Below are 288,358 nucleotides of genomic sequence, written 5' to 3' on the forward strand. Positions count from 1 at the left end.
AAATCAGTTGTCTAGGAAAATGCTTCTGTTTTTTAGGACCCACATCTTTCCCGAGCCTTCACTGGACTCTCCCAGACTTCATAATCCGCGGTTTTCTCCTTGGAGTGGTCACTTATTGTCCCTGTTAAATGGATGCATGTCCAGATGGCAATGACAACAATTTCATCGATTCCGATCATATTATAATAACCCCTGGTCTTGAGTGGTGTGACTCAGTGGGTTGGGCATCTTCCTGCAAACCAAAATGTCACTAGTTTGATTACCAGTCTGAGCACGTGCCTGGGGGGGTGGGCCTGGTCCCCGGTTGGGGGTGCATGCAAGAGGCAGCCAATCAGTGTTCCTCCCTCACATCTATGTTTCTGTCCCACTCTTCCTCCCTCCCTCCCATATATTTCCTGACCATATGGCCACACAAGTACAGTGTCTTGACATGACACATCCTTGGTTGTCCCTGCTTATCATTAGACTGCCACCCCCCCACACATGTGTGTGCACACACATGCACACACAGTGAATGTGTTCAGAGATAAAGTATGAGTGCACATACATGCTCACACTGTGTGTGCATGTGCTCACGGATGAAATATCACACACACAGGACCCCTGCACCTGCACACCAGTGGTCGCCATGTGTGCACGTGCACACCTGGAGTAAGAAGACAATGCTTTATGTTTTTAAAAAACCCTCTTCTAATGTAATAAAACAGTAAAGAAACAGACTTGCAATATGTTTCTCTCAGGACTTTTAGACCTATTACAACAAAAAACAAACTCCATCCACAGAGAATTCAGAGAAATTCTACAAGTAAGACTATCTCAGTCGCTTGTTTGTCCATTATTGAAATATCAGTGTAAAGCTTCCATGTCATCTGAATCTTTTTGGTAAATGTTGTGAGAACAACTGGGGTTTTCGCTGATAGACCCTCTGCCAGCCAAGGTCACACCAAGGAATAGGGAGGGATGTCAGGATGAGATAAAAGAGATTTCAACCCTATGGATTTTTTTCAGTATAAAGTGGTCATTTAGTTTGAAAATCTCTTTCCACCACTGCTTCAACTGTAGCAATGTAATAAAGTGCTCAGGAAAGGCAGCGTTCTGTTCCTGTCTTCCCCCCAAACTTCCCATATTCAAAATTCAGGACTGGTCTCACCCACGCACCACATGCCCAAAGTATTTCCAGTGTCTATCCCACCATCAGAGCTGAGAAGATTAGGAGCTGCAGAAAGATAAAACTATTTGTGCTTCTCTTTCTCACAGTGGCATAGAATTCACTGTTTCCTCAAGAGACGCTGTGGCCGCCTTTGTAGCTGAGTTCCGTGACCCCTGGTGTGATGTCTGACGTTCTTTCAGGAGCATAGGATAGCCTCCCACAGGGTCTACCGGGTGGCCCCTCAGCACTCGGGCCTCCACCTGGTGCCCATGCAGCAGAGCATGGCCTAGAGGAAGGTTTGGGACATCCAGGTCACCGGCATGGAGGAGTACTCACCCCTGGAACCCTTTACACCTAAACTCAAGCTCTCCTATTGGGCGCATTGTGGGAAGGGAGGGCTCTTTGGGAAAGAGTGTCATGCTGGGAACATAGAGGCAGCAGGACACCAGGAGACCCCATGTGACATGGATTGATCCTGTGAAAGAAGCCACAGGCTAAGTGAGTCTCCAGGGGTGAGCAAAGCTGTGAGCACAGGACCCTGTGGACATCACTCATTCACAGGGTCGCTAGGAGTCAGAGCCCACTCAGCAGCACAGGGCACATGCCTACAGCTTTGCAGTGACAGCTCCCTTAACAGCTACCTAATCACAGCAACATCACCTGTTGATCATGGTGAGGCCTGAGCTTTGGCAAGCAGGGCCACGCACTTTCCCTGCATTTCTCTGCATTTACATCAAGGATATGCAGACCGGAGTCCTGATGGTCCAGTGGAGTCCTGCCTGTAGAAAAAAGAATTCATTTATCACTCTTCCCACTCATTTATTTATTAAATATTCATTGACTGTGTCTTTTGTTCTATACACTAGAGATTCAAAAGAGAACAATGCTTACACTACGTGGAAGCAGCACTTCCTGACCTAATGAGTGAGTAAGGACATTTCCTAGAGGATTAGAAGATAATAGATTTTACTTTACAATGAAAGAATTTGGATTATTTTCCTCAAAGTCAGAGAGTGCCATCAAAGTGCTTTTAATCAAGGGAGTGATGAAGAACATTCAGATGGCATTTGCTGCAGATGAAGCAAGGCTGAGCCAGCGCACAGGTGGGTAGAAGCCTCCAGCCATAGAGAGCCAGGGGAAGCCTGAACTGGGAGGGAAGTTCAGGAACAAATGAAAGTGCTATCAAGTAGTAGCTACACAGGTGTTGGACACAGTCTGGCCATACCGAGGAAGTGAGGAGGGTGTTGCAAAGGTTACTCCTATGTTCTTGGTTTAAGCATGTGAACCAGTGGGAATGGTGTTCAGGGGCAGAGGAAGAACGAGTTACAAGAAAAATTACGGATTTGTTGTGACCTGCTGAATCTGTACTGCTTGGAGGACAGTTAAGCTCTGATATCCAGAAGTGACTGACACATGAGGTGTGGAATCAGGAAGTCAGAAGCGGCCGTGTGTCTCCTGAACCTGAAACCATGGGTTTGAATGAAGTGCACAGACAGACAAAAGAGACAGTTCTCCTTCCAGATCTCTGAGGTGAGGTTGGCATGTGTTTGCTGACTGTCTGTGTGAACTAGGGGACACGCTGCGAATAGTGTTACGTACGTGTACAGGAGGCTTCAGTTGAGCAGGGCAGCGGGAGCCTGGGGAGCCCGAGTTCTCATTCTCATCTGTAACCCTCCCGGGGCTGGAAGTTCACCTCCTTGGTTTCCTTACTTACATAGTGGAAATGGTAGCACTTGCCTCTCGTGGGGTGTTGGAAAATTAATTCTCTACTGTGAGTAAAATGCTTTGCAGATAAAGGGGGCATTATTTAAGTAGCATTATTACTGTTTTTTGTTTCTAAGGGAGAAGATGCACAGATGACCTTGACCTTGGCAAAGGGTTAGCCATGCAGCTACACAGAAGCACACAGTGGTGTGGTTAACAGCTAAACTCCAGGTTGTCAATGGCAGCGGTCCCCAACCTTGGTGGCCCCAGGGACCGGTGTCGTGGAAGACAATTTTTGAAGGTAATGCTCCAATGGAGGGGGAGCATTACTTTCAAGTTCACCTCCTACTGTTGGGCCTGGTTCCCAAGGGACCTCTACTCTATTCCTACAAAGTAAAACTGAAAACAAAACTATTGCAAGAAACTGTTAAGTAGATAGTCGGCATTTAGGCTTTTCTAAATAATCTACAGGAGGAGGTGGGACGCTTCAGAGGCTCAGTGGGGGGCCGTGGTTGCAGGAGGCTCCCTCACTGTGCAACAGAGGCCATGGGCGGGCGGGCAGAGAAGTGCCCTCCGCGCTCTGGGAAGGCGGTGGTAAGGCCTGACCTATCTGGCAGGTGCGGGCCAAGGCTGCGACCCCGGGACAGTGCGGCCACCCAGTGCCTGGTCGCGCCGGGACCAGGGCTTAGGGGTGGACCAGCGGCGGTTTGAGGGTGTCAGGACCAGCGCCGCCACGTGAGTCCTGGACAGGGGGCCAGTGGCGCAGGACTGCCAAGCCGACTCCTATCCGCTGGGCCGAGGGGAGCGATCCAGCTCCCCCTTCCCAGAGCCCAGAGCCCGCGCAACGCCAGCCAGGGGGCCGCCAACCTATGCTCCAGGTGCACGCTTGCCCTGATCAGGGCCAGCTCGAGGAAAGCCCTCCCAAGCCGTCGTGGGCCCCGCTTCTGACCCACAGCCAACATCATCGCAGTCTGCTAACCCGAAAGTCCAGTTTCGATTCCCTGCAGCAGCGAGTGAGCCCGAAAACCCGGGATTACAAGCGGGTGGGGCGCGGGCTGGCGGGTGCCGCCAAAACCAGCGGGCGCTCTGCCAGGCCCTGCGCGCTGCGCAAATGAGCAACAAGCATCCGGTGGTCTTTCTTCTCTGCCCCGTGGAGCTCCGCTGGCTTTTGTTCCACTGAAGGCCCCGGGGGAACCCTCACCTTGGGGAGTGGACTCTGTAGGGTCCCTGTCCCAGGATTCAGCTTCCCCGTGAGGGGGACGCCCTCATCTCTGTCCGCCCGTGGCCCCAGTGCACTGAAGGACATTCGGATCACCCAGCCTGGAGGGCCTCAGCTCCAACCGCAGCGCCGCCCCCAGCACCTCCCGCCCCCCACGACAACACCCGTGCCCTCACCCCCATCTGCATTGATTGCCCTGCTCAGTGGAGCCCAAGAACTCCTTGAGATGGTCCCGCCGGCTGACAGCTAGAGGTCTGCAGGAGATGTGGTTCCGTGTCCACGTCGTGGGACAAAGTTGGATTTGATTCAGTATGCTTTATTAATTGGTGTGTAATCAATTAGAGTAAAAAAAGTCTTTACTCTTAAAAAGTACTTCTATATGACTACAATATTACTGACATTTTAAAGGTAAAAATGATTCCAGCAGTATTGCATTTCTTGCTTCTTTAAGTGAATGTTGATGTGCTTGCATGTTGAATGTAATTGTGTTCTAGGTTAACTTCTCAGCCCGATGCTACATCACCAGACAGACATGGTAGCCTGAGTCTGCATTAAGAACCTGGTTGGTGTTGAAATTCTTACCATGTTAGAGCTCAAAGCATTGGAGTGCGGGAGAATGGAGTGATTCACTAGTGTGATCAGCATACAGTTGGAATTGGCTAGGTTTCCCTCATAATGTGTGTGTGTGTGTAAAATTGTTCAATGTACAGAAATCAGTGAAGGGAAATAATTTCAATGATTATAACAAGCTGTAAACAGTCATACAGATTTTAGGTTATTGGATGTTAAAGCCATTAAGAGGTTACACTAAATGTTTTGTTCTCTTTTCAAAGTAGTTTTTATTTTCCATTCTATACTCTGTACACGATATAGGAAATATCAATATATCTCTTCTGTAGCAAACCTTTGCAAGTCACCCCCTTAGAGGAGAAAAGGAGGGAGAGGGAGACTTTGGGAACATAAAACACATGCAGTGAAACCGGGGGGGAATTAGAGGGTCTCAGTTTCTCTGTGGTCTGAGTGAGCCTTCTCATCATCCTCTGCAAATTCAAAGACCAGAAGGATCTGTCTTCATGGACCTGTGCCCTGAAAGATATTATGGCATGATTGACACTTTGTAAGGTGAATTTGAAAGGTTACAAGATGACATGGAACAGTTGTTGGGTATATGGAAATTCTTTGTGAAGGGGGTGGGGGAGCTCTAGGCATGGCCCCTTGACCTCAGAGAACAGGTGGCTCCCTGTCCAGCAGCCACAAGGAGCAAGGAAACAGCCTGTGCCTGCAGTTCCAGCCTTCCCAAGGCCACCGTGTTTATCACAACCCTGCAGCACTTTCAGGTGCCACCAGGGCTCCCTCCTGGCTGCCACTGCTCCCTCCCTAACTCGACAAGTACACCAGGCTGGAGGGGGTGTGGTCTGTCTCAGGACCCGCCCCCATGGGTGCACTCCCTGCAATGTGAGTAGTGAACAGCATGCCCAGCCCTGCTGGTTCTCTGTGGTGCCCCACCAACGTTATCTCCATGTTGTCGGGTCGCCTGCTGCATGGTGTTTTGGATGGGAATGGAGAAGGAACTCAAGGGCTGTCCCTCTGCCCCTAAACCAGACACCTTCCCAGAGCCCTTGGGGAGGCTAAATCACTCTGCTGCTACAGAGACCAGGGGCTAAAGTATGCACTTCAGAATACTGGTCCTTCCAGGTGCATACCACACACTGGGGCTCCAAGAGGGGACACTGCCGCCAGGGCATCCAACCCAGAGATCCCCTTACCTTCTAGTAAGTCCCATTGGTCCATAAGTACCACGGGCCTTGGGCAGACAGAGCAATCCAAGGGCTCCACACAAGGCCAGGCTGTGGGCTGTGGTGCAGGTGGGGGGGCCCTGTGGCTGGACGCTGTGCTGAAGCCCAAAGAGGTGGTGAAGGAGGGCAGGATGTGCTCCAGGCAGCTGCCCCAGAATCCTAAGGACAGAACACACACTTGTTGCAGACTGGTCCTCTTGCCTAGCAAGATGGGAGCAGTCTTCCCCTGTGTCCATGTGCAAAGGCCAGTGAGAAGGCAAAACAGTGTATTTCCTGAGGCACCTGTCCTGTATTTTTTTTTTTTTTGGAATGGGGGTGGCACTAATTAAAGTATCTAATTAAACCTAAGTACATTTTTAAACTCTGCAACATTCTAGCATGTGCTCAGATAAAGTACACCAGTGTTTACTGATCCAATGAAAGCACAATTAAAGGGAAGAGGCTCCCTTTATGTCTAAGGTAGCAAGGTGAGCAGGCCAGGTCATGGTCAGGCCTGAGCACTGCTTCTGATCTGAGAGACTGGCAGAGCTCCAGGCATGAAGGCCTACAAGGAGTCTCACTGAATTCGGTTCCTGGCCATGTAAGAACCTCTCTGGGTGCCTAAGTGACGGGCAGACAGAGCGAAGGGCAGACCACTGGCAGGGTGGCCCTCCACCGTGTCTCTTGCACCAGTGGATTTCCTCTCCCATCAGGCTCCTCAGTGCAGAAGGTACAAGACCGTCAGGGACGGCACATTAACTAGATGAGGAGAAACAGGACTTCCCTAAGAGCCTCTGTGCTTACATTGGCCTCCCTGGGTGTGATGGAGTGAACTGTGGGACTGGCCATCATTTCAGGGGGCAGGGCTCTGGACTCTCAGCTGATAATTTCCTCCAGGGTGTGGGCTGTGCTTGGAAGCGTGAGCCCGGAGAACGTCCCTGCCTTCTCAGCTGTGGGAGGCAGGGATGTTCTCCTCCTCCTTCCCTTCCTCCATGACACGGGCACCCGTGACCGTGTAGTTCCCTTAGTACTTCGACAGGAAGTCCTCCTGAACATGACAACATTGCTGTGGGAACTGTGTGGAGGGGCCTCAGAGAAAACACTTCATTGGTGGGCTCGGTTACAGTCCCCACCTCCCCTCCAGCCGAGACCCCCAGTGACCAGGGGCCCAGCTCCACACTGACGGGCACATCAACAGACGGGGGCTGGGGCGCCACCGAAGCTCAGATGCCCAAAGTCAGAGTCTGGGGTGTGGTGGGAATGAAGGGGAGCCCTTCACCATCAGGCTTTCCTCCCTGTGTACGAGTGACAAGCTGGTCCAGACCGACTAGTCCTAGTGATGAATCATGCCAAATCCCATCAGTTTCTGGAAAGAAATTCTGGTCCCCATTGTGCCTGTGAATGTTAGACCCAGGGCTCTTCCTTGCTAGGAGGAGAGGTTCTGTCACACAGACACCTCACATGACCTGTTCTGTGAAGACAGGACCAGGCCTCTGGCTTGAGGTGTGGGTGCTTCTGGGGAGGAAATGACCCTCAAAATCACTTCACTCTTCCTTTTGTTTCACTGAATGAAGTTCAACTTGTGGACTTGAGAGAATTAGGTATGGGGTTTCTTTCCCAGTCCCCAGGGGGTAAGGATATGCCACTTCTGGCCACCCCTTGAAGGGAACACATAGCTATATTCTTCCCCAGTAGAAAGTTAATCAAAATCCAGGTAGATGGTAGCTGTGAGCCTGTGGGTAATCATACTAGAGATAAACAGAGGCAAGTTTCCTGCTGGAGGCTAGAAACTTGGTCACCCAAAGGGCTGGAGAACATGGCTTAATACCATAGACCTGGGGCTCTGGCATTTATGGAGCTTTAACTTTTTAGTCCAAGACTGACGGGAAATTCGCACGTGGCCTTGCTAGCTTCATAGGCTCACCTTGCTCCCACCTGTCTCCCTACATTTCCCAAGATTCTGTTAACAGCAGCTCAGTGAGGAAAGCCTGTGGCAACTCTCAGCAGTATAACCCAGGGACGGGTCCCTCCTGCTGGAACTCACTGAGCTGCTCTTGGTGGCAGCTGTGTGTTGAGGACTGGGGGCAGGGCAGTGAAGCACATGGACAACGTGCCAGTCCCCTCCCTCCTGCCCATGCAGGGTGTGCACCCATGGGGGCTGGGGGCCCTCACTATTTCTAGGCACTGGTCCCAGTGGATTGGAGGGAGCAGGCATCCAGCTTGGTGCACTTGGGAGCCTGGGTGAGTGCAGGGGCACCCACGCCGGATGTGACCAAGCGCCTGGTCTCAGGCCGTGTATCCCGCCCTCTGCCTGCACCCTGTGCTGTGGACCCACTGCTGAGGCTGAGTGCGCAGGTGCCAGAACACGATCCCAGGGGAAGATGCCAAGGCATGAGTGTGGGCCCTCAGTTCCCAGACTGCACCCCTGCACACTCAGGATGGTCCTGGTGGTCTGTTCCTTCCTGGTTGTGGCCCAGCTCTAGATAAGCTAACGTGGCATTTTCAAGGCCAAGGTTGCACAGCGTGATCCCACCATGGTCAGTCAACTTTAGGAAAACTCGGTGTCTAGATCTGTATCCCCATAAGACCACCCCTCTTCAGTCTGCACTTGTAGCAGGGAAATTGGCAAGAGTCTGCCATGGGCCACCCTCCTGAGTGCAAAGGCAGCTTCACTGGTGGGCCTTCCAGAGGGCAGCACCCGCCTGCTGGTGCCACCTGGCCTGCATCACCGTGGTCCCCGTGCACAGGAGCCACCTGAGTCCTGTCTAACCTGCCAGGGTTTATCACAGAGGTGAGCGCACTGCAGGTGTTCAGTGCTCTTCACAGGGCCCAGCACGCTTCTGCTAACTTCTTGGAATTGAAAACCCCATCAATAGCACTTCAAAACTTTCCCTGAAGTCTTTTGTAAAGTAAAAAAGTATTTTATGAGATACTCATAAGCACTCTCTAACTTATCTGGTCACAACATAGTTTTTTTTTTAAGTGGCATTAGGAGAAAGAGCTCTATCCTGTGGAAACCACCCACACCACTGCAGTGACAAAGGAAAACGTGTTTGGGACCAGAGGGTAGTATCCGCTTAGGGAAATTACTGCAGCACAAACCACTCTCTTCACTGTTAGGAAGACCCAGGGGAACGTGGTCGATGCTGCACGTGCAACGTTCCTTCAGTGCCTTGCTGTGGCTCCCAGGGACCCTGTGGCTGTCAGGGACCCTGTGGCTGTCAGGGACCCTGTGGCTGTCAGGGACCCTCTGTCTCCTATTGCCCAGGATTCACTTGTGTCCATACAAAGTCCCACATGCATCCAGGAACACACATTTTTCCCGTGGTCCTTTACAGTGTGCTCTCTATTGCTGCCTTCTTTGTTTCTCTCTCCCTCTCCCCCCCCCCCCATTTCCCACTTCACTCCCTCACTCTGCCAAAATCTGGAACGTGGGTTTGAGGTTGGGTCTTAACATAACTTACAGGTTCACAGTTTTCTTGGCTGAGGGAAGCATTGTTCTCTCCTGCTTCGTCGATGTATCTAATCCAATCCAATACGAACCCAAACAGAGTAGAATAGATTAGGTCTTTGGTCATTTTTACATTAATCTACGTTGCTTATATTTTTGACATACTTTGCAGTTCTTTTGATGGCACATAAATTAACTCAGCAATTCAAACATGGGTGGGAATTCAATGTGCAAAACTATGTCAGGAAAATAAGAAATGACCCTGAAACAACAGGTTGCCCTGGTCACGTGGGAGCTGGGCCGCACGTCCAGTCCTGAGAGCCTCCTGTCTACACGGGGAGCCCTGCACTCCAGGGATCACGGGTGGGAGGGCGCAGTTGCTTTGGGAATCCGTTAGTGGTGGAACCTGCCCTGGGGGAAATGAAGTGTGTGTGTTGGCAATGTCTTCGGCTCCCCTGCATAGAGATGACAAAGAAACCAGAACTTCCTCAGGAATAAGGGACCATGCTTGGCAGTCTGAGCACATGTCGTGCAGGAGCAGCCAGAGTCCGTGGAAGTGGACAGTCCTTGGGCACAGAACGATCTATGGGTTTCTCTGGAGAAGAGGGAGGGTGGTCTGGGGGCTCAGCTTGGCAGAGATTTGTGCTCTTTCACTAGGGCTTCAGGATTTAAACTGCATAAACTGGCAAAGAACTTACCTTTCAAGGAAAGAGGCCCATTTCATCTTCAGATCTTCTGATCTACAGATGAAAAAGAGGAGAAAAGGTTAAGTGATGAAAACTACAAAACCTACCATGGCAGCTGTGACTCCAGAGGAAGATGGTGCAGCCAGTGGGTAGCAGTGTGGACGCCTGTGTAATTGTCCCTCCTCCAAAGGACTGTCCATGGACACCGTCCCTCTCGGGCAGTGGCACACTGAGGGGACGTAGATTGTGAAGTGCGAGACAAGTTGCTTCTGGGGAGGGAAACACTTGGAGCACGAGGAGGTGCAGGTGGTGGTGGTCGGCTGGGAGGCCTCTGCACTGCTCTGAGCCTCAGGGCCCGGAGCTGAGAGAGGGCTGGGCACATCTCCCAGTGGTTCCAGACCCTCATCCTCTCCCCCACGTGACTACGTGGCTGGTGGAGCACATGTGAAAACCATTGATCCAAACCAAGGAAATCACCCCAAAGGGGCCACTCTGTTCCCATCAGGCATATTTTTTCAACCAGGAAACTTTCGGGGGAAGCACAAGGTGGACCGATGTCATCAGGGGTGCTCACAAAGTGAGTGAGTCCCTGGCTTCACACACCATCAGATGAAACGGCTTCCCTCTGATGGGCATGTAAGTGCAGGAGCACCTGTGGGTCTTACCGAAAGGTGGCCAGCACGCTCCCCAAGGGCCAGCACAAGAGCAGGGACCTCTTGGCACCTGTGGCCTTTCCTGTAGTGTTGTCAGTGATCCGCATGGTGCTTAGTGGAAGTTTCAGTTTGATTTTAAAAATCTTCCTGTAACTAGAGAGAGAAAGGGACAAGACCTTGGTTAGCTAGTTTCTCAAATATTAGGGGTGCAGCTGGGCTCACAGTAAGGTCCCGGCCCTCACTCTCCAGGGCCGCCTGCCTCCTCCCCCTGCCCACTCCGTGCCCAGCACAGCCGGGAGGACCTGGGGGAGGCCTGGCCAGCGAGGCCTGAGCACACTGCACAGAGGGCGGCAAACACCATCGTGGTGAACATCAGTGTTGGGTTCCACAGTCCTGTACATTTTAGACCTATTTAGGACGATTAATCAATTTCATATCTGTGTATACATTATATTTCTTATATTGTATGTTAGTTTTCTTTTTATTATTTGCTCACATTCCTTATATATCTGAAAGTATTTGAGGGGCTGAACCAAGATACATGATTTCTAAAATATTCGTAGAACCTTTCTTAAGAGAGACTAACAAAAAAAAAGGTTGAATTAGAGAGATTTCAAATCCATTTTCACCCTTAACCTGCAAAAAAGTTTCCTGGTCTTAATTCATAGATTATATTACATTTCTTTCCTGAAGATGTAGCTCATCCCAGTTCCCCTTAGATTCTGGCTGAGCCCAGGCGGTCAGTCTGCCGGTGGACCCCGTGTACAACCCGTCACCGAGTCATCCATCCAAAGCAGACCAGTGGCCAGCAGGGATTCTAGGTGAGTGTGGCCATCCTTCCCAGTTCTCTCTGGGGACTGAGGAAGTGATCCACTTTGTCAGCAGGGAAACTGCTCTCTGGCCATTTCTACCTAATCTGCCCTGACCTCTGACTAGAAGACCAGAGTATCTGTTGGTTAATTCACAACTTGAACATGGCGCTGGACTGTGGCTTCCATAGTCACTGGCCCTGTGTCGGTGCCCAGGCAGCGTGAGCTCCCGCTGTGCAAGAGCCTGCTCCTCAGAACTGTGTGTGCACACGCCAGAGGTACAGCGAGATGGAAGAAGCACAATTCCTGACTCCATGGATTGGGGGACAGGTACCGCAGACACTGCCATGGGGCCAGGAAAGCAGTGCTGTTTTACACTGAGGGTCGCTGAACATGCAGGTCTGTGCTCACCAGGACAGTGGGATGTAGACCTACTTTGCATTGGAGATCAACAGCAAATCTCTGAAGAGGAAGAAGTGGCGCCTCTTCCTCCTCCAGCCCTTCCCGATGACCACAGGGCTGTGGAGCAGCAGGGTGCGAGTGGGTGGTGAGGGGCTCTGGAAGCTGAAGTGCAGGCTGCTGGTGTGGATCTCCGGGAGTGTGGGGCCTTGTTGGCAGCAGTCCAGGCTGCAGCTGGGGACCTCAGTGGCTGGGAGGTCCTGCAGGCTAGAATTGTGGCTGTCACTGGGGACCTCGGGTGGTGGGAGGCCCTGTAGGCTGCAGCTGAGGTTGTAACTTGGGACCTCACATGGTGGGAGGCCCTGTAGGCTGCAGCTGAGGTTGTAACTTGGGACCTCACATGGTGGGAGGCCCTGTAGACTGCAGTCAAGGGTGAAACTGGAGGTCTCAGGTGGTGGGAGGCCCTGTAGGCTACAGTCGAGGCTGCAACTGGGGTCTTCAACTGGTGGTAGGTCATGCGGGCTGCAGTCGGGGCTGCAACTGGGGTCTTCGACTGGTGGAAGGTCATACAGGCTGCAGTCGGGGCTGCAATTTGGGACCTCAGGTGGTGGAACACCCTGCAGGCTGTAGTCCAGGCTGTCACTGGGGACCTCGGGTGGTGGGAGGCCCTGTAGACTACAGTCCTGGCTGCAGCTGGGGTCTTCAACTGGTGGGAGCGCCTGCAGTCTGCAGTCAGGGCTGCAACTTGGGACCTCAGGTGGTGGAAGTCCCTGCAGGCTGCAGTCAAGGCTGCAACTGGGCACCACAGGTGGTGGGAGGCCCTGTAGACTGCAGTCGAGGCTGCAACTGGGGTCTTCGACTAGTGGAAGGTCATGCAGGCTGCAGTCGGGGCTGCCACTGGGGTCTTCGACTGGTGGAAGGCCCTGTAGGCTGCAGTCGGGGCTGCAGCTGCGGTCTTCGAATGGTGGAAGGTCATGCAGGCTGCAGTCGGGGCTGCAGCTGGGGTCTTCGAATGGTGGAAGGTCATGCAGGCTGCAGTCGGGGCTGCAGCTGCGGTCTTCGAATGGTGGAAGGTCATGCAGGCTGCAGTCGGGGCTGCAGCTGGGGTCTTCGAATGGTGGAAGGTCATGCAGGCTGCAGTTGAGGCTGCAGCTGGGGTCTTCGACTGGTGGAAGGTCATGCAGGCTGCAGTTGAGGCGGTAGCTGGGGTCTTCAACTAGTAGGACACCCTGTAGGCTGCAGTCCAGGCTGTCACTGGGGTCTTTGACTGGTGGAAGGCCCTGCAGGCTGCAGTCGAGGCTGCAGCTGGGCACCTCAGGTGGTGGGAGGCACTGCAGGCTGCAGTTGAGGCTGCAGCTGTTGCTCTCTGGTGAGAAAGAGTTATGGAGGCCGGTGTCCAGCTCTGGAGAAGGGCTTCTCCTGCAACACAGCAAATGCCACCCACAGAAGGTGCCGTCACTGATCCGTGGTACTCTAGGCTTTAATACTAAAGATCGAGATTTGCAGAAAACTAAAAATGAGTCTCTGCCCCCTACCCAGAGCTTTGGGGCCCCAATGCTTGAGTCACCGAGTTACAGATAGCTGTTGAGAGACAAGAGGAGGCCACTGTTTCTAGGTCATGCTCTGGGCCCACCCACTACGAGAGGCTGGAAAGGAGAAATCTGCACCACCAGCCTCCTCAGAGCTGCTGGGAAGGGAGGCCCAGGATGCCAAAGTTCAGAGCATTACAGGAAGGCACAACCCAAACAAAACATGGCAGTCTGTTGCCTCACATAGTCAAAATGAAATACAAGGGAGATTTGTGTAGAAGTGATGGCCATTTGGTTTCATGTTAGTGGACAAATCGAGATGCCTGAGGATTCTGGAAAGTTGGCCCGAATCTTAGCTAAATCAACAGTCACATCTGGGCAGAAATATTCAACGATCAGCATGTGCCACTGGGAACATCACCGAGTTCCTCAACCCAGGACAGTGCTTGGTTATCGGTGGAGCTGTGAGGAGGCGCCAGCAGGACCCGCGGGGGTCAGCAGGGGTGAGGCAGCTCTGAACAGAACAGGAAATGTCCGGATGCGGCCGAGGCCCTTCCACAGCGGTATAGAAATTCTAACCACAGAGCAAAGAGCACCCCTCCCTGAGGTCTAAGGCCTGCTGTCTCCTTTTCAGCAGCAGTGGATAAAACAGCTCTTTGCAAACCCAGTGATCAAGTGAAGAGTTAGCCCATGTGGGTCTGAAGAAACCTAAGAGAGCGTCTCCGGGGACTCTGCGTCTGCTTCCATGACCAGGAGTAGCGTCTACCGGCCTGTGAACAAGCAGACAATTTCCCCTGTTGGACAGTGTGGGTGGAGCTGGAGAACATTATAGTAAATGAAATGAGCCAGTCAGAGAAAGACAAATGCCGTATGATTTCACTCCTATGTGGGCTCTAATGAACTGACTGAACTGACCAGGAAAAGGGGGACTGTCTCCTAGGTAGGGAACCGGATGGCAGCTAGTCGGGGGGAGGTTAGGCCGTGAAGAGACTGAGGAAAGAGGAAAAAGGCCTCATGGGCATGGACAACGTTGTGTTGACTGCTGGGGGGAGGGGTATAGGGGACTGAGTGGCATGGCAGAAAATCCGATACAGATGAGAGTTAGGAAGCAGTATATTCAAAGACTACCTATTGCTGGACAGCCTCGAGTAATCACCAAAACGCTTGAATCGCTTTTTGATGAACTTGAACATCCTTTTGTCTTCAGTTCTCAGCCGAGAAGTGAAGTGTGTCTTCAGCCCTTGGCAGAAAACTGTCAAGAACTCAGAGAAGCCCGAGGGTTCCGCAGTTGTCTTGACGGTGGCCATTGTGACACCCAAGGTCAAAGGCTGGTGCCAGACCTGGCCCTCAGAGGGACCGTTTCTCTGATGTTGCCTCCGTCTTTCTCATTTTGAGTTCATCGTTCAATTTTGAGGCTTCTGTAGATGGCTCGCAGTTGTAAAGGAGAGAACCGGACTCCACCCACCCTTTGCCCTTTTTCCCCAGCAGTGCCACCCCTCCCAAACGCAGACCACCCACCGCCAGGGGATCTACTCGGTGGAGTCATTGCCACCCCCACAGGATCCTTGGTTCACTTCCTACCGCCACACACCTGCCTCCCACCCTCGCACCTCTCTCACCTGCGGCCACCCCTCACCTGTCCTCTCTGTCTGTGATTTTGCCCTGTCACGCAGCCCGCAGCAATGGGGTCACACAGGCCGGGGCCTTTTTTGGTCGGCTTTTTCCACTGGGCCCCCTTGAGTTGCGTCCACACTGTTGAGGTGGGAACAGGCCGGGACTCAGCATGGCTGGGCGGTGCTCATGGCCTGCATGTAGCACAGTTGGTGTGAAGGTTCCACTGGAGGGGGGGGGGGGCTCCTGGGCGGGCTCCAGGCTGGGGCTGCGGCAGGTGAGAGCACCACACAGAGTCCTGCACAGGGTTTCGTGTCAGTGACGGTCCTCCTTTCTCTGGGTGAAATGTCCTTGTGTGTGCATGCCAGGGCACGTGCGAACTGTAGGGTTTGTTTTCGAGAAACTGTTCCACCATTTCCCAGGGGGCCGTACCATGTGACAGCCTCTCTTGCAGGGTACCAGCCACTCGGGTTCCCCCAGCTGCGGCGGGCTGAGGTGCTGTCATTCTCACCGCAGCCATCCTTGGGGCTGTGTGGGGAGCACCCTCCGTGGATTTAACTTGCGTCTCCCTGGGCTGCTGGGCCATGTGCCAGGCCGCCTCAGTGCCAGGGCACCTCCAGCAGGCTGCCCAGAGCCCTCGCCCTCAAGGCAAAATTCCTTCCCAGCAGAGAACGAACCAGAACCATCCCAGGGAGGAGGGGCTTTCAGCTGAGCAGCCAGCCCTCCTTCCAGGACACAGGAAGGAGTCAGGTCCAGCTGCCTCGGGAGTTCCCACAGCCTCTTCCCACACGGGCATGGCTCTGTGACAGCCAGGGAGGACTGACACCGGATCCCACTGACACAGTCTGTCATTGCCCTGGTAGGCTTCTGGAAACAGTTCCTTGAACACAGATCTTCTATTTTCCACTAGACTCTAAGCACCTCAAGCAAAAAGTCTGTGTCTGGTGATCCCTTAATTCTCACAGCATTGGCACGTTGAGAAATTTAAAATTTTTCGTTGAATGACGCAGACCCAACTCTCACAAAACAGACATTGGATTGGACCCCGTGTCTCACTTTGAGCTAGAACTGGCAGAGATTCGCCCTTGATTCTGCAGGGACAGGGCCCTGCTGAGAGTCGCCGACACCCGGCCCCCCACTGGGGAGGCAGCTTGAGATTCACCAGGGTTCTGGTGGTTTCAACATGCCAGGGAGGGAAAGAAATTCCTTCTGCCAAACGAAAAATGTCAAAAAAGCAGCAGGGTAACAATGAGTTGGACTTTCCTGCTTCTAAGTAGAGGGAAGAGAACTGAAATAGAAACTAAAAGCATGCCCACTGGCTTTCCTGAGTAAGTCCTTAAGTACGACCACCCTGGATTCCGAGTCGCTGCCCTGGTGAAGTGGCCACATCTTTGACACGAAGCCCCCTCTCCTGAGCCGTGTCCTGTCCCTGTGGCTCTGACCACGGGTGTGGACTCGGAAGCGGAGTCTGTCCTCCCCTGGGGGGCCGTCTCTGATGGCAGGTGTCCTGGTTCTCTTCTGCGCTAACTGTTCTGTCTGTCTGCTCTCTGGCCGCATCCCAAGATGCTGTGGAAAGGAAAATGGAGACAGTGAAATCATTTTTAAAACATGTTTGGGATCCTGCCTCCTTTCCCCCACCGTTTCCCTCCCCCCCTCCTTCTTTCATGTGTCCCTTCTTCATCTATATCCCTCCTCTCCTCGCTGTGGAGACTACCAGGGAATTCTCTACATGTGCCGGACCTGATTTTCTGCAAGGCAATAACACAACTTTCCATAATGTCCTGTGGGTAAGGACAAGGGACAGATGGCTGTGTCACTATGTGAAATGGGAAGCAGTTGATTAATTGGAACCAGGTAGGAAATTTCGTGAGTTGTTACCAGTGAGCTCTCAGACCCCCGTTCTCCTTAGAGCAATATGCAGCATGTTCGGTGAATAACTTTGTTTCAGTCCAGAAGGCATGCTGATCAAATCGGCACATCCCACGAAGCTGTGAGAAAGCACATTTATGTTCGGATTTTCCTTTGAAGAGCTGCAGCAGGGGGACGGGGCCGAGGCTGGTCTGTGGGCCCAGTGTGGCCAGCGACCACAGCAGCTGAGGATGCGGCAGCTGCTCAGGGTGGAGGGGGAGGTTCCCTGAGAATCACCCACCGGGAAGCTATGAGAGGGCACATATGGGGACATGACAGTTACGGTCACGGTCACATGGATGGGGAAAGCCAATCTCAGAAGCCACCTGCACTGAGTGTCTGTGGGGACCTGCTTTAGCTGCAAGAGCAGGTGCAACTGAAGATGCATCATGTCCTTGAAGCAAGGCCTAAGTGCACCTGCCGAGAGTGGCACCTCCGTCTGTTCTAGGAAAATTCAGGGTGTCTAGACCTGTATCCCCAGGGGACCACCCCTCTTCAGTCTGCACTTGTAGCAGGGAAATTGGCAAGAGTCTGCCATGGGCCACCCTCCTGAGTGCAACGGCAGCTTCACTGGTGGGCCTTCCAGAGGGCCCACAAGCAATAATAACCAAAAATACTAATAATAAGCAAAATATAACCAAAGACACTGAAATTGAGAACAGGCTGACAGTGACTGGGGGGAAGGGGGAGGGACTTTCAGAGAAAAAGGGGAAGGGTTTGCAGGAACAAGTATAAAGGACACATGGACAATAAAAAGGTGGGAGGGGTGGAAATGGGAGGGAGTTGGAGAGGACTGGGGGCTGGGCTGGGATGGCGGTAAAAGGCAGAAAACTGTACTTGGACAAAAACTGAAATTAAAAAAAAAACAACTTGTCAGGTCACTCAGTCACTCTGCAAACTATGACAGAGCCCATTGGGACAGGAAGGCTGCAGGGACAGGGGCATGGCCTGACACAGGCAGTTCCAGGGTACTGCGGGTACTTTGGGTTTGAGGAAAGGGCTCCCAGCAGCCTTGTTCCAAAAACAGGCTGAAACCTTTCCTGAGCCCCCTGCTGGGGAAGCCCACACCAAGCAGAGCCCTGGCCATCTTGCCTCAGACCCAGTGAAGAGCTGGTGGGTCTCTGCAACCTGTCTTCTTGCTGCCCCCTGCTGCCAGGAGTGGGTAATGCCCATCCCCTGCCCTGCCCTCCCTTCATTCCCCAGTCACCTTCTGAAGTGCCTTCAGGGCCCTGCATCCCTGAGCTTTGTTCACAGGCCATCCAGCCTGGGCTGTGCAGCAGGTGAGACCTGAGGAAGCAGACGGAGCTGCCCTCTCCTACACCCACCCCCTGAGCTGGCCTGGAAGCCAGTGTGGTCCTTGTCTCCACCCACCAGTACCAGTGCTGCCTGCTCCCCACCTTTGCACAGTTCCATCTGAGCTCTTCCCACACTGGGGTCACCTGACAGGGCACTTTGTCTTAGTGCCTGCTCTGGCCCCACATCTGGAGGAGCCAGGGGCACTCTAGTAGCTTGCTCTGAGCCACGGGCAGATCCTGTCCCGTGGAGGGGTTTGCACTCCCCAGGGGGACATTGCACACCCTTCCCTCCCAGCACTAGCCGGTCACTGTGGCCTTCCTTGACTGTGTAGAGGCCTGGCTGACTGGGAAAGCCAGGAGGCTCTGACCTCAGCCAGCATCCCCAGAATTCCCAGATCCCAGCATAGAGAGGCTTGGTAAGCACATGCACCACCTGCCATTCATTTGCCACCTTAGTCTCATTGCTGAAGACACTCTTGCTTCTCAGACTGTGATACCCACAAGTCACCTGGGCTCCTGTTGAGGTCAGGCTCTGATGCTGTGGGTCTGGGGCGGGGCCTGAGCGTCTGCACTGCCAGCCAGCTCCCCGTGATACGTGATACCCATGCTGCTGGGTCGCACACCAGCTCTGAATAGTGGGGCTCGAGAGCTCATCAGCTTCCAGAGACATGTTGCATAGATGTGTTGCTGTGGCCTCTGCTCTAGGGAAAAACTGGATGATGCAGCTCTGCAACCAGACTGCAGCTGCCCTGAGGGTCGTGAGGGAGGGTCCTGAGCGAGGTCTTCACTGAGGAGATCAGTTCAGGGACTCAGGGACACACACGGCAGGGCTGGGAATGCAGGCTGCAGCACTGTCTCTGGAGCACCCAGCGCTGCGCCTGCCCTCAGGTTCCAGGTTCTGCAACAGCCGCGGCTTGCCCAGTGTCCTCGGGTGACAAGGCACTTTGTCTCTGGGCCTCTGCCCTTATGGGGACTCCCTGCCGTGAGGCAGAGAGATGACAACACTTCAAAAGAAAGGAAAGCTGGCATAAATAGCTCGTGCCTATGCTCAGCGGGCCTTGGCAAGCTGCTGGCCAGTGGAAGCCTCTCTGAGCAAAGGCCGGGCTGCAGGGGCCTGGGCATCTCTGCCTCATCCTCTGCTGCAAAGTCATCACTCCTGCTCCATCACTGTCTGCACGTTGGGTGGTGGTCGGTCCAGAAAACCTCTGCATTTCCCCATCAACGACTGGAAGGGGGTCTGGGCAGCACACGGTGCTGGCCTCACCTGAGTCCTGGCCTGGGTGGTCAGGCGGGGGGATTCACTGTACCCAAGAGTGGAGCTGGATGGCACTTTGCCCTAACCTTTGCAGGTCCTCCTGAAACGTGGCCTTGGTTCCATCCCTGACACCTTAGTCTCTTCTGAGGAGATGAGGAAGAGGGGACTCAGGAGCTGGGGCAGGGAGGGCAGCCAACTTCAGGGCTTTCTCTCATCATGTCCCTGTGGACACCCAGGCTGCAGGGTTGAGAGCTCACCTGGCCCAAGTGCTAGAAGAAAACAAGCAGATCTTGATTTTCTCTAGCATTTCACAAACACTGTCCAGCTTCTCAGTATAGAAGTAACTCTGCTGCCATCACTACTATAAATGTTGTAACCTTAAAGTTGGTGAAATGCTCCAAGAGCTTTAATAAGCTCTTAAGAGAAACATCACCTTATAGTTAATGTAATGTTGCTGCCAATCATTCTTTTATCTGTAAGGATAAAGTGAATCACATTTATAATGTTTATTAGATTTGGCACAAATTTTCATGGACTTTCAATGCTCAGAATCATGCTCGAATACCGCTCAAGCAATTTCCTTGAAAACAGTGGCAGTATGTTCTGGGCTGTGTCTGTACTTACGCAGAATGGAGCTCAGAATGGACGATCCTCCCCCTGCCTCCCCCTGGGTCGTCTTTGTTCTGTGATGACCGGCTGGCCGTGGTGGCTGGCCCATTGTCTACAGTCCAATGTGGACGGAGCCTTAGGCTATTGTCTACCCGAGCAAAAGGAAGCAGAGATCTGAAATGATTTTCTGAGCAATTTAGGGGGACAATCCCGAATAAAGCAAGAGTTTATTTCTGTTTTAATTTCCCAGATTGTTTTTCAAAATGGCCTAGATATCTGAATTCACATTAAATTCTCTTTTCACATTTACCTATTTAAACAACTAAATTTGAATTCCAAATGAGGAATCCTTTGGAAATCATGTTGAATCTATATGTAATAAAAGAAACATGATTAAATTAGCAAAGGCTTTAAGGCAGGATGGAGAGTCTGAAACCGGCCGCCGTGCTGCGTCAGCCCGCTCACAGCCCAGCACCGGTCAGAGCTGGGCCTTCGGCTGCCAGGCTTGAAGATGCCAGACCCATTCCTCCGTGGACAGGAGCGACCGGCGCGTTTTCACGCACAAGCTAGAGTGTGGGGTTGCCAGGCTCTGGTCTCCGTCACTGCAGGGGGAGTGAGGAGCTCACGGTTCCACCCCGCCTTGGACCTCAGGGCGCAGTGCTTCCCGCCGCATTTGGATTCGTCCCGTCGGAGCGGTTGATTAAATGGCCATCTGGTGGTTGAACGTGGGAGGCGTTTTCCACCCTGTAGGAAGAGCTTCAGCAGTTTCTACGTTTTATCTGAATTATACTTTAACCACAGAATTATTTTAAAATAACCTCGTATTCGAAAGGTGGTTTTGCAAAAATAAATAAATAAATAAAAATAAAGAATGATATTTTCTGGAGTGATGTCAGTTTGGTAAATCACTGTTGCCAGTTTTCTTGCATTTCAGGCTGGTTCGGCCATTTTCCCATCAGTGGTGTTGGCAATGCACATCGACGGTCCTCCAAATGTGTTCAGCACTGCCAGACGTATGATACCCAGCTAGCTGTGTTCGTAGTAAACAGAGCCCCCTTCTTTCGGTCGCCCAGCGTTACTGGGAACTGATGGAAGAGCTACAGTGAGAGAAGCTCCCATCTCTTGGCCTTGGAGAAAGGCGTCCCAGTGTTTGTCACCTAGGTGCCCTGCGGCCCAGTATTGAAAACAGTGCTCAGTTGCTCTTCGGAAATGACTCTAAGTGAACCTCCTTTGGTTTCCCCGGGTGCTGCTGCCACGACTGTGCTGTGTGGGCACGAACTTCTCAGTCACCAAGGCACAAGGGTGCTTTGCATTTAAATTGTAGTCCTGTGCGGTGTAAGAACTCAGAGCCCCTAGCTGCCCTGCACCCGCCTGCCAGGCTGCGGAAAGGAGCCACCTAACATCTCCCCAGGTTACCGTTCACTTCACGTAGGTGAAGGCAGATGCTTTTCATCTTTCACACAGGATTCAAACGAGATGTGCTTCTCTTTGACACTTCAACATCTTGAATATTTCTAGGAAAATGACTAGCTATTACAGAAAGGCAAAAGAAGGGAAAAATGCCTCTATAATACTGAGGAAATAATTTGATTTTTAAACACATATAATATTATGTTCAGTGCACGCAGGTTTAAACTTAAAGAGATGAGTAGTCACACAATATACACTTAGTTCTTATGAATGCTTCACACGGTACCACTGAGCTGCCATCATCCCACAGAAACAGAGGCCGTGCAGCTGTTTAACCGTTCTTTAGCTCCGAACAGGATACATACGGAAAACACACGCTGGTCCCTTCTCTGATTGCCACTCAGCATGAGAACACCATCCAAAGCACTTTGCTAATGCACAGGCCCTTCTGAACCTCCCGTTCTCAGAGATATATTGGTTTCTTTCTCGTTCATAGGGCTATTGTATCCTTTTTTCCTATGTTGTTCAGGTGCGTTTATTTGAAGAAGGAGATCTGTGCAAGAAACCACACCTGGTCGTCTCGCCAAGTTACTTGTAAACTGCCTGGGGCATCTGTGCTTTCCCGGCTGCGAGCTCTTGCAGATGCAGCTCTGGCGCCCGTGTGATTAGTTCGTTCCATCCCAGGAGCGTCTCCATCCAAGTGGCTCGTTGGTGGTCTCATAAGAGAAACTGTCCTCAGTCGATCCTGAGTGATCTCACACTAACTTCTGAGTGGTCTCTATTTCCACAATGGTTGCAGGCGTTACTCTGATCACTGCTGTTGTGCAAATGTCCACTGAGAGCTCAATTCCTCCCCCAGAGCCAGAGGGACCCTCGCCGTGGACTCAAGCGATGCTCTGGCAGCACTGTGGCCCGGTCCCTTCCAGCCAGGCATCCCTCTCTTCACCCGGGAGTGGAAAGCAAGCTCCCAACGCTTCCCCGGAGTGCACCAGCTTTCGAACCCCACCCCCGCCGCCAGCAGGGAGGCCGAGGGCTTGCCGCAGCAGGCACTGTGGGCAGAGGAAGGATTTGGGCGAGAGGGAAAGAAGATCCGAGTCAAACTAGTCCCACTCACCTGAAAGCGGTGGCCCCATTATTTTCACGTCCAGGTAACTTACTACAGTGCATCATTACCGTTGTTCTGTTTCATCATCAGTTATTGTCGTTCATCTCTTACACACCCAATTTTTAAAGAAAGGATATGTCAAGCAAGAAGATTTTCAAGAAACCATGTATGAAAATTGATGCCCAGGAGGTGAATGTGGATTTGCACGGACACAAACAGCTCCTACCCCGGCAGGTTAACTTCCTGAGGAAACCTAACAGTCAAGCTCACACAAAAGTCCAAGCTGGGTTTATTAGCCTTGTGGCTTGTTCTCAGCTGCTCTGACTCACTTTGCCCTTTTTTCAAGTTCATAGCAAGTGTTAGAGCTGAGATTCGAGCCTTGTCAGCCTGGTTCTAGAGCCTGGATTCATAGTTTAAAATATTTTCCTGCAGAACCCTGAGGCAGCTGAGGGATACCTGGGCTCTTCTGAACCCAGCTTGGAAGCCACGTTCTCCTGTCATCCCGGTGCTGGCGATGAAGACGCTGAGGGAAGTTGCTTGTCCTGGGAGAGAGCACGAGCAAGACCTGAGCCTGGAGCTTGCTGACTGGTGCATCCCCCACACCACTGTGCTCTTCTGAAATCGGCTCATACCAGGGGCATGTTAATTAGGTTGAGTTCTAGGCAAAAGCCTTAAGAACGAGAGTGTGTACTTTCTGTCCTTTTCCCAGCACATCTGACCTATGTGGTTCAGGGGGGATGCAACGTAGCCCCAGACATTTGAGGTCTGTAGATTAATGGAGGGTCTCTGGGCCACCGTGCCAGGCACTTTGGGTACTTTACATGTGATCCATACCTCCCAGTCACCTTGTGCTGTAATTACTCTCCCCATTTTACAGATGAGAAAACTGATACCAGGTTGTTTGTTCAGGCTACATGGCCACCAGTGACTGGGCCCGGCGACAAGTCCTGGTCTGCCTGTCTCCTCCCCTCAAACCCATCCCGCTAAAGTTTTGTTGCTCCTACGAAGCCTTTTTCTCAATCAAAAACTAATCGCAAAGACTGTTGATCTAGCTCAGAAACCACTGCCACTTCATGTAAGTCCACCACGTGGTGGTGACTGGGGCCGGAAGAATCCCAGCCCTGGGTATGAACTAGCCATTCACAGCATCTGCCGGGAAATGGAGGGGGCGGGGGAAACCCTTATGCCCAGGCCTTGAGAAAGGCCAGGGGTTCTTCACAGAAACCATGGAAAAACAAGAAAGGTTAGGTCTCTCTCGTAATTGCAGCAAAACCCCAGTGGTCCTATGCATGGGGAAATTGCCTAGCTTTTGAGACCCCTGAAACAGCCAGTCTTTCACCTACTTAATAAACACCTCTTTTTTCAGTTTTGTTTCCTCCTGACAATCTCCGCTGACCAAAGTGATGATGGAAATAAAGAGGATGTTTGCTAAGGTCTGAGCTAAGATTAGCTCAGAGTCTAGCAAGGGAGACAGATGTATATTCAGCTAAATATACTGCAAATCAAAATAAAAACTAATATGACACAAAGACCAAAGCTATTATGGGGGGGGAGTCGAGAGCTTCTTTTTTCTGGGAGCCCCGAGCATAGTAACAGCTAACTCATAGAGTATGGACTATGTGCCAGGCACCAAAGTACTTTTAACAGCCTAACTTCTCACCACAACCTGGTAGGTGGTGCTGTCATTGTACCTGTTTCACAGGTGAGGAAACTAAGGCTGTGGTTCCAGAATCCGTGCTCTGAATCACTAGTTACTACTACACTTTGAGAAGTGCCACATTCGATCCGGGCCTTGGAGGGTGAACCGAGTCTCTCCAGAAAGAGAAGGCCATTTCTGGCAGAGGGGACACGTGAATTGTGGCACAGTGTGCCTACACGATGCTGAACCAGAGCAAGAACTTTCTGTGGTCTCCGCTGGGGGGTGGTGACTGGGGAACGGAACAGGGAGCTGGGGGCCAGGGCGCAGATGGCCTTGCGTGACTTGCTCACTCAAGGATTTGGACTATGACATTTAGGCAAAAGAAAACCACTGACAGTTTGGGGTAGAAGAATAATATCAAATTTGAGTTTTAGAAAGAAAAGGGAAAGTACAGAGAAAGTCTAACTGTCTGCAATCAAATAACCCCTGGCAAAAATTTCGTGTGAATCCTTCACAGGTACCGCAGTAAAACTGAATCAATAGATTTGGGATAGATTACACTGTAAATTTGTTTCATGTTCAGAATATTTCATTCTCTGGTCACCTGAGTCCTATATTTATTTATTCTTTTCTCACCTGTTTTTGTACATTTTTTTTTACCGAACACAAATGGAACTAGAGAAGCAACATGACACTTTCGCAGGCCTCTTACCTGGATTGTGTTCAAAACTGATTCGAGTTCCTTTTCCCCACTGGCTTAAAACAAAAAGTCCCATGATGACATTCTAACTTTTTTCTTGTGAAAGTGATTTTTTTACCTCCTCCTAGATTCGAGTTCTATGGGAAGCTGGAGATCTGAAACACCAGCCAATACGTCTGTCCAACACATTGCCCACCCCATGAATCAGCCACACCTGGCAGTACTGGAGGGAACGCCCTCTCCTCCTGTGCTTCCACTGGAAGTGTTAGAAAATCCGAGAAAGAGTAGCGCTCGTCTAGGTGGAAATGTTAACCAGCGATGGTCAAAACACTTCACGTGTAGTGGCCTTGGGCTTTCTTAAGGGGGTAGGTGACAGGGTACAAAAATGAAGCCTCACCCCAAAGCAAGGACACAGCATTAGCAGGAAAATCAAATGCTTAGATACCCATGGAGCCTTAACCATAACAACTGGAGTCCATGGAGGGAATCTTACGAGGAAAAAGTAATAACCAGACCACAGACTCCGAAGTGTTGGTTTCTATTCTCAGTTCTGCCACCGACGCACTGTGCCGCCTCGGGCAAACCCCTTAACTCTTTATTTTAAAAATGGCACAATGCCACACTTACTCCCTGCTTCCATTAGGAAGTCGCTGTACCTCAGGATAGTCAACAAACAGCTGGGAGAACATCCAGGCCCCTAGCCACACGAGCGGACAGCGGGGTCAGCGCTGGCTCCCACCCCTCTCGGTTTCTATTCCAGAACACTCTCACCATCAGCACTGCTCACACTTGCCTTGTGATACCTACAGAGTTCGTTCAACATGTGAGTGGCTCCTCTTCAAGTGAGATTCTGACTTAGTCGATCTGGGCTGGCCCTCGCAATCTGCATTCTTTAGCTGATCTCCCAGCACATTCATATCACCACACAGTTGAAGACAGACTAGACTGTGCTATACTTCTCAAGAAAGCTCCATGTTCCACCTTTTCATTTTCTACCCATTGAAATAGGTGAAATATTTTAAAGACATTTTTGATGGGTAGAATTGTTCCTACTCAAACAACTGACACATTGACAGAATACTAACAATTAGAACCAGTAAATATAACTTCCTTTACGATCTTCCAAATATTACAGACTAGCCCCTATTTTCTAAACATAAGTTTATTAGCATGTTGCTGTGGGTCCCTGGGAAAATGAAATCAAGTCTATCTCAATGTTTCCAGTTATGGAAGATTAAATACCAAAATTGTTCACTTGCTATTGTCACCCCCACTAGACCACATTATCCTAAAAACAAGGATTTGTGTGTCATGTGTGACTACACCTTAAAGCAGAGCGTACTAGATGGCTGAACAGATGAAGGGATGGGTGGATGATGGGTGGGCGTACAGATTTTTTTAAATAGCAAATACATGAATGAATTAATTCTGCTCCTGATAAACATAAATTGTTGCTAGAATTAGAAATATAAAATATTCCTAAGAGCTCAGCAAACCTTGTCTAATTGTAATTGTTTAATAAACTAGAAAAGTAAAATAGGGTGGCACTACTTCACAGGGACATCTGAAGAACTATTCCACACCTCCTCTCCCCCAAAGCCTTGCAACTGGTTGGCTTACCAGCACTGCCCCCATGTGGTAGAACGATTTGTGCCACCAACAGAGCACTCGCACCTCTCCAAGACCCAGATGAGACATGTGGTCCGCTGCATGTGCCACTAGGAGGTGTTTTGGGGGCAGCTAAGTACGAAGGGGGCTTCCAGAGCTGGTGGAGGAGCTGAGACACATGAGTCTAGCGCTACTGCCCCCCCCACACACACACACACGCACGTGTAAAAGAGAGCACTCTGCTCCATTTATTTCAGAGTCTGGAGGAAGCTGACACAGCGTGACAGCGGCTCAGCACAGTACATGGTGGAGGGTCAGCAGCTTGCTGGTCTGGTCCCCTTACAAGGTCAGCACTTAGAGCTAATGTTTTTGATGCTCAGTTGACTTAATGTGTTGTCAAATCTACCAGTCAATCAACGGCATTCTCAGAGGGCCTACTGCAGAAGACAACCCGGTAAATTGCTGATGCATTCATTCCAGGTCACACCAGCACTCCACGTCTGAGGGCTGGTGCCGCCTTTGTTTCACCTCTAGTTCAGCTGACAAGGGCACAGAAAGGAGCACTGCAGTGAATGTCTCTCTTGTGGCAAAGTGCGACAAGTTTCCTGGATTTGTCTTTTAAGAGTATACCAGTTGAAGAGCATCAGTTTTGGGTTTTAAAATTTTCCTTGCTGTGAAAGTCTTGGCTGAATAACATAATTTCTCTGAAACACAGTTCTCTGTATTGAAATAAAGGTGATAAAAATGCTTAATCCCCCACACTCCCTGGACTGTTATCAGTCAAATTGTGAAAGCACTTTGAAAATGACCAAGTGCCAAACAACTCTTAATTAGTTCAGAGCTAATAATGAGCCCAATGAAAGTGTCTGCTTATTTCTTAAGAGTCAGTTATACCTCACATTTTATTATAATTTTCAAATTTTATTTTCATTCTAATGTAGCACTAGGGAAACGACAGAGAGACTCAGTTACCTTCTGAGCGCAGGTAAAGCCATCCCTACCCAAGAGCGGGGACAGGGAGGTAGGTGTCCTTGAACATGAACATCTGACTGCAGCTTGTCTGGGGCCCTGGCAGAGGAGACCGTGCAATGGACTGCTTGCTTGTTGTGAGTGTGTGTTTCCACGAATGGAACTTGAGTTACTTTTCAGGTAATGGGCCTAACCCTCTAAATCTGCATCACCATAGCATTGCATCGTTATGGTGCTATTTAAAAGCTAGATTTCCTGTTTTACATAGTAGTTCAACTTTTTTATTTTATATATTTGAATCTGTGCCTTCTGGTTTGATCCGTGTGCCCTAAGGCACTTAATAAGTACTCAATTTTGGTAATAAATAATATTAGTTTATTCAATAAGCGGCTTAAAAGATAGCTACTAGATTCAGAAAAAAAATAAGTTTTGACAGTTTTAGAATGCTTTCAATTATTCCAAAGCTTAAAGACTTTAACTGACCTTAACTTTTCCAAGATTCAAGTTATTGTCTCGTCAAAATATCTCACAAAATAAGTTTTTTAAATTAATTTTATTTAGTTATTTTTCAGGTACAGTTTTTTGTCTATTTTTCCCATCCCAGCCTCCCCCGCCCCGTGCTCCCCACCTCCCTCCCATTTCCACCCCCCTTAGTTCTCATCCCTGTGTCCTTCCTATTTGTTCCTCCAAATCCCTCCCCCTTTTTCCCCTTAACTTCCCTTCCTTCTCCCCTCTGATCACTAACCCCTTGTTCTCTATTTCAGGGTCTTTTTTTTTTCTGCTTGCTTGTTTGTTTTGTTGTTTAGCTTCCTGTTAAAGGTGAGATCATATGGTATTTGTCTTTCAGCTCCTGGCCTATTTCACTCAGCATAATGCTTTCCAGTTCCATCCATGTTGTTGCAAAAGATAGTAGCTCCTTCTACGTTTTTAAATATAAACAGAGATAACCATGTTTAAGGTAAACCTAAGACAGGTCTTTTAGAAATATAGTCAAATATTAATAATAAAAAAACAGAGAAATATACCATGTTTTCAAACTATAAAATGCAACCCCCCAAAATTTGGGAAATATATAATGATTGTTAATGCTGCTGTTGAGTTCTGTTTACATTTACATTGGTGAAATATTATGTTATTTATGTTAATACATATTTTACCACATTTTTTTTGCTTCAAAAATTTTTTTCTATTTTTCTCCTTTAAAACCTAGGTGCGTCTTATGGTCTGAAAATATGATGTTTATTGTGTAATGCATAGCCCTGGGTACTTATTGTTAACTAAATTTAATTCAAGCAACAACATCAAAGTATTAATGTCTCTAATTTACATATGAGAAAATTTGAGGTTAAAGAAGTTAGATGACCTTCCCATGTTTTCGCAACCAGTAAATGACAATATAACTATCAGCCTACAAAGCACCTAATAAAAGTATTTTCTCATGAATTTGTGTGTGTGTGCTGGGTTGTAACAGAAAAAGTTTGAAATCCACTGATTTATAGGACTTGGGGGATTTAGAATTGAAAACCCAGTGTGAAGATTCATCCGAAGTGCCACCCAGAGAGCACCTGGTCTCACCGACCCCTGAGCACAGACTGCCCACTCTGACCTAATCTTTCCCAGGCCCATCAGGACCCCAAATGAGAAAGGAACTGACCATGTTGCTTTCTTATTGGTGAAAAGGCAGCACACCACCAATTTTGCCACTGTTGTAAATTATCAGCTGCTTTCAGCTAATTGAATGATGGGAAGATCACGCTAACCTTCTTCCACTGTGAAACTTAGTTGATAGGTAGGGGACTTTTTTTGTTTTCTGGTATATGGCTATGTAACACAGGGTTTTTTTCTTGCCTGCACTATTTGCAACTCTGGAATTGCAAAGGAGCACTATCACTGGTTAAGAAAAATGCCTTGTACCCAGTGGGACGGTGGGTGTTACCCCCGTGACCAGCTCACCTCTGTTATGGCATACCACCACTGTGGTGAGGGAACGTGGCAGGTGATGGAGAACTCGTTTTGCAAGCTCCCATCATCACCCCCTTTTTACAAATGGCTGATGGTCCCGCTGCATTTTCAGAAGCATCTCCATTGCCTGTAGCAGGTTCTGCTGGGATGGATGAGGCCAGGGAGGCAACTTCCTGATTTCTCGGTTCACCCCATGCCAGTAGTAGCTGTTGGCACTGTTGCGCTGTTTAAGGCTCCCCAGCCACCTCTACTGGGTCTACTGCAATGGGGTGAGTGGGTGGAGGAGGAGTTTTTTCCAAGAGGAGCACTGATTCTACCCCACTTACACTCCAGCTTGTAGTGTGTGAGGTCTGCAGCCAACTTCTCCACCACTACTGTGCTTGCTGGATCCACAAGGAGCATTGAACTTCCACTGTGGCTCTGTCCCTGTCCTTCCCCTCAATCTTGCCTCCCCCACTCCTTCCAGTGTGACTGCCTTCAAAGGGCCTGATCTGTGGACCTTGCAGGTGCGTTTGCGCACTGAGCAGGGGATCCTTTGTTGAGTTATAGTTGTTCAATTTAAGGGGAGAAGCAAAGGAGTCTTCACATGCCACCATGATGCTGACCTCACTCCTCCTTTTTAAAAAAGAATGTTCATACAAATTTAAAACGAACATGCGCCAAAAAATTTATTTAACTTGTTAACTAATGGGGGAACCAGTCAGATAGAACCAGTTCAAAGAAGAATCCTAAAAGCAGACACATATATGGACAATGAGGAATGCTAAAATGAATTGACTTAACAAATGTAAAACTTCCTTCTATAGCAAGGGAAGGAAATCAGTTGTGCCTTCATTGAAATAAATTTATTTGTGTATTTCTAGAAAAGGGTTATTTGCGTTCCTATCAATTGTCTACAACTTACAGAGTTATAAAACAGCCCAAAGGTAAGGTGCAGATAACCCGAGGAACTTGCTAGACAGGACAACAGTGATACTTTTTGCTCATTTCAAAGGCATTTACTCCTGAAACTAGAAACAGTCTCTGGATTTCTATGCAAGGTTGGACCCTCTGTTTGGGCACTACCTAAGCACAGCTTGTGGCCACCCCTCCTCCTACTCGATCATCAAATTTTTGCCCATTCTCAATATTCCCATCAGCAGACAAAATATTCCCCTCACCAGATACCACCTGCTTTTTCTGGTGCCTTTGCAGAAGAACTAGAAAGATTTATTCTATTCTTCTTAGCTTCAGTTCTGTTCCTCTCATTGCTAACCTGCTCCAGACCCTCTCTAGATCTCACAACTACACAGAAACGATCTTAAAAGGGCCTCCAAGGACCTCGCTGAATCCAGTGGCCACCTGGCAGTACACTCAGACCAACATCACAGCAGCAGCTGGTCACATGACCACAGCACACTGTCTTGAATTGACTCCTACCCACCCACATGCTCTGGGTTTTCCTCCTGCTTCTCTGGATGCTCCTTCCCAGGCTCCAGTACCAATTCCTTCTTTTTTCTGACTCTTGAATGTTGGAATGCGCCAATTCTCAGTTCCTGGTCCTTTTCTGTATCTATAACTGGTGATCTCATTCAGTCTCATGACTTTAAATTCTATTTACACTCTGACACCTCCTAAATTTATATATTCAGCTGGAATATCACCCCTAAACTCTACACTTGAATATCCTGCTTAACATCTCTACTTGATGTATAACAGATATTTCCAGTTTGACATGGTTAATCTTTTATTTTTCTCATCCCACAGACCTAGTCCACAAGCAATCTTCCCAGTTTTTACTTCCTCAAACCAAAAACGATGGTGTTTATCTTTATTCTTCTCTTCCTCTCACATCCACAAAACAATTCATGATTCTACCATCAAAATTCCAGAATCTATCTTTGTTATCATAACTCTACTAACATTTTGATTTAAGCCATCATCATTTCTTGCCTAGTTTATTTAATAGATTCCTAATTGGTCTCCCTGATCCCTCTTATTCCCTACAGCTGATTCTCAACACAAGCCAGAGTCACCTTTGAAAAGAATAAATCGGATCACGTCTTCTCTCTCAAAATCTTGCAACAGCTCCAAATTTCTCTCAGCTCAAGGCCGAAGTTTCTACAATAAGCTACTAGCCACCATTGATCTGGCACCCAGTTATCTCGATTACCTTATCTGCTGCTATTCTTCCCCCATTCACTTTTTTACACACTGGCCTTCTTCTCTCTGCCTGGAATTCTCCTCCCCCAGATAGCCATCCACTTAGCCAACTTCTGCACCTCCTTCAAGTTACTGGATTAGTTAGCTATTGCTGTGTAACAAAGTCACCCAAATCATAGCAGCTGAAACAGTCAACATCTCTTATCTCACAGTTTCTGTGCATTAGGATTTCAGGTGCAACCTAGCTTGGTGCCGCTGCCTCAAAGATGCTCTGCAGTCAAGGTGTCCTCAGAGCTGAGGTCTCATCTGTAAGCTCCACTGAGGGGGACCCACCTCTGAACATCCTCACGTGGTTGTGAGCAGGATTTAATTTTTATGATCCTCATCTGAGGATGTGCTTATTGATTTTAGAGAGAGTGGAAGAGAGGGAGAGAGAAGGAGAAAAACATCAATGTAAGAAACATCATTTGGAAACATCAATTGTTGCTTCTCACATGCGTCCTGACCAGGGGCCTCTCACATTTATCCCAGCTGGGGATGGAACCCACAACCTGGGCATGTGCCCTGACCGGGAATCGAACCCATGACCATTCAGTTCACATGACGATGCTCTAACCAAGTCAGCTACACCAGCCAGGGCAGGATTTAATTTCTTGTGGGTTATTGAACATGGGGCTAGGAGCCTCCCTCGGTTCCCTGACACATAGGTCTCTTGATGGAGCAGCTCATACCATGGTCCTCAGGTTCCATCTGAGCAAGCAAACAATGGTTTGCAAGACACAGGACACAGTCTTTTTGTAACCCAATCTCAGAAGTGGCATCTCATCACTTTGGCGTTATTCTACCTGTTATAAGGGAGTCAGTAGGTTCAGCCCACTGAAGCAAACTTTAGAGTTCCGAATAATCATGCAATTAAGGATTACAATGGTTGGTGTGGGGCAGTGAAATAGGAACAGATTCCCTGTCTTCTCTCCCATACTCCAGAGTCCACAATTCTGAGAGGTTAATTAGGAGATGAGTGCACTCCATGAAATCAAGCTCAAAAACAGAGACGGAAGAGACATCAAAATCCCTGATTTTGTTAACTAATTTATTGATCTATTATAACTTTACTTGAATCCATTTGGAGCCTCCCATTTATAATTGGTTAGTCATTTCTTTGATGGTCTTGTGTCCACTGAGTTCATTACACAACTTTCATAAAACTCCCTATTTCATTGTTCAATAGTTTTTTTCATTCCAGATTCCTAAAATGTGTAGAATAGGTCCTACCCACAGTGGTGACTTTATATGCTTTCATATTTTCCCTTCTTAGAACAACTTTCCAGTTTGTCGATTTGTTAAAATGGTGTTGTTTTTATTGTTTTATGTAAGAACATAGGCTCTTGACCTAGATGAATTTTATTTGCATTTCCTGGATTGCATTCTCTGGAATGTCTTTATTAGGGTGTGGTAATTTAGTTGCAGAAGCGCCTGATACTATGAGGGTGTGTCAGAATGAGTAAGATCTGAGTATGCCATTTTTGGCATCTCTACTAATACATTTTACTTATTTGTAGGGAGATCAAAAGGCATGCTGGGTATGGAGAGACCCAAAACCGGCCAGCAGAGGCTCACGAAGGACAGGCTCCCTACACACTGAGCAGAAGCCGCAACCCGCTCTGCTATATGCAGGCCTGCCTTTCATTTTCATGACTCGACAGGTCTGTGTCCTTTACCATAAAATTCAAACTTTAAGGAAAGTACTTAGTGGTGTCATAGCGGCCTGATTTGCCTGTGAAAGGGGACAGTTGCTAATAAACTGTTATAAAAACATACAGGCGCTGTGATAAAAACCTCGTTCCGTCCCTCACCGTCTCCCGCTTGCACGCTGTGTGTTCTGATTAGATTTCCCTAGTCAGCAGTCTTTCCTCGTTTGATCTAAGACAGAGTTTACAAAATCACCATTGGAAACCCTTGGTGAAGAATAATGCCATCTTAATCTTGGATCTGGGAAAGAATGAAGTCGTCTTAGGAAACAAAGGGGAGGAATGGAAATCAATCATGAGATTCTGTCAGTACAGGCAAAGGCAGAAAGACTCCTGCCAAACTCAGGAAGCTTACAGTTGCAGAACAAGAACAAGAAATGCAATACTTACTAATGATGTTCCTCCTCCAGGATCAGACGATCAGATCGGGTTGTGGGTTGGTTTTTGTTGGTTTTTTTGTACTGACTGAATCAGTTCAGTGCCTTGTAGAAAAAGAGCACCTACCTATTTCTAACTCTTTACATGTTACTCCTCCATACACAGAGTAACAATTTATCTCTTCACCCAAGTTTACTTAACACCTCCCCTATGCAAGCACAGAGGTGGGATCTGTGCTGAATACAAGGTTGTGTAAGATTCTTGCTCTCAAGGAGCACACATTTCAGGAGGAAGATGATTCGGATTTATCAGAAACCTATTGCCTTGATTTAAGGCCATGGAGGGAACATGTTGGTGCCGTTCCTTCCCTACCACTTCATGTTCTCTTCTATGTACTGCTCGAACCTTGATGCTCTGATAGACTCCTGAAGCTGCAGGAGTGCAACCTCTGCCACTGCCCAGGGCCCCACTCTCAGAAAGAAGCGTTCCATGCTTGATTTAATGCTATGCTGTTGCCACCCTGACAAATCTCAGTAACTCTATTTTGACCTTGGGTTTGACAGGTAGAACAATGGAGCGTGCATGTGAGTCACAGAAACACACCGGGAGGTGACGCATGCACGTGTGCAGAGGGCCCAGGCAGTGCAGGTGCCCCAGCGTGCACACACATGCCTCAGAGCAGTTTGGGGGGCTGCTGGGCAGGGGCCTGGACCCACACAGCAGAGGCAGCAGTGGCAGCAGAGGCGACAGCCGTGGGAGCTGCGGCTGCAGGGACGGGTGGGGCTCTGCATCGGGACAGTGCCCAGCCCTGCAGTGGTGGGCGGGTCTGCCAATGCCTGTGTCATCCACCCAAATAACGACTCTCCAACCTAAACTGGGGACAGTAACTGCTGGCTCTCAGGCCACAAACTTTATCAGTAAATTAGTACAAAATAAGAATTGCATATATGAGCATTACAATAAAACATTTCAGGGGCATTGTTAGAATTCTTAAAAGGTTTAGAATCTCTAGTTTTGAAAACTGCTGCAACCTTGAAAAGCAAATAACCACAGGTGTAGACATAGACACTACAGGTAAAGATCCTCCCATTCTGTAGAAAACACTATTTTCATAGGAAAGTTAGAATGAAACAATGTTTTAGTTAATGAGGAAGACAATTAAAATTCTTTCCCCTTGTAATGGAAGTTACGATGACAGAGAGCAGAAACAGGCCTTTCGAATCACACCCAAATCACGGAGACACTTTCAGGTGTTTCCACACCCCCCCCCACTTTTATAAAACATTTCCTCATGTTTTCTAAACACTAAATGCCTTTGTATAAATGCATACTTACAATTAAATTCAGACTTACATAAAACTAATTCATATGAAGAATTGTATCTGTTTAGAAAAGTTGTTTCATATGAGCCAATACTCTAAAGTACTAAAATTTATATTTCAAAATAATTTATTAGAAATTTGGCTTAGCTCTGGCCAGGTAGCTCAGTTGGTCAGAGCACCAGCCTGACAGGCCAGGGTTGCGGGTTCGATCTCCGGTCAGTCAGGACACATACAAGAAGCAACCAATGAACCAAGGATGCAGAAACAAGTGGAACAACAAATCAATGTCTCTCTCAAGTTAATAAATAGAAAAAAGAAAAAAGAAATTTACCTTAGTGTTGTCATAGCCTATAAATATCCTTAACAACTGCATCGGCTGAAAGCTCTTTTTCAAAAGGAAAATAATCAAAATATATTTTGATTGTGCATTTGCCAAGAGGGACTGATGTAGCTTTCAGTCATATCTCCTGAAAAATGAACTGCATGAAATTAATGTATTAAGAATAAAAATAAAAAGACAAATATAAATCTTAATGAACTTTCAGACTGATGAGCCAGAACATTTTCATAATCAAGATATCACATTATTAATAATTACCATTTATCGTGTTATATATAATTGACCCTGAAAATTTTATTTTTGCAATCTTTAAGTTCCCTGAGGTACTCCTATGTCAATTACCCAATTACATCAGTACCTTTAACTGCACTTTTTTCCCCTGTTTTTTGAACAGGGCTCCTGTGTTTTCATTTCGTGCTGGGCCCAGCAAACCATGTAGCCAATCCTGACCACAGGTAATCACAAGAAGTTATGGAAGATAGTTAGTGCATGGTTATGAATACTTAAGAAGTGTAGAAAAGAGAAAGAAATGCAAGAAAATGCATATGCTCATAGAAAATCTATCTGCTAGTAGGCATTTAATCTATTGGGTTGGCCAAAAAGTTTTTTTTTACTGTAAGACAGTTCTAGCAGTGTTTAGTTGTCTTCGTTTGAAACAGTTTTGTTAGATTGTATTGTGACAGCTGTCATATCAGCATGCACTTAAAAAAACTTATCAAAATCAGTGAATTTTTGGTAGCCCTTTTAATATTGATGATGGAAGAAAATACACAACATTTTTGGCATATTATGCTTTATTATTTCAACAAAGGTAAAAATGCAACTGAATCACAAAAGAAAAAAGATTAGCGCCGTGTATGGAGAAGGTGCTATGACTGATCGAACATATCAAAAGTGGTTTGCAAAGTTTTGTGTGGGAGATTTCTCACTGGACGATGCTCCACAGTAGGGTAGACCAGATGAAGTTCATAGTGATCAAATCAAAACATTAATTGAGAACAATCAAATGTTATATACGTGGGACATAGCCAACATACTCAAAATATCCAAATCAGTAAAGTTACTGGTCAAAATGGAAAATGTATCTTTTTTTTTTACAGAAAACCTAAATGGGCTAGAGTGCAGAATCGGGCATAAGAAAAAATCTGTTTGTATTTGATCCAAAATGGATGTTACACACAGAAAAAGCACTTTGGGACAATATTGGCATCCTCATTAAAATTATGGTTTTTCCAATGAATGCGTAAGTGGAAAAACAAGTCAATGTTTCTCTCTTTCTCTCCCATTTCTTCACCCCTCTCTAAAGTCAATAACATTTTTAAAAGTGTGGGTTTGGCCATACTTTTAAGCACGAGTTTAACAGGGATCAACATTAATTCAAATGAGGGTCACCCTCAGGTACATTATAAGCCAGATTGTCCTTCTATCAGCATTCTGTGATTTTTCAAGTGCAAAGAGCTATTTTTCCAAAGAAACAGCACCCCCTTTATTCCTAATTCCTTTAGAAATGACAGCTTCCAGTAAACTTGACAGTAGAGACAAAATCATAGTAGAGATGACTTGCGTCTGAAAGTGAAACATTAAGGGAAAGCATTAAACCAAATTTGCTTCCCAAGAAGATGAAAAAGATGCACTTAATTATCATTGTTTTCATTTTGTATGATAATTACTATATAAAACAATTTTATTGCAGGGATTAAGAAACATAAATAAGATGCATATTTATGCAAAAAAACATTTTAGTTCTATCTTCTTGATTTCTAATGAAATTATAGGTTTCTAAGTGATAAAATTTTGTTTCAGTGCTTTTAATGGACCCATTTAGCCACAATTTCTAGTCCTAATACAGTTAAAATCGACTGAGAAAAGCTACAAGCCTGTACAAAATTACCAAAACACGCCCCGACCAGGGATTGAGCCCACAATATGGGTCATGTGCCCTGACAGAGAATCAAACCTGCAACATTCTGGTATATGGGACGACACTCGAGTCAACTGAGCAACCCAACCGGGGCATAAACAATGTTTCAAAAATTGGGAAAAACAACTGCAATACACATAAGAATAGAATGAGAAAATAAATATTCATGATATACCAAGCCCTCTAACAAATCAGTGACATTTTTTTGCAGCGTGCCTTTTCTAGGCTGATTGTATCTAAGTTAACTTTGAGAAAGAAAAACAAGTGAAAAGGGACTCAATTGAGGAGAGAGCACAAAGGCACTGCTTGTGGGGGTGGGGCTGGCCACACTGGAGGGGATGAATGGGATGGCAGGGGAGTTCCTGCTGAAAGGGCCTCGGGCTTCCTCAGCCCCAGCTCCCTACCTTCCCAGTCCCCCCACCCCTGCGCCTTTCTGTATCACTACCTCGCACCAGAAGTTTGGGTTTTTAAGTGAAAATCATTTAATAAGTTAGAACAGGGTCAAAGAGAAAAGTGTCACAGCACCCCATCAACACAGTGGTTAAATTTAAAAGATGAGTAAAACTAGCTGTTTATCTAGGTAAAGTATCTCAGAAAGCGGGGCTTGGGTGTGTTTGCTGCTGGCCTCTTGTTACCACGCACAGTGATTCCAGTGGTGTGGAGGGTGTGTGGTCAGGATATTTTGTACTGTACGTTTGTAAATAACTATGTATGGATGTGCAAGCTGGACAGTGACGGAGGCTGATGGGAAATGAATCGATTCATTTCAAGCATGGTGTTGGTGGAGAGCTGTGTGGCTACACGGGCCCTCAGAAAGCCGAATTTAAGCCTGAAACATCACCAGAAGCAAAAATGACGAAACTGAAGCTGCCCTACTTTGGACACATGAAGAGAAGGCAGGGTCTTTTGGAAAACACACTAATGCTGGGGACATAGAAGGCAGTGGAACTCGAGGGACACCCACCACCAGACGGATTGACAAATAAAAGAAGCTGTAGGAGCTGGGCAGGGCTGCTGAGGACAGGGCACTGTGGACGTCACGCCTTCAGAGGGTCACCAGGAGTCAGAGCTGACTCAGTGGCATGTAACACACACACACACACACACACAGGCCTGGAAAGGACCAAGCTCCTTGCTGCAGTACATACAGAAAGGATTGCAAAGTGGCAGACTCGGGCCAGACCCAACTCAGGCAGGTGCTGGCTTACCTGTACAATTTTACAAAATTTTGAAAGGGTGACTGTGATGATTAACCTTACATGTCAGCTTGGCTAGGTTATGATGCTTGACAATTTGTTCAGATACTAATCTACATGTTGCTGGGAAAACATTTTAGATGCAATTAACATCAGTTTATTGCATCTAAACTAAACTAAACTGATCTAATGATCAGTTCCCCCTAACTACCGGATACTAATTTTGGTGGCCCTCATTCAGTAAGTGGAAGGCCATGAGAGCAACAGCTGAGGTTTCCTGGAGAAGGCATTCGACCCCAGGGCTGTAATACAAAATATTGCCTTAGCTTCTAGCTTGTCGGCCAGCCCTAACAATGACCTGAGCCAGTTTCTTAATGTAACTCTATATGTGTACACACACGTATACACACAAATAATAATAAGTAGTGGCCATATACACACACATATATACTTGTGTGTGTGTGTGTATCTGTAAGGGAAGTTGGGAAATGTTGAATTTCCCAAGTTTGCCTTCTGTTAGCTGTGGCCAGGCAGCTAGATTCTAGCCAATGGGATATAAATAGATGTGTTTTGTGGCAGCTTCCTTAAAAGACACGTACCCTGTTTCCCTGTCTGCTTGGAACAGGCTATTAGAGCTCCAGCGGCTGTACTGGGTCATGAAGAGAAAGGTCGTACCCTGAGAATGACAGAACAGAAAGCTGGAAGGAACCTAGACTCTCTGTCACTGCAGAGCTCCTAGATTTGTTCTGAAATGCCCTCTTTTGAGGGAAAAACATCTTATCCAATTTATGCTAGATGTTGTTTTTGATTTTCTGTTACATTTAGTGAAATACAGTCCTAATTTTAAAATTAGGAACTTTCACTTAAAATTTTAGATCTCTTGTTTTTTCCTTGACAATTTGGACTATGTGGTGAAACTGGGGTCACGCTCCCCCTTCTGGCCTACGGTAGCCTAGGGTGAGATAATGGATGCTTGCTTGCTGTAAACAGGGCTGGAGACCCCAACCAGGTTCTTTTCCTTTGTTTAAATTCCTAGAGGCATTTGAGCTCCCCTTGTACAAACTTATTTTGTCCTCCTAGGCTGTTTCTCCAGCTAGTTTTTTGGAGAGTGAGTCAGGATGGAAAAATCTCTTTGCATCACTTGCAGCGAGAGCATTCCCAAGTTGGTGTAGTCCGCAGAGAAAGATGTTTCTGAGGCTGGTGGAAGCAGGGCTATTCCTCTACCCCCAAGACACAACATCTGCCGCAGTCCTACAGGCCTGCCTGTGTGTGGGGGCGGGCGGGTGGGGGTCAGGTCTTAGTGTCCGCAGACTTTTCATGGCAGGAAGCTCTAACTGCCAAGGCGTGGGAGGAGGAAAATTCCATGGCTGCAACTTTTCTCCTTTTAAAGACCTTCATCTATTTTAATGGATTTGCATTCTTCTAATCCACATGATTTTGACCCAATTTCTCACTAACACTCAAGCCTTACTTCAGCAAGAGTATCGCCCCCTCCCAATTTCCAACCAGCTCTCTGCCTTGAATCACCTCACCAAACTTCCTGCACCGATTCCTTAATGGAGAGAAAGGCCTGAGAGGATTTCCCTTAATCTGGGCGAGGGGCTTGGAGGACCCGCAGTTGGAGTCTCAGTTGCTATCCAATCTAAATGGACCTGGCAATCATTTAAGGAAGAGAGAGATTCTAAATTGAAGGATTTTGGGTGAGTTAAAGAGCCATTCTTGTCTTTGCCTATGAATGAACTCCAAGCCACTAGGATGTGAGCAGACAGTAGGATGAACTCTGTCTCTCAGAATCAGGCCAACGACAAAGCATAGGAAACCCTTCTAAGCTGCTCAGGCCTTTTGAGAGGAAGGTATGACAAGATCAGAACCCTGTGTTTTTGTGCCAGACTATCTCTGTATCTAGATTTGTCTTGTCTTTTTTTTTTCCTTCTTGAAATTTCATTAAATTGATGATTCATTCATATCTGAGTATTTGCCATGGCTGGGCACTGTTTTAGACTTCGGAAAGACAGTGAGCAAGACAGATAACATTTCTGCCCTGATGGAGCCCACATTTCAGTTGAGGAATGTAGATAATAACTATAACAAGTAAACAATTACGTAATCGAGATAATTTCAGATAGTGATAAGTGCTATGAAAAAAGCTTAAAAAAACTTTACAAAAAAGGTGAGATAGATGGTGATGGGGGGATGGGAAGGGGTCTACTTTAGGTGGATGGGCAGGAAGGTCTTTCTTGAGGGGGTGATATTTACTCTAAATGATCAGAAGAAGACCTGGAAAAGGGGTGATCTAAGAAGAGAAACAGCACGTACAAAGGTCCTGAGGTGAAAACAAGCTTGGCTGGGCATGGGACCTGAGGCAGAGAAAACCAAGAGATGCAGCCACACGTAAGGTGTGGGTTAGATCTCACAGAATTTAAGTCAGACATAAGGACTTTGGACCTTATTCTAAGGGCATTTAGAAGTCATTGGATAATGTTAAACAGGAGGAAAAAAATGGTTTAATTCTGAGAGCTCACCCTGACTGTCGGTTAGATTATGGAAATGACACCGAGGTTGGATAAGGCAGTAGCAGTAGAGATTGAAAGAAGTGAGCAGATTCGGGATCTACTTTAGAGGTTGAGCCAACAGAACTTGCTAGTGGATTGGATGTGGGGTAAGAGGAAATAAAAGTCATCCAACAGGGGGATGTTGGTTCCATTTACTGAGAAAGGAAGGCTGAGGAAGGAACAGATTTTTTGAGAGGGAAATCGGAGATTTGTCTTGCCCAGGCTTTGTGTGAAATGCCTGTGATACGTTCAGATGGAGATGGCAAGCAAGCAGTTGGATGAATGAGAATTCTTGGAGCGCACATTTGAATTGTCTGCCCATTGTATTGCAGAAACCTTGAACAGTCAAAGAATGAACCTGAAAAGGTGGGTCCCGTTTTCTGCTGGACCAGTCGAGGTCCACTAGGAGTGGCCAGGTCCCCATCATCTAAGGGTTTTAGTGTGTCTGTGGGTAGTGGTATGCTTCATTGCACATAGCAGAAATGCTTTAGAATTGAGAAGGTCAAGCAAGTTGTAAATTGCTATTTGTCATTAACTTACATTTCAATTTGCAAAGAGCCTTCTCTTGAATTATGAATGATCTTCAGTTGACTCTCAGCATGAAATTTCTGGTTTCTGCTTCCCACTCTCCTTTCTCATCACTCTCTGTCCTGGCTTCTCCAACCAGCCTTTACTGTGTGGACTGCATAAGTAAAGGCTTTAACTCACCTTTTGATGATTGGGGGGATGTGGGGAGAGGTCCCTTAGAAAGCTCAGGGGACACCTTGCCTCTTCTCTCCTTCCGAGAAGTTGGGCAAGGAAACAGTGAGATAGGCAGCCAGGTTGGAAGGAGTGACTTCAGGTCTGGTAGCCAAGGGTACTGGACTAATATTGAATTCCAGAATCAAGAACTGACCCCACCCAGTTGCAAGCAGCGCAGGGCTGGGAGCTGGCAGCCCCAGAGAGGACAGCTGTGGGCTGCACCTCCTAAGAGGAAAAGTGGCAGAGCCAAGCCCAGTGTGCTCAGTTACTTCACCTGCTTCACTCTACACCATCACAAGTGAAATGGTTAAGGCTCTGAGAGAGGCCAGAACACAGTCCCCTTCATGGAACCATGCAATGGACAGGAGAGGGCCTTCTCCTCTACTAGATAATGGAAACGTTCCCCATTAATTGGTTGGTTTTAAATGGTTGGATTTTCAGGAAGTAAGGAACAGTTAGGTAAGTTCCACACATAGGTATCAAGCACAGGTCTGCCACTTAGTAGCTCTGTAATTCTGGGAAACTTACATGACGGAAGTCTCACATTTCTCATTTTTTAAAATGAAGATAATAGTACCTACCTGGTGAGGTCACTCAGGGCACTGCCCGGATCAGGGCTGCACTCAGTAAAAAATTATTGCTACTACTGCTGCTGCACTGATGGTTAGACTGTTACCACACTAGGAAAGCTGATAGGTGTGGGGGAATAAAAAGATAAAAGATGTAATCTTACAATCTAGAATGATTCGTGTACCTGCTTGCAGTGCCCACGGCATCATGGATGAGATATGAGACAAATTCACAGGGACTACTGAGTCCTGTGGAAGAAAAGGGACTGCACGGCCACTCCCTCAAGGGGGGAGCACCTCAGAGAAGCTTGGCCACCCATTCAAGGGGAGACCGCTTCCTTGAATGAGCTGTTCCTTGTCTAGACAGGCTTTATTGGGTTTAATTTGCACAGAAATACAGGTACAGCTCATTAATCATTGTCAGACAGTAAGGATCAAACAGTAGATAGCATACAAAGAACTATTAGGGCTTCCTCTGAGTCTGGGTCTATCAGCTAAAAGGCTATAAAACTTTGGGAAACAAACTCATTTCCTGCTTGGACCCTTACCATTTAACTAAGAGCATTCTCAGAAAAGCAGGCTTCACAGGGTTTTACATATCCTTTCTCAGGCCTGCTCACCCGGGGAGCCCACCCCTTTCAGCACAAGGCTGCATCACCCTGTGTCACTGTTTCAGGCTTAAGTCAGGCAGAGGAGGCAAGATAGCCAAGGGATTAGGAGAAATGAGGACTCAGGCTTCATCAAAGCCAAGGGGCGAGGGTCCATCACCCCCTTCCTCCATAGCCCCCCAAGTCCTTCCCTGGGGCCTCCACGCGATCATGCCTGTCTTAGGTCACTTCCTTCTTGGGGAATCTTACCCGTCATTGGTTAACTGATCAAGCATTGGGGGCCAGTTATGAAAAAAGGAGCAGAAGCAGCGCTTCTGCCAGGGAGATAAGCTTTGTCTCCTTAGTGGCTTGTGGTCCAAAGGTCACTCACTCAACCTTAACCATGGGGGGTTTACAGTTTCTGAAACCAGGCAGGGCAGTTCCCAACACCAGAAGCTTATGGCTCAGTCAGGAGGTAGGAATAAAACGCATTAAAATACAATGTAATGCATGTATAGTAAGGTTTCTTACCAGCAGGGTGCCTGCAAGTGATCACATTTTAGTGAGACTAAATTTTTTTCCCTCCTGTGTAGGCCAGGAGGGAAAAAAAGAAATCATCCTGGAATTGTAGACCCTCCCACATCCTGGGTGGGAAGTAAGTAGTTCCAATTGTTCCCCAAGAGAAATATCAGGACATGTCTGTGGTTTTTGTTTGTTTGTTTTTGGTGGGCCTTGTCATTGTTGTTGTTTTTTTCAAAGGAGTTAGTCACCAGGGAGAAACAGAATAATGATGGATTTAAATTCTCAAGATAGTGAAAGCTAGAACCAGCCCTGGTTTAGCACTTCTGAGCGCAGTAAGAGCTGACCACTTTGGAATCTGACACCTGGAGTCTAGCCTGGCAGAACCAGAGGGCCCTTGCATCAGGGTGATGTGGTGGCAGGCTGGAAAGGCCCCACTCTCGCCCAGACTATTGACATCCCACTGTGTGGGTCCCCCCACTGTGTACATCTGCCCCTGAGCTACTTCACACAGCTGGCCAGTCCACGCGAAGGCTATTACTGTGGAAGTAACCAGGATGCTTTTTACTGAGCCTGGGATACAAGTGTTGTACCTCCTAGTTCATCTCTAGAGTGCATATATTTGTGCCTTTGCACACCAATAATAGAAAACCCTAAAGTCCAGACTGTCCTCCCTCCCTAAGTCCTTGCTGCCTCATCTGCTGAGGTGGCTGGGAATTTTGCCAGGAGCACTTCCTGTTAGAGAGCTCTGGGGTTTGGGCAGCCCACCCCCAGAAAATATGCCAAGCACCTTCCAGGAATCAGGGACACATGACCAACTGCCTGTGTCCCCACATTTACCCTACTGCCTCAGCCATGAGACTAATCTACTAGACTTTTTCAGGTACTACTTAAGCATGGCAAATCCTGTATGTATAAAGGAAAAGGACTTAGAGGGAGGACAGTCTGGACTTCTGGGATTTCTATTACTGGTGTGTGAGGGCTCAAACATTTGCACTCTAGAGATGAACTGGGAGGCACAACAGTTGCAATCTTAATTGTGTAAGAGGCATCCTGGTTACTTCTTCAATAGTAGAAGCTTGTGTAAGCCACAGTAGCAGGAAGCAAGGAGTGATGAATTCTGTAGGAAGAGGTATTGGAGGAAGACTTCTGAGAGGTCAGACCTGAACAGGTTTTGGAAGTGTGAATAGTTTACAGTGACAGAGTGGAGAAAGTCAGTGACAGACAGGAAGGATGGTATAGACAAAAACTTTACTAACTCATGACATAACATGGTTCTTCAGTGACCTCAAAGTACCTTTGTTCACTTTGCCAGTTCTGGTGGATCTATTTCTTGTTCCAATTTTTAGTGATAACTCTTCTCAGCTCTTTACAAAGTACAGTATTATCTAAGGTATGTAGAAGAGTACCTGGCACATGGTTAGCACCATCTTAGAATGAAACTTTTGATAACTACCTAGCTCAACTTTTTAAAATACAAAATGTGAAAATATTCTCAAGCCTAACCAACCAATCTTTCCTGTTTTCTGCTCTTGCCCACCTTAATCTCCATCCTTCGAAAATCCTAAACACTCAGTTTCAAAAGCCAAATTTTAAGAGGCCATTCTAAAATAGGTGCACCGCAAAACATTCAAAATGGAGAGCCGTGGCAAGACAAGGGCAATGTTCGATTTTTTTTTTTTTTTTGGTCTTAGGGGTGACTATTGGCAAACAAATATTATCTATTGTAAAACGAGGCTTGAAAAATGCCTGCTACTTCCCAAGTCCTGTTTCAGAGGTTTTAAATAATTGCATCTTGGCCCTCTAAGAACCTTCTCCTCAGCAGATCTCCGCGTCAGAGGCCACACGGAGAATCCGTGAGGGAGTGCGGAACCGTGCAAGATGTGATGGTGCTCGCAGTGAGTGCCACGTAACTGGGGCGCTGGAACTAATTTGACACCTAGGAAACGTTAAGGGAAAGGAAACGCCGGTCTAGACTTAGGGGGTAAGACTCAGAAGGGAGAAGTAACGAGCCGTGCAGTTTTGGGAAGGTGGGCAGATACAGAAGATGAGAGTCCAGGTGGGGCGTGAGAAAGATGGAAGAAGAAAAAGGTAATGTAGCCACGGTACCTGCCTGGAAGTGCCCCGTCCAATGAGAAGAGGGCGCGAGTCGCACATCAGCATGCTGTAAAACGTCAAGACGCCCAGGCGGACGCTGGGCCAATGGGAGGCCAGCAGGGGCAGGGGCGGGGCCTGGGGGAATCGGGGCTGGGGCGCACCGAGACTGTTGGCGGAGTCCTGTGGCCATCACGGGAGAGGGAGAGCCGAGCAGGCGGCTTCTGACGCTGCCCTGCCCAGAGCTCAAGTCGGCCACTGCCCCGTCCCGCATGGTTCTGACTCCTTACTAGGCGGCGGCGGCGAGGCCTTGAGGGGCTGCTCAGGGTTGAGGCTGCCCGTCTCCTACACTTCCTCTCGCGGCGGCCGTCTTGGTGGGCGGGATGGCGGCGGCCCGGGGGAGCGGCCGCGCATCTGCGCCCCGGGTGCTTCTGGTCCTACTGCTTCTACTAGTGTGGGCCACGGCTGGGGTCCTGCCTGTCCCCGATGAAGACCTTAGCCACCGGAACAAGGAACCGCCTGCGCCTGCTCAGCAGTTGCAAGCGCAGCCCGTAGCCGGGCAGGGCCCCGAGCCGGCTCGGGCCGAGGTGAGCCGGAAGGGCCGGAGCTGGCGGGGCTGCTCCTGTACCGGGCGTGCGGCCGCTCAGAGCGCCGCCCTCGGCTGCGGGCTGCCGGCGTGGGGGAGGGGAGCCGGGCCTGGCATCGGGGGTGGAAGACGGCGGAGGGTGCTTTTTCCGGGGTCAGGCCTGGTTTGGCCCAGCTCCTTTTGGGGAGGGGACGGGCAGCCCAAGCAGGTGTAAGCCCACTGTGATCCTTTAGTTCGGGAGGACGAAGATGCTGCTGAGGAATGGGAGTCTTGTTATTCAGATACTGTATATAGAGCTGGAAATACTCATCCCAAGTAGGAAGTTTAACAGGGCAGCTGGGAGGCTTTTTGTATTCTTTTCGTTGTTGAAACAGCTTATCCTGAGCTGTTTACTCAAATTCAGCTTTGCATGACTTATGGGTTGTGGTCTCCACGCCCCCAAATATACATGGATTTTGAAGCTCGACTCTCACTTTTTAAAAACGAGTTCTTGCTTGTCAAGAAGTAGCTCTTAGGAACGCCGAGAAATAATCTGCCTCTGGAAGTGGTACACAGTGCCGCAGCGGAGTGGGATGCCAAAACTAACTTTATCGGTGTACAGAATTGTCTTTTGCCTTCCCTAAGTAGATATGAATTACTGTCTTAATTTATGTTACTAGAACCACTTAGTCACTTGCATTAAAATTTCGGCAACGTTTTTAAATTTCTTCCGTCTACCTGTCCTGGCCTTTCTCATTTCGTATTTTGACTCCTGAATTCAGGCCCTGGGTCCCAGTAGGGATCGGCTTGGCGCTCCAGGCTGTATTTAGCCTGTCTTCACCCAACGAATCTTTCTGTACTTTGAATTCTGTTTAACTTCTTAGAAATCTTACTGAGTTGTCCCTGCCTATTGATTTCAGTCCAGCCTCTTGGGCAGATGTTCAGTTTATTTCCTGATCGGGCTCCAGTCAATCTCCAGGCTTTTTAGTCACCCTCCCTTGCTCGTATGCTGTACTCCAACAGAAGGCCTTGCCATGTGCTCCGTGGCTAGTCTCTCCAACAAAAGGTCTTCCTCGAGGCTTCAGAGAGCCGGAAGCCCCACTGGTCAGAATGTTTCCACCTTCCAAGAACCAGCAGATATCTCCTCTTTGTGAAGACTTCCCTACCTGGTTAAAAGGGATTTCTCTCTTGCTTGGCACTCCTGGGCCTTAGCTGACCCTGCTTGCCATTTCCAGTTCTGAAATTGAACTGAAATGCTGATTCATGACACTTATTCTCAGAATTTATCATTTAGCTTTCTGTCTTTAAACTCATTGGAAGTCCCCCTGCCCCCGCCCCACAGTAACTATTTTGGGTTTAAGTAACTTTATGAGAGAGATATTTTGAATGTGACTTTCCAGACCTTTCATTAACATTTTAGTCATAATGATTTTTGAGACATGAATAGTGGTAGGTTTGGAATACACTTTCCACAACTGCAAAATGAAGCTAGTCGTGTAAAATGAAGTCAGCCATACCTAATGACCATATTTAAGTGGTCTTAAGGATTCTTACAATTGGGTAGGGCAGGTACAATATAATGATTTTTGCCTTTAATATCCTTAATGGTTGTTTTTTAATAGGAATTTGTTCTAATTTCTATATTGTAATAGAATCCAGTTGTTTTAATTATATTTTAATGTACTTTTTTTTAATATGGCTCAACTTTTTTTCTCTCTACTTAACAGTACTACAGTATGTGGGAAGACCCTTTTTTTTAAAAGGGTATGATATTTAAACTTACCCTTTTCATGACACTGTCAGAGTAGATTTCTGAAAATGGAGAAGGAAAAGTTTCTCTTTCATTGGTAGACATTCAAGTATAAGATGCATTATTAAAATGTAGTTATATCTTACAGGATGCTTTGAGGCAGATAACTGAATTTCTAACAGCTTTCTACAATGGGTAATTTTTTTCTCTATCAGATTAAAAAAGGGGTTGGGGGAATTCATTCTGAACTTACAATTACAATGAAACCCCAATTTACAAACTCATGGAAAAAAAGTACTGTTGGTCATTTGGACTCTTTCATTTACTTATGCAGTTTATGCTTCTAACAATGTACTCAATTTTTTCTTATTCCTTCCCTTGGCTGAATATGTAATATAAGAAGATAAGTCCTTTTAGTTGAGGGAGATCAGGTAGCTTAATAAAGGTAATTTATAATTTGCTGCGTATTCTTGGAAGTCCAAAGAACTGCTCTTGTCAAGCAACACTGTTGCTAAACCAGAAAGCCTATTACTCCACCCAGTACAGATTTTCGGGGTTTTGTGTTCCTTGGCATTTCTCTCATTTGTTACCTTTGAACTGTGAGAAGGCCGTCCACAGGACAGGTTGGACTGTTTTTCATTCTAATTTAGTTGCAGTCCTGCCCCATCAGTGCAGTCTCCCCGCTCTAGCCTCTTTACAGTGAAGACTGAGGCCAGCAGGCGTGAGGACACTTGTCCTGCTGAGGATTGCTGTGTCAGAATGAAGTGAGCCTATGGTACCAGATTCAGTTTTTGGTACTGTCACCAAAGCAATGGACTAAACAGAATCAGTGAAATATTGTGTGCCTTTCAAATGTCAACATTTCTAAATCCATTAAAAACATTAAGTTGTTAAACATTCATTAAAATCAAAATGTATTTGTGAAATACATATTCTAATGTCAATTAACAAGTAACATTAATAAAGAATAAAATACTTTAAAAAACAGACTAAACCATCCATAAAAAGAAAATGATAGTGGAAAATTTCAGGTAAAATATTTTTTTATTGTAATGCAATATTTAAAACCAGGTTTGTCTGTGGTGTCATCGTTTAAGTTGAGTGTATATTTTTGCGCACATTTTCCAACTTCTGAAAAAGGTTTTTCTGACTTTATATGATAAAGTAATGGCAAGGGGACAGTTCTAAGTCGATTCTAAGCATTTTCTCTGGCTTTTCAAGTAATATTACCTCTTGCGTGATGACTTTTGTTTAGCGACTTTTAACTTTTTTGCAGGCACATCAGTCTTTTCTTGGTAGTGGCTGCAGGCTTTTTTAAAGGAAGCATCTTCATCTTCCATAGCTCCATCACGTGTAGGTGGAGGTTCTGAGGCAGGTGTCTGTCCATTTCAGTAGTCAGGCGTGTGCATTTGAAACTGCAGAACTGTAACAGTGATTATTTTTTCATTGTTGACTGTCATTTTTCTTTCTTGAAGATCATGAAAGTATATAAGAATACTTTCTAAATAAAAAGCATTTTTTTATTTTTATAGTTTTTCAATTTGGAACTAAATTTAACTTTGAGTAGAGTTATTCAGCAATTTTTTAAAATTATAAGTTGTTGACTGTTTTCTAGATGTAAATAATTTGGGTTTCAGACCCAGATTAAAACAATGAGATAGTGTTTGTACCAAAGGAAACACTGTGTCTCATTACTTACTATTTCATTACACTGTAATTGAATAGTGGAATACCAAAGTTGGAATTACAGTCACCACATTTGACCCTCTTGTACACATAAGAATATTTGCTTCTGTGCCCATACCTTCTGCCTTTTTTCAGGCAGTGGTCAAAACTGTCACCCTTTTCACCACACTTCTCTGTGTCTGTCTGCCTGTTCTCTGACCTCCAGTATTTTCCTTCCTCAATATCTTCATTCTTTCCTTTTCATTGGTTCCTTTATATTTGCTTACACATGCCCCCAGGTTCTTCCCTGTTTTGGGAATGAAAAAATTTGAAGGCCATTAATTTAACTCCTCTTGACTGCATTATAAGCATACCTCAGTCATTGCTCTTCACTGGTGTTGTATTCTTTACAAATTCAAGATGCTCTACCAGCAGAAAGATTTCGAGGCTCACTTGACTGGGGTAGTTTGAATCTGAACCTGCAATACCTCTCCTGTATGCTTGTATCTATTCTTCAGTTTTACAAACCAAACTTATGTCTAGGAAACTAGGTGCTTTTTCACTTTCCTTTTAGTTTCTCATTATCTGGTGTGAAAGAGTCCCCTTTCTTTTTATTGAAATTTCATTTCTGACAGATACCTGTAACTTCCTAGTTGCTAAATCCAGGACTCTTTTTTGAGTTCTCATTTGACACTGCTACCTCTCCAGTTTTTGAAGGTTGGACCCCATTTTTGCCGTATTAACTTGGGGACATTTTTTAGCACTACTGGTCCTCAGTTTCTCCTCTTGTGTTAGCAGCTCTTAAAAGTTTGAGTACAAACAAATCAACGTATATGAAAGTACCTGGCGTCTAATTAGTAGCTCAGTGAAATGGTGTTTGCCCATCTTGACCATCTGTGGTATTCTGTTGCCTGACTTTAAATATCTCTAAGACAGTTTTTGTTTTCTCTCCTTACCCCCTCCACCCTTCTCCCTAAATATAGACATCCCCTAAGGCTCATCATGTTTTTCAACTTAATCTCGCCCTTTTCCCTGGGAAATTTCATCTACTTGCAAAGTTCTAGCCAATAAACTCCGGCTGCCAGCAACCAGACACATACCTTGAGGCTGTGCTGGGGTCTCATCTGTATGACCTCTTGGAAACTTTCATTTGAAATGTTTTTTATCACCTCAAATTGAACAGGTCTGAAATCAAATCCCTTATTTTTTTTTCCTCTTTCCCATATACCTCGTAGAAATACTAGTATTCCTCTTAGTCAACCAGATAGAAAACCTTAACCATCATCTTTGATTCCCCCATTTCTGAAGTTCTGTTGATATTTCTTTCCATTGTGAAAAGATTTTTTCCTTACGTATTAACAAAATTACTCTTATGCAGCTGACCTCCTAATTTGGTCTGGTGGCTGGTGTTCCGTACTTTTAGCCCTGATGTATTAGTCACAATGCCTTAATCATGTTTTTCCCTTCTACTCAAAAACTTCTAAGGGCTGCTCACTTGCCTCTAAGCTGGGCCATATACCGTACAGGATTTTCAGTCTGGGCCCTATTTATTCTTTGTTACCCCAGCCATTCATCTGATGGTTTACTCCCTGTTCTCAGACATGTCAAATTCTTTCATTTGTCAGTCTAGGGGAGGAGGTAAATGGATATATCCCAAAGCATTTTCAAGTTAGCCACTGCATGAGTGACTAGTACTGAATTCTGCTGAGACTTTGAAGGAGCCTTGCAAAATGAACCTCAGAACTGAGTTCCCTCATTGGTCAGAGATTGCCCAACTCCTGTGCACTTCTGGGTAACGAATGAGTAAGTGCAGAGCAGTTATTTTCTGGTTGGATCTACCCACAGACATGTACAACCTACCAGGAATTGGCTCTTTCTCAACCTTTCTCTCTCTCCCTCCTATTCCCCCCTCCCTTTGGCAACCATAAGCTTGATGTCAGTCTGGGGTCTGTGTCCTGTTTTCATTCATTCATATTTTTTTAAGATTACACAAACAAGTGAAATCCTACAGTATTTGGTTTTTTACTTACTTAGCATAGTACCCTCAAGGTTCATCCATGTTATCACAAATGACGAGATTTCCTTCCTTTGTGCTGTTGAGTACTATTCCTGTGTCTGTGTGCGTGGGCGCACATAAAGCACTCCCCCTTTCCCACTCATCTGTTGAGAAGATAACCAGGTTGCTTTCCGATCTTGGCTGTTACTGGTTGTGCTACAGTGAACTTAGGGATGCACATATCTTTTCAAAGTGCTCTTTTTGTCTTCTTTGGATAAATACCCAGAAGAGGAATTGCTGGATTATATGGCAGTTCTGTTTTTAATTTTTTGAGAAGTCTCCATACTCTTTCCATAGTCACGGTACTGTCTGTTGGCCGTTTGTCCTCTTTGGAGGAATGTCTAGTCAAGTCCTCTGCTTTTTGTTTGCTTTTTTTAAAGCCTCACCTGAGGACATTTTCATTTGCTTTTTTAGAGAGAGGAAGGGAGAGAGAGAAACACCGATGTGGAGGAAACATCTGTTGGTTGCCTTCGTACACACCCAGACCAGAAATCATAGGTATCTGGGCCTGGGGGCGCCTGCGCCTGCGCCCGGACTGGGGATGAACCCACAACCTAGGCAGGTGCCCCAACCAGGAAGCGAACCTGCAACCCTTCTGTTAGAGGAGGGTGCTCCAACCACTGAGCTGTACCCGCCAGGGCTGCCCATTTTTAAATGTTTGTTTTTTCAGTGTTAAGTTGTATGAGTTTCTTATATATTTTAGATATTAAGTCCTTATCAGATGTATCATTTGCGAATATTTTTCACATTCAGTAGGTTGTCTTTTTGTTTTGTTGATGGTTTCTTTTGCTGTGAAAAACTTCTTAGTTTGATGTAGTCCCATGTGTTTATTTATTTCTTTTGTTTGCCCAAGGACATACATCCAAAAGAGATACTGCCAGGACAGATGTTACAGTTTACTGCCTGTTTTCTTCTAGTAGTTTTATGGTTTCAGGTCTTACCTTTAGGTCTTTAATCCATGTTGAGTTTATTTTTGTATAAGATATAAAAAAACGGTCTGATTTAATGTCTTTGCCTGTATCTGTCCAGTTTTCCCAGCACCACTAAACAGACTGTCTTTACCTCCATTGTGTAGCATTGCCTCCTTTGTTCTAGGTTAATTGCCTGTAAGACTAAGGATTTATTTTTGGGCTCTCCAGGGGATGCCACTGGGTGTGTGTGTGTGATGCCAGTTCCATATATAGTATTGATTATTACAGCGTTATAGCAGAGTGTGACATCAGAGAACATGAGCCCCGCTTTGTTCTTAAGATGTCTTTGGCTACTTGGGGTCTTTTGTGGTTCCATATGAATTTTAGGATTAGTTGTTGTGATTCTGAGAAGAATGCCATTGGTATTTGTAAATATCTGTACAGAACCAGTACAGAACTTTGGGTGAAGAATGAGCAGCACAGACTGATGGATGTGCCACCGGTTCTTTACGGTGCTTGCTGCCCCTTCAGAGCTTGGTCACATTTTCAGCTCAAAATGGCCTCAACACCAACCAAAAACTCTGGTTTGTCTTTTATTTTTTAATCAGGCCATGTTATCTTAGGCTATTTTTAGACTTCAGTGTAGGACCATTCATATATCCAGCTATGTTAGACCTTGTCTTAGCTAGAGCCACCTCTTGGCTCCAGCCCGCTGAGGTTTCTGAATCTTACTTTGTCCTCTAAAGTGTTAATGAAATTTATCTCAGCTTCCTGTTATTTGAATATTTGGTAAACATACACAAGTTACAAATAAAAAACAAAGAACTTGATTTCAACTCACAATTTTTTGTAAAGTAAGGTATTTTAATGTATAGATACAGTTGGTATACACGTTTAAAAAAATTGTTTTGTAGAATTGCACTTGCCATCTGCATTGTAGCAGCCATCTATCAGAGGTTCCTGTCGTTAGTAATACGTTCAGAGTGATGTAAGTAAGTCTAATGACCGTGGCAGAAAAATAATCTTAATTCACATACAAAATAAAAGATTTTTAAATGACTTTCAAAAAGTAGGTGACGAATGTATATTTTTTTATTTCAGAAAGGACTCACACCAGCTGTCCCGGTTCATGCCAGTAAAGAAGACCCAGCTACCCAGACTAATCTGGGATTTATCCATGCATTTGTCGCTGCCATATCAGTTATCATTGTGTCTGAACTGGGTGACAAGACATTTTTTATAGCCGCCATTATGGCGATGCGCTACAACCGTTTGACAGTGCTGGCTGGTGCTATGCTTGCCTTGGGCTTAATGACATGCTTGTCAGGTAAGTGTGCTTTTCCAATCTTCGTACGATTATTGGATTTAGGCAAAAGCATGGTGTTTGGCATTAAGTCACTGAATCATTCAACTAATTGTTAGAAATTGGTTTATGTTCTATAGCTTTATAAACAGAAAATGGTTTCAGTACATAAATTCCTAAAAACTATATTGCATTTTTTAAAATAAAATGTTTAACTATTTAAAGTTAACACAATCCTCAGTTTATTCACTGCTTTGAAATCCTTGCTTTTGCTGTGTACTTTTGCTTTTTTCCCTCCGGTCCAGATAAGTTTGTTTATGTCTGATATCTTAAAAGCAGGATTCAAGCACTACAGAGAATTGCATATTCTCCCACTGAAGGAAATTTGATAATCAGTAACTGAGGAGTCACTTTCGGTTTACTGTGTTCTATTAAGCTGTTCTTTCCCATTATATTGGGTTGGCCAAAAAATTGTGGGGTGTTTTTTCCCCATAATATGGCTGTAGTAGCACTTAGTTGTCTTTAACTTCATTTGGAACAATTTTGTTAGATGGCATTGTGACAGCTGTCATATCAGCGTGCATTTTAAAAAATCTTATCAGAATTGGTGAATTTTTTGTGTAGCCATTTTAATATTGAAGGTAGAAGAAAATATGCAACATTTTCACCATACAACACTTTTATATCAAGAAAGGTGAAAACACAACTGAAACGCAGAAAAACATTTGTTCAGTGTGCAGAGAAGGTGCTGTGTGTGGCGTGTGCAGAGTGGTCACCCGCGTCTTGTGAGAGAGGCAGGTTGCCGGGGTGGTTGTATCCAGGCTCGGCCCTTCACTCACCCAGCCTCTCTGTGCCGCCCGACGACGGCAGTGCTGGCAGTCTGACCGAGTCAGAGTTTTACTGTTACTGCTCTCCCCCTGCTCAAGGCCTTCCTCCCGTTTCACTCTGTCCACAAGGAGTCTGATTTCTGCTTCTAACGCTGTTGGAAAGCCTTCAGTAATCAGCTTTCCTCGTTACACAACCCAGTTTCCACGTTAATGAGCTCCTCGAACCATGTTCATGGGCATTCCCAACTTTTTATTCTCTTGATGTCTATGACATTGTGTATGTTTAGTTGTATTTCTTTATCTCTGAAAAATTGTTCTGTACCATCCATACTGATATTCTCTACAGTTTTATTCTCTGCCCATTTTTTCCCTCGCACACTAATATTCTCAGTGTAATTAATTACCTGTAAGTTAGTGATTCCCAAATCTGTCTTCACTTCAGATACTTTTCTTGAGACTTCCACATGCCAAGAGAGAATGAGCATTTGTAGCTCTGTTTTGACTTGATGGGAAGCACTTGCTAAAAGGGAAATGACCTCTCATTGTTCCCAGAGAAAAAGTACTTGAGTGTCAAAGGGAAGATTGCCAAAGAAAGAGGAAATAGAGGGACAGGAACTAGGGGAAGAATAACAAGGTTAGAATCCCAAGTAGTTTTTTTCAGCTTTAAATGGCGATGTCAAGGCAGAAAAGATGGGATTATAAGGGTAACTACCAAACCAAGTTTGTTTGTTTTAAAAGATTATCTGAAGGTAAAAGGAAATCTAAGTTTAGTAGATTTAAAAAGGTTTGCTACATTTCACTAAAAACTTTTTAAACCTCTATGTAAAATATTTAATTTTATAAAGTTGCAAAAACAAAATAGTACAAAGAACAATGATATACCTTTTACCCAGATTTGTGTTAAGATTTTACCCCATTTGCTTTAGCATTTGTGACCTGCCTATGCATTATCTGTATCTAAGTAGTTACGCGCATGTGTGCACTTCATTTACATGTAGACATGTGCACACACAATAATTTATGTATCTTATGGTTGTATAGTGCACATTTACACAACTTATTTAAAATTTTTATTTACTGATTTTTAGAGGGAGGGAGGGAAAGAGAGACATCAGTTTGTCATTCCACTTACTTATGCATTGACTGGTTGATTCCTGTATGCCTACCGACTGGGGACTGAATCCTTCACCTCTGTGTGTCAGAGCTACTTGCCCAGGGCTGTCTCTGCATAATTTAATATGTATCTTTATACACAAATTGATATATTAATCTATTACCCACATTTTAATTTTTTCAGTTGATTTACTATTCTCTATAGCAGAATCTTGTCTAGGTCAAGTATTAATTACATTTAGTTCTTTTTAGTATTTTAATCTGTAGTGTTTACACACCTTTTCTTAGGTGCTTTAGGATATTCACACTTAAAAAAACCCCACAAAAAACAGTCCTGCTCTGGCAGGTGTGGCTGAGTGGACTGAGCACAGGTGAACCCAAAGGTCGCCAGTTTGGTTCCCAAGGCACGTACCTGGGTTGCTGACCCAGTTGGGGGAGTGCAAGAGGCAACCAATCCATGTATCTCTCCCCCTTTCTCCCTCCCTTTCCCTCTCTCTATAAACAAATAAATAAAATCTAAGAAAAAAAATTTGAAAAGAATACAGCCCCGACTGCTATACTGGACTGTTCCAGTTTGATGTTTCCTGGTGATGAGACTGAGATCACGTGTTCTCCACGAGCGCTCTGCACAGCTGGTTTTCCCTGTCAGAGCATCATTGCTGGCCCTCATTAGGATTTAGTTTTATTCACCCAGTTAAGATTTCTTTTTTCTCCCTTTGCAACTAATATGCGATCTTTAGGGAAACACTTAAAGACAATGCAAATACCCTGTTCCCTATTGTCTAACATCAATTGATGACTCCTTACATGATTTAAATTTTCTTTGATGCTTGCAAAATGTTTTTCTACCTCCAGTACCCATCCACATTTACCAGGGAGCCTGGCATACTACTCTAAGAAAGAGCTCTTCTTCATCTCCCTTTAAATTGTCTGTTTTCAGTATAAAGTCATGAGTTTGTGTTTTCAGTGGTTTATAGTTAATTACTTAACTATGTTGTTGCTTAAATAGTCCTTTGTTTGGTGGTGAGGGCCCCTGCAAACTGGCTCCTGTGTCCTTGTGACATGCTCCCATTGTTTTTGTTCTCCTTACTTTCTGGTACAGTAAGATATAGTGCAGACTCACCTTGTGCCTTCTCTGCTCAGTCCTGGAATTAGCCGTTTCTCTGGGGAGACTTAATGGGAATGGTGTTAGGAACCAAGACCTGGGATAGCAGGGCTGGGCCCACCCCAGAAGGGAGGAGTGTTTTTGTCACTGACATTGTTTAAAATACCAGTGTGGGAGACAGTACAAAGCAAATTGGCTTTATTTGGTTTTTATCATTGGTTTTGAGTTCTTAAAAGGTAGTGCACCTCCCTGGTCTGGAGGGAGCAGAGCACACCTACTGCCCACTGGCCTCCAACCTGACAGTGAAGCCACAGAACCACAGCCAAGCACATGTCCTCTGGCAGCGCCCCAGGGGCTGGCTGCTACAGGGGTCCTGTTGAATCGGTGGGCCTGACTCACTCTATTCCCTTTCTCTGTCCACTTGAAGTGTCCATGTCTTCAGTAACTTGCCTCAAAGTCACCATCTGTGGGATGGAAACAGGGCACAGCTGCACAGAATGCACACCTAGGGATGAGATGCCACATGAGGGGAGAGGTAAAAAAAATTCTAGGTACGAGATTGGCTCACTGTTACTGAGATGTCTTGCTTCTTGGCCTTTCAGGGGAGAGAGCTAGAAAATATATGTGTGTATTTGTGTGTGTGTGTGTGTGTGTGTGTACACATACATATAATTCAAATACAGATGTGCACATATGCGTGCATGGCTTTCATACATTGCTAAGCATGACTTATTTTTTCTCATTTTCTAGTATAAGGAAATAGGGAGTAGCTCCCCTCTGCGGTTGTGTACTTGGATGTCCAGGCAGAGTTGTAAGTGTTGCACCTACTTTATACACGAGCTGGTGACGTAAAGCATACATTTGTTATATATATGGGAGTATCCTCTGGCCCTTCCAGAGTTTTTAATTTTAATTACTGAACTGATATTACTAATATAAAGGTATATTAGTTAGGATTTGGGTTCTTGATGTAGTTCCAAGGGTAGTTTTTGTATAACTTTCATAACTGTCCTTTTATCAATGGAATAGAATGCTCCTGAGTACGTTTGAGTTTGTTGTAAATGTTATTTTTAATGTATGTATAAAGATTCATTTTCTTTCATAAAATGTTTATTTTAAGTAGTTATGAAAGAGCAGAGTTTAAGTCATGCTGTATGAGAATCTTATTGCGGATCTTCACTGCAGAAGTTTGTAATTTAGAGGTTGGTGATGAAGAAATACTGACGTGGGAAGGTGCTATAGCTCCCAGGCTGTAAGATTTCGGGGTCTTCAGAGGGCGTCAGAGTTAACCCTTTCTGTAAAGCACTAAACTCCTCTTGTCTGAGGAGGCGGTCCTTATCCCCTCCTCAGAGGGGAAGGGAACACAGTCTATCTTCACCTGGACTGGCGGTGTTTTTGACAAGGTCTTAGGGCACTGGCTAGAGCTAAGGGTTCAATACTAGTGAAGGGAGAGAAGTGTAATTATTTAAGGTTATTATATATTGGATTAGTTTCTAATGTGAACCATTATCCTTTTAAAACAGTAGTACATTAGGATTTCTGAAGGTTAACTGTTCTTTGGTTGTGATACTTGCTAACCAGATATATTGTTGCATTTTCTTCCAGTTCTGTTTGGCTATGCCACCACAGTCATTCCCAGGGTGTACACCTACTATGTTTCAACTGCATTATTTGCCATTTTTGGCATTCGAATGCTTCGGGAAGGTTTAAAGATGAGTCCAGATGAAGGTCAAGAGGAACTGGAAGAAGTTCAAGCAGAATTAAAGAAAAAAGATGAAGAAGTAAGTCTTGCACTCTTAAATATCTAAGCCAGAAAGGCATTCAGCTAAGAATAAGCCCTATCTAGAGGTTTTCCACGGTCATCCATAGCTGTGTGACATGTGAGATACAGAACAATTGCTTACTTTGCATAGTTTCATTCTTGCCCCCGGCTGTGTGATAGGGCCCTGTCCAGGTCAGTGAGTGCGGTAGAGGTTGTGGGGATGGACGCCAAACGTGTGATCAGGTTCCTTAATAGACTGATGATCAACTGTCGGAAAGCAGGAACTGCAGTTTATAATTGTACATTTTCCCCCACAGCATCTAGGCTAGCAAATGATTAGTAAATACTGTTTGATTTGCTTTGTTGGGGGGAGTGGAAGAATTGAGAATATAGCATTTGTTGCTATGTGAGATGGTGGCGTTCCAAAGGTAAGTTCAGGGTCACATAACTTTAGATTGTTGGAGCATGTTCCATAGAATTTAAACTTTTAAAAGAAATACGAAGTCATTTTGTGCAATTTGGTTTGCTTCCTGATATTGATGTCATTTCTTTTTTAAACTTAGTTTCAACGAACGAAACTCTTAAATGGACCAGGAGATGTTGAAACGGGTACAAGCACAATACCTCAGAAAAAGTGGCTGCATTTTATTTCACCTATCTTTGTTCAAGCTCTTACACTAACATTCTTAGCGGAGTGGGGTGATCGCTCTCAACTGACTACGATTGTTTTGGCAGCTAGAGAGGTGAGTGTTAGTTGAGACATGACTACTTCCATGTGAAAACCAAGTATAACCAATGTTACTTTGCTCTACAGGGCACTGGACAAAGTCAGAGTGGGCCAAGGGATTATTTCATGCTAGACTACTTTGCTTTACTACTAATCCTGCTCCTTTTTAAAACTGACTTTCTTGGACCCGTTTGGGTAGCTCAGGTGATCAGACTGTCATCCTGATAACACCAAGGTTGTAGGTTCTATCCCTGGTCAGGACACATGCAAGAATTAACTAATGAATTCGTAAATAAGGGGAACAAGTAATTGATGTTTCTCTTTTTCTCCTTCTCTAAAATCAATTAAAAAATACTAAAATCAAGCAACTCCCACTTTGTACAGTCAGTTGAATGGTATTCTTGTGTGCAGACTTAATTGCTCTCTTTTGATTCATCTTGCTGAATCTTCAGTTTTGCCAGAATGATGCTGTGGCAGTTGCTTTGCTTGGCTTTATTTCTTTTCTCAGAATTTTGTTGTGTATACTTGTTGAGAATATGCATAGAAATTGATGTAAATAATTGAAGGCCAATTTGGCATTAAATATCTCAAACCAAAGTGGATATCTTTGGGTTCTTACATTCTTTGTTAAAAAAATTAGTGTTGCAAAGATGACTTGGAGAATTTAAGTCTTAGCCCCAAAATAATAAGCCCTAGGATGGTAAGCCAGAAGAGACCTCAGGTCATCCTGTTCTCGCCTTTGCTTTACTGATAAGAAATCTGAGGCCAGAGAAATGGGGTGACTTGTTTGGGGACATATGCTAGTGGGTAGCAGGGACAGGGACTAGAGCCACCGCTGTCCGCCTTCTAGCCTTTCCTACTACATCTCGTTCATAGTTTTGAAATGCTGTTTACTTAAATGATACCCATTTCAAAGTTTCTAAATCTTTATTTCTTTCGAGGGTAATAGTCAAGTTTTATGTGAGGGTTCGATTCATGTTCATAGAGACTTAAGATTAGCCAGGGACATGCTTGTGGAATTTTCAGAATGTTGCCGCTGCTGCTATTTTTCAGGTTTTTCTTGATCTTAACCAATGTTCTAAATGTTTTTATTTATTTATTTATTTATTTATTTATCTTTAGAGGGGAGGGGAAGGAGAGAGGGAGAGAAGCATCAATGTATGGTTGCCTTTCGTGCGTCCCCTGCTGGGAACTGGCCTGCAGGGAACTGGTCTGCAACCCAGGCATGTGCCCTGACTGGGAATTGAACCGCGATTGTCTGGTTCGCAGGCCTGTGCTCAATCCGCTGAGCTATACCAGCCAGGGCCCTAAATGTTTTTATATCTGCTAAAATTACATTGTTTTTATCTGATGATAGGATTTGGATAACAAGCTTGATTTGAATTTGTTTTTAACTCCTAGGAAATATGAAAGAACAGATTCCTTAACAAAGACTGCAGTTTAATATTTGGATGGGCTGTTTTATTAGAGAAACTTTGAAAACGCTGTATTTTGGAGAAAAAATGGAATCTGGTTTTTCATTTTATTCCCACATTTTAAAACAAACTTTAAAATGTCACTTTAGTGGCTTTGCCCTATAATTGTCTTGACTTGTAGGATTTTTTAATTGCCTTTCGGATTCCCAGCACTGGGACCTGAACGTAAGAGGCCGTGATGTGGCGGTGGCTGTGACAGTCCCGCTGAGGTGATGACAGTTACCACACTTTCCTTAGTACTGTCATCTGAAGGGCACCTGCGAAAGGCCCAGGATGGTCTCGTAGCGTGGCACTTGCTGACTGGGTTTGTGTTGCTGGCCGTGTGACCACACTAGGGCAGCACCTCCCTGCGGCCTGTCGTGTCGGTGGTTCTGTGAATCAGGGCAGTGCGTACAGGGTGCCCAGCACAGCGAGCACTCGGCGCTCATTGCCTTCCACGCTGCTGGCGCCATGGGCATGTGACCCTGTGGGTAGAAGTGTGGGTATCTTCTTAATCCCTTAGTGTTTCCTTTTCGTGAAAAATCACGCAGTCTGGTTCAGTACATTGTAGTCTGAACTTCACTTCTCCTTCCAGTATAACTTAGTGTTCCCACATTGAATTTCACAGAATCCTAGGGTCCTTTGCCATGTTAGAAGTTGAGGAGAAGGTCCCAGAGTCAGCTAAATTTGTCAGGTAATATATACTGGTGGGCTTTTTTGTTTTGTTTTGAGTACTGAGTATAGAAAATAGCAAAGACTGACAAATCCTGTGATAAATGAACTATTTAATTTCATCTAATCCAGTAATTTTTCAGATACTACTTTCAGATAGAATGAAAGCATCTTCTGCCTTACCAGTTCTAGAAGTTAAGAGTTTGGCAAATGTAGTCTCCCTTCGGTTCCTCCCGGCACACGTTTTAAACCATCTCCATTCCCCCAGTTTCTGCACACCCGCTGCCTGCTCCTCAGCAAACAGCCTCCCTGTACTTCCCGGCAGGAGTCGGTCTGCCTCGTTCCCACCCACCTGTGGCAGTCCTTGCCGTCCTGCATTCTGCACCCCAGCTCCTTTCTGCCCACTTACAGCTGAAATCTTTGCCTCCTCCCAACCTGATTTTATGAACTCTTTAACATGCAGAAGTTTTTCTCATCTAAAAAAGTTTTACCCTTTCCTCAGTTCTACTTCTCTTCTAAATACCACCCTCTTCCTCCTTTCCTCTGTCTCAGAGGGCTTGGCTCTTCTTCCTTGCTCACTAGACCCCGGAGAACCAGTTTCTGGGCTCACCAGTAAAGGTGATCCAGAGCTTCCAGTTCGCTGCAGCCGCGGCAGGTCCCGCGGAGGTTCTCTTGGGAGGAGGCTCTTTGCCTGGCCGCCTGGCCAGTCTCCTTTGGGCACCTCTTCCTCTGTCATCCCTGAGTCTTGCTTTCCTCACCATGGTGTTCTCAGCGTCCTTCTCTGAATTCTCTCACAGGGCTGCTCTATTCGGGCCTGTCACTCACTCACCGCTGAACTCAGCTGGACCTTGACCTTCTCCCCTTTAACTTCTCTGTCGTTTCCCCTACCTTTTTAACCACGCTGGTGTTAACCGTAATTCATCCAGAGAATTGTAACCGAGAAACTTGGCTGTCATGCCTGAGGACACAGTGCAGAAGGAGGGATGCCAGGTCCCTCTTCTTGGGAAGTGCAGTCAGACTGGACTGTAAACTAGGATTACTTAGTTTTCTGTGTCAAATATTGTCTAAGGGGAGAGTTGCCTAGGTTAGGACTATGTGGGTTTTTTCTTTTATCTCTAGTGCTACACATAATGGAAACATTCCTTCAAGCAGCTATTACAAGTTTCTAAGTATACATCTGAATTTTTAGAACTGTTTTATGTCGTTGATCTACATTTCCAGTACTTTACGGTCATCTTTGTTTCCAGGACCCCTGTGGTGTGGCCGTGGGAGGAACAGTGGGGCACTGTTTATGCACTGGGTTGGCTGTGATTGGAGGAAGAATGATAGCACAAAAAATCTCTGTCCGAACTGGTAAGTATTTTTTCCCTTTTTTTAAAAAAAGGTATTTATTTATTTTTAGGGAGGGGAAGGGAGAGAGAGAAACATCAGTATATGGTTGTCTCTCGTGTGCACCCCTCCACCAGGGACCTGGCCCACAACCCAGGCATGTGCCCTGACTGGGAATCGAACCAGTTAACCTTTGGTTCATAGGCTGGCACTCAGTCCACTGAGCCACACCAGCCAGGACTGTTTCCTTTTTAATTACAAAAATATACCATATGTTTCACTCTTGGAGTGAAGCTTAGAAAGCTTAGAAAGGGCAGTTTCAATTATTTAAATTCTTACATCTGAAGTAGATGTAATGCCTTTGTAATGGGGTCTGTTGTGTTGCCTCTGCTGGTGCAAACAGGCTGTTTTTCCCTTGTGTGGATGGTGTAGAAAGCACATTCACCTGTAAGCATTACTGGATTCAGGGCAGATTCAAGTCAGTAAAACAGTCGTCATGTGGAAATATGAGAACTTTTTGGCCTCAAAATCTGTCTTACAAGATTGGGAATCACAGGTAGCGACTGTATTTACTGATTCTGCTGAAAATTTCATGTGTACTGGGTAGGCCCTAAAGATGTCTCTTTGCTAGCCAGAATTTGTTTGACACACTCTTTTATTACTGGGTTGTAAGGTGAGTTCTGGTTCTACTGTTGTTTCCCAGCACTGTCTTAATTTAATGTAATTCAGTCATTTCTCAAAACAGTGCTGGAGAAGGTACTGATCTACACTATTCAGAGTCAGCCATGCTAAGTGTTCTTTGCATTTTTAATTTGCTTTTAAGGTTAAATTACTAGATTGGAAGAATAATAGCTTCCTCATGCCTTAATGTAACTTTTTTTTCTCTTTTCTTACAGTGACGATCATAGGAGGCATCGTATTTTTGGCGTTTGCATTTTCTGCACTATTTATAAGTCCTGATTCTGGTTTTTAACAAGCTCTTTATTCATTTGTATTTAGTTTAAGAGAGGTAGCTCGTGTTTATGTACATAGTATACACTGAAACTAAAAGTGATGGAAAGTAACTGTATTTTGTAGCAATGAGTTATTATGTCCAAAAAAATAATCACTGATTCTATTTGCAACATGGATTTTTAAAAGAAACCTGCGGTCTAAGTGTGGATCTTTCTTTTTTCCAGCACAATTATGTTAATATGGTTTGTTTTGAGGACTCTTTCCGGTCTACCATTTGATTTCCTTTTAGCACTGACTCCTTTAGAAGGAATATACATGTTTTTCCTGGATCACTGGGGTGCTTTAATATGCTTATCTTAGAACTTTTCCTGGGGAATAATGAATTAATTTCCATCTTTTAAAGTATTATCTCTGAATAAGGACTAGTTTAATCCTAAGTCTTTTCAAAATTAGGTTGTTTAAAAGAAAGAAAAAAAGCAAGAGAAATGTATTAGTTCTTCTACAGGTTCCACATCCACAGATACAGCCAACCATAGACTGAAAATAATTGAAAAAAAATGTTACATTGTTGCTGACGGATGTGTAGTTAGGGCTACAATGGATGGTTGTGTCTGTACTGAACATGCAGAGACTTCTCCTATCATTCCTTAAACACAGTATATAACTATAACATAGCATCTATATTGAATGAGGTATTATAATCTAGAAATGATCTAAAGTAGACGTGAGTCGGCGGTATGAAAATACTCCACCGTTTTATGGAAGAGACTTGCACATCCTCGGGTTGGGAGAAAGCCCTGGAGCCGGTCCCCTCAGGCGCCAAGGGACAACTGTACTGTTATGTCAGTAATATGACACTTGTTTGCCAGGCCATTATTATTTCTAAATTGGGTAGGAAGCCCAATATAAAATAGTCAATATTTGACAATGTGGAATTACCAAATTAAAGAATACAGTGAGTGTATTCATATTTTTTCTATATTGAATAAACAATGTAACAGATACAATGCAAATAAAAGTGGTATGACCAGTGCTTGTTTTCCCTTTTGTTATGCAAGTTCATAACTTCCTATTTTATCAGAGTAGCATTAATGTTTATATAGTTTCTAAAGTTGATGTAAAAAACAGGCCAAACATTGTTCTAAAGCTCTCACTTAACCCTCCCTTGGTTCTATGAGGTAGCAGTTGTGCATATTGACAAAAAGTCATGTTTCAAAACTTTATGGCAGGTAGAGAACTCTTGAAAAGTGTGTGTGAGAGGAAAAACAATGTCCATGGATTAATATAAAGCACTTCAAAGATATTTCAGGTTAAGTCCCCAGACTTGCACCACCATTCTCTACACTTAAGATACTCCTTATACTGCCTTACATATTATAACCAAAAACGAGCAAGGGATTACGTTCTTTTCCAAGAAGAGAAAGGACACATCTTGTTCAAAAGAAGCTTGTGCCGTCATAGCCCAGACCTGGCGGTGCTGGTGGCCTGGTCCTAGGACCAGCTTAATGTGTGAATAACTGAACAGCTTTCTGAGGCACCACAAGCTTGTTAACAGGACATAACTGCTGAATTTGGTAGCTCCGACCTAAGCTACAAGGTGAAAATCACTAATGTTAGGTAGAATCCACTGCTGAATAAAAAAAGAAAATTTCATTGGTGGTGATTTTTAAAAATATTTAATACTCTTTAAAACCCAAAATAATGTAATTCCTATAAGTGCCACATAAAAGCAGGTGTTATTGTTTGGTTTTTTGAGGTTTTTTTTTGAGAAATGCAAGTGATATTGAAAACAGCACTGAGGTATTTTTTATTTTTAAGATTGAATAAGGAAACAAAGTTTGGACCTAATTTTTTTACACTTACAAAAAAAATGCTAGTGCTTGGCTCTTCTGTAACTTTAGGTTCTGAATACAAGAGTATGGGCAAGAGCATTATAATAGTACATGTAGTTTTAAAAAAACTATGCATATCATAACTTGGAAAACTGATCATATAGCAAGAGGCCTGAGTGAAGGTAAATAACAGTTGTACCTCTTAAAGGGTAGCTTTGATAAGCAAGTGGAACCAATTTTAAAACTGAATTAAAATGGCAATATTAAATTGGTAACAAAATGATCCATATTTTATACAGCATTGTATTTCCACACGTAGCTCATGAAAATCAGCAGAGAACCTAAGATAGCACCATGGAAACCATTCATGATCCCTTCGTGCTTCTGTGTAGTTCAGAATTTGGGCTAAAGACTACCTGGAAAATGGTCAGGCTTGTTTCTTGTATAACTACTTGGATTTCAGTTCGGTGTTTGCTTTAGCGAAAAAGAGGTACTCCATGAGAAGATCAGTTAGCCATTTGCAGCTCCACCCTTTCAAAAGTAAGATTGTTAGGCTACATCTAAATTTTATTTAAAACCAAGAACCAAGCAGTAAGGACAGCAGTGTAGCACACAGAACATTAGAAAGAATTCGGTGTCTGTTTTTACAGCTACCAACTCATGTTAACAATGAAAAATTTACAAAGATAAAACTTTTTTTGGTTTTTTGCACTAACTGGTTTCAATACAGCACGAATTAAACTCATCTTTGGGCTTCAATCTTTACACAGAGTGAATGGGCAAGTGCCATACAGAGGTCCTTCCCCAGCTTATGCAATAAAATAGCTTCCAACTTGATTCTAGACTCGTCTAAAGTTACAGCTGTTTATGGCTACTGAAAAGTTAACAGGACATTTTTTTTGCTTGATGATGATTGTCTAGTTACAGAAAACTTATGAAGATAGTATAGCTTCTAGTCATGGCACAACCGTGGCCAGCAGTGAATTTGTACCAGTACAGGCCAACTAGAGAACACCTATTATAAAACATCTGGATGTCCTTTTTAACGCGATGTCACAGTTTGTTTCCTCAGAAATGTAAAAGCATACATTTGAGAACACATCTTCAATTTAACCCTCAGAGTTAAGAAACTTATGTTACATCATTTAATCCAACTTGCTTTAATTACCGTTCTCTAAGGGATCCCAAAAGCGAGACAAGTGCCCTGCACCTGTGGGACTCAGGAGCTACCTCTGGGAGACCTGAAGTAGAGAACACTGCTCCAGTGCCCACCAGCAAGAAGAACCCTCTGGTTCCTAGGCTTCCAATGTTCAATCACTGCTTTTCTGAATAGTGCTATGTATAAAGGTTTTATTTTGTTTTTAAAGAACCAAGCAACATTACACCACAGAGACAGCAAACATTTTCTGTGGAAGAGTTTGCAGTGTGTACACATTATCCGCCTATGCTTAAAGACCTTAAGTGGATTTTAATATGGATATGATAGTAAGGGCCGTTAGAAGATGCTGATCCTTTTTATTAACAGTTCCCCAAATGGGCAAAACAGGCATTGGCCGCCTGTTGGTTCTGCACCAACCAACCGCCGTTGCACGCCGCCGTTGGTTCTGTTGTACTGGCCTTTGGCTGTAATCATATAAAAAGTGCCCCCAAAATGGAAAAGGCAGCAAGTAAAACTAGAAAAAGGTTGGAGCTATACAAAGCAAACTTGAAGGAAGTTACCTTTGTTTTGTTTTTCTTAAATGAGTTTGGGACAGGAGGGAAGTGCAGAGGCATCTGGATCTGGGCCTTCCACTGCTGTTCTGAAGTACAACAGGTCTGGATGGCCTGTGCGGAGGTGTCATGAGGGCTAGAGACTGCACCCCACAGAAGAAAAGCCAGTTCTCTAAAGTAAAGGACTACAAGGCAAAACAAAAGAAACCACAAATTAAATACATGACACTATGAGATTGCTCTGATAAGAAAACAGCACAAAGATATTCAAAAATATAAATAAATACATGTAGCCATTTTTATTCAAGAAACCCAGAGAACTGCTTACAAAGCAATTGCTTTAAAACCACTTTCTAAATTCTTCCATAAATACTCACTATTTTGATTGTCACTTAATGCAGCACCTCAGTGTTTGCTGGTGGTGGTAATGGAATTTCACTTTATTTCTTCATAGACTATATCCTGTTTCATCAAAGGACATTTCCTTAGGAAAACCCAGGTAGCTTACAAAATATGTTAAATACTCAAAACAACCTGCAAAGTATTTTATTTAAGAAAAACAAGGAATGTAGTGTTAAATTATGATGGGGGAAATATGCAAAACAGTCACATGGAGTTTTAATTTTTAAATATCCAAGTTGTTTAATTTCTTGTGAGCTGTTCAATACTGTTTTAAATATCCTGAATTATAACTACACCAACAAAATTCATCCCCAGTGTTTCCACAGGAGTCATTAAAATAAAAATACTTTTTTCTTCAACCAAAGTAGTCTTTTTCTTAGTCCTTTTTGTGCAAAAATATTACAAGAGCAATTCAAACGGGAACGCTGAAATGACATGCCAACATTTCAGAGCACATTTAAAACACCCAGAATAATTCTTGAAATGATTGTATTCTAAAATATTACTAACAATCACTTTTAGGTTAGTTCTGTACATCTATTCACACTGATAAAATTTTCCTACACATCTGAAAATAAACAGGCTCTTTTGGTGTCCACACATTAGGCAAGATAGGTTTACAATAGTGTCTAAATGGACTAGCATCGACAGTCTCAACTCCACCACATTCAAAACAAAAGTCAAGTTCATTTGGCTACCTTGAAATCACTCCCATAAACCTACTACGGTTCACTGGATCTAAACATTTCTCAGAAATGTGTCATTTTAAAATTTCACCTAAGTGATGATTTGGGGATCCATTAGAAATGATAATGCCTAAGACAAACTTTATCAAAATGAATAATTGCAATAAAGTGCTTGTTATATTTCAAAATGATGCTTTTAGACTGTGGTATGTTGTTTTAAGTGTGTGCTATTCCTATAAAAGGATCCCCAGGCATGAGAGTTGGGTCTTCTCACCTGTCTCAGAAAGCAGCAGCACTATCTTTTGGTAGGCTGACAATAGGCACATTACCCATGCGGACGAGGCTATGCTAGTGCTATGGCAAGGGGTGGGGGGAGTAGAAAAGTGGGAGGCGTGTGGAGGGTGGTTCCTACTATAGTCTTAGTTATATACAAATATATTAAATATGCTATAAAAATAGTCGACTCTTTTCCTTTGCAGTTACTTCAGAAGCTCCTTTTAGAACAATGCTCACCCAACACATACAAACTTAAAAGGTTCTCTTTCCTCAATCACTATTAAAATGGCAAGTGCCTTTGTGCTGTTTCTTTTCCACCATCTAAAAATTCCGATCGACGTACTCCTGGGTAGACTCACTCAGCAATAGCAATATCCAGTGTTTACACCTTCCAACACTGACTCCCGAGGGACTATGAACAGGGTCACAGATATTGGAAAGGTCATAGATTTGCATGAGTTTTATACAAATGTTCAACAAACTTTCAATCACCAAAGAAAAAGAAAACAATAAATGAACAATACTAGAGTAAAATGCTGTTTGCATTCTACTTCAAAAAAAAAAAAAGGGTTTTACCTCAATGTAGTGGAAACATTTTAAACATGTTGAGTAACATCCAGTTAATAACTTTCCCCTGTCTGTAGGACCCTATCTAAGGCTTCTTGAACAAGGGTTCATCTCCCTTCAGCGCCCAATGCCTGCAACAGAGCCACACTGCTGCAGTGCCAAACTGCAGACAGACTGCTTTAAGGCAACAACCAACAACTACAGCACTTCTGAAGAATCCAAGTTATCATTTCCACTCTCCTGAACTCAGTATTCTATAATCACTCAAAGTCACAGGCATCCTCTTATTACTGGTATATTCCTAAACCATATTTAAGTGACAAAGCAGAGCACAGGGCTCAAACTACCCCCTCAACTTAGGACAGAGTTTGGAGACTAGTATTAATGCTACCTGCACCCTCCATGTATGCTTTTCAGTCAGTATTTCCCACTCAAAAAAGAGAATTTGTGAGTGTCTAGGCTCAGGTTTGACACCACTCTCAGCAGCAATTCCATTGGTCCTTCTCTACTTCACTTGTAGTTGTTAAAACAATACTTACTGACTCACTCAGTGCCGAGGCAGTCCAAAGCAGATAACCACTGCACAACAGCTAACATTTGGCCTGATCTTCTACAGTTTCTTACCCAAAAAGTGCCACCTAGAATAAAATGTCTTATTTTGAAGAAAAAATGACCATGAGAGTAAAGCAGAAGAAAAATGGTTTTTAAGTAGCTTAAAGGTGTTTCCTACTTTGTGTTTTTTCACAACTTAGATTTAGGATTTCAGTTAACAACTTTGGCTACAGAAATGAATGAAGATCAGGCAACTGCTGACTATTCATCAGAACAGTCAAGGGGGCAGGGGCAACTTTGCAATCTAAGTTCAAGAGAAGCAGAGGAAATCAGTTAAACGAGGAGCTAAGAGGCCGTGGTGCTTAGCAGCTTTTCCAACACAACATATGCCTACTGACGACAAAGGAGAAGCAGGTAGCTGTTCCTTTAAATTTAAGCAGCCAATTCTAAGCAGAAAAAAACTGCGAGGAACAACAGAAATTATAAATGCAAGATTTTGCCTATTATAAATGCAAGATTTTGCCTAATTTGTCTTAGGCTTGGCTTTTTTAAATCTAAGTACACAGTACTCACGGTCCACCATCTTTCTTTTAAGCATGGTACTTGGAAGATAAACCTTAATAGTTCTTCATCTCTTTCATTAGATAAATCCCTATCACTAGATATCACCCATGAATGAATGAGGCACAACTCAGATATATATGGAATGGCATAACATGGTTATTTAACAAAGGCAATTTGAAAGGGAAGGGAATTAATACTGTTGCCCTATTTTACAACATCAATTTTGTCTGTGTGTATGTATGCTCAAGCACACACATACGCTTGACAACTATCCTTGACATTCATGAGAAAGTCAGAAATCTCTTCTGGATGACCATTTAGCTAGAAGAGGAGCTCTTGATATGTTGATTACTGATTGGTATCTAGTGACACTTCTCTTAACAGAAGGGTAGGTACCAACTTTCTTTGGTTGTTTTCATTTGCAACATCTTCTAATTTAAGTGTGGCCAGGAATGGTTTTCTACAGAAAGACAACGGATCCCTTATGGATAACAGCAAAGCTGAGGACAGAAAAGCGTTAGGAATGGGCGCAGAGTTCCTCCGACTCCTTCATCCAACAAGTCTGTATTAGGTTACCTTCACTGCTCAAAGCCTTTCCTGTTTAACAGCCTGGATTCTGTTATGCATTTTTTTCTAAATTCAGTTTTGATGTATTACAGCTTGCTGTTTTCCCTATCCTCAGTAATAATTTTTAATATTCTAGCAAGATATTTTCCATTAATTTTCCCTTGCTCTATAGTTGTAAATTTAATTATTAGTACCATAGAATATATAAAATGCTTTTTACGAATATAATTTCTGTTGGAATTTATTACCTTTGGAATATGAAATTGCCAAATGAAATCTTAGTTCATGTTTAGAAAGCATGTGAGTTACATTACTCTAGTGTTGTATGAAGGCAAAGCAAATTCCTACACTTTTTTCTTTGTAGAAATCATACTGAGCAAATATTTACTGATAATTCTGCAATGACTACTTAGCTTCAAAAAAATGCTGAGAAAAACAATTTAAGATCACAGTAATGACTCTAAAGGTGTTAAGATGTCATCTTTTATTTCTAAATTATTTGTACCTCCAGTCCAAGAGACTCGAAGCAGTCTTCATAAGGACTCAGGAGAATAATGGCACTGACACCCACATGCTATTAAAAATGTACTAAGGTTTCAAAACTGCCACTGAAACTGGACAATGAGTTCAACGTGGTGAGTTATCACCTGAATCAAAATCAAGGCACTATGGGTTTTTTCCCCCTCAAATAACCCTGAATCATTTCTGACTAAAAGAACCATTGAAATTGTGAAGGATAATAAAAAGATTCCAACAAATCCTAAAAGTTAAAATTCCCACCAGTGAGAATGTTAAAAAGTGCCTAAAATGTTTTGTGTGCAAATTTTACTCCTGTAACTGAAACATTCATGAAATTACTTTCAGGTGTTGAAAGCCATTTATACAACTATTCCAACTATGAACTATATCAAAATATAAGATCAAAACTCCCAACCTTCTAAAATAAAGCAGTGCAAATCCTATCTTCAAACATTATTGAAAAACAATGAAATGAGGGATACTTCTGAGTAACTTGAAAAGCCTGTTATTTCAATCATTTAACCTGAAAAAAAAATCCATTCCCAGCAGCACATCATACCTCTCTGAACAAACTGTGACATCACAGCCAAGTATGAACAAAAGACTTGTGCCCCGGAAAAGTGAATGGAACACTATCGTGTTGTAAACAAAAGGGAAAATAAAGGATGTATTAGTCTGCACATGGCATTAGAATCTAAGGAAATGTACTCATACCTTTAAGGAGAAGATAATGCTTTCATGCAGCATACAAAATGTTTTGCTTTCTTTCCTTGTATCCAGACATATACATAATATTTTTACAGCATCTGTACATAGAGAATATGAACCCACACAACATTGTGAAACTATGATTTCATCATTGTCTGAAAAGGGAGAGGGTTTGGGGAAGAGGGCCTACTGGGTCTACTGGACTGTCTTCATGGCATCATTGTAAGCAAACCCCTGAAAACAGGCACAGAACCACTCAAAGTTACTAACATTGTTAGTGCCTTTCTGATTCACTAGAGGTCATATTTCATAGCTGAGCTTCTCAACATTTGGCAATATACTCTTTCCATCAAAAAATATCTGGGCAATGAAAACACTGTCGGAATTGGCTATGGCCCTAAGATCATTTCCTGATGGCTGGTATTTAATGTACATCTGTACCACTAAGTAGCATTTTCCCTGCTAACTAATTCCAGGAATTAGAACACTCAATACCGCATCTCATGAAACTCCTAATCCTCAGAACATCTGAGCAACTCATTAGGGGCCAATCCATTCCTCCCTTGAGGTCAGAGAGGAGACGTGTGCTACTGTGGTTGAATCTTGGAAGGATCGGTCAAAGCGTCAGTCCTGTGCCGACTCAGTTGCTGTTGTTGCTGCTGAGGCTGGTGTTGCTGGTGATGTGATTGAGGAAAAGTGCTCTGTTGTAGTGGAAATGCAGCAGAAAGGATAAGCTGAGTCGAAGGGTTCCCGTGGAGCAACCTAGAAGTCTAAAAACAAATGGGTTATGCAGCACCACTTTACCCGCATTATGCTGTGTACATTATGATTTACTTAAGTTTTCCACTACCCAATGAGTCAAACATCTTTAAATAATCTACATAATTTTTGCTTTCTCAGTTAAAAAATAACATTTTGGAAAATGCTTATGACACTTTCCCTCTTTCTGAAAATTTAACAAATTTCATTTTTTAAAATGTAGTTTTCTTTTTCTGATGGTGGCCAGGAGTGTGAGAGAAAAATATCAATTTGTTGTTCCACTTGTTTATGCATCATTGGTTGATTCTCGTATGTGCCTTGACTGGGATCAAATCTGCAACTCTGGCGTATCGAGATGATGCTCTAACCAATGGAGCTACTCCCAGACAGGGCCAAAGTTTTGTTTTTTTAAGGACTCTGAGCTGGAGATTTTGATACGGACAGTAATATATATCTTGAGACGAACCACACATATTCTTTCTCTTTATATGTCCTAAAAATCACAATTTTAAGCAGATAATAAATTTTAAGCATAGCTAAGAAAATATGAAACACACATACCCTGAGGTCAAACAGTAATGCCTTTGCACAGATGCATTCAGTTGGTCAGAGCAGCAGTTCGGTGGCTTGGCGTGGGCCCTGGAGTATACTGTCTGGGTTCAAACTCTGACTGCTCTGTCACTAAATGTATGACTTGATCAAGCTCTTTACTTCTCTGGGCCTCAGTTTCTTCACTTATAAAATAAGGAAAATCACAGTGCCTCCCATACTGGGTTTCTATGAAGATTAAATATCAATACCACTACCATCTAAAAGTATTCTAAAAATGAGGACAGAGTTAGAACCTTGAGTGCTATACATAGCACTGTGGTATAGTATAATATAATAAAACAAAACAAAAAAGGGCACAGGACCTGAAGTCAGAAGCCCTGGATTTGAGTTTTGCTCTGTCACTGATCAGCTGTGTGACCTTGGGCAAGTCTCAACTCTAGAGATCTGTTTCTTTCACCTAATTTCTACTTCCAGGGATACAAAGGAAACTAACCAAAAGAAAGCTGAGTATTTACAATGCAAGTCCATCCTTACTGCTGACAATACAACTTGATGCAGTGCTCCAAATTTAAAAGTGGAAACTGTGCTGGGTGATTTTTGCAGCCATGTATGTAGGACACCTACACATGTGTACACACATGAATCCTTGAACTTTATGAACCATTAGGCTTTGCCAAGGATCTGGACAATTTGCTTTCTCTTTGTCATCAGAAAAAGCTTTTTTAAGAAAGATAAAGAACTCAGGATATTCATAAGCCTTACAGGGTTATAATAGAGATACATTTTGGAACTAAGTATTATATGTGAGAAAAACCAAATTGTATATTTGTTATCTACTTAGGACTGTATTTCTGAAGGGTATTTCCTATATTATTTCTTTAGGGATCCCATGTCTTTGGAATGCTGTTTTTATTTATTTATTTATAAAATATATTTTATTAATTATGCTATTACAGTTGTCCCATTTTTTTCCCCTTTGCCCTCTTCCACCCGGTACCTCCATTGCTTTTGGCAATTCCCTACCCTTAGTTTATGTCCATGGGTCATACATGTAAGTTCTTTGGCTTCTTTATTTCCTATACTGTACTTTACAACCCCATGGCTATTCTGTACCAATTTGTACTTCTTAATCCCTGAAACTTTTCCCCTATTCCCCTCCCTACTTCCAAGTGATCATCTCCATATATATGATTCTGTTTCTGTTCTGCTTGTTTTTATATTCAACTGTTGATAGTTGCAAATTTAATTGCTATATTAATGTTCACAGATTTGATCTTCGTTTTCTTAAGTCCCTTAACATTTCATATAATAATGGTTTAGTGATGATGAACTCCTTTAGTTTTTTTTTCTTGTCTGGGAAGCTCTTTATCTGCCCTTCTATTCTAAATATCTTTGCTGGATAGAGTAATCTTGACTGTAGGTCCCTGCTTTTCCTGACTCTGAATACTCTTGCCAGTCCCTTGTAGCCTGCAAAGTTTTGTAGGAGAAGTTAGCTGACAGTCTTATAGGAACTCCACTGTAAGTAACTATCTGCTTTTCTCTTGCTGCTTTTAAGATTCTATCTTTACCCTTTAACATTTTCATTATGATGTGTCTGGATGTGGGCTTCTTCACATCCACCTTGTTTGGGACTCTTTGTGCTTCCTGAACTAGTATGAGGTCTGTCTGGAAAAAGCTCAGCCATCATTACTATAGTGAGAACGATTTGTGCAACATTGATGTAACCTGGCAGCCAAGAAAAGTGGACTGGAATGCACATGCATGAAGAATGATGACTTCACTGTACTAGTCAGTGGGGGTGGTAAAAGCCATTGAGTGAGCATGTGTACTGGGTGGCTGTTGTCTTCAAAATGACTAGAGCTACAAATTTGCATCAGATTTTGTGTTAAGCTTCAACATTCCTCTGTGGAAAGTATTCAGATGACTCGGAAGGCCACAGCTATGAGCAACCTGATGAGACCTGCTCATGTATCACATCTCACATCTAGTACAGAGTTTTTTTGTGAAACATCCAATCACCCAGCTGACTCAGCCCCTTACAGCCCTGATTTGGCACCTGTGATTTCTGGCTTTTCCCAAAACTAAAATCACCCTTGAAAGGGAGAGATTTTAGATCATCAGTGAGATTCAGGAGAATACGACAGGGCAACTGATGGTGACCAGGAGAACTGTGTTAGAACCCAAGGTGGCTACTTTGAAGGGGACTGAGGTGTCATTGTCCTATGTACAATGTTTCTCACATCTTGTATCTTCTTGTATAAATGTTTCTATTTTTCATATTACATGGCTGGATACCTTCTGGACAGACCTGATATGTCTATTTCCTTCACCAAATTAGAGAAATTTTCTTTTGTTATTTTTTCAATAAGTTGTCAATTTCTTGCTCTTTCTCTTCTCCTTCCAGCACCCCTATGACTTGAATGTTGGTACGTCTGAAGTTGTCCCCAAGACTCCTTACCCTACCCTCATTTTTTTTTATTCTTTTTTCTTCTTGCTGTTCTGATTATTTTTTTCTTTCCTATGTTGCAAAGTATTGATTTGATTCTAGGCTTCATTCACTCCACTGCTGATTCCCTGCAACGTTTTCTTTATTTCACTCAGTGTAAACTTCATTCCTGCCTGGGTCTTTTTTGTGCTCTTGGGAAGTAACCAATGATTTCTTTGAGCATCCTAATAACCAGTGTTTTTGAACTCTGTATCTATGGCTTATCTCTATTTTGTTTAGTTCTTTTTCTGGAGTTTTGTTCTGTTCTTTCATTTGGGCCATATTTCTTTGTCACCTCAATCTGGCAACCTCCCTGTGTTTGTTTCTATGTATAGGGAGAGCTGGTTTGACTCCCTGTCTTACTAGCGTGTAGAAAAGCACACCCATAAGTTGGAAGGGGCAGAGCCTGAGGAAATTGCCATGACAGGGCTACCCATGTGAACCAGGATGATGGAGTCCCAGATACAGTTTCAGGCTTTGTCTCCGTGTGGGGGAGGCCTTAGGAAAAGGACAATGGCCACTGCCTGGCCTCTGGAGTTTTGTCTGGGAGGAAGTTGTCCCCTAGTACTCTCCCTGAAGCGAGACACTTCAGCTTCTTCCTGTATGTCACTGGTACCCTTCCAGCTGTTGCCCTGGTGATGGAGCCCAGAGAGAGAGTGAGTCTGTGTAGTCCTAAGTCTGTTGTGGGCCCTGACTCAGAGGAGATGCCTGAGAATCCTGCAGTTTCTTCCACTGCCCCAACCCCTACTAGTTTTTATAACCAGGAGTTATGGGGAGTTGTGCTCCTGGCACTGGAACCTGGGGCTGGGTGTTATGGTGTGGGCCTGGGATCTCTCACTCCTGATGTATCCCTCCTGATTTTTACCCACCACCTGTGGGTGTGGGACCACCCCTTCCATGTCTCCGAATCTTCTTGTCTCTGTCCCTCCTACCCATAAGGATGAAAGTGACTTCTTTATTCCTGTGTGATTGGACTTTCATACAGCTCAATTTTCTGATGATTCTGAGTGCTAGTTTTTTTTGTAGTCCAGCTATATAATCTTTGCTGTGGTCGTGCAAGGAGAGATACTCCTCCATCTTGACTAGAAGTCCTGGAATGCTGTTTTTAGAAGTGGCAGATAACCCTGGCCAATGTGACTCTGTTGGTTGGCATGCCATCCCACAGACCAAAAGGTTGTGGGTTCAATTCCTGTTTGGGGCACATTTCAGGTTGCAAGTCTGATCCCCAGTAGGGGCACGTGTGAGGAGGCAAGCAATCGATGCTTCTCTTTCAAACCAACATTTCTCTCTGTCCTTACTCACCTTTCTCTATAAAACCAATGAAAAAAATGTCTTTGGGTAAGGATATAAAAAAAAAAAAAAGAGGGGATAAGAGAATGTTCATTTTTTAAGGGGACTCATTCTGATAGACAGGAGGACTGAGATCTTAAGGCAACTCCTCTCCTTTTTAAAGCTTTTACTTAATCCTCACTGGATATATTTCCCCAAGATAATAATTTATAACCTGTTATAAATTCTGATTATTAACTCATATATAACAATAGGTAAGCCAGTCATTAATGGCTGAAGTACAGGCTTAAGGTCTAAGGGACTATGTATGACCTGACAGGGAAATTTAAGCAACTAACCTGTTTTAGTTTTCCACAGCACAAGGTTAGAAATTATATTTGGGTCAGTACTCCATGGGTAATAAATTAACACGATATTTATGCTTGAGTATACAGTATAATACTAAATATTTAGTATAACGTAATCTAATTATACCATAAGTTGCACAACTCTAAAATGGATGATATGTGCCTGGCCTACATCAATTGGTCTATAGCACAAACCTAGACTAGCCTACATTCAAAGTTGCTCCCTGAGGCAAGAAGAAAAAAGGCTGGATTTACAGATGTCATAATCCGATACTGAGCACCCTCAGTGAGGATACAAATCAAGATAACCTTCTTCTGTATCCTTTGGATAAGCAGATCCTGCCTAATATACCTACATGAGATCTGTTGGGGACGCCCTCTGTGGTTTCAGGAGCTGAAACCCACCGTGACTAAGGCTGAGTGAGTGACCTTTGGACCATAAGGCACTAAGGAGACAAAGGTTATCACCTGGCAGGAGCACCGCCTCTGCTCCTTTTTCCATAACTAGCCTCCAATGCTTGATCACTTAGCCAATGACGGGTAAGGTTCCTCAAGGGGGGAATGACCTAAAACAGGCATGTGGAGGTCCCAGGGAAGGACTTGGGGGGCTATGGAGAAAAGGGGTGATGGATCCTCGCCCCCCCCCCCCCCCCCCCCCCCCGGCTTTGACAAAGCCTGAGTCCTCAGTCTGTCTGCAAGAAGTCTCCGAGAATGCTTTGGCTCTCTGCCTCCTCTGCCTGACTTAAGTCTGAAAACAATGAGAGGGTGGTGCAGCCTTGTGCTGGGAATGGAGAGTTCCCTGGGTGATCTGGATGAGAAAGAATCCCTAACAATCCTGCAAAGTCTGCTTTGCTAAGAATGCTTTTAGTTAAATGATAAAGGCCCCAGCAGAAAGAGTTCATGTTCCCAAAGTTATGTAGCCTTTTAGCTGACAGACCCTGACTTAGGAGAAGCCCTAATAGGTCTTTGTATACTATCTACTGTTTACTGCCTGACAATGATTATTAAGTTGTACCTAAACTCCCATGCAAAAAAACCAATAAAATCCTGTCTAGGCAAGGGTCCGTGCACTCTCTCTCCCTTTGAGAGAGTTGCGAGGCCGCTCCAAGCCGCTCTCCCCTTGAGAGGGTGGCCAGGCCGTTCTGAGGCTCTCCCCTTGAGGGACTAGCCATGCCGTCCCTTTTCCTCCACAGGACTCGGTAGTCCGTGTGAATTTGTCTCATGATCATCCATGACGCCATGGGCACTGTGAGCCAGTGCTCAGGTCAGAGATCTGTGTCTGCATTTTGGTGAATATGAGTGTTTACCATTTGTGGTCATAAACAACAGTTAGTTAATATGCCTTATACTATGTTCAGTGATTTATATGCATTGTTTACCCGTGAAGATATGAACTATTAGCACCACCATGTTACAGATGAGAAAACTGAAGTTTACCAAGTTAAATACCCTGCCAAAGGTCACAGACAATGTGATACAACAGTGACTGAATCTCAGGGCAGCCTGACTTGAGAGGCCAAGTTCTTAACTATGAAGTATTCTGCATCCACAGTATTTCTCCTCTAATAATAATTTATAACCAAAAATCATTATAAAACTTAATTTTTAAAAATAATTTAAGATATCAATACTAATTTTAAAAAATCCTGTTTAATACCCCTGCCCTGCAGAGAGTAGAGTTTGATGAGCTGCTAGAGAAAAAAAAGAGAGAGAGAAGTAAGTTGCCTTTGCTTGAATTCCAGGAACTCTAGCTAGACAGGGCTCTATTAAAGTGCATTGATGCCCTGGCTGGTGTGGCTCAGTGGACTGAGTGCTGGCCTATGAACCAGGAGATTGCTGGTTTGATTCCCTGCCAGGGCACATGCCTGGGTTGTGGGCCAGGTCACGTAAGAGGCAACTAATTGGTGTTTCTCTTGGACACTGATGTTTCTCTCCCTCTCTTTCTCCCTCCCTTGCTCTCTGTCTAAAAATACAAAATAAATAAAATCTTTAAACTGCCTTGATATGGGCAGGAAGTAGTCACTTATTCAATCTAGCAGTTCAGATAACTGATTATGTCCACAGCAGGGCTAAAAGTCTTTGAAGGACTAACGAGGAAAAGAACATACGGCTAACTGGGACAACCATTCTCTTTAGAGTAATTGAACTTGTACAATAAGGTCTTATAAATTTTTCAGATCATTTACAAAAGTGTCCATTTAGTGCTTAACTTCATTATGTTAAAGTAAATGGGTTTGGGATGGATTGCCTGTGGGGGAGAATTACCTGTAAGAATTGCTGTGGTGGTTGGGACAGCTGAGCCTGAGATGGTTGCTGAACTGATGTAAGCTGCTGTTCCTGGGAACTCTGCTGCTGCTGCTGCTGCTGCTGCTGCTGCTGCTGCGTGACTGACAGTGTCTGTGACTGCTGCTGTTGTGCAGCAAAAGTTGGGTAGGCAGTCACCACCTGACCCATAAGCATAGTGCTAGGTACCATTACTGCCCCACAAGCTACAGGTGCAGTTACTAATTTGGTCACAAGTTGCTGACCTTGAGAAAATCTGTAAGAGAAAGGAAAGAGAAGGAGAGTCAGAAACACAAAATATACATTATCAAGGCAGTGGATTAATACTTCTCTAAGACAATGCCCAATGATACTGCCAATTTAGTTTTTTTAAAGCTGTATGTACTCATTTTGTTTTATGTTTTTAAATATTCTCTTTGAGATACCAGTAAAACAGAAACACATATATAGAAAAATGAAGTGATCATAAACAAAAATACAAACTTTTCTTGCATATTTACATGCAAAAGAATGAAGTTGGACTCTTTATGTTATACCATATACAAAAATTAACTCTGTCAGAATAAACATGAAAGCCTAAGAGCTAAAACTATAAAACTCTTAAAAGAAAACATAAAGGAAAAGTTTTGTGACAGTGGATTGGGCAGTAATTTCTTAAATACGACATTCAAAGCACAGGTAACAAAAGAAAAAATAAACTGTATATAAAAATGAAAAGCTTTTATTCATCAAAGGACACTATCAACGCAGTGAAAGGATAATCCACAGCGTGGGAGAGAATACTTGCAAATCATCTTCGTTCTGATAAGGGGTTAATAACTAGAATATATAAAGCAAGCATACAACTCAGCAACAAACAATCAGATTAAAAAATGGGTCTTAAATAGACATTTATTCTAAAAAGACATAAAAATGGTCGATAAACACATAAAAAGATGTTCAATATCACTAGCCATCAGTGTAACGCAAATCAAAACCACAATGAGAAACCACATCACACCCACGCACCAGAATGGCTACTATCCCCCCCAAAAGAAGAAAATAATAACCACTGTTGGTGAGCATGTGGAGAAAGTGAACCCCTTCTGCACTGCTGATGGGAATGTAAAAATGTAAAATAATACAGTTCCTATGGGAAACAGTTATGACAGTTCCTCAAAAAGTTAAACAGAATCACCATATGACCCCACAATTCCATTTCTGTGTATATACTCAAAAGAATTGAAAGCAGGGATCCAAGCATTATTCACAATAACGAAACAATGAATGTACCCCAAATGTCCAGCAACAGAATGAATAAACAAAAGGTGGTGCATAAAAACAATGGAGTATTATTTAACCTTAAAAAAGAATGAAATTCTGCCACATGAATTTTGAGGACATGACACCAAGTAAAATAAGCTAGTCACAAAAGACATATGTTGTATGATGATTTCACTTATAAAAGGTATCTAGAGTAGTCAAACTCAAACTTCTGTGCTGAGAAGGTAGAATGGTGGTTTCCAGGAGCTAGAAGGGAGGAGGAAGGAGGAGTTATTATTCGATGGGCAATTTCATTCTGCTGAGATGGGAAAGTTCTGGATACTTGATGGCAGCCATGTTCACGAGGATGTGCATGTATGCTGTGCCAATGAACTGTACATACAAAAACTGGTTTAACATGGTAAACTTTGTTATGTATATTTTACTACAACAAAAAAATTGAAGCCTGATAAAGCTTTTTTCTTTTTAAAAATTACTAGGTATCTGGAGTCAAATATGTGGCACAAGGTTGATTTAGCTAATCATGAATAAACTTAAAATTGTCACAAGGGAATTAGAAAAACTCTAGGTTTACAGGAGATATTTACATTCCAGTTATATCTTACAATCATAATTCGAAACTAAATGGCACTGTGACAGCGCATACGAGTACCCTCAATTTACAAATGTATCGATGCAGCACAGCATTCACTCTGTCGGAATTCACTGACGTTCCTCCCTCCTCACCTTCCTTCTTCTATTTTCTCTAACAACAAAAAACGATGCCTCTTCAGGGAAGAGTGCTGTTTTTTATTTCCCTTTTCTGTGAAATGAAGTTAGTTTCTAACGCAGCTGTTACAGGGAAAAGACTGAGACGCACGTGGCCCTGCTGTGGAGGCAGCAGGACGTGACTGCAGCTGGACTGTTCAGAGTGCACAGTATTAACCTTAGTGCAGACGCACACTTTATGATTTACGTGTGCCACAAGACAAAATAAGTCTATTCTGAAACCATGTCAAACTTAAAAATAAAATACTAGATTTTATACGCTTCAGGACCAAATGTGTTATTTAATGCAAAAAATACAAATTCAAAATTATGTATTAAAAAACCAAAGAAACAAGTAACATTTATAAAGTGATTTAGTCACAAAAGTGCTGTGTGCTAATTTCTCTGTAATTGTAAAATAAATTAGTATCTGAATTGCCCAACTCCTCACTGCTAAAATGTAATGAGAACTACTTCATCCATCTCTAGAACCAAAAGACATTCTTCAACCTACTTCTATTTAACTCTCACTTCTGTGGCTTTGTATATGCTGCTCCCTCGGCCTAGAATACCCTCCCCAGACTTCCTGCCACCCCCCCCCCAAAAGCCAAGCTCTTTAGGACTCACAGAAGGTATTTCCTCCACCAAACTTTCTCCAAGCACACTCTTCTTCCACCTCCTTGCTTCGACCCATAAAGCTGCTCACTTCCTCCCTTCTAAAGACCTACAAATTATTTACGATACCAAATAATACTGATTTGTGTACCTTTCTATGGCTTTACTAATTTGATCTTTCTCTTGGGACAAGTACGTGCCATTCTCATCTCAGAAGGCACAAAAATGTTTGCTAAAATCAGTTTTCCCCCCACAAAAGCAGATGGTTACAAACAGTTGATAAATCATGTCCTCTAAAATGCACACCAGCATTCTAATTTAATGAGTTTCTTCCTTCAGGCTTTAAAACTAGCCCTCTGCATTACTATGGAGCACATTCATAATACTTCCTTTCAGAATATCAGAGCTAAAAACTGGACTTTCCACCTTGAAGGAACTGAGTTTCAAAAAAGAAGCAAGGAGTTCTTCCTGGAGCTTTACTCTGGAAATTATTAATAGGATTTTAATATAATCTGTTAGATGGCCTAATACAACAGCAAAGTTGTATTATAAAAGCAGCAGCCTACTTGCATTGCAGTAAATTAGGTGACAAGTAAAATGTATGTAAAATAGAAGTTTTAAGACTACACAAATTCTAAAGTTAAAAGCTTCCCATTGTAGGAAAATGGCATTTCTTCAAAAACTTTGTTTCTAAGCCAGCTATTCATACCAAAATAAATCATAGATGTCTCATGAATGGCCCACACAAGTTTAGTGTAGTATATGTTTAAGAATTTGAGCTTTGAAGTCAGACACTGAGGCTCAGATTCAGAACCCCTCCCCTTCACTCCCTTAACTTGCTGTAGGTCCTTGGCCAAATCACTAAAAACTCACTTTTTTTCTTATATGAGAAATAAAAGACTCTAACACATTTTTTAAAAAAGGAATTAAATGAGATGTTATAGTCATTTAGTATAATATTGAACAAACTCAAGAAAGGCATGCTACTTTTATTCCATAATATATATCAACTATGGTACTGTACACCCTAACCATTGTCAGTGTATGAAAACGCACCAGTATCTGTATTAAAACAATAAAGGTTTCAAAGTGATATAAAAGCCTGTCATAAAATTCATATAACAGTGTGTTGCAGAATTTGGATTCTACAGTATTTGGTAGCACATTTTGAGGAAGGAAACAAAATTTGTCGCTATCTTTTTATTATAAAGTCCTTAAAAAATGAATACGTTCTGCGTTTTTATTTCAAATTCAAGGATACTGGCTAGAGTAACAAACTAAAATCATGTTTTTAAAAATTAAATTGTTTTCTTAGTCCCCTAATTTACCAGTTCAGAATGACTAGTGAAATATGGCAACTACCTTATCTGTCTGTCCTGAGTGAACGTAGTTACGGCAGCACCCTGGGTGCTGTTTTGTGGCATACTCGACGGGATCTGGACCATGCTTCCGGCCGCCGGCTGTGAAATCACCATAGTGTTATACAGCGGTGCTGTAAGAGTGCTCTGTGTCTGACTAGGAAGAGATGTTTGTTGACTGTGCCCACTCAGTACATTCTGTTGACTCTGCTGGAAAAGAGGAGATTTAATAACAGATTAACTGAAAATATTTACATCAGGAAGTATGCTTCTACATTATTCTAACAATAGTTGACATGACAGAAAAAGAAGTGGTAGGACCTATTACTCTGGGAGAAGAAAATGATTTGTAGTAATTAAAAATTAGTCTTCAATATCTTGCTGGAAGGTAAATGATTTTAGAAAAGGAGTATAATCTTAACAGGGATAATATAAAATAAACATGAAGATTTTCTATCTAATGCCCAAAAAGAGTGACCAACCTTAGTCACTTTTATGTATTTCATTTGAAGCCCTGGGATTTATAGTCCCACATACACACCAATCACCAAAATTTCCTGGAATATTAATTAAACCATCACTGCCCCAACCATTTATTCTTCACTTATGGTAACATGTTTCCTGATCAGCCTCTTTTGCAAGTTAAACCTTTTTAATCTATAGCAGTAGCTTGTATGTTCATTTTTTTTAATTGCAAAAGATTTTACATGTCAAAATAATGAAAGTATTTAACATTCAACAGTTTCTGTAAAAGAAAGTAATACTTCTGTACAAAATATTTTAATAATGAGTATAGTACCATACTTTCTAATTGCTACTATTAATTTTAAATATGGTATTGTCCAAGATAGAGCTGTACTTTTGTGTCAGCAATAATCACATTTCAATCACTGAACACTCGATAGCCTGTTGCAGTCAAAACATTACCTGACTTGATGTGCTCTGTATAGTCTGCTGGGGTATCATGTGCTGAGTTGCGCCCATGTGTCCAGTATTCATTCCACTTTGAATTTGGTTAGTTTGAACAACCTGGTTTTGCATATTTATAGGTGTAAGTTGCTGGATGTTAGATGAATTTCCAGAAGAAAGTTGAACAGAACCAAAATTCAACCCAGGGTTTGATTGTTGTAAAAACATCTTTAAAAATAAAGATTACATTAAAATGAGCTTTGTAGATTTAAAAACAAAAATAAATTTAAAAAAAGCAAAAACAAGCTACAAATTTAAGTTTAAAAAGTAAGTAACAAGTCTAAGCTATTTTGAATAACAATCAGAAACAAATAATTACTGAGTAAAACATACTTCATAATCATTCCTCCATCCTAACCACCCCATGTTCCCAACTGCTGGACTGGAGCTCTGCATCACTTATTTATAATTTATAGTATTAGAGCGAAGTAGTTTTCACTTAAAGTTTCCTTATAGTAAAGTCCTAGTCTCTGACAGACATAACTTTAGAGTACATGACCAATAAGACTATGAAATTATACTCACTGGTATTTAACTAAAATAAAGATTTATTATTTATTATAAGTTCTGTACCAATGTAATAAAAAAAGATAATTAATTCTCTGCCAACATGTATCTAAATCTATAAAAATGTAAATAATTTTTATAATATGGATTAAAGCTTACTAAGAAATGAACTGCTAAAAGATGACTCTAATCTGGAGAAACAATGTTGATGGAATAAATTATCTTTAGGGAGTGTAAATGCAATCATACTGAGGCAGTAACCAATGAATGTTTATTTAGGTAATAAACTGATGAAATGTATCTCTTGCATGTCATTTTTAAAATATGATTTACAATTACAGTTGGCACACAGTATTCTATTAGTTCTTGGTGTACAACATAGTGATTACACATTTATATAATGCACAAAGTGATCACCCCAATAAATCTAATACCCATCTGACACCATACAGTTATTACAATATAACTGACTATATTCCCTATGCTAAACTATACATCCTTATGACTGTGTTGTAATTACCAATTCGTACTTCTTAATACCTTCATTTTTTTCACCCACCCTCTCAAACGCCCCTCCCATCTGGAAACCATCAAAATATTCTGTTATCTATGAGTTTCTGTTTTATTTGTTTAGATTCCACCATAAGTAAAATCATATGACATTTGTTTTTCTCTAACTTATTTCACTGAGCACAACACTCTACGTCCATCCACATTTTTGCAGATAACAAGTTTTCATTCTTTTTTTATGACTGAGTCATATTCCATTACTTAAATGCACTGTCCTTTTACCCATTTACCAATGGACACTCAGGTCGCTTCCGTATCTTGGTTACTGTACACAATGCTGCAGTGAACTTACGATGCCTCTCTTTTCTAATTAGTGTTTTGGATTTCCTCAGATAAATGCCCAGAAATGGAATTGACTGGTTCTTGTCTCTTGTTATAGCCTTTGTTTTAAAGTCTATCTTGTCTGATATAAGAATTGCTACTCCAGTTTTTTTCCCACTTCCATTTCCATGAAAAATCTTTTTCTATCCCTTTACTTTCAGTCTCTGTGTGTCTTTTGATCTGAAGTGGGTCTCTTGTAGATAGTGTATGTAAGGATCTTGGTTTCTTATCCACTCAGATACCCTATGCCATTTATATTTAAAGTAATTCTTGATATACAGTTACTGTCATTTTATTATTCATACTTTATATTTTTATTTCCTTCCTCTTAAAGAAGTCCTTTAACACTTTCTGTAATACTGGTTTTATGTTTTAGATAGACTCCTACATTTAGCTCTCTCATTTGGGAAGCTTTTTATCTGTCCTTAGATTCCAAATGATAGCTTTGCTGGATACAGTAAGCCTGGTTGCAGGTCCCTCTTTTCATCACTTTGCATACATTGTGCCAGTCCCTCTGACCTGCAAAGATTCTGTTGAGAAATCATATGACAGTCTTATGGGAGCGCTTTTGTAGATAACATCTGTCCTTTTGAGGCTTTTAAGATTCTATCTTTGTCTTCAATCTTTGGCATTTTAATTATGATGTTTTGGTGCAGGCCTCATTGAATTATTTGTTTCAGACTAGGCACTTCTGGGGCTTGTATGTCTATTTCCTTTACCAGGTTAAGAAAGTTGTCTGTCATTATTTTTCCAAACTGGTTTTTAATTCCTTGTTCTCTCTCTTTTCCTTCTGTTACTCCTATTATATGGATGTTGGTATGTTTGGTATTGTCCCGGAGGCCCCTTAAACTACCCTAACTCTCTTGAGTTTTCTTTTTGCTGGTCTGATTGAATATTTTCTGCTACCTATCTTCCAAATCACTGATTCAATCCTCTGATTCATGTAATCTTCTGTTGATTTCCTCCAATGTTCACTTCAATCATTGCATTCATTTCTGATTGGTTTTTATGCTATCTTCATTTTTGTATTTCCAGTCTGTTGAAGCTCTCTCTGAGATCAAGCATTCTTATAAACAGTGTTCTTAACTCTCTGCAACTAGTAGATTGCTTATCTCCATTTTCTTTAGGTCTTTTTCTGGAGTTTTGTTCTAGTCTTTCATTTGGGATGTTTCTTTTCTCCTCATTCTGGCTGCCTCCCTGTTTGTTTATATGTGTCAGTTAGAGATGCTACATACTCCAGTTTTGGTAGAGGGGCCTTATGGAGGAGGTGTCCTGTGCGGCCCAGTGGCACAACTTCCTAGGTCACCTGAAGGTGCTAAATGAAGCCAGATGCCATTGGGGCTGCTTAACAAGAGTAGTGGGACATACCAAGGCCACATGCTGCTTGTTTGGGGTTTGTGAACCAAGTTTTTAGGAAATATTCACAGTGCATATCAAGAGAGGCCGTTTATATAAAAAACCACTGGAAACAGCTTAGGTGAAACTGGGTCTCAGAATTACCAGGGTTGTAGGAGGTGGGGGAACAGTGACAGACAGGCTGATGGAGGCTCAAGATATGACACCTGCCTGTGCTTGCAGATGGAGAGCTCAACAAAAGAATAATGGCTTCTGTTAGAACTTCCAACTTCCGTCTGGGAAAAAGCTGCCCTTCCAGCCCTTGCCCTGAAGCCAGACATTTCAGTTCCTCTCTGTATGTCTCTAGCATTTTTCAAGCTGCTTCTCCAGCACTGAAGCTCAGAGGAAGTGAGACCAGTAAGTCTGTGTACAGGCCCCATAAGAGAAAGGCCTGGGACTCGAGAAGCCCTGTGTCGCACTCAGCCACAATCTCTACTGGTTTTCACAGCCTGAAGTTATGGGCACTTCTATTCCTGACGGTGAAACAACTGGGTGTGGGACTTTTAATGGGACCCCTATTCTTCAGGGAGGACCTCTGCAGCTGAGATATCCCTGCACATTCTCAACTGTCACATGTGGGCGTGGGACCAGCCCCTTTCACATCTCTGCCTCTCCTGCCAGTCTCACTGTGGCTTCTACTGTATCACCTTAGTTATGGGACTTCTGTTCAGCTGGATTTCAGGTGGTTTTCAACACTGGCTGTTTTGTAGTTGAGCTGTAATTTTGATGTGATCATGGGAGGACACGAATGCAACGTTTACGTATTCCTCAATCTTGACCAGAAGCCTGTCTTACATGTCACTTCTAATTAAGGACAGTCAATTTACCTAAGAAATTAATGTAAATGGCATGCTTTGTTTAAATCAAATATCTTACCTGCAGCCCTTGACCATGGACCATCTGAAGCTGTTCTTGAATTTTCCTTAGTTCTTCTTGTTGCCGATGAATATTTGCCTCTATCATTCGTGTCCGTTGCTCCAATTGGTCTTTCAGATGCTGCATGGCTCCCAATTGTGCTGAAAACTGAAACTGAAGTACCATGTATAGAAAAAGTGTAAGATATCTTAGGATCACCTATTCCTCTTAATTGTGCAATGTGAAAAGTAAGCAGGACAGCATGAGCTAAGAATGAGATGCTGGTTATCAATGTATTACCTCTTTGCTAATTCACCCATTTTTGCTCATCTTTGTCACACTAGAGCTGGACTCTACAGATATTTCTCCTTTGCCAGCAGGCACAAATTAGTCATGCCAGTTGACTCTGCTGGAGGGATACTACAAAAAGAGGTGCTTATCATTCTGGTTCTGGTGCTTTTCCTTCTTGCTCTTCTGCTAGTGAGTAGCTTACTATGAGTCTCATCAGCACCCCAGCAAATTCTCCAGCAAGTCTCCAGCAATGGTTCTCCAGCACCCCGGCAATGGTTCTCCAGCAAGTCTCACTAGGCTCCAAGTGGTCAGCTCCCCAGCAAATTCTACTGGCACCCTAGCAGGTGGTTTCCTGCTCTCCAGTCCTAGTCTGTGGCACCTCAGTGAATTTCTCTACCATCCAGTGGCTAAAGCCACATCTCCCCAAGTGGGATCTGAATCTCAGCCTGGCCTGGAAGAGAAGTTTAAGTGGTTTGGGGAGTCTTCCAAGTTGTTCCTTCCTTGGGTCCTTTCCCTTTCACTATGGTTAGAGCTGATTTCTGTATCTGTTATCCCTATAGTCTCTAGAATTTAGTAGTTAATCTCTGTTGCCACTTGACAATTTTTTATATTACCCATCCTCAAATTTCTGACTTATGAATGCATCTTAACTGATTAAAAAGTACACAGTAGCGCTGAAAGACATGAGCTCATATAGTGGCTCTATTACTTGCTAGAACATGTTACTTAACTTCATTTCCACTGCTTATCAATTAAAAAAGTAGCCTGTACCTAGAGTTACTCATATCAAATTCTGATATCCTTAGAATGTCCTCTTTGTGTGCATCATTAGAAACACAAAAATCCAACAGATAACCAACCAAAATATTTTTCTCATATTTTCAACTAAAACTGTTCTTGGGTAAGTACAAAACATAAGCTTTTAAAAGCTAAGCAATTATTAATTAATAAATACATATGTGAATGAGAAGAAAGTTATTCTATTAATAGAACTTTCAATGTTACTTCTCTATGTTTTACCTGAGTCATAAACAGCTTTTATTTGCTATTGCTTAAAATTTAGCTATTTGGGGATTCACCACTTAAGTCTACACTTATTTTCATTACGCTCATTTAATTTTTTCCATGAATACTCAGCACAGGATACAGTATAAGAGCAGGAAGAATTTCACTTTATTGGAAATCTTAGTCTTAAAATAGCCTTCTAGAGAAACTGCATCTAGAAGTGAGAAATGTCTCCCAGAAGCTTTCACTCTACTTCAGAAGACTGTATTGAGGATACCGAATATTATTTTTTAAAGTATTCAATTCTGACTTTTGAAATTGACAGTAACCAGATGTATCTTAGATTACATTAGGTATAAGAAAATATTACAAATTTAGTATCTCACCTCGCTCATTCCTTTATTTTTAAATATTTGAAATGTTATATGTCATGCAAATATTTTATCCTAACTAAAGTTATTCATACTTTGATAATTACATTGCTATCACTACAGAAAAAGCTTCTATTTAGTACAAATAATAGAAACAAACAGAAGGCAGAATAAATAAAACCACAGAACTAAGAGGCAGTGTGTTTGTCTTTATCACTGAACAAAAATATAAGATTTGAATACATAACATTTTTGACATAAATATTCATTTCACAAAAATATCCTTTAAAAATACTAAATGCTTATTCAGTATCTTGAGATTAATAAACTAAACATTGAAAGTATGTCTAAGTTTTTAAATAAAGATTCTGTTAACCTTCAGAATAAAAAGCATTTAAAGACTCAATGCTGATAAAAGCTGCTATAACTGCACATACTATTTAATAATAGTGCTGTTGTAAACACCTTACATGAGCATATATTGCTAAAAGTCAAAATTAGAGTGTTTAAAAATTTTTTGCATTGTCAATATATTTGTACAAGTGTCATAATGAAAATAATTATATAAGACAGGTATTTTTAGAAAAATATTGTTTTCACTGATTGTTAACTATCATTATTTACAATTTGGATACTTTTAAGTCAAGGTATATTTAATGCTAAACAAAACAGTTAACAAAATTTTGGATTATTTTTACTACTACTCAGTAGTATTTTTTAAAAGACTTTATTTATTTATTTTTAGAGAGAGGTGAAGAAAAGAAAAAAGAGAGGGAGAGAAACTGCCCCGGCCTCTCACAGGCCCCAGCAGGGGCCTGGCCTGCAACCCAGGCCTGTGCCCTGGACAGGCAGTCAAACTGGTGAACTTCTGCTTTGCGTGCAGTCATAAATTAGAATTTGTAATCAAAAGTAATTTCTTATCACTTTTGCAATACTTGTCTTTGTCTTGCTAATTTCTATGTTTAGGCATCCTTCAGGACTCAAGCAAAAATTCTTCCAGAAAGTTTTCCTTTACTTCCTCAGACTGAATTAAGTGTCTGTCTAATGTGCACACCTATCGGCCTCTATACCTTAAGCTTAAACTATGTAGTTGTCTGTCACTGTAATAAAGTCTTTTAGTGTAGATATTATATATATATTTTGTACTGCTAGCACCTGCAATATCTGATACATCCAAGAAACTCAATAAATGCTCTCTATATAAACAAATGAATACATGAATAAAATTACTTGATTCTTCCAATATACATAGGAAGAATAAAATGAACAGCTATACTTCATCTTTAATATCTTTCTGCCTGTAGTGTTTCTCAATAGAGATATTACAGCATATTAAGCAGGGCAATACTTTGTGGTGCAAAACTGTCATGCACCCTGAAAGACAATTAGCATCCTTGGCAGTTACCTGCTAAACTAAGGGCAAGTAATACCCCCAAAATAATGACAATCAAAAATATCCCCAGATATTCTAAATGCCCACAGGTGAGATTTACTGTATCTGTAAGAGTATTCTTTTTAAAATCTGTATGAGCTTAAAAACAATTTATCATTTCAAAATACTCAACTGAAACAAACAAATGAAAATACCTGGGACATGCCTTGTGGAACTGGTAAATTTGTGGCTTGAGACATCACTGGCTGTGTTAATGACTGACCAATAGACTGGGAATTTATTGACTAGAAGCAAAATAAAAAACAACACTGGAGTGATGACCATTCCCATACATGAGTACTTCCACCAGAAATATCACCACAGTCCCTTTACAGCAATTATAATTTGCCTCATACTTTTTTTGCTCAGTACAGGAATGTCTCCCCATCTACAATGTCCCCTATTTATGTTTTTATCTTTCAAGGCATCTGCAATATTACCCTGCATGGGTTCTCAATTAAAGCTGACTGGACATAACTGAAAATCACTCATATTTAAAGTCAGACATAGAATAGATTTAAATTATCAGCTTCTCATAACTTAAAAATAAAATCTAACATTTTACTTGAAAAATAATTATGGTATTAATATGTTTGACACCTACTTTACAAAAAAAGAAAGAGCCTGAATGTCATACACCAACAACTATTTTAATTTTATAGAAAGGGACAATAGAATCAATAAATTTCTAAAGATTTAGATGATTTTCTCCCTTTGAATAAATCTTTATTCAGAAGAACACTAATTAGAGAGCTCACCTGACTACTAAAGGAGGACCTCCTTTGTGCCAGCCTGTCATGAGCCGGTAAATGCTGTCTGGGAGGAGTGCTGGTATCTGTTGGCATCTTTGTCGGTGTTGCTGAAATCAGTTAACAAAAACAGAACAGTATTAATCTTTTACAAAATGCAATTTTCAAAACTGAATCTTAAAATGCATTTCAGTGAATATAAACTAGGTTTGAGACTTTTTCTAAATTGAATCAATAAAAGTGAAGTCTACAACAATAAGATAATTTAATTCTCTTTTAAGGACAAAGAAAGGATTAAATAGAAAAACTTCAAATATATTGATTAAAACTTCTACAACTCAAAAGAAAAAAACACAACAACCAGTAATTCAACTGAAAAATGGCCTAAAATTCTGAATACATATTTCTCTTAACAACATACAAACAACCAACTGATATATGAATAAACACTTATTGCCACCAATCATCAGGGAAATGCACATCAAAAACACATTAAGATATCACTTCATACCTGCCAGGATGGCTATTATCAAAAAAAATAAATAAGACAACAAGTGTTTGCAAGAATGTGAAGGAACTGGAACTCTTGTACACTGTTAGTAGGGATACAAAACGGTGCCACCACTGTGGAAAACAGCATGTAGGTTTTGCAAAAAATTAATAAAAGAACTACAAAATACGATCCAGTAATGCCACTTTTGAGTATTTATAAAAAGAACTGAAATCAGGATCTTGAAGAGATATGAGCACTCCTATGTTCACTGAAGCACTATTCACAACAGCCAAGATGTTAACAAGTTAAATATCCATTGACAGATGAATGGATAAACAAAATGTGGTATACACAGTGGTGGGCAAAAGTAAGTTTGCACTTGTTCATATGGAAAATAATACATTAATAAATAATAATACAAAGATCCCCTATACATACAAAGGAATACTAATCTTTTTAATTTTTAAAAACAAGGCAATTCCACAATATGTAACAACTGGATGAACCTTGAGGATATCAGGTTAAGTGAAATAAGCCAATGCCAGAAACACAGGAGTATCTGACTTCATGATCTGAAAGATGTAAAATAGTCACATGTGTTGAATCAAACGGAAAGGTGACTGGCAAGGGCTGGGCAGGGAGGAAAGTGGAGAGTGACTGATCGAAGGACAGAGTTGCAGTGAAGCACAATGAATGAGCTCTAGAGATCTGCGGTGCCACATTGCACCTCCAGTCAACAGTAATGTGCACTTAAATTAAGAGGGCAGATTTCATTCTAAGTGTTCTTACCACAATAAAGTAAAACATTTGTTAAAAAAGAAAACAGCTGTATTAGTAGGGGAAGTTTTTCCCCGTAAGATTTCAGAAATTCTATGTTTAATCTTTAATGTTCTACCCATATGTTGAGTAGTTCATCACAACCTCTTTCCTCCTTACTAGTACATATAATTTTAATACCCTGAGAAGTTTTAAAAAGTTACTAATTTAATGACAATTATGCAAGTCTTTATAAAGACAATACTCTTTAAAAAAACTTTCAAAAACAAAGTGAAAGAACACTTACTGGCTGTACCAGTAAAATAAATAAAAGAAATAAATTGTTTTCTTTTTGACAGATGATTAAAAACAATAATACCAACATTATTACCTATATATTTTATAGGCTACTTCATAAACTTAATTCTTTGCCAAATGTGAGCAATGTGCCTCTTACTGAAAAGTTAAATATATTTTAAAAATGCAATACTTATTTTAAAGTAGCATTTGATTAAAAATGCTGATACCGAGAAACACTCTCTATAAAGGAGTCTGCTATCAAGCTACAGTACTCACAGGAAGGGTCTGAGATTGCGGTGTGAGATGATTTTCTTGAACTCCGGGAGGAAGCAGAAGGGGTAGGGCTGTGATCGAACCTTTCTAATGCTTCCTTGAGACTGACTGTGTTTATACGATTATCAGACCCAGAATCTTGGCTCTAAGGAGAAAAGAGTAAAATAAACATTTTCTTGTGATCTAATTCAGAGACCCCAAATATTGCTTACTAACCCCTCTTAACCAAAATGAGTTTTTACCCATAACAAGGCAATGATATCTGTGTACTTATTAGGTAAGAATAAAATTTCTCCTATCTCCCCCCCCCCCCCCATCCAGATTCTTAATTCATTTCCCCACCCCCCACACCTAAAACTCCCCCTTCCCCTCCTCCCACTCCCCTGTTGCTAACCCTCCATGTGATCTTCAAAGAAATGAAAATTTCTTTTTACAGACAGAAGTCTTGGCTTCATTCTTGATTTAAAGAAACAACACATGCAAAAGAATGAAGGTGGACTCCTACCATATAGTATGCCAAAAACTAGGTCAAAATGGGTCAAAGATCTAAACATAAGAGCTAAACTATAAAACTTTTAGAAGGAGAACAGCTTTCTGACATTGGATTGGTCAGTGATATCTTGGATATGACATTAAAAGCACGAGCAACAAAAGTGCATCAGAGGGCAGTATACCAGAGTGGAAAGGCAATCCATGGAAAGAGACAAAACATTTGCAAATCATACGTCCAGTAAGAAATTAGTACAAGAACATACAAACGACACCTACAATTCAACAGCAAAACCCCTCTGAACAATCCAGTTACGAAACCAGCAATGGTCTTGCAGATGTTTCTCCAAAGAAGTTATACAAATGGCCAATAAGCACATAAACAGATGCTCAACATCAACAATCATTAGGGAAATACAAATAAAACAACAGTGACATACTAATTCATATCCATCCAAATCGCTATTATAAAAACCCGGCCAGAAAACAACTAGTCCTGGTGAGAATATGAAGAAACTGGAACTCTTGTGCACTGCTGATGGAAATGTGAAATAATGCAGCTACAATGGAAAACAGTATGATGGCTGCTAAAAAATTAAACACAGAATTAGCATATGACCCAACAATTCCATATCTGGATATATAAACTCAAAAAAATTGAAAGCAGGGCCTCAAATATATATCTGTACACCCATGTTCATAGCAGCATTATTCAAAACAGCCAAAAGACATATGCAATCCAGGTGTCCAATGATGGATCAGTGGATAACAAAAATTTGGAGTATATACACAATGAAATATTATTCAGAAAATTCTGTCACATGCTACAATATAGATAAACCCTGAGAACATTATGCCACATTAAATAAGTGAATCATAAGAGGACAATTACTATACGATTCCACTTGTATGCAGTACACACAGGAGTTAAATTAATAGAGTCAGAAAGTAGAGTGGTGGCAGCCAGGGACTTGAGGGAGGAGGGAATGGAGAGTATGGTTCAATGAGTAGGGACATGGAGTTTCAGTTGGAAAGATGAAAAGGCTTTGGCGATGGATGGTAGTGATGGCTGCACACCAGTGTGAATGTACTTAATGGCACTGAACTGTACACTTAAAATTGGTTAAGATGGTAAATTTTGTTAAGTGTATTTTATCACATTAAAACAACGAAGACAGTATAAAAAAAACAACACAATAAAGATGTCACTAGTTTATAGACCATCTCTGGCTGCTCAAAATCTTCCTCTTCAGCCTAACTGACCTTTCTACAGAATTTCAAAATCCACATGGATGATTTACCCACCAGCCTGTCCTGCCTGGCCTCTGTTTTTTAGGAACTCCTCATCTCCAAACCTTTCGATTCCACCTCAGTCTTTCAATGCCTACACCTTCTAGGACAATTTCGCTTTTTGGTTTTATTCCTACCTCACTGGCTATTTCCCCCTGATCTCCTCTGTGATGGGTTCATCCTTGTCTCCTTCACCTCTTACTGCTGCAGTGCCCCAACACTAATGCTTAGTACTTGGCTGTCATCTCTCTTTACATCCACTCCCTGAGTGACCAAATTTGGACTCCTGACTTTAAATCCACCCGTACACTGAAGTTTCTCAAAAATGTATCTCAAATGGACCTCTTCCCTAAACTCCCAGTGGCCCGCAGTGATAACAGTAAACATGGTGAGAAAGGGGACAGCTGGAATATATTTTGGAAGTACAGCTAGCTGAATGTGGTAGGCTGAACACTGGCATGGGGGAAAAAGAGGAGGCATGGGGGGACAGTCCGTATTACTTCAGTTTCTATGATGGCCCTCATTTCGGAAACCCCAGATTAAGCACTTTCCTCAGAAAATTTCCTTTACTAAAATATACTGGATCTTCTTCTTCTGTGTATACAAAGCTTCTGTGTATACAATAAAATATATTTATTGATTATGCTATTATAGTTGTCCTGTATTTTTCTCCCATTTATCCCCCTCCACCCTATACCCTGCTCACACCATCATTCCCCCCACTTAGTTCATATCCATGGGTCACACATACAAGTTCTTTGGCTTCTCCCTTTCCCATACTGTTCTTAACCTCCCCCTGTCTATTTTGTACCTACCATTTATGCTTCTTACTCTCTGTACCTTTTTCCCCATTCTCTCTAACCCCCTCCCAGCTGATAACCCTCCATGTGATCTCTATTTCTGTGAATCTGTTCTGGTGGTTTGCATAGTTAGTTTTTGTTTTTTTAGGTTCAATTGTTGACAGTTGTGTTCATTGTCATTCTACTGTTCGTATCTTTTATCTTCTTTTTCTTAAACAAGTCCCTTTAACATTTCATCTAATAAGGGCTTGGTAGTGACTGAAACATTCTTTCACATCAGATCCATGAGCCATGTTCAGTACTTCCTGGCATACACAAGGTACTGAATTAAGTTTACTGAACGACTGAAGGATAATCCCCCATATTGTCCCCTGGCAGGCTGCCTGTTTAACATGCTTTTTATATAAATTCTTGGCTATTTTCATTCCATGTATTTTCTTCAGGTCAAAAATACCTGTGCTGGGGAACCTCTAACATGCCTCATGAGTCCTATACCTCCTGATAGTCACACCCTTATAATCCCTCCCTGTGACAGTAGGGTAACCTAGTGATTTGCTTCTTGTGTACAGGACATGATATCACCTCTATTATTATGTTACAAAACACTCTTTCATTTTGCTGAATTTTCTCTACCAGTCAGCAAGGAGTCAGGGCCCGCAGTCCAAATGTATGTGAGGAATCACATCCTTCCATGAACCAAGGTGAGCCTGGAAACCAACCTCACCAAGGTGAGATTCTGACCCAGCTATCCTTGGGATAACTGTGGACCCAACTGACACCTTGATTACAGCCTTGTAAGAGAACCTGAGCTGACACCTTGACTGCAGCCTCATAGCCAATTCAGAACCAGAGGTCCCAACTAATCTGCCTGGAATCTTAACCACAAGATACAAATTAATAACTGTGTTATTTTATTCATTAAGTTTTGTTTCATAACAGGTAGCTAATACACTACACTTCTACATGACATAATAATAAAAGAAATCAGCGTTCAAAGTCTGACTATAACTTCCCAGTCATGTGTTCTTAGGGAAGGCTACCCATCTCTAAAAGGCTCAGTTTCAATTTTTTCCAAGTGGGGATACTGCCTAGCAGGTAAGGATGTCTGAGGTGTTAAAGTTGTTTTATAATTCATATAAAGAACCTAGCCACAGCCTACCATGTTGTAGGCAATAAATAAAGGTTTGTTTAAATCTGAGACTGCACATGCCTCTCATCTGATTACCACTAAAAAGCAGACCCTTCAAATCTTTTTTTTAAATCCTCAGGTGAAGACATGTTTTTATTGATTTTAAAGAGAGAAGAAAGGAATAGTGATGTGAGAGAGAAACACTGATTGCTTGCCTCCCCCTATGTGCCCCAACAGGGGATGTAACCTGCAAGCTAGGTATGTGCCCTGACCGGGAATCAAACCCATGACCCTTTGGTGTACAGGATGGCTCTCTAACTAAATGAACCACTTGGCCAGGGCTGACCCTTCAAATCTTTTTCAGAAGCAGAAAAAATTTTAATATTACATTTAAAATTTAACCCTGTCAGAAAAAAATAATTTTCATATAAATTATTTTTCATACAAATTAAATTTCCTATAAATTATTGAGTTATTTTTCATGGGAAAGAAATAATTTTATTTAAACTGTAAGCTACATACTTTGTCAGCAGCTGTTTCAGGAAGAGACTCTTCAATGCCAAGTTCTCGTCGTCTTTCAGCCCTAACTTCTGCATAACTACAAATTCAAAAAAAAAAAGCATTTTATTGTTTTGCGTTCACTTAAAATACTACAGATCTGCACCCATTCGGTGTTTGTCAGTGTTACTAGCTCATCACTCATTCTAGGCTATTTTCCATGTGCTACACAAAGGTACTACATATTTATAATTAAGATATAGTGTGCAACATCTTAACTTGAATTGCATTTTTCTAGGTATCTAATGTAAACAATCTGTAACTGCACAGTTCTTAAATTAAAAGAAATTAAATAAAGAGTATGCTTGTCTACTCCTGTTTCCCTTTTATATGATTAACTGTGATACATAAAATACAGTTACAACTTCTGCTCTAACCATAAAATTTATGGCGAGAATTATATATCTATATGTACCTACATTTTATTGCTATATAATGTATGTAAGTAAACTTAACAATGTATTAAAAGTGTGTCAAAAATGAGGAAAACCATTTTGTAGTTCATGAACAAGTTACAGATATAAAATTCACTGTTAATATCATTATGGATATTCCTATAGTTCAGAAATTCTATAAAAGAATTTACCTTACTACAGTGTGAGTACAAACAATAAACTCTGGCCTTGAATTCCACTGATGATAAGTGATATAATAATGAGTTTGAAGCCAAATCCACTGTTGTCCTTTGGTCAGGAACCTGTAATAACAAGACTTGCCTTTCCCATATTGCATCACTAAAAAGAGAGAAATATTTTTGATTCATATTGTAAGTAATAAATCTTATTTTTAGCAAAGAGTATCATTTATATTTATATCTATATATACAATTCTTCTGGCTTTTCAGTAACATATGTATCAATTATAAGAAAAGTCTATTCTGTATATACAAGGTCTCAAGCAATTACTCTTTCACAGTGTCCAACCTACAGCCAAATATTGCTGAGCTTAGATACTTTTCATACACAATAAATTTCCAAATACTCAATAAAGTATGTGCATATTGACTTCCTCCTCCCTAGATACACAGAAGGTAACAGCAATAAGTAATCTCTCCCTCTCCTCTGACAGCTGTCAGTCTGTTCTCTGTATCTATGAGTCTGTTTCTATCTATCTTACTAATTTACTAATTAGTTAATTTTGTTTGTTAGATTCTACATACAGCTGAAATCATATGGTACTTTTCTTTCTCTAACTGGCTTATTTCACTTAGCATAATGCTCTCCAGATCCATTCATGCTATCACAAAAGGTAAGATTTCCTACATTTTTACAGCTGAGTAGTATTCCATTGTGTAAATGTACCACAACTTTTTTATCCACTCATCCACTAATGAACACTTGGGCTGCTTCCAAATCTTGGCTATTGTGAATAACACTGCAATGAATATAAGGGTACACATATTCTTTCAAGTCAGTGTTTTGAGTTTCTTTGACTATATTCTTTGAATGTGACCCAGAATCACTGGGTCACAAGGCAGGCCCATTGTTAATGGTTGCACCAATCTGCATTCCCACCAACAGTGCACAAGGGTTCCCTTTTCTCCACATCCTTGGAAACACTTGATTACTTATTGAGTTACTGATGATAGCCATTATGACAGGTGTGCGGTGGTATCTCATTGTGGTTTCCATTTGCATTTCTCTGATAACTAATGGCATTGACAATCTTTTCATGTATCTATTGGTCACCTGTTATGTCCTCTTTGGAGAAGTGTCTATTCAGGTCTTTTGCCCATTTTTAATTTGGACTGTTTGGGATTGTTTTGAAGTTCTTTATAAACTGTGGATATTAAACCCTTATCAGATTTATCATTAGCAAATATGTTCTCTCATTTACTGGGTTGTCTTTTTCATTTTGTTGATGGTTTCCTTTACTGTGCAACAAGTTTTTAGTTTGATGTAGTCCTATTTGTTTTTGTTTCCTTTGCCTGAGGAGATATATCAGAAAAAAATTTGCTGAGAAATGTCCAAATTTGATTGCCTATGTTTTCTTCAATGATTTTTATGGTTTTAATTCTAACATTTAAGTCTTTAATCCATTTATGTTCTTTTATATGGTATAAAACGGTGGTCTAGTTTTTTTGCATGTATCTAATTTTCCCAATACCATTTATTGAACAGACTATCTCTAGCCCATTGTATTATTTTTTCCTCCTTTGTTAAATATAAAGGTGTATAAAGGTGTGGGTTTATTTCTGGGCTCTCTATTCTTTTCTATTGATCAATATCTGTTTTTATGCCACTATCATGCTGTTTTGATAACTATGGACTCATAGTATAGTTTGGTATTAGGTAGCATGATTCACTCAACTCTGTTCTTCTCAGGATTTTTGCTGCTACTTGGGTTCTTTATGGTTCCATATAAAGTTTTAGAATATTTATTCTAGTTCTGTGAAATACGCCATTGGTATCTGGATAGAAATTGTGCTGAATAATAGATTGCTTTGGGTAATATGGTATTTTAATGATCCTAATTCTTCCTATCCATGAATATGGTATATGCTTCCGCTTATTTGTAGTCTTCAATTTCTTTTAGTGTTTTATAATTTTCTTTAACAACCTTGGTTAAATTTATTCCGAGGTATTTTTTTAATGAACTTGTAAATGGAGTTGTTTTCTTAGGGTCCTTTGCTGATAGTTCATTATTGCAATGCAACTAGTGCCAACAGTGTATAAAATGCAACTAGTTTCTGGATATTTATTTTGTATCCTGTTACTTTACTGAATTCACGAATCAGTTCTAGTAGTTCTTTTGGTGTAATTGTTTAGGGTTCACTATGTATAGTATCTCATCACTTGCAAATAATGACAGTTTTACTCCTTTTCAATTTGGATGCCTATTATTTCTTCTTTGTCTGATTGCTGTGGCTAGGACTTCCAGTACTATGTTGAATAACAGTGGTGAAAGCAGACATTCCTGGGTTATTCTCAATCTTAAGGAAAACACTTTTAGTTGCCCACTAGTATGATGCTGGCTATTATGGGTCTACTAGTATGGGTCTGTCATACATGGTCTCTATTATGTTGAGGTATGTTCCCTCTATTCCCATTTTGCTGAGAGTTTTTATCATAAATAGGCACGGGGGGTTATCTAATGCTTTTACTACATCTATTGATATGATCATGTGCTTTTTATCCTTCATTTTGTTTATGCGATATATCGCATTTATTAAATTTGTGGACACTCTACCAACCAAGCATCCCCAGAATAAATCACACTTGATCATGGTGTACAATCTTTTTAATATATTGCTGGATCTGGTTTGCTAATCTTTTGTTGAGGATTTCAGAATCTATGTTCACCAGGGATATTGGCTTATGATTTTCTTTCTTTGTAGTTTCTTTATCTGGTTTTGGAATTAGGATAATGCTGGCCTTTTAAATCAGCTTGGGAGTCTTCCCCTCTTCTCGAATTTTTTGGAGGAGTCTGAGAAGGTCAGGTATAAGTTTTTCTTTAATGTTTGGTAAAATGTACTTGTGAAGCCATGCTGTCCAGGACTTTTGTTTGTTGGGAGTTTTTAATTACTGCTTCAGTGTCATTAGTTTTAATAAGTCTATTCAGATTTTCTTATTCTTCCTGATTCAGTTTTGGAAGGCTGTATGCTTCTAGGAATTTACCTACTTCATTGAAGCTGTCCAATTTGTTCATTTATAGTTGTCTGTAATATTTTCTTACAATCCTTTGTACTTCTTTGGTGGCAGTTGTTATTCTCCTGTTTCATTTTTGTTTATTTGGGTTTTCTCTCTTTTTTTCTTGATGACTCTTGTTAAAGGTTGTCAATCTTATTTATCTTTTCAAAGTAAAAGGTCTTAGTTTCATTGACCTTTTGCATCATTTTTTAGACTTTATTCATTTATTTCTTCCTTCTTTCTACTCCCTTCGGGCTTTGTTTGTTCTTTTTCTAGTTCCTTAAAGTGTAAAGTTAGATAATTTATTTGAGATTTTCCTTTTTTTTTTTTGAGGTAGCCCTGTAATACTATGAATTTCCCTCTTAGGACTACTTTTGCTGTGTCCCATAAATTTTGGGTTGTGTGTTCTCATTTTCATTTGCTTTAAGACATCTTTTGATTTCTTTCTTGATCTCCTTGTTAGTACTATTTTATTTTAGCCTTCATATATTGGTGTGTTTTTCAGTTATTTTCTTGCCATTTATTTCTAGTTTTATACCATTATAGTTAGAGAAGATGCCTGATATGATTTCAATCTTCTTAAATTTACTGAGATTTGTTTTGTGTCCTAACATGTGGTCTATCCTAGAAAATATTCCATGTGAACTTAAAAAGAATGCATATTTTACTGCTTTGGGGTGAAATGCTCTGAAAATATAAAATCCATCTGATCTATGGTGTCACTCAAGACTGCTGCTTCATTGCTGACTTACTGATGGGAAGATTTATCTGTTGACTGTAATGAGGTATTAAAATCCCCTACCAAGACTGCATTACTGTCAATCTCTCCCTTTGTGCCCACAAGATTTACTTTGTATGTTTAGGTGCTCCTATGTTGGGTGCATAAATGTTCATAAGAGTTATATCCTCTTGTTGGATTGCTCCCTGTATTATGTAGTGTCTGTCCTTCTTTGTCTCTTACTATAGCCTTTGTTTTAAAGTGTCTTTTGTCAGGTATAAGTATTTGTACCCCAGCTTTCTAAAAATTTCCATTTGCACAAAATATCTTTTTCCATCTCTTTACTTTTAGTGTGTGTGTCTTTTATTCTGAGAGTATTTCCCAAAACACTCTGCAGACTGTACTGTAGCCTGTTAACATATATTAAGCCATAAAAGGGTGGGGGGAGGTTGTAGTCAAATTAATTTGAGAAACTGTTAAATAGGCTTATTTAGTATTGTCAAAAACTTCAGAATGTTACTGTATGTTAAGATTCAGGAAAGTGAATGGGGGGAGGAGGTACTGGATTAATTATGAAGTATTTTCTAGTCTTCCTTGACCACAAAATCCATTTTGTATGGACTAGCATTCAATCAACTAACCTTATTAAGTGCTGGTCAAGAATCAGTATCGATTTCTGTGAGAGAGAGAGTGTGTGAGTGTGTGTGTGTGTGTGTGTGTGTGTGTGTGATCATAAGTTTAGTGTCCATACTGTTTGAAGTAAGTAATGTTTTCTTTTGTGCTGAAATGACTTTACTCTAAAAATCTTCCATGTGGTTGATGCCATCATAAAATATGCTTAATTTTCATATGGCCTAAGGCATCATGAAAGTATCTTAAATCTCTAGTTTTAGAGGCTATTCAAGAGAGTAGTTTTGGGGAGGAGGATAAGGAAAGCAAATAAAACCTATGACTGAAACAAAGTATAACTAGCATATAGTCATAGGGTAGGTCTAGACTCTAATCCCATCGCTACCACCAATGAGTTACCAGATTGTGGGCAAATTACTTGGCCTTGCTGTGCCTCAGTTTACCTGCAGAAAAAATAATAGTATCTACTTTCTAGAGCTGTGGTGATGAATAAATTGTTCAGAATAACGCACGGCACAATGAGATAATGCTTCTGCTATTAGTAACAATAACAACAGGTAACATTAAGCCCTCACTATGAGTTTCCTAAGAGATTCTTTAAATGTGTACCTACCTCCTGGCTAGACTTACATACCTGTAACTCGAAATGTATAAAGTATTCTAATTTTTTGACATGCTATTGCATTTTCAAAGGCATCTATTTGTCTTACTCCAGATGTAGCAGTTATACACTTCAGAACGAGGTTTATTAGATATCGTATTATAAAACTGTACTTACTATTACAGACTGAAATATGTAAAGGAGGAACCAGTTTAATTTAAACTTAATCTATGATTCTTACTGGACTGGTTATACACACAAAATAAAACCTTCTATTACATTTCAAAATACAAAATGGCTAAAAGTCTGTTTTTTACCACTTTCAATTAATACAATAGTTGTTTATAGGATTAAATACAGTTATTATCACTAGAAAGATTAAATTCTACTTACAGTGCTCATGACATTTTGCCAAATTTTCTAGGTCATCCACATGATAGTAATCATAGCCTGATGTTCCCAGAACTTCAAATGGCAAATATCCTATTATGGGTGGTGCCCTAAATTACATATAAAACAATATTATAACTTTTCCATAATGAGGAATATTCCAACTAGAAATCAATTTTAAGGGAAACCTTCATTTTTTTGTAAAATAGACTTAATCATCAAGATTAGAAAAAGTTTGTCCTTGAAATCCACTAATTTAAACACTTACATGACTATTACCCTTTTATGAAATTTAAAAATGGAATTACCTGTGATCGAGAAATAGAAATTTCCATTCTAAACTATGTCTAGATGTAAACTCTTCATTGGGTTCTTCAACAGTGCACATTTCCTACAGATAAATTAATAATTAAAATCCAGAAATACTTTTCTGTCCTAACAATATTTATAGCCTAAATATTGTTAGCCATAAAAGCCACTATTACATAACTTTTCCCTAAGAAATTTTAACACATTTTTATTTTCTAGTACTATAAATGTGGCAATAAATAAATGCAGGCTTCCAGGAGTACTTCTTTTACACATTTCTCCATCTATTCACATGCCTACAAATCCTAATTCTGAAATCAGATCTCTCCCCTGAACTACGGTTCCACATTCCTGTCTAGATGTTCCCACACATCACAAATTCAGTATTTCCTAAAATGAACTTACTGCCTTACTCTTTATATCCAGCTGAAATGATTCTCTATCCATTACAAAATATACCTATGTTGTATCAATAGTCCAGCAATCTGAGCCACAATACACTTTTGTTTTCACCTTCACCATCTAAATGCCTACTACTACTAAATCCTTTCAAATTCACCTAAGTTAAAAAAAATCTATTTGATCCTATTCGTCTTCAGTGTCTCAGATTTAGACTTTAGCCCTCTGCCATCACTAGTTCACATTACTGCCATAGCATCTCTCCAAACAAGTCTCATTCTTCCACCCACAATTACCTCACTGATGCCTAAATATGATTATGTAACTTCCCAGCTTAGAAACTCTACTGGTTCCTTATTCTGTTAGCATAAAGTCGAAATCTTCAGCATGGAGAAACAAACAAAGAAACATACACATTTCATTTTTGGCCTCTGATTACCGTTCTAACATTATCTCCCATGATCCCCACCCCCTCCACACACATGATAACAACCCTGGACTCTAGTCACACTCAGCACTGTATTCCAACCTGCCTCTGAGTCCTTGAATGATCTTCTATAGCACAATGCAGTGATTAAGAGTATGGACTTTGAGAGAAAAAGAATTAGAATCATTTCCAGTTCTGCCACTTAATAGCTTTGACTTTGGGCAAGTAACTTAACTTCCCTAAGCCTCAGTTTCCTTCTATATAAAATGAGGCTCACGCTACACATCTACCTTATAGCGTTGTTTTAAGAATTAAATGAGATAATGCATGTAAAGTATATAGCATGTAATAAGCACTTAATATTATCCACAGCTTTTATTCCCTAAGATTAAAACAAGAAGAGTGAGACTGGTTTAAAGATCTAACTGCTAACCCAGTACTTTTGTCCTACAATATGGTATCTCCCTAAATTTAAAATCTCTGCCTGGCTTACTTGCAGTCACTTTCTTCTAGTGGTTGAATTATTTCACCATCCCACTTTGCTACTAATCATCTGCTACTAATCATGGGTCTAGTGGGACCCATGACATAAAAACAATTTTTTTTAATTTTAAAATTGAAAAGGTAAATTACATGCAATAAAAAGCCACTTGTATATTTCTTAAAAAAAAAAAAAGTTCAAAAAAACAATCTTTAAAATTACCTACATTTTTGGCCTTTCCCCTTTAATGAGGTTCTGAACTATACAAAAAAGCATCCTAATATTTTACACAACAGCAGGACAATAGTGATATATAACCACCAGTTAGCTGCAAAGAACATATATTTCAAAATGGAATTCTGTAATTTAATAAGTGCCTTATTAAGTCATTATTTGCTTCAAAATTATCATGATCATGTATAGTTGAAGACTCATGGCCATCATTACCTTTAATGTTTTCAGGAAGTTTCAGTTATTCTGGAAACAGCAAAAAACATGGCTCTCGAAATATAAAATTAAATCCCCTTTAGGAAATAAAATTAGAAACATACCTTGATGAACTGAGGTGTAGCTAATCTGACAGTAGCTACAAAACAAACTCTATCTTCATAAGAAGGCCTGTGTGTGCGTTGTATAGTTCCTTCAAAACCATTGTGTGCTGAAGTAGATACTGGAACAATAAGGAAATCCGTGTTATCAGTTACTCTGGTAAAATCTAGTTATTACTGATCTTCAAACATTGACATCATGTCTTTGACAACATGAAAGAATATCGGACTAAAATACCTTTTTAGAGAACTGATTTAACTCACCATTGTTTAAAGATTTGAAATTTCCTATAAATTTCACATATTCATAGGTAGATGGCTCCTTTGGGTCTATTGTTCCTCGAAGCATATGACAACAGAATTCCAACTGATTTTTTGCTGAGGGGGAGAAAAAATATATTTGTGATTTATCATCAGTGCTGTATCCCATGAAATGATTATAAAAGTTGTATAAGTTTACAATATTTTCCCGAAAAGCAGTCCTCAATTGACATCTTATTTAGTCCCTAAGTGTAGTACCTTTAGAAGATGATCTCATATCCTTAATAGAGAAAATAGATCTGATATAAGCAATTCCATGTTTCCCCATTTTTCTGTTCTTCCTACTCATTCTTCACTCTGATCTCAAATAACATTTTTGCTTCCCTTATTAAAGTCAATGCTCCTATGTCTACTGCGAACAGATGATTTTCTCTGGGACCAGAACCACACCACTGTTACTCATCCCTTTAGCATCCATACCTTATCTTCTTTGAGTTATTTCTTTCTACTTTTAAATTTGTTCCTGGTCTCTAGTTCTTCTCATTTCCTTCCAACAAGCTACCCATTCACATCAAAGGTATACATTCATTCATACATACTTACATACACACACACACACACACACACACATATATGTATTTGTGTATGTGTATGTATCTCAATTCTTGGACAGTTAGTTTTCTATAGAATTTGAGGGTTCAAAATACCAAGAACTTTTCAAATAATCAGTATCAGTATTACCAGAAAAGTCAAATTTTAAAATTATGAAAAAAGTGATTAAATACCTAGTAACTAAAGACCAAATATAGTGTTATAATAATTTCAGATTTTAAAGAGGATAACTTAGTGAACAAAATTAAGTATCTGGTCAAATTAATTTGTCTGATGAATCTAGGAAAAATGTCTGATTATGCCACAATATTTACTTTGTAGTTCTCGAAGGCAGAAACTATTTTTGGCACTTATATGACACTGCACAAGTGCCTGGCACATAAAATATAACCAATAAATGATTTTTTAATTATGAAAGCCAACAATTTTATTTATTTAATAATTCTAGCCCTGGCTGGTCTGGCTCACTAGACTGAGCATCGGCCTATGAACGGTCGTTGGTCTGGTTTGCAGTCAGGGCACATTCCTGGGTTGTGAGCCAGGTCCCTGGTTGGGGGCATGCAAGAGGCGACCAGTCGATGTTTCTCTCGCTCCCTCCCCTTTCTCTAAAAATAAATCAATAAAATCTTTAAAAAATCACTGTTAAAATACAGAGGGTCTTTTTTCCCCCAGTTTCAGTGTCCTACTGGTTGATTATAGTGAAAATGAGACCCATGTTTAATTTTTCTCTCATTACATAAAATATTTTATTTAAAAATTAATAAAATATATTGCATAGTTCCATTTTTGTGTCAAATACAATTTTAGGGCCTAACTAGTATTAAAAAAGAGATGGGATTTCAATATACTCTAGAATAGATTTTAAAATACAGTAATAATTCCGTATTATACATTTTTAAAGTTTTAAAACAATCTAATAAGGTATATGGAATGATGCTATGTGTTAATTAATTAAACATGTCTGTTTGTCACAAAATCATAACCAGTATAACATAGTATCACATAGTCATAAAATATAACATAACCAAATATATTTAGCTTTTGGCATAACAGCTGCTACTTACATTTTAAATATTCTGGGGTTAATGAGTCACTTTCCAGCAGATGAGTAGAGAGTATTTTATAAACCTCTGAATGTTCGCCCTCTGGGATAAAATTAAATATACTTTGATCCACAAGATCAGACTGAAAAAAGAAATCCAAGAAAATAACTTTAACGATTCAAGAGACATACATTTCAAAAGTATATCACTCTTAAAACATCAGGTAAATATGCAATTAACTTCTGATTATTTGTGAAAACGGACAAACACGGAGTTACAGAACACAACTCTAAAAACAAGGGAAAGCAAAAGACAGTTAACATGACCTCCGTGCCTCTGACACTAACTAGTGTCATCACGTCCCTGATTAACATGACCGGGAAAGTCTGATAAATGATACTCAGAGGCGGGCTTCACCAGATTTGAATCTTTAAAATGTAACAGGACTAAGAAGGTTGATTAGAAAAATCTTTGGCTATAAGACATAGCCCTACCAAATATCCACATCTCTGGTACTTTATGGTGGTATATACTACAGCAATGGACCAAAGGACTAGCCACACACTAAGCAAAGAGGAGATTTGACTTTGGTGTCATTTTAATTGTCCAAAGTGTCCTTTCTTTTTTATTTCATTGTGTCCAGTCATTTATCTTGTATCCCACTGTTAAAAAGCCCTGCCCTTAGCTACCCTTCCCCCAAAATGCAAGCAATATGTCAAACATAATCATTGCTCCAATATGGCTTTAGTTATGATTCATTAATCAACTGTAATTTGACAAACAGGGTGCCTACAATATGCCATGGCTGTGGAATCAAAATCAAAGATCAGTATGACAGTTCCTCTCCTAAGAACCACTGACAACAAAACAAATCAGTGACCTCACATTTACTACCAAATCCAGTGTATTCTATTTGGTTTTTCTAAATTTTCAAACTGCTCTGTGGAATCCTGGTGATACTGAAACGGCACCTCAAGGACTGTGTGTGGCGGTACGAGGGAGGGGGGGAGGTGCAGGGGGAAGGCAGGGGCAGTGAAAAGGAGCTGTGAAGGCAGGGCTAAGGGTCTTTCCTCTTGCATTCACAAAAGCAACTCCAGTTTTATTTTGTTTGTATTTTAAACACTGTAAAGATTTCTTTGAAGAAACAGCTTCATAGCTTTAAAAAAAACCCTCAGACAACAACAAGAGAGCCACTGGGAGGGGTATGAAGGAAGTGGGAAAAGTTTTTCCCTACAAGCCATATATGACACTTCTTTTCTCCAGCCCTCAGTCTACCCCATGAAACTGAACAGCCTTCCCCTTTTTCTCCACATATTTGTGTCCTCCAACTTTCAAAGATCCAGTTAAAATTATTTCCTTCAAAAAATATCCTTAACACCATAATCTACATAAAAAAATAATAAAATTCCTTCAGTAGTTATTACTTCTATCTTTCATTTCCCAATAAAGATATCTGTCAAATGTATTTTAATATCTATATTCTAGTGCCCATGGGTAAATTAAAGGACCTATCTTATATATCTTTATCTCCCTCCCTTCAAGCCAAGGCACATTAATGCTGTGCACTGCATATAACAGTTATTAGTATCATAAATGACTTTAGATTAAGGAGTTATTTGGTGAAGGCTTACTGGAGAAACCAAACTAAAAATACACCTGTTTTTAACAAGAATATTTTTTCTCAAAGCCTGAAAAGCCTCTAGAACTTATACACTGAAAATTCAGGCATTTGTAACAAAACTGATGGAAATCTGCCTTTTATTGACAAAATAAAATAGAGGCATATGATATTAATGTACATTAAAAATTACAACAAAAAATAATCAAAACTTTTATTTTGAATGATTATAGTTTTCTATTATTTATTCTCACTGACATTTACTTTTACAACTTCGGTAAATTATAAATTTACTTATGTTACCCTTGCTTTTCCAGCTTTAAATCTGTGTTTCATATTCATAGAAAAAAGAGTATGGAGACTTTTGGCCAAGATGGAGGCATAAGTAGATACCCTTTGCCTCCTCACACAACCAAAAGAAGGACAACAACAAATATAAAAACAAAAATAATCAGAACTGCCAGAAAATCGAACTGTATGGAAGTCCAACAACCAAAGACTCAAGAAGAAACAGTCATCCAGGGGCTGGTAGGAGGGGTGGAGATGGGCAGCCGGGGTGGAGAGGATTCATGGCAAGGTGACCGCCGGAGGACTGGGGTGAGCGAGGTGGCAGCTGGCAGACCAGACAATACCATATTTGCATGCAGATAAACCGGGAGGAATAACTGGGGAGTGAGACAGACCACACAACCCAGAGTTCCAGTGCAGGGGAAAAAAGCCTCAAAACCTCTGAATGAAAAAACCTTCGGGGGTTGCAGCAGCGGGAGAAACTCCCAACCTCCCAGGAGAGTTAGTTGGAGACACCCACAAGGCCCTAGAATGTACACAAACCCACCCACTCGGGGAATCAGCACCAGAAGGGTCCAATTTGCTTGTGAGTAGCAGAAGAAGGGACTGAAAGCCAGCCAAGCACGTAGCAAGCAGCACTGTTCCCTCTCAGACCCCTCCCTGACATACAGCGCCACTACAAAGGGCAGTGGTTGCCCTGCCCTGGTAAATACCTAAGCCTCTGCCCCTTACTATATAATAGGCACACCAAGATAAAAAAAAATACCATCCAAATGAAAGAACAGATCAAAGCTCCAGAAAAAATATAACTAAACAATGAAGAGCTAGCCAACCTATGAGATGCAGAGCTCAAAACACTGGTAATCAGGATGCTTACAGAAATGGTTCAGTATGGTCACAAAATGGAGAGAAAAGTGGAGGCTATAGAAAGTGAAATAAAGGAAAATGTACAGGAACCAACAGTGATGGGAAAACCAGGGCTCAAATCAACAGTTTGCACCAGAAGGAAGAAATAAATATTCAACCAGAACAGAATAGAGAAATAAGAATTCAAAAAAAATGGAGAGAGATTTAGGAACCTCTGAGACAACTTTAAATGTTCCAACATCCAAATCATAGGTGTGCCAGAAAGAAAAAAACAAGAGCAAAAAATTGAAAACTTTTTTGAAAAAATGATGAAGGAGAACTTCCCTTATATGGCAAAGGAAACAGACTTCCAGGAAGTCCAGGAAGTTCAGAGTCCCAAAGAAGTTGGACCCAAGAAGGAACACGCCAAGGCACACCATAATTACATCAGACAATATTAAAGATAAGGGAAGAATCTTAAAAGCAGCAAGAGAAAAGGAGACAGTTACTCACAAAGGAGTTCCCATAAGACTATCAACTGATTTCTCAAAAGAAACTTTGCAGGCAAGAGGCTGGAAAGAAGTATTCAAAGTTATGAAAGGCAAGGACCTATATCCAAGATTGCTCTACCCAGCAGAGCTATCATTTACAATGGAAGGGGCAGATAAAGTGCTTCCAGATAAGGTCAAGATAAAGGAGTTCATCATCACCAAGTCCTTATTATATGAAACATTGAAGGGACTTATCTAAGAAAAAGATCAAAATTATGAACAGTAAAATGACAACACAACTATCAACAACTGAGCCTAAAAAAACAAAAACAAACTAAGCAAACAACTTGAAGAGGAACAAATTCACAGAACTGGAGATAACATGGAGGATTATTGATGGGGAAGGGGAGGGAGAAATTGGGGGGAAAAGGTACAGGGAATAGGAAGCATAAATGGTAGGTACAGAATAGACAGGGGAAGCTAAGAATAGTATGGGAAATGGAGAAACCAAAGAACTTATGTGTATGACCCACGGACATGAGCTAAGGTGAAGGAATGCTGATGGGAGGGGGTACAGGGCAGAGGGGAATAAAAGGGAGAAAAAATGGGACAACTATAATAGCATAATCAATAAAATATATTTAAAAAGTAAAAAAAAACCCAACAATATGAATGGTTAGTACAGAGTGGTAGGATCACTGGCACTGCTTTCCCACCATTCTACGTCCCCTGAAAACCTTTATTGCAGGGGTGTCAAGCTCTTTTTCACCAGGGGGCCAAATCAGCCTTGCAGTTGCCTTCAAAGGGCGGAAATAATTTTAGGACTGTATAAATGTAACTACTCCTTAACTGTTAAGGAGCTGAAATTACATTCAGCTCTCTGAAGGCACCCAGGAGATTGATGTGCCCCTGGTGAAAATGAGTTTGACACCCCTGCTTTATTGTCTGAAGTATCAGAGTTAGCAGGCAACTAATTAATTAACTAATGTGTCAAATTTTCCATTAACCATTACATTAAAATATCTAAATGAAAAATAAAATAAAATTAAATCTCTAAATGAAGCTAATTATTCTTGATATTGCCCCAAAATACAATTCAAAGGAAAGAAAAAAAGCCAACTACCTTGATCCTTTTATCTCCTTCAATCATTTTCTTCAAGAAATGTAACTCCTGCTGACTTAGTTATATAACATAAATCAATAGCCTGTTTTTCCTACATTTGGTTAATATGATTGTTTTATGGAAATTATGAACTGTTACTAATTATCTTTTCCCTCAGGTAGACAGACCACTAACTGTTAAAAGCTGTACAGAGCTGCTGCTTAGAAAGGACTGGAAACTCCTCAGAAAAAAAGTTAAGGGTATGTTGAACATAACATGTTTTTAAACAACTGCATTTTTATGTACAAATGTGAAACATTCTGGCCAATATCAAATAAGCTTTCATAATTATTATATATTCAAAAAATTCTATACTGTATTTCTACATACTTCAGATAAAGATTGCACTGACTTTCTTAAAAGACATTTGTGTTTATATTTCTAAACTATCAAGAGGAGTAGAAAAGGCTCACGCAGTATCTTAATAGTGGCCCTTTTAGAACATAATGTGGTTCATCATCTTCCCTATATTACTTGGTTACAAATTTAATACATTCTTTCTAATATACTTACGCAAGCGCGAGGAAATCAATCTTTACCTATAAAATTTTACAAATATTAAGCTTGCAATATAAGTAAGACACCGACTTTGTGCCTTGAAAGTTCCACGAAAGTGTTGCACAGTTAACTCCAGTTTCTCTAGGTTTCATGTTTCTTGCTGAAAACATACAGGGGCTAGGCTAAGGATGTCTAAAATCATTTTAGACACTAAGACAGCATGACTTAGTCATACAAAGCCAGATCAGGAGAAAAAATATGTAAGTTTCCTTTCCAATCACAAAATGAATAAGCCATTTTATTTTGCAGGACTTACAGAATCAGTCTCGCAATGTTATAATCAGATTTAGTTTAAATTATAATTTGAAGTCCTATTGACCACTGATTAAGATGGCAAGTTTTAATTTCTCAACAAAACTGAATTATAAACACTAAAGCCTAACTTAGGGATTTGCTAATATTTTGTCCCTTCTTGCAACAATCAAAATTTTATTTTAAACAATACGTGTATATACTAAAACACAAAGAAAGGGACAGTGTTGTTTTAAAGCCTTTGTTGAGCATCCACTAAAGTTTAATTATTGACAATCCCCAAAGAGAAAATCACATGTTTTTCCCTTACATTTGATCCTAAATATTCTTCTCAAAAAGCACTTGTTTTCTATCCGCCCCCCCCAAAACCACTGTGTTTACATTTTTAAACCATCAAGTAATATACAGTTCAGCAAGGTCAGTGATGTGAAAGAAAGTATCCACAGTAACTGGTGAGCAGAAAAAACTATCAATAATGAATACTATTAACTTCATATGGAGTGAAATGGCTCTACAGGAGCAGCAGCAGCAGCAGCAATCTCCTCTGCCCCAAAATTCATCTTCCAGTCTTTATGCTGTGGCTAATAGAAACAATTAAAAAGATCCAGGTAATGTTAGTAACAGAGGAAACTGGGTGCGGGTCACATGGGAACTCTCTGTACTATTTTCTTAATTTTTCTGTAATCTAAAAACAATTCTAAAAAGTTTTTTTTTAATCCAGGAAGAAATGCAAAGGTGAAGAGGGTTTTCGTTGAGTGGGGGAATGTTAATGGTCAAATGCTTAGATGCCAACTACATCTCTCGTGTGTTATCTATAGCGAAAATCAGTTAAACTCTACCTCACCAAAGATTCAACACCTGTGTGCCATTAGAAGGGAATTTGTTTAAAGCAGCCACATCAAATAGCCTACTCATTTTTATACATTCAACAAAAAATTATCGAATGCCTCCCTGAGAAACTACCTAGTCCATGTAGATACAGAGATAAAATCCCTGCATTTAAGAAGCATACACCTACCAAATTTATCCTAATAAACAGAAAATTACAATTCACTGTGTTATGATGGCAGTGTGTATAAAGTAATATAGGAACAAAGGGGAAAGACATCTAATTCTGAATGAAGTTCAAGGAAAGTGCCTAAGAAGCAGGCTTTTACAGTGTGACCTATAAATGATGCTCTGATTATGACTAAATTTAAAAAAACAATTAAAGATATTATATAGGTTCTATAAATACATAATGAAAAGAAAATCTACACAATTATATATGGTGAAAAGGCATATAATTATACCTTTAAATTACTTAATCTTATTTTAATCATATTAATCCTACAATGGGTTTCTTTTCCTTTTTTTCACTATATAATTTTTTTAAAAGAATTGCTCAGAATACTCAGTCAATCTGTCCTTTTCTCTGCCCATACTAGCTTACCTACATAGTCTATAATATTACTGTTTACTCTCAAGTTTTAGATGCCGGGCTAATCGCCTTCTATTTGAGTTTCCTGTTAAAGAAGCCCCTAGAGAAGCAGTAAAAGCCGAGTCATTTTCTGTGTGAGCCAAAGAAATCAACAGATTCCTTACTGCCTGGCTTTCCATAAAAAACTTATCCTTTTAGAATCTGGTCTTTTAAGTACAGCATCCATTCTCTATATGAATTATGAAGTGGCAAAGTGATAAGAGGGAGGAAGATAGTACTTTTCAAAATCACTTGAAAGAGACCTTTACAAAACAGGTATTTTGTATTGTTATAAATTTTCAAGAGACAGACACTCTAAGTATAATTTATAAGTAACTTTAGAATATTTATACCACAAGTCCTATCTTAGATAAGAACATCCCATATAAAGTAAAAACTTCACATTCATGAAAACCATCAACTGCATCAGAACACCCAACAGTGTCTAGCAGAGAGGTGATGTCCAATAAATACATGTTGAGCAAAACAACAAACACGTAATTCTAATATTCGCCTTCTTTATCAAAATTACACAATTAAATTAGTTTCTAATTTTGTACCTTTAAGGTCATATCAATAACAAACTGAATATGGCCATTATAGCATTATCAATTCAAGCCACATAGCACACAAGTTCTGTACCTATTATTTTTAGTGTGTTCTTCTGGGTCATTTTTTTATAAAAAATTTTGAGTTCCTCAAGCTGCAACAAGTACATCAGTAGAAATTTAGTTATTCCCAAGATATTCTCAGTGATTTAGCAACATCTTCACCAGCCTAACTAACAAGAAAACACTCAAAACTCTGCATTAGAAAAGAGAGGGCAGGACGAACAGAGGTTAGATAAAACCATTGTTGAATAATTACTACAGATTACAGACTCATGACTGAACTGAGAAATCACAGCCATGTCAAAACAAGGACATATTCTGAGCTCTTCTCTTCCCTCTGCTTATTGTCCAACACTGTTCTGGAGGTCCATTTCCTAGTGCTTTACAACGTTTATAATAGGCATCAACTAAGAAAAAGATCACGGGATTTTTATACTTACTGGTAAATGTTCAAGTAATGAAGTTACACTCTCAGACACATATATTATGCTTCCATCTGTCATGATTGCTAAAAAAAAACCATCAAGAGCCTGAAATTAAACATAATGGTCAGTTAAATGAAAGAAAAATGTTTCATAGCACAGAAATAAAAATCTAACTTACTAAATAACAAAAAATGTAATGTGGAAATTTCCAGAGCATTATCAAAATGCTAGCTTTTCCCCTTTACAATTCCATAGTATAGTATATATCTTTGTGCATTTGAAAATGTTTTTGGAAGAAAAAACCACTCTATGGCCATCAATTGAACAGTTGGTTTCTAAAAGATAGGCTTAGTGTTCTACCTTTATCATTCAGATATTATATGAAGATGCTAATATCTCTGATGCACACACATCATCAATAATATGTCTTTGGGACACACAGAAAAAAAACACCTTATCACCTTTTGTATATATCAACAGAGAGTGTATGATTGAACCATAGGGAAATAAGTGAGGAATAAAGTGAAATGGAATCCAGCTAGGAAAAATGGAAAAAGTAGGCTGAGGTCAGATCATGAAAAACCTTGGAGTGCCAGGTTAAGATATAAGGACTTTGTTCAAGACTAGTCTAGAAGTAGAGTGCAAAATGAACTTAGCAGAAAAAAAAGAAGTTAGGAAAATCTCAGTGGCTTTTGGAATAATTGGAAGTTAATGAGCATCTGAATGAAATTAGGAGTGTTAAGAATAGAGAAGAAAGGACTTGGGCAAACACTAACAAATGTGAAGTTACAGTTCAGCAGAGAAGCCAGTGCAGGGGATACAATACTTAATAATAAAGCGATTCTGTACTTTATATATTGTAATTCCTTTTCATTTGAGAATCTTAGGCACAAAAGTGACAGCTGAAGAAGTAAGACCTGCAGATCTGCATGCCAGACAAATTCTTCTTGGAACTATCTACATGTGGGGATGAGGAGGACAAGTACCAGAGAAAATGACAAAGAAGACAGAATACACTGTCGCAGAGGAAGTCACAATAAGAGGATGTGATAATGGGAATGAGGAGAAAGAGGTTTGGTTCAGTGTAAAATAAGATCCAATAGGATAAGAAATGAGAAAATGAGAAATGAATTTGGTGACTTTCAAAAGATATGTCAACAGGAAAATTAGATTACAATGAATTTAGAGATGAGTAGATGATCAGAGGGCATTTATAAACCACTCTATCAAGAACTTTAGAAGGGAAGAAAGGAGAGATGAAAATTTTAAGGAAACTAAATATCAAGGGAAAATCATTTTTAAAAAAAGGTAACTTAAATATATTTGTAGGCTGTGGGAAAGGAAAACCCAGTTGGGAAGATTCTGAAGACATACAGCAGAAAAGATAGCAAGAGGAGTTCCTCTTCTATCAAAACAGTTATCATACTATACTTGGATTTCTTATTTAATTACAGGGCTCTCTCATAGGGCAGCAACCTCTAGTAAGAACCAGATTTATCCTCTTGAACATTGTATCTGTAGCATCTAGCATATGTGTAGCACACAGGAGATAAAAAATACCTGTATGTAATTTATGGGGCTGAGAGTTAAAGCAACCTCCATTTCTAAGTAATTGGTGAAATATACGTTTAATGTATGGAAAAACACAGCCCCATCTCCCTTTCTATTGGGGAAGAGATTTAGATATTACAAAGAACTTATTCTGAGTCGATGACTACCTTCTAAAATGGTTCAGACAAACCCATTCTTAGCTAATGTAGAAGTTGGGGATAAAAAACCTTGTAATTTATGCAAATCTATGAAATTATTTTTATAAAAACAACTTAGTATAATCATGTCAGTTATAATTTAATAAGGAAAAGGGTCAAAATTATATCATTAAGAACTAGCTTTTCTCATTTAAAGCTACATTATATCATCTTTGACAGCAAATTGGTATTTACTATGATGATCTGTATTTGCTCTTAGGATATATGCTAAAAATCAGGGTGCCAGCCCTCTTGGGTAAAGAGAACGAATTGAAATCAGAACTCTTAATGACTTACTCCCAACTCCTAGGACTCAGCCTGCCCTTTCCTATTTCAAAGCAGGCAAAGATTCAGCAAAGTCTTCACCAGTAGGTTGCTAAATTCTTAAGACAAAGATGGAACCAGGGCCCAAACTTCTTTTGAGTGGAGGGATGTCATTTCCCAAGCAAGTAGGTGGATACACGAAAAACTAAAGGGGCCCTGAAGACGGATGGCCTTGAAAAGGAAGATCTGAGAGACATGGAAGAGGAAGCAAGCCAGACAAGGACATCCTCACTCCCAGACTGAAGACTGGGAAGCTTATCCCTCTTCCACACTGTATGATATAAAGTAAAGGCTTAGTTCAAACTTATCTTCCTATTTGATATCTACGTGACCCACAATAAAAGGACTATGTAAACCTTCTCTGTTAGTGAATGTTTAATCTGGGGAAGACCGAAACGGAAGTCCCAGGAAGGGGACAGAAACTTCTTGTGGATCTATAGCTAAAATGAAGTTGACAGGGCACTAGCCCTTCACTGGTGCATGACCAGAGAGACCTGCCAGCTTCCAAGGGAAAGAACAACACACTAAGAGATGACTTCACATAAAGATGACTTTTACAGAGGTCAAGCTAAATTGCCCTGATTTCCCTGACTACTCTTTACCTCCTTCCTAAGGACTGCAAAGACTATTCCTTGCAACAGAGTAAAGAGAGGGAGAGACAGATAGCAATGGAGAAATGGAGGAAGAAACAACCAACACATAAGTTATAAGTGAATTTTAAGATCTCAGTCCCAGTTCTTCCATTAAACTAGCTATCTGACCCTGGACTAGCTGCAGATTCTCTAAGCCTCATCCATAAAATGAAGAGGTTACGGTGAATAATCTATCTTCTACTAGTAGCTCTAACATTCCAAGATCAAAATACAGCCTACATCTGAAATTCTGCTGAAAATGGTTCTCTACATTGTCTATCTATAATCTGATACATGTGACTAGCCAACAGTAACACATCTAGGTTAGTTGGACCCACATTACAACATATATATATATATTTATGTACAGTCTTTAATCCTAGCATATTAATGTTAGAATACATATTTACTTAATAAATAGAAATGCTCACTAAAAATCAAAAGTATGCTTGACATATTAAAAATAAATAATTAACACTTCTCAGGAATACAATACTAAAATCTGTGAGAAAAATTATGAGACAACTAATTTAAATATGTTTAAATTTTCTGTTGTATTTTGTAAAAATTGTTTTTTCTAAATACTAAATATGTACTACATGTGTTTTAACATTAATAAAGATCTGACCATTGTAAACAAAATTAAATACAATGCTTTTCTGTTTAGCTTATTAGTAAACTGGTAACTTACCTTCATTAATGTTAATGTAGATAGTATGCAACTTTATGAATTATAAGAAATTTTTTATAATGAAGCAGGATAAGTAGTTAATGATTACCATATATCTTAATAAACAACTATACTGAAAACATAATCATAAAATTTGAGTAATTGAGTTATTTATTTCCTTTGTTGTAGACATTAGCTGTGTGCACTCGTTCATAAACACACTACTTATTACCTAAACACATAATTTTGGACAATGTCAAACTACTTTTTAGAAAAAATATTTAACAAAATCTGAAAGTATTGTTTGGTTTATAACTCACTAATTTAAAGAGCTAATTGCAGGTTACTATGCTACAAGTTCCGTGCCATGGCGAGCTTTCACTGAAAAGAAGTTTCACGGGGGCTGAGACCATGGGATCAGAGAGGCTAGTCTACTGCAAAAAGTCCCCACTGACCTACTTACTAAATACTACTTTGGACAAGTTTCATACTCTCTTTGTTCTCCAATTTCCTCATTTGGCAGTAAGAATGGGATACTAATAGGTCTACTTCGTAAGATTATTGTGAGGATTCACTGAGTTTACATGTGAAAAGTGATCAGATATATTGCAGATTTTAAGTATGGGCTGAAATATATGCAATATATTTATATTCCAACAAATTATCATGTTAACATTTCTGCTGAATATATGTAGACTCAATTTATCAATTAACCGTTCCATCCAAAGTATGAACAGAAAACAAATAACTCAATTTGCAAAATACTCTAGGTTGCTTCAGACTTTAGTTACTATACAAAGACACTTGAGACACAGCCATTACATATACAGGATCAGACAAAAGTAGGTTTACAGTTGTTCGTATAGAAAATAATTAATAAATAATAATACAAAAATACACTGTTTCACATATTCATAATTGTAAACCTACTTTTGCCCCTCCCTATGCATATCTGACACAGATAAATGCTTATAGTATAGAACAGACCCAAACCAGCAGGACAAAAGATGTAAATTATTTAACATCTGCAACCCCACCTCAATTGCTTTCCTCTATGTTTTGGTATATATCTATTTTTCTTGTCCTTAACCATTACTGCCAAAATATACTAACCTTGTTTCCTATTTATTATAAGTTTTCATGGAAATTAGACACTGAACTCTGTGTACTTTGTGTGTGTGGGTGTTACCTATATTGACCTACACACAGGAAACAATTAAAAAGTAGAAAAGTAAGACTAATTGGTATGAGTGACTCAAAACCTTTCTAGATTTTATAATTAGTGTATGAAGTTTTGCAATTACAAGCAAATATACTCTGAATTGTTTTCAAAAACAAATTTGTCACATAAGAACATTTACTTATTTCTTTTTAAAAGTTTCTTCTTGAATTAAGAGTTGCCTTTTGAAGTTGCAGGTTTAATCCCCAGTCAGGGCACATATAAAAATCAACCAATGAATGCATAAATATAAGTGGAACAAAAAATTGATGTTTCTCTAAGAGTTGCCTTTTAAGGTATATTTAATTTGTCTTCCATTTTCAAAATACCTCATTTATTATCATTTTATACATTGTTTTTAGGTAAATTTTAATTTGTTAAAAAAGTACTATCAAGTGCGATGCATTTTATAACATTTAGTGTGTGATGAATAACATGTATTATTCTTCATTTGAATGTTGATAATGTGGCCTCAGGTCGAGAATTTGGTAGCTATAGTTTTCTGACTTTTATTAAGCTTCTCAAAAATTCAGATAATAATGAAAATGTAAAAATTTGGCATTAGTTCATCAGGTAGTACTATTTGCTTATAATGCTTGCATTGATTAATTTTAAGATACAGCTTACTAATTTACATTGAATTAAAACTTTTCAACATTAAATAAATTAATATTGTTAAAACTACATTAAAATTAGTTACCCTTGTGATTAATTTTTTTAGGAAAATAAAACTTTTCAAAAATTAAATCTAGACATACCTCTAACATTAATTGTGTAAACTCTTCATTACTAAGGAATGTAGGTTTCCAGTCCTGTCGAATTTCACTAGCATCTGACTGTGCAGTGATTTCTGTAAACAGATTATTAACACATTAGTGGCATACTCCAACTATGGGGTAGGTGGCTGTGGCAGTACAAAAGTCCTGCAAGTTCCCTTCTCTCTCCCCACTCTGATTTAAGATGAGAATCACAGGCAATAACATTTATTGCTCTAGGTAGGTATCAGGAGGTCAAAGTTTTGGTACTATGAAATATCTGAACTAGTATGGCAAGTTATCTCTTTAGATTTGGTCTCCAGGGAATACTAGTCTCTGGTTTTTCTCTGGGAAGCTGTGACAGCCTGTGTTGCTGAAAGGCCTAAGCCTGCTTCCTGCTTGACATAAGGACCAAAGAAGATCCAGAATAAGCAGACAGATCAAGCATTAGTAATATATTCTTTTTCCTCTTCCTTTCCTTGCCATTTAAATGGTACCACCTAGGGCAGATACAAGGACATGAGCCTGTAAAAAAAAAAAAGCCAAGGAGATAAGTTTGCTTTTAATAAAGAGGACTTTCAGCCTGCCTCCTGCCAGGCAGAAAGATTCCTCCCAGTGAGGCCTTCTAGTCTTAATTAATCAAGAAGACTTTAAATTAAGATTTGGGGCAAAAAATTCATAATAATAATCTCAGAATAATTTCACTTAGTATCTCTTTGCATGTTTTGTCAATGGTAAGAAGCTGGTCAAAAATTTGGAGATCCCTAGATTGGGACAATATTTTAACAACATTACTAGTTTATTTTGCAACGTACTAGTTATTAATGGACTTAGCTATGACAAACCTATTCATAAATGATGAAAGCATGAACTATTTCAGGAACAAATGGTTTCCATTTTTAAATGCAGACAAATTAAAAAACAACAGGCAAAATAAAAATCTATGTCATGAATTTTACCCTACAAAATATATACTACATTTCAGTGAAAAGTATGAACTACATTGTTCAGACTTTTCTATAACCAGATATATAAATATAGCAGATTAAACTATTGCTCAAAATCTGCCATATTAAAAATGACTGTACTAGAATATGAAGAATAGCTAAAAAGTCTAGCTACAAATTCTGTGGAATATACTCAATACTTTGTCAAATTCACATTAATTATAAACATTCAGAAAAATGTTAAATCCACAAGCAAATCCCATCAAGTTTAGTTGAGCACAGGTTTATTTTATAGTAATAATTATGTAAGAATTCCCTTCCAGTTTCAGGTAAATTTTATTTTTGTGAGAATTTTATAGCCAATTTTTGGGGGGGAAAAGAAAACCCTGGTCTGTTTACCGCCAAAATTAATCCTCTACTGTCAGGGGGAAATGCATATTATTTTATTTCATTCAACAATCATTTATTGAACCACAGCATCTAAAGGGCTGAGTATGTTGCCTAATAAGGGACACTAAAGTAGAAAGAACACTATCTATACAGTAAAATGTAAGGACAATGGTGGCAATAAAAATGAAGACAATTTCCATATATTTTCAGAAGAATTAAGAGAATTTGGTAACTGTGACACAGGAACAGAGAAGCTGAAAAAAATGCAGATCGTTTCAGGTTTGAGTAGTAGGGGAGTGAAAGAATGTGGTGCGAAGACAGAAAAAGAAAAGGTGAGAGAAAGGGGTAACCTGACAAAACCAAAAATGAATTCAGTTTTAGGTGAGTTGAGTTTGGAGACATGCAAAATAAAGAGGCAAAAGTTATCTAGAAATAGCAAGGCCGAAAACTTTGCATCTAAAGTACAGACTTAGTAGTTTAACAGAGAGACAATAGCTGAAGCTGTGGAATGAGATAACCAAGGGAAAGAGTGCAGAGAAAGCAAGAGAAAAGATAATACTTTGAGAAATGTCACATGTAGAGAGCAGAAAAAGACAGAGGAACAATGAAGTTAATATTAGTTAGGAAGAGGGAGATGAATGAAGAAGTACAGTATAACACAGGCCAAGGGGAAGGAAAGCCAGTAGAGGATGGATTAAAATTCCCAGTGCTTCAGAAAGTGAGGTATGAGAAAAAGCTATTGTTTTACTGGCAGCACAGAAGGTGGGGAGGAATGGCATTAGTGAAATTAACGAAAATAATTTTCAAGAGTGGTGGAGCATGAATCAGGTGAATAACATTATTGAGTGAGCCAGGGAGAAGTAAATAAAGCCTTTAATTACAAATTCTCCAGGGTTTTGCAGTTCCATTTATAACTGAAAAAGGAAATGTCCTTTTACAATTTTTTCAAGAATTATCTGTTAGCAAAAATACTTAATACTCTTTAAACTTTCCTTTGATGATTTATGTAGTCAAAGTGATTTTCTCTGATTAAGAAATAATCACTTTATTTTAACACAGTGATAAGTTCCTAGACACACACTGAAACAAATGATCTTTTAAAATGACATATAAGGCCCTTACAATCTGGCATTGCCTTTCTTTCAAATATGCCAGTAGCTTTCCAACTCAAACTATATTCCAGTTGCACCGACCTTTTCCTGCTTCTCTGCTTTTGCACCTGCTATTTCCTCTGTACGAAATGCTGTTTTCCTTACTTAATGTTAAAGGAAAACTCAGTTGAAAAAATTAACTGTTTTTAAGCCTTCCCTGACACATTCTTTCCTCTGTGTTTTCCTAACAAGTTTAAGGTTCACAAGCACTCTACCCTTTGTAATTATTTTTACTGTAACCAGCTGTTTAGATGTTTGTCTCCCTGGCTTGAGTTACTTGAGGGCCAGGACTGTTGCTACCCTGTACCGTGAGAATTTAGGATATAATATACTAGGCACTAAATAAATGTTTGTTGAATAAAAGAAAAAACATACCAGAAAATCTTTAAAAAGCAACCGATTTCTTTCTCTTAAAAAAAATGTCGCAAAGCATCCAACCTTAAGCATCACTGTCAAGATTCTATCACATTATGCTTTAAGGGAAGTCTGTTGTTTTAAAAAAAAAATCCATTTAAGTTAACAATTTACCTTTATGTTTTCGTAAAAAATCAATGCTCTTCTGCAGAACAGTAGATTTGTCCATCTTTCTAGCATTACCAGGAAGCATGGATCCCAATTCTTTGATGAGAACATTAAATTGATCTCTGCGTTTCTTTTCAGATTTGTTTCTAGATACTCTGATAAAATTAAAAAATTAAATAAGTAGTTTTCGAACAATCCATTTAGTTACACAAATAGTATAACATAATGCTCAATTTGGACACAACCACACAAGATGTTCTTCTGTTAATGTTGATGGTAATAAATATCTCCTAATTTACCAACAATATACAATAAACATGGGCAATACATTTTATCACTAAAGAAACTCTTATGTATTAAACATTCCGCATATATGTTTTTATGAAAATGTCAGTAAGACAAACTACATTCACATCTTAGGTTTTATTTACTCTAATATTTACCAAAAATTTGATTTTCCTTATAAGGTTATCATAAATATTACCGACATACATTTAGTGAAAATATATATAATGTATAAATGCAAATTATTAAAGAGAAAAAAAGTGATCCATCACCTGCAAGTTTTGTATCACAAGCAAATCTAGAAAGAAAAATCTTCCTACGCCGAGGCTTACCCATATATTCTTCCTCTTTACTCCTATAGCCCAGGTTCCAACATAGAGCTGTAATCATTTGTTTGCATATCTGTCTCTCCATTAGGCCATGGGCTCATTAATAAAAGAGCCCCAATTTTTTTCTCTAAGCCACAGGTGGCAAATACAAGGCTCATGGGCCAAATCTGGCCCTCCACCTTGTTTTATCTGGCCCTGCACCTTGTTGCTACCTGGCGGCAGCACGGAGCTCTCCCTTAACTGTTAAAAGAATACAGTCCTAAATTTACAGTCCTAAAATTACATTCGGCCCTTTGAAGGTGACTGCGAGGCTGATGTGCCCCCCAACATGAAAATGAGTTTGACACCCCTGATCTACAAGCACTTAAGCATAACATCTAACAGACAGGAAACATTCAAAATACATGTGCTAAATGAATAATTACTAATATTCTATGTAAAACAGTAACCAGTAAACAAATACTTAGTTGCACAGAGACCTCCTGAGACAAGTATAATACAGTACAATTAATTTACAATTTTATAATATCCCTAATTATCTGCTTTGTGAAGTCAGACTTCAGAATTCAGTTTTTGTTTCAGTGTATTACTTTCCCAAAATGGCAGAGGGCAATTTTATGTATTTTGTTTGTTTTCCCATAAAGAACTAGCATTTATTTTACATTAGTACTGGGGAAAAAAATACAATTGTTCAAAAATTTTAAGAAACATAATAGATATTAACTGACTCCCTCATCAAACAGTGAATGCTGGCTATAGTGACAGAGACTATGCTAATAAGGGCTAGAGATACTGGAGAAAAATATCCCTCCCAAGAAATTCACCTAATTCCTTTGGAAACTATGTATTATAGAATTGTACGCTAGAAACCTACATAATTTCATTACCCCAACAAATTTAATAAAAATTTAAAAATTCACCTAATTCCTAAGGAAAGTCAGAGGAACCAGGGATAGCATCCAACTGTGCTGAACTGCGTCCTGGAGACTATGTGAAACAGATGGTGGTGGGGCTACGCGCAGGGCATTCCAGGCATAGGAAACCCGCACGAAGATGAAAACCTGCACAAGCAGTTCAGCATGCCTAATGTGGCTAGCGCACAGGCCCAAGTGTAGGGTGTACAAGTATACTGGAGTTGGGGGGTCAGAGTATAAAGCACCGAAAAAAATCATGATGTTTTATGCTATATAAAATAATTTGAGTTTAATCCTGAAAACTATAGGAGGCACTGAAATGTTTTAAGCTAGAATTGGCTAGAACTGCTTGTTAATAAGACTATTCTGGCATCAGACTGATGAAAGGATCAATGCTTGGCAAAACAAATTCCTCTAGCGAATACTATTAAAAACCTACCATATGCCAAACAAGACTGGCATTCAGATGACCACTTAGGAGGCAACTGCAATTTCCTAACCTATAAATCACGGCATGAGCACTGTTAACAGAGCAGTATAAATGTGAGGGTTAAGAAGCAGAAGTACCAATTCTTGGTAAATCAGATTCAGTTGGGAGGGGAGAAGCAAAAGGGGAAATCTACAGAATCCCAAGTTACTAACAATGCTGTTTATCAATGTGAAATATAAAATATAATGTTTTGGTGGACAGATAGGTTAGGTAGAATTTAGATATAGTGACATGGCCTTTTACATATATGAGGTAGTTTGATATTTGGATCTAGTTATATTCCTCTAGAAAAGAGTAAGAGATAAGTATCTATGTATGGAATATCTGAACACATGGGTGGGGTGTAAAGATAGCAGCCAGTATTTGTTGTGTATTTATGTGCCAGGTGCTAGTAAACATTTATGAAATCTCATTTAATTCCTTTGAGGTAGGCTTCATTATTTTCCATTGTATAGGTGTGACAACTCAGGCATAAACAAAAATGTGGCTAAGGTCATAGAGCTACCACAAAGTAATAATTCAAATCAGGCATTTTGATTCTAGGGCAAGAAAATATATAGAAAGCAAATATCCTTGCCAACTCTACTACTGGGACACACCCATTAAAGTAAACTTTTTACTTCACAGTACATTCAGGCTGGAAGTAATTAGTTCTTGGAATGACCTGACTGATAACAGATTATAGATGTTCCATTTGGGGAATAACTATAGAACTCCCTTTCTTCTGGGTTCAACAGTAAGGTCTTTAACTCATCATTGTTTTTAGTCAAAAAGTTCAGTGTGGCCCCATTTAATTCTGACAGCATCATTACAGGATTCCTTCTCTTTCTCCAGGGTTTCCCATCACAACAGTGGTTTTGGTTTACTAAAATACATGTCTTTGCAAATAGAATACCCGTAGCTCACTTTATCCATCTATAAACTTGGCCCTTAAGACCATCCAGGTCAATTCCTTAGAGTTCTGCCTTTCATTCAGGCAAAATTGAGTAAGACAAAAATAACTACAATGGTGGATCCAGGCAAACCCTATTTTAGCCAAGTGATGAAGGTTAACATCCCCAATGATGACGTGATATGTCATCATATGATGATGACATAATATGATCTGATGAGAAGAGCACATTTAGAGGATAATTTAACTTATAACCTGGATACTGACATTCCAATCTCTCCCACCTAGTTATTGAACACTAAGTTTTAAGGCACAGAACTTTTGAAAATCAGTGATTTACTATTTTTACTATTACTTATTATTCAATTATTTACTATTTTACATCTTAAGTTGAGCTACCTTTTTGCTTTGTCCTTGTCATCTTCTTCCACCAATCCATCAAAAAGACTACCATCATCTCTAAAAAGAAAGAAGACAAAAAAATAAGAACAGACTCATTAAGCAATAGCAACACAAAAATGACATGTGAATCAAATCAATTATATGCTAGAGTTTTATAAAGTTAATGGACTGTACAAATTCAAATTCTGTAATTACTAACCTGTTTTCCAATAAATTTTAGAAAATTAAAGTTAGCCATTTTTATTATATTTTAAAACTTTTACAAATGTGAGTTAAAAACTACTTACTTAGTTGTACTACATACAACATGATACCAGAATTTAATCATATGTTAAATGTCTTGTTTCAAACTTTTAGTAACCATTGAAACCTATAGAAAGTCAGTATATTTTTCCATTATATAAAGTGGTTCACTTGAAACTATTTTTAATTGTAAGAGCAGTTACAAAATGTATTTTCTGAGGTATTCAATTTATAAAACCATAAATCATTCATAAACAGCACAATATTTAGCACAATAACTTAAACCACTGCTTTAAGATATCTACCATAGTATCCAGCATAATAGATTTTCATTCATTACTGATTCATTTGACAAAATATTTATTAGCATTCATATGCCAGGTTCTGTTTTGGACGTGGTTATGGAACACTTAACCAGCAATGTAGGTAGGTCACTGCTCTCTACAGCTCATTTTCTAGCCCAAAGAAACAAATCAACACAAAAATGTATGACAAGTTTTATTTTTTTAAAAAGGGATGATGTTTTAGTTACTAGGTGGTTACTTTAGTCTGAGAGGTTAAGAAAGGACTTGTTGAGGTGGGGAACATTTGATCTGAGTTCTAAGTAACAAGAAAAAGTTGGTTGTGGGAAGATCTAGGGGAACTCCATTCTGACATGAAATCTTAATCTAAGGAACAATATTAAATAGTTTCAGTTGATTTGTGAGGTTTTATACCAGTTCACTATTCACTCCTTTAAACACACCTTCCTGTGGCCTATAAAGTCCTATAAAGTATATGTTATACAAGTTATTGAGATCATCTGCAAATGTGGTATTACAGAGGTCCACATATGGACTTTGGAGGTTTAATGAATGCACTGAAATTTATTAACAGTTCGGTATGTATATGCATTTTATTGAGAAGAGAGTCTATAACTTTCACCATATTCAGAGATAAGATGAACTCGTATTAAGAACTGTTGCCTCAAGTCTAAACATACAGATGTGATCTTGTCTAGAGTGGGAACTGGCAATCACTCAGGAGTATAATGCCCAAATCATATTTATCTCTTAGGAGCAGTGAAGAAACATCTTTTCTGAGGAGAAGCCTACCTGCAGATCCCATCTGAAAGTATGGCATATGCCAAATCTATGGTAGTGGTACAAGCAGGCCTCTCTAAGGAAACTCCTTGCCTCTTAGGACTCAAGTCCTGGTACAGTATGTATCTTCACTATTTATCTCACAGAAAAGGAAGAAGGCCCGTCCCCACATGTCAAGTCACTTCTGCTTACAACTCTACTACGAAACTCTTAAGGACTCCCATACAGAAGAATCACACAGTACACTGTAATAAAAAGCACAGGAATTGTAATGTCAGGCAGACCAACATAATTCCTGTTCATCACTTAACTATGTGCACTCTCTAACCTATAGTTTTTCCTTACCTGTGAGGTGTCACGAAATTAATATGAGTTTAAATAAATAACATATAAAAAGTACTCTGCACATTAGCTAGCTATCAAATAGTTGCTTAGGACAATGTTACTGCATTTCATCAAATTTAAATACCACTCACCATTTATCACTATTTTATATACTACTTGGAAAGAAAAAAAAAATGCTACCAACGAAACCATAATAAGCCAGTTGTAAGTTGAATCCCAATATCAGAGAGGTTAAAATGTAACAATAAATTATTAAAATCAAGAAAACACGAAGATTTATCTGTTTTCCAAAAGCAAGATTTAAAGATTAAAATTAATGAAATCCTAATTATAATGACCTCTTATCAGTCACAAATACTAAAATGCTTAGAATGGAGTTAGCACCAATAAATTAGGAGAAAAAGGACAAGAGATAAGGAGATAGATGATTCTAGAAGGTACCAAGGAAACATTTGCAACGGTCACAATTTCAGAGCAGCTCTGACCAAATCACCCAAAATAATAGTTCAAAGACCCACTTAGGACACAAGCTATACAATGTTGGTTTTGGCTCTATACAATATTAACTCACCTTACCATTACACTGAGGTTGCTCGATATAGAAATTAAATGCAATAATAATTATGTTTAAACATAAAAATACTTTTATCAGTTTGATATAGGCTATTATTCTAATAGTGAATTTTAAAATAGCTTTATAATTTAAAATAAGAGTCTCAAAATAAACATACCTGTCAACAATCGAGCTCATTTTACTGCAGCTTACGGTAAACAACATAACATATTACGTTTTCGTCTCGTGGTAGACATTTGTACTTCTCCTTGGATGGAAAGAAAAATAAGTTGTTAGTTTTCTAAAAAACTTATTCTGCAAACATAGTAATCTTGAGAAACACTATATATTGTTATAGAGACTTCAAAATACTTTTGTTTGTACTAATGGCTGAAATATTTTCAAAAGCAAGCAGCTTAGGACACATTTGAGCCCATTTTTCCTTCTCAAAAAAAAACTGCAGGAAAAAATTGAGGCTCACAATTCATTTTCTTTGTACTATAAAATAATCAAAATTTAAAACCTATGCTTAATACTCATAGACTGGGTTGGCCAAAAAGTTTGGGTGGTTTTTTCCATAAAATAAAAAACCATTTTTCATTTTCACCAATAACTTTATTGACTTGGATATTTTAAGTATGTCAGCTATGTCTTGCATGGTATAACATTGATTATTCTCAATTAATGTCTCGATTTGACTGCTATCAACTTCAAACTGGTCTACCTGACCATGGAGCACTGTCCAGCAAGAAATCTTCAGCATGAAACTTTGCAAACTACTTTTGACACATTTGAACAGTCACAGAACCTTCTCCATACACTGTACAAATCTTTTTTTTGCATTTCAGCTGCATTTTTACCTTTCTTGAAATAATAAAAGCATACGATACAAATGTTGCATATTTCCTTTCATCTTTAATATTAAAAGGGCTACACAAAAATTCACCAATTCTGGTAAATTGTTTTTAAATGCACACAGATATGACAGCTGCCACAATACAATCTAACAAACTTATTTCTAGTGACATTAAAGATAACTAAGCACTACTAGAATCATCTTACAGAAATAAACTCTTTGGACAACCCAATGTATTAGACTAGTAACTATAAATAGCCTATAATAAACACTATCTAATCAACAGTAAACATTTGTTGCAAGCTTATTTTGTTATACAGTATGGTAAGCTTTGGGAATATAACAATGAAAGACACAGTCCTTCTAGGCAAAAATATTGAATTAAATAGGAAGATATACCTACATAATTATAATAAAAGGAATGATGATGGTACAGAGGGAGGAGTCAGAGGACATACTCTTTGATAATTGTGAGTTTGCCAGACAGTCTATGTTGTTGTTGCTAAAATACGATCCAGAGCCATCAGCATCAGTTATATCTGTGAGCTTGGGCCCTACCCCAGTAGTTTTGAATCAGAGTGACATTTTAATAAAGTCCCCAGAAGATTTCTATCACCATTTAAGTTTCAGAAATAACAGAACAGAGGACATAAGAGGTCATAGTTGAAATGATTCCAAATCACAAGAATAGGTAACTGCAAAGGCACAATGTTTGTGAGATGAAGTAGCATCATACTGGGATATTTTAAAAGGATTAGCATTTTCTTTAGAAAAAAATTTAGGCATGTTAACAACTTAAAGGTTTAATCACTGGAGCATAGAGAGGCTATGCCTGGTAGTGGTGAAAGCAAGTAAAGAAGAACCAAAGAGTCTTACACTCACATTAAAGAAATTAAGATTTACTGTTTTAGAACTGAATCATAAGCCTAAAATTTGTCTCTTTTGTCTACAGTATTTCTAAAGTGTAAGGAAGGTTTAATCCATACAAGATACTTTGTCCTATAGTCATAAGTTAAATATTGAAAAACTGCCTTAATTCTAATACCATAATAGTTTTGAGGCATAAAAAAAATTCTAGTTTTATTACATTTTTATTTAAAATTTAGAAGCTAGTATAAATTAGTATGTTATACTAACTAAATCAGATAAGATTAAGAGTATTCTAAGAACGTGAGAGTATTCTAATACTTTAGAATATTTTATCGTTTTCAAACATACATTCATGAGAGCAAAAGAGAATAACCCTTCATAAATGATGCTGCATTGCCCAAGTGGTTATGGCTCCAGAACTGAGACTGTGAAGCGCTAGGACTTCTTAAAAGAAAATTAGTGATCCCCTATGGTAACTAAAAAAAACTAGCACCAGGATAAATACTGATTTTAAATGTCTGGGCTAACATCAGCAGATGGAACACAGGAATTACAGAATTTTAGCGTCAGAAGAGACTAAAAATCACTTAAGTACAGCTTTCTGGTCCAAAAGACATACTGATCATCCTGGTAATAACTGAGAGTGGTTCCATCACTGGAACAAAACGAATAGTACAAAGGTAAAAATGCCAACTGCAATGAATTTAAAAAGAACAGTTTCGGTTTAAAGTTAAAAGGCCAGATCTGAGCTTTATATGGCATGGAATATATGCTTATTTAATCATCAAAACGTAAAATAGGGCAAACTAGAAAATTAATAAAGGACTCCAAGAATTAAGGCTTAGACTGTAGAAGGGCCATGCTGACTACGAGAAGAATGAATACAAAATGGTTTAAAGATACAGACCAATGCTATACTAGGCTATTTTACTATTAGTGTCAACAATAGTCTTCAAACATTATTTGTTGTCTGGCTAACTGAACAATGTGAGACTATATGTCTAACAGTGTGGTACAAAATCTTTTCCAGCCAACTGACAGATGTGCTATATTTAAGGGAAAGGTAAGGGGAAAAGTGAGACAGGCCTAAGAACTCTGGACCAATTGTTAGAAGATCCCTCTTGACTTCTTTAAATGGTGTCAAGGTAATTTTAAGAAAATAAAGTGGTAATGGGGGAACAGCCAAAAGTCCTGTGTGACAGCTGCCCTAGGACTCCACTTTCAATACAAAAGGATGAGCCAGTCACATTTGCCCACACTATGGATCCTGAAAATTCAGTTTTAGGGACAATGTAATGTCCCTACATATAGCAAGGAATTTCAAGTATATAATCTAATATAGGTTGTTTTATTATAAAAAGTCTTTTTTCTTAAATATTGATGTTAACAGGCCAGTATGGCATGCAATATGTTTCTGAAAGGATCAGTTAGTCACTGAAATCCAAAGTTCACAAATTAAATTATAAAAGATCAAGTTACAGCTAGAAATCAAACGTTCCTTTACATAAGCAACTTGAGTTCAAAGTCATTCAGTGATACGACTTTCTAGATGAGTAAGCACCACATTACTTACTATTTTATAACAATGAAGCCCAAGGGCAGCATAAGTCTTTCATAAACGTTTTGAAAATAAGCTTTTTTTTAAAATGAAGGTGGGGAAACTAAGAACCCCAGTAGAGATGGGGGAAATATGCAGGTAGTATATGGTGAAGCAAGGCTGGTTGTATCCAGAATAGCAGATATTCCTCATATGCTTTGCTAAGGGGCTTGAATTTTATTCTGTAGGTGATAGGGATCCAAAGGTTTTATGGTTAATAAAATTCTATAGGTTTAGGTATACAATTCTACAATCATCTGTAGATTATATTGTGTAATTATCACATCAAGTCAAGTCTCCTTCCATCACTATTTAGTCCCCCTTTACCCTTTTCTACCTATAAAACATATTTATTCAATGGGGAGGTATTAGCAATTAAGAAAGTTTATAAACAAGCCAAAACTTTGCTAAATAAGAAGCAGGTATGTTTTTAAATAAACATGGAACATTACAAATAACTAACAGAAAATCTCAGTGCCTGACATTCCATCTTTGGAAAATAATCCTTATATACAAAATGACATACTCTGTATTAAAAATAAACTGGGCAGTATCTAATGACATGATACTACGTCTTCTGAAAACCCATCCATCTGCTGTCACCTCTCAAGGTTTTCCAATACCACATCTCTAATTTCTCCCTTTATAATGAGATTAATCTGATTAACATCTTAGTATTTTACCATAAAAAAATAAAATAAAAAACTCCCATGACTCACCAACCCCCTTCAGGTGCTGCCTTCCTTTTCTGTCCCCTTTCACTAGAACACTAATTGTCAGAGTTGTGTGCTATTGTTGTTTCAACATCTTGGATTACATTAGCTTTCTTATTTTAAAATTTGGTGTTTACAAGCTTTTTTCTACCAATGTATACATGTTCACAGTTTAAAGCATCCAAAAAGTGTTGTAGGACAAACTAAAAATTCAAATGTCCTCTCATTCTCATTTCCAACTTTCATCTTCTTGTTTCTTTGGTAGTTAAGTCACTATCTCTAGTATCTTTATTTTGTTACTTCTTGATTTTTTCTATTTTTAGGTAGTATGCCGACACAGTCTCAATTTAAGTTGTCCCAATGTAATTATTAAAATTATTTGTTTTTGCTGTCAATAGTGTTGTATTTTTTTAGGCATCAGCTATTGAAGTCCACTAAGAAAAAGAAGAATCTATCTCTCTTCTACTTCCCCATCTTGGCCTCAAACACATGCACACTTGCACAAATTACCAACATCATAATTTTGGCAAGGTGGTTATATTCAGAGTTAGTATTATTAATGACTCTGTAAATGCAATCACAGCAGGGTCGTATGGTACACTACAATTACTTTCTCTTTCTGAGTAGTTTTCCCTAAAGTTAAAAACTGTCCTGTTGGTTTTTATTTACCTGGCTCTCTATATACTTATGACCAATACTGCCCCAAACTCTTCCCTATCTAAATCTATTCTTAATATTGTTGAACACATCATGCATTCTATCAATTTAATCTTCTCATAGCTGTTTCTCTTGGCACCCTCTGACCTATTCCTACTGGCACTGGATGTTCTCTGTAACTGGTGACCAACTGTAATCTTGGGATCACTAATCAGTATCATCCTAGTAGTTTCCTGGGTCTCTACTTAAGTTGCATTCCCTGTTTCTTATATGGCTACATCTTTAGTTTCCTTCTTTATTTTTTGTTTGGTACCTTTTACAATAACTGCCCAAGAAAAAAGAAATGGCAGATGCAATTTTTTGAGGCAATGCAAGTCTTAAAATTGTCATTAGTCTATCCTTAATCAACTGTTCAGCTGAATACTAAATATTGAGTTTGAAATCATTTCTCTCTCAGAATTATGAAGGCTCTGTTGCCTACTAGTTTCCAATGTGGTTATGAGAAAGTCCAAAGTCATTATGATTACTGATCCTTTATATGTGACCCACTATTTCACTTATTCTGGGAGGTCCCTTTGTTCTAAAATTTAACAGTGATGCCATATTTTAGACTAATTTTTCTATCTGTATTGGTCATGTTATGAGCTCTTTTTATTTGGTGACAAAAAAAGTCTATTTAGTTTTTTCCATAAAAGACACATTTTTCATTTTTACCAATAATCTTATTGATTTGGGTACTGTGAGTATGTTGGCTATCTTCTGCTATTGTTTTATAGTAGGTAGAAGCCAGGGCTGCTGCTAAACAGCAATTATTTGGCAAAAATGTCCATAGTACCAGGAAACGTCATGAACTACTTCTGACATCTCTGATCAGTCACAGCACCTTCTCCATACACTGCACTAATTTTCTGTTGCTTTTCAGTGTGTTTTTATCTTCCTTAAAATAACTAAGCATAATATGCTGAAAATGTTGCATATTTTCTTCCATCTTCAACATTACAATAGCTGCACCAATTTTGAGTGCTTTTTTAAATGTACACTGAAATGACAGCTGTCACAACACAATCTAACAAAATTGTTTCCAATGAAGTTAAAGACAACTAAGCACTAATAGAGCAATAGCACGGAAAAAACTAAATGAACTTTTTGGACAACCCCAATACCTAGAAACTTGTGTCCTCTAATTCTGAAGAGTCTATTTCTCCCTTTTATCATTCAATTCTCTTTGTGGAACTCCTTTTACTGAATATTAAAGATTTTGGACAGTTGCTCCACTTTTATTTTTTCCTCCCATTTTTTTCTTTACTTTCAAAGCATAAATATTATTTTTCAAAATTTCCACTGACATTTTTATTTCTGATTCCATTTCTTATTTTCTTTTTCATGGATTCAGCATCTCTTGCCTCTCTAAATTATTTTTTAGTATATTTTATTGTTTACACTATTATAATTGAAGCTATTATAGTTTTGTTTTACTATAATAGGAATATTTTTATGCCTATTTTATTCTTGCTAGAGAATAAATCTCTAGTCTTCAGTTATGACAAGGAAGAGGTAGTTACCTGGGTTTCCAGTCAGGAAAATGATCTATAGAGTTACTTCTAAAAACTATTTTCAATAAATCATCCTGTTTTTAGTCCTACCCTCACTCCTACTTGTAGAAATAAAGAGTACTTTTCAATTCCTGAACATTTTAGAGATTCTGTAGTACCATGAAGTTTGTTTCTCAGCATTCCCACAACTAGCTTAGGATTCCAGGATCTACAAGGCAGTTACCACACTTCCTTTCACTCTTCAGGCTGTAAAATTGCATTGCAGTTGTTTCCTCTCCTATTCTCTTTGCTCTTGTGAAGTTGTATTCTATAAAAATCCTTTTACTTCAGCTTTAGTAAAATTTTAAGAGGAAATGAAATTTAATTGTATTGTGTGCCACCTTTAACAGTAAGTTTCTCCCTCTTTTCATCAATTTTATTCAGGCTTTCATCCTTACACACTCTAAGACTTTTCACTCATATTAGTTATCAATGATATTCATGTTACCAAATCTAATGGCTGCTTTACTCCCTATTTGACATCTTAGTAGCATGGGATACAGCTGACCACTTCTGCATTTATTAAACACTTTTCCTGGTTTCTGTGACAAAATACTCTCTTGCTTTTCCACCCATGTCGCTGGCTGCTGCTCCTCTCCTGATTAACAATGGTGAGTCCCACAGCTAAATCCTTCTCAATCACAATTCCTAAATAATTTCACACAGACATATGACTCTAAGTAACTCTTCTACTATGCCACCCAAATTCCCAATTCCAGACCCCCAGACCTGATTCTCAACTTCAGAGTCATATATGCAACTTTTTAAATATTACAACAGATTTTACAGGTGTCTAAAATATCATATAACAACAGAACTCTTCTCGCCTTTCTTCTGCAACTCAGCCTCTCTCCCATTTTCTTTCCCTACCTGAACTCCGTATAGACTTTTTCCCACTTCCTCTACTCCAACCACATTTGCTCTCTCAGTTCCTCAGGCATTCCATGGTCATTCTAGTTTCCCTGCCTCCTCCCACAGTAACCGCCAAAGGGAGGGGACCTCTTTCAGATCTTCATATGGTTGGCACATTCTTGCCTTTCAGATCTCAATTGACACATTTTTATTCATTTAGGGCTTCTCTAACTACCTAATGGAAGCAGTCACTAGTCTCTGTATCAAGTCTCTTATCCATTTTAATTCTCTACATAGAACCACAAATTTTTTCATTCGTATTTATGTATCCTCCCTCTCTTTAAATTGCAATCCTAAGAGTAGAAATAATTTCTGTCTTGATCAGCACAGTATCCTAAATAGTATCTGAACATAGCTAACACAATAAATATTGCAGACTAAATTAATGCAAGAAAAAATTTTAAGTAAAACTATCTTCAAATTATTGTCATGACAATTTATGGATTTTTAAAAATATACTTTTCTGAAAAATGTCATTGCAAAGTGCATTCCAAGATACAATCCTATCATTTTACCTTTTGTATTTTGGGGATCTTTTGAACTGATTCTTCAGAAAACTACAGGTTCAATGTATTCTTCTATATGGTTGACCATCAGTCTCAAAATTCTGTTTAAACAATAAAAAAAAATACTGGTTAGGTTTATTCAACTTATATATAAATTTGTTATGGAAAGGTTTTAAAATTTGAAATATAATAAAATTAGAACTTTGCCACAAAATGTATATAACTAATGCTAAACTCTACAAATTATTTCTAAAAAAAAAAAATTAAAAAATTAAAAAATAGGTACTTCCACCAAGATGGAGGCATAGGTGGAAACACCTTGGCTGTGCGTCCTCACACAACCAAATCTAAAAACAACAAAGTTTTAACAACAATAAACACAACCACACCACACAGAAAATCGACAATACAGAGTCCCAAAACAACGAAATGCTCAGCTAAACCGGTAAGAGGGGTGAAGCCAGCAGCGGAGGGGGTTGGCCAAAAAGATCTGCGACCAGGGTTGGTGCGCAAGCAGCCGAAGGCGCGGTTCCCAGGTGCGGGCTAGCTACAGGCAGACACGGGGAAGAGGCGCGGCTGGCTGTCTGCGGTCGGTCGAGCATTTACATGCAGATAAACCAGTGAAGAAGTGAGCATTGAGACCACACGGCGCAAGGCGGTGGGCTCGCACATTTACGCTCAGATAAACAGGCGGGGGTGAGCAGTGGGACAGACTGGGCAAGCAGAGAGAACTGCCATTGCTCCCTCTCTGACCCTGCCCCCACATACAGCATCACAACCCAGCGATAGGGGTGACCCGCCCTGGTAAACAACTAAGGCTCCGCTCCTCATACGTAACAGGCACAAACAGATCAAAACATGGCTCAAGGACAACTCAGAGCCCCAGAGCCCATAAATCTAAGTGATGAAGAAATAGCCAAACTTTCAGATGCACAGTTCAAAACACTGGTGATCAGGATATTCACAGAACTGGTTGATTTTAGTCACAAATTAGAGGAACATATGAAAGCTAAACTAATTGAAATGAATGGTAATGCACAGGAAACCAATAGTAATGGAAAGGAAAATGGGACTCAAATCAAGGGAGTAGACCAGAAGGAAAGAAAAAATGATCAAACAGAAAAGACTGAAGAAACAAGAATTCAAAAAAATGAGGAGAGGCTTAGGGACCTCCAGGGCATCCTTAAACACTCCAACATTCGAATTATAGGGGTACCAGAAGGGGAAGAGGAACAGTCACAAGTGGAAACCTTATTTGAACAAATAATAAAAGAGAACTTCCCCATTCTGGCAAAGGAAATAGACTTCCAGGAAATCCAGGAAGCTCAGAGAGTCCCAAAGAAGTTGGATCCAAGAAGGAACACACCAAGGCGCATCATCATTACATTAGCCAACATTAAAATGAAGGAGAGAATCCTAGAAGCAGCAAGAGATAAGGGGACAGTCACCTACAAAGGAGTTCCCATCAGACTGTCAGCTGATTTCTCAAAAGAGACATTACAGGCAAGAAGGGGCTGGAAAGAGGTATTTCAAGTCATGAAAACCAAAGACCTACAACCAAGATTGCTCTGTCCAGCAGAGCTTTCATTTAGAATGGAAGGACAGATAAAGTGCTTCTCAGATAAGACCAAATTCAAGGAGTTCATCATCACCAAGCCCTTATTATATGAAATGTTAAAGGGACTTACCTAAGAAAAAGAAGATAAAAAAGATGAACAATGAAAGGACAGCAAACTCACAGTTATCAACAACCACTCCTAAAACAAAGCAAACTAAGAGGACAGCTAGATCAGGAGTGAACCATAAAAATGAAGATCACGTGGAGGATTAGCAATAGGGGAGTGGGAGAAGGAGAAGGGGGGAGAAGGTACAGAAAATAAGTAGCATAGACAGTAGACAGAAAATAGAGACGGGGGAGGGTGAGAATAGTAGGGGAAATACAGAATCTAAAGAACTTGAGACACGTGGTCATGAACTAAAGGGGGGAATGGTGGGGGAGGGGTGTGCAGGGTGGAGGGGAACAGAGGGGGGGGAAGTAGAACAAAATGTGTAATGTGTAATGGCATAATCAATAAAAAAAATTAAAAAAGGAAAAAATAAACTAAAACAACCGCTTTCAAATTTTAGCACAGAAGTAAAAAAATGAAAGTATAAAAATAACTGTAAAAAAATATTTATGGATGCACAACATAAAATATGTAATTTGTGACATGATAACAAAGTCTATGTGGGGAAAGAAAAGAGCAGAGTTACTGAAGTTAGATTTTTACAAGCACAAAAGGGATTGTTACAACTGTAAGATGTTTTATGTAAGACCCATGGTAAGCTCAAAATAAATCCACCTATGGATACACAAAAGGAAATGAAACAGGAATCAAAGCATGTCACTATTTTTAAAAAGTCAGCGAAACATAAAAGAAGACAATGAGAAAAAAAATGACAAAAAATCTGCAAGGCAAAAATAAGGAACACAATGACAATAGTAAGTTCTTCTCTACCTGTAATTACTTTAAATGCGAAAGAATTAAACTTATTAATCAAAAGACATATAGCAGCTACTTTGGTATTTTTTAAAAAAACCTATCTACATACTATCCAGAAGAGACTCAACTTTAGATTTAAGGACATAGAGAGGCTGAAAGTAAAAAACTGGAAAAAGACAGTCCAAAGAAATGATAACTAAAATAGAACAGAAGTAGCTATACACACATAAGACTAGACTTTAAGTCAAAAACTGTCACAAGAAACAAACAAAAAGCACTATACAATAAAAGGTCAATTAATCAGAAATACATAACTATAAATACATATAAACCCCATATCAGAGCACAAAAATATTTAAAGCAAACACTGACAAAATGAACAAAGAAACAGACTACAACACAGTAATAGACTTTAATACCCCAGTTTCAATAAGGGATAGAACATCCAGACAAAAAGATCAATAAGGAAACAGATGGCTTAAACATTACAGGCCACATGGACTTAACAGACATATACAGAATATCCCGTGCCATAGCAGGATATATTCTTCTCCAGTACACATGGAATATTCTCCAGGTGTAGAGATCTCCAGATCACATATTAGGTCACAACACAAGTCATATCAAATTAAAAAAAAATAAAATTATATCAAATATCTTTTTATGACCACAACAGAATGAAACTAGAAATCACTATGATAAGGAAAACTAGAAAATTCACATATCTGTGGAGACTGAACAACAGAGTCTTGAACAATCAATGGGTCAAAAAATAAATCAAAAGGGAAATTAGAAAATATGTTGAGAGAAACAAAAACATGATACATCAAAACTTAATGGAATGAAGCAAAACAGTTAAGAGGGAAATATATAGTCATGAATACAACATTAATAAAAAAAAAAAAAGGAACCTCAAATACAGACCTTAACTTTACACTTCAAGAAACTAGAAAAGAGTAAACTAAACCCAAAGTTAACAGAAGGAAGGAAATAAAAAATATTAAAGCAGAGCCCTGGCCAGTGTGACTTAGTTGGTTAGAGTATCATCCTGTAAACTGAAAGGCCGTGGGTTTGACTCCTGGTCAGGGCACATGCAGAGGTTGTGGGTCAGTCCCCTGTCAGAGTGTGTACAAGAGTGGTTCCTGGTCCCAGGTCAGGGTATGAATGAAAGACAACCAATCAATGTTTCTCTCTCATGTCAATATGTCTCTCCCTATCTCTCCCTTCCTTACCCTCAAAAATTGACAAGTGGGAGTACATCAAACTAAAACCACACAGCAAAAGAAATCAACAAAATGAAAAAGCAACCTACTAAATGGCAGAAAATATCTGCAAATCATTTAGCTGATGAGTAAATATCCAAAATATATTAAGAACTCCTGCAACTTGGCAGAAAAAAACCTGATTTAAAAAAATGAGCAAAGGACTTAAAAAGACATTTATTCTAAGAAGACAAATACATGGCCAAAAGGTATATGAAAAGATGCTTAACATCACAAATCATTAGAGAAATGTCAATCAAAACTATGAGATACTGTCACACATTTGTTAGGATAGCCATTATAAAAACAAAAACAAAAACAAAACAAAGATTAAAAGGTACTGGCAAGGATATGAAGAAATTGCAACTCTGTCCACTGTTGGTGGAACTGTAAAATGATACAGCCACTATGGAAAACAATATAAAGTTTTCTCCAAAAATTAAAAATACAAATACAAATAATCTACCAATCCCACTCCTGGTGTCCAAAAGAACTGAGAATAGGAACCTAAAGAGATCATTGTGCTTTCATGTTCATTACTGCATATTCATAAGTGGCCAAGGGGTAGAAAAAACCTTTAAAGTCCATCCATGGATTGAAATGTTAAAGAAAATGTGGTATAAACATACAATGGAATATACGCAGCTTTAAAAAAGGAGATTCTGTCATATGTGACAACATGCATGAACCTTGAGGACACTATGCTAAGTAAAATAAACCAGTTACAGAAGGGCAAATAACACAATTCCACCTACACGAGGTAACTAAAGAAGTCGAATTCATACAGAAAGTAGAATGATCATTGCCAGGGCCTTGAGAGAGGGAGAAAGAGGGAGTGGCTTATTCAACAGATACAGAGCTTCCACTATAGCAAGGTATATTTTTTCCTCTGGCTTCTTTCAGGATTTTTACTTTTGATTTTTTATAGTTTGAAAATGATATGCCTAGGTGTCATTTGGGGTAGGGGGGGGCAGGCAGGCACTTATCCTGCTTGGTGAACTCTTGAGCCTCCTGGGACTGTGGTTTAATGTCTATATTAGTTTGGAGAAATTCTCAATCATTATTGTTTCAAATATTTCTTCTACTTTCTCTTACTTCTCCCTCTGATATTCCCATTGCATGTATGTTATGTCTTTCACAGCTATCTTGTCAGCCTTGGATATTCCACATTTTTTCAGTCTTTGTTCTCTTTCCTTTTCAGTTTTCAAGAATACCACTGAGGTATCCTCTGGCTCAGGGATTCTGTCCTCAGCTCTGTCCAGTCTACTACTAGAAAGTCCATCAAAGTAATTCTTCATTTCTGTTATTTTTAACTCTAACTTTAACTCTTATTTTTGGTTCTTTCTTAGGATTTCTATCTCTCTGATCACATTGCCCATCGGTCTGGCATGAGTCTACTTTACCCATTAGAGAGCCCTCAGCGTATTAACCATAGTGTTTTAAATCACTGCTCTGACAATTCCAACACCCTTGCCACGTCTGGTTCCAATGTTTGCTCTATCTCTTCAAATGTTCAGTGTTTTCTGCCTTTTGGGATGGCTTCAGCAGGATGAACTGAGTAAAAGGAACTGCTGGAAATAAGCCTTTAGTAATACAGTGCTGAGGTGTGGGGGCAGGGAAAGCACTGTATAGTCGTATCACTAGGTCCATTTTTTTTTTAGTGAGCCTATGCTTCTAGACTATTAACTTCACAAGTGCTTCTCAGTTTTTTTTCTCCCTCCTTAGGTGAGACAGAATAGTAAGAGTGGGCTAGAGTTGGGTATTTTCCGTTTTCCACAGGAATGCTAAAGGTACTGGGTATTTCCCTCCCCCCAGGTCATTTAGACTCTAATAATACCCAGCCTTCAGGCTCTGGTTAACTACAACAGTTCCCTCTAAGCACAGGCCTTGTTGAGAATAGAGTCCTGTGGTACATTTCAAGAGCTCCTTTCTTCCTCCCCCTGCTGGAAACAAGAGTAGATTTTTCTCTAATACTTACTGTGGGAATCTGGTTGAATTCCAGGCAGTAAATCTCCCAGTATTGTCCTTTATGACCAGGTCCTCCTGCAGTTTTTACTTTAAGGTGCCCACAGTGAGCCTCCAGCAATTTGGCCTACCCAGCACAGTTCCTGAGGTGGTTTCAGCTGGTGAGTCACTCTGTTCTGGGAAGCTGTGACTCCTTGTATTTGCCTATCTGACTCTCCACTCTTGGTAGCAGTGGTATGCCCTGCATCTTTCTCTCTCTTACATATTTAAGGAGAGTTACTGATTTATAGGCACTTAATAATTTAAAGGAACTGGTTAACAACAAAGAATTTCTTAGGCCTTTCTATAACAGACCCATGATACCAACTAATGACATGATCCAAAAATAACGACTGCTCAGGGACTGCCTTATATTTACTATTTATATTTAATAGGTTTCATATGAAGTAGTCCTCAGTAGTTTCCAACACACATTCCTTGGAATAAAGAAAGCACTCAGGAATTATGATAAAAATAAAACTTCAATCAAATGATGGCTTTAAGAATTCTAATAAGTGTATATGAATTACTTTCACTGAAGTCTCTGTATCAGATAACACAGAAAAGATCATGACCCCATAGAGAGTGATTGGCCCTATTTACATAATATTTAGTAAGGAACTGACTAATCAGATTACAGCTGCTTCATATTTGCTTCTTCCCCCCATCTCCCCAGTTTGGGGGGGTGTGTTTGTGTATGTGTCTACTGTAATTTTTATTTTCATCTTTGAGAGAAAAAATAAGGGTGAATTTTACTAAATTTTATAATTATGTCCTGTGACCCAGTAATTTCACTTTGAGAAACAGAGATGTACCCAAAGTTTTATATTTATTACATTATTATTTAAAATAATAAACCTAGGAAAATTTTTGTTGTGGAAAGAACTTCAAGAGCCTGTCAATTTTCAATTAGCAATGTTTTTACTGACAAAAGTTTGGTGACATATGTTAAAACCTTGAAAATAATTATGTTCTCTGATCCTGTAATTTCACTTTGAAAAAATAATCAGCGATGTACCCAAAGTTTTGTATTTACTGCACTATTATTTAAAATAATAAACCTAGGAAAAATTTAAGCATCTAATAGCAGTAACAGTAGCATCAAAATATATTAAACATAAATCCAAATATGCCTGAAGTATCAACTGTGGTTATTCCTGAGTAATTACTTTATGGATTTTTTAAAAACCTTTTCCTTAGTACTTTCTAAAGTTACCTCCATGAACACCCATTATTTCTATAATCTGAAAAACTTCAGTGTTGCCTTTTTTCTTCCCTTTTTAAAAACTGTTTAATAAAAGAGCCCTGGCTGTATGTACATAAGGAACATAAAATACATGCTTATCTGTTCCAGAGAACAAAACATGAGTAACAAGTAACATGTTACTGTTCTAAAATATGAGTACCAGATTTTTTCTTATGTAGTGTTCACATAACATAAAGAAGAAAACTTTTCATTTCACTTATTAATAATCTTTAAATTATTATTAAAATGGTTAACTCCAGAGCCTTATTAAAATGGTTAACTCCAGAGCGTGGGTTTTAAAAAACTGAAACTACAATTAATCTTTCTCTAACCTAATAACCTGTTGACCCACTGACCTACTTTCGAATTTAGGTTAAATCTGATATCACAGAGCTTTCCGGGACTGTTAGATCTATTAACATTATTTAAAAGCAGAGCTGAAATTGAATTGACTAAAATAACACAAAACCTAAGCAATAATCCTTACCTATGTTTATCACCATTTATGAAATTCTAATTTGCTACTGAGTATATTATAGCTAAAAAGGTAATTATTTCTGAGAACAATTTTAACTTGTGAAGACCCAAATCCTTTTAAAAATAATTGTTTAATATATGAATAAAGATGAAATTAAACAGTAGTTCTCAATTCAATACTGAATGGGAACCTTAGCCTACCTCTACAATGAATGTAAAATATTAGAAAAATGAAAATCATTACTGACTCCATAGCATTTTTAAAACCAACTTAAATTTAAAAATGACAGAAGAAACACACCCCATCCCAAAGTCTTATGGAACAGACCTCTTAGAACCTGAGACGACCCTGACTCAAGACAAACAGCAAATGACACCAGAGCTATAGACTGTCAAATTTCTAGATATGAGGTATTTTTGAAGCTTCATTCAATAAATGAAAACTGAAAAATTAATACAGTTCTCTTACTGGCACACAAGACTATTACAATGACTCAACTTACATATTTCTTCAAGTAACGTCTGAGTTTCCAATCATGTAATGCACTGATATGGTCCACCAAACACATGAGCATCTCATTCCTTTACTAGAAATGAGATCGAGGTCTGAGTCTGTCCCCAGCCTCAAACGAACCCTACAAAAGATCTGAAGGTTCAGAGAAAGCCCAAGCATGAAAGTCAGAGTAAACTACACAGTGAACCAAGTACCATAACCCTGAACCTACGGTTTCATCCTGAAACTACACCCTAAACCAGGTCTCCACACTAGCATCAGTGGGAAGGAACCTGTGGTAGGCAGAATAATGGCCCCACTAAAAGGATCATTATCCCCGAAACCTGGCAATATGTTACCTTACATGGCAAAAAGGGGCTTTGTAAATGTGACTAAGGTTAAAGATCTTGATTGTCTGGGTGATCCAATGTAATCACATAAGGACTTTTCCTGGCTGTGGTCAGGAGAGCTGAGACAGGAGGGTTAGGAAGATTGCAGGTTTTGAAAGTAGAAATCAGTGGCCACAAGCCAAGAAATATGGGCAGACTCTCAAAGATTGAAAACACAAAGAAACAGATTCTCCCCTGAAGCCTCCAAAAAAGAATGCAACCCTGCTGACACCCTGATGTTAGCCAGTGATACCCATATAGAACTTCTGGGCTGCAGGACTTTAACATAATACATTTTTACTGTTTTAGTCAATTAAATCTGTGATAATTGGTATGGCAGCAACAGAAACTTAATATGGGTCCAAAATCTCTGGCAACTCTTAACAAAACTGCCTTTCCCAAACCCTCTCTCCTTCAATATTTACAATAATCTGCCTAGAAAACCATCCAGACTAATTCCTTTATGCTCGACTTTCCTTTTGTATCAGTCACCAGGAGAGGCCCAAGACTCCCGGGGTCATTACCCTCACATGGACTCTTGTTCCTATATACTCTGTATAGCCTTACATTAAACCCTTTTTCCTTCCTTTCCCAATTTCCAAAATCCTTTAACTGTGCCCTCTGGAACTCATGGTATACCATTAGCAAAATATCCTATTTCTTCAATAGTGTTGCTGCACTCTCTTCACCTTCCCTGCACAAATGGAAATTTTACTCTCCTCTAGTTCTGCTCTAGCTCATCCTTTCAAATCATGGCTATTTTTCTCTGCTAGGTTCCATATGAGTAAGCCATGGTGGGAGGTGGACTTCCTTGTTCTTCATTATCATTTCTGAATTATTCTTTCTCCCCTCCCTAAAATCTCCAGCTTTGACTCTCATGCCTCCAGACTGTCAACTATCATCCTCTTCTTGTTGTGACCATTCATAAAAAAACCTCTCCTTCCCTAAGGGCTATTATTCTAACACCTCTTTTGTCATTGTTTTTGGATTTTAACATCTACATAAAGGATACTCCCAACATCCTTGCCAGTCAGTTCCTTGACCTTCTCTCCCTGTGCTCCATCCCATCTCCCACTCACTGCCCTGGAGTTACTCTAGAACTCACCATTACCAATAACCACACACCTCTCCATCTCAGTTTCAAGCACCTTACCCCTCTATACCTCACACAAGCTAATACCATCATGCAATCAGCTTGATTCAATACCACAAAAAAGAATAACACAAGCATTTTTTAAACTGGCAATACAGTTCTAATTTACATATGTCTTTTTTTAAAAAAAAAAAACTTGTCCTAGCCTCCTAATTTCGTTGGGCCTTCACAGTTTCTTAGCCCATAAAAGCCACAAAGGAGCAAGCTGAGTTGATCTGAGATAGTCAGGGAGTATGACAGATAGTGACAGTCTCTGTTGGTAAGGTTGCTCATCATCCTTTAGAGATGCTTAATCCTTTTTCATGTCTGTCTAAACACTACTATTTCTTTTTGTCAGAGTCCTTTGTATCATTATAATATAGATAAGCAATTCCGTGGCAAAATGCAATGGTCACTTACAATTCTAATACAGCTGAAATAGTGCTGATAAAAACTTATCACCCCAACTACAGCACTTACCAACATAGGCACAAATAATACAAATACGGAAGAATGTGTGGAAGGAGAAAAACCAAGGCTTCTGAAAATGACCTGTTTTGTCAATTTTGCTTTCTAGCTTCATTCCATTTCTCCAGCTTCATCTCTCATTCCACCCTGACTGTACATATACACTCTGTTGTGCAGCCACAGTAACTTGTACTTGTCACTATTCCCATGAAGTAGAAAATAAAGACCTCTGGGTAAACAAAGGTCTGCCCATCAGTGCCAAACATATTATCAACATAAATGACTTCTTAATATAATAAACTTAAATTGTTCTCAGGAAATCACATTGTCATTCACATCAGGATTCAATTAATCAATAATTTAAATTCATACTGTTTGTAAAAACTAAACAGAGATACTGTGTATTAGACCCCTATGGCTGATATAACAAATTACCACCAACTTAATGGAATAAAACAACACAAATGTATTATTTCCCAGTTCCATAGGTCAGGGTCAAACACTGGTCTCATTGGGCTAAACTCACAGCATCTGCAGAGCTGCAGTCCTTTCTGGAAACTTCAGCAGATCTGTTTCCTTGCCTTTTGAAGCTTCTAGAGGTGACCCTCTTCAATTTTCAAAGCCAGCAGCAGGCCAACTCCTTCTCAAGTTGCCATATCTTCTGCCTCCCACTTCCTTTATAAAGACCCTTGTGATTACATTGAGCCCACCTAGACAATCCAAAGTAATCTTCCCATTTTAAGGTCAAATGATTAGCAATCTGAATTCATCTTTGCAATGCAACATAATATATTTACAGGTTCTGGAAATTAGCATGTATACTGCTTTGAAGGGCCATTATTCTGCCTGCTACAATGACCCAAGAAGTCTCTCCTTGGCACAAACAAAATAAAGTACCTTTTGGAGACTGGGGACAGTGAAACGTCAAAGACCACCATGCCGATATGTTTGTAACTTCTGAACTATTTTTTCCTTTCATGTTTCTTCAATACAGTTGACTCAATGGACTGAGTGCCAGCCTGAGAACCAAAGAGTTGCTGGTTTGATTTCCAGTCAGGGAACATGCTTGGGTTTCAGGCCAGGTGATGCAAGAAAGGCAACCACACATTGATGTTTGCTCCCTCTCTTTCTCCCTCCCTTCCCTTCTCTCAGAAAATTAATAAACAAAATCTTTAAAAAAGTAATATGGATAAAAATTCCAGATGCATGAGTTCAAATGCAACTGAAGTCTAAAGTTATTGCTGTATGGTAGCAACAGGCTCTCTTGATGTTTTCCTGAATGACAGAAGTTTGTTTAGTTTAATGTCCACATGATTTTAAAAGCATACTTTCTTTTTTGGACAACTATTTTATGTGCTACATAATATGTAAAAAAGGTATAACTTCTAAGTATCAAACAGATATTCAAACAAGGCTAAATATCGGATATTAATTTTATCACAGCCTTTGTGAAATAGTCTATTTTGTTAATATTTTATTGTTTATGCTATTACAGTTGTCCCATTTTCCCCCTTCACCCTCCTCTGCCCACCCCACCCCCTACTTTCATAATCAAAGAACATGTATGAAAGACCCATGGACATGGACAATGGGTGAGGGGACTGATTATAGAGTAGTCTAAAAGACAAGTGTACATAAATTTCTGAGATGGTTCTCTAGGGAAAAAAAAAAAGTGGAGGTAGAGTGAATATGAAGTATATTGCCCTAAAGGAAGTACAGAATTTCATTTGTACATCAATCCCTAGGGACCTGTTAAGAAATCTGGTTATTAAGAAGTATTATAAAAATACCAGGCTCAGGATAACTCATGAGATATTTAGTAATTTATAACGAATATGTATAAAAATAATGACAACTTTTGACATCTTATATAACTTCATCAATGAGGCCACCAGACAACACTAAAAATATATCAATTATTTTAAAGCCTCAAGTATTCCTCTAACTTTTTACAGTATAATCACTTCATAAAATGACAATTGTTCTGACCTATTAAAACTTGGGTAAACTGCCAGGTTCCTTTTGTGCAGCCAAATAGGCCAAACAAGTTCATAACCAACTGAAAACTAGTTCAAGTTTAGAAGCATCCTGAACCACAGATTATTCAGAAAATAACCATAAAGCATTTCCTCTTCACCAAAATAAGCAGTATATCTGTATTTATGTTTAAGATAAAATTTATTACCTTTAAATTTTAAGATTTTGTAATATATGATACATATATATACTATCCATTTCTACTTATCTCTCTATTCCTATTTACTTTCAAAGTTTTCACATGAACAATTATTTGTAGGTATGTTTACCCCTTTATTGACTATTATTTTTTAACCCACTGAATGATTTGCTTAATTCATACCTGAAGTGACAAGGTCTAGAAAAAATGGCAGGTCAAGACCCTATCTGGATCTGTGTATCAAGGGAAATGGGCTCAAATGGCACAGATATATGTTCTTTGCAGCAAGCAAGTACACAGTAGTAATTACAAATAAAAAAGGATGTATAAATGGCACAAAAATTCACAGCCACAAGGCCTATGGGTAGGTTTCAGAGGGTATAACCTAGACTTTTAACAAGTATTATAGAACCGAGATATACCCTTACAGAAGACACAGGATTTAAGATTTCTACTGATCTATGTTCAAACCTGCTACTGAGCCCATGCAGTGAACTTGTATTTCATATTCTATTGTATTTTTCAGTTCTGATATTTCTATTTGATTCTTTTATATGATTTTTATCTTTCAAAGGAGAGCTATCTTTCTATTCATTTCAGGAGTGTCCATTTTTATCTCAGTGAACATGAATATAACAGTTGATTTAAAGTATTTTTCTGCTAATTCCATCATCTGGAATATTTCAGGGTTGGCATCTGTTGCCTGTCCCCATAGAAAATGATAATATTTTCCTGTTTCTTTTATGTCAAGGAATTTTAGATTATATCCTAGACATTCTGGATATGATGTTATAAAGTTCTATATTCCATTAACATCTTCTGAAGAATTTGATTTTGTTTTTGTTGTTGTTAAGCTCAGGCTGGAATTATACACTATATAGCCTTCTATGGGGCAGTAGTCCCAAAGTTAGTTCAATTTTCAAAGTCTTTACTATGTTATTTGGGTTTGTCCTCTGCCATCATCACTCAGGGACAAACCTGAGATTTGAATGGTAGTTTATATTACAGTCCAGTTCTCGTAAGTCTGTGTTTCTTTAGGTCTGTTCTGTGCATGTGCAGCTCATGTGTGAGGTGGGATTTCTGTGGATTCATACTTACAGTTAGGGACTATCCTCTCACATCAGCTCTCTTGTCTCTGAACATCAGCATGCTCTTGTCTCGGAGGGCCCCTTTCTCAATTTCTCTGGCCAAGGAAATAGTTTTCTCTGGTTTTAAGTAAGTGTGCAATACAACATTCTTTACAGGTGGCGATGGTCTCAAGGCAAACTTAAGAAAGAAAAAGATTCCTTTTCTTTACCCTGTGGCTAGAAATAGGGGCTTCTCTAAGAGATTTTGCTAACTCCTATACCCACTTGTACAGTTCCACAATTTAGCCCATTCACTCAGGGCTGGGACATGGAAAAGAAAAAGGTTCTCTCACTATTGTACAGAGTATCTTCAAGTTATGACTTCCCTTCTCAATTTGTCCTCTATTATTAACTTCCATAGTCTTTAGATAGTTGGTTTTTGTAGACTATTGACAGTGTTTTGTGTTTTTTTTTTTTAAGATTTTATTTATTTTTTTAGAGACAGAAGAAGGAAGGGAGAAAGAGAGGGCAAGAAACATCAATGTGTGGTTGCCTCTCATGTGGCCCCACTGGGGACCTGGTCCGCAACCCAGGCATGTGCCCTAGACTAGGAATTGTACTGGCAATCCTTCGGTTCGTGGCCCGCACTCAATCCACTGAGCTACACCAGCCAGGGCTATTGACGGTGTTTTTATTAAATTTACTGGAGTGACACTGGTCAATAAGAAATTACTGACACTGGTCAATAGAAGTCAAGTGTACAATTCTATATCCATCACCTGTATAATGCATTATGTAGTAACCCAAAGTCAAATCTCCTCCTGTCAACATATATGTGTTTAGTTCTAATCAGTCATAGAGGCTTACTCTATTATGTCCATTTCCCAACAGACTTTTACCAAATGGGTTTAGTACTCACTGACAGATTATTATCTAGATTCGTAATTTTATTAGAGGATATGCTGTGGTGAGTTTCTAACCCTAACGTTCTCCCAGCATTTCTTATTAGCTGTGATTCTACTATAATGGTAAACTTTTGCTCCTATTTAGTTACCTTAAAAGTGCAGAAAAAGAAGAATAATGGTTGATACTTTCATTTGCCAATGATTTTCAGATTAATGAACTGGTGCCTATGGGGGGTTTTAAAATAATTATTATTGTGAACTTTTGGATTCTTATATAAATGTGTATGTATTTCAACCTCCTGTAGTCATTATATTTCTTAAAACTTATTTTTATGAAAATTTCAAATATACACAAAAGTAAAATATAATAATAAAATTACTAACCCATATACCCATCACCGATTTTCAACAATTATTAAGTCATGGTTAATCTTATCATTTATTCTGCCCCTCCCCCATTCCTTATAATCCTCCTTAGTATTATTAGAAGCAAATCTCCAAAATTATTTTCTTTCATCTACATGTACTCCAATATGATCTATAAACTATAAGAACTTTTTAGAAACATAAGCTTTAAAAGTTAATAAAAGATGTATAAGAATTACTTATAAAATAACATTTCTAAGAAAAAAATTTAAAGGCCTAAATATATATAAAGACATATACTATGGTTAATGTATTGAAAGTTGCAATATGAAAACATGTCCAATATATCCAAATTGATCTACAGAGTCAGCATTAAACTAGTTAATAATAAAATGAAATAATAATATTAAACTTGCTTAACATTAAGCAGGAGTTTGGCTGTTTATTTATTAGGAAACTGACAAGCTGAATATAAAATTTTACTGAAATTTAAAGTACTAAAAAGAACCAAAGCAATTTTGAAGAATAAAGCTGGAAGACTTAAAATTACACTAATGAAAAGTGTGCAGCACTGGCACAAGAACAAACGGACCAATGAAATAGAGTCGAGTCCAAGAACTGACCCACAAATAAAGAATCACCTGAATTAAAACAGAGAATCTACTGCATTATAGCAGGGAAAGGATAGTCTTTGATAAATCATGCTTGAGCAAATAGATTTCAATATGAGAAATAAAATAAACCATGAATTCTACCACATATTTTGCATAAACCTAAATGTAAAAGTTAAAACAATTAACTTTACAGAAAAAAAAAGAATATATTCTTGGCGTTGGGATAGGCAATGATTTCTTAAAACACACAAAAAGCACTAACCATAAAATAATACTTTGATAAAATGGACATTTTTAAAATTAAAAAAATTATCTTAATCTAGATATGCTAACTTTTTAAGTAGAAGAGATAGCTTCAATTAAGTGGATACTTAATCCAACAAAAAAATTATCCTATAAATAAACAACTCCCCCAAATTCATCCCAATAGAAAAATGGGCAAATGACACAAACAGGCATTTCTCAAGAGGATATCCAAATGATCAGCAAGCATATAAACACTAAGAATTATAAGTTAAAACCACAATAAATTTTACTACATACACAACAGAAGAGCTAATATTAAAAACACTAATAATTTCGAGTGTGAGTGAAGATGTAGATCAATGAGAACTCTTGCACACTGCTGGTAGCAGTGTAAATAGATTCAGTCCTTTTAGAAAACTAGGAGGATCTACTAAAGCTAAACAGCCAAACACCCTAATCCAGCAACTCACTCTTGGATATTCAGCCAACAGAAATGCATACATATGTACACCAAAAGACATGCAGGAATGTTTATAAGCAACACTGTTCATAATAAGCAACACTGTTCATTTTCAAACTGAAAATGATCCAAATGGTCATCAACAGTAGAATGGAGAAATAAATTGTGGCATATACATACAAATGATGTTATTACAAAGAAATGAAAAAGGAAAACTATTATTATATGGATCAACATGGATGACTATTAAACAAGATGATCAAATACAGGCAGACACAAAGTGCGAAAATAGACAATGCTAATGGAGAGTGAATGAACTCAGATTAACAGTTACCTGTGGGAGTGTGTGATGACTGTCAGGGGGCCTGAAGTTGGCTCCTGGATTGATGAAAATGATCTATATCTCGACCTTGGTATTGGTTAAAGAAGGATGACTCATAAAATTTCATCAAAATGACACTCAGGATTTATGCACTTCATAATACGGCATGTTTTAATTCAATATAAAATTTTTTAAGTTAGTATTTTATTAGTCCCTTGATTTCTTAAATTTTTTTAATCATTTTATTTGTTGGTGGAATTGAAGTTTCTAACAGAAATAGGTTTCTACATCAATCTACCTATTGGATCACTAAAAGTCATATTTGTTTTTTTCAGTATAATTACTGAAGAATTAATTGTCTGGATATATGGATTCTTTCCACATTATGAGAGCAATGGAAAGCCCAGCTTGAAGTATTTATCCCATATTCACAAACTACAAAATTCTAAGACAGCATTTTTTCTTAATGTAAAAACAATTGATTAATTTTGCTATAGGCTTCAGATCACTAGCTCCCCTAGTTTGTATCTAGCAAAAAGAGGTAAGAAAACTGAAGGCTTCTGAGGTCTAACACCCAAGCTCAGATTTAGCTGGAACTGAAAGCAGGAAATTAAGGTAAGGTGTCATCGTAAGGTTGTGGTGGAAACATAACAAATTACTAAATGTAAATTGTCTAGCATAAAAATAAATGCTCAAAATATATTCAATTACTAATAAAATTTTGAGAAAACTATAATATTCCTTATTCTTGCATTTCCTTTAAAATAAATATTTTATTTAATAAATAACACCGGATCTGCTTTTAAGAAAAAAGTACATTTATGAAGCTATGGAAACACCTAAAATATTTTTCTCTTATCCTCTAACAGTTTACAAAGCGAGCACAGTAAACACCTAAAATATTTTTAATGAAACAAGCTGAAGTAAAGAAAAGTACAGGATAAGTGAAAATGTATTTAACTGACTATTCCAAAAATTTTTCAAAGTTCTAAATTATACTAATTGGTATTCAACTATGATTTTATGATTAAAATAGCTGGGTTAATCTGCAAGAATACTGTTACTATGAGGATTTTATCTTTGTATAGCAGTTTTTACATTTGCAAAGTTCCATTTCATTTTATCTTCCCATTACCCTAAAATAACTAAATCTGTTTTATAAAATACTTTCACCATAAACTTATTAAATTCAGTAAATCATCACAGAAAAGAACACCTGCTTTGATGACAACATGGCTAATCATAAACCACCCATCAAAAAATACCATTCAGTAACGGTACCACCATGTAAACAAAGTATGTGTGAGAGCACTGGGAAAAATAAAACCAAGGACTGTAAGTGTATTTTTCATGGAAGCAAATACTAATTTAAAAGCAACAGTATTTGGACATAACCTGCAGGGTTTTTTGGTAAATGCTAAAAATGTTTGTTTACATTTTTTTACTTGGAATTAATTAGATTTCCAGAAAAGTATAAGAACAGTTCAAAGAACTCCTATATATACTTTATCTGGATTCAGCAATTGTTAACATTTGCCTAATTTTCTTTATCATATATAAACATATCTTCTGATCCATTTGAGATTAAGTTGTACATATCATGCTCTTATGCCCCTAAATTCTTCAATGTATACTTCCTAAAAACAAAGACATTCTCTTAAATAACCATAGTTACTAACTTCAGGAAATCATAAAATAATTTTATTTCATGTCTATTTTCCCATTTTTTTAACTGAGTAAATAAAAGTCCTTTAGGGTTATCTTCCTCTTCTAGGACAGGATTCAGTCCAGAGACATGTACTATATTTTGGTGTTACATCGCCACAAAGTCCTTTAATTTGGAACAGTTTTCTTCAACTAAATACCTCTGAAATTGTATTATCTTTATAAGGTAGTATAAAAGATAAGATTTTAAAAATTGGGTTCTTGAACAAATTATATACGGAAGCTTCACTAAAAAAAGAGGTTTAGTGGAAGAGTCAAGGAAAGTTTCATAAGACTTAGATGAGTGGCTTTTAGTATATATATATTTTAAAGCTTTACAATGAGAAAGAAGGCTTCTAGGTTTCTTTGAGATTGGTAATTCTTGGATGAGTGATCCAACTAGTCTCCTAAGATTTCAAAAAATAACAATACATCATATAATCAATTACACAAATAAATCTAGCCAATAAACTGATTACTGTAAAGAATGAATCCAGAGAAAAATCAGTTTTCAATAAAATTCTCTGCTATGGTTAATAAAAACACCCAGTCCCAATAAGCAAATGTTTTCTTAAAAAAGAAAAACTGGAATTATGTGATCACGCACAGTTAGTTATTGGACTACCATAAATCAACAAACACAGTTAACAAACACTAACTGTGTGCCAACTATATGCCATGCCTATGACAGCTACAGGGGGACCCAGTAGTTAAAAAAGCAGGAATGGTACCTACCCTTAAACTGTTATTTGGTAAATCCTGACAGGTATTATTTTTTCCTATTTTGAAAATGAAGCAACTAAGATTCAGAGTTATAAATGTTTCCAAAGTCTCAAAACTATTAAGCCTTCTAGAGGAACAAGGAAGGAGACTAAAATTGCGGTCTTTTATCTAATACAGGACTTCACCTGTCTGTTATACTGAAGAGTTCCTTAAGATTGTCATCCATGCCTATCCATTGACCCCCAAAGAGACTGTGCACTCTCAACTCCAAAATTGAGTGAGTCACCAACAAGTTTCCAAGTACTTTAGTACTTTCACTTAAAAATAACAGGCAATCCCCACACATTAGAGAAAAGAATTATACAAAAGGTATAAATAATCTCTTAAGAGCTTAATTTTCTCCACATATACATTCATTTTAGAAAAAAATATCAATTTCTCTTGATTTATTTTCTACTTATAAAACAGCCACACAGGTCAGTGTCATTATAATATGGGTTACACTTCCCAGGACAGAAAATGGTATAAACAAATCTCTGAGAGTTGATACTGACTCTCACCTCCCTCTAATTCCCTCCCACTCATCTCTTAACCTTAGCACCCCATCTATAAATACTTCTCCAACTGCAGAGAGCAGAAGTCAATTAACTCATTCTGGAAAGAGTCACATAGTAAATATTTTTGGCCTTCTGGGCCCCAAGGTCTATGATGCCACTACTTAACTCTGCCACTATAGCTTGAAAACAGCCATACACAACATGTAAAAAATAATAGTGGCTGTATTCCAATAAAAGCTTTATTCACCAACACTGGTATCTGAATTTCATATAATTTACACATGTCACAGAGTAGTATTCTTTTATCATTTTTCCCAACCACTTAAAAATGTAAATACAATTCTTAGTTCATAGTCATATAAAAACAGGCAGCATGCTGAATTGGTAGTCTGTGCAGACCCCTGATAGAATGAAAAGACTTGTTTTGTTTGTAAGCTGGAGCTATAGTAGGTGACTGGCCCTTTCCACCTTAATCAAATGGTTCTTTATCTCTAAACCTAAAATTTGACAGGAAATAATTCTTATTTTACTTTTTAGTCACTTGTAAATTACCTTTCTTTATCTCAGAAAAAAGACAAAAAGTTATAAATCTTACTTTGGGGCAGTAAATCTGAAAAATTCCAGGAATTGCTGAAAATACTTTACATCTGGATATCAATTATCTTACCAATAAATAACTCTTCACTCTCCCTAAGAATGAAAATTCTAAAGATAATTAAAAGCTATCAAGGAAAGTAACAGATCATGACCTAATAATTTTTATAATAACTTTGACCTATGCTTCTTGCCAGGAATTTCAAACATCACTATACCCAATAATTATGGAAAAAAAGGAAAGAAAAGAAAAAAATGAGAGCATATCTCTGACCTCAAAATGAAGATTGACAGTATCTAGTGAAACTCACCAAGTTCTAAAGATCCATCTAAGAGGAATGCAGAATTTCCCAAAGGCATCTTATATTGAGACAGAATCAGCTTCTGAGTTTCAGCAGCTTTACAGGGAAAAATAAAATAAAAATTCTATAAAACAAAGGCAGCTGTGGAAATAATGTTAACCAAATACTAAGTAACAATACCTACAGTGTTTTTCCCTCATCCAAATATACAACATTAATTGGGACCTTCTATGTGCCAGGAATTGGGGACATAGCAATGAACATGTCACATCCCATCATACTCAGAGAGCTCAGTCCATAGGGCAACTCCAGTGGGATGAAAGGCTTTAAGAATCTTGATGCTGTGAAGAGGAAGCATGGCAGATATGCAAACCAGTCTGGTGGAAATTGGTTAGAGAAGGCCTCTTAAAGGAAGAGCGTTTAATACAAGCATGGGTAGTATCTGGCCAAAAAGCAAGGTGGAGAGGACAGAAAGAACATATTTCAACCAAGGGAAACAGCATGACCAATGGCCAGAGAAATATGGTGTTGGAGAGGAAGTAAAAAAAGTCTGGTGTGGCTGCTAAAAAAGAAATGAAAGAAGGCATCTGAGATGAGCAAGAGAGGAAAGTAAGAGGTGAAGGAATTTGCTTCAAATCACATGGTCTCACGCAGGGCTGAAAAGCAGAGCGCATTTTTAAAAACACTTACCACTTGACAACAATAGACTAGCCATTCTGAAGCTCTTCCCAGCCTCCCACCTCAAGGCTCTGGGAAGGAAGCTGAGGGAAGTCCTTGTGGGGGACTTTTGCAAGGGCCTGAGGGAGGACTGCTCTGGGGCAATAAAGCCAGCCTCCCTAGGGATGGATGAATCGCTCAACTGACCATCAGGGGCCCTCCATCCAGCAGAATGAGGGAGGAAAAAATCACTCTCAGCACCATTCTCAATGACTAATTAACAGTCACCAAGCACTTTACTATGTGTGAAGCCCTGTTCTAAGTGCTTTACATGTATTAACTAACTCAATCTTTTTAACTTCCCTAGGAGGCAGATGTTTTTATTACCACTGTATTTCCAGTATGACTTTATGAAACAGCTCAAACATTACTATTAACTTTTATTAATAATTAAAATAAAAATTATCAAAAATGTGAACACCTCTTACCACAACACTGAAAACATTTAAATTACCTTTCTATCAGAAAAGCACTATTTTAACTATTAATTAACAAAAATAAAATACTTTACAACTTACTAATTTTGTTATCACTTTTTAAACTGGTGGTTCTATTAAGAGAAGAGTTGGAGAAAGTCTGTTCCTTGCTCATTCATTCACTCACTACGACAGTTTCTACATACCCAATGAAGAAAACACAACAAATTCCTGCCCTCGTGGAATTCAGCCACTGAAATATAATGAAGACTAATACCCTGTGGCAATTATATTTTTGAAACACATCCTGGTTTTTGAATGAATGAAGAACCAACAGACAGACAAAATCTGATGCAACAGAAAAAAATCAAAACCTGAGGGGAACTGACTGCAAATTAAAAAAATTACATGTTAAAGGTAGACAAAGAGGAAGAATAAAACACTGTTCCACTGAAGAACATACTAAGGAAGAATGGAAAAGAATCCTTACCCCAAAAGCACAGAGAAATTGTAGTAATCAATGAACTATAATGAAGGGCCTTAAAGAAATTAACAGTTATGAAAGTAAAAAGTGGATGAATATTACACAGCAAGATTCAAGACTATAACCAAATAATTGTAGTGATAAAAAATTATCTTAATCCACCAGTCTTTACACTGGGGACCAGATGGTTTTAAAGGGAATCAATGTTCAGATCCTTAATTTCCACAGTTTCCAACCAGTTACTTGAGTTAATATCATGGTGAGAGCATCATACTGCTTTCTCCTTTTCTATGCTTTATAATCCTTCTTCTTCCCATTCACAAGAGAAAGATATATCACTCACACATCTGAAATCTTACTACAATGCATTTCCCTGAGACACAGAAACACAACAACAAAGAAATCATTTGAAATACTGATATTGTGGGGAGCAGGGAGTAACCTTTAATGGAATCACCATACGTATATCCAAGGTGGTCTTGTCTTTCCCTGTCCCATACACTTTTGTTAAAAATAATTCCTGACATTAAAAAGGAGATATTTTGGCCCCAATGGGTTGTTAAAACTTCAGGAGATAAAAATAATACAAATTTTTATTAATAACTTTACCTGAGAGAAAATCCAATGAAAATAGTGTTGACAAATATTGAAGAAAGCTACAACTTAGTTCACCCAGGTAAAAAGCCAATGGCCAGACATCTTACATAGTTTACCTAGAATTATTTAGAATTCAAGATCTGGGAAGCATGTTGAATTTTCTTCATGTTAACCATTATCAGAGAAATAAAAAAGACCTTAGAACATTCTATCAATCACCTTTGTCTTATATCTGTGACTTAAAGATATTTTTTATGATTTCAAGAAGTTGAAAACAGGCCTTAGTTCTGCCAAATCCAAGTCACACCTTTAAGCAAAAGTAACGAGAGAGAGGGAGAGGAGGAGGGGGAAGAGGAAGGGCAGGGGAAGGAGAGGGGGAACAGAAAGAGGAGAGGAAAGGGAAGAAAACTGATAAATAAAAAGGAACTAATAAAGCATTTTTCTTGCCTGTCATTTCAAACTGTATTTCAAGGTACCAAAGAGACCTAGTGAGTAACTGCTAGTCTTTCAAAGAATTTCAGCCAATTAAAACAAAAAAAAATGACATAAATAAGTGGGCAACAATCAACATGGTTTTTAAAACCATTATGAGAAAAAGTGATAGTGAATTTCACAATGATCATACTGTCACCAATTGAATGCAATAATCAATCTTAGCATCTCAAAAGTGAGACAACCAGATACATATACTCCATGATGTAATAAAATATACAGAAAATCATATTACTTAAAAAATATTCTTATGTAGGTCCTGGCCTGGTAGCTCAGTTGGTTACAGCATTGTCCTGATATGCCAAGGTTGCAGGTTTGGTGTCTAGTCAGAGCACATACCAGAATCAACCAGTGAATGCATAAATGAGTGGAACAACAAATCAGTACCCCCCAATCAATAAATAAGAATTAAAAATAAAACAAAACATTCTTATTTAAAAAGAGTCAAACTGGAATCTATGAAACCTTAAGTTTACATTCTTAACAGTAACAACATCAATACTCAAAAGTGAAAAAATCTTTAAAAAGTAAATTAAGTTTCTTGCCCTCCAAAGAACAATGCTGTATCTGTGTGCACATCTCAGGGGCAAATAAGAAAAACCATGTCTAAAAAGGTTCTTTAAAGGAGCAATCTGGAGCCGGGGAAGCTTCAGAAACAATGCTTCTGACCAAGCTTCCAGTTCACATTAATATGGGAAAAGAGTATATAAAATTACATCGAGAGGAAACAATCAGACAAATAAAAAATGTTCAACACTGTTCAGGACAACTGACCTTTAACTTGGAGGAAAACAAGGAAAAAGGGGGCTGGGGGTTTGTCAATTGTTCAAAATTTCAAAAAGACTTAGAACCTTTAGTTTCAAAAGTAAGAAATATTTACAGGTGAGTAATATGAGGAATATGCTTCAAAACAGTATTAGGAGAGGGTGAGTGGGAAAGGGTATAGATGAAACAATACAGGTCCTGAGTTAAAGGTTTTGACAGCAGAGTGATGAGTAGATGGAAATTCACCATTCTCTTCCGTATACTATATGTTTTAAATATCCCATTAAAACAAAAGCATGTACCCTGGCTGGTGTGGCTGTTAGTTGGAACATCATCCCATAATTGAAAGGTTGAGGGTTCGATTCCTGGTTAGGGCACTACCTGGGCTGGGGATTTGACCCCAGGTCTGGGTGCATACGGTCCCCAGTGAGGGCACAAAAGGGAGGCAACCACTCAATGCTTCTCTCTCACATTGATGTTTCTCTCTGTCCCTCCTCCTCTCTCTAAATGAGCTAAGAAAAAAAAAAAAAGGTGCTCAGGTGAGGATAAAAATGTAACAAAAAAACCCACAAAAGCATGTGTTATTTGAGGAAAATTTGGCTTTAAGAAATTAAAAATAAAACTATACTAATGACTTGCTCAAACATTTTCTTTCAAAGGTGATCTACAAAATGATGTCACTCCTCTTCCAAATAAATTGTACTCTTAAAAAGAAAAGGACTTGCCCTGGCCAGGTGGTTCAGTTCGTTGGAGCAACATCCAGTACACCAAAACAACTGTAGGTTCAATTCCTAGTCAGGCCACATACATAAGTTGCCAGTTCAGTCCCTTTTTGGGGCATGAACAGAAGGCAATGACCAATGTTTCTCTCTCTTCCTCTCTCTCCCTAAAAAAATCAATAAATATATCCTCAGGTGAGGATTAAAAAGAAGAAGAAAAGCACTGGAAACAATCAATTGAAATGTATGTACCTAATTTGAATACTGATTCAAACAAACCAACAATAAAAAAAATTATATGATAGTAAGAAATCACCGTTAATTTGTTTAGATATGGTAATGACATTGGGGTTATACAAGAAAATTACTTTTTAAAGGAATATATATAAGTATTTAGGGGTGAAATGTCAATTTCTTTTATTCTTTTTTTTTTTTTTTTTTTGAAAGAAAAGCTGAAGAGGGAAAGAGAAGATGACAAACACCCATGCTTGCCTCTTCTCCCTCTGGAAAACCTACTGGTTAAGACAGCATATAAAAGTACAAAAAGGAATAAATCTACAAAAAATGAAAAGAATGGACAGGGACATTATGAAGCAATGAAATGACACAGTAAATTTTGGAAACAGTAAGTAGTTCCAAGGGTGTTAACAGGTCCAACAAAACTAAGGAAAGCACAGCCCCAAATTCACAAAGGGATACAATGGAGGTCTCAGTCAATCGTCCTGAGACTCTAGGCTCAGAGTTAGCAGATAAAGAGGCTGAAACCAGTCAACCTAGAAAAGAGCTGCACCTGTTCCTCTCTGTACCTCTTCTTTGGCTAAGCAAGGCCCAGTGTCATCCCTAAGCCCAAAACTGCAACCCTTTTCTTTTTTTAAGTATATTTTATTGATTATGCTATTACAGTTTTCCCAGTTTTTCCCCCTTTATGTCCCTCCTCCACCCTGCACCCACAACCCTCCAGCATCCCCTTATTTCACGTCCACGGGTTGTACATACAAAGTTCTTTGAGTTTCTGTTTCCTATACCATTTTTAACCTCTCCCTGTCTATTTAATACCTACCAATTACGCTTCTTCCTCCCTGTACCTTCCCCCCCATTCCTCCCCTCCCCCTGCCCACTGGAAACTCTCCATGTGGTGTCCATTTCTCTGATTTTGTTCCTGTTCTAGTTGTTTGCTCAATTTCTGTTTTTGTTTTTCTTTTTTTAGGTTCATTTGTTGATAGTTGTGAGTTTATTATCATTTTACTGTTCATATTTTTGATCTTCCTTTTCTTGGATAAATCCCTTTAACATTTTATAGAAGAATGGCTTAGTGATGACGAACTCTTTTAACTTGACTTTATCTGGGAAGCACTTTATCTGCCCTACCATTCTAAATGAAAGCTTTGCTGGATAGAGTATTCTTGGATATAAGTCCTTGCCTTTCATGACTTCAGATACTTCTAGCCCCTTCTTGCCTGTAAGGTTTCTTTTGAGAAGTCAGCTGACAGCTTTATGGGAACTCCTTTGTAGATAACTCTTTCCTCTCCTCTTGCTTCTTTTAAGATTCTTTGTCTTTAATCTTGGGAAACTTAATGATGCTGTGCCTTGATGTGTTCCTCTTTGGGTCCAAATTCTTTGGAACTCTCTAGGTTTCCTGAAAGTCTATTTCCTTTGCCAGATTGGGGAAGTTTTCCTTCATTACTTGTTCAAGTAAGTTTTCAATTTCTTGCAATTTCTTGTTCTTCTCCTTCTGGTACCCCTATAATTCAGATATTGGAACATTTTAGGTTGTCCTAGAGGTCTGTAAGACACTCTTCACTTTTCTGAATTCTTGCTTCTTCCTTTTCTTCTGTATGGATATTTATTTTTTCTTTTTGTTCCAAATCGTTCCTTTGAGTCCTGGTTTCCTTACTATCACTGTTAGTTCCCTAAATATTTTGCTTTATTTCATTTTGGGTATCTTTCATTTGCTCTTTCATTTTTCAACCAAGCTTGATCAGTTCTGTGAGCATTTGATTACCAGGGCTTTAAATTCTCCATCAGAGAGGTTGGCTATATCCTCATTGCTTAGCTCTCTTTCTGAGCTTTTCCCCTGTTTTTTCATTTTGGCCCTATTTCTTTGTTCAGAGCTCCTGTTAACCTGTAAGAGGGCTGGGCCTTCAGTATTTACCAGGGCAGAACAAACCTTCTTGCTGCACTGCCTGTCAGGGAGGGGCCAGAGAGGGAACAATGCGGTTTAACTGCTCTGCTCTAGCACACTTTTCAAGTAACTCTCGTGTGAGACCAGGATTTCTCCCACTGCAGCAACTACCATAGTCCACAGCTACCTCTGAGTCTCAGTTTCCCCTTAAGTCAGCCCCTCCCATGCAGTCTGCCGCCTGGCTGCCTGCCCTGCAGCCAGCCCTGCACCCACAGTCTGCTGCTTCACAGCAGCTTCTCTCCATCTGCCGCCTTACAGGTCTGGTTGCTCTGTTTCACTGTTTCGTTAATTCTGTGGTTGTCGGAGTTCCATGTGGTATGATTTTCTGGCACTTCTGGTTGTTTATTGATTTTAAATTGGTTGTTATCCTTTTGGTTGTGCAAGGAAGTGAAGGGTTTCTACCTATGCCTCCATCTTAGCCAGAACTCACACTTTTCTAAAGAAAGCCGACACACTGCTCAGAAAGAAACTGGGTCTTCTGGCATGGATGTTAGTATCCACATACTGAGTTCATGTCGGTATGACAAGTGGAAAGACTAACAACAGGTTCTGTGCTCTTACACTCCCAGTGGTGTCCAAACTTTTGGGATCTCTGCACCACACTGGAATAAGAGTTGTCTTGGGCCACATGGTAAATACACTGTGACATGTAATCACACACAAAAAAAATTTCATAATCTTTTAAGTAAATTTACAATTTTGTGTTGGGCCACAGGTTGGACATCCCTGTACTTGCCAGCAGACAAGTTGATCCACCTACGCCCAAGAAATTACCAGTCTTTTCGATCAGAGATGACAATTAGAAAACAAATGCACCTCTACAATAAGAAAGGAAATACAGAGCAGCTACCTAAAATAACCAAGATACTCCTTTAACAATAACATAAACCAAAAAATGATTCCCAAACAGTCAAGAAAAAAAAAAGCAGTTAGAAAAAAACCAAAATAAATAGATCAATTAATCCCCAAAGAATCAGATTATCCAGGGTACAGAAAAAACTCAAAACCAAAAGAAAATATTCCTAAGAAACTCCTAAAGAAAGAAACTGCATTCAATTTAAAAAAATAGGATGTTCTATATTTAACAAACAATAATACATAAAACTTATAAATGTTTTACAAGTAATACTTTACTTACCCACAAAGTAGCTATCTTCATTTTGTAGGTTAGGAACTGAGGACAAAGAGATTAAACAACTTGCCCAAGGTCACATGGTATCTACATCCACATAGTATGACAGTCTGATTCCACTGTATATCCATATTGCCTCTTGAAGTGATACCAGCAAAAAATTAACAAAGCTACTGTAATAGTAACAATGTGCTTACAGCAGTGATTTTTCACCTTTTTCATCTTATGGCACACATAAAATAATTACAAAAATTCTGCAGCACACCAAAAAATATGTATACTGTCAATCTGACAAAAATGAGTATAATTTTAATTTGCAAAAAATAATAATTATCTATCCTCTTTGCTCCCAAGTGCATTTTTAAAAAAAATCAGGTACCTGTACTGTATATTAAGGATTTCTGGTACCAAGAATTAACCAGTCAGATATAACCTTATTATGTGATGTGACCAAGAAGATACAACTCTATTATGAGGTGGGACCAAAAACACTGTGGAATTTATTTACAGAAAACTGTGTATTTATTCTTACATGTTTAAACTTCAGTCACTTTCAGAGCACTCTCCACTTGCTGCAATATGTCTATTGAGACATTTTTTTCCCACTGCTCAAAGCAGTTTTTGAACTTGTCAATTTTCATGCCTTTTAATGCTCCTGACACTTTTTTGTTTGTTTGTTTGTTTGTTTGTTTGTTTGTTTCACGTCTTCCACATGGCAAAACATTTCCCTTGAGGACATTTTTCATCCAGGGAAACAAAAGTATCTCAGGTGAGATCAGGTCAGTAGGGAGGGTAGAATACATGGGTCATGTCATTGTTGGTCAAAAACCTCTTAACACTCAGAGAAGTGTGGGCAGGCGCACACTTAAATTGACCCCAGTGGGTCAGGAAATGGGCAAACATGTTGAAATGGCCTTTAAAAAAAATTCACTGAAGCCAAATGCAGCCTCTCACAATAATGCCAACTGGTACACTGATGCAGATGGGTTCCTAAAGCACTCATCTAGCAGGGGAAGCCTGTACTACAGGGGGCCTGCCATCCAGGAGATAATTTCCATTTGTTGTGCTGCAGGTCGTCATTTTTAAATTGACATTATAAGGAAAAAGAGGTCAGTTCCCCTGACTAAACAGTCAGATATCACATGTTTTAAATTTTTTTGTGGCACTCTGGCCAGGTAAGCTCAGCTGGTGATTAGATAACACTAATCATCCCTGGCCAAGGATGCAGGTTTTATTGCCGGTCAGGACACATATAAGAATCAACCAATGAATTTTCTCATTCTCTCTCTCTCTCTCTCTCTCCCCCCCCCTCCTGCCTTCTCTCCCTCTAAAATCAATAAATAAAAATTTAATAAGATAATTTAAAAGACTGAAGCAGGAAAGAGAAGAGCTCTAAGAGGAATGCCGCCAGGTAAACAAGGGAGTACATCTAATAAGTAATAGATAGTGTGATTCAAACTATGGTAAAGGTACATTTTTCTCTATTAAAGAAAAAACAGGCAATTACAGACTTGGGGGGCAATGAACAACATTAAGCAAGCTAATCAAAATATAAAGTCAGAACATAAATCAAACCACTGGAATGATTCTGAAAAACATATGACCCGTAGCAAAGATAACCAAGCTACCTTGACACCAAATATTTTTTTTAGCTCCATTAGCATCACGACTTTGAACCCATACAAGAAAAGAAATAACTCCAGCTCAATAATTAACTGCAGTTTATTATGTTCAGCTTTTCAAATAAACCTACTGATAAGCTGGAATATCTTAATTCTCATTACAGAACAGAATGTAAGTGTTATGTTATCATCCTACTCAAAACAAAATGTAAGAATGGAAGAGATACAATGGAGAAATAAATAAAGGTCCTATCTTATCTTACATAACAGATTTAAAATATAACCTCAAAGTTTATTTTCTAAATGTTATTATATTTTATTGATTATACTATTGTTATTGTTCAAACTTTTCCTCTTCTGCCCCCTCTACCCAATACCCTCCACTCCCTCCAGTGATCCCCCTCCTCTGCTCATGTCCATTGGCCATGCATGTAAGTTCTTTGGCAACTCCATTTCCTGTACTTGCTCTTAGCAGCCCCTACCTATTCTATCAACTACTAATTTGTACTTCTTAATTCCTTTACCTTTTCCCCCTATTCCCTCAGAACACCCTCCCCACTGGCCACCACCCCAATGTTCTCCATATCTATGATTCTGTTTCTGTACTGCTTGTTTGCTTAGTTTGTTTTCTAGATTCAATTGTTGATAGTTATGTACATATTGCCACTTTAATGCATAGCTCTGATCTTGTTCTTTTTCTTAAATAAGTCCCTTTAACATTTCATATACTAATGATTTGGTGATGATGAACTGCTTTAGCTTTACTTTGGGAAGCACTTTATCTGCCTTTTGATTCTAAATGATAGCTTTGCTGGATAGAGTAATCTAGGTTGTAGGTCCATGCCTTTCATTACTTTGAATACTTCTTGCCAAACCCTTCTAGCCTGCAAAGTTTCTTTTGAGAAATTAGCTGACAGTTTTATGGAACTCCTTTGTAGGTAATCATCTGCATTTCTCTTGCTGCTTTTAAGATTCTCTTTAACTTTTAGCATTTTGGTTTGTTACTCTTTGCATCCGTCCATCTTGTTTGGGACCCTCTGTGCTTCCTGGACTTGTATGTCTATTCCCTTCACCAAATTAGGGAAGTTTTCTTTCATTATCTTTTCAAAAAGTTTTCCATTCTGGCACTTCTATGATGTGAATGTTGGTATACTTGCAGTTGTCTGACAGGCTTCTTACACTATCCTCATTTTTTAAATTTTTTCAGAGAGTGGTATGGGAGGCTGGGCTCAGCTGTTGCTTATCTGAACAGATTTTGGAAGATCTGAATCCTGCCCCTAGCCCAGCCTTTCATATGGAAAAACCACTGTTACCAGTTTGGGTGGGCCTGTAAATTGGATGGGGTGGAGCCTTAGGTAGTTGTCAGGGTGGGGCTAATCGTCTAAACCAGGTTGATGGAGTCTCAGATAAGGTGCCAGACACTGTGGCTCTGTGTGAAGAGAGCTCAGAAAAGGAACAATGGTCATTCCACAGGTCTGTCCGGGAAGAAGCTGTCCCCCAGCTCTTCCCCTGATGCCAGCACTTCAGTTCCTCCTTGCATGCCACCGGTGCCTTTCAAGGCGCTGCCCTGGTGCTAGAGCCCAGAGGGAGTTGAGTTTCAGTAAATCCATGTGCAGGGCTCTCCAAGAGGAGATGCCTGAAAATCCATTTCTTCTGCCTACTTGACCCCCAGTGGTCTGTCTGAAAACTCACATACAGATGTTATGAGGATTTCTCTTCCTGGCACTGGAACCCTGACTGGGTAGTCTGCTATGTGGCTGAAACCCCTTGCTGCCAAGATATTTCTCCAATACAACCACCACAGGGGGGTGTGAGACAAGCACATTCTGTGTCTCTGCTCCTCCACCTTTCCGACCCATCTGGATGAATGTGGTTTCTTTTAATTCCTTAGTTGTCGAGCTTCTATACAGCTCAATTTTCTGACAGTTGAGTGACAGGTGTTCTGTAGTTTAGCTGTATTTTTGCTGTGGCTGCACAAGGAAGCAAGGTGCATTTGCCTACACCTCTATCTTAACTGGATGTAATCTTGAAGTTTAAATATTTTTTAGGGTTGCAAAGGTGCTAATAAAAGAACTAAATACACGTTTTGAACTCTGGAATGAAGAGCAAAGACAGGAGATTAATGACAGTGTAAGTAAGCTAAATCCTCATATTTTTCCTAGTGGACTCAAGAGTAACTTGAAATTAACTAATCAAAAAATGAAAGCCAATCCCAACAAAGAAAAGTCTGGGAGTACACAGTGTTACAGGAAAATTTTCCAAAACATTAAAAAAAAATCAACACTGATCCTCCTCAAACTCTTCCATGAATTCAATGGGAAGGGACACTGAAAATGTATTTTATGAGGCAAGCATTATCCTGATACCAAAATTAGAAAAAGACATAATAAGAAAATTACAGACTAATATACCTAATGCATATTGATGCAAAAATCCTCAATAAAACATTAACAAAACAAATTCAACAGCACATTAAGTGGACTGTATAGCATAATCATGTGGTAGTTGTACCACACGAACAAATAAGGAACAAATGTTCACATAGCTTTTGTTTGAGAAAGTCTTTACCTCTCCAGTGAAAACAACTTTGCTGTGTGAAGTACTTGTTTGGCAGTTTTTTCTTTAAGCACTTTGAATATATTATCCTTTCTCCTGGCCTGCAAAGTATCTGCTGAGCACTCTGCTGATAACCTTATGAGAGTTCCCTTATTTGGATTATTTTTCTCTTGTTGCTTTTTAAATGTTTTGTTTGATTTTTGACAATTGTATTACAATGTGCCTTGAATAATTTTCAACTGAAATTGTGAGGTGACCTATTAGCTTCATGAACTTGAATGTTCAACTCTTTCCCCACATTTGGGGAGTTCTCAACCATTACACCTTTAAATTGGCATTCTGCTCCTTTCTCCTTCTCTTCCCCTTCTGGAAATCCAATAGTGAGTAGGCTATGTCTTTCAATGGCATCCAAAACTCACACAGGTTATTTTGACTTTTCCATTCTCTTTTTGTACTTCTGACTGAATAATTTCAAATGAACTGTCTTCCAATTCACAAATTCTTCTGCTTGGTCAGTTGACGTTCTACTGAAATCTTCATTCAGTTCAGTCATTCTTTAATTCCAGGATTTCTGTTTTTGTTTCTCTTAATAGTTTCTTTGTTGGAACTTCTCATTTTCTTCTTTGTAGTTCACTGAAGTTCTTTAAGAGAATTATTATGAATTCTCTGGCAGACAGTTCACAGACCCCTATTTCTTCATTATAAGTTATTACAGTTTTGTTAGTTTCCTTTGGTGGTATCGTGTCTCCGTGATTACTCATGATCCTGTCTGTGGCCCTGTGTTGGTGTCTGCACATCTGAGGAAACGGGCACCTTTTCTAGTCTTTATAACATGCTTCAGCAGGCAAAGTCCTTCACCAGTCAGCCTGTCCAAGATTCTGAGTGGGTCATCAGGTGATTTCTGAGGGTGCTGGAACCACTGGGCATGCAGGGGTGTTGCCTGGGTGAGCAGGTGGACAAGCCTGGTGCTTGAATAATCGGGGATCATTACCGGTGCTTGGGCCCACAGGGAGGTCCTGGAGCCTATGTTCACTGGTTTAGGCCTAGAGCTTGAATCTGTGGTGATGGGCATGGGACAATATTCTGTGTGGGCATTCCTGAATTTTGGCTCCATAGAATTCAACCATACACTAAGTACCAATGGTGTAGGCCCAGTGAATATGTCCATGGGAGCTGGTCCAGTACTGGGATGGGGCAGGAGGCTGGTTTCACTGGAACTGGCCTGGCCCTGGGGCCATAGAAGCTGGCTTAGTGCTAGTATAAGCCTGGCACCTGTGACTGTGGGAGCCATGAGCATTGGTCTGGCACTGAAGGAGGCCAGACCAGTCCATGGACCTCGAGGCTGGCAACATAGGGGCTGGTTTGGAGCTGAGGTTGGGCTAGGAGCCTAGGTCCATAGAAGCCAATCTGTAGTCTAGATCCACAGAGGCCAGCCTGAAGATGCAGGTTGGTCAAGGACCTGGGGCAATAGTAGTCATCCTGGCACTGGGCCCAGCCAGGAGCCTGGGTTCACAAACAGACTGGGAACTAGGGACAACAGGAGCCATCTAGGGTCATGAGAGCCAGTTGGTACTGGGATGTGCCAGGAGTCTGGGTTCACTGAAACCCACCATAAGCCTGATGCCACAGGAGCCACACAGAGCCATAAGAGCCAACAGGCAGTGAGGTGAGCCAGGAGCCTAGGTTTGCAGGAGCCTTCTGGGAGCCTGGTCCCATCGGAGTTGGCTGGTACTAGGGTGGACCAAGAATCTGGGTTCAGAGAAGCCTGTCAATAGCCTGGGGCTACGGGAGCCAGCTGGCTCTAAGAAGGATCAGGGCCTGAGTTCACAGGGAAATTCTGGGAGCTTGGAGCTCAGGAAGCTGACTGGAATCCAAGGACTTGTCTGGGGCCACTAAGCTGGCAGACACAGGGGTGAGATGGAGCCTGGGTCCAAAGGAGCTAACTTGCCCTTTTGGCAGAATATGATGGTGAGAAATTCCTATGCTTCCATTTTACTCTGATAATATGTGTCAATGGCTAATATTTAACACTCAAGAATTTTAGAGATTTAAAAATTAAGTTTTGAACATATGGCTTAAATTTTATTGCTTAAATAAAATGGGTTTGACTAACCAAGTTGTCAGAGCTTTAATTTCCTTAAGTGGTTGATTAATATCCTAGTATAAGTGAGAATTTGCAATTAGCACAAATTAGAGTATTTGCATTTGGGCAACTAGATTACAATGTGTACTTCCATTTATGATTTAGTACTCCAGTGGCCTGAGAGTTAATCTCAAACTCCTTAAGAAGTTTAGAGTCTAACTAAGCCATATACAACTTCTTAGATAGGAAGATAAATTCACAGTCCATTATTACATCCAATAATGTTAAAATATTTGCTAAATTTAAGAACAGACTATAAAATAGACCCATAAATGTCAACATGGATGCATCAATAGACTTTGCATTTACTTGTATTCAAAAACTAATTATTAACTATATACTATGTCCAAGTACTATTTGGGGTACCAGAGTTATATCACTGAACAAAGTCCCTACCATTTAAAACATATGACTTACATTAAAAACACATTTTCATTTCTATTCTTATAATATCTACCAAAAGTACTCACAAGTAATATCTTTAGAAAACTAAAAAATCACAGGGCTTTCAACAAAAGGTAGTGAAGGGCAAAGGGAGTTCTAAGGACAAAGAGATGCCCTCTTCTAACCACATACAGGCTTGATTACAGATCAGAGAATAGAATAAGCACTTCTTTCAGGTTGGGTATCGTTTCAATGATGCTTCATCAGAACCTTGCTGCATATTATAAACCATAATTATTAAAGTAAATATTTTAGTGTTGGTAATTTTAGGTTAAGGAAAAAACAATTTTTAAAAAATTTATTTACTTATTTATTTTTAGAGAGAGGAAAAGGAAAGAAGAGAGAGAGAAACATCAATGTGTGGTTGCCTCTCACGCACCCCCTACTGGGGACCTGGCCTGCCACCCAGGCGTGTGCCCTGACTGGGCATCGAATCAGCAACCCTTTGGTTCACAGGTCAGTGCTCAATTCACTGAGCCACAACAGCCAGGGCTAAATTTAAGGAACATTTCATTACTACTAATTTTTTTAAAACATGCATTAATGTTTTATAACATAAACAAAAAAACATACCAAGGATTTATAGAAAAGCAAAGTTTTAGAGTATATCTTGAAGTTAAAACCACTATCCAATCTCCTATACCTTCAGCAAGCATTTTGTAATTGATTTAAGAATAATCATAAAGACCTTTACTCATTAAAATGATTTAAACTACACTCCAAGGACAGAAAAACGTACCAATATATTTCTAAAATATTTAACTTGAATGTTGAAAAAAGTATTTGGAGACAAAGACTTTTAGATCACTATAAAAACAAATTAGTAACAACACTTCATTCCCTGAATCTTTCACTTAATTGGAAATTTATTTTTGCTCTTTTTGATGACTGCTGGGTAATGCTATTTCTCTAAGCTAAGTGTATGGATTTAATCCCTATATGCTTTTCTATTCACGTGTAAACCTTACTTGAATCATCAGCATTCAATTTATTGACAGTTTCAGAACGTCAAGATGTAAAAAACTAGCTTGGCCAGTCTATTTGGGAAACTGGAAAACAAGTATTGTACTCATTCAACAAATGACTATGTGTACTAGTATATTAGTTCGCCCATATGCTTTCAAGTAATACTCTCAGATAACAGGGTCAAACCTCTTTCTCTTTTGCCCTCAGGCTTATCTACATTTCCTCTCTCATAGTGACTCTGCAATAAGATATAATAATGTTTCTTAAAATAGATAATAACTACAGCAACAGGTTGTGAATAAATAAAGCAATATAAAGTGACATCTTAAATAACCACTACCTTCATTATCTAAGCAGTAAAATTTCATCGTTATTTGCAATATGTCCTTGTTAAAGATCACTCTTTACTTATATTTAAAATATTCCTCAGAAATTACAAGAGGGCTGTGAGTATATGTTTTGATTTTCATTTCCTGATCTGTTCAAAGGCCCTTTTGTTGTTTGAAAGATGTTTAGTTAGATTAAAATTTTAAGGCATCTCAATATTTAAATGAACCATTTATTGACTACTGAATTCCAACTAAATGTTTTTGTCAATTAAAGATACGTAGTATATGCCTAATATCACAGAGGACTAACTGCTTGCTACCCTAATTTGTAAGTGGAAGAGAAGACTTGGCTACTGGGGGGGAAAAAACCCTTATAATATGTGTAGTATAGATTAACTGCAATCAATAAGTCAAAAGTGAACTACTAATTTTTTTCTTTATACAATGGAATGAAATTATACTTATTAGATAAGAAACTTGTGCAGACAGGTTCTAGGCTGCTTTTATTTTGTTTACATATCCTATCAATTTCTTAAAACTTACATATTATCAATACAATAAATGTACATTTTTTTAATAGTGCAAAAGGCTTATCATGGAAAGGCAGTCTGTCCAACTGTCCCTACCTGCAGTCCTATACCTAGAAGCAATCACTTACACCTGTTTGTTAGTAGTTTTTTATATTTATCTTCATAATTATAGATAACATGTCTCTGTCTCTCTCCCTCTTGATTAATTTCTCATTGTGTCTACTGGCTACTAGGGAGAAAAGAGAAGGTTTTAGTCACTCGTGCTGTCTTCAGTCTGATCTCTTCTCTATTCATTCCAGTGGCAATCAGTCATACTGGGCACTTGGTATGTGGCTAGTAAGACTAACAAACTGAATTTTAAATTTCATTCAATTTAAACTAAAATTGTTTGATGTGGCTAGTGTCTACCATATTAAATAGGCAACTCTAAATAATTCCTACCTTAGGAATGTACTAAAGATTTCTTTATGATCTAGTATTATAATCAATTTTGTATATGTTCCTGGAAGGAAGTTATCTTCTCTATTTTCAAGGTAGGATTCAGTTTACCCATCAAATTTTGCTCATTAATTGGGATATTTAGCTGAAGTATAGCCTTAATTTTTTGTTTATTTGCTATAGTAAAATCTAAGAGAGATGCATTAAACTCTTCTACTAGTAAAGTTTTTCTGAATAAGTCTCCAGTCATCTTTTTGCCTTTTCAGTATTAATGCCCTATTATTTTATAGCTATTTGCTATTTCTTCATTACAAATTATAACCTTTACAATGATAAAGGACCCATCTTTGTCTCATTTAATTTGTTTTCTTACTTCATATTTTACGTATAATTGTTACTTTAATAAGGTTTTTATTTTTTGTACTAGTGGATACCTTTATAATCATATCCATACATAATGAACTTAGTCTCCATTTCTTCATACATCACCTATTAGTTTTCTACCATAAGCTATGCTGTTTATTTTCCCTCCTCCCTTTCTCATCACTAGATTTCAACCAACCAACCAACCAAAAACAGGATCTTTCTTAATGTTTAACTTTCTAGTGTTAGCTATACTTTTATTATAATAATTGTTCATCTTTTTTCTTACAGATCGTATTTATTTTTAGAGAGAGGGGAAGGGAAAGAGAAACATCGATGTGTTGGTTGCCTCTCACGTGGCCTCCACTGGGGGGACCTGGCCCCCAACCCAGGCATGTGCTCTGACTGGGAATCGAACTGGCAACCCTTTGGTTCGCAGCCTACACTCAATCCACTGAGCTATACCAGCCAGGGCAATACTTGTTAGTCTTAAATGCTACTGACTCTTACTTATCACATGGGAGGGGAGGCAACTAGCATACTTAGCCCACGTATTCAAGCTCCTACTTTCTTTCCTCTTTTCCTTATGAAATTGTTGGTTGCTTCATTATTAGGGTATAATAGAAGATTAAGGTCTGCTTAGATATCCAATTCTTAATGAAGATTTCTCTGTCCACTCAATTTAAAACTACAATCCCTACCCTCCCCACCTCCACACTCATACACTCCAACCCCCAACACCCTGATTTGTTTTTCTCCATAAACTAATGACTAGTACTAACATGTCTTGAACTGTCTGGTCGCTTGTCTGGTTTCTCCCAGTTGGAATGCAAGCCCCCCAAGGACAGGGCTTTTTGCCTACTTTGTTCACTGTCATAAAACACCAGCAACTAGAACAGTGCCTGGCACACAGCAGATACTCAATAAGTACTTGCTGTAGGAACAAAATAAAGTCCATTACTAAAAGTATATTAAAAAACTATAAAAAGCAATGCTGAGAAAAATTAAAGGCCTAAATAAATACAAAGATATACTGTGTTTGTGGATCAAAAGACTATTGTAAAAATGTCAATTCTTCCTCAAATGATCTGTAAGTCCGATACAGTCAATCACAATCCCAGCAACCATTTTTATACAAAGTGACAATTTAAAAATTCTTATTAATGAGAACCTAAAAAGCCAAAACAATTTTTTAAAAAAGCACAAAGCTAGAGAACTTCCACCACCAGATTTAAAGCTATAGTGACCTGAACATTAAGGAATTGATGCTTAACATCCAGTTCACTGCATAAAATTGTTCAAAAGAAGACCCATACATAGATGATTAACTGATTCTTGATAAAAATGGAGAGGTAATTCAGTAGAGAAAGGATATTCTTTCCTCAATAAATGGTGCTGAAACAACTATATGCAGAAAAAAAAATTTTTTAAGAATCTTTTCTCGATACCACTTTAAAAATTAATAAAAACTTCTATAATAAAGCAAAATTTCTGATGTAGGCAAATACTTCCTAGGATGCAAAAAATATGAAGCATAAAAGAAAGAACTAATAAACTGGATTACATAAAAATTAAACTTTTCAAAGATATCAAAAAAATAAAAAGAGAAGCCATAATTTGGGAGGTAATTTTCACAATTCTAACAGCTGAAAAAAGCTTCACTCGTATCAGAATATAGTAAATAAAAAAACATATCTCAATAATAAGCAAAATAACAAATTTCTTTAATGGACAAAAGATTTGAGCAGACACTGCACAGAAGAAAATATATAAATGGTCAACTTAAAAGAAAACAGATTAGTGGTTGCCAGGGAAAAAAGACCTTTTAAGGATGATAGGAATTTTCTGTATCTGCAGTGTTTATAAGAATGTGTATGTTTGTCAAAACTCAATCTGTATACTTGGTGAATTTTAATATATAAATTATAGCTCAATAAATCTGGTTTTTAAAAAGTATAGTAGGTCAAAAATTAAAATCCAACTATCCAAAACCTAAGAGAAAAATGCTCAATACAAAATAACTCATAAAAATTGAGTATTCTGTACAGCTTTTAAAAAACAACAGGGAACGGTCTACATCCATGTAAGACAGAACGGTTAGCAGCAGTTCTCTTGCTGAGAACTAAAAAAGCCCAGTAAATTTAAAAAATCTTATTTTTAAAGGCAGTAGGGAGATGTGGAAGTGTGGTGAACAAGAAGGTCTAAAACTCCAGAGAAGGGGAAATCGTAGAAAGGTGTTTAGATAATCTGCAGCTGTCTTTCCCCCGGGGGTTATTTCCAGATGTATGAGCACAGGCTGGAAGCTGAAAACAGAGACTTGGCCTGCATGGAACATTGCTGATAGGAACCAAAAAGCCAAGAGAGCTTTTTTGTTCACAGGCAGGAGAAACAAATTGGGAGACTGCAGAGACTTCATGCTCAAGGTTAGCACCTCTCATAGGACATTTGCTTAATTTTAAAACTGTGCAAGATAAGAAGCTAAATAATTAATTGAAAAACTTTGTAAAACCAAGTAAATTTCCCCACTTTTGTCACTGCTAGTGCAACAAAGACCATCAAGCTTTAAACTGAAAGCCCTGGAAAACCACATCCTACAAATAAGGCACACTGGAGGAAGAGTACCACTAAACTACGAAAACAGCAACCCAGCTTCCACATAAATTCAGGTGACTGGCTCCCTATTTGATCTTCCCAGAAGAAAAGATGAAATCCCTCTGGCAGAACTTACTTAGCAATGCTTGCTTCATTTTGCTTTTTAATTCACAATGTTTGACATTCAATCAAAAACTACAAAGCATAAACAACCAACTTGACCTAACTGACATTGATAGAACATTCCACCCAACAACAACAGAATACACATTCCTTTCAAATACACATAGAACATTTACCATGATAGACCATATGCTGGACCATAAAACAAATCTCAATAAATTTAAAAGGTTCCAAGTCATATAAAATATGTTCTTTTTTCATCACAACAAAATGAACTTAATAACAAAAAGATCTGCAACTAAATTTGAAACTCAGTAATGAACTTCTAATAATCTATAGGCCAAAGAGACATCAAAAAGAATATAAGACAGTATTTTGAACTAGGTAACAATAAAAATACATATTAAAATTTACAAGTAGTACTTGAAAGAGAGTACATAGCACACCAATACTGAGGAGGGGGAGAGGGGAGAGTCACAAATTAATTACCTCAGTTTCTACCTTAAGAAAAAAGAAAAAAACAGAACACCAAAGTTGAAAAAAAAAAAGGAAATAAAGATCAGAGAATAAAAAAGTAAATTAAAACACAGGGAAAAAAAAAAACAGATTTACTTTCTGTTAAACCAAAGCCAATTCTTCGAGAAGTTTAATAAAGTTGATATATCTTCAGTTACACTGATCAAGAAAAAAGAAGACACCAATTACCAATACTAAAAATATTGAATCTCTTTAGATTATACAGATATTGGACTCACTATAACTATTTAAAGGATACTAAGAAAATATTATAAGCAACTTTATCAATAATTTTAATATATTACATGAAACGGTCAAGTTTCTTGAAAAACTTAGCAAGCATGTGAAGATACAAGACCATACAACCACATGACCAATAACCAATAAAAACAATCTAAGTAAACCAAGGGATGATACAGATATTGACATTAATAAACAGTACTTCCGCCAAGATGGAGGCTTAGGTGTAAACACTGTACCTTCTCGCACAACCAAGTTTAAAAACAACAAAGTTTTAGCAATAAAAAATGCAGCCGAACCACAGAAAATTGAACTATACGAAAGTCCGACAACAACGAACCTTTCAGTTAGACCAGTAAGAGGGGTGGAGCCAGAAGCAGAGCTGGTTGGGCAAAAAAGATCCCCTGACCCAGGCATGCAGGCAGCCGAGGGTGGATCCCAGGTGTGGGGTTGAGACAGGCAGACCCAGTGAAGGTGCAAGACGGCAGGCTGACCAAGATCACACCTTCACGCACAGATAAACCAGCGAAGGAGGGAGCAGTGAGACTGACCAGGCAGGCCACAGGGGCAGGAAGCAGCAGAGGGGACCACCATTGCTCCCTCTCTGACCCCACCCCCACATACAACGTCACAAACCAGCGACCAGGATGGCCCCGCCTTAGTGAACACCTAAGGCTCCCATCCACATCAGTAATAGGCTCCAATAGACCAAAACATGGCTCAAGAAGAACTCAAACCCCCGGAGTTGATAACTCTACGTGACAAAGAAACTGCCAACCTATCAGATACACAGTTCAAAACACTAGTGATCAGAATGCTCACAGAACTGGTTGATTTTAGTCACAAATTAGAGGAACATATGAAGGCTAAACTAAGTGAAATGAATGGTAATGCACAGGAAACCAATAGTGATGGAAAGGAAAATGGGACTCAAATCAAGGGAGTGGACCAGAAAGAAGAAAAAAATACCAAACAGAAAAGAATGAAGAAACAAGAATTCAAAACAATGAGGAGAGGCTTAGAAACCTCCAGGACATCTTTAAATGCTCCAACATCCGAATTATAGGGGTACCAGAAGGGGAAGAGAAAGAGCAAGTGGAAAACTTATTTGAACAAACAATAAAAGAGAACTTTCCGATTCTGGCAAAGGAAATAGACTTCCAGGAAATCCAGGAGGCTCAGAGAGTCCCAAAGAAGTTGGACCCAAGAAGGAACACACCAAGGCACATCATAATTACATTAGCCAAGATTAAAATGAAGGAGACAATCCTAGAAGCAGCAAGATAAGGGGACAGTCACCTCCAAAGGAGTTCCCATCAGACTGTCAGCTGATTTCTCAAAAGAGACCTTACAGGCAAGAAGGGGCTGGAAAGAGGTATTCCAAGTCATGAAAACCAAAGACTGCTCTATCCAGTAGAACAACCAAGATTGCTCTATCCAGCAGAGCTTTCATTTAGAATGGAAGGACAGATAAAGTGCTTCTCAGATAAGACCAAATTCAAGGAGTTCATCATCACCAAGCCCTTATTATATAAAATGTTAAAGGGACTTACCTAAGAAAAAGAAGATAAAAAAGATGAACAATGAAAGGACAGCAAACTCACAGTTATCAACAACCACTCCTAAAACAAAAGCAAACTAAGAGGACAGCTAGATCAGGAGTGAACCATAAAAATGAAGATCACGTGGAGGATTAGCAACAGGGGAGTGGGAGAAGGAGAAGGGGGGAGAAGGTACAGAAAATAAGTAGCATAGACAGTAGACAGAAAATAGAGAGGGGGAGGGTAAGAATAGTAGGGGAAATACAGAATCTAAAGAACTTGAGACACGTGTTCATGAACTAAAGGGGGGGAATGGTGGGGGAGGGGGTGTGCAGGGTGGAGAGGAATGAAGGGGGGAAATAGAACAACTGTAATGGCATAATCAACAAAATATATTAAAAAATAAAGAATAAACATTTAAATAACTATAATCGATATGTTCCAAGAGAATTAGAATTATTAAAAATCCATAAAATAGAATCAAATGTATGCTCTAGAACTAAGTTACAATGTAAAATTAAGAACACAATAGATAGCCTTGGACAAAAAGAAGATGGTTTTGGTGTACTGGAAAATAGGGCATTAGGATACCCTAACTAAAATATAAGCAGAAAAAAAAATGTTAAGAGACACATGACACATGATCATTTGGTGTAACAATTATTTGAATTAGAATCCATAAGGAAGGAGAGAAAGTAGAAGCAATAATTAAAGAGGTAATGACTGAGAACTTTCCAAAGATAAAAAGCATCAAAGCCTAGATGCAAAAAGCTCTATGAATATAAACTAAAATACTTACAAAGAAAACCACACATCAAAAATCATAGTCAAAGTACAAAAAAAAAAACCAGAAGATAAAGTCTTAAAAGTAGTTGCCAAAAAAAAAAAATTAAAGACATAATTTTTGGTAACACTATCAGCTGATACATTATCTTCAAAAAGACTGGTAGCTGACTTCAACAGAAAGCCAGAAGACAATGAAACATTTTTTAAATGAAGATAATAACTACCAACTTAGAATTCTATACCCAGTGAAAATATTACTAAAAAAAAGTCAAATTATTTTCAAACAAACAAAAAAATGGAAAAATCCACTGTCAGTAGTTACACCAGTATTAAACAACATACTAAAGGAAGTTATTCAGAAAAAAGGAAAACTAATCCAGAAATACAGGAAGGAAGAGCCCTAGGAAGGGTAAATATTTAAAAAGTTGACTGTAAATCCATACTAATGATGGTTTTTTAGAGTTTAAGATATATATACTTAAAATGTAGAATGACAACAATAAAGACTGAAGGAGTTAAAGTGTAAAGAATTTCCATTATTGGGGAAAGGTACTAGCAGTAATCTGTATACTATTAAGTACGGTTGTTATAATCTCTGGAATAACCACTAAAGATATAGTGAAATAACATATAACTAACAAGTTATTAGTGGAGAAAAAACAGAATAAAAATAATCTGATTAACACAAAAGAAAAACAGGAAGGATAAAAAATAATGCAAAACATATAACTCAAAAGAGAAGTCAAAATGGATTGTAGTTACAAACTCAACTATTATCAGCAAAAATGTAAATGAACGAAATGAAATAAAAGACTAAACTAGATGAAAATCTGTATTTATTCACAGGCAAAGACATCCAGACTACTACTGTACAAATTCTACTTGCTATAAAACTGTAACATGTACATGTATGTACAAATACACACAAATACTACAGAATATGCTGAAAAATACAAGGTCTGTCCAGAAGGTATCCAGCCCCATGTGAAAAATAGAGACATTTACTGAATAAGATACGAGGAACATTGTATACAAGATGACACCTCAGTCCCCTTCTAAGTAGGCACACAGTTCTTCCAATCACCAGTAGCTGCCCTCTCATGTTTTCCTGAATCTCATCAAAGGGGCTGAAATCTGTTCCCTTTCAAAGGTGATTTTAGTTTTGGAAAAAGCCAGAAGTTGCAGGTTGCCAAATGCGGGCTATAGGGCAACTGAGTCACCTGGGTGATTTGATGTTTTGCCAAAAAATTCTGCACAAGGTGTAAGACGATGCATGAGCTGGTGCACTGTCGTGATGAAGCTGCCAATCACCAGTTGCCCACAGCTGTGACCCTCTGAATCATCTGAATAGTGTCTGTGGAGGAATGTTCAAATTTAACACAAAATGTGATGCAGATTCGTTGCTCTACTAGTTCAGTCATTCTGAATGCGAAGTCCACACAGTACATATGTTCACTCAATGGTGTCTACCACCCCAACTGACTAAGTACAGTATAGTCATCATTGTTCACACACGCACATTACAGTCCACTCTCCTTGGCTGCCGGGTTATATCGATGTTGTGCAAACCATTCTCATTTTATTAAGAATGGCTGGGCTTCTTCCAGACAGACTTAGTATATGAAAATCTTATTCCTACCATTTTAGGTGATTTTTCTCATAGATTTTCTTTGTGGTTTTTCATACTTTAACTCTTACCCAAGGAGGAAGATTCAGTTTTATAAAAACCACAAAACTATTTTTCAAAAGGAAAAAAAAGACAGATTACGCCCTGGCCAGGTGGCTTAATTGGCTGGAGCGTTAGCCCATAGACCGACAGGTTGCAGACAGATGCCCAGTCAGGGCACATGGTCTGTGGTTCGACCCCTGCTCGAGGAGCACACGGGCAGCAACCAATTGATGTTTCACACATAGATGTTTCTGTTTCTCTTTGTTTCTCTCTCCCCCCAGTCTCTCTCTCTAAAACCAATGAACATATCCTCAAGTGAGGATTAAAAAATTACAAATTTTTTAATAATGATCAGCTCCCACAAACACACTTACAGAAAAACAGAATATTATTGAGTCTGAAAAGAAGACAACAGACACTTATTTCACACAATAAACTCTACTGGTGAAACTAACACACTTTTATAATTACAACCGTATTATTTTGTCACCATTTCTGATGAAGACAAAAAATTTAAGGGAAGAGTTGGAAATAGCTTTTTCCATTAACAAGTATTTCTCTTACTTCTCTTCTGCTTTTGCACCCGTATGTTCACTGTAGCATTTACTTAGAATAGCCAATATTCAGAAGCAGCCCAAGTGTCCATCAGTGGATGAGTACATAAAACAGTTGTGATACATTTATCCAAGCCGTAAAAGAGAAAGAAATCTTACCATTTACAACAGCATGGATAGACCTGGAGAGTATTATGCTAATGAAATAAGTCAGTGAAAGAAAAAGAAGTACTATATAATTTCACTTATTTGTGGAATCTAATGAACAAAACAAACTAACAAAATAGAAACAAATTCTCAGAGAACAGACTGATAGCTGTGGGGCGGGGATGTGGGGCTGGGTGAAACAGGAGGGATTAAGAAGAAAAATCCTCATAGCCACAGACAGAAGTATGGTGATTATCTTAGGGAAAATGCAGTGCAGGGAAGAAGAAGGTGGTGCAAAGGGGATAAATGGTAACTGAAGGAGACTTGGGGTAGTGAACACACTATATACACAGATGATCTACTACAGAATTATACACCTGAAACTGCATAATTTTATTAACTCTCACCCCAATAAATTTAAATATATATATATTTTTTTAAATGTGTGAAATTTCTACTGAATAATATAAGTTAAAGGTGTAAAATAAAATTTAAGTCCTAACATATTTCATTTGAATTTGTGGGTTTTTTCTTAAATAACTTCTTCTAATATTATTTCATCTAAAATCTAAGTTTCAACGTAGGAAAAAGCCAGTCACAGGTTCTGTGAATCAAAACTTTACTTGGTAAAGGGATATAAAAACTATACAATACCATGCAACATGGAAACATGTTCTAGTTACTTTTTTATTATTCTAAGTCACATAAAAAGGTCAAGTACTCCCAAACTCTCTATATAAATACAAAATTCTAAGCAACTTATTTAAATATATTTAAGTTGCAACAACCCCCCACAAAAAAAGACAAGAGCTCTATTTGATACACACTATGAAAGTAAAAGAATAACAACTAACATACACTTGAACATTTAACCATGTAATCAATACTCATTGTTCTAAGTAATTTGCATGTATTGTTTCATTTATTCTTCACATAATATTATGAACTAGAATTATCTTCATTTTATAAATGAGAAAATATGATAATATTTGTCTAGGTTCATATAAGCCTTAAAGCCAGGATCTGAATTCCAAGCAGGGTAGTTATACACCCCTGTACTCTTACTCACTATAGCATACTAAAAATAAAAGTAATTAAGACCTTGTTGAAGTAGTTTTCTATGTCTTAAGTTTCAGGCAATTGTAATAAATAATAAGTTACTATAAATTTAAATATAAATCATTATAAATTATAAATAAATAATAAACATTTAAAAATCTCCTAATTTCATGAGAAAAGAGAAAAAAGAAGGCGGTCACTATCAAAAGTAACATTCATAAAAACCTGAGAAAATAGGTAACTTCCAAAAACAGAAGACACATTAAAACTATTGCATTAAACTTTAAGATCATATCCATTTATCTTAAAAATAATTTAACATAATTATCTAGGTGACACGGGATTCTTTCTTGGTATTTAGATTTTCCTTTTAAGGAAGTGTTCTGGAGAAGTCGAAAACTTCTCTATTAAACTACTGTAGAAAATGTTAGAGCTCAAATTTTAACTGTGTACAGACTGCTTCACAGACTGCTGCCCTACCAAGAAGGCTTGTTCAAGAGCACTGCTATCCAAATGACTTATGCTCACAAAATGCAAACTTAATTAAAAATAACTCAAAGAAAAACATACTTTAGAAAGAAAATATACCATTATAAAAATCCTGGATTCATTATTATCAATCACTGTTAGCTAATTTATCATATACTTATGACATTTATTTTCCAAGAAAGTTTAATCTGACATTAATACAAATTCAGTATCATTCTACTTAAATTCTAATTCTTCTGAATCTTATCCTACTGAAATTTTTTTCAAGCATCAACTCTACATGATTACTAATGCTATCTTTTCTAAAAATGACATCATTAATTATTTTAAAAATTGAAAACTTAAGTATTCAACAAAAAAGACCAGTAAATTACACAGAGAATACTACATAGTTAATTTTAACTTATTCTCTTTTTTGTCTAATAATGCATTAGGGATACACTATTTCTATAAGGGGGAGAAGAAAGTTTAAGAAGGATAGGCAAGTACTGACATTAAAGCCATATTTTAATACAAATGACAAATTCTTAGCCTAGGCATATGGTTTAACTCTCATTAGTACAACCCCCATTTCTTTTGTTTTATTTAATATAAAATCTTTAATCATGAATCAACCTATTATTTTCAGTTTTGGGTAAGAATTAAAATTTAAGTACCTGATTAAATTTAACACCTGATTAAGTACCTCTTAGAAAGAGATGGGAATTTCTGTCATGGAATTTGACTTTATTAATGTAAAAAATAAAATATTTCTTAAAAATAAAATGTAAGTGACATTCTAAACAGTATCCTATAAAAGCCAAAAGCAATTCATATAAATTCATTTTTTACAAGTGATTTCTTTCTCTCGACTTCAAAGATTTAGAAAAAAACACACCTAAAACAAGTAATAATTCCAAATTGAAACTATACTCTTGAGGATGCATTTAGGTTAATTTAACATCTGTATAATCAAAAACATAGAGAAATACAGAAATATTTTATCAATTTGATTTACAGACATTAAATCTAACATAGTTATAAAAATGACTAACAAAGGTTGTAAAGCAATCTATAAATGCTAATGCCATTATAATAATCATAGTCAATTAGTAAGATTTAATTGCTCTGACACTTAAAAGTATTGTATAAATAATTCATACAACTTCATCTGGAACTTGGAAAAGGAGAAAATACAATATTCACTGGTACAATGCCCACAAAAAAAACTACACTTAAATTTTTTACTTTATGCCATCTGCCAAGAACTGGAAGGAAACTGAAACAATAAAAAGGAGTTTTGCTCTGATTGATTTTTCACCATGTTGTGTGCTTTCATAGTTTAAAATATTAAAAGAAAATAAATATTTTAATTCGACACAGCACCAGAAGTTAAAACGTGGGGGAGATGGTACATTAAATAAGTGCTTTAAAAAAAGGAAATGTAATAGGAAGAAACAATTTACTTTGAATACTAACACTGCCTGACATATTAGATGGTAGACAATAGTTAACTGACAGAATTAATTTCCTAATTTAACATTTCGAATAATCCTGAAATCTGAGAGGCTGTACTGTGATTATCAAATAAAACATCAAATGGCTCTTTATAATAGGATAGAGTAAAAACAAAACAACAAAAACCATCATTCAGTTTCATAAAATGCCTGCTATGAGTAGGCAGGCCGGCATATTCATATTAACTTAACTCCTTACTTCCTTAGTCCTTAAGAGCTAATATTTGAGCTTTCAAAATTTGTCCTATCCTTCCATAACAATTTAAAAGGTTGAGAGAAATACTCTCCTGCTAAAACCCCATGTCTGCAAAAAAGAAAGTTGGAAATAGTCTTACCCTTACAAACTTTATATGTTTTTCTTCTGAAATATACCATACCCTATCCTGTGTTATAATCATTATGTACATACTCATTTAACCACGCTAGACTTCAAACACACTGAGGGCAGAGTCAATTGTACCCATCTTTCTATGCATCTCACATAGCTTAGGAAAGGGTCTTAAATAAACTGAACTTTCTGCACTCTACCACCTAAAAAGAATTAAGGCTTGGTAATTCATTGCAGCTTGGTTTAAAAACAAAAAAACAAAGACAACAACAATAACACTTCTGGAACTATTAGAAAAGTAGTGTTCTTTCTGCAGGGAAAACAGTGGGTAGGTGTGGGTATGCAACTACTTGTCTGTCCTCAGTTAAGCACAAACCTGACCAAAAGAGTTCTCTCTTTCCCCTACAAAGGATGGATTCCCTCCACCAAGTCAATCAATGTCTTAGTTAGACACAGCCTGCCTGCCTCAGCTCACTTCAGAGGACCTGGAGAGGCTGATGTAATCTGGGGACTTTATTTTTTAAGTTTCTTTCTTTCTTTTTTTTAAGATTTCATTTATTTATTTTTAGAGAGGGGGAAAGGAGACAGGGGAAGGGGAGGGAGAAAGACAGGGAGAGAAACATAATGTGTGAGAGAAACACTGATCAGCTGCCACAGGACCCACATGAAACCCAGGCATGTGCCCAGACCAGAAATCAAACCGTAAACCTTTAGGTTTGCGGAACGACACCCAACTTATTGAGCCAACCTAGTCAGGGCTCTAGGTACTTTCTAGTGGTCTGCAAGTACAGGAGAATAAAATCAAAGTTTAACCTGTGAGCTACTGGCTAGGCGAAAACCCTAGAAGGTGGAGTCCAGTATCCTATAAAAGTCATGGAATCCAAGTCTTTCTCCTGAATTCAATATAAACCAAAGCTCATATCAGAGTGATCTCTCTACAAACTCTGTAAATGTACCCCAAACCAACTGACCCCTCATAAGTGAAAAGATACATATGTCCTAAGGGTAAATCATATGGGAAACTTTCCCAAGTCACCTCTCTGCCCTGTGGGTAATAACATAGCCCAGAGAGACAAACGGGCAGAGCAGATGATCAATCAAGACAGTTAAGTTTTCAAGACTGAAAAGCCTATGTTTGAAAATGCACAGCAAAAAATACGTGGATTTTACAACAGTATTAATAGCAGTTATCTCTGGGGAGTGGTGTGAGAAGTAGAAGTATGCAAAGGAGGTTTTCACTTATTATATGTATGTACACCGTATTGTTTTAATTCTGCAAGAGCATCAGTTTACTTCTGTAGTTTAAAAACACAATTTTGAAATGTGGATTCTATTTTTTCAAAGAGATTAAATAGACCTATATGGACTTCAAAGGAAAAATAAATGCCATTTTGCAGAAGTATGGCTACTAGAGACCTACAGATCAAACAGAAATAACACAACTATCATATCCTCCACAATAAAAAGGACTACTACTGGTAAAGTAACAGAAATGTTCATAGCAACTGTCACCCACTACTCAACATTCACTACTTTGATTATATATTAGCCACCTCACCCCAATTTTATATCTGTTCTAACAACCAAACTCCTTTTCAAATTGAACCTAATTTAAAATGTTAGGCTGGCAGAACTTAAAAAAAATCCTAATACAATGTTCACAACAGTCCATAAATCACTAAAAATTTTGGTTTTTGCACCATCAGAATACCATTTTTTAATTTTTCACAAGAATCACACACACACACACTTACATTTTTCTGGAGTTCATATCTTATTTCCTTAAGAAGAAAAATGCTTCCCAATGTGAAAAGCAAACTACCTGGACAATCAAATTTATTATCAATTTCATGCAGTGTTCATATTCTCCAACTGTTTTGTCCTGACAAGTATGAGGTTTATAAAGTAAAAGTAAAACTTTATGCAACTTACTCCTGAAAAAAGGGAGAAAGGAACACAAACTATATTGAAAACAGCATAATCCAGCTATAATGTCATTACATATTTTAGCAACACAAAATGACTAAACATCTTTAAAAATTAAAACTGTGACTTCAGCATCTTAACTAATGTATAAATAACCAAGCTTATTCTAAACTTTATTTAAAGTTTAGTCCATTTTCCTAAAAAATACTAGGAACAGCCATATTGAAAATGGCCAAAATCACCACAAATTAGGAGAAACAAGCAGACAAAAACCACTGAGCAAATTATTTTGGAGGGCAAGACTTTTGTTCCATCTTGTTTATGAACCCCGATTTTAAAGACCCCGTGTACATCTCATTTCCCACCCTCCCCTCATGAGACTACTGCTTCTTCTTCTCCCCCATCTTTACTGGTTTTATAGTATCTTCCCAGAGTTCCCTTACTCTTAGAAAAGCAAACACATTCATATTCCACCCCTCCCTTAACACATACAATCACATATCATTCACAATGCCCTACACCTTTTTTTTCATTTTATAACATACTTTGGAGATTTTTCCATGCTAGTACACAGAAAGCTTCCTCATTCTTCTTCTCGCAGATGATCGTGACTAGTTCTATCACAACTCTCATCTCCTTTCTTCAGGCTTAACTTTTAATGGTGTTCTATTCAGTCAACAACTACTTAACACCTGAATTAGTTTCTCTTTCCCCAACAAGATTTTAAAACAAACCAGATTTGAGGTGTCCGAACAGCTACCTTTCAAAGAAAGTTAATATCCTTTTTAGAATGTTTTTCAGACAGAGGAAAAGCATTACAAAATATTCTCTTCTTAGCACATAAAATTACAAAATAAAATGCAACCTTCAAGTGATATTACCTTTTTTTCCTTGACTTGGGGGATCAGCATAATAGTCCAATCAACGATGACAGTAATAGTTTATTTCTTGTGCTCTTCTTTCACTGTAAAAGAGAACATTGTTTTTTTTTTTTAAGCCTTAAAGTCGCACACACTGTGGCATTCTTATAACAAGAAACCACCACCTGATTCGATCTTTCACCTGCCGGGTCAGAGGCCTAGGCTTTCATCTTTACGGTTCCTGCTCACTTAATCAACAGGCCGACTACACCAGCAAAAACATTCAATATAAGCTCTGCGGCTCTACGTGTTGAAATTTCACGCGAGGGGCGAGAGCACCTGGACCAGCTACAGAGTCTCCGGCCTCGCGGGCGGAGGAGCCAGCCGCGGCTGTGACAGCGAGTGGAGAGGCACGGGTTCACGGAAAGAAGACCCGCGCTGCCTCGTGAGCCCTCCAACCCGCGCGGTCGCTCCAGCCCAAAGCCTGGAGCCGCACTCCCCAGGGACCAAGCCGGAACCACGACCAGTAACGGAACCAGCCCAAGGGCGGCGGCAATCACCACTCGAACCGTGGCGCGCGGGTCGGGCGCCGGGAGGGCAGGGGTTCCCCGGGAGGAGCTGGCCGCCCCGGCGCCCCATTGGGCGCCGCTCCAAACGTGCCCAAGTTGTGACAGGAATAAAGTGGGTCACAAGGCCTAGCGGGTCCCAAGCAACAGCCCTTTAGACACTGGGTCTCCGGCTTTCCTGGCTGCTCTGCCGCCGGAACCGGCCCCAGCCCCGGGGCGTGCACCAACCACTCGGCCCCGCCGTGCACCCCAATCCCGCCCCTGCCCCGCAGGTAACCCCAGCTGCCTCGGAGGGCCCTACAGACAGGGCGGGCCTCCGCCCCAACTCCGAGGAAAAGACACACTACAGACAGTCAGAACTTGGGCTCCAGCTCCCACCTTCCTCTCCCTCGGCCACCGCCCCCCAACCCCACACACACCGCACCCCGTTCCCTACCCTATCCCGCGCCCTCTCCGTGCGGCTAGCCCCGGCTCCTTCCCTCCCCCCACCCGGGATTCAGGCTGCGGTGACTCGGAATCACCAACCTGGCCACGTCCAGGAGACAGTGCGGCTCCAGAGCTGCACCTAGGGCTGTGAGCGGAGCCCCCAACTCACCCCCAATAAATTCGCCGCTACTGCCGTCCGCTTCTCCTCCCCCTCCCTTCCCTTCCCCTCCTCCACCGGCACCAGGAACACGCATGCGCCGCCCTGGCAAGCCTACCGGCGGACGTCAAGCCCCGGGCCCACCCGGTGAGGCGCCACTCACCGGGAGCGCGCACGCGCTGGCCGCCAGATTTCCTCCGCGCTCTCGCAGTCGGGGGTTTCCTTTTTTAAGCCGGCGGCCGCAAGCTCTGTCTGTGATTGCGCTCCCTACCGGCGCATGCGTCGTCGGTGACCCCGCGGGCTCGGATGGCCGGCGCTCTGCGTTTGCCCCTCCCTTCACTCTCCCTTTTCCCGGTGTGTTATCGTGCGCATGCGACTTGCCCCGTTAGGCGTTGTGAAGCCGTGGTGGGTATCCCAGACTGCGGAGAAAGACTCTAGCTTCCTAGGGCCCGGTGCGCGGTCCGCGACAGCCGCCAGGGGCAGAGGAAAGCCGGGATCTTTGCGGCACCCACTTCTCCGCACCAGTTACTGGAAAGCCGGGATAGGCGGGGCCTGGCCGGTGCAGGGTGCGGCCGGTCGGGGGAGCGTCAGTGCTAGGTCGAGGCAGCTTTGGCTTTTGCTCTGGATGCGGGGGAGCAAGAAAGAGCGTCCTGTTAGAAGAATCCGGAGGCCAAAAAGGGGACCCTCTGGCCCTTGAAAAGGAAATGACTTTGCAGACGCCAGGGAAGATATTTTCGTGCGTTCGCGGGCGAGTTTTTTATCCTCTCTCCAGCGGCCTCACTCGTGTCCTTTCCTGGGGCTGGGAAAGGGGTTTGCAAAGACGATTGAACTTGTAGAGACGCAGCCTTTACTCCTCTCCCAGGGGAACATGGCTTGGGCCACTTCTTATTGGTGGGTAGGTGTGGGGAGACAGGACAGGCGCTCTTGGCTGAAGGGAGGCAAAAGAAGGTCAGGATGTGTTCACTTGGAGTTTTTTTTACCTGGCCTTTAACCGTGAACCTAACCATTATTTTGCCTCCGTAATTTGTTTCCTGGTCCAACCCGCAACCCAGCTGGCTCACCACTTCTACCTCTGTGACTTTCTAAATAAACTTACTGGCATTTGAGTCTTGGCACTTAATTCTTTCTTAATTTGAACTCAAATACCAAGGTGGCTGAACCGAGGTCTAATCCCCAATAACATTCTGGTGCCCTTTGGCCACCAGCATGTGGCAGAAACCCTTAAGGCCAAGAGATAGTATAAGGGAAGATGGATGCAGCAGTAAATTAGGCCCCCTTTTCTCCTCAGAAAAACGTGTGAAAATTTCCTGCTTACATTAGAAGAAAATTACTCCCCGTGATTCTGAAAACACACTTGGTCCACACATAAAATTATACTTCAGTAGTTCTGAGTTATGGGAAAAGAAGTCTTTACAGTTCCAATTCCTAGTAGTTTTTATGTTTTAATGAATGTCCTTTTGATTTGAAATAGAAAACATCTTATTTCAAAAAATAACAGCTATAAAATCCTTCCCTCAAATAACAATCACGTCAGTAAACATTTCAAAAATTTTTAAACCAGTTTAATTTTTTAAAGATTTTTATTTATTTTTAGAGAGGGGAAGAGAGGGAGAAAGACGGACAGAAACTTTAATGTGTGGTTGCTTCTCGCGCGCCCCCTACTGGGGATCTAGCCCGCAACCCAGGCATGTGCAGTAGACTGGGAATCTAACCTTGGACCTTGCAGGCACTCAATCCACTGAGCCATAGAACAAGGGCACCATTTCAAATTCTTGCTGTATGCTCAAATAGGGGAAAAAACAAAACAAGAATTGAACTTAGATCCCTGATCCTTCAGGGGAAAGTGGGAAAGCATTTGTTAACTTACTGCATCATAGAGCAGAAGGGATTTCAGTACACATTTCTGCCTGCTCAGCATTCATTCCCTATTTTGATCATTTCATTTGGAGAACTGTCCTTTCTGCACTCAGTCCATAAGGTTGGGGTAGGACTCTAGGAGGAATAATATTTGTGTTAATCGACTACCACAGGCTGGAATTACCAAGAAAGGCTCTCTCTCTTAAGAGATTTAAATCTAGAATGGTGGAGACCTGAAGCCATCTTTCTACTCAGATTTTGAGAAAGAAAGAACAGGGGAAAAAAACATTCAAAGATGGAGATCTAGCTTGAAGAGATATGTGATGCCCTGAATCCAATGTGGACTAGATAACTCTGGAAATTTATTTAAGTTAGTCAATAAATTCATGTGTTTGTTTTACTGCTTAGACCAGTGAGAGGTTTTCTCTCACTAGTGATCATGAATCCTAACTGATACTGGTAAGCAAGAGAGGAAGGAAGATTCATTATACCGATAAGGTAGGTTGCATCCAGACCAAAGTGTTTAAGTGCATTGCTTAGGATGTTTATGTCTGGGTTTTATTCTAGAAGGTGGTCCCACCTCATATTCTGTATCCTGAGCATACAGCATCAAAAACACCTTTGCCCTTTTTAATGGTTCCATTGTCCTCTTAGTCACCAGAATCTACTCATGTTCATCTTTGACTCTTTCCTCTCTCACTTTCTGTGTTTAATCATTTACCAAGAACTGTTGATAATCCTCTTTCTTCTACCAGTACTCTGTTGCAGCTTGAACATTTCCCACAGTTCAGTTCATAACATATCCTTTCTCCCTTATTCTCTCCAAGAATAAAACTGGGTCATATTTGTAATAACTTTTCCAACTTCCAGATTCCATTTTTTCCTAGAAGGAAAATCCTGCCTCATAGTTTTATAGGTCCCACCGCCTAAATCCTCTCCTTAAACACAATTTATGTAATCCAGACTCTGTTCATTCCTTCTTATTTTATTTAAACTTGTTATTATTTAAACTGAGCATTTCAAACTCCCTTCCCAACTGATTCCCCTAGCTGACGTCTTGATAGAGGCAATATAACATAGTGGTTAAGAGTATAGAATTGAGCACTAAACTGCCAGGATTTAAATCCCAATCCTACCAATTAATATCTGCATGAATTTGAGCAAGTTATGTCTCTTCAGTTCTTCAGTTCCCTCATCTGTAAAATAAAGATAATGATCCCATCTCATAAGATAACTGAGAGGAGATATAGTAAATGACAGATAGAGGGGTGTGTGTGTAATTGTACTTGGTTCATAAGAAATCCCATATCAGTGTCAACCACTATTAATGATGTTCCTTTTTGTATAATCTTACACCTTTTCTGCTCAAATTTTACTAGCTCCCTATGTCCTGTCAAAGTCCTTTCTGTTCTTTTATATTACCTCTCTCATTCATCCTTTAATTGGCAGTTTTAGTTTTACCACTATCGTTTCGTTTTGTTTAATTTTTAGAGACAAGGGAAGGAGAAAGAGAGGGAGAGAAACATCGATCGGCTGCCTGTTGCATGCCCCCAACACGGGAGCTGGCCTGCAACCAGGCATGTGCGCTGACCAGGAATCGAATCCATGACCTTCCAGTTTGCAGGACAATGCCCAACCCACTGAGCCACACCAGCCAGGGCAGTTTTGCCACCACAGTTTAATGTGAATGAAACATAGGAAGTTTAAGGTATTCATAATAGGGAATGTAAGGTAAGTTTTTTTTAGAGAAACCTTCATGGTTTAGTCAATTACTTATGTTCTTTCTAGACCCTTAGAAAAAGAGGGAAGTATAGTAATATGAGGTGCTATTAAAAAGTCTAGGCTTAAATTTTGACTAATACTAAGAAAGTTAATTTCTCTGAGCTTCAGAGTATTTATCTACAGAGTCTGGAAAATACCTCAGAACTGTGATGATCACATACAAATTATAAATTGCTACATGAAGATTGGGTAGCAAAGATGGTGATTTTAGACTTTAATGCTTTTTGTTGACCCCTGGGAATGGTTGAAACGACTCACAGATTTGTAACTCCAGCCTACACTTCTCCTTTGGGCTCCATACACATATGTTCAGTTGCATACCTGATGTCTCCTCTTGAGTGTTTCAAATATCTTGGATGTCCCCTTCAATCTATTCTCAGAGCAGCAAGAATATTCTTTTGAAAACATAAAGGAAACCACATGTTCCCATTTAAAACCCTTTGTTTACCATTATATCCACAATGGCCACTGTAGCCTGCTTCATCTAGCCCCTGCTCTCTCTCCAACTTCATGTCCTACCATTTCTCCTTTTCCCCTGACACTCCCAATCCAGAAACTTCCTTCAGTTCCTTGCTAACCTCTCTATTCTCAGGCTCTGACACAAGCTGTGCCCTTGCCCAAACCACCCTCCTATCTTTTCTCATGGCTGGCCCCTCCTCAGCCTTCATGTCTCAAAGCTCTAACTGCCCTATTTAAGTAGGTCTCCTTCCCACCTCTCACCTCTCCCCTCCCCCTGTAGTACTCACACTTATTGTGGGTTTTTGTGCTGTTTCCTCTATAATAGAAATTTAAATTACACATTCAAGGTCTGGAAAAAGTCCAACCATTATTAATATAACAAGAATGGTTTGGATGACATTGATATAACCTGGCAGCCAAGGAGAGTGGATGGAAGGCACATGTGTGAACAATGACAATTTCAGTGTACTAGTCAGTGGGAGTGGTAGACACCCATTGTTAAGTGAGCATGTGTACTGTGTGACCATCATGTATACTGAGTGAGTACAGCAACGAGTCTGCATCACATTTTGTGTTAAGCTTGAACATCCCTTCGCAGAAACTATTTGGATGATTCAGTAGGCCACAGCTAGAGCAACTGGTGATTGGCAGCTTCCTCATGATAACACACCCACACATACATCATGTCTCGTGCAGAGCTTTTTGGCAAAACATCAGATCACCCAGGTGACTCAGCCTCCCTGCAGCCCTGATTTGACACCTTGTGACTTCTGACTTTTCTCAAAATTGAAATTACCTTTGAAAGGGAAGAGATTTCAGACTGTCAGCGACTTTTAGGAAAATATGACAGGGCAGCTGATGGCAACTGGATGAACTGTGTGAGGTCCCAAGGTGCCTACATTGAAAAGGACTGAGTCATCGTTGTCCTCTATACAATGTTTCTGGTATCTTATATCTTCTTGAATAAATGTCTCTATTTTTTATATTACTTGAATGGATACCTTCTGGACAGACCTTGTACATTTGTTTGATATTTGTTTTCTTATCCATTCACTATCTTCCCCAACACCACATGGCAAACTCCAGGAGTCAAGACACCATGTGTTTTGTTCACCACTATATATGCAGCATCCATTTCAATGTCTGAGGTAAATGAATGATTGAATGAATGAATAAGATGAAAGGTAAGACATGCTAGAAGATTTTTAGGATCACCTTTATATCATTATGATTGTATGCAGTTTATAGTTTTGTCAAGATGTAGCCTTACTAATGTGCATTAAAGTACAATGGAGAGATGAAATAAGTAAAATATGATGTACTAGTACTGTGTTAGTAATTGAGTACTTGAGGATCCATAAAAGTATGTAACACTGGCCCTGGCTGGCATAGCTCAGTGGATTGAGTGCGGGCCTGCGAACCACACGATCGTGGATTCCCAGTCAGGGCACATGCCTGGGTTGCAGGCCAGTTCCTGGCAGGGGACTCATGAGTGGCAACCACGCATTGATGTTTCTCTCCTTCTCTCCTTCCCTTCCTCTCTAAAGATAAAAGTATGTAACACTATAGTAGACACAGGTAACACCTGTGTAAGAGGATGCTGAGTAAAGTCCAAAATGGGGAATAAAGAGCATGTGCTACTCCCCTTCTAAATAGCACTGATATTGGAGGCCAGATACCTAGTCCTTCTGCCAGAACAAAAACTGGACAAAATGCCTTAGTTCCATAGTCAAATCCTCCAACCCTCACTCTCAGGTCATATAAGCAGAATACTTGGGAAGAGGAGGACAAGAGAATCATTGGAGCTAGTCAGGTTCCTGAACAGTACCAGTTTTCCCTTTCAATTATCCTCCACCCCACTCCATTAAGTAAAAAAGGCTCCATTAGAATCAGCTAGAGAAACTAGAAGGAACTGTAAGGAGAGATCAGCATCTAATCCACTAGCATATTTGTTGATAAACAGGGGGATAGAGACTTGGAAAGAAACAGCAGCCAGAGAATGGGCTTACTAAAGCAATGTGCGCGCCTACATTTGCCATGGCAAGGATGTGTACATTTCTCCTGTTCCACTGATCCTCTGATCCTGTGTAGAAAGTGTCATCCAGGTTTGAACCATCTTGACACTCAAGGGGGAAAGAAATTCCAAGTAGCAAGAGGCTGGGTATGCTTCTAAATTTGGGACCTGAGAGCGATTTAGAAAGAGAAAGTTGTAGGCTGATCTCCCACATCAAGGAACTGCAGTGGAGAGGCTGCCACAGAGTTTCTGCAATAGAACTGTGTGCCCACTAATGAATGAACATTTGGATGCAATATAGATTATACTTAGCCAGTGGAGAGAAATGTATCCTTTTCTTCCCTAATTTCTCCCCCAGTCTCCCATCACACACCAGAGGAAATAGGCTTTGAAAAGACAGAGAAAGAATTGGTTTTAAACAAACCCCATCTTCTGTGTTCAGAGTTCCTGAGTCACAAGTTCAGCCAGAGAACACTTGCCTTAGAACTGAGATTGGAGTTTTAAACAAGATACAATTCTGGTAACCAAGACTGTGGAGAAAAAGGTTAAAGAATATGTTCAAGATGTCTTTCAGGTATTTGCCACTCAATGCTGCTTAATGAGGTAAGGATCTCATTAAAAGAAAATTTCCAATTCAGTTAGTCTAGGATGGGGCCAGAGACTGTGCATTTCTAACGAGCTCCTTGGAGATGCTGCTGTTTCCAGGACCACTATTTGACAAGCACGGCACTAGAAGGTAGGGAAGGGAGTTTTAACAGAGCACAGTTGGTAGCAAAGGAATAGAGAAAAATACTGAGTTGGAACATAGGTCAACCATTTTTGTAGGTCAAAAACAGATGAATTTTGGCAATTAAAAACCCTTTTGTTTGCATCCCTTCAAATAAAAAATTAATTAAATAGGAAGCACAATATTAAAATTAAATAATACCTCTACCTTCTAACAAGTATTTATACCTTACCTACGTGAGGAGGTATAAATGAAGTAGCACAGGGAAGTAGTACTGACCAGTGTCAGCAGGCAAGAGTACGTGCTAGGACAATGTGTGTGTGCATGTGCATGCGCACGCACATTTGAAAAAGGCTGGGGTTGGAATCACAACCAGCCACTTATTTACATGCTATATTTGGGGGATTTTGACAAATGTTAAAGTCTTCCTGAACTGTGATTGTGTGTAAACACTTTTACTGCCATCTGGTGGATTTGAGCTAAGAGTTAAAAGGGAAATAGGCATTTAAAAAATTAGGTGTCTTAAGTACTATTTATTAGTACTTTGTTAATTTTAATTTTAAAAGTTAAATATATGTTTAGTAAAAAAAGATTAAACTTAGAGGGACAGAAATTTCTCTATTAGGAGGGATAAATTTCAATTGGAGGAAAAATTATGTTCATATTTATATGCATTAGATGGCATTAAAGTTAGATTTTAAGTTTATGATTATATGGCTTTTCCTTTCATTTCCACATGGTTTTATCTTGAATAGAAATTTATGCAGTCATTTTTTAAAGAAAACTTCAGAAGTTGGGCCAGTGTAAGTAATTATTGCTCTTATTCGTGTGCAGAATGCTAAAATAAAGACCATCATGTGCAACTCCCAACTGTTCTTCACAACTTTCCTTCCCTTCATCCCCAAAATGCATATTTTCAAGAGCCCTTTTTTTCTATCTCAAAATAAAGGGATCTTCTTAATTCTTTGGAAGATCATTTGATTTTAGCCTACCTGGGGAAATGAATGATCATTACCTTACTCAAATCTGTATTTAACTTTCCTTGCTCTTCATCATTCTGTGCAGCCTCTGTGATCCCAGGCTACTTGCAAGAGCAGCAAAGAGCCTTTTCTTGATTCTAGGTTAAAATGCCTCATTTCTCACCAATTTGTTTTTGTAAACTAATCATTTGAACTTAGTCCAGATTCTCTCACAAAATCAGAGAACAACTACAGTCAGAATGATAGGTTATCAGTACAAAGTAGAAGAATAAAATCTGATATTGAACTATTATGTGATAGATTATTTAGATTCTCTAAAAATGGTGTTCATTATTAGGACAAGATAAAACATCCTGCAGATCTTTTTAGAGTATCCTAATATTGTATCTTTTCTCATGATGCATTATTCTGTGATTACGATTAAAACACAGGTAAGGTTTCACAACGTATTTTTCTCACTTCTGATTTGGAAATTGTCACACAGTTCTAATGATTTTGTAGTCTCTTAACGACAGCACTTACTAATTTTTTTTAATTTTTAAAAAGAGACTTTTAAAATTTATTTTTAGAGGAAGGGGAAGGGAGGAAAAAAGAGAGGGAGAGAAATATCAGTGTGTGGTTGCCTCTTACACACACCCAGCTAGGGATCTGGTCCACAACCCAGGTCTGTGCCCTGACTTGAACTGGCGACCCTTTGGTTCACAGGCTGGTGTTCAAGCCACACCTGCCAGGGCATTAATCTTCTGACTTAACAGAATTATTAATAACAATAATAATAAGTAGAGATGTTTTTTATGTCCTTTATAGAGTCATTAAATTGCATTTTTATATTGAGTGGTTAATTTTTTTCATAGGTAAGAAATTTTTAAAAAAAGCATATTGTCATAAGTTTAAGTATTTTCACTCAGGGCCCCTAAATAATAGACTTTAAGATTTATTAACATAAATTAAACAAAATGGCATGGTTTGTTTTCATTATTTTCATTCATAGGCCTTTCTTTGGAAGGGAGTAGGCAGTACAGGGGACTTGTAGTATCAGTGTTTTTGTCCAACATGGATCAGAAGACAGATCAGATAAAGGCAAATATTAAGAATTCAGTATAAATACTGGTATTGTTAGAGGCAATTTCTGAAATACCTGAAAGTTTTGACATGGGGTCTAAGCTATAATTCTAACATAAAAATGTTTATGGCAGCCCAATTTACAATAGCCAAGTGTTGGAAGCAACCTAAGTGGGCATCAGTAAATGAATAGATCAAAAAATGTGGTATGTTTACACAATGGAATACTAAGCACCAGAAAGAAAGAAGGAGCTCCTACCCTTTGCAACAGTATGGATAAAACTGGAATGCATTATGCTGAGTGAAATAAGCCAGGCAGTGAAAGACAAATACCATATGATCTCACCTATAAGTGGAACCCAATCAACAAAACAAACATGCAAGCAAAATATAACCAGAGACATTAAAATTAAGAACAAACTGACAGTAACCAGACGGGAGAAAGGAGGGGATAATGGGGGAAAAGGGTGAAGGGTTTATAGGAACAACTCTAAAGGACGCGTGGACAAAAATAAGGTGGGGTGGAAAAAGGGGAGGGAGGTGAGGATGGCTGGGGTGGTGGGGAAGGGTGGGGGGAAGGTAGAAAACTGTACTTGAACAACAACAAAATTCAAAAGTATTTTTAAAAAACTGAAAATAAATCTGTAATTTTTGTAATCTCTGACTCTAAAAGTAGTGACAAACAAAGCATTCGATACACAACCACTTTAAAACTATTTATTAACTCCTTCCCTCTACTTGGCATCATCATTATCACTGTTTGAACTGTTAGTGTCATCATAAATAGAAGTGTTTCTAATTGAAGACACCATCACATCTACAATGCCTTTTTTAGGGTTTTCTTCCAAATCAGTTTGTATTGCTCCAACTTCTGCTAGCTTCCATTCAAGTTCTGCAATAAATAACCCATCATTAAGGTAGATTAAAATCTTAGAAAAATGAAGAGTTTCTCATCTATATGAAACAGAAATCAACTCTAATACAATTAATGTGGAAAAATTATTTAGAACTAAGATGCCAATGAGAGTACAACAATATTAAAATGCACATTAGGTACAGCAAAATTATACTTAAAGGGAGAAATTATGGTTAAAATTTTTATTTTAAAATGACTGAAAATAGTGGTTTAAAAGTTCAAATCAAGAAGCTAGGATAGGACTTCCACCAAGATGGAGGCGTAGGTGGAAACACTTTGCTTCCTCACACAACCAAATCTAAAAACATGAAAGTTTTAACAACAATAAATGCAACCAAACCACAGAAAATTGAACAATACGGAGTCCCAAAACAACGTACCGCTCAGCTAAACCAGTGAGAGGGGTGAAGCCAGCATCGGAGCGGGTCAGGCAAAAAAGATCCCCCGACCAGGCCTGGTGGCATGCAGGCAGCCAAGGGCCTGGATCCCAGGTGCGAGGTAGCTACGGGCGGACCCAGGGAAGGCGCTGCGTGGCTGGCTGGCTGCGGTTGCGCATTTGCACACAGATAAACCAGTGAAGAGACGTGCATTGAGACAGACAGAACAGGCCCTGACACAGGGCCGTGGGCTCGCACATTTGCACTCAGATAAACAGGCAGGGGCGAGTGGAGAGGACTGCCATCGCTCGCTCTCTGACCCCACCCCCACATACAGCATCACAACCCAGCGACACGGGTGGCCTGCCCTGGTGAACTCCTAAGGTGCCTCTTCTCAAAAGTAAAAGGCACAAACAGATCAAAACATGGCTCAAGAACAACTCAGAGCCCCAGAGCCAATAAATCCAAGCAATGAAGAAATAGCCAAACTTTCAGATGCACAGTTCAAAACACTGGTGATCAGGATGCTCACAGAACTGGTTGATTTTAGTCACAAATTAGAGGAACATATGAAGGCTAAACTAAGTGAAATGAAGGGAAATGCACAGGAAACCAATAGTAATGGAAAGGAAACTGGGACTCAAATCAAGGGAGCAGACCAGAAGGAAAGAAAAAAAATGACCAAACAGAAAAGGATGAAGAAACAAGAGTTCAAAAAAATGAGGAGAGGCTTAGGAACCTCCAGGACATCTTTAAATGCTCCAACATCCGAATTATAGGGGTACCAGAAGGGGAAGAAAAACAGTCACGAGTGGAAAACTTATTTGAACAAATAATAAAAGAGAACTTCCCCATTCTGGCAAAGGAAATAGACTTCCAGGAAATCCAGGAAGCTCAGAGAGTCCCAAAGAAGGTGGACCCAAGAAGAAACACACCAAGGCACATAATAATTACATTAGCCAAGATTAAAATGAAGGAGACAATCCTAGAAGCAGCAAGAGATAAGGGGACAGTCACCTACAAAGGAGTTCCCATCAGACTGTCAGCTGATTTCTCAAAGAGACCTTATAGGCAAGAAGGGGCTGGAAAGAAGTATTCCAAGTCATGAAATCCAAAGACCTACATCCAAGATTGCTCTATCCAGCAAAGCTTTCATTTAGAATGGAAGAACAGATAAAGTGCTTCTCAGATAAGATCAAATTCAAGGAGTTCATCATCACCAAGCCCTTATTATATGAAATGTTAAAGGGATTTACCTTAGAAAAAGAAGACAAAAAAGATGAATAGTGAAAGGACAGCAAACTCACAGTTATTAACAACCACACCTAAAACAAAAGCAAATTAAGAGGACAGCTAGATCAGGAATGAATTATAGAAATGAAGATCACGTGGAGGGTTAGCAACAGGGGAGTGGGAGAAGGAGAAGAAAATAAGTAGCATAGACAGTAGATAGAAAATAGATAGGGGGAGGGTAAGAATAGTATGGGAAATATAGAATCTAATGAACTTGAGACACGTGTTCATGAACTAAAGGGGGGGAATGGTAGGGAAGGGGGTGTGCAGGGTGAAGGTGAATGAAGGGGGGGAATAGAACAAATGTAATGGCATAATCAATAAAATAAAAAAATATATTAAAAAAAGAGTGACATAAAAAAAAAGAAGCTAGGACAAGAACAATAAAATAAAGCCAAGAAAAGCAGAAAGAGAGACATAATGAAGGACTTTAGCAAAAGTAAGAAGACAAAGTAAATAGAGGTGACCAACATAATCGAAAGCTAGTGGTTTGCAGAGACTAACAGACACAACTCAGGAAAAAATGATGACAAGATATGAAAAAAACAAATAATATCAAGAATTTACATGGGACATAACCAAAGTAAAGATTTTAAAGCTCTGAGGCTACTTATGAAGAAACTTATGCCAATACATTTGAAAACTTTAATGGGAAAATTTCAACAAAAATATGAAATGCCAAAATATAAACAGGAGAAAAAGAACAAGAACTGAATTAATAACCAAAAATCCCCAAACCCTGAAAATTCATCATTTTGTCAAATTTATTCCTAAGTACTATATAAATGAAGAGAACATTGATGAGAAGTTTTTTAAAAAACACACTTTTGTGGAAAATTACAAAATACATTAAATTATAAAATGTAACATATGCCTATTGTATTTATGAGGAAAATTGTAAAAAACATAAAATGAGACCAAAATAAATGACAAGATGCATCTCATTCACAGAAAGAGATAGTCACTCTTATTGGGATATCAAGTCTCCAACAGTTAATTTAAGACATAATCAACATGACTAATTCCAACATGTATATGAAAGTCTGAAAAAGACTTGCTCCCACTAGAGGCAACTAGATTGTTATAAAGCTGTAGTAATTAAGACCATGCTGCACTGATTCAGGGGCAGGCAAATAGACCCGTGGAAGACCAGAGACTTCTGAAACAAACTGAAGCGTTTCAAACCATAAAAAATAACATAGGAAATATTAAGAATCAGTGGGAAAATACCTCACGCACATTAGGATGGTTACTATTAAAAAAATAACAAGTGTTTGTGAGAATGTGGAGAAATTGGAATTCTTACACCCTGTTGATAAAAGTACAAAATGGTGCAGCTGGTATGGAAAACGGTATGCTGTTGCTCAAAAAATTAAAATAGAATTACCATATGACTTAGCTATTCTACTTCTAAGTGTATATCCAAAGAATTGGAAATAGGGACTAGACTATTATGCTAAGTGAATTAAGCCAGTTGCAGAAAGACAAATACCATATGATCTCACTTATGTGTGGAATCTAATGAACAAAATAGACTAATGAACGAAATAGAAGCAGAGGTATAGATACATGGAACAGACTGACAGCTGTGGGAGGGAGTGAGGGAGGAAGCACTGCATGAAGGAAAGTGAAGGGATTAGCTGAAGAACATAAATGCATGACCGTGGACAGAAACAACAGTATGGGAATTGCCCGGGGTAGGAATAAGGGGACTGGGGAGAAGTAGGCAAAGGAGGAAAAAGTAGAGATAACTGTAATAGCATAAACAATAAAATAGAATTAAAAAAGGAAACAGGGACTAAAACTGATTGTTTGTACATCATATTTATGGTGGATATTCCCAATAGTCAAAGGACAGAAGGTGCCCAAGCATCTATCAACAGATAAAAGGGTAAACAAACAATGGTATAAACATACAATGGAATATTATACAGCCTTAAAAAGGAAGAAAATTCTGATACATGCACAACATAAATGAACTTCAAGGAAATTATGCTACATGAAATAAGTCAGTCACAAAAGGTCAAATACTGTATGATTCATTTATACAAGGTACTGAGAGGAGTCAAAGTCATCGAGTCAGGAAGTAGAATGGTGAATGGTAGTGGTCAAGGGCCAGAGGGAGAGGGAGAGAGAAGTTACTGTTTAATTGGTATAGAATTTCACTTATGTGAGATGAAAAGTGTTATAGAGATGGATAATCATGATGACAGCACAACAATGTAATAGTATATAATGCCACTGAACTATATACCTTAAAATGGGTAAAGAACTTATTTATGTATTAAAATCCTGGATGTGCAAACAACACCATGGTAATTATAGTTAATAATACTGCATTATATATTTTAAATTGTTTAAGATGGTAAATGTCACATTATGTGTACTTTATGACAACTTAAAAATATTTAATATACTAATAAAAAGAAGCATGGACTAGATAACACATTATTCATGATAGTGATTGCCTCTAGGGAGGAAAAGAAGGGAATGGTACTAGGGATGGAAATATAAGTAACTTCAACTATATCTGTAATGTTAATTTCAGCAACAAAAAAAACCAAGTAGCTGAAGCAAACATGAACAAATGCTCACATGTGTTATTTTTGTAATTACATGAATGACTGGCATATTATTGTTTTTTTATTATTTAAAAAAATTTAAATAAAGGAATACATTCCAAGCTAGAAAACAGGGTGATAAAACAAAGAGGCACCTTCAAGACTAGGAGAAAGAAAGGGATAATTCTGAAACAATTAAAGTATTGGAGGTCTCAGTAAGGCCAAAAACAGTTTTAAGGGAAAAAAAGAGTGAATAAACTAGCAATTAAAGACAACTATCTGCAATGGCTTTAACACGATGGTAAGAGAAAAAGATTTTTATAATACAAAATTAATGGAGTTCCAAGAAATGACTTGGTAAAGGACATGGCTTTTGAACTATGTCAGGAAGTAAAAATCATTAGAAAAGGTAAAAATACAAAGTCCTGTGTTATGTATTATGGAAAAGAAAATAATAGGAGGTATGGTCCTTATACGTGTTAAGAAAAGAAAACTCAAAGGGAATTAATCAACAAAATCAGACAGTAGGTGGATCAGTGGAAAGTAAATTGCATAGAGAATATATGTTATAGAAATTCAATAAAGAGCAGGAAGACAGATTATGAATTGGACCAAAATCATACAATGGGATAAATGGAAGAGGAAGAGACACATGAAGGAATAGGATTTGGAAGGAAAAATAAAGAAGAGTAGGGTGTTTTGGGTACATACGAAGGGCATTAAACGAAGTATAAAGGAACAAACGAGAGCAGTGTCTGGAGCAGCAGTTGAAGACCAGCCTGGCTGGAGCAGAAACTGGTAAGCATCGAAAAATACAGTTAGAAAAGTGGGCTGAAATTCTCAGGCAGAAGATTCTAAATTTTTAACTTTTTGAGACAAGGAACCAATAAGGATTTAAGCAAGTGGTTGTTATGACAACATTATTATTGTAGGAAATTAATCTGGAGGCATTTGAGAAGAGCTGGAAGAAAGGGAAAAACTTTGTTTTGTGGATATGAACTTTCATGATATTTGTTAATTTAGTGAAGTTTTCACCTGTTTTTTACAAACAATTTTTAAAAGAACATCATTACCTTCTAGCTTGAGATTTATACCTCCACATTCTATAATTCCAATGAATTTGCCTTCTATCTGGCCATTTTTGTAAATAAAAATTGTTGGTAAACAAGTGTCATGGTAGTGTTGAATACAGCTATTCACGATGGCTTTAACAAACTTAGTTTCTGGAAACTTTCTTGCTAGAAGACTAAGGTGCTGATTAACCAGCAAACACATTGGTATGCTAAAAAGAGAAACAGTATACACAATATCTTTAATAAAAAAACAAGCTACTCATATCAGCTTAACAAAATAACTGAAAATCTTCATGACAAAAATATATCTTTAGATATTCTTTTAACAATATCTAAGAACATATCAATTATCATCATCTATTGTTACCTTTAGTAATGATAAACTATAGAGCCCTCTGATTTTCACTGCAAACACCATTATAGCCTGGGAATGAAGCTCGCTACCATGGGAATCTGATGCCTAGCTAAAGCTAAGCATGACTGACTTAGCATCAATTTAATCAAGCCAGTTTCTAGTTTATGGAACATAGGAGAAAAAATAAATAACACTCCTAGGGACTCCATGGCAGTGCAGAGTTGAAACAAAGGGATCCTAACCATCATAGGCTTATTTTCACCTGAGATGATCAAACCCAAAAGTCCATTTCTTGGGCTTCCAGTCAAGATACTCAGACTCATCTTCTTGCACAACCACATCAAAATTACAACTAAATTATAGAATAACCATCACTCAAAACCATCAGAAATTGAGTTGGTGGAAGTTTGACAAGTACAGAATCAAAGAAACCTCATCCATCCAGACTGGTAGGAAGGATGGAGATGGAAAGAGATGGGCCTACACCCACATGTGGTGGATAAAAATTCAGGAAGGATATCTCAGGAGTGAGGAGTCCCAGCCCAAACTGGTCCACAAAACCCAGGGTTCGAGTGCCAGGAATGTAAGTCCTGTAAGTTATGTAAGTCCCCATAACTTCTATTTGTAAAAACCAATGCAGATTGAGTTGGTGGAAGAAACTGCTGGAGTCCCAAGCAGTTCCTCTTAAAGAACCTACACAGGGACTCACCTACTCAGACCCACTCCCTCTGAGCTCCAGCATTGCGGTAGCAGCTTGGAAGGCACCATGGCACACAGGGAGAAACTGAAGTGTCTGGCATCAAGGCAAGAGCTGGGGGACAGCTTTCTTCCAGAGAGAAAGACAGGCAGGGTCCATTGTTCCTTTTCTGAACCCTCTCACCACAGAGCCACAGAACTGGCAGGCTGGTGCCATATCCGAGACTCCATCAACCTGGCTAACACTGTTAGGCACCCCCTCCCTACTCTCTGCACTGGAGATCCCCTGAGGCCACATACATCCCACCCAACTTACAGCTGTTAACAGTGGCTTTTCCATATAAATGGGTAGTCTTGGCTCATGCTTCACAACTTCCTAAATCCTTTCAAACAAGCAACAGCTGGCTTCAGTGAGTTCCCACCCACTTCCCCTTACCTCTTGCTAAGTGGCCCAGCCTAGCACCAGCAGCAGCCCGCCTAGATTCACAGCTTGGCTTTGCCTAGGAATCTCCAAGCCCAGCACAAGTAGTGGCCATCTCAGATTGCTTTATAGCTCAGGCAGTGTAGCCCTGGACAAAACACAAATGGGGGCTGGCCTTGGCCTGCACCACCCAGGAAACAGCAGTGCCAGCACACCCAGTGGACAGCTACAGACTATCCTAGAGCACCACCATGCTATGCCTGCAAAGCTGATCCTTCATGGAGGGTGAAAGTTGGTGGTCAGTGGTCACAGTGAATTTTTGCAGTTGACTGGCCTGGGTAAATCCCTCCCATTGACCTGCCAACAGCCATCAAGGATCAACTACAAGAGGCGGGTATACTCAGCCCACACAAAGGGAGCACCTCAAGTACCTTGCTTGAGTGATAGGGGAGGCTGTGCCACTGGATCCCATAGGACACCTAATACATTAAGCCATGCTACCAAGAGAGGGAGTCATAGCAGCTCTACCTAATACATAGAAACAAACACAGGGAGGCTGCCAAAATAAAGACAAAGAAACATGGCCCAAATGAAAGAACAAAACAAAACTCCAGAAAAAGAACTAAACAAAATGGAGATGAGCAATCTATCAGATGCAGAGTTCAAAACACTGGTTATAAGTATGCACAAGGAACTTAGTGAGGACCTCAACAGCATAAAAAAACTCAGAAATGCAAGATACACTAATTGAAATAAAGAACAATTACAGGGAAACAACAGTATAGTGAATGAAGCCCAATTCAAATCAATAATTTGGACCATAAAGGAAGAAAAAAACAACCAATGAGAAAAGAAGAAAAAGAATCCAAAGAAAGAGGACAGTGTAACAAACCTGTGGGACAACTCAAGTTTTCCAACATTCACATCATACGGGTACCAGAAGGAGAAGAGAAAGAGCAAGAAACTGGAAATTTATTTGAAAAAATAATGACAGAAAACTTCCCTAATTTGGTGAAGGAAATAGACATGCAAGTCCAGGAAGCACAGAGTCCCAATCAAGATGGATGCAAAGAAGCCCTCTCCAAAACATGCCATAATTAAAATGTCAACGGTTAAAGATAAGGAGAGAATTTGAAAAACAGCAAGAGAAAAGCAGTTACCTACCTACAGGGGAGTTCCCCTAGGGCTGTCAGCTGATTTCTCAAATGAAACCTTACTGGCTAGATGGGATTGGCAAGAAATATTCAAAGTCATGAATAGCAGGAACGTACAGCCAAGATTGCTCTACCTAGCAAAGACAGCATTTAGAAAGAAAGGGCAGAAAAAGAGCTTCCCAGACAAGAAAAAACTAAAGGAGTTCATCATCACCAAACCATTATTATATGAAATGTTAAAAGGACTTATTTAAGAAAAAGATCAAAACTATGAACAATAAAGTGGCAATAAACACATATCTATCAACACTTGAATCTAAAAAACATACTAAGCTACCAAGAAGAACAGAGACAGAATCATGGACACAGTGTTCTGATGATTGCCACATGGGAGGGTGGTATAGAGAAATGGGTGAAGAGTGAGGGAATTAAGAAGTACAAATTGGTAACTATAGAATAGCCATGGGGATGTAAAGTACAGTATAGGAAATGGAGTAGACAAATACCTTCAATGTAAGACCCCATGACATGAACAATCGTGCAGGCAATGCTTCAGGGAGTGTGGGGGTGTTGGTGGAGGGGAACAAAGGGAGAAAAATCTGGACAACTGTAATAGCATAATCAATAAAATATAATTTTTTAAAAAGTCCCTCTATCTTAAACTTCCTTGAATTCCTTGACTCTCACAAATATCACCCACACTTTTCTTTAAAATCCCAGTCCATGCCACATCCTGTTTCCCATAATCCAGAAATTTAAAATTGACTGCATGTGTGACCAAACCCTGTGAGTCCTCTGCTTTATCACTTAACTCCCACTACCTTTATTCTTTAGTCTATTTTCTCCCAGTCCATCATTCACTCACAGCTTTATTAAAATGTTTCAGAGCTAGACCTCCACCTCTTCCATTTTCTATGGGACTTTACTCTGTTATTCTGCTTCCCTCTTTTCCTGCTTTATCAATCTTTCCTTCTTCACTTTACATAAACACATTGAAGTTAGTAAAATTTTAAAGAGCCCCTTACAAGTCTCTCTCTCCTTCTAATAACTACTCTCTATTCTTCTGTTTACAGCATATACATATATCCTGTTCTAAAAACTTAGTGTCAAAGAAATACTAAAATTATAAAACTTCAGATTCTGGTAAAAAAACAAATTCTTACCCTCCTATAATTATAAAGTGCAGCTAGAAATATAAACTTAATAGTTGTATTTCACTTTATAATATAAAAATTATGAGTACATACATTATTAATAACTAGACTTTAATAAAAATAATTTAACATTTTTATCTTACAAATTTGATTATAGATTAATTTTCTTAAAAATGTATGTTTTATACTGACACATGAATGCATTTTCTTAATGTCACAAAAGCTAATACCTTCTGAGTTCACAAATATTTAAAGTATTATAAAAATGAACCCTTACTCTTTAAGTTCCTCAAAGCATATGACAGTTTGTAAAACCTTGAGACTAAAATGCATTCACCCTCTTCTATGAGTTTTTGAAGACTATTGGTCAAAACTAGTAACTTATGTACAAATAACCATTCAAATAATTTAATGACAGGGTTTGATAGGTAACTCAGGACCAACATCTATTCTGCTAAGGATAATGGGTCTCAGAAAAGGCATTCAGTGCACACCTTCAGTGTATGACACACAAATACTCGTATTGTAAATGTTACTGTTTCACATACTTATTTGTGAAGAACCAAAATCAGCAAATCTCCAAATCGGTTTAGCCAGATTAATGGGATAGGAAAAGGAGAAATGATTATTTTTAAGACTTTAAACTACTAAAAAAGTATTTACCAAGCATTTGAGTTAGAGTAGAAATGATGTCTTCTTTCATGGGGTCTGAGGAACTGGAGAGCTGGTAAACAGCAAGGCTCCTATTTGCATAAATTGCTCTGTACAGAATTTCTCTGAGGACCTGAAGCAAGAAGGCATTTTTTCTTCCAGAATGAGATAAGGACGATGAGGGCTACTGTCACGGCCTGTGTTCCTGGACTGGCCTGAAGCCCAGACAGAGGGCCTCAGACCTAACCCTGGAGGTGCTGTTTCCGTGAGAGATTTATGAAGCTGTGGGAGTTGGCAGCTCCTGTTTGGCACAGAGTTGGGGAAAAGTCCACTCTTCCCAATTATCATTATATCAGACTGATCAGGCAGGGGGACATATGGATTATACTTAGTATAACTAGGTACTTTAAAATTACCTGTTTGGGGGAGAACATGGGAATGCTTGGGAATTGTTCTGTTAAAAAGGACAAGAGATAGAATATACCCAAATGCACTGCCTGATCCTTGATTTAATCTTGTTCAAAAATATATGTATTTATAAAAAATATTTTGAAGTTTGTTGAGAAACTTTGAGTAAGGACTGGGTATTAGATGCTATTAGGAATTATTGTTAATTTTGTTAGGTGAGAAAATGCTATGTTAGGTGAAAGAATGTTATGTGGTTATATAAAAAAATGCCCCTATATTCTGAAGATGCACGCTAAAGTGCTTAGGATAAAAGTGTCATGCCTGTGTAGTTTACTTCGAAATGGTTCTGCAAATACATACACAAATGATATAAATATGACAAAATGTTAACTGTTGAATCTACCTGGCTAGTATTTAGAGGGCTCATTTTATCCTTATTTCTACATCTTTGAAACTTTTTGTAAGTTTTCTTTATTTCTTATTTAAAATTTTTTATATATTGATTTGAGAGGAGAGTGGGGTGGGGAGAGAGATTGAGAGAGAAAGGACAGAAACATCAATTTATTGTTGCACTTATCCCTCCATGCATTCATTGGTTGACTCCTGTGCATGCCCTGACCGGGACTGAACCTGCAACCTTGCTGTATCAGGATGGTGCTGTAACCAACTGAGCTACCTAGACAAGGCTCTGTAAGTTTTATTTAAATTAACTGGCAAAGAATTTTTATTTTTTCTAAAAAGCATTACAAGTTTTTTAAATTAGACAAGAAAATATATTAAAATACCTAATTTAATTCCAGAAGCCAATGACTCTATACATATACATGTATATATACACATTTATTTCCTTTTCCTGAGTACTCTTTGTTATGTGCTTTATAAACCCTTAAAACCAGAATATGTATCTTAAAACATTAATATACTAATACTTTGCAAAAAAGTAACTACCTTGATCTGTAAAGATGAATTATAACCCATACATCCTTGTCTGCATTTGTGACTTCATTCACATACTGATTTCCAGAAATTTCTCTTAACTCCCCAAATTTTTGTTTTTTCTTAAGAGCTTTCCATTCCTGTAACCGTTTTTCTCTAATTAAAAAAAATGAAATAAAATCACATAAGAAAATTGTTATATTCCTAAGATCATTCCTTTAGACAGTAGCAATTTAGGGCAATGAATGTCATGCTAGTACATACCAAACACTTTAATGAACGATAGAATAACTATCAATGGTGTTATAATGCCAATTTCTCTTTATATGGGGATTTGTGTTATTGTGGGCATTGCAAGTAAAAGAAGTTAGCTACTGACTTTTAAATCTATTTTTACTTAAGACAGGGTCTTAATCTTAGCTATAGAGTTTATTTAGGCATTGAACCAACAAATTCTCACATACAGGTTAAATACTCATTAAGGGAGAATATACTTATATAATAATAATGGCTAACATTTACTGAGTGCTAATTATGTTGCCAGACACGGTTTCAAGTGCATTACACTAACTAATCCTTGCAAAAACTGTGTAAAGTTAATACTATTACTATCCCCATTTACATGCTCTTAACTATCATGCTAAGCTGACCTTCAGTCCAAAGCCTTTGTGAATATGTATAATTACTCATTATAAAATTCATTGCAGGTAGACAGGTGGTAGAGAAGAATGACAAGTTTGAACTCTAAGATCATACTAAACTGGATTTAGATACCAGATCCCACTTACTAGCAGCATGAACCTGCGCAGATTAATTGTTCTCTTTAAACCTCAGTTTCTCCAACTACAAGGGATTAATACTAATACTTACTTGCATGGGATTGCCGAGAATTAGCTAATACATGTAAATTTCTTAGGATGGTGCCTAGCACACAGCATTCCACATTACCTAGTTATTTACCTATAAGGAGCATTAAAACTTTCTTAAACAGCTCCAAAATGTGCATACTCTGATTCACTTATTGAATACTTGAATTCATGAAGCAAACACAGATGTTTTCTGAAGCATGTGCAGGTTTCTTAAAAGTTACTGACTCTATAGCTCTAAGTTTTCTTTGAAATACTCTCCTTTTTTCCTGTGGATTAACTATATTTTCTTATTTTCTGTATTCTTGGTGCTCTCGCTTCTGAGGCCTTGCTGATCCTGGACAGACTGCCCCTCCCAGGTCTAGCTAATTCCAAAAGATAGCAACCTCTCACCGGAGAGCAAATTCCTCAAATGCAAACCAACCCCAGACCAGAGCCGAATCCCTCAATCGCCTCCTTCATTAAACTGAGCCACTATCCCTCTGCCATAATTGGCCCTGGGCCAGGTACCAGACAAAATGTTAACTGTAAAATCTACCTGGCCAATATTTAGGTTCATAGCAAAAACTGAGTGGATGGTATAGAGATTTCTTATAGGCTTCCTGACCCCACACATGCATGGCCTCCTCCATTACCAACATCCCCCACAAGAGTGATATATTTGTTATAATTGATGAACCTATATCAAAATAGCATAATCACCCAAAGTTCACAATGTACATTATTACACTTCATTCTTGGTGTTGTACATTCTATGAGCTTGGGAAAATGCGTGATGACATGTATCCATCATTCTGGTATCATACAAAACATTTTCAGTGCTCTAAAATCCTCTGTGCTTTGTCTATTCATTTCTCCCCTCTGTCAACCCCTGACAACCACTGATCCTTTTAGTATCTCCATAGCTTTGCTTTTTCCAGATTATTATATAGCTGGGATTCGTACAATCACCTTCTCAAATTGGCTTCTTTCACAACATGCATTTAAGTTTCCTCCACGTCTTTCCATGGATAGGTCATTTATTTTAGTATTGAATAATATTCTATTATGTAGATGTACCACAATTTGTCCATCCATTCTCCTACTAGAGGATATCTTTGTTACTTCCAAGTTTTGACAGTGATTAATAATGCTGCTATGAACGTCCATGATTAGGTTTTTATGTAGACATAAATTTTCAGCTCCTTTGTATAGATACCAAGAAGTGCAATAACTGGATCACATGGTAAGAATATGTTTAGTTTTATAACAAATGTTTAAATTGTTTGCCAAAAGCTGTACCATTTTGCATTTCCACCACCAATGAATGAGAGTTCCTGTTGCTTGCCATCCTCTCTGGCATTTGGTGGTGTCAGTGGTCCAGACTTTGGACATTTCTTTAAGTATATATAGCGGTCTCTTGTTTTAGCTTGCATTTTCCTGAAGACACAGATGTGCAGCATCCTTTTATATGCTTATTTGTCATCTGTGTATCTTCTTTGGTTAGGTGTCTGTTAAGGTCTTTGCCCACTTTTAATCAGACTGTTTTCTTATTGTTGAGTTTTTAGAGCTTTTGTGTAACAAGGATAACAGTCCTCTATCAGATGTGTCTTCTGCAATTATTTTCTCCCAATCTTTGCTAATGAAATAGGTTCCTAGACAGAACAGTTGTTACAGAGGTTTTCTGATCCCCAGAGGAGTTTGACATTAGGGCAAAATTGGAGCAGTACTTCCATATTCAAACTAGCCTACTCTAAATAAATCTGCTTACCCTGCTTAGCTTGCATTTCCCACAGAAACCACAGTGAAAGCTGGCCGGGGTCCAGGCTACCCCCTCACTCCTTCTGCCTCTCAGCCAACTCTAATGCTTCCCTGTGTGGCCCCGCATTGTGGCACATGCCCTCTATTCTTGAGCTGTGAGTAAAAAAACTATCTTTTCAATGGAATTTCCTGATCTGTTGGCTTCATTATACCTGAACAAAATCCTTGTTATATTTTAAAAGTCTGCTTTATTTCACATATTAGAAACATGTCAGGTAAAACCACCCTATGTAACAAGTAATCCAAGCAAAATAAAGCCTAGAGGAGAATCCCTAGGACAACGATCCACATTAGGGCCCTCTCACAGTTTTCAAACTGAAGTCCTTCAATTTTCCCCCTACTGACCCAGATATTCATAATCTACAGTTAATCCAAAGACCTTTTGGGAGCTAGATTTTACTTGCATTGAATATTTAGCATCATCATTAACTTTCCTCAATTTGATCTCTTTGGCTTATCGTCTCTCAAAAATTTCAAAAACCTTTTGTTCCCATGATTGCACCATGCCCTACTTAGTGGTGCAGCTATCAACTTTATCCCTTCCTCCTCTCCTCTTCCTCCTTCTCTTCCTCATATTTCTTTGCTACTTCAGTAGAATTAGGCAGGGAGAAACATAAAGACCTAGGTTAGTTTTGCCATCAGGAAGTGATTTAGTGCTTAGTGGCCTGCATTTTACACCCAACAATCATACCATTTGGGATTCAGTTGCATAAACAAAAAGCCCTCTAGCTATTTTAAGCAGCAAGAAACTTAATCTTCAGAATTAAGTTTACAAATTCAATGGAAAGATGGAGGAGGATCTAAACTGGGCTACCAGGAACGACTCCCAGAACAACATTGCAAAACTGGTCTGTCAACTTCGTTGTTCTGCATGTGGACATCCAATTTTCCTAGCAATATTTGTTGAAAAGATTGACCTTTTCCCATTGAATAGTTCTGGTACCCTCATTGAAAACCATTTAATGATATATGAGAAAGTTTCTTTCTGAGCTTTCTATTCTGTTGGTCCATATGTCCATCCTATTGTCACTGCTGCACTGTTTTGATGACTGTTGCCTTATAGTAAGTTTTGAAATCAGGAAGTGTGGGTCCTCCAACTTTGTTCTTTCTCAAGATGGCTTTGCTTTGCAGAATCTGGATTGTGTTTCTTTTTATTCATTCTGCCAATTTCTGCCTTTAATCAGAGATTAATTGAATTAAAATCTATTTATATTTATAATATATAATTACCTGACATGAAGCTTTTTGATTGTAGTTTAAGTGTCTGACATTAAGCTTTGGTTGCCAAGTCATCCATTTCAAAAGACATCCATCTCGAACAACGTATTGCCAGCTGTATGACATAGCAACTAGCAAAAAACACCTAACTAAAAATTAGGCTGCCCCATTCATGAAGCTCCCTCTTACAGAAAGCTCTGGGTAACCTATACAACTAACTGTATGAGTTACACTGCTTATCTGTTCTGTACTCTAATTATGCCCTAAATTAGCCAACAAATAGTGAACTCTCAAAATCCAGACACCCTACCACTGGAACCCATAAAGGCAGAACCACAAGTTCATATTCTCTCTCTCTCTCTCTCTCTCTCTCTCTCTGACCTGGCTGTATGGATCTCAGACATGTCATGTATCCTCCAGGACCTGTGAGTAATACTCTTGTTCATCAAAGTTTCCTGATGGTTTCTTGGGGAAGACAGTCATAATAAGAACCACAAGAGCTGCTTCAGCCACCAGATATGAGTAATACAGATGAGGTGAGTGCCTCAGGCATTCCTAAACAATAGCATCAGTATCTACAGTGTGGAACCAACATAACAAAGTAATTACTGATAAAGCAGGACTTCTGCCACTTAGTTATTTTCAGTATTTGTTATAGTTTTTGTTCCTCAATGTTCTATCACTGTTTCTTTTTGCATTTAGCTGATATTTGTAGTGTACCATTTTTATTTCCTTCTTTTTTCTTTTATGTATTTTAATGGTTATCTTAAGAATTAAAATTAGTAGCTTATAATGACTTACTGTCAGTAATGCTTTGCTTCTTATATTATCTCCATCTCACCTTTCACTTTAAATATAAATAAATAAATAAATAAATATATATATATATATATATATATATATATATATATATATATATATATATAAATTTTCACCTGAGGATATGTTCATGGATTTTAGAAAGAAAGGAAGGGAAAGAGAGAGAGAGAAAAAACACCAATGGGTTGCTTCTTGTATGTGCCCCAACCAAGAATCAAACCTACAACCCAGTTATGTGCCCTGACCAGGAATCAAACCTGCAACCTTTTGGTGAACAGGACAATGCTCCAGTCAACCGAGCCACCTTGCCAGAGCATCCCCCTTCATATTTTTGTTACAGGCTACACTGTTATATATTATGTACTTATTCACACAGATTTATAAGTATTGTTTTATGCATTTGCCTCTTAAAGCATACAGGAAAAATGGTTAAAAATCAAAAGGATAGTAATACTGACTTTTATGTTTACCTATACAGTTACATTTACTTATGTTATTTATTTCTTCATATGGCTTTGAGTTACTATCTAGTAGCTTTTAATTTTAATCTGAAGGACTCCTAATTTTTTAGCACAATTGTAGTAGTAAAAACTTAGCTTTAATATAGGACTGTTTTAATTTCTCCTTCATTCCTGTAGCATAGTTGTGTTTTTTTTTCTTTTTTGGTTTTTGGGTTCTTTTTTTTTTTGCCAGATAGATAACTCTTGCTTGACAGTTTTTTCCTGCAGCATTTTAAATATATCAGCTCACAGCCTTCTGGCCTTCTAAGATTTCTGATGAGAATTTGGTTGATGATTCTTAGAGTCCTTTGTTTGTGACAAGTCCCTTTTCTCTTACTGATTTCAAGCTTCTATCTTTGTATTTCCACAGATGATAATGACATATCTTTGTGTAGGTCTCTTTGAGTTTATCCTACTTGAAATTCATTGAGCATCTTGGATTTGTAGACTTAGGATTTTGTCAAACTTGGAAATTTTTCAGCCATTATTTCTTCAAATATTCCTTCTGTCAATTTCTTTTTTCTTTGGCTGGGATTCCCACATTACATGTGTTGGTTCACTTAATAGTAACCACAATGACAGTTAGGCTCTGTTCATTTTTCTTTTTCTTTTTTTCCTATTTCTCAATAATTTTAATTGCCCTATCTTCAAATTTGCTGATCCTTTCTTCTGCTTGTTGAAATGTGCTTTTAAAGCCCCAGTGTATACTTCACTTCAGCTATCTTACTGTTTTGTTTCAGACTATTATCTTGGTTCCTTTTTATAATTTCTGTCTCTTTATTGGTATTCTCATTATGTTCATACAATGCTTTCCTGTCTTTGTCCATGTGTATCTTTAGCTCTTTGAGCACCTTTAACTCAGTTGTCTTAAAGGCTTTGCCTAGTAAGTCTGACATCTGGGCTTCCTCAGGCATATTTTGTATTTATTTATTTTGTTCCTTTGAATTGGACACATTTTCCTGTTTCTTCTGTAATTTTTTTGTTGAAAGATAAACATTTGATTCATATAATGTGGTAACTCTAGAAATCAGATCTTCCTTCCCCACAGTTTGTTTTATTATTATTGTAGGGTGTCTCTATGCCAGGGATCAGCCTGAGGTGAAACTGTTAGGTCCTCTCTGAGCCTTCATCTTTCCCAAGACTTTTAAACTCCCCCATATCTATTGCTGTTTTTAATATCTTTTAAAAAATAGATATGGCTCTTTTAAATGCTCTGGAAGCTACCTTAGCCAGTGGGGATTGACACAATGATGACCAGACTCTGTGCCTATACCTTTTCAATCAGAAGCAGCAATCCACAATCAGAACAGAAAATCTTCACATTTGACACAGAACCTTGATATTTTACAACAAAGTCCTTATTGTTCCCCCCCCAGGAAGCTTTTCTAGAAATAAAGATTACTGTCCACACAGCTGCCTGACGTGAAGCTGGAGGGCGAGGGCAGGATGCCAACCGAGGACTGAAACCAACTAATACTCACTACAATTTACCAGCAGAGTTTCATCCTGGAAGCTGCGAGGTTCAAATAGCCTCCAGAATTCCAAAGCTGCCACTTCAGTTTCAACAAGTACAACTGCTGTCTAGGTAAAAAGATGGATTTCTGGAGTTTTCTACTCTGCCATTTTTCCTGGCATAAACCTGGTCAATTTTTTTTCAATCCTCATCTGAAAATATGTTTACTGATTGTAGAGAAAGAGAGAGGAAGGGAAAGAGAGACAGAGAGAAACACTGATATAAGAGAGAAACATCAGTTGGTTGCCTCCCATACACGCCCTGACCGGGGACCAAACCCACAAACTTTTTGCATACATTCTAACCGAGCCACCTGGGGAAGGCAACCTGGTCAGTTTGTTGAAAGCCCTTCAAATTTCAGTTTCTGTTATGTATTCTTATGATTAGATTTAGATTATGAATTATTTTAAAAGATAACACAGAGGGTATGTGTCCTCTCCGGCACATCATATCTCAAGTTACTTAATGTCCCCATGTATCATTTGTGATTTTACCCTTGGTCATTTTCCTAAGATGGGGTCCACCAAGACTCTACACTGTAAACTTACAATGTCCTCCTTTATAATTAGTGCATATTTGGAGGGGGAGATACTTTGAGATTATGCAAATACTGTGCTTCTTAAAGTTTCACCCACTCATTTTAGCATCTATCAGCAGATTTTGCCATGGGGGATCATTGTTGTGGTGTTCTGAAGGTAATTTTCCTATTTTCCTCATTCCATATACACTTATTAATGAGAATTCTTTACTGAGGAAGAAGTGTTACATCTTCTGAATTTGTTCATGTATTCAGTTCATTATTTATCTCACTATGAACTCATGAATATTTATTTTATTATTTGTTTTATAATCCAATATTATATTTATTTTATTATTCAAGTTGTCCCAACTCTGGTCATTGAGGGATCTTTTAGGTTGGCTCTTATGCCTAAAAAACATTGTATCACTTCTTTACTTGTGGGCACCATAAGATGGTCAAGACTCATATTGTACTTTCTCAACTCACACTGTGTAATAAAGCAATTTTCCAAGGCACGCTGGTTCTATTTTTTTTATGCATGCTAGGTGTGTTCACTGCTACTTGAGTATTGCTGCGTGTAGCCCAATTCACTGAGTTTTGCTTTTTTTTTTAATGTTAAAAACAACCTTGCATTCCTGGGACCAGTACTACTTGTTCAAAGTGTATTATTCTTTTTTAAAAAAAATTGCTAGACTTAATTTGCTAATATTTTGTTTAAAATTTTGTGCCTACATTCATAAGAAATATTTTTCTATAGTGTTCTATTTTTATAATTTCTTTGTTTTTAGTACCAAGATAAGTTAGGTAATGTATGTACCTATTCTAATTTCTGAGAGAATTTACGACTTGCAATTAATTGTTAAATGATAGAAATCATTGACAGACAGCATGCCAGAATGAAAGTTATGGCCCTCCTTTTATTGGACATTTATGGATACTTTCCACTTTACTCATGTCACTTGATGAAGTTTTGTGGGATAGTTTTTAATTTAGGCAAAGGCAAAAAATTAGAAAAAAATTCTGCCTTATATGTTAGTTTTAAAATCTTTAAAATTAGTTTTGTTATTTTTTAATCTATTGTGTAGATAAAATGGGGCTTTGTCTTAGTTTCATGCTTACAACACTTCTTTCCAAAACTCATCAATCATCCCAATGAATCACTGTACCTATATGTTTCAATAGCTCTCATATCTTCATCATCAAATTCATCTTCAGCTTCCTTCAACTGTGCAAGAGTCATCTTTTCATATGGTTTAACTAAAACAAAATAAATTGTGGACAATTGAATTGCTTAAAAATAATTTTACTTTACAGTCACATGTCTAGAGAAAATGATATATTAAATAAATGGAGATTGAGACAATCTTTAATGTTGCAGTGCCTGCAATTTATAACATTACTTTCAGTCTGACTGCTTCAGGTTTGCTTAGAGTTATTACCCGCTCAGAGTTCACAGAACTACTAGGCTACATGTACAAGTAAATGTAAAAATCAATTAGTGGTGGAAGAGGGTATAGGGGGGCATAAATAGTGATGGAAAAATAATAAAATAGACCCTATAAATTTAGATTTTTTCCAAGTGCCAGAAAATCTTGACAAATAATGTATACTATATAGAATAATCAAAATAGGAGGTAATTACAAGGTAGAGAAATATGGTAGAGAAGGAAAAAGTATCAGTAAATTTTAGCTCTATTATTAACTAGCATGTGAATTTCAACACATGAATTAGGAACTTCAGATATCAGCACAAGTATGGGTGGGACATACTAAATGATTTCTAATGTCCTCTCTCCCTTGAGGTTTATGAAATACACTATCATTATAATAATTATATTATCCCCTTCATCCAGCCCACCAAATGCATAACTATACCCATTGCTTCTTTCTGTAAACGTAAAACCATCTCTTCAATTTCATCTTTTGGCTCTTCTTTTGGAGGAAGAATGCCAAAATCTCTTAAAATTTCATTCCATTCTGTATCTTCATTTGGATCCTATATAAAAATAGAAAAAAAATCTGTTAATATAATTGTGCATTTTATTATGTATAAAATTGATATGTAGAATTTCCAACTATGCAATGAACTCTACAGATAACTACATACATTAGTTTCAAAGAATAAAACAAAGTGGTCTACTTTTTTCCCATTTCCCAGAACTAATGGAACTACATACTTAGATAAACAGAATATATTCTTTACTGAGGAAAATAACAGAGATTTTAAAAAATTAGAACACATATAAAATATTAATGAAGTAAACTCAAAAGGCCATGGAACATTTTCTGATGACTGTAGTAGGCAAAACCAACTCTCATTATGAACAAATACTGTTTTGTTTCTAGTTCCACATGCACATTCAAGACCTCCTGGTAAACTTGCTTCTCTTTTGAGCTACAATGTATGCTTTGCAGGGCCTGTATTCCCAAGGCAAATCTTAGAAGAGGCCAGGAATTTTCCTATAGGTTAATTTCTGTCCAATCATAATTTCCTTCTATGCAAATTACCTTTTGTTCCTTATTACTTAGGATTTGATATATTGATTTCTGCATTTATAGAAGTTGCTTATCTTATGTTAACTACTGTTTCTCTAATTTGCTGTCCATTTCTTTCTGGTATTTCCAGAAGAAGGGAATGAATACTGTGGCAAACCAACTATAAGATGGCCTTGGCTGAGCTCCACTTTCTGGTATTCACATCCCTGAACAATCCCCTCTCCTTAATTATGGGTGAGAACTGTGCTGTGCTGTTACCAACAAAATATGACAAAAGTGAAGAAATGCCATTTCTGTGATTGAAATTCTATAGATGGCAACTTCTATCTTGCCAGCACTCTCTCTCACTCGCTGGCTTCAATGAAGCAAATTGCCATATTGTGAGTTGTCCTATGGAGAGAACTACATGACAAGGCAAATGTAGCCAACAATTACCTAGAAACTGAGGTCCTCAGTCAAATAGACCCAACTACTATGAAAGACAGGTGTGTCAAACTCATTTTCACTGGGGGCCACATCAGCCTTGCCATTGCCTTCAAAGGGCCAAAATAAGTTTAGGCTGGGATAAATGTAACTACTCCCTAACTGTTATGATGTTGAAATTACATTGGGCCTTTTGAAGGCAAGGGAGAGGCTGATGTGGCCCCACTGGAAATGAGTTTGACACACCTGATAAGGGAACTTAGAAGTGGATTCTTTCTCTGTGATCACTTCAAACGGGACCTCAGATCTGGTTGACACTGTGATTGCAACTCTGTAGGAGACTCGGAAGCAGAGGGCCCAGCTAAGTAGTGCATGGATCCTTGACCCATAAAAATTCTGAGATAATAAATGATAGAAACCATGTTTTAAGCCATGAAGTTTGTGGTAATTTGTTATAAAACAATAGCTAACTGCAAGAGGCCGAGAGGCTAAGAAATTAAATAAAGGTCCATAAGTATGAGCACAGTGACCAAAGGCAGAAATCAATTTTTAAAAGAGTAACTGGGAGAACATCATATGTCTGGAATTTTAGGGAAAAAAATTCTAAACAACCCATGGGTCAAAGAAGAAACCACAAGGGAATCTAAAAACATTAGGAATTTTGTGACAGCAATAAAACCACATATAAAACATAGTGAGCTTCAATTAAACAGTTCATAAAAGGATTTTTATACCCTTAATTTAACATACTAGAAAATAAAAAAGTCTTCAAAATTAAGTCATAAGCCTCCTACTTTGGAAAAATAACACCAAAATTTGTCAAAAGTAGAGGTAAGGAAATAATGAGGGTGAAAGTAGAAACTGATGAAATGAAAAAATGAATATATAACAAACGTAAAGGCTAACAATTGATTCTTAAACAAGACTAATGAAATTTGTAAACACTTGCCAATTCTAATTTTAAAAAGTGAGAAGGCACAAATAACTAATATTAGAAATGAAAAATGGGAACTATTTTAATCAGCCAATGTCAATATTTTAATAATAAAAATTCTATAGCTATGTATTTGGTCTCAACCCCAATAACACCCCCTTTTTCTTTTTTTTTTTTTTTGATACCAAATTTTCTTATAAACCCATTTTTTTTTTTTTTTATTTTTATTAATTTAATCACCATTTTTTGTTTGTTGTGCAAAGTTTTTTAAAATTAAATTAATTATTAAAAAAAACCGCCCGGCCCCTGCTCCCCCCTTTTTAATTTAATCTTTATTGTATTTCTTCCATTACCATTTAGTCCTCTTATACTCCCCTCCCCTCAGCAATCACCACACTGTTGTCCATGTCCATGAGTCCTTCTTCTTTTTTTGCTCAAATCCTCCACCTCCTAACCTCCCCCCACTAGCTGTTATCCCACTCTCCATCTATGAATCTGTTCCCATTTTACTTGTTAGTTCAGTTTGTTCGTTAGATTCCACAAATGAGTGAAATCATATGGTGTTTGTCTTTCTCTGACTGGCTTATTTCACTTAGAATCATGTTCTCCTGGTCCATCCATGCTGTCACAAAGAGTAAAATTTTCTTCTTTCTTATGGCCCAGTAGTATTTCATTGTGTAAATGTCCCATAGTTGCTTTATCCACTCATCTACTGATGGACACTTAGACTGCTTCCATATCTTGGCGACTGTAAATAACTCTGCAATGAACATAGAGGTGCTTATGTTCTTTCAAATTTGTGTTTTGAGTTCCTTTGAATATATTCCCAGAAGTGGGATCACTGGGTCAAAAGGAGTTTCATTTTTAATTTTTTAAGTATCTCCATGATGCTTTCCACAGTGGTTACATTGCCACCAACAGTACAAAAAAGTTTCCTTTTCCCCACATCCTCACCAGCACTTGTTTATTGATTTATTGATGATAGCCATTCTGACAGGTGTGAGATGGTATCTCATTGTGGTTTAATTTGCATTTCTCTGATCATTACTGATGTTGACCATCTTTTGATATGTCTATGGACCATCTGTGTGCCCTCTTTGGAGAAGTGTCTATTTAGATCTTTTGCCTATTTTTTAACTGGGTTGTTTTTTTGTTGTTGAGTTTTGTAAATACTTCATAGATTTTGGATATTAACCCTTTATAAGAAGTATCGGTAAATATATTCTTCCATTCTGTAGGTTGTCTTTTTAATTTTGTTGATGATTTCCTTTGCTGTGCAAAAACTTTTTAGTTTGATGTAGTCCTGGTTGTTTATTTTTTTCTTTTGTTTCCCTTGCCTGGGAAGACACATCTGATAAAAAAATTGCTATGAGCAATGTTCGAGATTTTGTCACCTATGTTTTTTTCTAGGATTTTTATGGTTTCAGGTCTAACATTTAAGTCTCTGAACCACTTTGAATTTATTCTTTTGTGTGGTGTAAGAAGATGGCCTGGTTTCATTTTTCTTCACCTATGTGTCCAATTTTCCCAACACCGTTTATTGAATATTCCATCTGTGGGTTTTATTTAATATTGAATATTCCAGGTGTTTACTGAATATTCCAGGTATGGGTTCATTTCTGGGCTCTCTATTCTGTCCCATGGATCTATGTGTCTGTGTGTGCATTAACACCATGCTGTTTTGATTACTATGGACTTGTAATATGGAGTCTTGAGAGGAAAACAAATATTTAAAAAGAAGCTCCTCTCTATTGTATTTTGTTCACCGTTTTTTCTATTTAAGGTGGAAGCTTAGATCATTGACCATAACTTTTCTTTTCTAATATAAACACTTAAAAGCTATAAATTTCCCTTAAGAAAATTCTTTAGCTACATCCTACACATTTTAGTATGCTGTATTTTTATCAGTTAAAATATTTATCTCACTCGTGATTTTTTTTACTGACATTTCTATTATTTCCAAGGATACTGTTCAATTTTTAAATAATTTGGGATTTCTAATTTAATTCTTCTTGTCAGAAATATACTTTGGCAAGATTTAAAATTTTAAACATATTGGCTTGTTTTATGACCAAGCATATGGTTTATCTTAGTGAATACACCATACTGTGTATGCTTACTGAATGCTTAAAAAAATGTGTATTCTGCTATTGATATATGTGTATCTCTATAAATCAGTGAATGGTTTACAGGTTTGTATCTTCTATTTGTTAGCAATTTTTGTATCTTATTGTTCTATCAATTAATAGAAGGAAAATATTTAAATCTCAAATTATGGTTGTGAATTTGCCTATTTCTTCCTTAAATTCTGTTAGTTTTTGCTTTATGTGTTTGAAGCTTCATTATGCAAATACAGTTTTATTTTGTAATCTTTCCCTGGTGAGTTTCTCCTTCTATTATTATATTTCTTTTTATTTCTACTGGTAATTTTGATCATGATGTCTATTTTGTTTCATACTAATATAGTCTTTCTCTAGTGTATTCCTAATTACTTTTAAAGTAAGTCATTTTTAATTTTCTTCTTTTCAACCCATCTTTGTGTCTGCATTTCAACTGTGTCTTCTGGCAATCATTTATAGTTAGATCTTGCTTTGTTGTCTATTCTGACAATCTCTACTTTTTAATTAAAGTGTTAGCCCATTTACATTTAACATAATTGTTAATACTGGATTTAGAACAACTATCATCTGATTTTTTTATTAGTCTCATAGTTTTTTGTTCCTCTCTTCCTTTCTTGCCTTCTTTTGCTTAAATATTTTTTAAGATTCCATATTTTACAACTCAAGTTTTAGGTATACATCTTTGTACTATTGTCTTAATATTTGTTCTAAAATTATAATGAGTATCTTTAACTTATTACAGTTTACCTAGATTTAATATTGTACTATTTTACATAAAATATGCCAAGTATATAGTCATGTGTCACTAATGACAAGGATACATTCTGAGAAAGGTGTCAGGCAACTTCACTGTCATTCAAACATCATAGAGTACACTCATACAACTTTAGATGGTCTAGCTTACTACATGTCTTGACTACAAGTATAGCTGATTGCTCCTAGGCCACTAACTTACAGAGCATATTACTGGACTGAATACTGTAGGCAATTATAACACAATGGTATTTGTGTATCTAAACATAGAAAAGTACAGCAGAAATATGGTATAAAATATTAAAAAGTGGTGCAACCATACATGGAACTAACCATGACTGGAGTTTGCAGGATTAGAAGTTGCTGGGTGAGTCAGTGAGTGAATGTGAAGGCCTAGGACATTGCTGAATACTACCTGTAGATTTGATAAACATTGTCCCACAAGCCCGTCCCCTGCTTCTTTCCAGCAGTGTCGGAAATAGAACACTAGAGCAGTCAGTGGTGCTCAATGAGCTGGAATGTGGACTGCACTGGTTGAAATATTGAGGAGGAACTGGCTGAGTTAGGTATAGATTACCATTAATAGTGACTGTCAGGAGGAAATGAATGCTGGCTCGAGAAACAGAAATAAGAAATCAAGATGGAGACAAGGGGACATTGGAGATTGTCATAGCAATGTGGTTTTGGCAATTGTATGTTGGAGCCGTGGTCAGATTAGTGAACTCCATGGTATTCAACTAAAAAAAAAAAGAGGGCATATAACATGGAAAGGGTGTAGAACTGAGGACTCAATAGTTTGACTTTGGAAATTTGTTTCTGACCCTATCTGGCAAAAAGGGCTCACTCTGGCATTGAATTTATGAAAGAAATAAAACGCATGCTTTATTTCAGTACAACCTGAAAATACTTCCAAAGTATAAGAACAGGCCAGCTCCACACTACCTCAGAAAGCTTGTACTAAAGTGACAGTGGCACTTAATACTTACTGGCTCCTGTGGACTTGTGTCCTTACACGGGATTTTAGTTCTTCAACAAAGAATTAATAGCACTGTACTCAGCTACAACTGAGAGGAGTGTAGCACCTTCTGAATATGTTGAATTAGCAGGGACAGGCTCCTCTGTGCTGAAACAGGTCAGTGGCTGACTGACTGGGGTGCAATCTGAGCACTCAAAATGGGGCTTCTGTGAGTGGGAGGAAATCTACTGCCAAGCTTCTGGATATTGTTCCCATTAGAGAAAAAAAATTCTTCCTGAACCACATGTCTTTCTATTTCTTACAGGGAATTCAGCTCCATTATAATCTAGGACCACCACCATCTATGCAGTCCATCATCAACCAAAAATATACTTATTTTGTGGTATGTGACTCTATTTGTCCTTTTGTGACTGGCCTATTTCATTTTACACGTTTTCAAAGATCATCCATGTTGAAGCACATAACAGAGTTTCCTTGTATTTTAAGGCTGAATAATATTTCATTGTATGTTCACACCATAGTTTCTCTGTTCATCCAATGATGGACATCTGCATTGTTTCCATCTTCTGGCCAGTGTGAATAATGCTGCTATGAACATATGTGCACAAATACTTATTTAGAGTTCCTGTTTTCAATTCTTATGACAATACACCTAGGAGTAGAACTGCTGGATCGTATAATTCTGTGTAATTTTTAAAGGAACTGCCTAATCTTGTTCACAGTAGTTATACCTCTTTACAATCCTACCAGCAATACACAAGGGTTCCAGCTTCTCCATATTCTCACCAACACTTGTCAGTTTTCTGTTTTTAATAATGGTTTTCCTAATGGATGCGGTCTCTCATTGTTGTCTTTACGTTTCTCTAATGAGTAAAGATACTGAGCATCCTTTCATGTGCATATTAGCTATTGTATATTTTCTTTGGAGAGATGTCTGTTCAAGTTCTTTGCCCACTTTTTTATGTTTTATTTTTAAATCAAGACAATTTTTAGGCCAGGTTTAGGTTCACAGCAAAATTGAGGGGAGAATACAGAGATTTCCCATGTATTTTCTGTCCCATGAATGCATGGACACCCCATTATCAACATCCACCACCAAGGTGATACCTTTGTTTAAAGCAGATTCCTCATTTAAAACCAAAATTTTTAAAAAAAGAGGGTAAATAGGAACAGTTTTTTTTATTAGGACTTTTGGGTTCACAGCAAAATTGAGTGTAAGGTACAGAGACTTCTAATAAGCCTCCTGCCCCCACACATGCACAGCCTCCCCCATTATCAACATCCTCTACAAGAATGATATATTTGTTACAATCGATGAACCTACACTGACATGTCATAATCACCCAATGTTCATATTGTACATTATGCTTCACTCTTGGTGTACAGTACATGGTTTGGACAAAAATGTGTGATGACATGTAGCCATGACTGTGATATGATAGAACATTTACAGTGCCCTCAAAATCCTCTGTGCTTTGTTTACTCATCCCTTCCCCTCCTAACCTCTGGCAACCACTGACCTTTTCATTGTTTCCATAGTTTTGCCTTTTCGAGAATGGTATACAGTCAAGATTATCCAGTATGAGCTTTCTCAGATTGGCTTCTTTCACTTTGTAATACTCATCTGTTACCTCCATGCCTTTTCATGGCTGGATCATTTCTTTTTAGTGCTAAATAATATTCCATTATCTGCATGTACCACAGTTTATACACTCACTTACCTACTGAAGGACATAATGATTGCCTCCAAATTTTGGTAGTAATAAATAAAGCTGCTATAAACATTTGTGTACACTTTTTATGTAAATATAAAGTTTTCAGCTCCTTTGGATAAGTAACAAGGAATGTGACTGCTGGATCAAGTGGTAAGATATGATGAGTCTTCCAAAGGCTGTACCATTTTGCATTCCCACCAGCAATGAATGAGAGAGAGCTCCTATTTCTTCCACATTCTCACTAGTACTAGCTCTTGTCAGTGTTCCTGATTTTGGTCATTTCGTAGGTGTGAAGTGGTCTCTTATTGCTTTAATTTGCATTTCCCTGATGACACAGATGTGGAGCATCTTTTTATATCCTTATTTTTATTGGTTTATAGTTTTGGTATTGAGTTTTTTTATATTCTGCATGTTATTTTTAATCAAATATATATTTTGAAACTATTTTCTCCCATTCTGTGCTTTGTATTTTCATTCTATCAATAGTGTCTTTTGATGCATAAAAGTTTAAATTTTGATGTTCAATTTATATATTTTTTCCTTTTTGGTGTAATGTCCTAGAAATCATTGCCAATCCAATGTCATGGCAATTTCTCCCTATATTTTCTTCTAAGTGTCTTATAGTTTTAGTTCTCACTTCTAGGTTGTTTGATCCTTTTTCAGTTACTATTTATTTATAATGTGAGCTAGGAGTCCAACTTCATTCTTCTGCATGTGGTTAGTTTTCCTGACACCATTTGTCAAAGAAACTATCCTTTCACTTAATGGTCTTGCCACCCTTATTGAATATCATTTGACAGCACATGTGAGGGCTTCTTTCTGGGTGTTCTAGTCTATCCCATTGATCTGTATCTCTTCCTGGCAGTACCAGACTGTTTTGATTACTGTTACTTTGTAGCATGTTTTGAAATCAGAAAATGTGTACCTTCTTTCTTTGTTAATTTTTTCAAGACTGTTTTGGCTACTTTGGGTCTCATGATTTCACATGAATTTTAGGATGGGTTTTTCTATTTTTACAAAAATATCTCTGGGATTTCGCAAGGGATTTCACTGAATTTATAGATTGCATTGCGTATTGACATCTTAACAATATTAAGTCTTCGAATCTACAAAGGCGTGATGTTCTTCTATTTATTTATTTCTTATTTAATTTCTTTCAGCAATGTTTTGTAGTGTTCCGTGTACAAGTCCTTTGCCTCCTTAGTTACATTTATTCCTAAGTACTTTGTTCTTTTTGGGTGCATTCATACATGGAATTGTTTTCTTAATTTCCTTTCTGATTATTCATGGTGCATAGAAATGATACACCGGTGTATAGAAATGTATACACTGCATACACTGGATAAAATGTACTAGTTAGGAATATATAATTAACACAAAAGGACTACCCATTAAAATTACAAGTAGCTAAAAATATCCTAATAAATTATACAGTATGTATGATTACCAAAAGTAAGTATGTAAAACAAAAAAAAATCAGTGGTTTTACTTCGGGGAAGCAGGTGGGAAGAAGCTGTTTCTCTAAGTCAGAAAGTGAGAATCTTACTCTGATAAAGGAACAAAAGAGCAGGCATTTTAGACAGAGGTGCAACCTTCTAAATAAATGGAAGTCTAACAACAGAGCTTTTGTGATCAGATAGGAGAAACTTCAGGGACGTTCTCAATATAGATGCAACTACTAGGGTTTTCATTCTGATTGTTCTTAAGGTTGTGGGGTGGGATATATAAATTGAATCACTCTTGGGCTAAAGCTGCTGATCTGTTTGTAAGTCAGAAGTAGTGCAGCCTTAAGATTCCCAAGATAGAGGTGTGAACACAATCCCAAACAACTAACCTCCAGCGACAAACCTTGAGAAAAAAAAAATGGCCCTCTGTTGGAGTTTATTTGGATTTCTCTTCCATCTTAAGATGCAGGCAAAATTTAGCTCTTACCAAAAATAAATGTTAAAACCCAACCCTTGTGGGCCGCCCTCCCCATTCCCAATCTGCCTCAGGCCCAGTCGAAGACTCTGCTGGGTGCCCCCAACTGCCTTCGGCCTGGGACTCCGACCTGCATGACGTACGGCCTCTACTTTCCCGCGACGGTGCCGACCAACCCTCGCCGAGGGATTCGCGTCTCAGACGTCCCTTCTAGGCGGTAACAGAGACCCGAGCCGACCCAGCGGTTCCCACCGACACCCGGAGGGGGCGGGGAGACCAGAGACTCTTACGCACGTTTACGCACGCGATTCCCACGTCGCGGGGTCGCCAGGCAACGCCGAGGCGCCGTCAGTGGAGGTTGCGGGTTCTGACGCTCTAGGTGCTGGGGTATTTACCCCAAATGGTGCCTTTTCTGTTTACCAAGTGGTGCTGACGTTGGCATTCCTCCCACCCTTCCGTACACCGCACCAAATCAGCGCAGTTTCCGAGCCCTCTGTCACCCTGCGATCCTATCTTCCTGGAGCGATAAAGTGCTGAGGAGAGAACCCTTCAGAGAAGTTCTTAACTAGGAGCCCATAGCCTATAGTTGGGTGGATTTTAGGGAATACCTAACCCCAAGACCCCAACTGTACACGTAATTTTTGTTGTATGTGTAACAGTTTGGGGGAGGGGTGGTGGGAGTTACGGACCAGACGGATAGATTCTCCAACGGCACTCCACCTCCAACTTAAGAACTCACTGCGTGAGTAGAGCGAAGCTCTGGTTTGGGGTAGGAAACCTAGATAGGTGGGTTCCTTGGTGTTTAGGTTAAGGAACTGTTTATCGGGCGCTGCCAGGATCATAGGGTAAACATTTGATGGCACTGCCGAAGAAGTTTATAAACACCGGTCACGGAGATGCACTGATAGGATTTGGAGGAAAAAATGACAGTGTTTTTAAGGATGCGATGCTGAGCTTGGGCTCAGTATTGGACCTCTTCATCTGTAGAGCTCAGTTAACACTCAACACAAACAAAGCCTGTACTCCCAATAGCCTATCCACTTTCTTGTGTTTGTGTGTAAGATACTGTGTTAAATATAAAATACTTTAAAACATCCCACATTTTTGTAAACATATTTTGGTATTTTTTCTCACATGATATTGAAATAATTTTAATATCATGTGAGTCCCAAAACATGTAAGTGGCCCAAGTCTCTGGCATTCTGAGAGGCTCTGGGAACTATTTCTTAAATAGTATTCCACTCCATTTTCTTATTTTGACTCTCCAAAATTCATGCTAGTTGATTACTATACATTGCACTACCTAATGTTACCCTGTCCATCTGCTGCTTTAGAGCAGGAGGCCCTCTCAGCTTTCAAGACCCCATCTTGTCACAGCTATTCATTTTTTGAAGCTGACTGTACTTTTTGTCCTGTTCTGCTCCATTCTTTTACTATGTTCTTGATTGAGAAGTAGACTCAGGGCCTTTATTAGTATAAAGCATAATTTAATTATAATCAGTGGTCAACATTAATAAGACAAAGACTTGTCAGATTTCTACTCTGAAGACTATGAGCTCTAGTCCTGTCCACTCAGAGAGCCACCCCTCTCTATATCAGCCAGCAATCTGCTTGGTGAAGTAGGGTAGTTATGCAAGAGCGGGGGTGTCAGAAAGAAAAAACCCAAGGGAACTTGAAGGGAGATAATCGCAACATCCATCTGAGGTTAATTCTGTGTCCACCAAACCCTGACTTGACATAAAAAGTTGTTCCAGTGTATTCATGATCGTCTGAGACTTTTCCTCCAGTAATGGACAAGATTGGGTGCCTTCCAGATGGTGCAAGGTAAAACAACTTATTTTAAGATAAAGTGAATACTACTAGTTGGTAGAAAAAGCTAGTCCCCTGATATGTTTGTAGCAATCATACATCAATTTTACAGGCTATAAATCAGAAGTTGCTTATTGAACTGTTGGATGGATCATGGCCAAACCGCCCAACAGGTTTAGCTGGTATTCCTCCAGCAGGTTTAGTTGGTATTCACAAGACTGTTAGCTCTTGGGCATTCTGGTATTTATAAGAGCTGGTGATTTTGTCACTGGCAAAATCCAAATAGGGTCAACTAAAATAGCTCATTAAAACTCAATTGTCTATTGAGTGTCTTTAATAAAAATAACAACAGAGCATGTAGTGTCCAAAGCTCTAGGATCTAAGTAAATCCTAATTTATAGCTTTATTATACACTATCATTACAACACTACAAAAATATTTTAAGATGCTTTTTAATTTTCAGCAAATGAAACATTTACAGTTTCATCCAACTTTTACTGAGAATGTTCACAACACAGGAATACTCAAACATGTTCAACTTAGCAAGGATTGTTTTTGAGGAGAAAACAAAATATCAATATGTTTGGTATTCCATGGCACTGCTTCTGTGGAAAATAGCTGGTATTCTGTAAAAAGAGAAAAATTGAATTTATATTCAAGTACAAATGAGTATGTGAATGTGTATATACAAGGTCTAGCAGAAGTAATGCCTGTTTGAGTGTGGCTGGTAGGATAACGTACAGTTTGAATTTGAACACTTCACCTAAAATGTCATATGGTGTGCTCAAGTGTGATATTGTTATGTTACAGATTTACAGGCTTATGATTTTGTAATGAAACATTTTGTAATAAAAAGGGGGCATTATTTGTGCTGCACCCTGTAATGTATATAGAAGCTCCTATGAATATTTTTCATAAATGATAAAACTGAAATCTGAGGTATTTCTCAGATTTTCTCAATGTGTATAGTTTTAGCTATCATTTAATACCTCTTTGATGGAAAACTTACTTTGTTATGACTCTATCTTCCAAAATTTTACAGTATATAACTATATAAAAGTGGTTTCCTAAAGGGCATTGATACCATCAAAACTTATGAGTGAAATATTTCAAAACTTACATAGGTAGTCCTCATGTAATATTTATTTCCTTATGTATTTGCAATTAAATCATCCTATTATGTGTAACAGTTTATAAATAAATGTAAGTCATCTGAACAAAGTAAGACCTCAGATAATCAGATGAGAAAAACAAAGAAAAATAATTACTTAACTGTTTTTTTACTGACAGAAATAAAATGAAATCCTAAGCGAACTAGTCTATATAGACCGTAATTTTGGAAACAATCTAAATAAAACTATTTTCTTGGCTCTAGAGAGAACTTTTTACTAAATTGGGCAAATCATAGATTATTCTATTTTACATATGTGAGCACTGCAATACTTACTTTGATGTTACAATCACAGATTTTTCCCATTTAGCATTAAACTACTTTTACATCATGTAAATTCCTCTACATTTGTAAAATTATGAAAGTTTTTTTCAATTAACTTTGTTCTTAGTTCCTTGAAAAAAGAAAAAATTAAGAATATGTTGGCTTATATTTCTGACATGAACACAACAGGCTTTGTTGAAACAGGATTTAATGCCAGAAATAGTTTGAATATCGAAATCCCTAAGTGAGCCCCATGAGCACATTAAATTTCCCCCCCACTTTCCTCATATTTGTAACTTTTACTTCTTTCTTGTCCATATCAGTTGGCTAATGCATAAGAACCACATTAAATAAAAGTTGACAGAGCATCTTTGCTTTGTTCCTGACATACACTGATAAATTCATAGGTGGGGATGATGGCTGGGTGGGAGAAGGTTAGGGGGTGGAGGGTTTGAGCAAAAAGGAGAAAGGACTCCGGGACATGGGCACCGGTGTGGTGATTGCTAGAGGAGGGGTGTGTAAGGGGACAAATGGTAATGGAAAACATACAATAAGTTAAATTAAAAAACGAAAATGTTCCAAATTGTTTTACTATCAAGCCTATATTAACTTTGAAACCATTATATAAATAATGTGAAGAGAAAATTCATCTCTTTTTTTCTTTTAAAACACCAGAAATTGATGTGGAATTTTACGAAAAGCATCTATTGAGGTAACTATACAATTTTTCTTCTAATAGTGAAAATATTTTAATACTCCCTAATGTTGAAGCATCTGGAGTTGCTGGAGCAAACTTCACTCATGGGATTATGGGATTCTGTAAATATACCACTGAATACTGTTTAGTAATATTTCTTTTACATTTTGCTTAAAAATTTATAAGTAGTTTTATAAGTAATTTATAAGTAGTAGTATAAAAAAGTTTGTAAGATTTAGGTGTTAGCTCCATAAAAAAATATGGCTGGATTAATAAACAATGTTTTGAAATTTTTCTTTCTTAACTGAGCTGAAATTTTTCAAAATCCTTTGGCAGAGGATTTTTGAGGGGAGAGTTTCTGGATAATGTTTTCAATTTTTTCCCATAGCCATTAGTCTGTTTAGACTTTTTCCCTTTCTTCTTAGGTGAATTTTGATAGCAGCTACTTTATTAGGCAATCCTCTATTTTATGTAAGTTTCTAAATAGATAGGCACAGAGATTTACAAAAGACTCTTTTATAATATCCATTTCTTCCATATCTGTTGGAATTTTTCTCTTTTCATTTATATTTTTTGTGTATTTATGGTTTCTCTCATTTTGTTAATTAGGCTAGACTAGTTCTTTATTTTTTGTAAATCAGATAAATTGCTTTATTTAACAATTGTTCTCCTTTACTATTTTATAATTCACTAATTTTATCTTTCATTTTATACTTTTATTCCTTTCACTTTCTTAAGGTTCACCTTGTTCTTTTTTAACTAACTGAATTAAATGCTTACATCACTCATTTTTTCTTGCTTGAAAGTATTTATAGTTTTGAATTTTCCACTGAATATGGCTTTGGCCGAGTCCCACAAGTTTTGATGTTCGGTGTTTTCATTATCTTTATTTTCTAGGCATTGTGTACTTTTGAGCTGATATCTTTTTTACTTAGAAATAATGAATTTAATTTTTTGAGAATATATTAGTTACATTGCATTATAAGCTAAATATGTAGTAAGGGTTGAGATAAACGATATGAATGACATATCTGCCAAAGTCCAGGGTCCAGCATAAGTGATACCATTGAGCGTGGTTGGCAGGGTACGTGAATGTCTCACACAAGATCGACAGCAATTTGAACATTTCACTAAAATGTCATATGGTGTGCTTGAGTGTGATATTGTTATGTTACAGAATTACATGCTTATGATTCTGTAATAAAAGATTTTTGTGTAATAAAAAAGGGGTGTTATTTGTGCTAGACTCTGTATGTTCCAGTACAGAATCTGCATTTTGGATTACATAAAGTAGAATATGCTTTTATTTCTGTGCTATAAATTTATCTATCTGCATTTGGCACTAATTTCAATATTCTTTCTTAATATGATATTAGAATTGATGTATTTATTAAACATGTAGGACCATTAAATAGCCACCAAGTGTCTACTATATCTCCACATTGAAGTAGGAACTGGGAATTCCAAAATAGAAGTAATGCTCTTATGTCTTCCATATCTTCTTATCCTCTAGCAATAGTAAATCACATCTTTTATAAAGAATCTTTGAAAATGAATCATTTGGGAGACAGAAATACATTCGTTCTGTAAGTTCTGACCCATTCCTGTGGTCACTGATTAACATGGTAAGAACATTATCCCTTACATGTACTTGCATAATAAATGATGGTGAAATCAGTGTCTACAAAATCAACTGTGGCATGGCCTGAGGAAGATAGGACATGGATAAACCTGGCTCCCAGTACTGGCATTTCTAATCACATAGCCTTCATAGCTGCTTCCATTGTAGTATTTCTATAGAATATTAATGTATACATGCAATCAAGTAATAGAAATATTTTGAGCATAGTTTGATTTGTGAATACCTGAAAACAATAGAACATTTCAAACTGGGTTAAATTGTGAAATACATACCATTTCAAATGTAACCTTCTGATCTTCCATTGCGTGGCTGAAAAATAACAAATTAGTACTGAAACTAAGGATGGAAATTGTCATAGAAATCAGCCTCATGATGATCTGGATGCATGGTCTTATTTCTTTTTCTATGTAGTCTTGCTCCTTCGATTTGTTCTCCAATTTGTTGTTAGAATTCATTTCCGAAATGCAATTCTTACCATATAGATCTCATTACCTCTACAATAAGGTTGAAATTCCTTAGTTAAATATTTCATTGGCTAATTCCTGTTGATTCTTCAAACTCAACTCTTAAAACCTCTTTGTATCTCCTTCACTCTCCAGTCTGGGTCACATACTTTCTTTCAGAAAACCATAGCCCCTGGATTGAAGGTGGATTTATCATAATTTTATTTGTTTGTTTGTTTGTTTGTTTATCAATATCTTGTATTAGGATGTAAACTCCTAGAGCAAAAAAATAGAATCTTATCTGGCTTTATATTCCCAGCCTTTGACAGATTGTTTAGCACCCAGTAAAAATTCAATAAATAGTTGTTGAATGAATGGATGAAAATGTTCTGATAATGTATTAGGGGTACAAACATTTTAGAAAATATAGCTGCTTAGAAAGAAACATTTCATAGACAATTTGGACATGCAAAATAGTAAACACAATGACAAAGTTTTGTCTACTTATAGCTTCCATTGTAGTTGATTCTTTTACTTCTAAAAACTTGTGAAAATAGTCATATCTCTTTTATATTTTTTAGTCATAACTCTTTTAATCTACGAAATAAAACATTCAGTACATGAGTCTTTAGAACTTAAAAGTGATACATCTTTAAGTTGCTCATTTCCTACACGTGAAATTTTGTGGAACTGCAAACAGGTTAATGTCTCTGGGGCATTTACAAATATGAGTAGCAGATTAGAGATCACAAATATCGTAATATTAAAGCAATAAGCTGGTGACAGAAGTGAATCTCAGACTATGACACTTGATGTCAATTATCTATAAATAAACTTCAAAACTCAAATGAGTTAATGTGAATAAATGCACAGTAAAAGTATTTTTCAATTTTGATATTAATTGTTTTTTAAAAATACATTATGTGCATACCCTGAATAAAAAGTAGCTTCGTCTCTGACTTGCAATAGGACCTTGTAATTCTTCCTGGAATTGAAAATAAGGACATTAAAAATCAAATAACTGTAATAAGTGCATATTCTTCTTGAGAGTATTGTGAAGCTCAAAGTTATTTTCAACTATCATAATTAAACAAAGAGGGACTCAAGGACTTGACTTTATAATTCATAATAATAGCTAATCTTTGTATTTCTACCTGAAGAATTTCCAAAAACTAGCAGTATCAGCAGAGTGTTATATTTTTAAGTAATTCCCTTATTAACATAGAGATTCTATTTGCAAGACATTTGTCACAATAGATATTCATCAAGAAGTAGAAAGAGAAATGACAATAACTTCATAATTAACTATATTTAAAATCTTCTTTTAGCATTTTGTTAGAACAAAATAATTTCTTTTGAATACATATTTTATGTGCTAGCACAACAACAGGAAAAACATACAAAATTGTGTCAGAGCTAAACTACACAGTGTTTTTATAGGAATTTAAATAGAAATTGAGGGACAACTTTGGTAAACTACATTTCCTCAATGAGACTTCAGAAGACATTCTCCCAAACTAATTATATTTATAGAAATGCTAATGAAAACAGTACCAAGTAGGAACAAACCAATTATCCATAGTGGATATATTTTGAACTATTTTTTTCTCAAAACACTTCATTTTAAACTTAATGGAAAAATATTTAACATTCTATGTTTTCCATAAAATTTGTTCTTATATAAATAGGTTATTTTTATCTACTACTTATTATAAAAGTATCAGGATGGCAATCACTATAGAATTTGTCAACAAGACTTTTTAAATTATTCCATAAATCAAGTAAAACGATATTTTTAAATTCTAAGAAATAGCTCTGACATCTATTAAAATTCTTAAATCCCTGCTTTACAACAAATCTGAAATTTTCAATATTTTAATACCTAATTCTCACCCTGAATATAAATCCACTCAAATTACTTAAAAGATGGAAATTTTTATATTTATAAATATGCACATAGAAACTATACATTTATAAGATCATATAAGAAAAAAGAAAAGTAGGACAAAATGTAGCTTAAAGCATGATAAAATCAAAAACTTTCACATCCAAATATACAGATTGTTTTAATCTTATCATTGGACAGAGAATAGTATAGAAAGAGAATTTGTGGGGATGGAAGTGAGGATGTCTAGCAAAAAAATTTAAGAAAAGTGTTGGAATGCACTAGGATCTGAAAGCTCCTTTTCTCTAAGAACCCAGAATACTTCACTGTCAAAAATATGCTTTAAAATTAGGTGACTTAGGCTCAGCAAAGCTAACAGTACTATAAGACTGAAAAAATAAGACTGAAAACTATAATGCATTGTAACAATCTGGAGCATTACTTAAAAATAATACATAGAAATTTCCATCATTGAAAGAGTTAACACTTCTTAAAATAACAATATAAACACAATTTGTAGTTTAGAAAGCAGTTAACAACATTATATTTATCTTAAACATAGATACTGATTTTGGACAAGACTCCCACAATTAGTTTCTGATATACTGACTTCCTGAGCCTAAAGTATTACTTTTACTAACACTTTAACACTTGGATAGAAAGATTGCCATCCCAATCTTTCTATACATACAGCCATTTGCCGACCTGTATACAAAGCGGCAGTGAATTGCTTTTTTTCTTCTTTTCTTACCCAGAGACTAGGCACACTGGCTGTGTCCTTACTTAAATCAAGAATAGATTTCCTCACTGGGGAGGGACCTAATCCCAGCTTTCCTCAGTGCTCATAACTTGACATAGAAGGACCATACTAAGGGGAAGGGAAACAAATTTTTCTTCCTGAGTGTGACACCACTCTGGGAAATGGATGCTTCACTGTTTATGTGGGGCTTATCTTGGGAAGAGCATCTTATGAAACACAGCTGGGAGTTAAGAGAAGAGCCGCCCCACACAGAGTGGCAAAGCAAACATGCAGTTTGTTTACATACGTCCACTTTGAATCTCTTCATTCTTCTCTCATGCAGTTGAGGAACGAGCTGCAGCAACGGATGCACGACAGACGACTGAGAGACACGAACACACACACGATGAGCACAGAGGCTTCTCAGCATTGGGCATAAAGATGGTTTCCTACTTGTTTTTACCCGCTACACTTGCTCCAGAGCAAACAGAACAAGAAAGATGTTATCTCAGACAGCCTTTTGTGAGCATTTCAAAGAAGTGGGGAAAGTAAGCCAAGAGATGGCCTGAAATTTGTTTGCTCTGTGCTAGGACCTTGGTTGGCCATTATGTTGATGAAGCACTTTCCTGAGAGCATCAGTCCATCATGAGCTACCAACAAGCAAAACACCCACCTGCGTCTTTGACAGGCAAGAAGCAGTGTCTGCTTCCAGACTTACTCAAAATGATTGGGGGTAGATGAAAACACCTCTGGGAGGATCAGTTTTTTATTGTGAAAACGTTTCTCTAGAAGATTATACTGTACACACATCTAGTAATCTCTTTTATAAATTATATCGTTTATTTAAAACTCAACACTGGAACAAGACAACAGGGTGCACAAAAATGACAATGTGTTGTTGATAGTGAAGAATGTGACTAAGATATATTTTCTCAAAACATAAAGATGCAAACAGAAGAAAATGAAAGCACATTTGATTGAGACGTATGGCTACCTGCTTTGGTTTCATTTTAAAGGCATGGCTTGAATTGAACCTTGTCGCAAATTATTAAAACCACTCATCAAATGGATCAACATTGTTAAGCAATTCAACTTGCACTTGCTTTTTAAAGCCAGTATAACCTAACTTTAAACTCCTCATAAGTAAGATATTGAATGTGATGAACTTTAACACTGAATTTAAGATTACAGTTCCCTTTCCACAGGTACCCACAGGTACGTACTTGTTTAACATACACTGTGCTCCTCAGTCTCAGATTAGTCATGGTAGCAAGTCACAAACTTAGAGAGATTATTATAGTGGGTTGTTAAGTATTCTAATTGGAACACCAAAGTAGGTTCATTAGCATTTTTAAAGCCACACATAAAAAGAAAAACTACCACTAAATCACATAATTTAGAAGTGAACTGAATTCAAGTTATTGGTATCTAGCTAATCTTAGTAAATTCTCACACTAAATGCCTAATTACAAATAAGGAGATCTTAGGAATAGAAATGGATATTTCTAGTTATATTTAATTATATATTTTGACAATCATCTTTTAAAATAATTGACAAAATGCCTTTGAATAAAACTATTTTCCTTTGCACTAATCATCATCTAAAACAATATATTTTACTTAATTATTTGGGTATTTTTGTTTTGTTTCATTTTATTGACCTCTAGAATGTAGGTTACATGACAGCAGGGATTTCTTTTTTAATCTTCTATTTTATTTAGGGCTATATTTCTAGTACCTAGAACTGTGATTAGCACATAGCAGATACTCAGTGAATAATTGTTGAATGAATGAATGATTTTAATATGCATGTAGTTATTGAGATATATAATAAATGTATAATAAATTTGAATGCTATGTTCAAATGGATCAACATTGTTAACCAATTTAACTTGGTTAACAAGTGGTATAAACCTTTAAAGTAAAAAAAATTGTAATCTAGTTCTATTCAATAAACTGCAAAAACAGGTTTAGGAAAAAATACCAGTGATTACTCATAAAAATTAATCCTACAACTTACCACAACATTTGAATTGCCCAACTTCCGTGTCTTGGAATAATGAAATAAGAACTGTTTAAAAAAGAAATAATGAGCTTTACTATAGAGGGTTAGTGCTTTACTTTATTATTTTTAATATATATTTATGGAAATCATCTTACCCTTTTGGTATTTATTTTTTCATCTGTTTCCTGTTGAAAAAAGATATATAACTATCATATTATGCATAACATAAAATGATTATGTATGTTATGTATAGTATGTAATATAAAATTTATAATGTGAAATTTTCATGAAGTTTTTAAAAAATATGACATGTTACATGTAAATTATAAGACTGAAATTGGTTAAGCATATATTGCTCTAAAAATAAATGAGAAATTAAAGACTGTTCATGGTGTACCAGCTCCTTACTGCAGCATTATTCATGAGTGAAAAAAATGGAAACATCCTACAAGTTCAACAGTGATGGACTGGGAATGATATCCTTACATATAGAATATTCAGAGAAATGGACTAGAAGAAATCACATGAAAGTACTTGTAGTTGTTATCACTAAATAATAAAATTATAAGTTATTTTTGCTTTCTTCTATAAACCCTTCTATATTCCCCCCCCCAAAAAATCTGTTTTTACAAATGAAACATATCATTCTTTTTGTTGTTTTTGTTCTTTTTTGTTCTCATTTACTTTTAATATAAGAGGAAACTCATGGATAAACACCATTGTCATTTCTTTTATTTTAATTAGAGGAAAAAGTTTTGAAAAATGTCACTATTAAAAACACTGGAAAAAATACAGTCAAAAATACTTATTTTTAGGAAACATTTATGGTTTCAAAAAGTCAAGCTTTCCTTTAGTTATTGTATGTGAAAGACATAACAGAATGTACCAACAGTCATGGTTAAATTAGAATTGCTAATGAGAAATATAATTCTAAACTTGAGGCTCTTACACTTAATGATAGTTTTAAAATAAGTACATCTATCTATAAGATACAGAATATAAAATAAAGTATGGTACATTATGCTATTTTTCAAGTTCCCTCCTATCTTCACTTCAGAACAAAAAGCTCTCCCAGAAGAATCAGGTAATTTTAATTAGAAACCAAGGCATCACAATAAGAATATAATTTTCAAACTGACATTAACAATATGGTGTGCTTTTTTTTTGCATTCTTAATGTCTTTCTAACAAAGAAAGATGCATCTGTTCTCCAATTGTAGTGAGTCAGGGAGAGAAAAGAAGCCAATGAACCCATATTTCCCTCATCAGAAGCAGATACTTCACAGGGACATATAACTTTCCAATTGATGTTTATAAACTCCATGGATATGACCTTAAATTCTCAGACATCAGAGAAACTGAAGTATTTGTTTCTTACCCCAAACCAGCTTATCCTCTTCAAGCTCCCCTTGGCTTACTTTTTAAATTGGGTATATTTCCTCTAGTAGGAATTCCAAAATGCCACTGGGCAATTTTTTGCCTACAAATCAAACAATGTTTTAACCTTACCTGGGGTTTTGGTAGAGTTCCCATAATCATGAAGCAAAGTTCCTCTAGTGCATTGGATGCCTAATGGAAATGAGAAGACACACAGGCTATGCTTCTGATGAAACAGCACTTGCACAGAAGATACAGCTGTAGAATGTTAGGGACATATGGATGTTCCAATTACCCACAATAGAATCCTTCCTGCGGCCCAGTGAAACTCTATTGGAATCCCTCAATTTCTCTCATGACAATAACTTGGCTCCTAAAAGTAAAACATTCCTTCCAATCAGGGGGAAAAATGCAATGTGCTGTATATGTGCACTATTTAAGTTCTCCGTTGTGGAGGGCTAAGTTCTCGGACACATAGTTCTCAGTACTTGCTAAGACTTCATGGAATTCTATGACTGAGAGTAATGCGGGCAGTACCAAAAGAGGGATTATTCTTCCCAGTATGTAGCAAAGCCTGGATCTACATGCGAAAGCTCTGAGCCTCACTGAATATTACTCATCATTGGCTAATTTGAAAATCCTGCAACTGCTTGCAAACAATGGCAGTGGGAAGGGAAGAAGCCATGAATGGGCCCTAATCTGAGTTACCACCCTTCCAGGCTGCTGACTGCACACCCCAGGATCAGGTTTTCAAAGTATCTGAGCACAGAAGTAGGGCAGGGCTCCCTGTGTTTGGCAGCCAGCTGGGTGTGGTGAAGAATCGCACAAATGGACAAGCAGGGGCGAAACCTAGTTTGCACAGAATTTAGCACAGTAGTACCATGAACAACTGATTGCTTAATAAATGCACACTGAAAGTGATGAGGATCTGGAACCATGGGGGTGATATAATCTGGTTAAAAACAGGGGCTATGGAGTTGAGCAGCCTGCAACTCTACAGCAGTGCAAATTTCATCCTACTCCTTATTAGCTGTGTTACTTTGGGCTGGTTACCTAACCTCTGTAAACTTCAGTCTCTTTGCCCATAAATCAGGGATGACAACATTGCTGCAGAGAGCTCTTGGAAGGATTAAATGTGGTTGAACCTCTTAGTACAGTGCCAGGTATATAGCAATTAGTTAACAATGGTAGCATTAAAAATGTGTGACCTGTAAAGCTTGATTTACAGCTGTAGTTACTCAGCATTTAGAAGACATATCAAGAGGATTGTTCAGGGCCACCTATATCCTCAACTTTTGAACAATAGTGCGTGCTTAACGTGATTGGTTGTAGTTAGGAACAAGCTGGAGTCATGAAACAGCTTCTCTCAGCATCCTTCCCAGCATAGGAGGTCTGTTTTGCTCTCTTCCACTCGTTTGCCTGCCATGCAATTTGTTAGGCTATTTATTAATAATATTAAATGGCTCATATTTATATAGGGTTTCAGTAAATTTCAAAATACTTTCTCATACATAATTCACATTCCGTCCTTAAAACACAGTGTAGGGTATACAGGAAAGGAAATGCTATTCTCATATATAAAAGAAGGAAGGTTTCAAGAGACTGTCATTTGCCCAACATCACATATGTCCAGCAGTTGGTAGAGTGTGGCCTGTGAACTAGGTCTTCTGGACTTTAGATATTCCTGTGTGGAATTGGTATGGACTGTTACAACTATGTCTGGGAGTCGGGTGAGAGAGAAAACAGTGTGAACACTGACACATCCTTTCCCACTGTTTCTCATCAGGGATGGAGACACAGGTCACCCCATAAAAATCTGGAAATAAATCCCTGAAACTCCTCTTTATGGCCCATCTAGAAATGCTGCAAAATACAAAACCATAACAAAACTGTCTGGTGATATCATTTGTCAAAGATGTGTCCCTTAATTTGAAGAAGAATAAATCCAGACATGTGAGTACCTCCTTAGAAAAGATCGTCTAAGCTGGATAGAGGCTTGGCAACAAGATTGAAGTTTGACAGAAACAGTTTCAAAAACAAATTAAGTTTTCTCCAGCAACACTTTACATGAAGCCGTTATTTAATTAGCTACAACTCTTCTTTAAGGACTTATTTAATACTAACTTTTAATATTTTATTGTTTAGTTTTAGACCTTAAAGATCCTTTATTTTCTATTTGATAAAAATGTTTTGAAGCACTATTCAGATAATCACATAAAAAATAAAATAACAGTTAATGTGAAAATCAGTGCTTGAGGATTGAGGATATAGGTGGCCCTGAACAATCCTCTTGATATGTCTTCTAAATGATGAGTAGCTACAGCTGTAAATCAAGCTTTGATTTTTAAAATTGCATCAGGTAATGTAAAAGATTTCATAATAAATTTAGCAACCTCTCCTCGGAATGTACATAGTATTTGAATTCAGTAAAAACTTAGTTTATCCCGATGGTGTTTAGATGAGTGCTTTAAAATTTGTCTGTTTAGTACTGCAGAAATAAAAGTGATTCTGAGGGTGTTCCTGAATTTCAAATACAAAGCAAAAGCTTGTTATTTCATATCCATCACATGTTACATAGCCATCAATGCTCCTAAAGAAATTTGAATTATTCATAAACAGGTCACCTATTATGATTCCGGTGTTGCTTCCAACTTCCTTCAAGTGATCCTCTGCAGACCAAGGAATGGCTTGAGGCAGAATAAACACAGCCTTATACAAGGCTGTCTGTCTCCACACCAGCCACAAGGACATTCTGGAAGGTCTATGAAGGACATGGAACCTTGGCCAGACTATGTAGCAGGTAGGCCCAAGGCACACAGCTGATTGCTCTGAAAGGGTCAAACTGAACCCCTGCTGAACCCCCTGCTCCAACCAGAAGTCTAGTGATACTGATTCAAAAAGTCAAGCCACAAAGGCTAACACTGCTGTACCTAACTCAAAGACAGAGCTGCAGACAGACGGTGTGAGGAGGACACACTTACATGCCACTCCTCATGTTTCCATGTACAGGAGCTAGACTAACACTCCTCTTTCTCCACCGGCTCTTAACTCTCTCCTATGGGAAGAGGAGTGAGTTACCTGAGAGATGACTGACAGAAGGAAACTGGGCATGCTCCATCCAGCCCTTTCCTCTTAGGGTGCCAGCTCTCTGGCCAGCTGTTCTTGTCAGGTCTCTTCCCTGTGGTAGGAAAGCTGATTCTGGCAGGAGGGCCAGAGTCACTGTCTAACCCAGTTTAATTCTGGGCATACTTTTAGCAAACACACTTGGCATCAGCTCCAAGGCCACATTTGCAAATTGACTTTTCAGTTATAGTGCTACTTTGACCTCTGTAAGACTGATTCTATAAGTTTCCCCCTCCACGGGTTTCAAACTCCATTGAGGGACAGGATCTTAGCCCCCAAATACAGCAATAGACACAGTATTTCTAACCTAACACAGAATTTGATTATGAAATCAGCATTTTACTTTGCAAAATATGTATATATTATCTGCAAATCTGTTTTACTTAGAAATAAAAGTCCTAGCACTTTACAACATAAGATCATAGTTCTGAATATTACCTGCAGATGCGGTGATAATTTCTAATATGCTGGCATGTTTTAATAAGCCCACAAAGTAATGGCAGATCCAAAGGGAGTAATGGATGTTCAGCACCACACCAGTGCCTACATCATTACAAAACACTTCCAGCTGGAATTACCTGAGACTGAGAACCAGTGGACAGGAAAGACGAACAAGCAGCACCTATCTGTAGTGAACAAAAATGGGGATTACATTTTGAAGATAAACAGAAAAACAGCCGCAAATGGAAAGCAGATTTTATAAAGTCAAGTTACCTACATAATAGTAATCAACGTTCTGTGACATCTTAGAAATCTTGGATTTGAGAGAGAGGAACCTTGTAAATTTTCTAAGAAAGCCCTGAAACGAGGATTGTCCCAAACTTCGCCCCAAGCCACAAGAGGTAGATGTTCCCAAGAACAACTTATAGGGATCATGAGAGAGCATAAAGGCACTTCAAACACTGAGGAAAAAACTTGCTATATTCTTCAGCCTGAGAAATGTGAACGATGACTTAAAAATGGCCTTGGCATTAAGGAGCACCCTGCAATCATGTGGTTCTTTATGGCCCATAAATCTAACCACACCATCTAAATTAAATGATAGTAGCATAAGTGCTAAATTATAAATAGCATGTTAAATAGCATGCAGTAAAAACCCTTACACAACCAGGGCAACCTACCAGTTTGCTACTAAGGAGCCAGCATTAGAAAAGGTTTATTGAGTTATAGTTGGCAACTCGCCATTCTCAACTTTTGTGCTAAAAAGAAAACCTGAAAGATTTTAAACTGTGATACAAGACATAGTAATCATTTTTAAAACCGTGTTCTGAAGTTTTTACGACATTTATTTCTTTGGTGGCCTTTTAAAATGGAGTTGAAAAAAATGGTACTGACTCTTGCCTGTCTGGGTCATTTAGCTGGAGTCCTGTTTATGGCATAACATCCTAGGGGTCCCTTTCTAGTTTCAGAATCCTTTGTTGATCAGTTTAATTTAATTTCCAGTCTCCCACCAAACTGAGGGGGTGGGGATGATCACATTCTCCACAATTTCTCAAGCTCCTCATTGGTTCCAAGTTGAACATGTCCTAAAATATATGATTCTCTAATTTAGAGATTAACAAATGTGTCCAGTATTATTGCAAACATAAGCTTATTTATGTCTTTCTCCTTTTTATCCTCACTGAACTTGTCATCTCTATAGATCACAGATATTTGGGAACTGTTTTATTCCACTTGTCCCTTGTGCCGACCCACTGCTCCCTCCTCCATGCCAACCCGGAATCACGAGTGGAAAGACACACACACACACTCACAGTGATGAACGTGTTGAGGGCAGGGGCTATGCCATACCTAACCTGCCCAGAATAAGTGTTTGATAAATCTCATTGAGCTAAATTTAATTGAACTTGTGGAAAAAATACGAGAAGTCAATTGAGAGGGCAAAGCCAAAAAGCGATACCCTTTTAAGCTTTGAATTGTGACCTGCAATTTTAATTTAAGCTTTGAATTGAGACCAAAGTGTAATTGATTAGCTCCAAATGATAGTGCTAGTGATTTAGCAGGGTAGGAAAAAGCGGTTCCTCCTGAAATTTTTGTGGTGCTTAGGTACTGAAGACACGACATGTTCTGGGGAGAGCCGTCCACCGGCAGAGCAGACCGTGCATCTGTGTGAGATCACCCTGTCCAGGAACAGAGAGCTCTTGAGCCACAAGATTAACTAAGGAGTGCATCAACATTGTTTGAATAAAAACATCAGAATAAGAAAAAACACCACCCAGTCACATGAAGAGATAATTGCGAAGCTTTTCAGTCTTTGTTCTCCTTCTTACAAAAAGGCACAGCAACATCGCTCTCCTGCTCTCCGTTGGGGCCAGCATTTGTTTGTTTTACTCAGATATTGGCCCTAATGGTTGTAAGTGCCACTAATTGCTTTCAAGTGGTCTGTACAACCCACTGAGGCATGTTTGAAAATGTATTAACATGTAACTGGCATTTTATTTTTTACAGATAAATGCTGCTTATTCATTTTTCTGGTCCATTAATTCTCTGTATATGGGTTGAAAGTATGTGTTTCTAGTATTTTTAGCATCTTAACTCCTTTAAATATTTTTTCTCTAAAAGAATTTATAAGGCTTTTACATCTTTGAGTTTTTCCCAGCATTATCATCTAAAATGTTTTTTTCAGAAATTTCCCACAGAAATGTAGATGATTTCAAGCTAAAATAACTATTTCTATATTATACATTATTTGTTGTCTAAATTATTTTTTATATTGTTTATATTTTTTAATGCGTATTTTGATATAGCAAAGCAAAGATCCTCATAATAAACTTTACGAATTTCTGTGCTATTGAAGACTGTTTAGTGCTCGGCACTCACCATCTCATCTGTCTTGTCTTCCTCCTTATATGTACTGTTGGGGTGGCTAGGCACAAAGGGCATTCCCCTCGGTTCACAGCACCATTGGACTTGCTTTAGTTATTTCTTCTTTCTATATTTTCAGTTCCTACTCCTATTCCATCCTCCCATAGGCAACTCTTCTAATGTAGTTGAGGTGGAACCTCCAATTGCTTAGGTCCTAGAAAATCTTACTATTGTTTTGTGCACATATACAGTATTTCTTATTTTTTCCTGTAATACTATACTTTGAAATCTATCCATGTTACTGGGTACTTCTAGTATGCTTCTCCAAACCGTCGTAGAATATTCTACAATGTGCACCCATGCCATGTTGCCTACACATTCCGATGATAGACAGCAGGGTTCCCTCCAATCCTTCTGTTATCTCCTTGTATCTGTCCCCCACTTAGGGATCTGAAGGAGGGTACCTTCGGGTTACATACCCAGGAGAGGTAACGCTAGATCATGGGGATACCTAGGGTGCTTTCAAGATGGCTCCAGAGTTGACATTCTCACCACCAGTTCGCGAGAGTCCTTTCACCCCATATCCTTGCTGACCCTTGCCATTAACTAAATTTCTATTGTTTTTGCCCAGATAATGGGTAGAGAGTGAAATTTTGCTGTTGTTTTATTTTTCATTTCATTATTAGTAGTGAATTTGAACAGCAGGTTAGATGCTTCTTGGTCTTTTAGGTTTCATCTTAAGTTGTTCTATCCCTTGACTGTTTTTACTTTGGATTCCTATCTTTATCTAAATGATTTCATAGGATTTCTTATGTTTTCTAAAATTAACCTCTTATCCATGAAGTCTTTTGCTGAAAGAAATCTTTATTTTTAATGCGATTCAATTTATCATATGTTTGGCCCTATGATTTATAGTTGAAGTTTTATTTAAGAAGTCTTTCCCTGACTCTAGCTAACGAAGACATTTTCCTGGTGGAAAATCTTTTCTATCAATTCCATAATTTTACCCTTTATATTTACATCTTTAATCCACTTGCAGCCCACCTTTGTATAAGGGGTAAGTTTTACTTTCCTCCATATAGTGAGGCAGTTTCTCAATCCTCATTGGCCAAAAAGTTTGTCTTTTCCCCACTGAATTTTAGAATTACTTTTATTGTAAGTCAAGTTTGTATGTATGTGAATTTCTGTCTTAGGTTGGGTCCCCCAGAAACAGGCCTTGAAATAAGTATGTGGATATAAGTAGATCTTGGGGGAGATGATCCAAGAAGCATTAATAGAAGAGTGGAGAAATAAAACAAGGAAAAGACAAGATCAGGCACATTCAGGGTGGTATGGCCAAGAAGCATATGTGGTAGGTACAAAACAGACAGGGGGAAGTTAAGAATGTTATAGGAAATGGAGAAGCCAAAGAACTTATATGTATGACCCATGGATATGAACAAAGGGTGGGAAGAATGCTAGTGTGAGGGGGGTACAGGGTGGAGGGAAATAAAGGGGGAAAATGGAACAACTGTAATAGCATAATCAACAAAATATATTTAGAAAGAAGTAAAACAAGGAAAAGGAGAAATCCGATAAAGGAAATATTATCAAGCAGATTACCACTGTGGGTAACTGGGGTCAATATGTCTGGAGAACTCAGGGAGCCAATGCAGAACTCAGAGTTATCCCAACTGGGCTCAGGTATTTAGCCACCAACTCCCCTGGGTCACCAACCAAAGGCTGCCCTCAGTAGGGCATTTACTCCCAGCATTTCTGGTCTGCTCCAGCACAGGTCAAGTGGGCAGAGTCACAGGGGCATGTGGTTAGAACCAGAAAGTTTGGAGTGCCCCAGAATGGTGAATGTCCCACATCTCAATTATATTCTTTCAGTTTACCATGGTAAGTCCCAAGAAAGGTAAAGTTGTCCACTAATTTGTATGAAGATAATTCTTTACCTCATTCCACAGTTGTAGTTCTTGTTCAGGCCGTAATCCTTGAGGTGATATTGGAGCACCTAAAAATAAAGTTGTACTCACGTGTTAATTTTATAGTATTTCTTCTAAAATTAAATATTTATATATACATTTATTAGTTGCTTAACAGTGGGGATATGTTCTGAGAAATGTAGGCGATTTTCTCATTGTGTGAACATCACAGAATGCACTTACAGAAACCTAGATGGTAAGGTTTAATACGTACCTAGCCTATGCAGTATAGCCAGTTACTGCTCCTGGGCTAAAACCTGTATAGCATGCTACTGTCCTGCAGAATATTGCAGGAAACCGTAGCACAAAGCTATTTGTGTATCCAAACATATCTAAAGTAGAAAAGACATGGTATGAAAGATTAAAAGTGGAACACCTTACCGAACACTTACCAGGAATGGAACTTGCAGAACTGGAAGTTACTCGGGTGAGTCAGTGAGTGAGGGGTGAGTGATGTGAAGGCCTAGGACATTACTGTGCACACTCCAGACTTTATAAGCACCATACACTTAGGATGTACTGAATTTATATAAAAATTTGTTCTTTCTTCAATGAGAAATTAGCCTTAGCTTACTATAACATTTCTACTTAATAAACTTCTGATTTTTTTTAGCTTTTAACTCTAATAATAACACTTAGCTTAAAACAAACACATTTTACAGCTGCACAAAATGTTTTCTTTCTTTACATTCTTACTCTATAGCTTTTTTCTGTTTTTAAACTCTGTTTTGTACTTTTGAAACTCCTTGGTTAAAAACTAAAGCACAAATACACACAGTAGCCTAGGCCTACTCAGGTCAGGGTCACGGACATGGCTGTGGTCCCCTCCACACCTGACTCCCCTGGGAGATCCTCAGGGGTGATGACATGCCTGGAGCTGTCACCTCCTGCGATAACACTGCCTTCTTCTGGGCCACCTCCTCAACGATCTGCCTGGGCTTTTTTGGAGAAGGTGTTACTCTTTTCAGAAATATGTCCACAGGGTTCACTTGACTCGTTTCTTCTTTTTTCCATCACAGATCCCCTGTAAGCAGACAGTGCATCATGAGCATCCCTCTCTGTTAATGAAAACATTTTGGTGTTGGGTCCACGTTTTCAAACATTTTCAGGAGCTTGTTTAGGTCTGTAAAAACTTCTTTTAAGCCATACACTGTGAGTTTTCTTTGGGGTCCTTCTTCTTCTTTAATATTTTATTTATTTATTTTCAGAGAGGGGAAAGGAAAGAGAAAGAGAGGAATAGAAACATCCATGTGTGGTTGCCTCTCACTCGACCCCCACTGGGGACCTGGCCTGCAACCCAGGCATGTGCCCGGACTGGGAATCGAACCAGCAACCCTTTGGTTCACAGGTCGGCACTCAATCCACTGAGCCACACCAGCCAGGGTGGGAGGTCTTCTTCTTTTTCTTATCTGGCAATTGCCTTTTCTCTTGTCTCTTCTCCAGCTATGCATTTCTGTTTCAGTTCCAACAACTCCTCATTAGTCAGTTCCTCAGGAACCACCTCTAGAAGCTCTTCAAAGTCAGCTTTAACCACATTCAAGTTAAAGATGTCCGTCATCTCAAAATTCTTGATTTTTGCAACCTCCTCATCCTCAGCAAATCCTTTGAAGTCATGCACAAACCTCTTAACTGTCTTCTTCGAGATGCCCCATTCACACTCTCCTTGGTAACATCATCTGAAGCCCAAGCAAGTTCCTGATGCATTCGCAGATGTTATAATCATTCCAGAACTGCATCAGCATCTTCTCAGAGTCTTCCTCGGTTGCAGCAATATCCTGCTTAAATGTTGTCCACATGTAACAGGCTGAGAAAACTGCTATGATTCCGTGATCCATTGGTTGGATCAAAGAAGTGATATTTAGAGGGAGAAACGCCACTTTGATATTGGGATGAAGATCATCAGTGAAAGGAGGATGTCTGGGAGCATTATCAACAATAGCCAAAATCTTGAAAGATATATTTTTCTCCAAATAGTACTTCTTTTCACTGGCCTAGTAATTCAGGAGGGCAACTTGGAAGAAAAGCTGGGTCATTTACAATTTCTTTAGATCTTCAGCCTAACGCTCTCCCCAGTGAGCTATTTCGGCAACTCCTCGTTTATAATTTCCTATTGCTCCCGTGGAACCCTGGTAGTGTGAGCCCGCTGATATGCTTGAAGGCCCTTGGCTTCTCACTGCATCAGATCACAAAGGATTTCTGTTTGTAGCCTGCAACCTTGCCCCCAAGTAAGACTGTCATCCAGTCCTGAGAGGCTTTGAGCCCTGGCATTGACTTGGCCTCCTTATGGATGCAGGTTTCTTTCAGGCATTTATTTCCAGAACAGGGAGGTTTCATCCATATTTTCCACCACGATCAGCTTATTTAGAGTTTTCAAAAATTCCTCAGCTGCCTTACATCAGCACCAGCCAACTCACCACTCACTTTCACGTTATGTAACAAATAACAATTCTTGAATCATTTAAACCACCAAGAGCTAGTAGTAAATCTGACGTTACAGTCAGGTCCAGCCTTTTCTTTCTTTCCTTTTTAAATTATATTTTATTGATTATGCCATTACAGTTGTCCCAATTTCCCCCCTTTGCCCTGCTCTACTCGGTACTTTCCTCCCCTCCAGCATTCCCCACCTCCTTAGTTCATGTCCATGGGCCATACATATAAGTTCTTTGGCTCCTCCAATTCCTATATTATTGTTAACATCCCCCTTCTATTTCGTACCTATCAATCATGCTTTTTAATCCCTGTACCTTCCCCCATGCTCCTCCTTACCCCTCCCAACTGCTAGCCCTCCAAATAATCTCCGTACCTATGACTCTGTTCCTGTTCTGGTTGTTTGCTTGTTTTTGTTTGTTTGTTTGTTTGTTTGTTTGCTTGTTTTCAGGTTCAGTTGTTGAGAGTTGTGAATTTGTTGCCTTTTAAATGATCATAGTTTTGCTCTTCTTCTTTTTCTTAAACAAGTCCCTTTGACATATCATGTAATAATGGCTTGGTGATGGTGAATTCCTTCAGCTGTACCTAGTCTGAGCAGCCTTTTCTTTCAACACTGCAAAAAAACTTTTTGCTTTGTCTGTGATCCTCCTAGTGCTGAGTGGGTTACTCTTCTGCGTCTGGTCTTCAACCCAGACCATTAGAAGTTTCTCCATGTCTGTCATAGTCCCTTCTCATTTTTTTGTTAGTCTCACTGTCTTCAGTGAAATAGATCCTTTAACAGCTTCCATCACTTTGCTCTTGTTCTTCAGGATTGTAGTGATGGTGACATGGGACATGTGTGACTAGTGAGTAATAACCTTCACTGATTTTCCACCTTTGTAGCCTGTCACTTTTAATTTTGTTTCCAAGTCAATCACTAAACACCACTTACTAACAAGATTAGCAGTGGACTTTGTGTGCTTAGGGGCCGTGATGAACAAAACAATGTGAGATGAAATCAAGCACAAGAGAAAATGAACAATCAAGAGACGTGGTAAACACGAGCTGCACGAGGCCACAGATGGCATAACATGACACACTGTTTTACAGCCAACTTTTTATAAGTATAAAGAGTACACTCTAAAGTAATGATCAAAAGAACAGTATAGCAATTACACAGACCAGTAACAGAGTCTTTTGTTATCATTATCAAGTACCAGGAACTGTCCATAATGGTATGTGCTATACTTTTATACACCTGGCAGTGCAGTAGGTTTGTTTACATCAGCGTCATGGCAAACACATGAGCAATGTGATGCACTAAGGCATCACTAGGCAATAAGAATTTTTCAGCTCTATAATTATCTTATGGAACTTCCATCATTGACTGAAAGGTCATTGTACAGCACATGACTGTAGTTCATCGTGGAGTAATATATCTCATTTTTCACTGTACATCACTACCCTCCTCTTTCAACTACATATTTCAGCATTTGATTTAGTATAAGAAGTCAAAATGATTATTAAATAAGCCTTAATAACATTACGAAAGCAATACTCTCAGGAAAGAATCATCTACTATATCTACACAAAAAATGTGTACATGAATGTGCACAGCAGCATTATCCATAATGACCAGAAGCAGAAAAAAATCCAAATATCCATCATCTGGTGAATAGGTCAACAAAGTGTGGTACACCCAAACACTGGACTGCTATTTGGCCATAAAAAGAAATGAACTAAAGATGCTGCTCAACTTACAACAGGGTTACATACCAAACATCACAGCTTAGCCCAGCCCACATTAAATGTGCTTAGAACACTTACATTAGCCTACAGCTGGGCAATTGTTTTGCGTTTCATCTCAATAATAATTGCCTTCCTTCTTTGTTCACTGTAAGCAGGAGACACAGATAGGCATTTCGTAGCCATGATGGGATGCAAAACACAAAACACAATATCCCCGAAATGGCAGCAACACTGTACACTGCAGAGTGTTGGTGTTTACCCTCACGACCATGTGGCTGACTAGGAGCTATGGCTTGCTGCCTCTGCCTAGCATCACAAGAGACTATCATGCCAGACAGTATTGCTAGCCTGGGAAAAGATCAAAATCCAAAAATTCAATACATTCAATACATTCAAAGCAATGAATGTATATTGCTTTGTATCATCACAAAGTTCAAAAGTAGTAAGTGGAGCCATTGTTAGTAGGGGACGGTCTGTACTGGTATGTACTACAACATAGCTGGACGTCAGACATATTAGGATAAGTCAGATAAAGCCAAATATTGTAATGATTCCATTTACTTGGGATTTCCAGAAAAGACAAATCTATATTATGGAAAGACTAGTGGTCGCCCGGAGCTGAGAGTAGGAATGAATTTTACGGATTCCTGAATGAGCAGGGCCCTGACTAGAAAAGGATTCTTCTTATTTTAGTCTTGGGCACTTGATCGCTTATCAAGTGATAGTTTGTTGCAGATATCCAAAATGTTCCTCTGTTGTAGGAAATTTCCTTATTTATTTTAATATTGTTTTCTAAATAGTAAACTGTTTCCATCCCCAGAGTCTGACTGGCCCTTTATCTTCTCATTGCCGTTACATGCTCTGCTAACTCATTTTTGCCAAGGATGCTACACTTGTTGACACTATTTTCTTTTCCTCCGCCTTTGGGCTGTGTTTTGCTATTTTTAGAAACATCCAGTTGCATCTTCTGTAACAATCTTCATAGATTGTCTCCCCGTTTTTTTTAATCTACGCCATGCTTCCCATTCAGTGCCATCTTTAGAGATTTGGGACTGGGGCAGACTGCACCGTGTATTCACTCTCTGCCCATCCCATCACAATTGCAGAGAGGTAAAATTAGCTTTTAATATCAACAGCAGATCTGAAGGGGAAGAAGACACAAAAGGATAGTATAGGAAATCTCTGTGTAGTGATGGATGCGTCTCATCCCTTTGCTTGAGAAATATTGGGTGTATTTATGAGTCAACTGATGAGACAGTAGGTATGCTTTTTGGAAATAAAGCCAAGGCATCTTTTTTTAGAAACCAGCTGCTGCCTCCCATAGTTTCTGTTCAGTCACCAGCAGCCTGAAAGTTCCCCCTCTGCTCCCCAAACAGTTATCTCTCACCGATACAAAAATCACTGCAAACATATAGTATGTAACCTGATTGGAAAGCACACTTGCCTGACAGAGGGAAGAAAACTCACTTTTAAACTATGATTATCTGCTTCCCTGCTAAAATTGAGACTACCTTCCTAATTTTACCAATAACAAATTGAAAATATGGCCAGTACTTCGCATAAGACATCACTGCTGGCTATGTGATATGGAGAAGGTTTAGGTCTCCCAGCTTCTGACTGCTTAGATGCCAAAGTCAAATTACCTTGTTTTTCAAGCAGGGGACCCCCCCGCACCCCCCTCCCCCCAGGAAAGGAAAAAATGCAAACAACTAAAGGGAAGCAATAAAAATAAATACAGTAATAAAAGAAAAATAGCTTCGGTTCCCCCCCTCTAATAGAGCTGGCTGCATGCCCTGAAAGGTCCCTGCGGTTGTGGCTTCAAGCCCCCGTGTTGTGAACAACGACGAAACTCTGCTGTTGCTGGCAGCGGAGGGAAGCAAGGAGCGCTTGCTGGGGAGTTCCAAAATTCGCCTTCTTAGGGCAGTGTCTGCCCTGAAGGACGGTCCCCTCAAGGTATCTGGAAAGGGGACCTTGAAGGTGATCTCCTCCCTGTGAGGTGCGCTCTACTTTACCTTGTCTCCCACGCTTCAGACCTCCCCCCCTGCCCTCGTCTTTGCTTTTCCCACTTCTTTCCCCTAATCCAAGCTCGGAAGTCCCTACTGCTATCAAATCACGTCCGCCTTCCCTGACTTTAGCTGCAGCACTGTCTGAAAGCCTGGCGTGCACGCTTGCCTCTCCAACACTGTATTTTTTTTTTTAATCTCTATTCCTTTTCCTGATCTAATGCCTGAGACCTATAAGCCTCAGAGTCTCTCTTACTTTCAAAACCGCTAGAACAGGGCCTGTTTCACTGCTCAAGATTATCTGAAAGTAAGTGGAGTATCCTCCGAGTTTACCTCGCATCAGCAGGTGAAGTAGCAAACTTACTCTAGTTTGGAGTCAACCATCGATCCCTCCAGCAATTGCAATCAATGGGAAAGAATTTTAATATTCACTCTTTTAACTCTCATTACCCCTGAGCTATGGGGTTTGGACATCCGGAGTGTGAGGGAGCCCTCCAAGTTTCCATCACCGCTGGCTGTCCCTGCCTGCCAGGCACCAGCGCGGGGCCAGGGACCACGCTCCAGCCGCGCCACTGGCACCTGCGCCGCTGGCTGCCGGCGCCTGTGGTCCAGGGCGAGAGCCTAGAGAGGCCGGCGGCCAGGAGCCTAGAGGAGAGGCAGGAAAGGGGGGCGGGGAGAGCGTGGGGAGCGGTGCCGGGGCGCCGGGAGTGGCCGGGCCGGCTTACCTCGGCAGACAGCGGCGCAGCAAGCGAGCAGCAGCAGCAGCAGCAGCAGCACCCGGGGCAGGGATGCCGTCGCCCCTAGTCCCGGGGCAGACCCGGGGCGGAGGTTCGCTGCCCGCAGCATCTTGGCGCCTTTGGACGACTCGGGGTCCGCACTTTGCGCTGCCCCACACGGTGCCCTGGTGTTGCCTCGGTGTCCCTGGAACGCGGAGCGTGGAGCTGGGCGGCCTGACTGACCGCCGCGCGGGCCGCCAACTTTTAAATCTCGTGGACACGTGGGCTGATGGGCGCATTCCCCGGGCGGAGGAGGGAAGCCAGCCACCCGGCAGCCTGCTGCCCTGGCCCCTCCGGCGTCACTCCGGACCCGCCGACCGCCCCCGCTCCACCCCCAGCAGACTCGCGCCGGCTGGCCTGAGCAGTGACTCAGGCTACCACCCACTTCGCTGTCCCCACCCTGCGGGCTTTGGGGAAGGGGACAATGGAATTCCAACAATGAACGCCCGTGCATTCCTTTCTTTGAAGGGGTTTGAGTAGGGGGCGAAGGAGGGTAGCAAACCAGGTAGTCCAAGAGGCTGGGACTTTTTAATACGTATGTGGCTTCACTCTCTTTTACTAGCCTGACGGGGACTCCCCTCGTTCCACACCCTCCCGGGGAAGCCGCTCTGCCTAGCACTGTGATACCCCCTCTCCCTGAGCTCCTTGGCACCTCTGTTTAATTCACTGGTTTATCCCCAGCTCCTAGCAGCGCCCGGTGCATTTGAAAACAACACTGATTCAATGGTAATGTGGATGTTCTCCCAGGTTCCTACAAGGCCTAAGACCATTTGGGAAAATGCAGTTGTCTCTTAATGAAGGTCAAAAAGAAAGGACCGCACATACATTTCTCACAAGTCTAGAAGGTCTCTGGCTTTCTTGTGGATGGGTTTCAAGCCTCAGGTAATACCTTGTCCTACGCATTTTTTTTGCTGCTGTCACTCCCCAGCCGTTGCGCCCTGTTTCTAGGGTGGCCTTTCCACGAACCCGGAGCCCTGTCCTCTCCTTACTTCCCAAGTGGAACCGGTTCCCCACACCCTCTCTGAGGACACTGCCTGGGAAGGTTTTCATTGCCTTCTACAGAGAAAGGGAAGGCTGCTTTTATTTGACCCCCTTTTGAAAGGAATGCTGAGGAAGGAAGTACATTAACATTTCTCTTTTTTCACATTGTTTAATTAATTAATTTTTACAATTTTTTAATTGTTTTTCAAGTACAGTTTTCTGCCTTTCCCCTCACCCCTCCCCACCACTCCAGTCCTCCCCTCCTCCCTTCCCCATTGCCACCCACCCCCCTTGTTTTTGTCCGTGTGTCCTTTATCATTGTTCCTGTAAGCCCTTCACCCTTTCCCCCCTTTATCCCCTCTCCTCTCCCTTCTGATCACTGTCAGCCTGTTCTCAATTTCAATGTCTTTGGCTATTCTTTGCTTGCTTGCTCGTTTTGTTGATTAGGTTCCTGTTAATGGTGAGATCATATGGTATTTGTCTTTCACTGCCTGGCTTATTTCATTAGTATAATGCTCTCCAGTTCCATCCATACTGTTGCAAAGTGTAGGAGCTCCTTCTTTCTTTCTGCTGCATAGAATTTCAATGCATAGATGTACCTAGTTTCTTTTTATCCATTCATTTACTGATGGGCACTTAGGTTGCTTTCAGCCCTTGGCTATTGTAAATTGTGCTGCTATGAACATTAGGGTGCATATATTCTTTTAGATTGGTGTTTCAGAGTTCTTATTTTCACTGATATGTCCCCTAGAGTGAGAGACATAAAGGAAAGAATAAGCAAATGGGATCTCATCGAAATAAAAAGTTTCTGCACAGCTAAAGAGAACAGCATTAAAATAAAAAGAGAACCAACCATATGGGAAAACATATTTGCCAATGATACCTCAGACAAAGATTCGATCTCCAAAATATATAAAGAACTCACACAACTCCACACCAGGAAGACAAACAAACCAATTTAAAAAACTTACAAAGGACCTGAACAGGCACTCCTCCAAGGAGGACATACAGAGGGCACAGAGACATATGAAAGGATGCTCAGTATTGCTAGTTATCAGAGATAAAAATTAAAACCACAATGAGGTACCACTTCACACCGTTGAGAATGGCCATCATAAACAAAGCAACGAACAACAAATGTTGAAGAGGGTGTGGAGAAAAGGGAACCCTAGTGCACTGTTGGTAGGACTGCAGACTTGTGCAACTGCTGTGGAAAACCGTATGGAATTTCCCCAGAAAACTAAAAATGGAAATGCTTTTTGACCTGGCAATTCCACTGCTAACCTTTCTTTTTTTAGTGGTTGTTCAGTTACAGTTGTTTTGCCTTTTCCCCTGTTGCTCTCCCCTGACCCCCTATCCCCACGCCCACAATCAATCCCCCCTCACTGTCTGTGCCCATGATTCCTCTCTTCATGTTTCTTGACTTGCCCCCTTTATCCTCTTTGTCCTCTTCTTTTTGCCCTTATACCCTCCCCCCACCACTCTGGTCACAATTCAAAAGAACCTAGGCACCCCAATGTTCATAGCAGGGTTATTTACAATAACCAAGTGCTGGAAGCAGCCTAAGTGCCCATCAGCAAATGAGTGGATCAAAAAACCATGATACATTTACACGGCGGAATTCTATGCAGCAGAAAGAAAGAGGCAGCTCCTAACCTTCACAGCAGCATGGATGGAACTGGAGAGCATTATGCTAAGTGAAATAAGCCAGGCGGTGAAAGTTGAATTCTATATGATCTCACCTATAAGTGGAATCTAATCAACAAAACAAAGAAATGAGCAAAACAGAATCAAAGACATGAAAATAAAGAACAAACTGACATTTCTTAAGGAACATCTTTAAGTCAGGCACTTTCTCATGCTATTTCGTTTAATATTCATAGCATCTCTGAGATGTTAAAGTATTCTCATTTGATGATGCTTGGGGAGATCTATATACTCTGTTCAAGGATATCAGCATGTGAGAGAGCCGCTGTCCCTTCTACTCTCCAAAGATGCTTCTCCCCCAAATCAGGGTTTTTAATGTGCCAGGTACGCCTTGTGCAACCCACTATAGTCAAGGCTTGCCCTTAAGGCTACAACATTTAGTAACAGTAGGACCTTTCCAAAAGGAATTTACAATTAGGTAGAGAACCCCAAACTCAAACTCAAATAGCTGTATTACAAGGGGATTGGGATAGTACTGTGTCAGAACTATGGAGAGAGGCAGAAGTATAATTTTGACAGAAAAAGTGGGAAAAAAGGTTACCATTTTTAAGTTCAATATTTACATAAAACATAAGAGCAAGACCAGGTTATAGAGCCTGGTCCAGGTCCAAGGATGGATGAGAATAGATTTGGTTAAAAATTGCTTGTACTTTGATTTATTCCCAGAGTAATGAAATAGTAGTGCAAAAGGCGTAAAGGATGTACATGAAATAAGGATGTAGGTGGTTGGAGGTGGCTCCTGCTCCCCACTGCCTTCTTTGCGTCTCCTGAATGTGCCCTGAAAGATCCCTAGTTTCAGTGGCCTGTATGAGGTGAGATATCAGTGAAAACAAAAAAGCCCGAAAATTGTGGGCTCAATGCTTTTTATAATGCCTGCAGGTCAGCAAAAGAAACAATCATGCATTACAAGTTTTTCTTTTTGCCCAAATCAGGCTGTTCTGAATGCTCTTGTACATGTTCCTTGGTACACATGTGGAAGAGTTTTCTGAGGTATATACATACCTAGGAGTAGAGCTGTTAGGCCATAGGGGATACTCTATAGTTAAAGTTGCTTTAAGTTGTTTTCCAATGTGTTGAACCAGTTTATACTCCACTGCCATACATGAAGTTTCCATTGCTGCGCATGCTTGCAAAAATCTTTGCCAATCTGGTGGGTGTGGCGTCTCACTGTGGATTTGCGATTCCCAGTGCTATTGAGATTGAATATCTGTTCACAGATGTATTGGAAGTCTGTTTGGTTCCAAAGAGCAGCATTTATTTAGAGACAAGGATACCTTTCAGCTCTCTCTACAAACATCTTTGGAATCTGGATGAAATTCCCATTTTATAACTGAGTTTGCCTTCTCTTTCAACACTAGTATTTCATAATTATTTTCTCCCACCTATCTCTTCACACTATGTAGATATCAACCTCTGCTTCCAGAAAAATCTCTTGACCAGAAAGGACTTTTGAATGAACCATATTGTACTGAGAAGTCACTCCCAAGAGAAACACTCTTCTAAGAGACAACAAATAAATAGTGAATAACAACAGCAACAACACAAAAAGAGGATCACAGACCAAATACATTTCTTAAGACTTCCTGTCTCACAGAGAAACTTTTCTTATTTTCTCTAATTACTTGATAAAATTAATCTAAACAGTTTACAGAAATAATAAACAACATTATTAGAAGTCCTTCCCCTTGAGGTTGTTTTCAGGTTCATACAGTAGACATAGTGACTGTGTTGTAGACTCATGGCAAATAAAAGATTTGTATGTCCAAGAGACATTCTTGCTAATGATTTTTGCAAAAGGAGGTAGGTGTCATCTCTTCAATTTCTGAAGGCATTGTGGGTAGAGATAATGTCAGTGAATTCTCTGAGCCTGATGGCAGCACAGGTTTATCTCAGAGAGCCATTAGAGATAAGTTCCTTTCGAGATAAGTAATAAGAGAATTTTTTAAAAAGCAACTCAATAACGTTTTGCAGTTACTTCAATGCCCTCAAGACTAGATTTTTTTTACATGAATCTAAGTCATGGGTAAAGCCATTATAGAAAAACAACATTGTTATTGCTAATTTGAAACATGACATTAAAAAATTACAATCTGTAGAAGTCAGTCTTTTCTTTGTTCCTTTAATTGCAATTAAAATATTAATATATGGTCATGAAAGATTTATTAGATTTTCTTGACATATTTATGAACCACATCAGGGCAAAGCTGGCAGAAAAACAGAGAGTTCCAGACATATGAGGTTTTATTGAAATAGAACCTAAAATTAAATGATAGCTATAAAAATTCAAGAAAGATCAAATTTTATTATTTCTACACATTAAGTTGCACAAACAGGCTTTATAGCTAGACTGATTTTTAATCTACTTAAAATTAATCAAAGCATTGTATTTTGTAAAGACATTTAGTATTTATGAAAATACACAATTTTTATACATAGGTATGTTCAAAGCAAAATTTTTTATTGCATTTAGTCAAAGGAATTGAGAGAAAAAAGTTGGTATAATTTGATTTTTTAAACCTTAAAATAATACAAAGAGACCTGGAATGAGTTTTTGAATATAAAAATAAGCGATGTTTCACTTAGTTTCACAAAAGAAGTAATCACTACTCATTTTATCTATATTATCTCAAATAATTTTTGCTCTGATTTTTCTAGTGGATCATACAAAGTGCCAAAAGTTGTATATATGTCATATTGCTCCAAATTAAATACTAGCGTATTATTTTAAGAAATTTCTGAGAAGATTAAAATTAGCAATGTTGAGTCTATATTCATCTGTAAGGTAATCAAATTTTTTTTCTCAAAAATTAATCACAGGTCCTTTTTCTATGTCTCCATCCATTAGTATGATTTCAGATGTAAGTTCCTTTAATCTTACTGAATTCCAACCCTAATTTAAGAGTTTTTAGACTTCTGGGCAAGATGGAGGCATAGGCAAACATACTTCGCTTCCTCACACAACCACAGAAAGAATTACAACTAGACCTCAAAACTAATAACACCCAGAATCTTCAGATAATCAAGGCATATGGAAGTCCGACAACCAAGGATTTAAGGAAGCCAATTCATCCATATGGGTAGGAGGGGTGGAGATGTGGAGATGAATGGAGAGGCGGGGAGACACGGTGTGGCACAGAGAGGTAGCGGCTGCAGAATGGGTGGTCCCACATTCATGTGTGTGGATAAAAATCAGGAAGGATACTTCAGGAGTGAGTGATTCCAGCACCAGGCCAGACCTCACAGCCCAGGGTTGCAGTGCCAGGAAGATAAATCCCTATAACTTCTAACAGTAAAAACTAGTGGGGGTTGGGGTGGTGGAAGAAACTGCCAGATTTTCAAGAAACTCCACTTAAAGAGCCCACATAGACTTAGAATATACATACTCCCACCCCTCTGGGATTCAGCACCAGGGCAATAGCTGAAAGGGTACCAGTCACACAGGGCAAGTGCCAAGCAAACCACCAGAAACCAGGCAGTGACATTACCCCCCCATCTGAGCCCTCCCCCTACACAGAGCCACAAAGTGATGAAGCATGTTGCCCCACCCTGGCAATTATTTAAGGCTCTGCCCCATATAACTTTCAGTGCCTTTTCTACAATGGGCCACACTACTAAGACAGGGAGACAAAGCAGCTCTACCTGATACATAGAAACAAACACAGGGAGGCCGCCAAATTGAGGAGATAAAGAAATTTGGCCCAGATCAAAGAATAGAACAAAATTCTAGAATAAGAACTAAACAAAATGGAGATAACCAACCTATCAGATGCAGAGTTCAAAACACTAGTGGCCAGGATACTCAAAGAATTCACTGAATGCAGCAACAACATAAAAAAGATCCAGGAAGAAATGAAAGTGAAATAAAGAAAAATCTACAGGGAACCAACAATGGAAGGGATGAAGCCGGGATTCATTCAAATCAATGATTTGGAACATAAGGAAGAAATATGTTAGTGATGACAAGAAAATGAAGGAAGAAAAGGGCTTAAACAGAAGAGAGGGTTTTGAAAACTTCTAAGTTTTTCTTTTTTTGATATTTCATAATGAGGAGTGGCAATGTTTAAAATAGGAAGACTAGACATAAAAAGAGAATTCATTTTCTTTCACACAACTTTCAAGATCTGGACCAACCAATTCTTCAGGAAGGCAGGAGATGAGACAAATGACTATAATAATCTTCTACCATCCAGACTTCTCAGACAGCACACAACCAAAGTTTTTAAGAACTTTTAAAACTTTTTATTTTGAAATAAGTACAGATTCACAAGAAATCACCACAATATTGTACAGAGAGATTCGATGTGTTCTTTGCTTAGTTTTCCTGAAAGGTAACATCTTGTATAACTATAGTATAACACCCAAACCAGGAAAGTGACATTGGTACAATCTGCAGAGCTAATTCATATCTCACAAGTTTTACATGTTCATTTGTGTGTGTGTGTGTGTGTGTGTGAATGTAGTTCTATGCACTTTTATCAAGTGTGTAGATTCTTGTAAATACCACCACCACCACCACAATCAAAACATAGAACAATGCCCTGTGCATATGTACGCAATTAAATGTGGTAATTTTTTTCTTGCTAAAAAATAGACATAGAACAATTCCATCACTACAGGCCCTCTGCTACTCTTTTATAGCCATACTCACCCTCCTCCCATCATCCCTAACCCCAGCAACCATTGACCATCTTCTCTATCATTTTTTTTTATTTTAAGGATCTTACATATGTGGAACCATATACTATATTACCTTAGAAGAATGGCCTTTTTCACTCAGCATAATTCCATTGAGATCCATCCAAGTTATGTGTATCAATAGTTCATCTCTTCATTATATTTTGTTTAACTATTCACTGGTTGAAGGGCATCCAATTGTTACCTGTTATGAATAAAGCTGCTATGAACATCTGTGTACAAATTTTTGTCTTGACATAAGTTTTCACTTCTCTGAGATAAATGCCCAAAAGTACAATTGCTGGCTCTTTTGGTTCATACTTATTTACCTTTATAAAAGGTTGAAAAACTCTTCTAGAGTAGGTGTAATATATACTTTTCCAACAGCAATGGGTGATCCAGTTTCTCTGTACCTTTTCCAGCATTTGATGTTATCATTATGTTTTATGTTTTATCTTAGCCACTCTGATGTGTACATGTATAGTAATATTTTACTGTGATTTTAATGGCATTTCTCTAACAGCTGTTGCTTTGGGGCACCTTTTAATTGGCTTATTTGCCATCTGTATGTCCTCTTCAATTAAATGTATGGTCATGTCTTTTTGCCCATTTTGTAATTTTGTTTTACTGTTGAGTTTTGGGGATTCTTTATATGTTCTAAATACAAGAACTCACAAATATCTTCTTCCAGTTTATGGCTTGAAATTTCATCTTCTTCCAAAGTCTTTCACAGAGCAAATGTTTTAATTTTGATGAGGTCCAATTTATCAAATTTTATCTCTTATAGATAGTGCTTTAGTATCATGCCTGAAAGTTTTTCACCTAGCCCTGCGTTCTGAAAATTTGCTTATATGTTTTTTCCTAAAAGTTTTATACTTTAAGTATTATATTTAAATCTGTGATTAATTTTAAGTTAATTTTTATATATGGTGTATAATTTAAGTCAAGGTTTTGCCTGTGGACGTTCAATTGATCCCACGCCATTATTTGAAAAGGCTCACATAACTTTTAAAAACATGAAGTTGCCTGTGATTGTATTTTCATTCTTTTGGCATTATCTTCAAAACTGTTCAGAAAGTAGGAGAGCTACCATTTATTCAAAAGTTGTTTTAGGATAATCTTGTTTGCACTGATTTGATTTTACTGTGTTTGCAGCCTCTGAAAGCCATTTGTGTTGACAGGTCAATTGCGTCTCAGGAAAAAGAACATCATCCCCCCAAAAGAGCACACTCCTTGAATGGTGTGACCTTTTCCAGACCAGAAATTGTACTGCTTATAAATTCATACTCAGACCGCAGAGTCCCTATCATTTAAAGTAATTTCTTCTTCCTCAGCAAAACTTGGCATTTACGTGGAAGATAATGAGATCAATGCCCCAGGTGTTACATGGAAACTGTTTTCAAAAAGCCAGTGTAGAGAGGCAGTCAGGTAACAATAAGTGTAGATCGAAACATGCTGAGATATGACTTCATTTTTAAGAAAACACACTCAGTTTAGAACTTGCGAATGTCAAAGGAAAGGCCTGTGTGATCCTTCTGTTAACTGAAAAGCTAGACTGAAAAGTGAGTGGCAGTCTGTGGATGGAGTAAGCCAGTATCTCTCCCCCTGAATCCAACACAGAGATCTTCCTAATATTAGGAAAATTTGAACAGATTCATCTATGCTCTAGAGAAAGAAATGAATGCATCAGATTACAGGTGGCTCTACACAGTGTTGCTGCACACATGCATCCTCTTCCCAATTATCTCTTAGATGTGAAGGTGGTAGAAGGGTAGCATTGGATTGGTGGGCTTGAGGCTTCAAGATTCAATATGTTTGCATTACTAAGATTCACAGCTACAAATCTGACCATTTCCTCAGCAATTTATGCCTGTGAGATTAATAATAATAATAATAATAATATAGATACTGTACTTTATATATATATTATTAATTCGCTGAAGAAGAGGAAGTTGTAAAAAGAAAGGGAGAAACACACTAAAATGGTAATTGTGGTAGCTTTTGTTTTAGTTTTCTCTTATTTTCACATGTTTTACAATGTGGCTAAATCAGTTTTCTAATTAGAAATACGTGCACATATTTAAAAGATCATTGAACTATATACCAAACACTTGCATTTTATTATGTGTAAAATATTTTTCAATAAAGTGTTGAAAATTAAGGTCAATAACATGCATGTGCAAAACACACACTACCTACAAATCAATTTTGTTATTTTTCTTAAGAAAAAAAAACTTAAAGGCATACCACTTAAGGGCAATGTGTGGATTTTTTTAGATATTATTTCAAAAAATCAATGATATATAAATAAACAATTAGGCAATTCAGAACTGGATATTTGATAGATTAAGAAATTACTATTATGTTTTTAATGAACGTATAATTTGTGCACAATAAAGTGCATGGATCTTAAGTGTTCAGTATGATGAGTTTTAACAACTGTATTTCCTTTAACAATCCGGGTAATACTAATCCAAAACAAGATATAAATGCAGATGTAGCTGTAGATACAGATCATTTCTATCACCCCAGGAAGTTCCCTCCTGTTCCTTTCCAGTCACTAACCCTCCCCCCACCACTTTAACACAGGACAACTAATTTCTGGTTTCGAGTCATAAATCAATTTTGCCTATTCTTGGGCTTCGCATAAAAGGAATCATACACTAATGTTCTCATTAAATTCACCCATTCGAAGTGCAGAACCGAATGACCTAGTAAGTTTGCTTAAATGTGCAACCATCATATAACCCAGTTTTAGAATATTTTCATCACCCCAGTAAGATCTGTCATGCTCATTTTTGAGTAATCCCCATTCCCACACCCTTCCCAGGCAATTCCCGATTTATTGTGTCTCCACACACTTCCCTTTTCTGGATAATTCACATAAATTGAGTCATACAATATGTGGCCTTTGCATCTGTCTTCTTTCACTTAGCATATTCTTTTAGTTTTTTTGAGGTTCATCTATATTGTAGCATAGATCTGTACCTCGTTCCCTCTTATTAGCTGAATATTTCATTGCACAAATATACCATATTTTGTTTATCCATTCACCTTTTGATGAGCATTGGGGGTTGTTTTTGTTTTTTGGCTTGTGTGAAAAATGTGGCTATGGACACTCATATGTGAATCTTTGTCCTCACATATGTTCATTTATCTTGGGTAGATAAGTAAGAGATGAATTACTGGCTCACATGGCACATTTATGTTTAACTTTTTAAGAAACAGTCAAACTATTTTCTAAAGTGGGTACATCATTTTACATACTCACCATGTATGAGACTTCTAGTTTTCCATAACCTTGCCAACATCTGTTCTTGTGGTCCTCATTACAGCCATTGGAATGGGTATATATCAAGAGAATGTTTTTGAGATCTATTGATGCTGCATGTATTAGTAGTTCATTCCTATTTATTTCTCATTCCTATTTATACATTCAATCATATGCATATAACAATTTTTTTAAAATCTATTCTCCTCCTCATGGACACTTGGGTGGCTTACAGTTTGGGATCTTATGAATAAAACATGTTAAGTATTCTTACACTGTTTTTTTTTCCATTTGGGGGTATGTTCCTAAGAGTAAAATTGCTAAGTGATAGATTAAATGGGTATTAGATGTATATTTAATTTATAAGAAGCTGCAAAGTAATTGTGCTAATTTACATTCCCAACAGTAATGTACAAGCGTTCCAGTTGCACCCCATGCTTACCAATTCGATATCCATCTTTTTTTTATTTTAGCTTTCCTAATATTATTACTGTTTAAGGTAATGAAAGTATAGGGGTTACATGTTTTTTAAAGTGTTCTTATATTTTAGAGATAATGCTGGCATTTTTAGAAGTGAAATTAAATGCTATCTGGAATTTGATTCATAATAATTTACTTAGGGGAAGGAGAAGGAGTGAGGTTGAGCTCAATGAGACAGGAGAACAAGAACTGATGGTCTTGCAGCTGCGGGATGAAAGCCCGGGTGTTCACTGAACCTTTCTCTTCAATCCTGCAAATGTGGAATTTTCATAGTAAAATATTTTTAAATATATGTACACATTTTTCAATGAACTGAGTATTTAAACAGTTGAACCAGACATAATGTTACATTCTGGAATATCTATAATCTGTTCCTGAGGTTCTCTTAGCAAATAACTGCCTCAGAGTGCCAACAGGTGATGGAGTGTCAACGTCTTTCTTACACAAAACTTCTCCTTAAAGTCTAACCTTATAGAAGAGAATATCATTGTTACACTCAGTAATATAACAGCCTAATTGTCACGTGACTCGGTCATTTCAGAGAGAAACGGGTCTAAATAATGAGGAAATGTTAGCACTTAACGTTTTTCTGACTAACATGGCTGATTCTGACGCAGACTAATTTCTTATGAAATCCTGATGGTATCAGTTGTATCATCTAAGAAAAATGGAGAATCTATTGGAGAGAAAATAGAAGAACTCATAACTAACTGAACTTTGTTTTCGTGAGCACTTTGATTATCCCAGGAACATGGAAGACTACTTAAAAGTAATTCTAATCAAATTTTATGAAATCATTAGCACTACTTTCAGTATCTTGAGACTAAATAACTTGCCCAGGAGATAGAATATGTGAGAAACATTATCTTTTGATATAGATTTCTAATATATTATTCTTGTTCTTACTTGTTAAAAATGAGTATTTCGATTTATTAATAATGTTAGCCCTGGCTGGTGTAGCTCAGTGGAATGAGTGCGGGCCTGCAAACCAGAGTATGGTGGTTCCAGTCAGGGCATATGCCTGGGTTGCAGGCCATTTCCCAGCAGGGGACACACGAGAGGCAACCATACATTGATATTTCTCTCCCTCTCTCCTTACCTTCCCCTCTAAAGATAAATATGTAAAATCTTTTTAAAAAATTAAAATAATAATAATAATATTAAATCTCCCAAACATTAGCATTTTCACTTATAATGGTTGCCATTTTTTTTGAACAACAATAAGGACAGCCCAAAAAGGACACCATCTAGACCCAGTTTCACAAGATAACTGATCATTCTTGTGTCAAAGGACAGTTCAGAGAATTATTAACATTCTCTTGCGACAGAGATGAAACAACTCCCATGGTCCATCAGCATCTCTGACAACCAGACTTTCACTTGCAAGCACACATAGTACTCATTTAAAACTTATGAAGATATCAAGTGGATAATATCTCTTTTCTTTCCAAGGTTTGATTGATGATTTAATTCTGTGACTTCCTATTTTCTGAGAATATGATTTCATGAGAGTCCTTTTAATTCCCTAAGCCTGAGATAAGTTTGAAGTGTTACTTTTCTTGGTTATTAACTATAAAATCTTGAAATTATTTGACTCACTTTTGAATCTTATACACCAAAAAATGACATACTGTAGGCACCCTGAATTATTTAACTTCATCCTGAAAAGCTTAACTTAAGCTCAGCTGTGTTATAAGTGATTATGGCAAATGTAAATGGCTCCAGACAGTCCCCAAATCCTGCATCTCCTCAAGTAAAGGATTCTCAAACACTACAGAAGTACCTGAAAATTATACACCCATCATCAATTGTATTAAAAATAACATTGGTGGAATGTGTCTATTTACAAATGCCTTTTTTTGTATGGGAGTACAAACAACTTTAAAGTGAAAATTTAAAGCTATATCATAAAAGTCTGATTTATAAGTGAAACTTTGAAAATTTAAGTACTTAAAGCTCCCTTGTTTGGCAGCCATTATCTAAAAATGGCTACTGTGTTTCCTCAAACTCTTGGGGAAATTTCAAGTGCAAAATATTGAGTTACTATATGTAAATAACAACTCTTCTCAATATCTTTCAGCTACTTTTGTCTTTTTTGCCAAGCAGAACCATTCAAATGCATTTTCTTTCATGATACCAAAGTCTAAGCTAAGCCTCGTATTTTATTTTTATATTTGGATGCTTCTCACAGCTGTGTCATGACCAAGGAAAGATTTAGCTGCATATAAAGAACAAAGTGTATCTTCAGTAGTGACTAAAAGATGTTGCATTTGAAGCAACAAAACAAACCAACATTTTGTTCCAAGAATTCTAAACTCTGACACATGTCAGAGTTTCAAGCTCCAAGGGCTTCAGGCAAGGAATATAGGCCTGAATAATAATAAAAACCATGACAATAGTAATGATAGTAAAAGCTGAGTTCTATGGTTATCTCATCTTCATGCTTTTTACAAAATAATTTCATATATATTTTTATTGCATTTGTCATCATAATGTGAATACTTCTTTATTTCTTTGGTTTGCCCTGATTTATCTGCTGGGTAAACCAAAAAGTTCATTTGTTGTTGTTGTTGCTTTTGTAAGATGGCTGTAGTAGTGCTTAGTTGTCTTTAACTTCATTCAAAATAATTTTGTTAGATTGTATTGTGACAGCTGTCATATCGGCATGCATTTAAAAACTTATCAAAATTGGTGACTTTTGTGTAGTCATTTTAATGTTGGAGATGGAAGAAAGTATGCAACATTTTTGGCATATTATGCTTTATTATATCAAGAAAGATAAAAGTGCAACTGAAACACACAAGAAAAGATTTGTGCAGTGTAAGGAGAAGGTGCTGTGATTGATCGAACGTGTTAAAAATGGTTTGTGAAGTTTCACGCTGCAGATTTCTTGCTGGGCAATGCTCTATGGTGAGGTAGACCAGTTGAAGTTGATAGTAATCAAATCGAGACATTAATTGAGAACAATCAATGAATATTCTAATGTGTGGGAAATAGCCACATACACAGAATCTCCAAATCAATAAAGTTATTGGTGAAAACAAAAAATGTGTCTTTAATTTTACAGAAAACACCATACAAACATTTTGGCCAACCCAATATTTAGAAGAAAGAAAAAACATGACTAAACTTTTGAATTCATGAAGTCTCTTGGTCAAATGTAGAGCTGACATCAAACTACTTGACATAGTAGTTTGTCAAACTACTACTTGTCAAGTAGTTTGATGTCAGCTCAAACTTGATAAAACTCAGCTCATCAATCTGAGTTTTAACTTCTTAAATAAGAAATTAATTCAAATCAGAAACAGAAAATGCTGAAGGAGGTGTTTTTTTCTGAACTTTCCTTAAATCAAGTCTCTCTGATGATTTTATTTTAAAATGGATGGTATTAAATTGTTATTTAATTTTTCTAATATAATTGGACCCCTCCAATAAATTAAGGGCCTTAGTGATTAGTTCTGTGAAACGGGATTCCAGCAGACAGTAAAAAAATGACAGGGTATAATTCTCATATGAGCATAGGAAGTTTTCGTCTCATAGATTGCAGATGATCAGTTGTACATATTTAATCAAGATATTTTTATGCTCCAGAAAAATTTAAATTGAAATCATTTTCAAATAGTAGTTGTTTTCTAAACCAGTTACCTTTTTAACCTTCTTTTTCTGCTCAAAACACATAGTATGTAGCATATTCCCTTCAATAATAATTATAAAAATAAATTATCATCTATACAACCAGCAACCATTGTCGTGTATGAGTTGGAATTTTAATAATCATCTAACATGTTTTATATATTTCCTTCTACATGTTTTGGATGTTAACTTCCTATAGCTTGCACTTTTCTAGCTTATGTTGCAGGCCTAGAGGGAGGGAATCTAGAATGCATGATGGAGGAGGTAGATAATAAATATCAACTATAGCCTTGAGACCATTTGCATCGACAGTGACTGTGACTTGTTCCATTAACCTCCTTTAATTGAGTTCTTTTGTAGAGATTATGGTCAGCCACCACCTTGAGGGCTCTGGATCGGTCTTGGTATAGGGCACAAATGCATCTTGTGGTACAAGGAATGGAATGGAATGGAATGAACACATTACACTCAGCTGCACATGCTCTCAGCCCATCTTTCACTCCAGCCATCACAATGGCAACAAGCTTTGTACAAATCTGACACCTTACCTACCTCCCCTGGGGAGGACAGAGAGAGATTTTATAGATCCTCAGAATCTCCCAGGGCACATTCTGGGCATCGGGCCATGGGCACTTACAATAACGATTTTATTTCCTTCTTTCTCTTCTGTTTCCTGGATCATCTCCCAAATAAACTTCCGCATGGGAGACCCAGGATTCATCTCACCTAAACAGGATGCAGGGGTCTCAGGGGTTTCTAAGACCACACCCGGGCCTGATGATTTGAAAGGACTCACAGAACTCAGAAAAACTGGTCTTCTCATGGTTATGGTTTATTACCATGACAAGATACAGATTAAAATAAACATATGGGGGAAGTGCTTTGGACAAAGTCCAGGAGAAATAAGGCACAAGCTTTTAGGTGTTCCCTCCTAATGGTGTTGCATGGGGATGCACCTGATTCTCCACACAATGACATGTGACAACACATGTGAAGCACTGCCAGGTAGGGAAGGCTCACTGGAGCCTGGTGTCTAGGGTTATTATTGCATGTCAAGCACAGAGGCAAGCTGTACCCATGTGACTGACCTTACCTACTCAGACTCCAGTGCCCAGGCGTCCAACTGATACAATATAGTTCAGGGCCTCGGGCATACCAAAAACACTTATCAGGCAGTCTATTCCAAGGGCTTAAAGTTACCTCCCAGGAGCTAGCCAAGAGCCAGTCCTATAGAGCTAGGCTTTCTTTGGAATGTATGGGGTTTGCATAAACCAGGCCTGCTGAGTTAAGCATTTACTGCACACAGGCATTGGTCTTATTTCCTTAACTAGAGCATAAGGCTTCAAAAAGGATCATATATTTATAGTTTCCCCCAGGTGAATGAATGAGTTTTGATTGTCCCTTACCAGAGTCAGAGTCAATCAGCATTCTTCAACTTCTCTGAATCTAGTTTTCACCCAAGTGCTACATTTTGAAAAGTACTCTGCAACCGCTCTATAAAAATAGTTTGCCAACCATGTTGACCACATGCAATTATTATTCATCTTTATAGAGAGCTCAAGGGTTTCACTTACTGTTGACACTCTACTACAAATCTGGACCAGGGTCAAGGGTAAGGTTATTTTATTGGATCATCGTACTGAGGAGGAATTTCTTTGTTAACCCAAAGGGTTAAAAAGTCCAAGCTCTCCCAGAATCATCTATTTTTGATCCTGCCATTTTGGCTTTCTTCTACCCTTGAATTGCAGAATGTTTGGAGGTGGGTACCAGAACCCTAGGTGATTGTAATGTGCAAGTAGGGGAGAGAAACATTGATGAAGAAAGTGAAGATTCAGGTGCGAACTTAAGCAGATAGAGAAAAATCCTTTTGACATACTCAGACTGGTTACAGTTTAGGCCTCACTCAAAGTGTGGTCTATGGACCAGCAGCATTGAATTCACCTGGGAGCTTCTCAGAAATACAAGGTCTCAGGTCTTATCCACATACATTGACTCAGAATTGCTTTTAACAAGCTATTTTGGTGAGTTGTTGGTGTATTCAAATTTCACCAGGAGTAGTGACCCTGTGCTCCGGGAGTCTACATTAGGATTAGAGACCAAATATCCAGCTGATAAGTGTTCTTTGGCATGGCACCTTTCTCTCTTATAAATGATTGGTAGAGGATGAAATCTGGTTCCTGCCATTTACATTTCATTGAGTCTATCATCTTAACTCTACTTACAGTTATTTGCAGGAGGTAAAGAAGGGATGGAGAGATGTTAGAATTTATTACATCAATGATATCAACTTATGCAATAAGAAGATAAAGTGGGTTTTCACTATGTTCAGGAGGCTTGTTTTCTTACAAAATAGAGAAAATAAGGTTTCAGAGAACTGACTAAAGGAGGTCAGTAATTAATATCCCATGATCAATACACTTGGACACTAAGCTACTGAATGGCAGGCCTATGCTAGGACTGGACAAGCCCTAAACAGGATGCAGACAAATCCATCCATCCCAGGCTGTCTGAGCTGAGCAGCCTTGTCTCTGGGTCATCCTGCCACCACCAACAGCCTTAGAGGAGGACCTGAGGTTTTAAGATAACAGCTTATAAAATACAGACCTACTAAGGTTCTAGATTTATAAGTATTAACTAATTTAATCTTCACAACTGTTTGAGATACTATTATTCTTTTTATACAGGTAGGGAAACTGAGGTTATACAGAGAGTGATTATACGAATAGTAGAGATAGGAATCAAACCAAGGAGGTCTGACACCTCCACACAGGACAGCAGACCTCAGAGAGTCAACATGGTAAAGAGGAAGGAGACCACCCGACTCTCTTTCCTCCATCTGGGGAAAAGTTCTAAATCCTACAATTAGGTAGGAGTAGTCTTGAAAAAATCTTCTTTCAGTATAAATTTTATTTCCCAAGTGCAACACCTTTCAAACTTTAATGTGCATGAAGAGTGAGTAATGGTTCTTGTTACAATGCAGATTGGGACTAAGAGATCTAGAATAGAGCCCAAGATTCTGCATTTCTAAGAAGTTCAAGGGTAATGTAGATACTGCTGGTCTGGGGGTCCACACTTTGAGTAGTAGGGCCATAGGATGCATAAATATACATTTTGAATACATAAATGCACAGACTCACCTCTTGTTAAATAGATTTAGCAACAAACATTTTATTCTAGAGGTCCGTAAGGCTGCTCCTATCTAGTTGTTTTTAGGACTCAGAAATACTCCCGAGATAAACAAAAGGAAGAATCTGATAGTGTTTGGTAAAAACTTGAATCATTTTTATTTTTGTAATTTGGTATCACTGATATAATTAGCATAGAGGATTCTAAAGTCTGTTTCTTACTTTGCTGATAATAGTTGATAATATTATTTCCTAAGTTGATACTTAACCTGTTTAATGTTTGAGATTTTACCCAAAATAATAAAAATGTTAATTTTAACCATGTGGGTAGTAAAATGCAGTAATTTCCAGGCTGTTCACACAGTGAATTCTCTTTTATTGCATTATGTTATAAGAAAAACAAATTTAAAAAGCTATATTTGTATATATATTATTTTTAAAAGATGCTTAAATTTAAATTTAAGGAATAGGACTACAGCATGTAGATTAAAAATACCATTTATTGTCTACATGACACAAGGGAGTATAAACTGCAAAATTATATCTCACACCTTTGTTTTTTCAATTTAAAAGTTAGGTAAATATCAAAGGTATTTTTAAATATGATCTATTATTCAAAAAAGTGAATAGGTTTCAGATAAGCAGACATATGATGTCAATGGTTACACATACACACCCAAGAGCCAAGGATATGTACTGAGACTATCAATAGCTAGACACAGGCACAGTCAATGGTATATAGTCTTCTACCGCTGTTTTAAAGAAATCAGAAAGTGGCCCAGAAGTTCCTTGTGAACATGAAACATTTTAAGACACAAGTGTATCGTATTTTATTGAGGAAGCTGAGTTCCATCTCTTCTGCTTGCCTCATGGTAGAAGAGTCTGTGAGAAGGACAAACATCAAAGCAGTGTAGAAGCAAGCAGTGCTTTTGTGAAAAAGTTACAATTACTTCAAACTGTGGATATAAAATTTAAATTAGTGCACCTCTATCTTTTCATACCTGATTTGTTTCCAGATATTTGAAAGTCAAGTTCTAGTCTAATACGAATGTGGGTGCATAGAGCCCACATTTATAATTCTGAATCTGCAGTTTCATAAGCTGTCTAGGTAAGAAGCTTAACTTTTTACTCCACAGTCTTCATCGTCCCTCAAGATGTTACCTGATTCAAGTGGGACATTGGTAACCAGAACCTGAAGCTTCAGGGATAAGGTCCTTCTGGAAGGAGACCCAGTAGCCTTTTTGCAGACAAGCGAAGCCCTGTGAATCTTCTCCCCCTGCTGGGCCACTTCCTGGTTGCTCACTAGAGGTTCCACGGACGGCTCCACAGACAGTGCAGCTTCTTGGAGTCAGACCGACCAGACAGACGCTGCTTCAGACTCTGATCCTAGAACTCACTGCTGGTTTCAAGCTGCTTTTTCCTCCTAGATTCTAACACCAAGGACACTGCTCACGTGCCTTGGATGTTGGAATACCTCTCCCAACTTCTTCAGCACCTCCACTAAAGGACAGCTCTGCACAGGTCTGGTCTAGGCTGAACAGAACTTTTTCAGTGGAGAAAATTCTCGGAGCTGCATATGGGAAGTAAGGCTATGGAATATTGCACCACAATTAGCCTCCTTCCTATATACCCTTCAACTTGGGCAGGTACCTGCCGGAGATGCTTTTCAATAATGTCCAAACACAGATGCAGGGGTACTTAGCAAAGCCATAGGTCCCCTTTATATGAGCTCTTCTGAGAGCAGAGGGGACTGCAATAACCATAACGTTTACTCAGCACCTGCTGCCTATGTTCTAAGGCACTGGTCTAAGAAGTTTACACAAATAAACTTATTTATGTAACTACTCTGCAACATAAAATATTGTCATAAGAATATTCTTTTAACATAAAATATTGTGATCTCCATTGTATATAGATGAGGAATCTGAAAGACAAAGGACTTAATAGTTTAGTATATACAAAGCCCTCAGAACTATGCCAGGAACTTGGTAGACTCCATATATGTCAGTTATTTTTATCACATGATTAGTAAGTGACAGGGCTGTGACTCAGATAAAAGCATCCACATGCTTAATTAACCACTTACCTTCCACTACCCCAGCCATGTAAACTGAGATCCAAAAATAGTCCAAAGTATCTCACTGTTACTCTTTATATATCTGAAAACAAGATTTTCTAACAGAGCTAATCATGTTACTCCTTTGCTTAATAACCTTTGTTGTCTCACGGTGACTTTCAGGAAGAGGCCAGCTCCCAGTAAGACGGCATCGGTGGCCTCTCACCATCTCATCCCAGTCACTGCTCCCCAAACACCCATGTTCCTGCTCACTGCTCCCCTCACAGGGCAGTATTCACAGCTGGTTATCTCTCTCTCTTTCCATCTCTCTCCATGTTCTTCCTTTCGAAACGTTCCTTTCCAACTTCCTTATCTAATGTCATCCCCTCAATAAACCTTTCCCTGCAGCCCCTCCTTTGCTCCCAATCCCATCCTAATGCACCATTGGCTCACCTCTATTCTCCCACAGAGAACTCCTCACACCTCCCTTATAGCACCAAGTTTGGTGTATTAAAGTCTCATGGTTGATAAGTCAACTTCTCCCACTGGAATTTCACACCTTGAGAGGGAAAACAAAGTGATAATATTGTGAAAAGCATTCATAAAAGTTATTATCATGTACCAGGTACTATATTCATTATAATTCATCAGCTTCTGGATCTTGATTAGATTGGTTAGGAAGTTTCCTCTTCTGTATTACATCACTCCTTAGTTTGAGCTCAGAAGCAAACCCGGTGACAGGGATTCAAGTGCAAGCAGTTTATTTGGGAAGTGCAGAAAGCACTGGTAGGGAATGAGGGGGTCAGCCAGGGAAAGCAAGAAAGCAGTGAAGGATGTGCTGTCGAGCCAGCTAGCACTGTGGGCAACTGGAGCTTCGTGGTGCCAAGAACTTAGAGAAATAGTATAATACACACTTCTAAGTTGTCCACCCTGGAGGAAAAGTTGCTAGGTATTTGTATGCCATGTCCCATCAGGGCTTGGTTGAGGATATTCAGGGCCATTAATTCTCCATTCCTTCCTTCTAGCCCACCCCCTTTGTATCTGGGCAGAGAACATGGCTCTGGAAAAACCCTTGGGAAAATAGGTGCAGATACTGTCAGCTGGCAGTGGACAAGAGCTACTAAAATGGCAGGTGAAACTCTGCTCCAGGCAGTGACAGCACCTGCTACAATGGCACTCTGAAATTCCCCAGGGCTTGCGGGAGGAATGTAAGTTAAATTGGGTGGGGGGGGCTTCCAGTCATTCTCACCTGACAGGAGAGCCTCCTTAACTGCTAGAAGGCACCACAAACTCCCTAACTTTGGAACTAAGGACTGTAGATGGTTGGGTGCCTGAAAGTGACAGGAGACTGAACCAGTATAAAATATAAATACTTTATAATTTATAAATAAATTATATTAAAATTAAATATTTAAAGATATTTTATAATTTATAAATAATTTGTGTTAAAATATAAATATATAATCTCCTTTATATTAGATTATGTTAAAACTTAATATAAATTGATCCTGGTATTATGTTTGCATTATAGATGAGGTTCAAACTTCAAGGAATAGGTGAATATCTGGTCACACCAAGAAAAGTTTTTTGAAAGTTTTAATGAAAATAAATGAGTGCAAACTGCCAACGGAGAGCATTGGCCTTTCGTCATAGACAGAAGCCAAGTAAATATAACGACATTTAAAGATCAAGTTAATAAGGAAGTCAGCAGAGAAGATCTGGGAGAGTACACCCCACAGGAAAAAAGGTATTAAGAACTTGAATAGCCATCTGACACAACTGTATTTGTGGTCTAAAGATCTCTTCTGGGTTTTCATAAGGGAGTTCTATGGAGAACAAACCAATATAGGAGCAAAATATAAATGGCTGGTATCCAAATATTGGCTTATGAGGGCTAGTGCTGTTATTTCTTTAATTTTCCCCAGCAGTGTTTTTACAGCTACCTTAGTAAGCACAATACAAGTTTTAAAAATAAGTTCTTGCATGGAGCTGTCTAATTTACCCCATTCTGAGCAAGCCATGCGTGAGCAGCAGTACAGTGTAGGTAGGGAAAGGGGGTAAGAACACGGCTTGATTGAATGTATCAACGCACGTTCAAATGTAGCCAATTTTTTAAAAAAGGAAACAAATAAGGATTCTCACCACCCCCCCAAACAGGATGAGAGAATTTATCTGTGTGATGTTAACATCTCTGAACAGCAAATGTTGCAATGTGAGAGGGTTGTCTACATGAATATATGAACCTAAGGATCAAGACAACTGCACCTAAGACTGTTCAGGAGAGAAAATACCACCCCCAAGGAGGTTACCCGTGCTTGCTAAGGGCAGTAGCCTGCTGAGTGAGAAAGGATTCATTCAGCCACTTGAGATATCTGGCCATCTAGAAACCTCCTTTTGCTCTTTCCTGGTGCTTAAAGAGCAACCAACTGATTTATGTCCACATGGACTTTAAGACATTTGGAAACCAGAAGGCACTTCCTGGAGGGCAGATGTAAGCATGTCACCTTAAAAGAACAGCCCCCCCCCCCACACCGTAAATGGATAATGTGGTCTGTGCTCTCAGTTTAAATCAGATCACTTGAGTCAGATGACTTTTATGGTAGGCTGAGGGTGTGAGGTGTCAGAGTCACAAAGCTAAGAACCACATTAGGGAGTCTGGTGATTTCACCAAGGTTAAGACCAATCTATGAGGTCTTGCCTGGAAAACCAGCCAAGCAGCCCCCACCCAGGTGGCCTCTGCGCCTTCAAACTGCACATTACCCTCATTAGCAGTAAATGTGGGAAAACATGGAAAAGCTTCTCAGAACACACAGGCAGAGAGTGCCGGTGCTGTATGAAGAGCCCAGACTCGTCGAGGCAAACATAAATAAACCTCACCCCTACTCTGGAGATTTTACTCATCCCCCCAGTGGCCTTCCACACCCCTAAAGCACGTGCCAGTGTCTTCTCCAGCAATTACATCTGACAGCCCCGCCGTAGTATCACCTTTGCAGAGCAACCCCTGGGTCCACTCTTCCCTACAGCCTTCACCACTCAGCCTTGTGCAAAATAGGTGCTCAGTGGGCTTTTTTAGACAGAAGAGTGTGACATACATGCTTGTATATAGAAAACTTTCTAAAAACAAGCTAAAATCTATTTTAGTACCACAAACTACACACTGGCGACTGCTTGGCATCCTTGCTGGGATCCGGACCTGGTACTCCTGCAGAAGGGATCAGTACCCTGCACCCTAGAGCATTCAGATGCTCCTTTCAAAAAGAGACAAAAGGACGGAAGGAATTAAGGGCTGTGTCACAACAAGGGTCTTTTCACTAGCTATGATATTTTGGGGTGCATAGAAGTTGCAATATTGTGGACAAATTGCCCGTGTCAGGGCCTGGTCAAGGCTCCCCCAAAGCAGACAGGTCACTCATTTCCTTTTGCATGACAGTGTCAACCCAAGCCTTCCTCACAGTGGATGCTCAGTGGCAGACTAGAAACTAATGCTCTGTCGTGTGAGAAATGCCACGGTGAATAGGCACAATACAAGTAGTAGTTTTATCACTGCCATTGGTGTGAAATATCATAAAGTGCCATTTTCTATTATCGAGTCTTCTTCATATGCAAGTTTCTGTGTTCTCCAATTTCCTGAATTTCTAATTGTTTTATTTGATTATTTTTATTTAAGACTAATTAAAAGACATAGGATTAGGGAAAGATGTTTTATGTATGTGTTATAAGCAGGTTAATTCATAAAGATTTTAGGAAGGTGGCTACTTCTGCCTGTTCTGCTTTATTTAAATTGACTCAACTCAATCTCAACATTTCTCAACATTTAATCTGGACATTTCATGCATCTTTTATGTTCCAGGAACAATGAGGATCCTTGATAGAGCTAATTTCTTAGATTGGAATAAGAAAAGCATAAAAAATTACTACAATAGTAAACTGGACATGACAAAAATTACAATGTTTAGTATTATACAAAGTATAAGGGAACAGAGGGAATTATTAGTCCTGCTTTAGAGGGGGCAGCTCAGGTGGAATTTCTTCAGAGAAAAAGGGGAATTCCAGGCAGATGGACAAGCAGGACAGACAGAACAGAAAAAGGAAGGTGAACAGAGTATATAGGTAAACAGCAGTGAGAAATCTGTGTGGGAAAATGAATGGAGGCAAATCTGGAGAGATGGGCTCAGCAAGATTTGTAATGGGGCTTTGTTTATTGTGCTAAGGTGTATTCACAAGGTGAGAATAGCTCTCAAGAATTTCAAGTGGTAAGATCTGTGTTTTAGAAAGATCACTGTCATGCAGTGGGAGAGGCTGGATGGGAGAAAAGTAAGCCAGAAGACAGGGGCTCTTGTGCACATTCAGGATTGATCCAGACAGTGGGCATGAAAAGGAGATGGATGTGAAAGACATTTGTATAGAACCTAGTGGCCTTATGATTCAGAGGGATGACGGTGACATAATGGAAGAGAAATAGACCAACATGGGGGGGGGGGGTCCATATCTGCCCATCCCTGTACTCATACTCAGTTTGTTACTTAGTCCTTATTCTTTGAGCACAGCATGTAAGAAACTGCAGATTATGAATTATATCTTAGTTGCCCAAGTTTTGTGATTACTCATTATTTTAGATTGGTTCAGAATTTGAGATGAAGGTAATTGCTGGGAATAGTATAACTTGGCCCTATCTGTTTAAAAAGGAAGGAAAGACCCACAAACACTATGAAATAATAAATTCTTGTTGCTTAAAGCCAGGAAGGAAAGAAGGAAGGAAGGAAGGAAGGAAGGAAGGAAGGAAGGAAGGAAGGAAGGAAGGAAGGAAGGAAGGGAAAATCTTACAAAGTAAATTAAAATTATAATTTGGATTGCAAAAAATATCTTTTCTGAAGATAGCAGTTTTGAGCCTTTAACATCGCCCAAGTCCACAGAAACATGGAACAGCTGACTCCACTCCAGACAAGGGGACACATCACTAAGCTCCACCCTCTGCTCCCTAAGCTCTACCCTCTTCTTACCCAAACAACTCTTCCATGGTTGCAGTGGGAATAATCCTAGAGATACTAGAAAAGTAATAGCGTTTTTGTTGGGGAAGAAAAGAAGGAGCAGCAACGAGTGGCAACAGGGTAAGGAGCTGCCAACAAGGCTGTCTGCAAAACCTCAAACTCTTTCTCCTTCACTATCTGGACCTTTCAAATTTGCTGTCATCTAGCCAGAAGTCCTATGAAACAGCAGTTGCTTTGTGTTCACAAATATCCTGGTAAACATCCAAATACTGCAGGGATTTTTAAAGTCAGGTTAGTTGTTCTCAGATTACTATGAAAGGCAGGTATTTCAGCTCAGACTCTTTAATGGGGCAATAATAGAAAACAGTAGGACCAGAGAGGAGACAGAATAAGAAATAGGAGAAAGGCGTAAGACGGGCCAGAACAATGCAATTCATTGTTCAGGTGAAAGAGAGAAAAGACATTCTCTCTCTCTTCACTTTCACACCTCTTCATGGTTCCCATAATTAAAACTGGGATGAGTCTTAGTAGTACCAATTTGGGTATATCCCAAGTGATATGAATATGCTGTCATAACCCAGAATTATGAATTTCATCTTAAATTCCACTTCTTAAACCATTTATTTGGGGAAAGGTGACCAAGTTGCACAGAGCTGACTTATGAACACACTTTTGAACTACAAGTCAATATTTGGACATTTTAACTAATTTATATTCATTCACTGAAGGTCTTTTACCTAATTCCTATCATTCTGGGTGCTTGAAAGCATTTTTGGTGAAATGAAGATGATCCTTTCTCTCTTGTACTGAATTATTTAGGCGACCCTTCACTATCACTATTAGTAGTAATTACAACAATAATAATGGGTGCTTGTATAACGCCCTTCAGTACTGCATTTGAGTAAAATAGATATTTAGTACATCCATGAGCAACATCAGAGTCAAATTTTATTTTTGAAACACTTAAAAATTAACTGTAGTTAAAACTTCTTTTAACCACAACAAACATTTGAAAAGTTATTTAGTTTGATGTTTCTAACTTTTAGGTAGATAGGTCAGAAATAATTATTCCTAAATAGTTAAAAAGTTCTTTGAATCCCATAAAGCACTTGGCAGATATAAACTGCCAACACTTTGACACATCCCCATCATCATGGGTATAATTTCCCTCTGCATTTGTTACATGACAGGCACCGGAGACACACTTTTCAAAGGGTATGTCAAACGTGTAGCCTAGAGCCTTGCTGTGACACTCATTACAGAGTGGAATTGAATACAGAGCAGATCCGATTTTGAGCCCTTCTAAGAAATGGCATTTTACTAATGGGAGCTTCCATATAATTGCAGTATGGTTCTGAGAATAGCATAATAGGAGAGTCACACTGAGAACAGTAATATGGCAACATTCCACTGTACCACATTCTTTTTCTAGAATGGACTCCAGGACCAGCTTCACTTCCTTGGAATTGGCTAATTGGTTTAGGGCATGAATTAACTCCTCCAGACTACTGGGTACCAATTAGTACTAATTTTGGCTGTCATGAAGAATGAGCGGAGGAAAACCTAAAGACATTTAATGGGATAAATGTAAGGTCATATTCCTTATGATAAGGAATATGGGACAAGGAATTTTAGAAAGAAAATATTGGTTATCCTTTCATTATTTGGGAAAGCCCAAGAAATAGCACTGGATGCTTAACCAATGCAGAAATAAAACAATGACACACGACAGAACTGTCACCTTATTACTGATAAACAATGAAGAAACTGGCTTAAATTTGCCGGCAAGTGGGGTTCCTAATGCAGACCCCTCCAGGGCTATTGCAGGCCTCCCTCGGGGGCTCAAACCCCTCATGAAACTTACAGCACAGGAAGAGCATGCCTTCTGCGTGCACTTGCTCTCAAAGAGAGGAGAGAAAGGGCATTGACCTACGGATGTTCATTTTCTTCTTCCAAACTCACCCATCAGACTAAATCACTCCTTCCCTGAGTAGCATGAGTGAGAGGAATGAAGAGAGCCCAAGACCAGTTCAGGACTGGGGTTCCCACCACACAGAAGGAAATGTTGGGACTAGGGAAAGAAGTTTTGCTCTCTGTGAAGCACGGGAGCCCAGACACACTATGTGACCTTTCCAGGGTTACGCAGCTAAGTTGGTGGCAGTGTCAGGGATGATGCCTGGGGCTCTTTTATTTATTCATGTTTAAAAAAACCCAGACAAATAATGGAGCAAAAATATGATGAGAGAGGCCTTCTAATTTATTGGCACAGCACCTGAAATATCTGGGGGTTGGGTGTTTTGGTGGACTACAGACTTTTATGAAGCATTCGATGGTCCGTGTTCAAGAAAAGTGTCCATATTACAGAAAACAATGTATTTGTTCTCCAGAACTTTCTGGAGAGTTGTGCTCAACTCTATTAGCTACACTTTTTAAGGAACATAGATATAAATGAAAATGAAACACAGAATGGCACGTTTTGTTGGTGTCCAGGCCCAGCTTGTACTCACTACCCTCTTACTCAGCGGGCTGGAGCCATCCAGACCTTCCTTCAGTCCCTGGTGCACAGCAGGCTTCTTCCCACCCCCTGGTCTTGAATGTGTAAGTCCTTCTGCCTGGGTGGTCTTCCTTCTTTTCTATACCAAACCCACCCCTACTCATCTCTCTTTCCCCACCTTTGTGGAACCTTCCCTGACTTCCTAGAAGAGGCCATTTTGCCCTCTGTACAATTATCAGAGTCCTGCCTTCACTTTTCTTTTTTGACCCTCTACTAACCTGTGAATTCCATGAAGGCAGGGAATGTATCTTTCCTCACAATATGCCAGAGTCTGCACATAATAAGAACTCAACATGTATCTATCTACTGAAGGAAGGAGGGGGTGGGGAGAAGGAAGGAAGAGAATCCCTGGAATTGGAAAGGTTCAAGCAGAAGATATGAAGGGCCATCTTTCAGGAAAATGATGAAAAATATTTCTGCACTGGGTGGAAAGACTGAACCAGATAAAGTTATTCAGCAAATGTTTGCTAAGCACATACGATTTTCCACGGGCTACATGCAGAGGATAAGAACTGAATCAGTCCCTGCACTGATATATAAGGCACCTTTCAATTCTAAGACCTAGTGATTAAATGAAGCAAAATCCACTTATCACCGTAAGACAGAAAAAGAAACATAAAATGAAAATGCATGGCATTCTGCACCAAGTTTCCATCCCAAAGTACAGTCATATCTAATTTCACTAAATAAATATTACTGACTTTGAATATTAGAATTATTTCTTTCTTGTGAGCCATAGCTGTTATAAACAGAAAATGGGAGAGGGAGAATTAAGTTAGTATCTTGCAAAGAGCAACTGCGAGAACAAAACTAAAGAACCAGTCCAGTGATTCAGATGAACATCTCTCAGTAATCACTGAGTACACATTAAACAAAGCCCAACTGAGTTTGTTTCCACTAAGTCCTTCTAAAGAGTTCCAATATAATTATAATAAGAACGGAAATGAGAAAAATGCTAATTCTCCTTTTCCAAAATGTTACCAGGTGTAAAAACCTCCACTTAGAATCCATTGCTTTTAAAAATTTAACTTTTGCATTCTAAAACCATGTACCTCTGACTAAACAATGAAATCAGACTTGCAGCATCTTTTATCAGGAGAGGTGGCCAGAATGGACCATGAAAGAATGGAAAGAACAGAGGGATCATGAAGGAAGAGGTCAGAGCTAATTCTGGGCTTTAAGAGGACAAAACTAATCCTTTGCTGATATTCCTCTGTGTGATTTCTTATTTTATTCTTTACTTACTGGCCTATTCAAAGTTGCTTGGGAGACTTAACTATCATTAAAATATTTCTGTTCTCATTTAACCTGGAGCATACTGCCCAGGGGTGGCCATGGAAGAAGCAGCTTCAAGGCAAATTAGTGCCGCAGTCGAAGGCCACAGTCCTTGGGTATTTGGCAGTCATGCCATCTCTGTCCACTCCGCCTTAACAGCTGGAGCAGGTATTCCTGTCCTCTCCTTGTGCACCTGCAAGAGTTATGTGCCTTGAATGAGTTATGTGGTATTTTAAGATAAGGCATACTAGTCCACAAAACCACCCAAAGTAAGAACATGGAGAGAGAGTGAAGATGCAATTGGGGAGAAGATAATTATTAGTGCAGGATTTTGAAGGAGGTGGGAGGGGTGGAGTGAATGCCCAGTCATCTGAAAAGTCATTTGAAGACTGAGTTCCAGAGGTCCACAATAAATGCTCAGTTTTCTAACCTGGAAACTATTCACCTTGATACCTTCCCTATTGTTTACTGATAATAAATCAAGAAAATTATGCTGCTTACTCTCAGAATATACTATTCATACATAATTCAAGTTTAAACTAAGATGTTGGGGTTCCCATTGCTTAGGGCCTAAGTTAATTACTAGATTTAAGAATCACATTTATAAATGTAGTTGTATAAATGCCTATGTATTAGAATAAGCATGATATGAATAATTTACTCAGTCAGAGCCAGTGGGTAAATATGTAAACACAATTTGTATCAAGGCTCAATAGTAAAAAAAAAAGTGTGGAAAGTGGCTGTAAAATTAATGGTAAAGGTACAGGAAGCTGACTCCTGTGATCGACAGAATCTTGAGATTCATCGTCTCTTTCTACCATTTTTCAAACCAATTAAATGACCTAACCCTGAGAAAATGTGATACATTTCCCAGGCATCGGAGAGTGGTTAATTTGGTGTGAGCATCTTTGTACTTTTAAAAAAATGTTGTGTTATGGAGAACTTCAAACATATCCATGAAAAAGGAGAGTATGACGAGACCTCGCGTGCGCATCACTCGGCTTCAACAATCTTGTTCCCTCTACACTCCTGCTTATTTCCCCTGCAAATGATCTTGAAGCTCAGATATCATTTATTTCATCTGTGTCTATATATGACAATTTTTACTATTATTTCCAGTGCTTCCTTCCTGAGATCATATTATTTATCACTCATCAAAGACGCATAGTAAGAACAACAGCAAAATATTTCTCGATAAATATTTGTTGAAAGAATGAATGAACAAAAGCCTAATATTTATTGGGCACTTACTGTGTACTAAATGCTTGTGCATGCAATTCACTAAATTCTTACAGTAAGTTGAAATCATAAATGTTATCTTCACATTTCAGATGAGTAAAACAAATGTAAGGGGACTAGGAACTACCCACAAGATAAAACACAATTTAAATGAAAACAAAATAAGATTAAATAATATTAAAATTTACGATAAAAGCAATGCACGATGACATGGATATTTTAATAAGCTTCAGAATTTAGGCCTTTGAGGAAGAAAGTAAATGTGGCAAAACCTTAAAAGTTGGTGAATCTGAGTAAAGATATATGTGAGTTCTTTACACCACTATTACAATTTTATGTTTTAAATTATTTTCAAATAAGAAGTTAAAGTTAAAAATTATAGGGCCATTTTTTTACTCAACTAACAAAGTTCAAGGAAGACTTTGAGTGACACTTTTCATACTAGGAGGCTTTTTCTTATTTTGGTCCCTCTGGAGAATGAGGTTTAGGCTTAGGTCAATTTTCGGGGACTCGGGAGGGAAAAGGCAATCTCAGGGAGCAGATGTGAGCAAATGAGGAGATTCTCCAAGATGGTGGCCTAGGTAAACACACCTCACCTCCTCACACAACAACATCAAAATTACAACTAAATTATAGAACAACCGTCACTCAGACTATCCGAAATTGAACTGAATGCAAGTCCTACAACTTTGGAATTAGAGAAGAAACTACATCCATATAAACTGCTAGGAGGAGCAGAGATGTGGAATGAGCTGGTCTCACACCCACCTGGAGGGATATCCCAGGAATGAGGGGTCCCAGCCCCACACCAGGCCACCCAGCCCAGGGTTCCAGTGCCAGAAAGATAATCCCCATAACATCTAGCTGTAAAAACCAGTGGGGATTGAGTCAATAGAAGAAACTTCTGGAGTCCCAAGCAGTTCCTCTTAAAGGACCCATGCACAGACTTATTCAAACTCACTCCCTCTAATCTCTAGAACTCAGACAGCAGCTTGGAAGTCACCAGTGGAATACAGGGAAGAACTGAAGTGTCTGACATCAAGGGTAGACCTGGGGGACAGCTATCTCCTAGACAGAGCAGCAAACAGAGGCCATTGTTCCTTTTCTGAGTCTCCCTCCCTCCACAGAGCCACAGAGAGGTAAGGACCAGATTTGAGATTCCATCAACCTGGCTCACACTGTTTTCCCTGTCCTGGTGATTCTCCGTGGCTTTTCCATACAAATGGCTTGTCTTGACTTATGCTTTAGATCTTCCTAAATCCTCTCAAGCAAGCAGCAGCTGGCCTCAGTGAGTTCCTGTACCTCTTGCTAAGTGGCCCCAGGCCTCACACTAGCAGCAGGTGACCTTGGTTTATAGCCCGGCCATGTTTGGGTATCTCCAAGCACAGCACAAGTAGCAGTGATCTGCAGATTGCTTTATACCTTATTCCAAGTGGCCCCAGATAGAGGAGCCAGAGTGACCATGGTGGTAGCTGACCTTGGCCTGCATGTCCTGGGAAACCCTGGAGCCTGCACACCCAGTGGACAGCTATAGATGATGTTGGAGTACCACCACTCAACCACCTTCACAAGTGACACACTTGAGGGGCGGGTTCAACGGGCACAGGAGCCCTGCTGAAGTAAGTCCCAGTCAATGGAGTAGGCCCTGGCACAGGGGATCCTCCCTGGGGGGTGGAGGTTGGTGATCGGTGATCAGTTATCACAGCCAGTCCTTGCAGGTGATTGGCCTGGGTAAATTTCTCCCATTGACTAGCCAACAGCAATCAAGGCTCAACTATAAGAGAAGGGTATATTCAGCACACATAGATGGTGCACCTTGAGTACCCAGCTTGGGTGATAGGAGAGGCTGTGCAACTGGACCCTACAGGACACCTGCTACATTAGGCTGCACTACCAAGACATGGAGTCAAAGCAGCTCTACCTAATACATAGAAACAAACACAGGGAGGCTGCCAAAATGAGGAGACAA

General features: G+C 38.8%; 4 protein-coding genes across 12 annotated transcripts; 1 reads left to right on the forward strand and 3 right to left on the reverse strand.

The window, feature by feature from the left end:
* The first annotated feature begins 45,697 nt into the window (after nucleotides 1-45,697).
* TMEM165 (transmembrane protein 165) lies at nucleotides 45,698-64,779 on the forward strand. Its single transcript, XM_037162258.2, has 6 exons — nucleotides 45,698-46,142; nucleotides 53,604-53,829; nucleotides 58,456-58,631; nucleotides 59,176-59,355; nucleotides 62,713-62,818; nucleotides 63,691-64,779. The coding sequence occupies exons 1-6, from the start codon at nucleotides 45,939-45,941 to the stop codon at nucleotides 63,765-63,767; spliced, it is 969 nt and encodes a 322-aa protein (XP_037018153.1). The 5' UTR covers nucleotides 45,698-45,938; the 3' UTR covers nucleotides 63,768-64,779.
* A 752-nt stretch (nucleotides 64,780-65,531) lies between these two features.
* CLOCK (clock circadian regulator) lies at nucleotides 65,532-190,380 on the reverse strand. 9 transcript variants are annotated; one of them, XR_008389629.1, is made up of 26 exons: nucleotides 190,261-190,380; nucleotides 188,970-189,052; nucleotides 157,737-157,823; nucleotides 153,860-153,934; nucleotides 137,747-137,838; nucleotides 130,213-130,302; nucleotides 127,809-127,868; nucleotides 124,506-124,654; nucleotides 121,493-121,584; nucleotides 116,157-116,246; nucleotides 108,453-108,573; nucleotides 106,780-106,893; nucleotides 106,519-106,637; nucleotides 104,660-104,742; nucleotides 104,355-104,461; nucleotides 98,970-99,117; nucleotides 98,348-98,423; nucleotides 94,121-94,262; nucleotides 92,305-92,405; nucleotides 91,702-91,791; nucleotides 88,469-88,621; nucleotides 84,758-84,967; nucleotides 83,835-84,040; nucleotides 79,830-80,103; nucleotides 67,668-72,901; nucleotides 65,532-67,475 (listed from the first exon to the last, which is right to left on the reverse strand). XR_008389629.1 is itself a non-coding variant. In XM_053655000.1 (25 exons), the coding sequence occupies exons 6-25, from the start codon at nucleotides 130,257-130,259 to the stop codon at nucleotides 72,719-72,721; spliced, it is 2,562 nt and encodes an 853-aa protein (XP_053510975.1). In that variant the 5' UTR covers nucleotides 130,260-130,302; nucleotides 137,747-137,838; nucleotides 153,860-153,934; nucleotides 157,737-157,823; nucleotides 188,970-189,052; nucleotides 190,261-190,380; the 3' UTR covers nucleotides 65,532-72,718. The 9 variants fall into 9 exon arrangements, 8 of the variants coding, with proteins under 8 accessions (XP_053510975.1, XP_053510970.1, XP_053510972.1 ...); XM_053655000.1 differs by having other exon boundaries at nucleotides 65,532-72,901; nucleotides 83,835-84,037; XM_053654995.1 differs by having other exon boundaries at nucleotides 65,532-72,901.
* A 9,332-nt stretch (nucleotides 190,381-199,712) lies between these two features.
* On the reverse strand, nucleotides 199,713-229,741 carry PDCL2 (phosducin like 2). Its single transcript, XM_037162240.2, has 6 exons — nucleotides 229,677-229,741; nucleotides 220,085-220,205; nucleotides 219,376-219,466; nucleotides 210,986-211,129; nucleotides 205,199-205,407; nucleotides 199,713-199,870 (listed from the first exon to the last, which is right to left on the reverse strand). The coding sequence occupies exons 1-6, from the start codon at nucleotides 229,680-229,682 to the stop codon at nucleotides 199,713-199,715; spliced, it is 729 nt and encodes a 242-aa protein (XP_037018135.1). The 5' UTR covers nucleotides 229,683-229,741.
* A 2,070-nt stretch (nucleotides 229,742-231,811) lies between these two features.
* NMU (neuromedin U) lies at nucleotides 231,812-256,684 on the reverse strand. Its single transcript, XM_053654975.1, has 10 exons — nucleotides 256,356-256,684; nucleotides 249,443-249,501; nucleotides 245,279-245,326; nucleotides 241,710-241,769; nucleotides 240,357-240,386; nucleotides 240,217-240,267; nucleotides 238,504-238,578; nucleotides 236,504-236,557; nucleotides 235,402-235,438; nucleotides 231,812-231,981 (listed from the first exon to the last, which is right to left on the reverse strand). Exons 1-9 carry the CDS (start codon nucleotides 256,474-256,476, stop codon nucleotides 235,406-235,408), a joined length of 531 nt encoding a protein of 176 aa, XP_053510950.1. The 5' UTR covers nucleotides 256,477-256,684; the 3' UTR covers nucleotides 231,812-231,981; nucleotides 235,402-235,405.
* Between the last annotated feature and the right edge of the window lie 31,674 nt (nucleotides 256,685-288,358).

The sequence above is a fragment of the Artibeus jamaicensis genome, unplaced genomic scaffold, assembly GCF_021234435.1.
Source record: "Artibeus jamaicensis isolate MK-2021 breed Jamaican fruit bat unplaced genomic scaffold, CSHL_Jam_final contig_889, whole genome shotgun sequence".
In the NCBI taxonomy this organism is placed as follows: domain Eukaryota; kingdom Metazoa; phylum Chordata; class Mammalia; order Chiroptera; family Phyllostomidae; genus Artibeus; species Artibeus jamaicensis.

Bases quoted from the DNA above. Each gene is read 5' to 3' on its own strand.
- TMEM165 (XM_037162258.2), top strand. From the start codon at position 45,939: ATGGCGGCGGCCCGGGGGAGCGGCCGCGCATCTGCGCCCCGGGTGCTT. The intron at 53,830-58,455 runs GTAAGTGTGCTT...ATTTTCTTCCAG, and splicing joins CTTAATGACATGCTTGTCAG to TTCTGTTTGGCTATGCCACC. The intron at 62,819-63,690 runs GTAAGTATTTTT...CTTTTCTTACAG, and splicing joins AAAAATCTCTGTCCGAACTG to TGACGATCATAGGAGGCATC.
- CLOCK (XM_053654996.1), bottom strand. From the start codon at position 130,259: ATGTTGTTTACCGTAAGCTGCAGTAAAATGAGCTCGATTGTTGACAG. The intron at 127,869-130,212 runs GTATGTTTATTT...CTTTCTTTTTAG, and splicing joins ATGAGCTCGATTGTTGACAG to AGATGATGGTAGTCTTTTTG. The intron at 91,792-92,304 runs GTGAGCTCTCTA...TTTTGCTTCTAG, and splicing joins GGTCCTCCTTTAGTAGTCAG to TCAATAAATTCCCAGTCTAT.
- PDCL2 (XM_037162240.2), bottom strand. The intron at 219,467-220,084 runs GTATAGTTATGC...ATTTTGTTTTAG, and splicing joins TTTACAGAAAGAAGCAATGG to TTAAACCATATGAAAAGATG. The intron at 205,408-210,985 runs GTAGTTACTTTT...TTCTCTTTTTAG, and splicing joins ATTCATCTTTACAGATCAAG to CATACCAATGTGTTTGCTGG.
- NMU (XM_053654975.1), bottom strand. From the start codon at position 256,476: ATGCTGCGGGCAGCGAACCTCCGCCCCGGGTCTGCCCCGGGACTAGGG. The intron at 249,502-256,355 runs GTAAGCCGGCCC...CTTTATTTTTAG, and splicing joins CTGCGCCGCTGTCTGCCGAG to GTGCTCCAATATCACCTCAA. The intron at 236,558-238,503 runs GTATGTAAACAA...TTTCAATTCCAG, and splicing joins TGAAGAGATTCAAAGTGGAC to GAAGAATTACAAGGTCCTAT.